This window comes from Thalassophryne amazonica, chromosome 8 (genome assembly GCF_902500255.1).
Source record: "Thalassophryne amazonica chromosome 8, fThaAma1.1, whole genome shotgun sequence".
NCBI classification, from domain to species: domain Eukaryota; kingdom Metazoa; phylum Chordata; class Actinopteri; order Batrachoidiformes; family Batrachoididae; genus Thalassophryne; species Thalassophryne amazonica.
This window is the reverse complement of record NC_047110.1, coordinates 95,066,628-95,354,985: the sequence shown is the minus strand read 5'-3', so window position 1 is coordinate 95,354,985 and position 288,358 is coordinate 95,066,628. Positions and strand designations below refer to the sequence as shown.

At 41.0% G+C, this 288,358-nt stretch overlaps 3 long non-coding RNA genes across 3 annotated transcripts; 2 read left to right on the top strand and 1 right to left on the bottom strand.

Moving 5' to 3' along the window:
- The first annotated feature begins 63,766 nt into the window (after positions 1-63,766).
- LOC117516130 lies at positions 63,767-262,941 on the top strand. The gene is made up of 3 exons (XR_004562309.1): positions 63,767-63,850; positions 232,635-232,864; positions 262,458-262,941. It is a non-coding gene; the product is annotated as an uncharacterized LOC117516130 (long non-coding RNA).
- Positions 96,374-110,135, top strand: LOC117516131. The gene is made up of 3 exons (XR_004562310.1): positions 96,374-96,467; positions 98,105-98,108; positions 110,124-110,135. It is a non-coding gene; the product is annotated as an uncharacterized LOC117516131 (long non-coding RNA).
- On the bottom strand, positions 188,491-211,037 carry LOC117516129. Its single transcript, XR_004562308.1, has 3 exons — positions 210,838-211,037; positions 191,093-191,099; positions 188,491-188,503 (listed from the first exon to the last, which is right to left on the bottom strand). It is a non-coding gene; the product is annotated as an uncharacterized LOC117516129 (long non-coding RNA).
- Positions 262,942-288,358: the final 25,417 nt, after the last annotated feature.

Below are 288,358 nucleotides of genomic sequence, written 5' to 3'. Positions count from 1 at the left end.
GTTGTAGCTGATGTTCCATCAGAATGCAAGTGGATACTCATCTGAATCTTCCTAAGTACTGTTCCTTTGACACAGAGTCATTCCAGTGGTACCCAAAGATCCTCCAAAGAGGAGTATCAAAGACATCTCATCCTTGTTTTTGGTCACTTTGTGGAAGTCTCACAACTATAGAGTAAGACAAGAAGCACAGAACCCTAGAATTGGACTTTCCTTGTCCTCCATAGGTACGGGCATTGCCAAGCACTTCTGGTGCCCAGTGTTTGCTTCTGTTGACTGGGCTGTTCTCTAAGATATCCAGAGAATTTGTGGGCTCACCAAGACGTTGCTGGACATCATTACCAGCCTAAACACATGTATTCTGAGTGCTATGCAGAGTGATGGCAGAATCCTTCACTGTTGTGATAGTGTAGGGACACAGACCCACAACAGGGGGCGCAAATGAACGGACAATGGAATAAGCCAAAATATAACAATTTAATGTTGTGAATGTGCACAACAGAGGAACAGACAACACAATTGAGATCAACAGTCAATAAGTCACGGTGACGTGTGGGCAGGCTCGAGGATAGAAGACGCCCGTCCAGAAAAGAGCTGGATCCCACACGCTTTCCACTGCCACCGGATCTGAAGCACCCCGGAGCCACCAAGCTCTGGGTCCCCAGGTGGCCACTGCCTCCAGCTGTCAGATCGGGTGCTGCTGGCAGGAAGAACAGACAGGTGATGGTGGGTGCGTGAACACCCAGCAAACAGTCAGAAAGGGTGGGAAACACCTCCACCTCTCAATCACAGTCACACAGGAACAAAAACGTGCAGCGCCTGAAGGACTACTTATCCGAGGAGCGAAAACGTCGTCTCCTCCCAGCTTCCAGCTGCTGACCAGTCAAACAGGTACGTCTGCAAATGTTCAGAAAGTTGTATGACACCAAAACCACGGCTGAGTGTTTACCTGATCGGTAGACAATTTCTCGGCAGTGAGGTGAAGATGCTGCCCGGCTTTTATGGAGATGTGGTTGTGATGATGATGAGTGACAGCTGGTGCTTGTTGATGAGTGACAGCTGTCACTCCGGTTGCTCCGGCGCCCTCTCGTGCCTGAAGCCCGCACTTCAGGCAGGGTGCCCTCTGGGCCAGCAGTACCTCCTCTTCAGCGGCCCACACAACATTCACTTTTTCTAAGTGAATACTGGTGATCATCAACTACAACCTGGTGCAAAGGGGAGGGTCAATGTGAAACTTACAGAGGAAGAGAGAAGCGCACCAACTAAAGTATAGTAACCTCTCTCACCTGTTTGCCCAGTGAGTGCTCTCCAGAGCAGAGGCAGAGACTCTGAGTTTTCCCAGTAAACACTGGCGTTTGTTGAGGATGTGTTGGGCAGGGGTGTGGAAGCCAGTGACTTGTGTGTTTTTGTTAGTGAGGAAATGTTTACTGACCTTCACTTTGCAGATGATGCTGTGATGTGTGTAGAATCAATGGATACCCTGAGTGCAGCATATGAGAAGCTGAGTGAGGAATCAGAGTCTGAGTTTGCAATGGTTCTGGATCAACATCCAGGTTTTTAATTACTTTTTGGACTCAGCTATCAGAAATGCATGCAGTGATGAACTTGATACATTCACTTACCTAGGCAGTGGCATTCATACCTCTGGGTACTCAGGCATTGAAATCAAGAAACATCTGGTAAAAGCTTATAGAGTCATCAGGTCACTGGACAGAGGTGTTTGGAAAGGCTGATAGCAGGAGTACAAAGGTCCAAGTATTTAGGGTCCTGGTGTTTTCGGTCTTCCTGTGAGACTTGGCTATCCACTAACCAAAAGCAACAACTGGGTGTTTTTGGAACTTGTTCTCTTTGTCAGACCCTTGGGTACCTCTAGAATGGCTGTATCAAATGAGCAGTTACATAGGGAGACTAAGATGAGGAGTATCAGTTGCATTATGAGGGCATGTCGGGTTCAATATTTTGGCCATGTGGCATGTTTCTCTATGCACGATCCAGCACATAGGTGTCTGAGTGTTGAAGTCAGATCCCTAGTAGCTGGAAAAGGCCAATGGGATGCCAATGCTTCACCTGGCTACGAAAAAGAAATGGTTACTTTTGAGATGTCTGCCTGAATAGTTGCCATCCAGGTTTGAATTACTGCTGACATTGACATTTGGATAAACTCCTTCTTATGCATTATTTTCTTTTTATCTAGATATTCCTCCCACTGTCTTGTCTTGATGCCTTGACACCTTCCCCTCATTTTTTGTTCCTTTCACGTTCCCTCTTCTCCACCTTCTTATGCCTATCAGACTCTGACTAATGATTGGCTGCAGAGGCTACTTGCCGCATATAATCACTGCGGCTGACCCCTTCATTCCACGTGCACGTGCATTCTCCTGTGTGGAGACACACACCTGGTTACCATGCTGTCCATTTCTGACAATAATGACAGTCACAGTTATAAGTATTACTTAATGTCATGCTGCTAATCATAACATTAACATGGCCGTTAAGCACATATCATGAGTTTAGCATTTTAAAGACACAATTCTTGTCTGTATACCAAGATGTAAGTGCACTTTCGTTGATTATTGTAATTCTTAATAGTTACTTATGAACATTAAAAGTTAAAAAAACTGCTCCTGTGGGAGCTGGAGAGCCACATTGGCATTTCCTTTTCTCTTCCGTCTTCATTGTTTTATCTGATCTCACCTCCTCCTCTCCTTCGCAGCCTCTCTTTGCCCCTTCACTTGTCCTCCTCCTCATCTCCTTCAATATTGATCTTCTTGCACCTGCACTTTTAACTGCACATTTTGTTGAAATATGAGTTTAAAGATGAATTGCATCACTAACTGTGGCACCTTGCTGAGATGAGGCTAATGATAGGCAATTACCAAGAAGCAGAAGTCACTAATGGACTTTTACCATCTTTTATCTCCTACTGACTTCTCTTTCATCAAAAACAGAAGTTGAAATGGGAAACAGGAGGTGAACTTTTAAGTGTTCTACAAATTGGGATGTCAGTCTTTTCATTGTTTTTGCGGTTGTTGATTGAGAAGCTGAGTGAGGAATCTGCTTGTCAGGGTTCGGTGACTCAGACATCAGTAATGTGTCTGTATGCTGTATGACATGAAAGTTTTGAATATGTAGAAAAGTTCACTTCTCAGCAGCAGGCACATTTATCTGACAGAGTCACTGCCTTGGAGATCATCAGGGAATTGCTTATGGAGTCAAGAGGTCAAAGGACAGAGGTTTCTGGTGACGTTGATGAGTTTGCAGGAGAATGACTTACAATATGGAACTAAAAAAATAATGCTGTCTATGTTTTTAGGTTGATCCGGACTGGATTATTAGCAGCAATAGACACTTTTTCCCCTGCTTTGTTATACTGGGTGGATTCTATTATACTGTAAAACCTCCTGCTGGTGTATCACTGAGGCAAGGGGATTTGCTTATTTCCACGGGGACACACATAATGTGGTGCAGGCCTTGAGAGCGACACAGCGACTCCCATCACTTTCTGTTGAGCATATTGACTGACAAAGTTTTTCCATGAAAAATGAACGGGCGTGTTGTTCTTCTCAGTTTGGCATTGTTGTATCGGGTGCATTAAGTGAGTCAACAGGAAGATGAAATTACTGATGCACGAATTGTTTCCAAGTGTAACCTTGATCCTCAGACGAAAATGTAGCAGAAGAAGAATGATGTTGAACACGATCGCATGTGGTGCCGCTCATCTGGCTGCTGTTTTTTGACAGAGTGTGACAACATAATGTAGAAGCACAGCCTCTGACAAAACGAGGACTTTATGCCATAAATCAAATCCAACTAGAGGGCTTCAGTGAAAGTCACACAGCAGCAGGGAACATGTTGCTGTGTGGTCAGCCAGTTTATTCCAGAACTAATCATCTGGTTTGTTCTTGTGCAGGATGCTGGCTTCATGGTTAGCACTGTTGCCTCACAACGAAAAGGTCCCAAGTTCACTTCTGACCTAATATGACGTTATATATATCCCCTTTCTAGTAGATGCATAACCTTTGGCCTTTGATAACACTGAAAGGTCATACCAAGGTCATAAATGTTTAATCCTAACAGTTTGGATGCCATATGCCATGGTGGAGGGGTGATATGTTAGTAAGGATAAAAAGCTCATTTTGGACAGAACAAATTAAATGTCTAGACCACATAGAACCTTCTATAATAGCAGCATTGAATCACCAAGAATTCATTTGTATGACTTGGTGCAGTTAGTGGTCTCCATGAGTGTCCCTTCTACTTTCTTGTTTTGTATTTGTTGATCAGGGAGCTGAAACAGATGCGCATCGGCAGGAAATCACCTCATCATCAGCTCCTGTATTTAGTCTAGTCAATGCAGGATTATGGGCTTTAGTGTCAGTCTCTAAACTCTTGGTGCACATTAACACTTTGTGTGGGCTATCAAACCCCTGAGTGCTGTACTCATCTATGACCATAACATCCATAAATATAACACAATGCTAAAATACCCTCAGCTGTATGAGCATAACAATAGTAAACAGAATGTGACCTTTTGACCTCTTAAATAGGTCAAGGTTAGCACTTTTTGAACATGTACAAGGTCTGCGTCCCAAGAATGCTCCCTGTGAATTTGAAGACCATGGCAGTAATGGGACTGACGTACAGACAGACGAACGTAGCTCCTTCGCAATAACCAATGACCATATTTTGGCCTTGAGGAAATAATCAGTTGTCTGGGAGTGACATCCCAACAATAAATAAAATAAAGTCATATCTAAGCAGTGAAACTTCAAATGGAATGTAATTAACACACACACACGCACCAAACTATGAGTTGAGACATGGCATTTACACAATGAACTACATGGGAACTCTGTGTGTAACACGAGTAGTATTTATTCTAAGCCCTTAAAGGCGGCCAGTCCATTTATTGGCATTTATTTATTTATTAGCAAATATACATGAAATACAGTGTTTTCTCTCTAGAATATAATGATATTGTGTCAATATTTTGTTCTGAAAACATTTGCTCACTCCTGTGTATGGATGGAAAAGATACTGCACCCAACGCAATCAACGTAAACACAGTGCACACCATCTAGTGATAGCTATGTAGTATGTTTTGTCCAATTTAAACATTTAATTCTGATTCATTGCAAGCCATTTATTATAATATGTGTGATATTTTCTGTTGAAGTAAAAAACTACCAAAATATGTTGGTTGTATTAGCTTATAATTACAACCCCAATTCCAGTGAAGTTGGGACGTTGTGTAAAAATGTAAATAAAAACAGAATACAATGATTTGCAAATCCCCTTCAACCTATATTCAACTGAATACACCACAACGGGGTCAGAGTTAGCCTATATTTAGGGGTGCTCAAGCACCCCTAAATATATTTTAAGCACCCCTAAAATATATATATATATATACTTCTATACTACTATTTTTTTTAAACAACCTATTTCAAGCATTATGCCAAAATATGTATTACAAGAACACAGTAATTTGATCATCTCCCCTTCTTGGGCAAATGATTCGATTCACGAAGCGCACCTACATTCATCTCTCTCTCTGCTCTGGCATGTGTTTGTGTCATGTGGTGCTGCTGCGGGTGGCGCTCATTTAGCAGAGGTGCTGTCCTGTGCAAGTGTAACTTTCTGAAAAGTGCTTATTTTACTCACCTGGCTACCTACCGCTAAACACAGTATATTGCTCTACAAATTAGTGCGCGCTGTGCGTGGTCAAATGTAAGATTGATTCAGTGTTGTCTTTTGTTTTTCAGCTAAATCCTCTTGTCAGCTACTAAATGGTGCTCGCCCTTCAATCTGTGTAGCTTCCATTAACAAATCACTCTCCTACATCAAATACCATGTACACAGATCTGACCTTAAATGCTTAGTTAAGGTCCTTAACTAAGCATTTCAGAATTAAGACAGTAAACTTTATCACAAAGTTTAATGCACAGCATGATAATAAGTGAATAATTTAAATTCCTGCTAAAAAGGCATAAATCATAAAACTCATTTTGTATTTTTATTTGTTGGCAGTAAGTGGCAAAACAAGCCTGCCTTGCAGTGATGGATATCAGAGCATTTTTTTCAAAAGCAAAAAAAGCTTCAGGTGAGGTTTGTGCACTCTACAGTACTTATGTGATAGTAGATATGGACATTGAGAATAGCAAAGGATGGAAAGTGAAGCTAAGGGTAAATTGAATATGTGTATCAGACTGTGGAGGTGTCTTACTTGTGTTACTGGTGTTTTGGTATGAATTCTGACTTTTAAGTCACACATTTTTATTTTTCTTACTTTTAAGGACTTCATTAGATCTTGTCTGTCCTTTCTATGCTTTGCTGTTAATTCAATAAATAATTCATATTCATATATTTCTTATCCTGAACCCATTTATGTGCAGTATACCATCTGTGTTCTCCATCCAGCCTTATAGTGGAGTGCTGCTGTAGCTGTGCTAAACCAGGTCCTCCTGCACACGGCACTAAACCTCACTGATCATAACAACTGCAACAACTGTATTTTTATGACTTACAACCTGGATGTGCATGCTGCTAGAAAAAACGAGACATCAGTCAGTTTGTACAATAAATAAATGAATAGCCAAAACTAAAACACAATCTAAGTAATGCCTAAAACTGTCTAAATGTAACTGAAAAGTGATACCAGGGTGAGAGTTCTGTACTAAGTACTATGACATAATTGTTAAGATGAAATAAAAAAATCTTCAATAACTATAGCCTCATAAGACTAATATAAAAACAAGGATAATATACTTTACTCAGCCTCTGAATATTTCAGACCTGCTCCTAAGTTGCAATTACTATTTGCCCTCACCACATTAGGAGGTAAATTATTTGTTATATAACTGCACCAGAATGCAGGAATTTTATCTATGGGCCGTTATCCATTGCTAATATGCTTTTTTGTTGTTGTTGTTTTTTTTGAATATATATATATAATTCTGACAATGAATGCAGCTTTTACAAGCAATGATTTCACTCTGAAATCATGGGAAATTGTATTTCTGGACATCTAGATTTTAATTTTTTTTTAAATGTGCTAAGCACCCGTAAAACTGGAAGTCTAAAATCGCCTCTGCACCACAAAGACAAGATATTTAATGTTCAAACTGATAGACTTTATTGTTTTTGTGCAAATATTTGCTCATTTTGAAATGGATGGCAGCAGCACATTTCAAAAAGTTGGGATGGGGCAACAAAAGATTAGGAAAGTTGATGAATGCTCAAAGAACACCTGTTTGGAAACAAGTGAGTGTCATGATTGGGTATAAAAGGAGCATCCTCAAAAGGCTCAGCCGTTCACAAGTAAAGATGGGGTGAGGATTACCACTTTGTGAACAACTGCGTGAAAAATAGTCCAGCAGTTTGAGAACGTTTCTCAATGTTCAGTTGCAAGGAATTTAAGGATTCCATCATCTACTGTCCATAATATAATCAGAAGACTCAGAGAATCTGGAGAACTTTCTACATGTAAGCGGCAAGGCTGAAAACCAAAATTGAATGCCTCTGACCTTCGATCCCTCAGGTGGCACTCCATTAAAAACCGACATCATTGTGTAGAGGATCTTACCGCGTGGGCTCAGGAACACTTCAGAAAACCATTGTGAGTTAACACAGTTCATCGCTACATCTACAAGTGCAAGTTAAAATTCTACCATGCAAAGCGAAAGCCATACATCAACAACATCCAGAAATGCTGCCGCCTTCTCTGGGCCCGAGCTCATTTGAAATGGACTGGCGCAAAGTAGAAAAGTGTGTTGTGGTCTGATGAGTCCACATTTCAAATTGCTTTTTGAAATCATGGACATTGTGTTCTCCGGACAAAAGAGAACAAAGACCATCCAGATTGTTACCAGTGCAAAGTTCAAAACCCAGCATCTGTGATGGTATGGGGGTGTGTTAGTGCCCATGGCATGGGCAACTTACACATCTGTGATGACACCATCAATGCTGAAAGGTACATCCAGGTTTTGTAGCAACACATGCTGCCATCCAAGCAACATTTTTTTCATGAACGTCCCTGCTTATTTCAGCAAAACAATGCCAAACCACATTCTGCACGTGTTACAACAGCGTGGCTTCGTAGTAAAAGAGTGCAGGTACTAGACTGGCCTGCCTGCAGTCCAGACCCATCACCTATTGAAAATGTGTGGCGCATTATGAAGCGCAAAATACAACAACGGAGACCCCGGATGTGAAAGAATTCCACCTACAAAGCTTCAACAATTAGTGTCCTCAGTTCCCAAACGCTTATTGAGTGTTGTTAGAACGAAAGATGATCCAACACAGTTGTAAACATACCACTGTCCCAGCTTTTTTGAAACGTGTTGCAGACATCCATTTCAAAATGAGCAAATATTTGTACAAAAACAATAAAGTTTATCAGTTTGAACATTAAATATCTTGTCTTTGTGGTGTATTCAATTGAATATAGGTTAAAGAGGATTTGCAAATCACTGTATTCTGTTTTTATTTAAATTTTACACAATGCCACAACTTGATTGGAATTGGGGTTGTAGTTTAATTTACAATATGGGACATTTGTGCTTGTTTGTACGCTGGAGGAATTTTGTCAAGAGGCAATATCATTCGTTGGGTAGTTTAATTTATCATGCAATCAACACCAGTAATAAAACCATTCTGTTCAACATCATTAGCATGATATAAAATTATATAAATAATGATAGCACAACGTAATCATTCCCCATTACCCTGTAAATAACCACGGCTAATAAATAAATCAAATTAATGCCCAGATTCCATTGTGTACTCACATTTCTGATGGATTGGCAGCAGCATCTGAATATTTACACAGCTTTAGCTCCATCTTCATTACACATTAACATGCATATTCCACTCCAAGCACTACTCTAGTTTAATCCAGCTTGGAATCAAATGCTTTTTTTCATTTCTTTTTTTTTTTAAACACATGATGTCAGACTTTTCTGCTTTCATTTTGTGTGTTCAATTGCTGATTTTCAACATAAGTGTTTTTCTTAGTTGAAGGTGTTTGTGCACGCGAACGATTGTACCTCCGTTATTTGATTCTGTGTAGGCTCTCAGTTGTCCAGGTGGTTTCCATAGTAGAGAAGCCTGAATCTTGGACTGGACTGGGTTGCTTGACGCAAGGACGTTTGTTTCGCTTCAAATCGCAGAAGCTTCCTCAGCTAAAATTCTTGCTCTGGTGGTCTGACTTCTGTCTTGACTCTTGTAGAGAAGAATAATCAAGAAGTCACACAAGGGCTGCAGTTTTAAACCTAACCAGACCCCTCCTACCGAGAGGCAGACTGCTATAGGCCAGTGACTAAACAATAGCTCTAATTAGCACGTATTGTGCTGTAGTTAGCACCCTCCTAATGACAGGGCAGCTGTCCCTCCTAAAGATGGGACGGACCCTCTCTTGATGGCTCCCTTGACGACTCTGCTGATGACGTGAATGACTCATTACCATGAACAAAAGACTGAAACTGCTTTGACCTGAGTACCCCATTGTAAACAGGGGATAAAGCGTGTCTCAGACCCCCTCCCCAGTTAAGGCTGGGTTTCAGTGGTTTCACAAAGAATGCCTCCTTGACCCCTCTCTCAAACCATTTCTTCTCTCTGGCTAATATTTTAACTTCCTTGTCCTTCCTTGTCCCCTTCCCTCTGCAGATGTGCCCTACAGGTGCCCACAACTGCAGTGGGAAGGGCTAAAGAACAACAACTTGTCCGGAAAGCCCTCACAGTATGTTGGTACCCACGATGGTCCCTGGACAAAGTGCAGAAGTCCCAGAGAACAAAGAGACCAGATAGACAGGAGACAGAGACAAGAAGAAGAGGAGTGTCTCTCCCTTATTTAGCAGGAGTAGGGGAAAAACTACAGAGGATCTTCAGACAGCACAAAATCCCAGTTTACTTTAAACTGGTTAACACCTTGAGACAGAAATTAGTTCACCCTAAGGACAGGATCCCTAGTTACAAACAGAGCAATGTAGTGTATTCTATCAGATGTCTGGTAACGAACACTACATAGGTGAGACGAAGCAACCTTTACACAAAAGGCTATACCAGCACCGCAGAGAGGGCACCAGTGGACCTCAGTCTGCAGTTCATCTCCACCTTAAAGACACTAACCACACATTTGAGGACAAGGAAGTTAAAATATTAGCCAGAGAGAAGAAATGGTTTGAGAGAGGGGTCAAGGAGGCATTCTTTGTGAAACGTTTGAAACCCAGCCTTAACTGGGGAGGGGGTCTGAGACACGCTTTATCCCCTGTTTACAATGGGGTACTCAGGTCAAAGCAGTTTCAGTCTTTTGTTCATGGTAATGAGTCATTCACGTCATCAGCAGAGTCGTCAAGGGAGCCATCAAGAGAGGGTCCGTCCCATCTTTAGGAGGGACAGCTGCCCTGTCATTAGGAGGGTGCTAACTAGAGCACAATAGGTGCTAATTAGAGCTATTGTTTTGTCACTGGCCCATAGCAGTCTGCCTCTCGGTAGGAGGGGTCTGGTTAGGTTTAAAACTCCAGCCCTTGTGTGACTTCTTGATTATTCTTCTCTACAAGAGTCAAGACAGAAGTCAGACCACCAGAGCAAGAATTTTAGCTGAGGAAGCTTCTGCGATTTGAAGCGAAACGTCCTCGCGTCAAGCAACCCAGTCCAGTCCAAGATTCAAGCTTCTCTACTACCTCCGTTATTGTAAATAGAAATGTACTGTGCTTACTGACGCATAGAAGCAAAATAGTATGTGAAATTGATGAAAAAGAGATATTAAGCCTGTAAATGAAGATGGTTTCCCTGCGAAATGTTTGTATTTAGCCCAAATGAACTGAAAGTGGGAGAATATGTGCAGTACATGTGCAGGAAGTGGCTTGGGATATTGGCTTGGGACTCTGGTGAGGGCGGTCGCATCTCCTCCTCTCTCCTCTATCTCTGCTCAAACCTTCAACGTCCCTACTTCACCAGGCTGTGAATTCTTCAAACTATATTGGATTAATCATGGAATTGATCAGCTGGTCTCCACCATTTTCTCTACAAGAAGATCAGGGCCGGGGGACCCTGCATGCCCAGATGGAACATACCCTGCGGGCTATGTTCTCGACTTCTGGGAGACGTGGCAGGTCGCATGCTTTGCGCCTTTCTCTGTGGAGGACGTCGAGGATTTATTCATATTTGGATTTATAGTAGGAGGGCTGGTACTTATTGGCTTATGTGCTGCCCTCACCTACCGGAAGATTGGCAAGACGGCTGCCGCCAAAACCACAACCCCTTGCTTGTCTGTCATGATTAATAAGTTGGGCAAGGCAGTGCATTCTCAGACTGCATTAACCCTTGAATTCAGATGCAAATTGGATAACATCTCGGAGCAAATGTGCACCTTGCAGGAGAAGGTGAAGATTTCAGAGGCTGGTGAATTTTCATAATTGGGATCTGGTTTGTTCATGTGAAGCTGGAAAAGTGTTTTTCACTGCTCAACCACAATCACAGCAGGCTTATCATCCTCTCAAGAATAAAATGCCCATTGTTTTTCCTCCAGAAGAATTTTTATGGCCTTGGGAAGACTGGCAATGACAATAAATCTCATCCATCCATCCATCCATCCATCCAGGAAGTGAATGAGTTCCTTTAAATGAAGGGAGTGCTGGCTGCTGGTGGACGATGGCCTGTGTTTGGCTCCTGCTTGATCTCTGTCTTGGGTGAAACAATCTCAGCAAGAGCACCGTGTCTCTAGCAGGCACTCACCTCACCAAGCCACTTATTTCAACTGTCAACTGAGTTAATGCCACAAGACTTCTCTAGTTAAGTTGAAATAACTTTAAGTTGAAATAACTTTAAGAAATCTACACAAATTGTTACATCACTTTTTCTCGTTCAGACAGCGGTTCATTTTTTAGAGTGTTGTTGGCCATGCAATCATGACAAAAAAAAAAAGCAGCTATACATCAAACATCAAAAAGAAGGTGATGTTTTCCAGCCTCCTACAATAGCTATTTACTTCACCGCCGTCTCCTGTGCATGACGTAATTATTGCTACAGCAGAAAACAATTACAGTCATCCTTTCAATTTTATTTGGCTTGTGACCACTGAGAAGAGAAGCTTCTGGAAAATCATTACATGCCAATGAAAGCAGTCTTGCCTGCAGTTTACAAAGAAGCTGCGGCTAATCTCTGAGTGCTGACCTTTAATAGCGAGCAACGGTGGTAACACCATGAGAATTATTTCATTTTGGGGGAGGAATCACACAGAAACAGTCCTGGTGGCAGCTCCTATTAACTGGTACTGCGTCTTGCAAGGCACAGACAACCCCCGACTGCCAGCGTGAGGGAAATGGGAGTGAAATGATTGGGCAGTGGCTGGCGGGAGGGCAGAGGCTCTGCAGGCTGTGTATTAGGTTGGAACATTGTTCTCCACGTGCGGTAAGGAACTGAGCCCAAGGCTTTTACAAAAGACATTTTCTCTGTGTGCGTCTGTCGTGTTGTATCTCATAACATCGCTCATAGTCCCCCCCCATGTCACTAATTACTTAACCATGTTCATAATTACAGGTTCACCCGTTGTGTCAGTGGGAGTTAATGGGACATCAAGTTAATGTGCGTGAATTTTTTTTTAAAGGCGTAACAGTTTGACCGAAATGCGCACAAATATGGGCAGTTGTGAAAATGTCTGATTTGTGTATTATACAATCAGATCCATACATATTTGGACAGTTAACCAATTTTTGTAATTTTGGGACCGTACATTTACACAATGGTGTTGAAATGAAACAATCAAAATGTGCTTGTAGTGTAGACTTTTAGATTTAATTCCAGGGATTTTGCAGAAATATCACCATAACATTTAGGAATTACAGGCATTTTATACCCAGTCCATTCATTTTCAGAAACAAGAATTATTGCTACAAATACAAATCATCCTTTTGCAGCCATTTTTCTTTAGTCAGGGGATGGATACATAAACATTTACAGTGGCTTGCAAAAGTATTCAGCCCCTTGGTATTTCACGCATTTTAATTTGTTTATGGCATTTCAAATGCAAAAAGTAAATCAGGCTTCTCAATATAAAAATTTCTAAAATTATCTTCCTTAGACTCAAAGTGAAAGTAAATCTCTACAACTTGATAGAAATATAGGAGGGTTTTCTTTCACCAAAACATTAAATCTAGACTTGCATCTCAGATGTACCTTCTGGCAGATTGTAGCTGAACTTTCAGGTCTTCTTTTTAGTAAAACTCTCCTCTATACCACTTCATCCTGAAGCTGCATAACCGGGGATACAAAATGCAGAACATGCACAGTGCACAATTTCTCCAGTCACAGCCACAAAAATCTGTAATGTTTTCTGGGTTGTCTGGGTGTCTTGGTGGCTTTCCTCACTCTTTTCCTTCTTGCACAGTCACTCAGTTTTTGAGAACTGTCTAATCCACACAGATTTACCAGAGAGTGCCATATTGTTTGTATTTCTTCTTAACTGACGTAAATAAAGTCCAAGATATATTCAGTGACTTGGAAATGTTCATGTATCCATCCGCTGACTTGTCTGAAGAAAACTGGCAATTAAACTGATTAATTATAGGTATTATACCAAAGGAGCTGATTACTTATGCAACCCATCATCTTGGATGTTATATTTTCAATTAATTTATATCAAGTTGTAGAGATTTACTTTCGCTTTGAGTCTAAGGAAGATAATTTTAGAAATTTTTATATTGAGAAGCATGATTTACTTTTTGTATTTGAAACGCCATAAACAAATTAAAATGCGTGAAATACCAAGGGGCTGAATACTTTTGCAAGCCACTGTATATGTCACTGAATGTCTTGGACTTCATTTATCTCAATTTTTAAGAAATACAAATAGTATGGTACATCCGTCTGGAGTAGGCAAGTGACCTTGCAAGAAGGAGACCTGTGAGGGAAGCCACCAAGACAACTTTGTCTGTTGCATCATTAGTTTCAGCTTCTTGAGTTGAACAGATGACTTTTATACAAGAAAACAGATCAAATCAAGGCTTCAATCTCCCATGTGCTTTCTGACAAATTGTGGCTGAAATTTCACATCATTTTTAAGAAAACAGATGCTTCGAGCATCACTGAGTCCAACATACAGTACTTTTAGGTTAGCTGTGACCAAAGGATACTTGATTCAATGCACTGCCACACTGGAAAAATCACTAAGGACCCTTGGACAAAGTTCTTAATGACCAAGTTGCTCCCCGTGTGCAGCTGAGTGCATTGCATGGCAGAACGTTGACATCAGTGTATGAGTGTGTGTGAATGGGTACATACATATGAGGCATCATAAAGTGTCTTGAGTATCTGCTTCAGATCGAAAAACACTAAAAAAAACGCATTCCAGTTCATACTTGCTCAAAGTCAATCAATGGTAAATGGATTGCTTTTCCAAAGAAATTTTCTGTCTGAGGCGGCCACTCAAAGTGTTTTAGAATGATGTATCACATTCTCTCTCTCTCTCTCTCTCTCTCTCACACACACACAAACACACACACACACACACACATCGATATCAGTGTGATGCCATGCAAGGCACCCAACTGCATGCAAAGAGCAACTTGAGCATTCCAGATCACCTTACTGAGTTGCCTGTTTGATGGGGAGATGAAAGAGGATCCTCTTGTCACAAACCTACTGCTGTAACCTCCAGTTGTATCGCTCCTTAATCTGTGTCATGCCCATAGGATCGTCACCAAAAGCCGTCTGAATAATCAGAATGGTTTCCACCTGGCCGTCGCCCAGTTTCTGGCAAAATTTGATGCAGCCGCGCTGTTCCAGTCGTTCCGCCATTTTACTTGCAATGAAAATCCGAAGAGACTACACCCATCCTCACACAAAGGCTGCTTGCCAGCAAATGACACAATCAACAGGCGTGAAAAAATTCACGCATGTGCACGAAGGTTCAAGATTGGCTCATGCAAGCAAACGATTCAAATCCATCAGGTTTTTGCAAAAAATAAAAAGGTCGGATACTTTTCTAACAGACCTCGTATATTCTCTTACTCCATTTCAGGGTCATGGGGTGGGGGGGCTGGAACCCATCTCAGCAGTCACTGGGCGTGAGACAGGAAACACATTCACACTTGTTCTTGACTCACCATCATGAAATGTGTCACATTTTTGTGATGTGGTCAATTTTTTGTTACGATTTTTTAACCCTAACCATAACCCCAACATCCCCCAGGCCCAGTGTCACCTCAAATTTTGTGATATCATCACAAAAATCTGCTATATTTCATGACAGTATCATGAACTACTACATTAAATCAGTTTTCGTGACATCATCACTTTTTTGAGAGACACTTAGCCTGGACCGGTGGCTGGGAAATCCCAGATAACTGGGGTCTGAAGACCTGCTGCAGCCTTCATCTGCCTTCACTGACAGTGGATTACAAGACAGCACCTCCTCCAGCTGATCTGCTATTGAGGACTTTTTGTTTCACCAGAGCCCCATTAAGTGTCTTGTCTTCAGGGAACCTGTTGGGCCTTCATGGTTATCATAGCGGTCATGGGGGACACGAGGTCCCCACCATATTTCACCCCAGTAGGCAATCACGACTTGATCTGTTACCCAGGTGCCATGATTTGGATGAAGGGTTGGATTTTGACACTCAAAATGTACTGAGAGAGAGGTAATATTGCAAGAATAGGTTTGTTGATTATTGTTATTGTCTGTGTGAAACCGAACACTGTGACAAGTTTGGGTGTTGAATTTTTAATCACCTTCAAAGCTTTAAAGATAAGTTTCCTTTTTATTTATTTGAATTCAAAGTGTGTTTTTCATTCATTTTCAAATTTTCAGATGCATGGGCTCTTTTTCTTCCTTTCTCCTGTTAGAGGTCACAGTGGATCTGAGAACTGGCCCATCATTCACTGGGAGAGAAGTGGCTCCACCTTAGACGGAGCACTGGTTCGTCACAGGAACCTCTTTGTTTTGTTGTGCTCAGTTTCATTTTCTGATGTATGATCCTGTCAAATGTTTCATTTCACTCAAGGATTCTCACTCGTCCACTCTAAGCATTTTCTCTGTCCTTGTCCAGTGATGGGTATGAAGAACTGTTTGTTTCCATGATTAATTTGGACCTGAGACGATGCAAACACTCCTCAGGGACCAGTTTCTTTTTGCCCCACCGATAAAAGCAAGTAAATCATGACATATTTAAAGGCGAGTAGGAAAATATAAATGAAAAACCTTCTTGTCCTCCATGGATTTGCATAATCACAATTCCATTCATCCAAACTAAATCAGACAACGCAAGAAAGAAAGAAGGACCAGGGGACGAGAAATGTTCCTTTGTAATGCTGATTTGTCATCTTCTTCAGAACTACTAATGATGATGATGACTCATTTACCTCAAATGTCAGAGGGAAGAACAGAAACAAAATAGGACAGGAGAACAAATGGCCCCCAACCGTCTTGTTTTCAAAAGATGCTACTTTAATTATCTGGTAGCATAAAGTGCAATATGGAAATACTGTGAGACCAATGACTATTGAGAAGATAAGAGCCACTTTGACATTTGGTATGTACAATCTCATATAATACAAGTAGGATTAATCACTTTATCCTCATTGAGTGCAGTTTGTGGAAATATTAAATGACATAAATCTCTAATATTCTGACAACAGATTCATTGGACAGCAGAAAAAGCATAAAGCCATTATTAGATGCTTGCTTGTAAACATTACTTCAGTAATTCATTGCAGACAGCTTGATTACAGTTTTTACACAACTGTCTATGCACGATTTCTGAACCTCAACCACCCCCCCCCCCCTAAAAAATACAGACATAAAATGCTGAACTCCACAAATATCAACAAGCACAAAGACAAATGGATGTTTTGTTTTTTTTTTAAATCTGTGATTTGCATCATTGTAGTAACAGCTGGTTAAGGTTCACAGTCATTCAGGTAAGAGATAGATGTTTACTCAACAGTCTGGCTTGATGTCAAAGAAGTCAACCATCAATGTCTATACACACACACACACTTTACAGCATGTGTATCCTACCTGAGCTGAGAGTGGGCTCAGAACAGTCCAAGCTGGTTTTGATGTGGGACCATGTCTGATTCCGCCAGGCTGCTCTGGCTCACTGACCACCCACAGTTCACTGATCTCTATCTCACACATATTCCCCTTTTCTCAGTCCTAGAAGAATTCTTTTCAGCATAACAACAGAATGTATTTAGCCAGCAACCGTATGCCCGCTTGACTCTTCTCCACTGAGGAAACATGTGGTAGCACTGACGTGGAAGCCATCCGGGGTTGGATACGCCATGAGAGGAACAAATGGAATGGCTTATCCAGCCACAGATGGCTTCCACATCATTGTCATCACATGCTTCCCTTGCTGTTTGGTCAAGGAAAAATGCATCAAACAATGTAGGTAATTCCTCTGCTCTGTGCCAGTCTAACCTCTGTGCTAGTGATTCTAAAAGTGTGGCAATGAAAGTACAGGTGAAGGTGAATCATGAGAGGTCATTAAAAACAAATGAATAAAAATGTCTACAAAAGTATCTGATTATTCCACATAAAGTGCAAATACTATAAAATAATAATAACCATCATCATGTGGCTTCTCATATTTTGAGCAGGGTCATCACAGTGGTTCCAGTATGGATATACTGTATGTATCACAAAAACATAAGGAGCGCCACACTGGGTCAGAATTTAAATATACAAAAATGTAAAATCATTAATTTGCAAAACCAAACAGGTGCTCTTTAGGGATCCGGATGCCCTCCAAAAATTCAGTGGAGTCTTCCATGTCCGAGTATATATCTGTGGTGCAACTTTGGTGAGAATCTGTGTAGTAGTTTAGTAGTAGGGAATTTTGATCCAGAATTTGGGTCTAGATCACCTCCAAAATTCAGTGGAATCTTCCATGCCCTAATACCTATCTGTGCCCTTTTCATTATGTCTTTGGCGGATGTAAATATATATATATATATATATCACTTGGTATTTCACACATTTTAATTTGTTTATTCCATTTCAAATACATTTTTTTTTCTAAAAAAAAATGGTCTCTTTGTCGTACCCCGCATTGCGCTCTATGACTGCTGGGATAGGCTCTGGCCCCACGCGACCCTTAATTGTACTGAGCGGTAGAAGATGAGTGAGTGAGTGAACTCAAACTGAAATCAAATCTCTACAACTTGATATAAATGAATTAAAAATATAAAGTTCAGCTTCCTGATGAAGTGGTGTAGACGAGGATTTTCTTAAAAAAAAAAAAAAAAAAAAAAGACCTGAAAGTTCAGCTACAATTTGACAGAAAGTACATTTGAGATGAAAGCCTAGATTTGATGTTTTGGTGAAAGAAACATTTGTATTTCTTCATAATTGATGTAAATAAAGTCCAAAACATATTCAGTGACTTGGAAATGTTCATGTTTCCATCCCCTGACTTGTCTAAAGAAAACTGTCAATAAAACTGATTATTATTTACAGGTTTTATCAACTTTTAGAGATTTGCTTTCAGTTTGAGTCTGAGGAAGATAATTTTATAAATGTTTATTCTTTATTTATTTATTTATTTTTATTTTTTATTTCTTGTATTTAAAATGGCATAAACAAATTAAAATGTGAGAAATTCCAAGTGTTCCAATACTTTTGGAGGGCACAGTATCCTAACCTTATGATGAGTGCAAAATGAGTGTAGTATCATTACTGTTTTGTTTAAGAATGTTTAATTTTCACTGTTGCTGCACTTTGTGTCAAATCATAGTCATATTGTATATTATATTGATATGAAAATTCAGTAAGGTATATCTTCTATTATACATTCCAGCTCTTAGGTGGAACTCTACTAGTGTTTACTAAGGTACACCTAAATATCTTTAAAAAGAGAGCGAGAGAGAGCGAGAGAGAGAGAGAGAGAGAGAGAGAGAGAGAGAGAGAGAGAGAGAGAGAGAGAGAAAAGAGTACAGCCACTTAGGTGCCTGGTCTTGAGAACCAGGGATGGTAGGTTGAAAAATTTATTTTAGGCATATTGTACAGCCCTACTGTCAACTATCTGAAAACTTTGAATATTTTGAATAATTTGGCCAAATTGTACAGCCCTACTGTGAACTAGCTGAAAACTTTCAATATTAATTTACATCTACAATAAAAAAAAATTGCTTAAAAAGGTGGGGGGTCAGGGGGGAAGCTGAAAGGTTTTAGTCATGCTCATGCTCCCAAGAACCATTTTACTGAAAAAACTCTGAAGGACCTAAAGGACATGGTTAGATGGCGAGGAGGTTTTCCAGGCATGTGAGAGACAAAGAAAAATGCTTAAAAAGGCGAGGAGTCTGGGGTGGCAGAGCCTTTCAGCTTCTGGGGAGGAGCTGAAAGGTTTTTGCCATGCTAATGCTCCCCTGAAGCATTTACTCAAAATAAAGTCTGAAGGACCTAAATGGCATGGTGAGATGCTGACGGGCTTCACTCATTCATGTCCACAACATATATATATTAGTCTGAGGTAGTGATTTCAATAAGACACACACTCACACACACTAACACTTCAATGAAATTAAACAAAGGCCAATTGCCAGCACGTTTCAACTCAGAGTCTTCATCAGGGCATGATGGATTTGGCCTTTTGTTCATTTTATTTAAGTGTTACTTTTACATCAGAGTGCCTCAGATTTTTTTTAGCCTGTCTTTTTTATTCAATAATCTTTTTTTGACTTGACCTGGTGCTGGGTAATATGTATGTTCATGTTGTCCAACATTAAATCTCTATGCGATCATGTGACAAGATGAGATGATATGATTCTGGCTACTCTAGGTGCAAACTCTATTAAGCCTGACAATCTGAGCAGATCTGCAAGGCAAGACAAGTGAGCAGTCATGCCATTAAAACCTAAAAGTGCTTGTCAGAAAAGGCGAGAAAGAAAAGAAAAGGAGGAGAAGGTGGCAAAGCTCCTTAAATTAAATTCTTGTCTATTGATCGCCCCAGAGCCCAGGAGTTGGACTTTAATGACGCTGGTCGGGATTTTGGTCAACACAATTCTGGTCAGATGCCATTTAAATTTGTGTGTGTGTGTGTGTGTGTGTATGTGTGTGATCACTAATGACCACAAGGGCCTGTCATAATCACAATCACTGCACTTTATGCCGCTGCCAAGACTACTCAATCTGGTGAGGCACCGGGCACCGGTTGTTAGTACTGTAATGTGTCTCCAGAGTGCTGCTATGACTGTAAATCCACAGCATAGCACTTACATGCAAATATTCACAGTGCAGGTCTTTAACCTGAGTTTTGCTTAGATGGTGCCCCATCTACAATAGGATGTCTTGTAACATACCAGCCAATGTAGACAATCCCACTTGGTGAATATTACTCCACATTGTGTGATTTGGTGATGGATTTCACCAAGTCTAATCGTATTGTTTGTAACCAGCAAGTTCATGATGACTGTTTCCTGTTCTGGTGTGAACAGCAGCTGTCTTCCATCAAGGCCTGGTTGTTTACTGTTCTGACACAAGAGCCATGAATATGACACAATTGGTTACAGTAAGTTAAAATAACATTTATTTCAGTAAAAACTGACATACTAACATTACACTGGCCAGCAATCCCCTAGTAACACAGGCCATACTATGACACTTTGACTCCTCAAAAGGTCAATGGCCAAGATCAAAGTTCAGCAATCATTATATATGTCGACTATCAAACTCATGATCAGGATGACTGTTTAGCAAACAGGATCAAAATTGTATAATCATGACCACAGCTCAGTCAAAGATCAGTAATCGAAATATCAAACATTATCAATGAGGATCAAAGGTTAACAATCAAAATAAAAGATCAGTCATCAGGCTCCAATGTCATCAACCAAGATCAAAGTTCAGCTGTCAGTATCAAAGTTCATGTATCATAAGAAAAGATCAGCAATCATGATATATGTCAACAATCAAAGTCATGATTGGGATAAAAGTTTTGTTCTATCCCCGGCTTCTGTCTTGTGTGATATTTATTTAATGTAGTAGTTTTTTTGGGAGTTTTGTGACTACTGTTCCTTCACGTTTTACATTCTTGTATTCTTCTTTAGTTTCTAGCCACCATTCTTTTGTTTTACGCTTTAGCCACTTCTGAGTTCTGCCTTGGTTTCTCCTTCACTTTTTGTGTTAAGTAGTTATTTATGGTTTAGTTTGGCTCTTACTAACACTTGTTGCTAGGGAGTTTGTTGTCTTCACTCTGTCTGATCTGTCCTTGTGTGTTTGTAGGCGTCTATCACAGCTGTTTCTCTTTGTAATCACCACACCTGCTACATGTTGTCTCCTTATGTGTCACTATTTAGGTTTGTAATAGTTCTACCGTCTTTGCTGGATTATTCTTGGGTTTGCACTCTTTAGTGTGTTCTTAGTGTGCAGGTGGTCTCTTTGTCGTCCCTTGTCTTGGTGCATCCATCTAACTCCACTCCCTAATGTCGTCCATTCAGCTGCTCCCGTTTTGTTTTGTTTTTTTAGGGGGGGTCGCCACAGCGGATACAGCCAGATCCGCATTGGTAGTTGGCACAAGTTTTATGCCAGATGCCCTTCCAGACGCAACTCCAGTTCTTACCTGGAGAAACACACACAGCAGCTGATGTTCCAAAGAGGTCTCCCATCCAAGCACTAACCAGATCCTGCTCTGCTTAGCTTCTGAGATCTGACGGGATCAGGCTGACAGCGCAGACCGGCTGCATCTAACTCCACTCCCTAATACTGGAAGTTTTGGACTGCTCCCTGCTTTTGGACTTTGAACTTGGTAAATAAACTCATATTGTTGCATTTTTGTTGTGGTTTGTGTCTCCATTCTGAGTTCATCCAAATGATTTATAACAAGTTTAGCAATCACGATCAAAGATAAATAGTCATGATCAAAGATCATAGTGAAAGCTCAGCAATTGAGATATCAAACATTATCAATCAGGATCCAATTTCAATCATCAAGTTAAAAGATCAGGCAATCAGAATACACCTTCAATAACCTTGGACAAGAATCAAAGATCAGTTATGACAATATGTCCACAACCAAAGCCGTGTTCCCTTCTAGTTTTAATATTATGAAACATGGATTAGATTACAGATTATGTCAATCAGTGAATATACCATAATGCATTAATCTTCCATTCCTGCTCATATATATGAATGTTTGGGTTTGTTTGTGTGTCTGTGTGTGCAAATCCTTCTCTTCTATTTTATGGTCCCTTAGATTATGCTGATGAGAACAACATCTTTATATTTATAAATCTCAGTCAGAGCTATTTTAAAGACTTATTTATGTTCCATATACATTTGTACAGCTATGTGTTCATTTCAAATGGTGTAACTGTCACTGTCCACATACTTCCATGCGTCCTTTATGGTGGCACCAATGTTAAGCACAACATCCACTAGAGGGCACACTTGTCTGACAGCATCAAACATGGTGATGATTAAAGCAGCTGAAATAATGTTTCTACTGTAAAAGAAACAACTGCAAGTAGTGGTGGAGATGGAAAGTGGTTTGTGCAGCCATTAAATACTTTACACCGCGATTATATAGATAAATACTCATCAAAATAATCTGCCACTGTTTCACAATTCAGGACATTAAATGCCTTTGTTTACCAACTGGATTGATGATAATAAGGACGGCACTGCTGTGACAAGCTTGAAAAGTTCAGTCTTTGTGTTTGTTTGATTATGTTATAGTCTGTTTGTTGCAGCTACTGCTGGAGATTGAGACTGATTAGAAAAGTGCACTTTTTGCACTGCGATCAATACCAATGTAGCCAGTAGGTTTACTCAGCAAAGCTCAAGCTCCTCTTCAGATGTGTTCAACAACTTCTTACATTCTCAAACAATAACAAACCTTTCCCTGGAGAGTTGGGCAAGTGGGTCTGCCTGGTTCAGGTCGGCACTCAAAGGCATTGATCGTTTAAGTAAGTGAGGAGTTGGCACGGGGACTCTGTAGCCTTGATGATCAAGGATCATCGCTATCTCTCTGCAAAACCATTTGACTTCATTATCCAACAGCGGAGGTGGTGCGCATGAACATGGGCTCGAAGGACAAACATTCTCCTCTTGGAGTACGTTATGCTTTGCTGTCTGTAATTTACATTTCTTCCTTTCTCATGTTCGTAGGGAGGACAGAGAGAGGAATGCAGAGACAACAGGCAACAGGAAGGCTGGATCTTATTATCACGATTCGCTTTCTTGCTCTTCCTTGCTGAGGAAGAGACTGCAGATGAAAAGGGCAGATTTTGCTCTTTGTGCCACTCGTTTGCCTCGCTCTGAAACATTTTCCTTACACCACGCTCATTACCTCAGCACATTTAGCCAAAGCATATCAACAGTTCTCCACCTCTGTCATTTTCCCCCATTGCTCTCTTCTTCCTAATTGCTTCTTGTTTGTACTGAATTTCATCTTGGCAACACACAATTTCAAATCAGTTTATTTTCATAGCACCAAATCACAGTACGAGGTCTGTTAGAAAAGTATCCGACCTTTTTATTTTTTGCAAAAACCTGATGGATTTGAATCACGTGTGCTTGCATGAGCCAACCTTGAACCTTCGTGCGCATGCATGAATTTTTTCACGCCTGTCGGTTGCGTCATTTTCTGGTAAACAGCCTTTGTGTGAGGATGGGTGGAGTCTCTCGTCAGATTTTCTTTGCAAGGAAATGGTGGAACGACTGGAGCAGCGCGACTGCATCAAATTTTGCCAGAAACTGGGCGACAGCCAGGTGGAAACCATTCGGATTATTCAGACGGCTTTCAGTGACGATCCTATGGGCATCACACAGATTAAGGAGCGGTACAACCGGTTTAAATACGTCTGCACAACGGTGGAGAGCGAGCCACGCTCTGGTCTGCCATCAACATGCTGAAATGACCAGATCATTTCCAAAGTGAACACTGTGTGATGCGGGACCATCGTGTGACTGTCCGAGAAATTGCGATAGAGGTGGACATCAGCACTTTTTCGGCACATTCCACTGTGACAGAAGATTTGGCCACGAAAAGAGTTGCAGCGAAATTCAAGCTGATGGCGGAGCAAAAGCGCCTTCGTGTTGAAGTCTCACAGGACATGTTGTGACATGCCCACCTCTTCCACAATTTCTCAGATAGTCACACGACTGAAAAGCCACCGAAAGCTGTCTGAATCTTCCGAATGGCCATCAGTGAAGAATTCATCTCGAGCACAAAGTGCTGGAGGAACTTAAAGATTCTTGTTTGTGTAAGAATATAAAGTGTGTTCCCTGTGAGCGGCCGGTGAATTTTGTTTTCACTGAGGGTGTATACCCAGACAGCAAATAGATCCGGGCCAGATGTGGTCCAACATCTGGTACCAATCCTGAAAACAGATCCAGTCCAGACAGTTTTTGCACCCTGGCCCAGATCCGGCACGGCTCCACTTTACAGTTCTGGAACAGATCCAGACCAGATCTGAACTGGATCCGCAAAAGACCAACCATTTACAGACCATATCTGGCACGGATCTGGGGCAGATGTGGACCGCATCACAGCACCGTGGCAGGAACAAGTTTTACAGGGGTAAGTTCCGTGGATCCGAGGAAACTGATTTGTATCTATAACACACAGATCAGTGTCCCTGGACTTATAAAACTTGATTGTCATAAAGAAACAAACCGCTTTGCAATAAGCATTTAAAAAAGCCTCAGTGACGATCACGATTACAGAGTTCAGAGTTTACAACCGCTAATGGATAGTTTCTACCGAGTGCAGATAAAATTGCTTATCGTTATGCCCCATGTTCCTGCCATGGTGCTGTGATGCGGACCACATCTGTCCCAGATCCATGCCACATATGGTCTGTAAACGGTTGGTGTTTTGCGGCTCCAGTTCAGATCTGGTCTGGATCTGTTCCAGAACTGTAAAGCGGAGCCATGCCGCATCTGGGCCATGGTGCAAAAACTGTCTGGACCGGATCTGTTTTCAGGATTGGTACCAGATGTTGGACTACATCCGGCCCGGATCTATTTGCTGTCTGGGTACTGCATCAAGCTTATGTTCCTCCAATTCATATCTGCACCATTGGTGAAATCTGATATGATGATGAAATCTATAATTGTCAGCATCCAAACAAAGCTCTGCTTTTCCGTGTCCTATAGTGGACATGGAAAAGTAGTTTTCTTAAAATGGAAGGCTGTGTCAAACAACTATGCTGGAATTGCAGCACAACTTCTACCAGAAGACTCAGATTTTTAAGTAGTCTCTCAGAATTGGTTAATTAACATCAGCTTTAATTTCTAAACAAATCATTTCCTATTAGTCATCAGTTCTCAACCAATAGGCATATTCTTTAAAACGTCATTGATTTCACTCGTCTCTCACTGACAGATCACCAACATGACACCCCCTCCTCCACCCCACCACTACCAGTTGGTCCGGGTCCTCTGCCTGGGGGTAGGCTCGTTCCCTGCCACTTCCATCAGCAGGATTTGTGATTTTATCAAGTCTACTCTCTGCCATCACGGGGACCCCCTTCAAATCTACTACATCATAGCTTCTGTAAATTATCATCTCAGGTTCAACAGCTGCATCATCATCATCATCGAGGTCAGGTTTGGCAACCATGCCTTTAAGGAAATTGCAGATCTCCTTTAAAAGTCAGAGTTGAACAGTCCTGATAGGTTTAGTGTCCCTCTCTTCACCTGAGTGCCCAGAACATGCAGCCTCAGATCAGATGGTACAAAAAAAAAATTGATCATCAACCTTCCGACTAGGGTGCTCTGTTACATCTACACTTATGAGCATCCTTATGTTGGAACATGGTGTTCCTTATGGACAATCCATGACTAGCACTCGCTGACGGGGCCTCCATCCAGGCCTGGCTCCAGACTTGGGCCCTGGGCTTCCTCTGGGCTGGGTCACATTTCCTGTTGAATAAAAGTTTATATACAAAATAAGTTAATAATAATAATACTTGTAATTGTTGTACAAGTAATAATGTTGTAATAATTGTAATTTTGGCAGTAGACCATGCAACTCAGTCCACACTTCCCTATCCTTGGACAAATCCTTTAACTCTTCTCGGCAGATCTCGAGGTGTTCACAAGCCAGCTGGAAATATAATCCCTCCATCATGTCCTGGGTCTTCCCCAGGGTCTACGAAATGCTGGAAGACCTCCCCAGAGAGACAACCAGGGGGCGTCTTCACCAGAAGCCAGAATCACTTTCTATGGCTCCTTTGGATTTGAAGAAAGCATAAATTCACAACATAGAATTAAATGAAAGCAACACATAGCACACATTAAAAGGAAAAATCAGCATCACCAAAAATTGTTTACGTCATATGATTATGTTATAATAAAAAGCAAAACTACAAGAATTTACATACTTTCTAGTACCACTATGAAACAAGTCATTTCTATTTTAGTTTTTGATCTCCACACCCAGAGTTTCTTTCTGTGGTATTTGATTTTTCTTTCTTTTTTGTCTACTTTGATACCTCCTTCACACAAGCACAGATCCATTGTCTCCTCTCCCACTCATATCACTGGAGTGTTGCCATATGTGGCTCTTCTGTACGCCTGCTATCATTTTCTGTCTTCTTCTCATCCACAAGATGTGTCACTCATTCCCTTTTCAAGTTTAGTTTTTTCTTCAAATAGGAGAAAAAAACTTGATTTTTCTGAAGCAGGAAACAAGAACAAAGCTGACCAGGCAGAATTTTTTTTAATTGCAATCCACTTTGTCAAGTTAAATATGTTAATGCAGGATTGAAATGGAACTAGTGGGACATGCATGTATGTGCATGTGCACAAGGGTTTATTTGCTTGTTCACAAAAGCAAAACAAACAAAAGCATAGTTTATTGCAATGATCCAAAATATGTTTGTTTATACTGGGCTGGGTTCCTGCTTGATAATAGTGCGATTGTATACCCGCCATATTGGATTTTGTTCACATAGGGGATTGTGGGAAATGTGTGTCTGCTGCGGACACACAGACACAATCAGGAAGTAAACAAAAGACTCAGAATGCCAGAGATGTTCATGGGATAAATATGTGAACTTCTATGTTTTTCCTAAGAATGAAACACTTAGAAACAAGTGGATTCACAATATTGGAAGGCCTGGAAATAAGAGAAAGTTTAGTAAGTTCAAGCCAACATCAACCTAACGAGTCTGCCACAGCCAGTAAACTTACACAGTAGACAAACTGTTTTTTTCACTTAAATCTCTTACATCAAAACCACCAATACACCGATAAACAGTGGTGGGCACAGCTAACCAAAAAGGTAGCTACGATAGCAGCTAGTCAGCTAACTGAAAAGCTATCTTTTATAAAGCTAAACCGATAAACCACCCAAAAATTTATCGGAAGCTACAGCTAACCGATAACTTTCAGTAAACTACTAACAAGCTGATTTTGAGTTAACACCACGATCGCTTCTGGTAGCATTAAAGGCAACCACAGACCCAAACAACATGTCAGCACTTCTGTCTTTGAGCACCATGCCCACTGCTGGAAGCTTATGTTTACAGCAAATTTTGCAGCAGTGAAGCAGTTGAAAGAAACTAAGCTCAACTCTACACGGCACATCCTTAACAGAATACAGCAGTGCCGCAGTGAGGCAGAGGTCTTGGAAAATAAAGCAGTTTTGACTTATGGTTTTGATTTAAAATCATCAAATTAATCCGGATAGAATAACTCCATTAATGTCAATTCTGTCATTTGTACAAAGTTAAAATATAACACATATCTTTTAATTTTAAATAATGCACTAATTCTGAGGTTTTGTAGCAAACACAGACAGATGCCAAAGGGATTATGGGTAAATGAGCCTCCACTAACACTGATTGGTTGACTCATTTATTCTATGTAAAAACCAACACGTTAATGTGATGTGATGTATTGGTATTTACATATAAATGTCCTTTTGTAAAATATACCATTTTATTCATATGTTAAAAAAACAGCCATTTGCAAAAGCCAAAAGAAAAGTTATTACACAACCGTCTGATATAACCGGGGTCACAATGCATAGAACACTGCCATCTACTGGTGCCCAGACGTTTAGACCCTAACCTCAGATAAACTTTTAAACTCAGATAAAACTGAAGTTATTGTACTTGGCCCCACAAATCTTAGAAACATGGTGTCTATCCAGATCCTTACTCTGGATGGCATTACCCTGACCTCTAGTAATACTGTGAGAAATCTTGGAGTCATTTTTGATCAGGATATGTCATTCAAAGCGCATATTAAACAAATATGTAGGACTGCTTTTTTGCATTTACGCAATATCTCTAAAATCAGAAAGGTCTTGTCTCAGAGTGATGCTGAAAAACTAATTCATGCATTTATTTCCTCTAGGCTGGACTATTGTAATTCATTATTATCAGGTTGTCCTAAAAGTTCCCTAAAAAGCCTTCAGTTAATTCAAAATGCTGCAGCTAGAGTACTGACGGGGACTAGAAGGAGAGAGCATATCTCACCCATATTGGCCTCTCTTCATTGGCTTCCTGTTAATTCTAGAATAGAATTTAAAATTCTTCTTCTTACTTATAAGGTTTTGAATAATCAGGTCCCATCTTATCTTAGGGACCTCGTAGTACCATATCACCCCAATAGAGCGCTTCGCTCTCAGACTGCAGGCTTACTTGTAGTTCCTAGGGTTTGTAAGAGTAGAATGGGAGGCAGAGCCTTCAGCTTTCAGGCTCCTCTCCTGTGGAACCAGCTCCCAATTCAGATCAGGGAGACAGACACCCTCTCTACTTTTAAGATTAGGCTTAAAACTTTCCTTTTTGCTAAAGCTTATAGTTAGGGCTGGATCAGGTGACCCTGAACCATCCCTTAGTTATGCTGCTATAGACGTAGACTGCTGGGGGGTTCCCATGATGCACTGTTTCTTTCTCTTTTTGCTCTGTATGCACCACTCTGCATTTAATCATTAGTGATCGATCTCTGCTCCCCTCCACAGCATGTCTTTTTCCTGGTTCTCTCCCTCAGCCCCAACCAGTCCCAGCAGAAGACTGCCCCTCCCTGAGCCTGGTTCTGCTGGAGGTTTCTTCCTGTTAAAAGTGAGTTTTTCCTTCCCACTGTAGCCAAGTGTTTGCTCACAGGGGGTCGTTTTGACCGTTGGGGTTTTACATAATTATTGTATGGCCTTGCCTTACAATATAAAGCACCTTGGGGCAACTGTTTGTTGTGATTTGGCGCTATATAAAAAAATTGATTGATTGATTGATTGATTAACCCATAATCCTTTGCGTACCAGTTTTTTGTTTTGTTTTGTTTGTTTGTTTTTGTTTTTTGTGTGCCAGAGAGTTGCTGCGGTTTAAACAACAGAATCCACGATGACAATTGTAAATGAACATTAGGATTATGGGGTGTCACAATACTTAGGGCGAATACTGCCATGAATACTACTGGTCAGTAGATGGCAGTAGAGACCATAGAGCAAACAGGAAGCGATGCAACTCACAGTGATTCCAATTGAAAATAATGGAGAAGCAATCTGAGCTTCTGCCATTTTTACATAAAACAAACACAATAACAACATCTATAAACCCAGGGAATATATTCATGTGAGATGTAGGCACAGTATACAAAGATGCTGTTGTCTGTGTGGAGCCTGATCAGAGCGTCTCAAATGCATTTCTCCTGTTGTGACTGTACTGAGATTACCCATAATGCACCTGGACACAGCAGGTCCACACTAAAACCTTCAAAATTAGTGCAATACTTTAAAATGAAAACATATAGCTGATATTTTCACTTTATAAAACTTCAGAAGTGACGTTAATTTAAATAATGTCCCAAATTAGTTTGATTAAAATTTTAACCATAAGTTAAAACTGTATGCCTCTGGATGACTTGGGTGATATTGCCAGTAAGTCAGTATGGGATCAGGAGTAATTATCTTGTGGCTAGGTCTCATCTTACTGCAGAGGATAGAGCAGTTTCTCCTGAAACCAGCTCTTCTCTGTTTACAAAGAATAGAGCTCTTTATCTGCTACCAAACATTTAACAGGTAAGCGCTAAAATCTTTAATAACAGACTTAACAAAGGTTTTAACTGTCAAAGCTTTATTTACTTCACCTGCAAAAACATGTTAGCAATCTAAAAATTATTGGACCAAAAAATTATCGGATGATATTTTGTCCGATGATGGTTTTCAAAGTTATCTGAAAAGCTAATCTGATAATGAAAACATTACCTTCGATAATTAGCATAATATCGGAACTGTGCCCACCACTGCCGATAAACCCCGTTAACTCATGTTTCGGCTTTACTTGCAGTTGATTTGTGGACCCCAAAAATTTTGATTACTGTATAAATGTCAATTTTGATTTGACCGTTTTTGGGAGGGTTGGGTGCGAGTATAAACTTGTGCTCACCATACGCGAGGGGTGGGCGAGTGCCTCAGATGTGAGGGGCGGGTGCATGTATAAATTCCAGCCCAATCTGAACTGGCGGGAAGGATCTAAATTGGAAGGTCACATCCTAAAGCTTTGAATCATCCAGAATCATCCGCACTGACGAAGCCCTCATCGTTGAAGTGCAGCAGCCCGAGGAGGAAGAAGATGATCCCAAACCCATCATCACCATCATCATCATCACCATCCAGGAAGGAATCACGCTTCAAATGGTTGAAACCATTGTAATATGGCAAGGTAAACCAATTTAAAGTTTGTTTGTTTTTTTGTCAACGTCATTAATTTGCGGTTTCAAATAACTCGCAGTCCAATTTTGTGGACCCCAACTTGCGCAAGGGGCTCACCTGTAGTAGTTTTGTTCACAACTTGCAGCAAAATCACGGCCACCATCTGACGAGTGACTTAGTAAATCTCTGCTCCCACCCACAGCAGCTTTCTCCTGCCATGTTCTTGTGCAGAAACAACTTTCTTTCTCTCTTGCTCCATCCACCAAGAAATGCTTGTGCTTGGCTCAGGACAGAGACAATGCAGCTCACACTTACTGAACTGAAAGATATCAAAGATGAGTAGCCAAGATTATCTCCATTACAATAGTTTTTCTTCTCTGGAAAAAGGCCAAATATTAAGCATTTTATGAACGTTTTATATATAACCTCTAAATGTGTGCAATTTACCCCATCACTCACAAGGTAATAACTCCTAGAAGCACATTAGTCTCAACTTACCTCTCTATCAGATCTTTTTTCTTGCCTTTTAAACTTGCAATTCTGCACTTTAACCATCTTTTTAGTTCCACTACTGTTGCTGGCTTGATTAGTGAGTTAGAAACAGCTCCAGGTACATCTTCTGGGTCCAAAATTGGCTTAAAAGCACTGCATCCCTCTTTGTTTACATCCAGAGACACCAACTGTAGGCATACAGACTCAACCCAGTCTCGCATTTTTTCGTGCTCCCATCATGAAATGATTAAAATTTTTGTGATTTTTTTTAACTCACTATTACAAACCCTACTCCTACCCCCAACCCTAACCATAACCACCCCGACCCCCTCGATTCACTTTTAATTTCATGCAGCCGTCACGGAATGTATTAGAATGAATTTGTGCTGCCGTTACGAAAATGTGGCGCTTTTCGTGACAATATCACAAATCAATAGATTAATGTATATTTTGTGGTGCTGAATCACAACATGCCATGAGATATGGTAGTACAGACTATCCCATGATGCACTGGGCAAGAGCTATTTCCAGGCATGCACACTGACACAGGCAACCCTTCAACACAACAACTGCTTCATAGTTCATTTGAATTCTTATGGCCCATTCACACTGTGATGATTGTGCTCTGTGGAGCGTGCTACCAATGAATCTGTTCTCTGATGGTAAAAGTTGGACTATGTCCATTAGTGGACCTTCTGCAAACATTTAGCTCCACCAGTACAACGTTCCTTTCCGCTAAGCTCCGTGGACCTGCGTTGAAGACAGGAAATTTGGACCCATGGAGTAAGCCTTTTCTGGTGTTTCACAGAGATTTTTGAGAATCTGCTACGTCGAGCAGCATCAGCCACTTCACAGCATAGTGCTAAAGTGTTACTTTAACACTCATGGGGTGAGTGCTTGCAAAGAGTTGCTGTTTCTTCTCAGAGTTGATCATGCCAGTACTGTTTCGTCTCTCTACACCAAGGCTCTTCAACTCATTCCAGAAACACCTCCACCTGAGCACGAGAAGAGCAGCAGGTTAAAACAACAAAAAACTCAGTAAACCAGGACAGTCACAAAACATAAATAAATAAATAAATAAATAAAATAAAAAATGGGGAAGCGTCAGCTTCCTGATGTCACCTTCCCTCTGAGGTGGAAACCCCCAAAATGCCCAGAGGTGCAACGGTTACCAATCAAAGTGGAATTCAGTGCCAAATTATGCAAAAGCAGATACTATCTGTTGTTCGCTCAGTTTTCCTCTCACCCAACAAAACGTAATAAACTCCATCTGGTGGCCAGTGTTGAGGCTAATTGGTTCGGGTGATGAAGCCTCAGGAACGGTTGTGCTTTTTTTCCCTCATTGGTGAGTCAGTCTTACAGGTCAGTACAGGGGCTTGAAAAAACATTTGGGGCAGGGTGTTACTCGCCTGAAATGTTGAAATATCAATACTGAGCATAAACCAAAACCATTTTTGGTGTATAAAGATGACCACTCATAGTGTGAATGAATGAATGAATGAATGAATGAATGAATGAATAAACTGAAAGCATGTAAAAATGTTTCACTTTTTTACACTGTTAACTTTCTCAAACTGGCACTGCTAGTTTACGAGATAAGATAAGATAAGATAAGATAAGATATGATTAACTTTATTTATCCCAAAGGAAATTATTTTGCCAAGAGTACCGAAACAGTAAATAGTGAACAATGTTTTTTTTTGTTTTTTTTGCAATAAGTACAACAAATTTATGCAAAATGATTGGAAAACATTTGCATAAGATGTTTGATAATATTGCACATGACTCTGAGTCACTGAGTAACTCTGAATAACTGTTCATTATGTATTTCTTCCTGCAGAAGGGGGAGGAATTATACAGTCTGATTGCCACAAGTCGTGTGGCATTCTGTGGTGCACCTTGATGGTCTCAGTCTATGGATGAAGGCGCTCTGATAGGAAGTCAGTGTGGCATGCAGGTGTTGTCCAGGATGCTGCGCAGTTTCCTCAACATCCTCCTCTCTGACACCTCTGCAACAGACTCCAGCTTAACCCCTGGACAGAGCCAGCTCTCCTGATGAGCTTGTTGAGTCTGTTCATGTCAGCTGCCTTCAGCCTGCTGCCCCAGCACACTACAGTGTAGATTAGAAGATGGCACTGGAGACCACCAAGTGATAAAACATCTGCAATATATTTCTGCAGACATTGAAGGTTTTGTTTGCAACCACTCACTCCACCAGGTGATTTCACTGATTAACTGATACCAGCTGCTCAAAGTGATGTTAATCAGTGAAATCACCTGCTGGAGTCAGTGGTTGCAAAGAAAACCTGCACCTTCTCAGCCCTTTCTGGAATGAGTTGAAGAGTGCTGCTCTACAGCATACTTTAATTCTGTGAAAGTCTAATTTTAACTTCAGCTATAAACTATGAGAGGAATGAGAAAAGCAAGTTATTCTGATGCATCTTCTGTGTTTCTAGTAGTGGTGCCATGACAGCACGTGCTTTGTAACTAGAAGGGTGTTTGTTTAAACCCAGATGTGGCCCTTTGGGGAAGGCATGTCTCCAAAACAATACCTCAGTATTTAGAACTGACATTCCAAATGGTGTTAAAGAAGTTTGTATCGTGTATAAAATACACTTTCTAATATTTTACACTATCCTGTACTTCCTCAGGAAGCTCAGATCTTTCAATGTCTGCAGAAATATGTTGCAGATGTTTTATCACTTGGTGGTCTCCAGCATCATCTAATCTACATTGTATTGTGCTGGGGCAGCAGGCTGAAAGCAGCTGGATCATCAGGAGAGCTGGCTCTGTCCAGGGGTTAAGCTGGAGTCTGTGGCAGAGGTGTCAGAGAGGAGGATGTTGAGGAAACTGCACAGCATCCTGGACAACACCTGCATGCCACACTGACTTCCTGTCAGAGCACCTTCAGCCATAGACTGAGATCATCGAGGTGCACCACAGAATGCCACACGAGGTCTTTCCTATTTGTGGCAATCAGACTGTATAATTCCTCCCCCTTTTGCAGGAAGAAATACATAATGAACAGTTATTCAGAGTTACTCAGTGACTCAGTCATGTGCAATATTATCGAACATCTTATGCAAATGTCTTCCAGTCATTAAACATAAATTTATTGTACATTGTTCATGATTTACTGTTTCGGTACTCTGGCAAAATAATTTCCTTCCAGATAAATAAAGTTGATCTTATCTTATCTTCCCTTATCTTATCTTATCTTATCTTATCTCATAAAGTAGCACTGCCAGTTTGAGAAAGTTAATAGTGTAAAAAAAGTGAAACATTTTTACATGCTTGCAGTTTTTTCTTATCCGGGTTTGGACCGTGGTGGTAGCAGACCAAAAAAAATTCTATAATTTATATGATAATTATTCCCTGTGATAAGCAGATCAAGCACAGCTTTAATGGGGGAAGTCAGTCAATGGATCCACAATTTTTTGAGAACTCCATAAAAACAACTACATTTTCAGTTCTGAGATTTGGTGTTCTTATAGGCAAGGGTGAGGAGTTGTCAACCTCTTGTTCTTGGGCAGATTGTCAGTAAATATGAGTTAATCTTATATGTGGCATATCTTTCAGAATGTACCCTCACTTTGAATTGTTGTATTACTACACATCAGAATTCTGACCAGATAATTCTACCAATCAAAATTCACTACGCTGTTTTTCAGGGTGTCATTACCTGGATTAAAATATCATGCAGAAAAAACTAATTGGCAAATAGGTGAGAATGAACAAGGAGTGCTTCAGGTGTTATATGATTCTCTTCTTGCACTTACACACACTTGCATGGACACACATCAACATCTATTAATGTGAAAGCAGACAGGTATTTGGGCCTGACTTCCAGTGGCTTGTCCTCTAACCCACAGGCTAATTATAAACCTCATTATGTTCTCTCAATCCTCGTCCTTCATCCCTTTGATTTTGCTGTGCAGTAGGACAGACTGAGACCCGATGGCGAGTGCTGAGAAGAACACAGAGGAACCACGTCGATGTCATACAAGAATTACATACTTTAACCATGTCTTTTTACCATACAGTAGTGTTCAGAATAATAGTAGTGCTATGTGACTAAAAAGATTAATCCAGGTTTTGAGTATATTTCTTATTGTTACATGGGAAACAAGGTACCAGTAGATTCAGTAGATTCTCACAAATCCAACAAGACCAAGCATTCATGATATGCACACTCTTAAGGCTATGAAACTGGGCTATTAGTAAAAAAAAAAAAAGTACAAAAGGGGGTGTTCACAATAATAGTAGTGTGGCATTCAGTCAGTGAGTTTGTCAATTTTGTGGAACAAACAGGTGTGGATCAGGTGTCCCCTATGTAAGGATGAAGCCAGCACCTGTTGAACATGCTTTTCTCTTTGAAAATGGGACGTTCAAGACATTGTTCCAAAGAACAGTGTAGTTTGAATAAAAAGTTGATTGGAGAGGGGAAAACTTATATGCAGGTGCAAAAAATTAAAGGCTGTTCATCTACAATGATCTCCAATGCTTTAAAATGGACAAAAAAAAAACAGCGACGCGTGGAAGAAAATGGAAAACAACCATCAAAATGGATAAAAGAATAACCAGAATGGCAAAGCCTCACCCACTGATCAGCTCCAGGAGTGCTGTGACAGTTAGAAGATGCCTGTGTGAAGCTAATTTATTTGCAAGAATCCCCCGCAAAGTCCCTCTGTTAAATAAAAGACGTGCAGAAGAGGTTACAATGTGCCAAAGAACACATCAACTGGCCTAAAGAGAAATGGAGGAATATTTTGTGGACTGATGAGAGTAAAATTGTTCTTTTTTGGGTCCAAGGGCCGCAGACAGTTTGTGAGACGACCCCCAAACTCTGAATTCAAGCCACAGTTCACAGTGAAGACAGTGAAGCATGGTGGTGAAAGCATCATGATATGGGCATGTTTCTCCTACTATGGTGTTGGGCCTATATATCGCATACCAGGTATCATGGATCAGTTTGGATATGTCAAAATACTTGAAGAGGTCATGTTGCCTTATGCTGAAGAGGACATGCCCTTGAAATAGGTGTTTCAACAAGACAATGACACCAGGCACACTAGTAAACGAGCAAAATCCTGGTTCCAAACCAACAAAATTAATGCCTCTCAGATGTGAAGAAATCATGAAAAACTGTGGTTATACAACTAAATACTAGTTTAGTGATTCACAGGATTGCTAAAAAAGCAGTTTGAACATAATAGTTTTGAGTTTGTAGCGTCAACAGCAGATGCTACTATTATTGTGAACACCCCCTTTTCTACTTTTTTTTTACTAATAGCCCAGTTTATAGCCTTAAGAGTGTGCATATCATGAATGCTTGGTCTTGTTGGATTTGTGAGAATCTACTGAATCTACTGTTATCTTGTTTTCCATGTAACAATAAGAAATATACTCAAAACCTGGATTAATCTTTTTAGTCACATAGCACTACTATTATTCTGAACACTACTGTACGTGTCGGCAATATTGGATATTGTTTTCACTGTCACAGGCTTGCGTGTGTGACTTTGGTCAAGATAACTCAAAAATAGCTTGATGGATTTCCTTCAAAGTTGGTGGAAGTATTACTTAGGTAGATATCTTGAGGTGATACAAGTTTGGAGTATAGCTTGGCCACAGGTCAAGGTCAAAGAAAACATGATCCAGAAAGCACCATATATATATATATATACACTCAACAAAAATATAAACGCAACACTTTTGGTTTTGCTCCCATTTTGTATGAGATGAACTCAAAGATCTAAAACTTTTTCCACATACACAATATCACCATTTCCCTCAAATATTGTTCACAAACCAGTCTAAATCTGTGATAGTGAGCACTTCTCCTTTGCTGAGATAATCCATCCCACCTCACAGGTGTGCCATATCAAGATGCTGATTAGACACCATGATTAGTGCACAGGTGTGCCTTAGACTGTCCACAATAAAAGGCCACTCTGAAAGGTGCAGTCTTGTTTTATTGGGGGGGATACCAGTCAGTATCTGGTGTGACCACCATTTGCCTCATGCATACACCTCTCCAACGTGCCAAACACCAGCGAATGTGAGCATTTGCCCACTCAAGTTGGTTGCGACAACGAACTGGAGTCAGGTCGAGACCCCGATGAGGACGACAAGCATGCAGATGAGCTTCCCTGAGACGGTTTCTGACAGTTTGTGCAAAAATTCTTTGGTTATGCAAACCGATTGTTTCAGCAGCTGTCCGAGTGGCTGGTCTCAGATGATCTTGGAGGTGAACATGCTGGATGTGGAGGTCCTGGGCTGGTGTGGTTACACGTGGTCTGCGGTTGTGAGGCTGGTTGGATGTACTGCCAAATTCTCTGAAACGCCTTTGGAGACAGCTTATGGTAGAGAAATGAACATTCAATACACGAGCAACAGCTCTGGTTGACATTCCTGCTGTCAGCATGCCAATTGCACGCTCCCTGAAATCTTGCGACATCTGTGGCATTGTGCTGTGTGATAAAACTGCACCTTTCAGAGTGGCCTTTTATTGTGGGCAGTCTAAGGCACACATGTGCACTAATCATGGTGTCTAATCAGCATCTTGATATGGCACACCTGTGAGGTGGGATGGATTATCTCAGCAAAGGAGAAGTGCTCACTATCACAGATTTAGACTGGTTTGTGAACAATATTTGAGGGAAATGGTGATATTGTGTATGTGGAAAACGTTTTAGATCTTTGAGTTCATCTCATACAAAATGGGAGCAAAACCAAAAGTGTTGCGTTTATATTTTTGTTGAGTGTATATAACAATATCTAACAACCAAAAACTGTAGATGGATGAGCTTTAAACATATTTATCAGCAAAATATTTGTGATTTATTGGTATGAATGACTTCATGAGTCACACAGAAGTCACATGATGTAGTCATACATAGTCAGAAAACACCATTACAGACATATGTACAGTATCAGTCAAAGGTTTGGACACACATTCTCATTCAATTCTGCATTGCTGATGTTTGCTATTAACAGAAAGCCAAAACATTGTGCGGTTCATGTTTAATATGTTTAATATTTCATAGCTCCTCATAAAAGCACAAAGATGTTGTAGTATTCCGTTTAGGTTTGCATCATCACAAAAGTCAAACTCCTTTCTTATTGTTGTCCTTTGAATTTCACTTTAAATCAAATCTGTCCTATCAACAAAATATGGGAGTATGTTTTTCCACTTGTTCCGGCATTTTCCAAAACAGTGTAATGAACAAAGAACGGAATGTGTCAAATTAAAAAGGAAGGACTTTTCTTCAAGTAGAAACATCACACAGAGAAATCAATCAAAAAGAAAAATAAGATGATTTAACATTCCTTTGTATTGTATCATTTATCGAAGTGATTAAAGGACAAAATGCTGTGATTTTTAGTGTTCATTGTGTGTGTGTGTGTGTGTGTGTGTGTGTGTGTGTGTGTGTGTGTGTGTGTGTGTGTGTGTGTGTGTGTGTGTGTGTGTGTGTGTGTGTGTGTGTGTGTGCGAAGAAAAAAGAACTTAGATTTTCCAAAGCAAGCGCTGAAGACCAAAGATTATGAAGCTAATTACATATTATCTGACAGTGACGAGCACTGGAGGATCAAAATAGCTGCACATTCTGCCACTAAGCCGACGATTACAATTGCTCTCAGTTCCACACACACTGATGAGGGAGGTGATAATGGTGACAATCATGACGCCTAACAAAGCATGGCGTAATCACAACTTCTGATTGGACCCTGCAGCCAAGGCACCCCACTGAGAGACATACACATTCCAGGTCAAGAGAAGAAGAAACAGCCAGGTAACATTCCACCGACTGAAGGCTGCAGACGGTCCATTGAAAAGGGTGAAATTCTACTCTATAAGAGATTTGATTGGGGTGACCAATGATCCCGGTCTTTGATCCTGATTCCTCATCCTTGATTTAGTTATTTATGTTACTTTTTCTTTTCTTAAAATTGCAGTTGGCATTTCAGCACAGTCTCACAGCTGTTTGTGGCGGCATTATGATGTCAGGTTTTGGTTTGTGCTCTGTTTTATTTTTGGGTGTTGTCGGTTCTTTGCCTGTTGCTTTCTGCTTGGGTTCTCTCTGTCTTTCTCTTGGTGGTGGGCGTTTCCCTTTGTCTGACCACACCCCAGTTCTAGCCGCTTCCCCTCACACTCATCCTTGATTTGCAGCTCATCACTTGGGTGTATTTAAGACTCTCTTTGTGCTCTGGTCCTTCGCCAGATCGATGTGCCTTGAACCTTCCTTCCAGCTTTTTCTTGTATCTTTGTCTTGCTTCGTTTTGCCTCATTGTGTTTTTGACCACCTGCTTGTTTTTCTCGACCACGACTCTTGCCTGATGATTGTTGTACTTCTGCTCTTGTCTGACTGCCTTACCGTGTACCGACCCCAGCTAACCAACCCAGTAAAAGAGTTAAGCCTACAGAGCTGTGAGTTTGTGTTCTGCATTTGTGTCCTGCCAGTTGTCAACACCAAGCCTGGTATAAGAAAAGTACATTACTCTGTGGGTTCGTAACAGTGGCATGCAAATGGAGTGTTTTTTTGTGATGGGGCCACAAATTCATTTCATGTAGGGGCCACAAAATATGAGGTGACAGGGGAGGTCTGGGGGGGGGGGGGGGGAGTTATGGTTAGATGGTTAAAATTAGACTTAGGAGAAGGGGAGGATTGTAAATACCAACAATAAAAAAATCGTGTCATGAAAATCAGGTGCTTTTCGTGACGGGGGCATGAAAAAAAACGCGAGACTGGGCTGGGTATTTCAGTGTTTTTTCTTTTTTTTTTTAAAAAGAAGAACATCTATTTCTTTTGTATGTTAGCACAATCTTGACAAGCGATGGCATTATGCAATCTACAGCCTCACCACTAGATGACACCAAATCCTGCACACTGTAGCTTTAGAGAATGTGTTCTGTATGTGTGTTTTATATTCATGAATACTCACTCAACTTCAACCACTTAGTCCAATTAAGGGTTGCGGGGGTTGGGGGGGGCTGGAGCCCATCGCAGCAGTCATAGAGCGTGAGGCGGAATACACCCTGGACAGGACGCCAGCCAGGCTGTCACAGGGCCACATATACACAAATAAACACATTCACACCCGCACGCACACCTACGGACAATTTAATGTGTCCAATCCACCTAACCTGTGTGTCTCTGGATGTGGGAGGGAGGAAGCCGGAGCACCCAGAGAGAACCCATGTAAACACAGGGAGAACATGCACTGTGGTCACTGTTAGTTTTAGTTTCCCTGTCACCAAAACATTTTTTTTTTCTCTTGGTGTAACTAATAATAGAGCGTGATGAAACCAGCAAACAAAGGCGTCCTGATTCTGCACCCTGGTTGTCTCCGTGCTCACAGCCCCGATGAGTCAGCAGGGGGTCTGAAGGCACCAAAGCTCTGCTGCTGCAGTGGGACCCCTGCTGTGATGAAGGTCTGTTTACTGGAGAAAAGACCTTTGAAAGGTGGGTGACATCATGTCTACCTCCTGTACAACCAGACTTACATCAAGGAAACATCTCAGTGTGTGCTTTATGACACGAGTCCTGTTGCATGTGAACATGTGCTCTGTGTATCTGAGCAGGTCCTGCATCTGAGCCGCATAATGGGAAATGCAGTGTTTTTGCATGGTTTGCTCCATTATGTGTGCACATATGAGGGTGTTACATGAGTCTGTAAAAATGCAACAGTAATGAAAGCAGCAAAGCACAGATTTTTCACCATCTCCTGAATGTGTTGCAAACAAAGCTTTGTGACATTTTATGTTCTTCTTCCCCCTACTAGTACTGATTTAGCATCTGCAAGCCCCACTGAAGCTGCACATGATTTTGGCTCTCTTCTCATTTTGCACTAATTGTGTGCCAGCCTACAAAGAAATCGTAGAAATAGAAATTCAGTGCATGTATGAGTCAACAACAGATAAGTGATAAGTGACACACATAAGTGATTATAATACGCTGTGCTAATGCTGGCCTACAAGATAACAGGTCAGGTCACATCTGGGAGCATGCACTGATTCCACACCACGTAACTGCCTTGGATCCTGGATGGCAACCACACCAAGCAGACAACCGCTCCATCCCCACCTCTTGAAAGTAACCATCTGTCTGCTACAGACAGGTGAAACGTGGGTGTCCCTTTGAGGCTTCTCCAGCTCCTGGGGTCCTCAACAGCTGTGTGTTACATTAAGTCCAGAGAAATACATCACATGGCCAAATGATGCAATAAATCTGTCTCACAACCACACAGAAAGACAGAACGCACCGGAATCCTGGAGACTTGGACCTTCGTTCTTGGAGAAATAACAAACTCTTCTTCTGGTCTGAGATGTGATGGGATTTGAGCGCTGCTGACACCACAATCTTAAAAAACTGTAAGTCAAATGCCATCATTTTTCCAAAAAGCTGTATATGAATGTATTTGCTCCACAATGTTTTTCTTTGTTTTTGTTTTCCACTATTTAGTCTGTTTGTGACCTCACTGGGTGTAACATTCAAAGCTGCATATTAATGAGTTAAATTATCTGCTGCAGTTTAAAAAAAAAACCAAGTACCTCCTTTGTTTAAGACCATTCAGGGGTAAAGCCGGAATCATGGTACCGCATTAAATATCTAAATCAGACATTTATGTGCTCACTGTTACTTTGTGAATATATCACTGCATGTGTGTTTGCCTTTTTATTTCTTTTAGTTCATGTTCTTTTTTTGCCGTAATACCAGCATCTGTCAGCAGGGCAGAAGTGATATTGAGATGTTCCATTCAAAGCAGTCAGGTGAGACTGAACAAAATTACTCAGTAATGATAGCAAGAATTAAACACAGTGATTCAAACAGAACTCCTCCAGTCTACTGCAAACTGTGAATCATGAATTTCACATGGGCACCCCGAGGTATTCCCACAGAACACAGAGCACCTGCTCTTTGTTGGCGCCAACACTTAAATTTAATAATGATTAATATCAGGTGTAACAACAGTCAGGGGTAAGAAATGTGACACAAGAGAAAAACAAGAATGTGCATCAATTATTAAATTGTATTAAAATGAACTAAGATTGCATGTGTTGTTGGGATAAATCTGTCAGCTAGTTGAGGATGTCCTGATCTGAAAAAAAGTGATTGGTACTGGGCCCTATCAAGGCATTTCTTTTGGTTTGTTTGTTTGTTTGTTTCTTGGTTGATCAACGTTAATGAATTCAACCCAAAGTCACTAAATTAGTTCCACCTCGCTTCATTTCAAATATGTGGTGCCAGCATTGCCAGTGCTGCCCTATGGTGATACAGTGAGCATTTTAAAAACATATTTCACTCTTCTTCACTTCATATAATCAAAGCTCTGTTTCTGAGGGATGGCGAATGTGATATAACCTTCTTTCTGGCCAGTGACGTAGCATTTTGCATATAAATAAACATGTTTTTGTTGTGGGCTGGGGTGTTTGGCTGGCTTGGTTTTTGTTTTCTGTTTCTCCCACCAGGTGGTATGCATTCAGGACTAAGTGGCTGAGCATTAGGACCTCACCCTGAACACCTGAGGCTTGTTTTCACATGCAGGTCATCAGGACTCACAGCTGTGGTGTATTTTGTCTTAATCAGAGATTGCTGCATTTAAACCTTGAATGCACAGTGTGTGATGGCCAGAGACTCGACCTTGTGAGCAGACGTGTGAGATCGACGTCAGGAGAACAATCTCACCATCACGGACGCAGAGACCGCTCCAGGTTTGACGCCACAGTCTGTGAAGGAGGATTGGGTGAGGTCTCACGCTCTTCAGCACACTTCCTGAGGTAATTCGGTTTTTGGTGACTTTTATGAAGTAATGACAGTGGATTTGGTGTCCCTCACACCTTGTGTTAGTGAGCTGTCACGTTATGCTAATTGTCTAATCAGCTTCTGCTGCAGTGGAGATTTGAACTGAGTTGTTCCGTGCCTGCAGGGTAAGAAGCTGATGTATAGATTTAAGCCAGGAAGTGTTTGCTGATTGCGTGCACCTTTGAGTTGTGTCTCTCTGTGTGGAGTTGGACTCACCTCATGTTTTCTTTCTTCACAGACTCGGTTTGTCGCGGCCACCTGGGGGGTGTCGGCAGGGTCCCTGGGTCCGAACTGCTGTGGCTCCGGACCGTTTGCGCTGTTGAGAGCGCGCCGTGTTTTCACCTCACCAGACCGCGGACATTTTTGGTTGTTAATCACTACACTGTTATGTTTATTAAATTCTGTTATCTTTTGAACCGTGCTCTGCTTATTTTATGCTGGGTCCTTTCAAACGCTGGGTCGGTGCTCCGACCGCGTCCGAAATATAACAGTTTTCCTAATCTTTGTGTCTGAGACTATACAGGAACGTGGCCAGAATTACTGTAGATGGCATTTTTCTTTTTTTGCAAATAATAATAATATATTTTAACAACTAAAAAGTTGTTTAATCACTATTAATCTGAAATGTTGGCGGTTTACGACTACAATGTTGTCCATTCTGCTGCTCCCGTTTTGTGTTCGGGGTCACCACAGCGGATACAACCAGATCGGCATTGATATTTGGCACAGGTTTTACGCTGCATGCCCTTCCTGACGCAACTCCAGTGTTACCTGGAGAAACACACACAGCCGCTGGTGTTCCAAAGAGGTCTCCCATCCAAGTACTAACCAGGTCCCGCACTGCTTAGCTTCTGAGATCTGAAGGTTTACGGCTACAATAATGCTTTAAATTGAATTGATGTCATATTAAAAATGCATCATATTTAAAAACTACACCTAAGGTATAATTCATCAGCAGTAAGTTGACAGGAAAACAGAGAAATTCCTAAGGTGATCGTCGGCCACTAGCCCTAAGCTTCACTAACAGACCCGGAATTTAGATCAAGTTGAGGCAGAGACCTGTTCCGATGCAAATAAAATGACTTTAAAGTGGATATGACACTTAAAGACAATATAGTCTTATTACATGTAACAAAGGTTATATAATTCGGTCAACCTAAGCATTTTGGGAAGATGGACACGGTTCTCCCGTTATATACAACACTGAACATCCCGCCACTGAAAAATGTGCACGCCCCATGACCAGCTTCCCGCTGAGCACCAAGCCTAAAATACGTCACTACGTGTAGACCGTATCGGCTTGCGCGCCTGGTGGCCATTGTTTACACTTTTTTTTAGCAGCAGAAACTTTAATTAAACACAGCTCTCAGGGACTTGTTTGTCAATATGCCTGACCAGTGTGTCACAGCATATTGCACAAACACAAGGGTGAAAGGTTTTAGCCTTTTTGAGTCCAGCCAGATTGATCAAAAGCCGCAGTGTTGTGCAGTGCACGAAATGTCCAGCTGCTGTTCGCTCCGCTCGCACACACGCATTTGCTCCCGACAGCCGACACTTTCCTCTACCGTCTCCATGTTCTCACTGCTCACAGGAACACCTAAAATGCCAACCCCAAATAATATGTTCACAATAATCTTGAAATGGTCAAGGAACTTGTAAAAATATCAGTGCAATATGGAGTAAACACGGCGGCGGCATGTTCACTGTTGTTTTCGACGATCTTTTTCAAAACTTTCGCCGTTTATTTCCTATTCTTTCGTGAAAACAATGTTACTAAACACGGATGAATGCAATGCCAGGCACTCGAAAACGGCAAAAACCCGAAGGCAACGACAGTGGTCCACAAGTAGTAGCTACACTATTGTGGCTCCGGAAAAATAACAAAGGTGGTAAACAGACGCTAGAATAGAAAATGCTATAATTATAGTGTTATAAACAGCAGCAACAAAAATCAAAGCCTCCCTTACCATTCCGTATTCTGCAGCCTTTCAAAATCCATCGGAATTGGCACGTCTCTTGCCTCTGCTTCTGCTCCGCCATAAGCTCCGTCTGCATTATTTTCCAGAATGCTCCTGGTTTGAATGTTCGTCCGAAAGATACGGCTCGAATCTGTAGGGTCTAATCACGGCTGCGACATCCTCAGGATCTGAGTCAGAAATAATCCACACTTGAAGAGTCAGAAAAGTTCTCGATCTCATCACTGTCCATGCTGAGGTCCATCTGTTCCTGTTGTCAATCGAACAGACAAAGACGGGACTCTACACGTTGTGACGTCATGGCATCACGTGACCGCTGATGGAATGTGCTTTCCAAGAAACACACTTGAGAAGCTATACAAACTTTATTTCTCAGTGATAATGATTAAAACCACTTTCAACTTACTATGCTGTATGTATATTTTGATATTTATATCAGTTTTACCAAATTTTTTAGGTGTCATATCCACTTTAAAGGGATAGGAAGCATAGTACCATACCATGTCAGTATGCTAGCCATACGAGAGGGAGAATAGATGCGTCTTAAGTCTAGACTTGAAAGTCTCTACAGGATCTGACTGCTTTATTGACGCAGGGACATCATTCCACAAAACAGGTGCTGTCAGGTTTTGGATTTTGTTGTATTGTATTTGCTCTATTTTGTGATTTCTCTTGTGGGGTTTTTTTCTGCTTGACCTTAGTCTGTCCCTTTCTCTCTTGTCTGTCTCTCCTGGTGGTGGGCAAGGCATACTGTTGGGCCACACCCTTATTCTGGTGCGTTCCACACACCTGTTCCTAATCGGTAGCTCATCACCAGGGAGAATATAAGCTTCACGGGTTGCACTGGTTACTCGCCAGTTTGTTGTGCTTTATGCCTTCGCTTCATAGCCTGTTTCGTGAGTATTTCTCGACCTGCTTTCTTGCTGTGTTTTGGACTGCCTGCTTGTTTTTTGGACCACGCCCTAGCCTAATGTTTCTGACACTGTTGCTGATTTTTGACTGCCTTTCAGTGTACCAGACCCTGGTTATTGTTCCAGTAAAACCTTGCCGCCAAATCCCATCTGAGCCTGAGTTCTGCATTTGGGTTCGGTCATCCGGTACCACTGGTTCTGATAGAATGAACTGGTCAACGTTGGACACAGCAGACTCGGATCCATTCCAGATGATGGTACGTGCACACAGCCTTCAACTGGCTCAACAACAAGACAAACTCGACACACTGTGCATCGGAATGAGCAAGCTGGCTAAACGCCAAGACACGTTGATGTCTTCATTTAATGATCAGGTTAGTTGTCTCATGGACAGACTAGAACCATCAGCGCACGCAGTAACACGTGCAGAAACCACCGTCAGCCCACTTCCGGAACCTCTGGCAGCAACAGCCGCTCCTACATTAGATGCTGTTTTTTGTAACCAGCTTTCCCGGCCTGAACGTTTTTCTGGGGAATCAGGAGATGTCAGGCCATTTATCACACAGTGTGAACAACATTTCGAGCTGATGGCATCTATGTTTCCATCCGAAACAGCCAAAATCGCTTTTATGATCACTCACCTGACGGGGCAGGCGGTGGCCTGGGCAACAGCCGAATGGAGCAGGCAGTCACTATCCTGTCAATCGCTCAGATGTTTCACCGCTGCTTTACAACAAGTTTTTCAGCACACAGCTCCAGGTCGATAGGTGGCTCGCTCACTGCTAAAGTTAAAACAGGGTGCACGCAGGGTCTACAAACTGCACAATTGACTTCCAAATTATGGCCGCCAAGAGCGAATGGAATCCCGCTGCCCTCAGTGACGTCTTTTTTCAAGGACTCTCTGATAAGGTTCAGGATCAACTGATTGCAGCAGAACTCCCTGAAGATCTGGACGTGCTCATCGTGCTGGCAATTAAGGTGGAAAGAAGATTATTAGATTGCTCCCGGAGGGATTCTCACTCCACCAGCAGCCGTTTGTCCACACAGCATTTTTTTTCTCCTCCGGGCCGGCTGGCTCCAGCGGTAGTCCTCTATGCAACAGTCCCGAGTAGCCGATGCAGCTGGGTTGAGCTCATCTCTCCATGGAAGAGCATTTACGACGGCGTGAAGAAGGGCTGTGTTTCTACTGTGGCCAGCACGATCACATGATCTCTGGTTGCCTGGACCAGGGGTGCCTCCAAGCAGAATAGGCCATCAGTTCAGGTGAGTCAAAATTCTATTGTTTCCTCTACAGCTGAAAATTTGATTATGGCAAAACTTCTGAACATTCTTTAGTGTCCGTTCCTGTGTTTGTTGCTTCAAGATCAGATGCTAACCTTATGCATTCTTCTCTCGCCAGGAATCTGCACCTTAAACTGTATCACCTCCCCCACCCTCTGGTGGTCAGGGCGGTGGATGGCAGCTCCTTAGATCAGATATTATTTAGAACTCAATCAGTGCAGTTAATAGTATCAGAAAACGATTCAGAACAAATTAGTTTCCATCTTTTTGATAGTATGACTCACCCGGTGATCTTGGGGCATCCCTGGCTAAAAGAGCACAACCCAAATTTCAGTTGGATTAATGGTCAAATTTGCTCTTGGGGCCCAATGTGTTGTGAAAGTGACGTGACACGGACCCACAACAGGGGGCGTTAATGAACGGACAATGGATAAGCCAAAAAGTAACAATTTAATGTTGTGAATCGCACAACAACGTACAGACAATAACAATATGGTGGACTGTCAATCATACACCAGGTGACGTGTGGGCAGGCTCGACGATAGAAGACGCCTGGAGAGAGAAGAGCTGGATCCCCACACAGCTTCCACCACCAACGGACCTGAAGAACACTGGAGCTGCCAAGCCCTGCGCCCCAGGTGGCCGCTGTCTTCAGCAGTCAGACCCGGTACTGCTGGCAGAGAACAAAGACAGTCCAGATGAGTGTGAGTTCGCACACTCAGTAATCCACAGTCTGTCATAAGTAAAAGAGGGAAAACCTCCACCTCCAATCACACACACTCGTGCAGCTCCTGGTCAACCACTTATCTGAGTTGGGGTGTGAGGCGAAGCCGTCGCTGTCACACCAAACGCCAATCCTCCAGATAAGGAAACACTCCAGGAAAACGGCTGCAAATAGAAGTTCAGGTTAAACACACACAGTGTCAGTCAGCAGAGAAATTACCTGAATGGTAGTTGATTTCTCGGCGAGGAGGTGGAGTTGCAGTCCGGTCTTTGTAGTGGTGATGATGGGTGACAGCTTGTGTTGATTGTTGACAGCTGTCACCTCCAGCAAAGCCGACGCCCTCTCGTGCTTGAAGCCCGCACTTCAAGCAGGGCGCCATCTTGTGGTGGTGGGCCAGCAGTACCTCCTCTTCAGCGGCCCACACAACATTCATAATTCTTGTTTAGTTCAGCATCCTGTTTCACCTTCTTTGCTCCATACTGACCTCTCAGGGGTCCCAGCGTGTTATCACGACCTTGTTCAGGTCTTTAGTAAAGCTAAGGCTAAGTCCTTACCTCCACACAGAGATTACAACTGTGCCATTGTTTTGCTCCCTGGTACTTGTCCCCCCAGGGGAAAATTGTATTCCTTATCTGCACCGGAACGCCAAGCCATGACCGAATACATCCAGGAGTACCTAGCAGCCAGATTAATCTGTCCCTCATGTTCTCCAGCGGGTGCTGTTTTTTTCTTTGTGGAAAAGAAGGATAAGACCCTACGTCCATGTATTGACTTCTGGGGCCTTAATTATATTACTGTGAAAAATCGGTACCCACTCCCCCTCATTACCTCGGTATTTGAATTGTTGGAGGGGGCAAAAATCTTCACCAAATTGGACCTACGTAATGCTTATCATTTGGTTAGGATCAAGGAAGGGGATGAGTGGAAAACTGCATTTAACACTACAACCAGGCACTATGAATATTTGGTCATGTCCTTTGGTTTAACTAATGCCCCAGCAGTATTCCAAAACCTCATCAACGATGTGCTATGGGACTTCTTGAACAAGTTTGTCTTTGTTTATGTAGACGATATCCTGATTTTCTTCCCCGATGGGGAAACGCACATGCAACATGTCCGTACCGTACTCTTGAAACTGCTCCAGAATCAGTTATTCGTCAAGGCGGAAAAATGCGAGTTTCACAGATCCACAGTGTTTTTTCTGGGGTTTGTGTTAGTTGAGGGGGAGATTAGGATGGACCCGGCAAAGGTCACTGCTATAGCCAATTGGGCAGTGCCTCATTTCCGCAAAGAGGTACAGAGGTTTTTGGGGTTCGCTAATTTTTATAGGAAGCTCATAAGGAACTTTAGCTCTGTGGCCGCTCCATTATATGAGTTGACCTTGTCCCATCGGTCTTTTGTCTGGACCCCGGAGTGTGAGAAAGCATTCCGGGTGCTAAAGCAACGCTTTACGGCAGCCCCCGTGCTGCTCCTCCTTAACCCCGCGGGACAGTTTGTGGTGGATACCTCTGATATTGGCATTGGGGCTGTCCTTTCCCAAATGTGCCCTACAGATGGGAAATTGCACCCCTGTGCTTATTTATTTTATGCTGCATTTACACATAACGATGACAAGTCACAAATGCCACGAAGCATACATTCTTGGCCGCTGATCACGAATGTGATGATTCGGGGCAGAGGCGTCAGGTGTCCTCAGGAACTGCTGCAACCTGTTACCACGCATTACGATTAATGGCATGTGTTGCTGGAGAATTATCAGGAACCATTACGCACGGTCAAGAATAGTGTTCCTTGTTGTTGCGCACTATTGCGCGTAACAGCGCATCATTAAGTTCTGTCACGTTGTGAACAAGGTGAATTGTCTCCACACACACCCATATTCATACAACCGAATTCAGATCGCTCCAGTTTTTCAGAAGAACTTTGTGACTGCATGCATATTTGGGCTCTGTGCCATGGAGTGGCGCAGAGAGGAGGAGGAGGACAGAGCCAGATGTGTGGCTTCATGCGGCTCTCGTCTTGCGCATTTTCCCAAACATCAGGCACATGCAGCAGGTGGAACACCTGCAGGAGCGCGCTGAAGAGCACTGAAATTGGACTTTTAGCCGACTTGGTGTCAGCAATCAAACTGAATGCGGTGCATCAGGGTTTAATTGTGTGCACCCTTCTTCCTCCGCCGGACTGGAGGAGGTGCAGAGATGTCTGGCTGCACGTGAGTCTCCTCTTGCTCCTCTGGTTCCTCTGGCTCAGACTCTTTCTCCCACTCATCGGTTACAACAGCAGGTGGAACACCTGCAGGAGCATCCTGAGGAGCTTCAGCAGGAACTGTGGAATGACGTTTGGAGCCGAGTTTAATTGTGTGCACGTGACAGAAAACTGATTCGTCGTGGCGTGCAGTGAAATGTGACGCCGCGTTACAAGTCGTGTCAAAACTTGACAGTTTCTGTGTCACTTCGTAATAACGCGTGACAGTTTGGGCTCCAAGAACCATCACAGGAACCACTATGAATGTTGTCACGTTCTATTAAGGATCACTACTCATCAAGACGGATCAATATGCTCAGTTGCAACCTCCACGACGTGAGACGAAATGAGGGTGGTGTGTGACATTCATGGAAGATTTTTTTGACAGGCAAAAACATGCTCCATGAATATCAAGAATATCACGCACCAACACGCACTATTAAGAAACCTATACAGATGCGTTAAGTCACATTAAGAATGTCAGGAATGTGTCACGAATGACAGAAAAATGACATTTGTAATGTGTCTTGGTTATGTGTAAATGCACCTTAAGAAATTATCAGTGGCGGAATGCAACTCTGATGTGGGTGACAGGGGGGCCCTGTCTTCTCTGTGCGGCACCTCCTGCGGTCTCGGCATCGGGGGAGGGGGGTTCAGTACTTGGTGGACTGGGAGGGGTATGGCCCAGAAGAGCACTCGTGGGTCCCCTCCCGCTGCGTGCTGGACCCTGCCTTGAGTCGGTCCTTCCACGCGGCCCATCCTGGCTCTCCTGTGCCGTCTGGGGTCGGCCGTTAGGGGAGGGGTACTGTCAGGGTTTGTATTGGCACTGGTTACTCGCCAGTTCGTTGTGCTTTATGGCTTCGCTTCATAGCCTGTTTCATGAGTATTTCTCAACCTGCTTTCTTGCTGTGTTTTGAACTGCCTGCTTGTTTTTTGGACCATGCCCTAGCCTAATGTTTCTAACACTGTTGCTGATTTTTGACTGCCTTTCCGTGTACCAGACCCTGCTTATTGTTCCAGTAAAACCTTGTCGCCAAATCCCATCTGAGTCTGCATTCTGCATTTGTGTCCAGCCATCCGGTACCACTGGTTCTGATAGGTGCACTATAAGAGAAATCTCTGTGACCTGCAGACTTTTTATTCACCCTAGGGACACAAAGTAGTCCTGCACCCTGAGAGTGCAGAGCACAGGCCGGTACATGGGGTTTGATTAGGTCAGCTAAGTAGGGAGGTGTTAGTCCATGAATAATTTTATAGGTTAATAACAGAACCTTAAAATCCAATTATTCAATTATTTATTTTAATGTCATTATCTTGAGATCAAAACTTAATGAATTTGTGAGATAAAAAAGGTTTTCTGCTGATGATGGGTTAAATCATCTTGTTGTCTCAAGATAACAAGGCTAGTGATAACAAAATAGAAAATTTAAAATCTTGAATGAAAAAACTATTGATTCAGCAAAAGATTTGGGGTTTTAACAGAAAATCAATTTGAGCAGAGTAAAGAGGAAATCCATTTAGGGTGTGCCCAATTTTACATTGCTATTTCAGAAGCTGGAAATACTCTCTGCAAGGCTGAGCTCTGTTGGAATTACTTTATTCATGAGCATTGACGTCTTATACTCAAAACATACAATAATACCAACCAGAGTGGCACCTGTAACTCCCTCTAAACGAGAGTGTGCACAGCCATGGTAGTGACATGGTGGACAAAAGTGGAAGGATTTCTGGCAAGTTAACATAACTAGTCAGAACGCAAAGCGTCCACCAAAGCTCCCTGAAGTGAAGCAATGCAACAACAAAGTGAGGCTTTGTTATTTCCATGTAATCTTAGTTCTTTCCACAGTTTAAATTTTTTTTTTCAGTAGTTTTCAATGTTTTTTCCATTCAATTTGTTGTGTATTTTACACAGATAATGCTATCTGTGATGGGCGCAGGGAGGTGTTCCATCAACTGTTGTACGGCTAATGCTGACAGTAGCCCTGACAAAGTGCCATAATTACTGAGTAATATAGTAACATAGCATCAGTCAAATTGATTGTGTAGAATTTATAGTTAGACATAACAGCTTATTTTGGAAGAGGTAGACAGCATCAAAGAAAGCAACCGTCATAAATTTAACATGGAATCTATATGTTATCTACAATGATATTACAGCAGCAGCATAAAGCAGCAGAAGAGGTTAGTCATCCCTAAGCCATGTTTCCCTCATAATGTCAGACTACATTTCTATTTGCACATTGCACAACTGCTTTGTAAATCCTGACAAATATTCACTTCTGCTGGAGGTGCTGTGCATTCTTCTTGTCAGTCTTGTTTGTTGAGGTGAATTTACTGTGTGTGCATGTTTGTGAACTCTTCCGTAGTGCTGAGGTGGAGTTTGAGTTGTTCTGGCAGTGCAGATGAGTTTGGAGGAATAATGCTCCTTTGAGGTGTCAAGGATCGCTTGTAATTACTTTCAATCTGAACAGCACTGTTTGTTTCACAGACTAATGATTTAGATGGGGATTAAGCATTTGGCTGTGTGCTGATTACACTCACACTCCCTGAGCATCCTGACGTGCTCCTCAGACAAAAAGCCATCAGGAGGTGTCGACCTGTGTTATTTTATGTTGTTCCATCCTGAGTTTGATTCCTGACTGCTCAGCCTGACATGCACTTTCAGACGTCTTACTTCATAAGTGATATAAAGCACTGACCTTAAGTTCGACTGAAACATTTCAGAAACATCCGTTTGTTTAGAAAAACAAGAGCCATTTTAGGAGTATGACCAGTCTACATGTGTTTTGTGGACTTGGAAAAGGCATACGTCCGGGTCCCTCGAGGTATCCTGTGGGGGAGTTTGTGGGAGCATGAGGTGCCGGAACCACTGCAACGTGCAATCCGGTCTCTATATCACCAAAGTCGGAGCGGTGTCTGCATTCTCAGCATTACATCGGACCTCTTTCCAGTGTGGGTTGGACTCCGTCAACATGATGATCATGGACAGGATTTCAAGACGCAGTCAGCGACCAGAGGGTGTCCAGTTAGGTGACCTCAGGGTTGCATCTCTGCTTTTTGAGGAACCTGTTGGCGCCATCAGGCAGTGACCTCCGATGTGCACTAAGCAGGTTTGACGCGGACTGTGAAGTGACTTTAATGAGAATCAGCACCTGCAAATCTGAGACCATGTTCCTCTGATGGAAAAGAGTGGATTGTTCCCTCTGCGTGGAGATACTGCCCCAAGTGGAGGACTTTAAATACCTCTGGGTGTTGTTCATGAGTGGGGGTGAGTTGGAGTGTGGCATTGATATAGGGATTGGGGCTGCGTCTGATGTTCTATGGACGATATACTGGACCATCATGGTGAAGGAGCTGAGCCAGAAGGTGAGGCTCTCAATTTTCCATTGATTTGCACTCCTGTCCTCACCTATGGTCATGAACTTTGGGAAATGAGTGAAAGAATAAAGTTGCAGATAAAGCAGTGGAAATGAGATTCCTCTGTTGGGTATCTGAGATTACACTCAGGGACAGGGTGAGAAGCTTGATTGTTCAGGAGGGACCCCGCTTCTTCTAATTGAAAGGAGCCAGGTAGGGTAGTTCGGGCATCTGGAGAGTCTCCCTAGGGAGGTCTTCTAAGCTTGTCTAACTGGGAAGAGGCCTCTGGGAAGACCCAGGACATGCTGGAGTGATTATATTTCTCTTCCCCTGGAAGAGTTAGAGGACTTGGTTGAGGACCCGTGGGATAAGCTGCTTGGTCTACTGTGATCGCAACCTGGAGTTGGAAATGTGGCATATTGACCAAAACATTTGGCTTAGTTATCATCATTGTAATCCATTTGATATTGGTGCTAATGTGCATCGCTGAAAGAAAGAGTGAAAAAGAAAAAGGTGTTAAGAAGCACGGGTGCAGTGTAACTGTGGAATTGATGGAGTCAAAACATTAGTGAGCATGCACTCATTCCAGCTTTTCGTTATTGAAATGATGCAAAATGCTAGAACTCGCCCTTCTGCAGTATACTGTAACTGGTGGCCTAAACGTTATAGGTGTGGTAGACTGTGCAGTACAGACCATCAACACTGGGAACAAAACGTTCATCACCAAAGTTATTTAAATTTATGAGCATCACTCTTTATTTCGATTCACAGGTGTGTCATACGTCCAGAATTATTCCTTTCACTGACGTCTCCAACAAACTGCCGCCCCTTTCTACACGTAAAATTAACATATTGTTGGGAAGGTGTCGTAGCACGGACCCACAACAGGGGGCGCAAATGAACGGACAATGAGTAAGCCAAAAGGTAACAATTTAATGTTGTGATATTACACAACGAAACGTGTCTTAATCTCACAGTCAATAAACACCAGGTGAAGTGTGGGCAGGCTCGAAGATAGAAGACGCCCGACGAGAGAGAAGCCGCGTCCCACACGGCTTCCACCACCAACGGCCTGAAGAACACCGGAGCCGCCAAGTCCCGAGTCCCCAGGTGGCCTCTGTCTTCGACTGTCGACCCTGGTACTGCTGGCAGAAAGCAGAAATATGATGTGTGAGTGTGAGTCCGCACACTCAGTAATATATAGTCCAGATACCGTTAGGAGGGAGCACCTCCACCTCCAAATCACACACACTCGTGCAGCTCCTGTTTGTCCCTCTTCTGGGTCTTCACAGGATTACGGCTGCAAACAGACGTAAGTCACAGTTTAAATTCAGCAGAGAAATTACCTTGGTTCTGGTAGTCGATTTCTCGGCGGGGAGGTGGAGTTGCAGTCCGGCTTATATAGTAGTGTAGATGAGTGACAGCTGGAGTGATGAGTGACAGCTGTCACTTCCTCTGGGTCTGGCGCCCTCTGGTGGTAGTGGGCCAGCAGTACCTCCTCTTCAGCGGCCCACACAACAGGACCCCCCCCTCAACGGGCGCCTCCTGGCGCCCGACCGGGCTTGTCCGGGTGTCGTCTGTAGAAATCGGCCAGGAGGGCCGGGTCCAGGATGAAGCTCCTCTTCACCCAGGAGCGTTCCTCAGGACCATACCCCTCCCAGTCCACCAGATATTGGAATCCCCAGCCCTTACGACGGACGTCCAGGAGCCTGCAGACCGTCCAAGCAGGCTCCCCGTCGATGAGCCGGGCAGGAGGCGGCGTAGGTCCAGGTGCACAGAGGGGCGAGGTGTGGTGTGGCTTGATACGGGACACGTGGAAGACAGGGTGGATCCGCAGTGAAGCCGGGAGTCGGAGCTTCACTGCGGCCGGGTTGATGATCTTGAGGATGGGGAATGGTCCGATGTACCTGTCCTTTAATTTGGGTGAGTCCACACAGAGGGGGATGTCCTTTGTTGACAGCCACACCTCCTGCCCGGGCTGGTATGTGGGGGCCGGGGAACGTCGGCGGTCCGCATGGGTCTTGGCCCTCGTCCGGGCCTTTAACAGGGCAGAGCGGGCGGTCCGCCACACCCGGCGGCACCTCCTGAGGTGGGCCTGGACCGAGCGCACACCGACCTCTCCCTCCACCAGCGGGAACAATGGGGGCTGGAACCCCAAACATGCCTCAAAAGGGGAGAGGCCGGTAGCAGACGAGACTTGGCTGTTATGGGCATACTCGATCCAGGCCAGATGGTGACTCCAGGCCGCCGGGTACGCGGAGGTGACGCAGCGAAGGGCCTGTTCCAACTCCTGGTTAGCCCGCTCTGCCTGGCCGTTGGTCTGGGGGTGGTACCCGGACGAGAGACTCACGGTGGCCCCCAGCTCCTTACAGAAACTCTTCCACACCTGCGAAGAGAACTGGGGACCACGATCTGATACAATGTCCGATGGTATCCCATGCAGCCGCATGACGTGGTGGACCAGGAGGTCTGCCGTCTCCTGGGCTGTCGGGAGCTTCGGGAGGGCCACGAAGTGGGCCGCCTTGGAGAACTGGTCCACTATCGTGAGAATAACGGTGTTGCCCTGGGACGGCGGGAGGCCCGTGATGAAGTCCAGGCCGATGTGAGACCAGGGGCGATGAGGCACTGGCAGGGGTTGGAGGAGTCCCGTCGTCCTCCGATGGTCTGCCTTGCCCCTGGCGCAGATGGTACAGGCCTGGACGTAGTCCCGGACGTTGGTTTCCAGGGACGCCCACCAGAAGCGCTGCTGGACTACTGCCACGGTCCTACGCACTCCGGGATGACAGGAGAGCTTGGACCCATGACAGAAGTCCAATACGGCAGCTCTTGCCTCTGGTGGGACATACAGTTTGTTCTTGGGGCCAGTCCCCGGGTCCGGGCTCCTTGTCAGGGCCTCCCGGACGGTCTCCTCCACGTCCCAGGTGAGGGTGGCCACGACAGTGGACTCGGGGATGATGGTCTCGGTGGGGTTCGACAGCCCCGCTTTGGCTTCTTCTTCGTGCACCCGGGACAATGCATCTGGTTTTTGGTTCTTGGTCCCGGGGCGATACGTGATCTGGAAGTCAAAGCGCCCGAAGAACAGAGACCAGCGGGCTTGCCTGGGGTTCAGCCGCTTGGCGGTCCGGATGTACTCCAGGTTCCGATGGTCCGTGAAAACCGTGAAGGGCAACGATGCCCCCTCCAGCAGGTGTCTCCACTCTTCAAGAGCCTCCTTCACCGCAAGAAGTTCCCGATTGCCGACGTCATAGTTCCGTTCAGCTGGGGTCAACCTGCGGGAATAAAAGGCACAAGGATGGAGGACTTTATCAGCCTCCACGCTCTGGGACAGCACGGCTCCTATCCCTGAGTCAGAGGCGTCCACCTCTACTATGTACTGGCGATCAGGATCAGGCTGCACCAGAACTGGTGCAGTCGAGAACCTGCGTTTCAACTCCTGGAACGCGGCTTTGCACCGATCCGACCAGGCGAAGGGGACCTTGGTGGAGGTCAGGGCAGTCAGGGGGCTAACTACCTGACTGTAACCTTTAATGAACCTCCTGTAGAAATTTGCAAAGCCTAGGAACTGCTGTAGTTTCCTGCGGCTTGTTGGTTGGGGCCAATCTCTCACCGCCGCAACCTTAGCCGGATCAGGGGCGACGGAGTTGGAGGAGATGATGAACCCCAGGAAGGACAAAGAAGTGCGGTGGAACTCGCACTTCTCGCCCTTCACAAACAGCCGGTTCTCCAACAACCGCTGTAGGACCTGACGTACATGCTGGACATGGGTCTCAGGGTCCGGGGAAAAGATGAGTATATCGTCCAGATATACGAAGACGAACCGATGCAGGAAGTCCCGCAAGACGTCATTTACCAAAGCTTGGAACGTCGCGGGGGCGTTAGTGAGGCCGAACGGCATGACCAGGTACTCAAAATGACCTAACGGGGTGTTGAATGCCGTCTTCCATTCGTCTCCCTTCCGGATCCGAACCAGGTGGTACGCGTTTCTAAGATCCAATTTTGTGAAATTTGGGCTCCATGCAGGGGCGTGAACACTGAATCTAACAGAGGTAACGGGTATCGGTTGCGAACCGTGATCTCGTTCAGCCCTCTGTAATCAATGCATGGACGGAGTCCGCCGTCTTTCTTGCCCACAAAAAAGAAACCAGCACCCATCGGGGAGGTGGAGTTCCGGATCAGCCCGGCAGCTAAGGAGTCCCGGATGTAGGTCTCCATTGATTCGCGTTCCGGACGTGAGAGGTTGTACAGCCTGCTGGACGGGTACTCAGCGCCCGGGACCAAATCGATGGCACAATCATACGGTCGGTGCGGGGGAAGAGTGAGTGCCAGATCTTTGCTGAAAACGTCAGCAAGATCGTGGTACTCCTTTGGCACCGCCGATAGATTGGGGGGAACTTTGACCTCCTCATTAGCCGTAGTGCCGGGAGGAACCGAGGATCCTAAGCACTCCCGGTGGCAGGTTTCGCTCCACTGCGTCACAACCCCAGACGGCCAATCAATCCGGGGATTGTGCTTCACCATCCATGGAAAGCCCAAAATCACTCGGGAGGTAGAAGGTGTTACATGGAACACTATCTCCTCCCTGTGATTCCCAGACACAACCAAAGTCACTGGTTGTGTCTGATGTGTGATTATTGGAAGCAGGGTGCCATCTAGTGCTCGCACCTGCAATGGTGCCGGCAGAGCCACCAGAGGGAGCCCTACTTCCTTTACCCATCTGCTGTCCAGCAGATTCCCTTCAGACCCTGTGTCTATCAGTGCTGGGGCATGAAGGGTTAAATCCCCACAAAGGATTGTTACTGGGATTCGTGCAGATTTGCGGGGTTTTCCCGCGTGCGTGTTATGACCCACCCTTAGCCCAGTTTCTAAGGACGGGCGTTGTTGTTTGACCGTTTTAGGGCAGTCCCTCTGCATGTGCTCGCAAGAGCCGCAGACGAAACACTCCCCGTGGGCCAGCCTCCTTTGTCTGATGTTTGACTTTAATTTGGCCCTACTCGTGTCCCTAGCCTCCTCAGCAGGGGGAGCTGTAGCCACACGGAGCTCTCTGGCAGTGAAGCGTGGGGACGACGTCACCTTGTCGGAACCGGAAGGGGGAGGGACGACTAGTGCCCGGTCATGCCTCCCGGCCTGCTCCCGACGATGCTCATTTAAACGGTTGTCTAAACGTATAACCAAATCGATCAGCCCGTCAAATTCCCGCGGTTCCTCCTTGGCCAGTAGGTGCTCCTTGAGGACCGGGGACAGTCCATTTACAAAGGCGGCGCGGGGCGCAACGTTATTCCAGCCGGACCTCGCTGCCGCGATGCGGAAGCCGACTGCATACTCGGCTGCGCTACGGCGCCCCTGTCTCATCGACAGCAGCACGTTCGAAGCGGTCTCGCCTCTGTTGGGATGATCAAACACTTGTTTGAATTCCTGTACAAACCCAGCATAAGACGTTAGGAGCCGTGAATTCTGCTCCCAAAGCGCCGTAGCCCATGCACGTGCCTCTCCTCGAAGCAAATTAATAACATAAGCCACCCGGCTAGCGTCTGATGCGTACATGACGGGGCGCTGTGAAAAGACGAGCGAACACTGCATGAGGAAGTCCGCGCACGTCTCGACACAGCCCCCGTACGGTTCCGGAGGGCTTATGTATGCTTCAGGGGACGGTGGGGGGGTTCGTTGAACGACCAGTGGAACGTCTAATACGGGCCCAGGACCAGCCAGAGGAGTGGCTGCAGCAGCGCCCTGATCGCGCGCTTCCACCCTGGCGGTGAGAGCCTCCACCCTCCGATTAAGGAGGACATTCTGCTCGGTCACTAATTCTAACCGGGCCTTGAAGGCGGTTAAGATCTGCTGCAGCTCACTCAACCCGCCTCCCGCTGACGCCTGCGCTCCTGGCTCTTCCATTGGCCGTTCAAGCTGGAGTTGACGCCCCTCGGAGTCCATGACGTTGGCCGAGAAATCCTGTTGGGAAGGTGTCGTAGCACGGACCCACAACAGGGGGCGCAAATGAACGGACAATGAGTAAGCCAAAAGGTAACAATTTAATGTTGTGATATTACACAACGAAACGTGTCTTAATCTCACAGTCAATAAACACCAGGTGAAGTGTGGGCAGGCTCGAAGATAGAAGACGCCCGACGAGAGAGAAGCCGCGTCCCACACGGCTTCCACCACCAACGGCCTGAAGAACACCGGAGCCGCCAAGTCCCGAGTCCCCAGGTGGCCTCTGTCTTCGACTGTCGACCCTGGTACTGCTGGCAGAAAGCAGAAATATGATGTGTGAGTGTGAGTCCGCACACTCAGTAATATATAGTCCAGATACCGTTAGGAGGGAGCACCTCCACCTCCAAATCACACACACTCGTGCAGCTCCTGTTTGTCCCTCTTCTGGGTCTTCACAGGATTATGGCTGCAAACAGACGTAAGTCACAGTTTAAATTCAGCAGAGAAATTACCTTGGTTCTGGTAGTCGATTTCTCGGCGGGGAGGTGGAGTTGCAGTCCGGCTTATATAGTAGTGTAGATGAGTGACAGCTGGAGTGATGAGTGACAGCTGTCACTTCCTCTGGGTCTGGCGCCCTCTCGTGCTTGGAGCCCGCACTCCAAGCAGGGCGCCCTCTGGTGGTAGTGGGCCAGCAGTACCTCCTCTTCAGCGGCCCACACAACACATATACCAATATTTTCCCACATTGTTCAGTTTCAGAAGAAAGATTAAGAAAGAAAAACATTTCTTTATTATGATTTAGTTCTTTGATTTAATTTCTGCTGTGTTGCAGCTTTGCGCCCCAGAAGACTTTTTTGAACGAGGCATCGTAATTAAGAAAAAACCAAGAACTGTGGAAACCAATTTGAGCCAGCGATCAGAACTACAGGCTCAAGTTGAATAATTGCCTCTTTTTATATATTGTTCCTTTATATTGACTTGCATTTCTCTGGAAAATGGCCTCTTTCTTTCCTTTTCATATCTTACAATTAGCTTGAAACAGCTGCAGTGCACACAGTCCTCAGAAGTATCATCTCTTGCAGAGTGAAAGTGGAAAACAAAGAGACGGCATGCTGCATAATCCTGACTCTTCAGTATGGAGACCCTGAACGCCAGGCTGTGCTGCTAATGTAGTTATTATACAGTTTTACAAATTAAAGAACGATAAAGTAATCTGTGTGTGCGCTTTGGACAAGCTGCATAAAATAATCACGGTGGAAATAAATGAACACGCTGATCCAAACACAGCAAAAACATTTTAATTTAGAGAACACTGAATAAACATCACGTCTTACGGGTGATTATTGTACCATAAAGAGCAAAACATCACTTTTCAAATGGGAAAGGAAAATGAATGTAATCATGTGTCGCAATATATTAAACAATGTATTTTGTTTAACATTGCACCAAAAGTCATCACACAGAAAATTGACCCTGAGGCTCAACACAGTTATTGCTGTTGGACAGTGATGACTGTAACAAGTACGAGGTCTGTCCGTAAAGTATCGTACCTTTTTATTTTTTTCAAAAACTATATGGATTTCATTCATATGTTTTTACGTCAGACATGCTTGTACCCTCGTACGCATGCGTGAGTTTTTCCACGCCTGTCAGTGACGTCATTCGCCTGTGAGCACGCCTTGTGGAAGGAGTGGTCCCGCCCCCTCGTCGGATTTTCATTGTCTGGAAATGGCGGAATGAAAAGGACTTTTTTTCCATCAGAATTTTTTCAGAAGCTGTTAGAGACTGGCACCTGGAAACCATTCGAAAAATTTATCTGGCTTTCAGTGAAAATTTTACGGGCTTCACAGAGAATAAGGACTTTAACTACAGGTTTAAGGACCCCTTTAAAGGACGGTCGGTGCGCCGCGCTGCGAGCTGCGACGATGCAGCACAAACCACTGGATCATTTCTAAGCTGATGGCTCTGTGGATACGAGACCGTCGTGTGCTCTTTCTCTGGTTATCACAAGACCTGGACATCAGCCATTTTCCGGCAGATTTCACTTTTAACAAGAGATTTTGTCATGGAAAGCCGCGCGGAGGCTTCGCGCGTCACGACCGATTCGCTGATGAAGCGAGACAAAGGAACACCTCCGTTTCGGAGTGTTAGAGGACAAGTTGGGACATGTCTATCTCGGCTTTCAGTGCTTACCAGCCCAGTGAGTATAAAAGAACTTGTGGAGAGCTGGACATGTCCCAACTTGTCCTCTAACACTCCGAAACGGAGGTGTTCCTTTGTCTCGCTTCATCAGCGAATCGGTCGTGACGCGCGAAGAGAAAAAAGGACAGGGAAAGAAAACTAAATGAGGGAAAGCAGCTGCTAACCAAATTCTTTGAAAAGAGAGGTGAGCTTGAAAGCTAGCTATATTGAGTTGGGGGTGTCTGGGAGACCAAATTGCACCATTTTCTAGAAAATTGGTGCAATTTGGTCTCCCAGACCCCCCAACTCAATATTGCTCCCCCAACTTTAAAAAGGGTTCTGACTCCCAGGTGTGATCTAAGGTATACATGATTTAGACCTCGTTTGACTACGCATTAGAAATTTGGTGTCTGCGTTAATAAAAAAGAACAGTCTTCAATATGGCTAGTACCTAGGGCCCAGAATTTGGTGCTACGCCCCGATCATAATAAAAGGCTTTGTTCAGAAACAAAACAATTTTCACAAAATTGTTTGACAAAATTCACAAAACAATTGTCATGTCTGGATTTTTTTTCTTAAATAAACACAGTGCACAAAATTATCACTCGAGAATAAATTAAGACAGATTTTTTTTTTCAGATAGAGTCTTCAGAAACTATAATACAAAAATTAAATTTCTCCCTTCATTGCACTTCTGTTCTGGATTTGTTTATTTCTTAAATAAACATTCAGACATACATACATACATGTCCAACTGCTTATCTGAGATCGGGTCACGAGGCAACAGCTCCAGCAGGGGACCCCAAACTTCCCTTTTTCTGGGCCACATTAACCACCTCTGACTGTGGGATACCGAGATGTTCCCAGGCCAGTGTGGAGATATAATCTCTCCATAGTCTGGGGTCTTACCCGGGGTCTCCTCCCAGTTGGATGTGCCTGCAACACCTCCCTAGGGAGGTGCCCAGGGGGCATCCTTACCCGATGCCTGAACCATCTCAGCTCCTTTCAACAAGCAGGAGCAGTGCTTTATTTTGGAACTCCTCACGAATGATTGAGCTGGAACCGCAGGCTGGACGTGGAACCCTGATGATATGCCGACTGTGGCCCCCAGGGCATTACAAAAGGCCTTCCAAACCTGGGATGTAAATTGGGACCCCGGTCAGTCACCACGTCCAATGGGACGCCATGCAAATGCAAAACATGGTGGACCAGGAGGTTTGCGGTCTCCAGGACTGTTGGCAGTTTCTTGAGGTTAACAAAGTGTGCTGCCTTAGAGAACCACTCAGCCACTGTCATAATAGTGTTGTGACCATCAGATGCAGGGAGTCCAGTCACAAAGTCTATATGAGACCAGGAAGAATGAGGCACAGGGAGAGGGTAGAGTAAGCCGCTGGAAGGCTGATGAGCGTCTTTGTCCTGGCGCAAATGGAGCAGGCAGGACATATGCCCTGCAGTCTGCAGCCAGTGTAGACCACCAGACATGCTTGTTGGCTATGGTCTGATGAATACCTGAGTGACAAGAAAATTTTGAGGTGTGACAAAACTGAGGAACTGGGGAAACAACCAACAGGGGAACAAATAACCAGCCTGGTGGACTCCCACCTGGATCTTTTGTGCCTCCTTGATTTGATTCTCAATGTCCCAGGTGAGGTGTCCCAAAATAACAGAAGGAGGGAGAATGTATCAAAACCAGTTTTTTCATTATCCACAGTCTGGATAACTAATGCACGGTCAATGAAACACAATGGCAAATGATATGAATAATCCATGTCACGTGACATACAAGCCACCAATCAAATGACAAGAATTCACTCAGCCGTTATATAATAACTCATAGCAAACATGAATATATTGGTCCACATTCAAGAAAATGCCACTAACATATTAAGAACTTGTAACACCATAGAAAATGTTTATATTTGGCAAATAAAAAAAATTGTGGCGGGGGCTACTTCCCATCACCCCCAATCCTGGAGCCGCCGCTGGTGTCAGCAGTCGACGTCTGCCAGCTGCACTTTCATTGCAAATACAGACTTGTCAGTAATGTTTTTGTTAGATTCCTTTAAAAAAAAAAAGAAGAAGAAGAAGTGATGTCACTTGAAGGGCTCGACTTACGTGAAACAAACGAAACAAACTAAAACACCGCAGGAGAGAAGGCGGAGAGCCACACCGGAAGCAGCGTTTGACACTCGGCCCAGTGACCGAGCTTCGGGGCGGGGCCTAAACTCTACTCGAACCAATGGGAGCGCAGGAAGAGTCTTTGTAAACATGTCTCGCACGCTGCTTTAAAGCTCACCGACACTTGTTTACTACGGCGCGGCAGCGAAACCGAACAACGTTTACGAAACAGGTGAGACGACGCTTTTTTTTGAGTTAGAAGCGCAAGTTTTTCATGACGGTAATCTATGCCGCTCGCTCGCGCGCGCGAGTGTGTGTGTGTGTGTGTGTGTGTGTGTGTGTGTGTGTGTGTGTGTGTGTGTGTGTGTGTGTGTGTGTGTGTGTGTGTGTGTTGGACTCATAGTAGTGGCGCTCGTGCATTGAGGAAAAAAAAGAACAGCTGTCACGGAGTTAAAGGTAAAGAAGAAAAAACGTTTGGTTCAAGACAGAGGAATAAAAACAGAGATTTTACATTTGGACCACTTTGTGATTTCCGTGTTGAACCACAGGAGGACAACTGGGGGGTTGAAAATCCCCCGTAAGGGCGACATTGTATCCGATTTATAGTCCGTGTGATTGTTGTTGTGTGGTTTGGTTTGTTCAAAGTTGTGGAACGGTCGTGTTCAAAATGGACTTTTATCAGCACTTTGTTCAGGTTGTGGTATGGTGGTCTTATGTATCTCTGAACTTCTTGCATGCCCTCCTTTGTCTTTGTTTTTCTATAACCACACACATGCTGGTTAGTTGATTGGTTTGTTCGTATCATTCAATCAAAACTTGCGTAGAGCTCCATGAAATTTAGTGGAATGATGACATTTGACCATACAAAGTGTGGTCAAATGTCATCAAAAGTCATCATATATAGAGTGAGAATGAGACTTGATCTGCTGATGAAGCTGTTAATCATGTTCAATCAAGACAATTGTCAGCATGCTCTGGACCTCTGGTGCTGCGCTTTGCCAAATCCACAACACTATGGATAGAGGTGGGCGATACCGGGAATTTTGGTATTGATTCGATACCAAGTAAATACAGGCCCAGTATCGCAGATACCGATACTTTTTCATAGGCTTCATAGATCCAAAGGATCCAAAAGACCTAGGATAGAATTTTGCCAAACATTGTAAGTGACAACAAAATACTTTATTATCACAATCAACATTTTTGTTTACAAAAATATCACTCAACACAACTTAAAACAAAATCTCCTGAGGTAGAGGGCTGACAAACCACAATACAAGGGTGTGCTGCTCCGTGTTGTGTGACACAGCGCAGTGCTGCTCTTACAGAGAGTAGACTTTGAATCTGCGTGCTCAGCAGTCAGTGCGTGCGGGAGAGGAAAAAAAAAACCTTGAGTATCGATCTTTTTACATGAGGATCATTCAATATCAATGCCAGCGTTGGTATCGATATTATCGATATTAGGATCGATCTGCCCACCTCTATACGGAACTGCCTTGGGTCCTTGATGGCAACCAACTAGGCACACAACCAGTCCATTCCCACAGCTCTAAAACTAGAGCTGTGCTCAGAGAGCGCAGGTACCGCCACCAACAGAATAGTTACTGTTCATGTCACACTATGAAATAAACGTTGACCGAACTGGAACTTCAAAATGATAAAACTCAAGTCTGATGAAACATTTCTGAAAGAGTTCTGGCATGAAGCCAACAATGTCCTGCAAGTGTTTCCACTTAAATATTCTAACTAAATGTTGACCAAAATGACACTTCAGAATGGTAAAATTCAAGTGGGATCTAAACTCATTATGCATTTTTCATGTTTTGTGTGACCTTGACCTTGAAATTTGAACTGTGATCTTGACAAGTGTATTGTAGGACCCAGTACACCATGTCTATGCATCAGATTTAAATAAAGAATATTAATTTTTTGGGGTCAGCTTTGACCTTGACCAAACTTTTGAAGGTTAAGGTTTAAGGCCAAGGTCAATCAGAAAGCCTCTCCCTAAGAGGAACAATACGAGGTCTGTCAATAAAGTATAGGTCCTTTTTATTTTTTTCAAAAACTATATGGATTTCATTCATATGTTTTTACGTCAGACATGCTTGAACCCTCGTGCGCATGCGTGAGTTTTTCCACGCCTGTCGGTGACGTCATTCGCCTGTGAGCACTCCTTGTGGGAGGAGTCGTCCAGCCCCTCGTCGGAATTCCTTTGTCTGAGAAGTTACTAAGAGACTGGCGCTTTGTTTGATCCAAATTTTTTCTAAACCTGTGAGACACATCGAAGTAGACACGGTTCGAAAAATTAAGCTGGTTTTCGGTGAAAATTTTAACGGCTGATGAGAGATTTTGAGGTAATACTGTCGCTTTAAGGACTTTCGGCACAGGAAAAACACCTCCGTGTTGATAACCATTTGTAAAATCCAGGCGGCTTTTGATGGCTTTCAGTGGAGTGAGTATATGAGAAATTGTTTAACAGCTGGACATGTTCCAACTTGTCCTTAAGGCTTCCAACGGAGGTGTTTTTCCTGTGGCGGAGCGTCGCGGCGGCTGCGAGCCGACGCTGAAATCCGCCCGCACGTCTTTCATTAAAAAAATCTCCTGTAACAGTGGAATATCCAGATAAAATGCTGAAACCGACTTCTTCTGAAACTTCTCTGTTCTCTCACGACGTCCTGGATCAATAGAGCCTGAAATGTGGAGGTTTTCAGCTTGAAACAGGCTGATGACTGCGCCTGAGAGTGCTGCGCGACGTCTCGCACCATGGGAAGTCCTTAAAGCGACAGTATCACCTCAAAATCTCTCATCAGCTGTTAAAATTTTCACCGAAAACCAGCTTAATTTTTCGAACCGTGTCCACTTCGATGTGTCTCACAGGTTTAGAAAAAATTTTGATCAAACAAAGCGCCAGTCTCTCAGCAACTTCTCAGACAAAGGAATTCCGACGAGGGGCTGGACGACTCCTCCCACAAGGAGTGCTCACAGGCGAATGACGTCACCGACAGGCGTGGAAAAACTCACGCATGCGCACGAGGGTTCAAGCATGTCTGATGTAAAAACATATGAATGAAATCCATATAGTTTTTGAAAAAAATAAAAAGGACCTATACTTTATTGACAGACCTCGTATGAGCCAAATTGGAAGTATCTATGGTGAGTAGCTCCGAAGTTATGGCTGATTATGCAGTTTTCACTTTTTCAGTGACCTTCACCATGAAACTTGAGGTATAACCTTGAAAAATGAACTCACACTATTGTAGGATTATCTGAACCATATGTCAAAATTTTATGATAATAGATGCAGAACTGTGCCCGTGAGATTGTCTGATCTGGCTGATTATGTGGTTTTCACTTTTTGCGTGACCTTGACCTTGAAACTTGAGTTATGGCCTTGAAAAATGAACTCAGTCTATTGTAGGATTATCTGAACTGTGTGTCCAAATTTTATGATGATAGATGCAGAACTGTGCCTGTGAGACTGTCAACTAACCAATAAACAAACAAACGCAAGCGATCACATAACTTCCCTCCAACTTAGTTGGCGGAGGTAATGACTATGTATCTGCTGCATTCAGGTGCGACATGGATGTCTCCATGGTCTTCTCCAGCTGCTGGGATCCTCAACACTCCAGCACCTGTGTGCTGGATCATGTACAGAGAAACAGGCCACATGGCCAAAATGTCAAAGCTGACACTCTCTCACAGTGCAAGTGATACTCCTCATCTTAGTCTCTCTTTGTAACCCCTCATTTGATACAAAGTAATTTCAGCTGTACCCAAGGATTTTCTGAAGATACCTAGTACCAAAGACACGCAGTCATCATCTCAGGTCACTGGTTAGCATCCAAGTCTCACAAGTACACAACAAGACAGTAGCACCAGGACCCTAAAAACTTGGACCTTCTTTAGCCTGCAAAGATACTGGCATTGCCAAACATCTCTCTCCAGCAACCTCATGATGGTTGCCGTGCACCCGGTGATGCACGACAACCATCTCATGCAATTCTGTGCATATCTGGGTCAGGGTCTGACAGTTGATGAAGTTGCTGTAATCTTGTGAATTCCAGTGTGAACTTGCAGGATGGTTTGATGTTGCTAAGTTATACTTTCTGAAGTCCCTTTTTTCTATTTTTAAGTAATCACCCCAGAAGAGATTAAGTGTTTAACATATGAGTTGTAGCCGTTGAAAGAAGTAGATGTCTTTAACACTAGGGGCCTTTAGTTGATTTTGGTGGTAATTTGAATGAGTAGGATAATGATTGGAGCGGGGTTAATTGAAAATCACTCAGCATTTGCCCACTGACTGAGTCAGACAGCCCCATTATTAGGCAGCTTCAGAATGTGCTTGAGTGCTGATAAGTGCAGGTATCAAGAAATGTGAGACAAGAAAATGTGATCCAGCTGCTCACCAAGAAGCTAGTGGCAGGATATTTTTTAAATGTTCAATTATATTTTAATAGTTGCTATATAGCTGCTGTGGAAAAGTTTCTCAGAATGTCAATGACACTTCCCCCCGTAATTCTACTTTTCCTGAACACCCCCCACCCACCCCATTGTTTATGTCCCTTTAGAGGACCCTTTATTGACTTGAGCTGCATTTGCATATTCATGAGCAGTGTTTGACAGAAATCCAGGAGTCCGCCATCAGCCGCCACCATAAATGGTTCAACTTGCAGAACTTTTTGCATTGACACATGATGGAGTAGATTGACATCATCTTCTTCTTCGGCTTCTCTGGTTTCACACGAGGTCACCACAGCAGAACAGAGGTGGATCCGCATGTTGATTTGACACGCTTTACACCGGATGCTCTTCCTGACACAACTCCATATGGAGAATGGGCAGGGGTGGGTTTGAACCAGGAACATTCCGCACTGGAAACAAGCACACTAACCAGTTAGCCACTCGTACTCTCGCTATTTAATAGTAAATAGAAACTGAATTTCTGAAAAAAGTCAGGATCGATACTGTTGTGAAGCGTTTGTAGAATGATGGGTTATATGTTCTGGAGGTGTTTGGTGATATACCTTTGCAGGATATTGAAAATCCAAGGGTTTATGGTTCTCATGCTTCCTACACTAACCAGTGCCCTGGTTTGAGTGATGTCTTTGGTACTTTGTCTCTTCAAAGGATCTAATGCCTTTCCATCTGAGGTATTTCTCTCAGCACACAGGTGTCTCAGCGTTGAGGACTTCAGAAACTGGGAAAAACCAAGGGGATGTCCACGTTTCACCTGGCTGCGAGGTGAAAGAGGTGTGGGTGGACCGGTGGTCTGCCTGGGTGGTTTCCATCCAGGATCCAAGGCGGTTTTGTATTGTGGTGTATGTGGCACTAATTCATGTTCCCAGAGCTGAACTGATGATGGATGCCATGAAATTGTGGAGTGGAAGCAAATAAAGTCAGTGCAGGAATTTTTAAATTGTTTTTATTGAAAAATTTCAATGCATAATTTGCCGCTCATACTTTTGCAGTTGCTTGTGTTTCACAATAAAAGCATTTCCAGGTGTCAGTACTGGTCGGCTTTTACGCTGGTGTGAGGTTAATAAGCACGTAAGGACGTGTATTTTTCTCAGGTGCAGCCTGGGAAACCGTGTTTGTCTGAAAAAGATTTTACTACGTGTGAGACAGCGTGATAAGGTGAAATTGCTCAGGAAATGTTACTTTTTAAAAAATGTTTTAACAACTTGCAAACCTTGAAGGAAGGTTGGCTCAGGCCACTGGAGGATGATCTCTGTAAGATTTCTGTGATTAGGGGTCTTTGCCACACCTGATTGCTTTGGTGTGGTTGAAACCTGTTGCGATTTCTAGCTTGGTTTGAGTCATTAAGTCCTATGTAAAAGCTGTCATTTGAACTCTCATGGGGATCAGGGTACTGTGTTGGCCTGCTACCAGTCAGGTGCAGCCAACTGGAGGCTCCTGCAGTAGCAGATATGGCAAATATCTGAATTCAGACACTAAACTGCTGAGCTGTGCCATGCCATCCCTGCCAGCAAAGCTACATACAACCCCTGGCAAAAATTATGGAATCACCGGCCTCAGAGGATGTTCATTCAGTTGTTTAATTTTGTAGAAAAAAAAGCAGATCACAGACATGACACAAAACTAAAGTCATTTCAAATGGCAACTTTCTGGCTTTAAGAAACACTATAAGAAATCAAGAAAAAAAGATTGTGGCAGTCAGTAATGGTTACTTTTTTAGACCAAGCAGAGGAAAAAAATATGGAATCACTCAATTCTGAGGAAAAAATTATGGAATCACCCTGTAAATTTTCATCCCCAAAACTAACACCTGCATCATATCAGATCTGCTCGTTAGTCTGCATCTAAAAAGGAGTGAACACACCTTGGAGAGCTGTTGCACCAAGTGGACTGACACGAATCATGGCTCCAACACAAGAGATGTCAATTGAAACAAAGGAGAGGATTATCAAACTCTTAAAGAGAGTAAATCATCATGCAATGTTGAAAAAGATGTTGGTTGTTCACAGTCAGCTGTGTCTAAACTCTGGACCAAATACAAACAACATGGGAAGGTTGTTAAAGGCAAACATACTGGTAGACCAAGGAAGACAAAGCATCAAGACAGAAAACTTAAAGCAATATGTCTCAAAAATCGAAAAATGTACAACAAAACAAATGAGGAACGAATGGGAGGAAACTGGAGTCAACGTCTGTGACCAAACTGTAAGAAACCGCCTAAAGGAAATGGGATTTACATACAGAAAAGCTAAATGAAAGGCATCATTAACACCTAAACAGAAAAAAACAAGGTTACAATGGGCTAAGGAAAAGCAGTTGTGGACTGTGGATGACTGGATGAAAGTCATATTCAGTGATGAATCTCAAATCTGCATTGGGCAAGGTGATGATGCTGGAACTTTTGTTTGGTGCCTTTTCAATGAGATTTATAAAGATGACTGCCTGAAGAGAACATGTAAATTTCCACAGTCATTGATGATATGGGGCTGCATGTCAGGTAAAGGCACTGGGGAGATGGCTGGCATTACATCATCAATAAATGCACAAGTTTATGTTGATATTTTGGACAATTGAAAGGATGTTTGGGGATGATGAAATCATTTTTCAAGATGATAATGCATCTTGCCATAGAGCAAAAACTGCAAAAACATTCCTTGCAAAAAGACACATAGGGTCAATGTCATGGCATAGGGTCAATGAGCAGATCTGATTTGATGCAGGTGTTAATTTGGGGGATGAAAATTTACAGGGTGATTCCATAATTTTTTCCTCAGAATTGAGTGATTCCATATTTTTTTCCTCTGCTTGGTCTAAAAAAGTAACCGTTACTGACTGCCACAATCTTTTTTTCTTGATTTCTTATAGTGTTTCTTAAAGCCAGAAAGTTGCCATTTGAAATGACTTTAGTTTTGTGTCATGTCTGTGAACTGCTTTTTTTTCTACAAAATTAAACAACTGAATGAACATCCTCTGAGGCCGGTGATTCCATAATTTTTGCCAGGGGTTGTATTAAAGCAAAATGCCCTGGGTAACTTTAGTCGCATGCATCGGCGTCATCATGTGGCTGCTCGGATTTTCTGTTGTGTTTTAAAAGTGTTGCAGTTACTCAGTATTTAGTTTCACAGTGAGAACCATCCTCCTTTTGATGCTGAGCTGTAAATACGACGGTGCCTTGTTTCTTGCTGTCACAGTTGATAAGTCGTTCAGTATTAGTCCAGACTGATCAGAACCAACAGCAGACTGATCTCACCAGTCAAAATACCTTTGGGATTTTCCTCCATGGGTTCATGAACAACTGATGATGTAAGAGCACCGTCATCAAATGTGTCCAATGAACTCATCGGGCTGATGATTTCATGTTTACTCATGTGGCTTGTTTGTAAGAAGTTAGTGTAAACATGAGGTGAACAAGTACTACTGTATGCGGTTTTTTGGGGGGGGACAAATGAATCACATTTTTCTTTTTTAGTTACAACTCAGTGAAGTGTTGAGAAGAAAATACAGATGCTTTTTGTTGTGAGCAATCAGTGTCAAGAAACTGAAACTTTCTATCATGGAGACTTTAAACACTTTTGGTGAGTCTCACATGCACTCTGTCTTTGTGAACTGTAGTCATCCTGGGTACAAGAGAAATGGCAAAGTAGGGTATTGTTTTGACTGTGTGTGTGTGTGTCTGTGTGTTGGTGGGGGGGCGAGATAACTTAAGAACAGCTGCACAGATTTACTTCAAAATTAGTGAGAATATTACTTGGGTACATATCTAGAAGTGTGTAGATTTTGGAGTAGTTTGATCAAAGGTCAAGGAAAACATAGTCTGAAAAAAAAAAACTTTTTTGTACAGCTTAACAACCAAGAAGCCTAGGTAGATGATCTGAATCATCTTGTACTTTTATGTTGTGGTACATTGAACACACAGGGTATGCATAAAGAAAGAAAGACCCTTCAGCTGCTCCCTTGTTTTTTCACTCGGGGTCACCAATCTGAGGTGGGTCTGCTTGTTGATTTGGCACACGTTTTACACCGGATGCCCTTCCTGACGCAACTCCTCATTACATGGAGAAATGCGGCAGGAGTGGGATTCGAACCGGAAACTTTCCTCACTGAAACAAAGTGCACTAACAACTTGGCCACCACCCCTGCCTACACAGGGTATGCATCGCCCCTTCATTTTGAATTTGATATCGCAGTACTGCTGCACTTTGGTGTGACTGTTTTAACTGAATTTCATTAGCATGGTAGTTCCCGTATTATTTATTTATTTTTTTTTTTAAACCACATTCTACTTACATCAGACCAGTACAGACCAGTAGTGGCTGCTGGTCTGTCAAAAAGGGGAAGCTCATTGTTGGCTTACATCATAAAATTTGTTTATTTATTCATATGTAAATTCAAATATGTGAAATAGTCATAACAGTCCCTTAGTTGCTCAAGCATTTCACAATTTATATCTCTATTACATACAGTATTTTATGATGGCACAGTTACCAAGTGGTTAGTGCGCGTGATTTCAATGCGGAAGGTTCCCGGTTCAAACCCCACCCCTGCCACATTTCTCTACGTAATGTGGAGTTGCGTCAGGAATCAACATGCAGGTCCACCTTGGATCTGCTGTGGTAAGCCCGAGTAAAAACAAGGGAGCAGTTGAAGTGACTTGCTTTTACAAGAATATTATTAATGTTTTTAAACAAAAATATTGTCAAAAATTTCAAGAAGCACATAGAAGCTTTATTATTAAACATACATAACAGATTCCGACTGTTTCCTGACATTTTTCCATGCAAATCTTTAAAATGATATTTTAAAGATTTGGCCAGCAGACGTTGCCATATGTAATTGTATCAAAGCTTCAAAACACTGAACCATTGCTTCATATTGATTCAGTAGATCAAAACGCTTTGGTTTCTCTGTCACTAATTTTCATGAATAAAATACATCAACAGCCACTGCTTATTACCACATAATGTCCGGATAGACTTATAATTATGAATACTTTGCTATTGTGTTGCGAACCGGGACATTAATTAACGTGCAACTACTTTTAAACACTTACTGAAGAACGAAGCAGAGAGTAACTCACCAAGATCTTCTCACATAACGTCTAATCCAGTGTGTTTCTCTGTGCGCCTTTAACACAGATTGATTTATAGTGCACGAAAGCACTTTGGCATAAATTTAAAAATGCATAAATACACAAAAATGTGCAAACTAATTTTGATTCCTATAGCTGTCAATCAAAACGAGATTCAGCCTTTCAACTGATCATGCAATCATTGTGCGGAACTCCAGCGCCCAGGCCCGCCCACAGCTCCATTCACCCCTAGAGACGCTCAGCGTCTGGGGGCGAGACAAAATCGTGATTTCATCCAGTGACTATCGCCTGCTGCGGTAAACCAGAAAATAAAACATTGCAGTAGTGCAATCTAGAAAAAACAATTGAATGAATCACAGTCTCAGCATCAGCCATAGAGAGGATGGGGCGAATCTTCACTATATTTTCCAGGTGGAAGAAAGCAGTCCTCCTAATATTTCTGATGTGGAGGTCAAAAGGCTGAAACGATTAATCGAGTAACTCGAATAATTCGATTACAAAAAATGTTTGAGGCAAATTCTTTGCCTCGAGGCTTTGTTTAACGCTGTAGTACATACACCAGGAGTGTATGTGTCGCTGTAACGCTCACAAAAAATGAGGAAGAAGACAATAGAGCATGCGCATAACTTGCGTAAGAGCTAATCAACGTAGCAGGTGACGCTACAACTTTACAAAGCTGCACGCTGTACAGTTGATTCATCAGTGCAGCTTTTGTGGAAATGCTGCCCTCCACAGCTGTTTATCACAGGCTGTTATTTGCCAAGTATCCACAGAAAACAAGGAACTTGACTTTGGTTTGAGCTGCACTCTCTCTGTTTGGCATGTATAAATATACACTAAACACTGAATAAATCACAGTAATAAAAAGTGCAAATGAAATGTGCAAGTAAAATAAAATGTGCAATAAGAGAAAAAAAGAATGTCCTGTCTGCAGACTGAAGATTTCCCAGACCACCTGGGCTTATGGTTCAGCAAAGCTCCAAAACTCTTAGGTAAAAAAAAAAAAAAAAAAAATTACCTGGGAAAACAGAGAGAGAGGGAACACCCTAAATTGAAAAATCTGCATGATGGCACAGCGACATTGTGCCATTGCTTAGGGAGAGCCCTGTCACTACTGATATTGTTTAAAAACACAAAAGTACTTTTTATCCGATTACTCGATTAATCAATAAAATAATCAGTAGTATATTCTATTCCAAAAATATTCGATAGTTGCAGCCCTACAACGTAGGATAAAAACGTACCCCAAGGTTCCTCACTTTGTAAGTGTGATGTATGACACACGAGCCTAGGCTAAGCGTCAGCTGGTCAAATTGATGCTGATGTCTTACTGGATCAAGAACCATCATTTCAGTCTTATCAGAGTTTAAAAGTAGAAAATTGCTAGACATCCAAGCTTTTCACTGATGCAAGGCAATCTTCTAAAGATTTTATGTGGATGAGATTACCAGCAGTTATCAGCATGTATAACTGAGTATCATCAGCATAGCAATGAAAGATAATCCCAAAACACCGCAGTATATTTCCAAGGGGTGCTATATAAAGGGAGAAAAGCAGGGGGCCTAAGACAGACCCCTGTAGAACCCCAAATTTCATGTCACTAAGGTTAGAGTTTGTTATTGTACAAAACACAGTGAGAACAACTGCTCAGGTATGATGTCAACCATGCAAGGGCACTCCCAGTAATCCTAAAATGATTCTCCGGCCTATCAAAGTCATGTAGGTAAAGGACTTCACTTTGTCTCCAGAAGTTAGTTATGGTTTCAGTTTCTCGCACATTACACATAGAGGAATTATCAAATCAGTTTCACATCCTCCACTCACCAGTGTGTGTTTGTAGGATTTTTATCTGGATTATTCAAAAACTGTTAAACCGATTTTGATTACAGTTGCTGAATAAGTGCTTAGCATTGAATAGATTTAATTGGATTCTGAGCTATAACTTGATGACAGGCAGATCCAAGAATTGTTTGTGGATTTCCTCGGCCAATAAGCGTGCACTGCAAAGCAATCGTTAACTTACTTTCTTGGAAATATTTACTTAGTGTTAATCAGTTGTTTCCTAACTTATTGCTCAGTTGGCAACATAGCAATGATTTGTAAAGAGATTTTGTTTTAGATAATACCTCCATCAGTGAGATTATGTTTTTGATGCCATTTGTTTGTCAGCAGGATGTTTCAGAAGGACATGAACAGATTTCTGTGAAGTTTGGTGGACAGGTAGGCCTAAGGTTAAAGGTGACGGCCTTTGATCATTGATCCAGATTTTTTCATTCTGACTGGCATAATCGTATCACAATTAACAGTAAGTGGGCTCCTTTTTTTAAAAGATAAATGCTGTGCATTAAACAGAGGAACATTTTTTTTTTCATATATATGTGTAGAAAACAAACAACTAATACTGGCACAAAACAAGTCAACTCAGAAACATGCTGACAACAAATAATGTCCAATGAATGCATTGAACAACTTTATCTCTTTCTGTGTTTATTCTTATAAGTTGAGTCTGTCCGGTCTCATTTCTCGAGTTGACCTTCTTAGATCAGGTTGCTGTGGTAAAGTTTCTGTGTTACAACCTGTTGGTGGAGTCGTAACAGGCAATCCTTCATGACCTCCACTGTCCACATTAGTGATTGGTGATGTCTTTAACAGACTGCGTCTGTTACGTCTGAGAGTTTGACCATCCTCGGTCTGCACTGTGAAGGATCGTGGTGCCACTTCTTGTAACACACTACCTTTTGTATTCCATCCGTCGGCATCCTCAATTCGCACTGGGTCACTGCTTGCCAGTGGAGAGAGTAGTTTGGCTGAAGTATCATAGAACGCCTTTTGTCTCATTTTCTGCTGTCGTAGCCAATTTGGATCTTGCCGCGTTTCTTTTGTCTGACCTTGTTGCTTACGTAGCTTGGCAGTGTAGTACGGAGCTTTCTATTCATCAGTAGTTCTGCAGGTGATAGTCCGCACTGAAGAGGAGATGCTCGGTAGCTCAAAAGAGCTAGATATGGATCTGAGTTACTATCTGATGCTTTCTTTAGAAGCTGTTTCAGAATGTGAACTCCTTTTTCTGCTTGTCCATTTGATTGTGCATAGTGTGGACTTGATGTGACATGATGAAAGTCGTATTGCTCCGTAAACCTTTGCCATTCACTGCTCGTGAAACATGGACCATTGTCACTGACCACAGTGTGGGGAATGCCATGGCTGGCAAAGATGGATTTAGCGTGTGTTATGACGCATGCTGATGACATTTGTTAGCAAAGCCATTTCTGGATAGTTTGAGTAATAATCGATTGCTACAAGATAGTCTTTACCTTTGAGATGGAATAAGTCCATTCCCACTATTGCCAGGGTACAGTGGGCAACTCCATTTCCACCATTGGCTCTTTTGTTTGCTTGCTCCTGTGTCTTTGACATGTTTCACACTTGCTTACTAGTGTCTCAATGTCTTTGTTTAGACCAGGCCAATAGACTGACTCCCTTGCTCTCCTTTTACACTTCTCAATCCCGAGATGGCCCTCGTGGATCCTGTTAAGCACATCTGATCTCAAACTCTCCGGGATAACAATCCTCCCCTTTTTGAGTAAACTGTAAGCTGTGAAAACGCTCTAAACCATAGGCCACACCCAAACACTCCTTCTCTATCTGGGCATACTTGCATTCTGAGTTGGTCATGGACCTCGATGCATAGGCCACAGGTTTCCAGTGCTCGCCCTCAGCCTGGAGGAGAACGGCACCGATACCATCTGTCGAAGCATCAGTTGACACTTTGATCTTTTTAGTGTGGTCATAGAAAGCTAAGACAGGTGCTGTGGTTAATGTCTTTTTAAGCTTTTGCCACTCGTTCTCATGTTTTGTGGTCCATTTAAAATCACAGTCATTGTGCAACAGTTCACGAATGCAGGATGTCTTTGCAGTGAGATTGGGAATGAATTTACCAATAAAGTTGACCATCCCCATAATGCGCAACACACCTGTCTTGTCTGTTGGCGTAGGCATGTTCAGTATCGCCTTTATTTTCTCTTGGTCCGGTTCAACACCTTGAGCTGTGAGTTTATCTCCAAGGAAGAGTATTTCCTCTACTCCAAACTCACACTTGTTTCTGTTGAGTTTTAGTCCGTACTTTTGGATGTGCTCTAACACTTTGCAAAGTCTTTGATTGTGCTCCTGGAGAGTGGAGCCCCAAATGATAATGTCGTCAATGTAGACTCGAACTCCTTCCAAGCCCTCAATGGTTTGTTCCATAGCTCTGTGAAATATTTCTGGAGCTGACTTTATCCCAAATGGCAGTCGGAGATAGCAATACCTCCCAAATGGTGTATTAAAGGTACACAACTTTGTACTGCTTTCATCTAGTTTTAACTGCCAGAAGCCTTGTGATGCATCAAGCTTTGTGAAGTAGGTCGCTCCTGCCATTTCACTGATGATTTCGTCATGTGTGGGTATTTGGTAGTACTCTCTCTTTATATTCTCATTGAGATCTTTTGGGTCTATACATGTTCTCAACTCTCCATTCTGCTTCTTGGTAACTACCATTGAGTTGACCCACTCTCTAGGCTCTTCAACTTTTCTGATCACACCTAGTTTGGTCATTCTGTCTAGCTCTTTCTTAAGGGCTTCACGTAGTGGTTCTGGCACGCTGCGTGGTGCATGTATAACTGGCTGTGCACCTTCTTTGACCTGGATTCTGTATGTGAAAGGGATCTGTACCAAAACCTGTAAACACATTTGAGAAGTGCTGTACTATTGCGTCTACAGAGTCTGGTGAGGCGCTTGGCTTTGCACCGATACAGTACACTCTTTTCACTAGCCCTAGTTCTTCACATGACTTGTCACCCAAAAGGGATTCACATCCTTGGTTTACAACTGAAAACAGCACATGGTGCACTTTGCCTTTGACCGTAATATTTAACTTACAAGTGCCTAAACATTGAATCGGCTGCCCATTGTAGTCTTTTAGTTCAGAGCCTTTGCAACGTATTTGTGGCTTTGTCTGCATCTCCCTTATGTCTGACATACTTATAAGATTTGCTTTGGCACCTGTGTCCAGTCTCATTGTAACTATTGTGCCATTCACCAGTAAAGGAGCTATCCATTTATCTTCTTTGGCAATGCTGTTCGCTTTTTGTGGCTCGTCTTCACAGTTAACAATGCCAACAAAGAAAGTGTCACTTAAGTCTGTATCCTCAATCACATTTACAGACTTTCCTCTCTTTCCCTCATTTGCTACCGAAAAGCATTGTTTGGCAAAATGTTTTTTTTCCCTGACATTTGGAGCATACTTTGCCAAAGGCTGGGTACTGTCTTGGTTTATGTTGAGACCCACAGCGCTTGCAGATGTACTGTGTCATCGGTCCGCTGTGCAGTCCCGGTCCGGTTGCGGCGCCTCCTTTGGAATTTCACTGCACCGACTGCTGTAGCTGCTCCATCACGTGTGAGCCGACGCAGTCACTACATCTCCAAATGCCCTCATATGCTTTTGGGACATTTCATTAGCTTGGCATATCTTTACAGCCCCATCAAGTGTCAAGTCGGTCTCACGCAACAGTCTTTCATGCAGCTTCTTATCATAAATGCCAAATACTATTTGGTCTCTCACCAATGAGTCTTTAAGTGTCCCAAAATTACAAGTCTGAGCCTTTAGATGTAGGTCTGTCAGGAAGTTATCAAATGGTTCACCCTGTAGCTGCACACGAGATCTAAACATTTATCTTTCATATGTCTCATTCTTCTTCGGTGTGCAGTGGGCGTCAAATTTATGAAGCACAACATCCAACTTATCTTTGTCGTCTGGCGAGTCAAACACGAACGTATTAAACACTTCAATGGCCTGTGGCCCTGCTAACGTTAGCAGTAGTGCTACTTTCCTCATGTCCGGCTTCGTGTCCAGACCCATGGCCGTGACATACAGATTGTAGTGCTGCTTGAAGGCACGCCAATTTTCGTCGACATTTCCCGTCAGTTTCAAGCTGTCAGGTGGCTTCAAATCCATGTTGGCTCACGTCTGATTTCTTCAGTTTACTCCTGGTACCATGTTGTGTTCGTGTTTCAAGGATGAAGAATGAGGCTTTTATATTTGCCAAATAAAAGAGAAGGCGGCTGTTCTTTTAATAATCAAACCTGCAGGTGCAACCATTACACACTCCGAACACACTTCTTCTACTACTCGCGCTGCTACCACAGTATACAGTAGCAGTGCCCTCATGTGGGACCACATATAATTACAACTGATCATTACACTTACTGTCACTGTGCCCTTTTTTATTTGCCCCAGCAATCTGGTATAGGGTTAAAAAAAAAAACTACAGTTAACGGATGTGGGCACCACTTTCATTTTGGAACATCAACATCTGCATGTTCTGTGCACTCTCAGCTGGAGGAGGGGCTAAGACAGAAGGGGGAAGAATCATTTTTTGTCAGAATGACAGCGTGTTGGCAGACAGTCGGCGCTGCAGTGGGACACAAAAAAATCTTCATGTAGATTCAAGAGTAGGGATGGGTATTGATAAGGTTTTATCTATCGATGCCATTATCGATTCTGCTTATCGATACCTCGTGAATTTTGTACTAAAAGTAGGCTTTACAGGTTTTCTATGTATTTCCTTGAGTCTTAAAGTAAATAAATATGAAATTAGTCACTGTATCCTTGATCTCTGGACATAAATAAAAACAAACAAAACTACGAGGGCTGTCAATAAAGTAACGGTCCTTTTTATTTTTTTCAAAAACTATATGGATTTCATTCATATGTTTTTACGTCAGACATGCTTGAACCCTCGTGCGCATGCGTGAGTTTTCCACGCCTGTCGGTGACGTCATTCGCCTGTGAGCACTCCTTGTGGGAGGAGTCGTCCAGCCCCTCGTCGGAATTCCTTTGTCTGAGAAGTTGCTGAGAGACTGGCGCGTTGTTTGATCAAAATTTTTTCTAAACCTGTGAGACACATCGAAGTGGACACAGTTCGAAAAATTAAGCTGGTTTTCAGTGAAAATTTAAAGGCTGATGAGAGATTTTGAGGTGATTCTGTCGCTTTAAGGACTTCCCACGGTGCGAGACGTCGCTCAGCGCTCTCAGCCGACGTCGTCAGCCTGTTCAAGCTGAAAACCTCCACATTTCAGGCTCTATTGATCCAGGACGTCGTGAGAGAACAGAGAAGTTTCAGAAGAAGTCGGTTTCAGCATTTTATCCGGATATTCCACTGTTAAAGGAGATTGTTTTAATGAAAGACGTGCGGACGGATCCGCGCTTCGGGACGCAGCAGACGCGGTGCGGCGGCACAGGAAAAACACCTCCGTGTTGATAACCATTTGTAAAATCCAGGCGGCTTTTGATGGCTTTCAGTGGAGTGAGTATATGAGAAATTGTTTAACAGGCAGGACATGTTCCAACTTGTCCTTAAGGCTTTCAACAGAGGTGTTTTTCCTGTGGCGGAGTGTCGCGGCGGCTGTGTCTCGACGCGCGGACCCGTCCGCACGTCTTTCATTAAAAAAAATCTCCTTTAACAGTGGAATATCCAGATAAAATGCTGAAACCAACTTCTTCTGAAACTTCTCTGTTCTCTCACGACGTCCTGGATCAATAGAACCTGAAATGTGGAGGTTTTCAGCTTGAACAGGCTGACGACGGCGGCTGAGAGCGCTGAGCGACGTCTCGCACCGTGGGAAGTCCTTAAAGCGACAGAATCACCTCAAAATCTCTCATCAGCCGTTAAAATTTTCACTGAAAACCAGCTTAATTTTTCGAACCGTGTCCACTTCGATGTGTCTCACAGGTTTAGAAAAAATTTTGATCAAACAAAGCGCCAGTCTCTCAGCAACTTCTCAGACAAAGGAATTCCGACGAGGGGCTGGACGACTCCTCCCACAAGGAGTGCTCACAGGCGAATGACGTCACCGACAGGCGTGGAAAAACTCACGCATGCGCACGCGTGTTCAAGCATGTCTGACGTAAAAACATATGAATGAAATCCATATAGTTCTTGAAAAAAATAAAAAGGACCGTTACTTTGACAGCCCTCGTATGTTTCGCTTTGAAGTTATTAATTCAGACTGAATTCTATCATTCTATCTTGACTTGTCAGAGAGCCCCCAACACCACCTGCACAAAAATGTTTGAATTCTAGAAGCTCTGAAATGCAATCTGGGACTATTCCAGACAATAAACTGGAGTGAGTGCTGAATCCATTTAGGTGAGAAAAAAAAATACAACTTTCCTTTTTCAAATGAATTCCAGTAGTATTCTGCTCTTACTAGAATGCAACAGTTTTCTAGTTTGGCAGATAGTTCTGGAGGAAATCACTGAAGAATTTAACAAACTGAAAATATGGTTTGACCGAAACAAACTGTCATTAAACTTAAATAAAACAGGGATGAAATGGAGGTGTGAGAGTCACTAGGTGTTCACAGGAAACATTTATTTCTGTATGTATTTATTTATTTATGTTAGTTGATATTATATATTTTCTGTTGTGTTTCTATTCAGGTTCTTTTTGTTTCTTTCTCTAAAACTGTATATAATAATCATTAGATTATTAATATATAAGAAAAAATAAATTTATGGAATATTACAATTTGAAAACAAATGCACCCGAACGTGATGACAGCTGCAATTGCTAAATGCTAACTTTTAACATTGAAAATGCCATAGACATGCTAACGCGTTAGCATCGCTCCCATGTTTAAGTTATAAAATACATCTATCAACTGTTTCAGAAGACCATAACAGGTCGGTTTAACATAAAAAAGGTAAATAATACTCACAGACGTATGCTCTTTAGGGTTTTAGCGGGGGGAAATTAAGCGAAAGAAAGAAATAAACGAAGCAATTGACCGAAGCATTGCTTCAATCTGTGAACCACGCTTCGATTGGTTCAAAGCAAAGCCGCGCTGCAGAAAAGTTGATTAAGGACCCGCTGCAGGGTCTGTAATCAATGTAGAGAAATGATCATTTTCCTGACAAACACCCGCCAAAACAACGGCCACTCTGAAGGACCGATAACAGAATTGTTAAGCACAAAGCTTATTGATGTCGGTGGATCGAATCATTTCTTAACGATACCCGAAAGGAACCGGTTCTCGATACCCATCCCTATTCAAGAGTAGTCTGAACACACACACAGGAACACATCGATGTGTGCATTGAACACATACCCTGGAATATGAACCCTGATTTTTTTTTTTTTTTTTTTTCGTTTTCTTTTTTGTGCCAGATTTCTAAAACTGCATGCATGTGGTTCTGTTTAATAGCTTTAGGTCCATATGTATTTGCACTTTGTCAAAGCTGTTACTTTAACTGACTGTCACATTATCTTAGAGTTGAAACCAACTAATAAATCTGAGCCTGGGATGCAGGTTTATCATGGGATCACACGTACAGTAGTGTTCAGAATAATAGTAGTGCTATATGACTAAAAAGATTAATCCAGGTTTTGAGTATATTTCTTATTGTTACATGGGAAACAAGGTACCAGTAGATTCAGTAGATTCTCACAAATCCAACAAGACCAAGCATTCATGATATGCACACTCGTAAGGCTATGAAATTGGGCTATTAGTAAAACAAATTAGAAAAGGGGGTGTTCACAATAACAGTAGCATATGCTGTTGACGCTACAAACTCAAAACTATTATGTTCAAACTGCTTTTTTAGCAATCCTGTGAATCACTAAACTAGTATTTAGTTGTATAACCACAGTTTTTCATGACTTCTTCACATCTGCGAGGCATTAATTTTGTTGGTTTGGAACCAAGATTTTGCCCGTTTACTAGTGTGCTTGGGGTCATTGTCTTGTTGAAACACCCATTTCAAGGGCATGTCCTCTTCAGCATAAGGCAGCATGACCTCTTCAAGTATTTTGACATATCCAAACTGATCCATGATACCTGGTATGCGATATGTAGGCCCAACACCATAGTAGGAGAAACATGCCCATATCATGATGCTTGCACCACCATGCTTCACTGCCTTCACTGTGAACTGTGGCTTGAATTCAGAGTTTGGGGGTCATCTCACAAACTGTCTGCGGCCCTTGGACCCAAAAAGAACAATTTTACTCTCATCAGTCCACAAAATATTCCTCCATTTCTCTTTAGGCCAGTTGATGTGTTCTTGTGCAGAAGAGGTTACAATTTGCCAATGTCTTTTATTTAACAGAGGGACTTTGCGGGGGATTCTTGCAAATAAATTAGCTTCACACAGGCGTCTCCTAACTGTCACAGCACTTACAGATAACTCCAGACTGTCTTTGATCATCCTGGAGCTAATCAATGGGTGAGCCTTTGCCATTCTGGTTATTCTTCTACCCATTTTGATGGTTGTTTTCCGTTTTCTTCCACGTGTCTGTTTTTTTTTTTTTTTTTTGTCCATTTTAAAGCATTGGAGATCATTGTAGATGAACAGCCTATAATTTTTTTGCCCCTGTGTATAAGTTTTCCCCTTTTTAATCAAACTACGCTGTTCTTCTGAACAATGTCTTGAACATCTCATTTTCCTCAGGCTTTCAAAGAGAAAAGCATGTTCAACAGGTGCTGGCTTCATCCTTAAATAGGGGACCTGATTCACACCTGTTTGTTCCACAAAATTGATGAACTCACTGACGGAATGCCACACTACTATTATTGTGAACAACCCCTTTTCTACTTTTTTTTACTAATAGCCCAATTTCATAGCCTTAAGAGTGTGTGCATATCATGAATGCTTGGTCTTGTTGGATTTGTGAGAATCTACTGAATCTACTGGTACCTTGTTTCCCATGTAACAATAAGAAATATACCAAAACCTGGATTAATCTCTTTAGTCACATAGCACTACTACACTGTAAAAAAATAAATAGTTGAGAATACTTCAAATTTGCAGGCAACAGTCTGCACTAAGACTTTTATGTTGTGCCGATGATGAAATATATGCTATAGTATATAGTCTGGTGACTGTTCTGGCAGGATGGTGCAGTCATGAATTTATTCACAGTAATTTCTTAAGAAAGATGACTCATAGTTTGAGTTTGTTGTGGTTTGGAAAGTATGTCTTATTGATTGCTGCTGACTGTTCTTTAGTGGCACGAAACAACTTTCACCAAAGCTTCACTAGGCTGCATTTACTGATTTATTATTTTATTTTATTTTATTTTATTAAACAATGGCTAACGAATAACTTTCTTCAGCTTAACGCAGACAAAACAGAGACATTGGTTATTGCCCCTGATGCCCGTATTCCAGGTATTCAGCAGTACTTGGGAGACCTGGGCCAGTCTGCTAAATCATGTCTTCGAAACCTGGGTGTCATTTTGACAAAGACGTGTCGTTGGTACAGCATTGTAAACAGCTGACGAGGAATTGCTTCTTTCAATTAAGAAACATCTCTAAGCTCAGGAAAATGGTGTCTCAATGATTTAGAGCTTATTATTAATGCTTTTGTGTCAACACGTTTAGACTATTGTAACAGTTTGTTTTCATGTCTAAACAAGAAGGACTTGCGTCGACTGCAGTTGGTACAGAACTCTGCAGCAAGAATTCTGACACAAGCTAACAGAAGGACTCATATTTCCCCAATTTTAAAGGAGCTTCATTGGCTGCCAGTGTCCTTCAGGATCAATTTTAAAATTTTGGTTTTAACTTTTAGAGCTCTACATGGCCAGGCGCCTCCCTATATCTGTGACCTTATCCAGCCTTATGCCCCTGCCAGGGCTTTGAGGTCTGTGGACCAAAATCTGTTGATGGTTCCTCGCACCCATTTTGCAACCAGAGGAGAGCGATCCTTCCAGGCTGTTGCTCCCAGGCTTTGGAATGGTCTCCCGCTCTCTCTGCGCTCACTGGACTCTGTCGATACTTTTAAAAGCCAACTTAAGACTTTCTTTTTTACTCAAGCGTTTGCTTAGCTTTTGGGCTGCTCTGTTATCCTATGTTATGTTTTATGTTTTTATGTCTCGGCCATTGTCTGATGTTTTGTGTGGTGTACTGTGCTTTTATGTTGTGAAGCACCTTGTGGCTCTTGTCTGTGAAAGGTGCTATATAAATAAAATTTACTTACTTACTTACTATTTTTTGCTGATTTCATTGTATTTGAATGTAAAATGACCCTTGAAATTTATGTGAGATTATACGTAGGATCTGTGCTTCATGCTTCACTGCAAGTGTTCACATGATTAAGAGCAATGGATGCATGAAACATGCGGAATTAATTACTAATTTTGTTTTCTGTTGATTGCACATTTATGCAACATTTGCTTTCTTCGAACATAGTGAATATATTATTTTAATTACAAGATTTAAACATTGGGATAAAAATGTCAAAAAATCAATTAAAAGTTTTCTTCCCTTCTGTTTGCTTTTACTCCTTAGTCCTCTTGTGCTGCAGAGGTGCAGTTTATCGCCTTCACTTTGTCAATCACCCGTCATACATTTGAAGGAAAATGGGTTGACTGATTAACTCTAAATTTTCATGATAAATTGATTGTGATCAAATTGATTGTGAGCCTTGCAGCTCATGCTTATAGATAGTAACCAAACACAGTATGTATGTTGTATAGCTGGAAGGTCACATGTTAACATCACTGGATGCATTTTATTTTAAACCACAAATTGCTTGCAAGTATAACCTTTATTCATACCTGATTGTTGGAAAACTTGCTCCATGGGTTTTGCACCTGACTCCCATTGCTTGAGTTCAGAAGGTAAAACTAACCCTAAGTGGCGTTCTTCTCCCCATGTAAAAATGACCTTGTAACATACCAATATTTACTGTGCACCGATGCGTAATGGGCTCCCTTGGCTGTGCCCGTTTTCATAAATTTTCCACCACTTATCTGGAGTCAAGTTGCCATAACAGCAGGCAAAACTATATTCACTGGCTATACCTGGGAAATCCCAAGGCATTCCCAGGCCAGCTGGGATGTACTGCAAAATCCTGCCAGCATGCTCTGGTTGTACTTCACAGCAGTAGACGTGATCATGATGAGCCCAAGCCAGCAGTACTACCAAGTAAATGTCACTTTGGCAGCAGATAATGTGTGATCTTGTTCTTTCACCCAACCGCCCAAAGTACATGATCACTGGTGATTAATGGAACATAAATTTATTGGTTAATTGAGAGCTTTAACGTCTATATCTGGTCTCTATACCCCTTGACAAAGCATTCTAACATTACTGCTACTGCAAGAGGCAACCTGGTCTGATCTGTATCGGTTTGGGTCAAGGCAGTTTTTAACTAATTATTATTGGCTTTATTAAACACGAGTCTCACCCCTTAAAAACACCATATTCAGTTCAATCCATTTATACAGCGCTAATCTCATGACACTACATGACAACCCCACATGCAAGCACATTGGTGACAGCAGTATGAATCAAATCTCTCAGGCATTTTTTTTGATTATAGTAAGAAACCTTAAGCAGGCTAGACTTGGTGCTTTGGCCATGCTAACAAAAGAAAAAAAAGCATGAAAAAAGTTGTCGGAACATACAATGACAGACATGTTGCAGCTAAAACCAGATACAGTCCAATGTTCTCAATGCCAGATGATTGAAAAGACATCCAGGAGGTGAAGATCCTGCTGCTGCAGTCCATTTAGTAAGCAACAGCCTAGCAGAGTTCACAGCCACCACTCTGTTCAGTGCTTCTGAGCTCACCAGCAGCATCACAGAGCTTATGTATCACAGATGTTGGATCTGGCATTGAGTTCAGCCTCATGGCCTCAATGTATAGTATAAATTGCTGCTTGAAAGCTTTCCAGTTGCTGTAAACGGTTTCTGTTAGCGTCTGGCTCACCAATGACTTTAAATCATCTATTATCATGTAGACTTCTCATCCCTCTTGCATTTGGTGTACAGAGTTAACCAGATTTATCAGAACCTTCCTTCTCGTTCTGTACTGTTGTTGAGTTTGGTCCAGTGGGAGCTTACATGCATGGAGGTCAGCAGCTATGACATCCAGACACTGGCTGCAAGGGTACACATTTTGGTTTTTTCCAGCCATTCCGATGGGGATCAAAGTACAGGATGGCTCTGGTTGGGTATTTAGAAGGGAGGTGCAGGAAGTGGCTGTACCAGTGGAATCTCTGCATTGCTGTAAGGCGCAATGCAGATGGATGTTATGTTCACACTCTGAGCTCCTTATTACTTTTGTGTTGGAACCACTGGACGCCGACAATCCTCATGTCACTTTTCACAATTCACTGCACTAATCGTACAACCCCAATTCCAGTGAAGTTGTGACGTTGTGTGAAATGTAAATAAAAACAGAATACAATGATTTGCAAATCCTCTTCAACCTAGATTCAACTGAATACACCACAAAGACAAGATATTTAATGTTCAAAGTGATAAGACTTTTTTTGTTTTTGTGCAGATATCTGCTCATTTTGAAATGGATGCCTGCAACACGTTTCAAAAAAGCTGGGACAGGGACAACAACAGACTGGGAAAGTTGATGAATGCTCAAAGAACACTTGTTTGGAACATTCTACATGTGAACAGGTTAATTAGAAAAAGGTGAGTGTCATAATAATAAAAGGAGATCAAATAAAAGGAGCATCCCTCCAAAAGGTTCAGCTGTTCACAAGCAAAGATGGGGCGAGGATCACCACTTTGTGAACATCTGCATGAAAAAATAGTCCAATAGTTTAAGAACAATGTTTCTCAATGTTCAATTGCAAGGAATTTAGGGATTCCATCATCTACAGTCATAATATAATCAGAAGATTCATAGAATCTGGAGAACTTTCTACACGTATGCTGCAAGGCCGAAAACCATCATTGAATGCCCGTGACCTTTGATCCCTCAGGCGGCACTACATTAAAAACCGACATCATTGTGTAAAGGATCTTACCGCATGGGCTCAGGAACACTTAAGAAAACCATTGTCAGTTAACACAGTTCGTCGCTACATCTACAAGTGCAAGTTAAAACTCTACCTTGCAAAGCGAAAGCCATACATCAACATCCAGAAATGCCGCTGCATTCTCTGGGCCCGAGCTCATTTGAAATGGACAGACACAAAGTGGAAAAATGTTCTGTGGTCTGACGAGTTCATATTTCAAATTGTTTTTGGAAATCATGGACGTCCTGTCCTCTGGACAAAAGAGGAAAAAGACCATCCAGATTGTTACCAGTGCAAAGTTCAAAAGTCAGCATCTGTGATAGTATGTGGGTGTGTTAGTGCCCATGGCATGGGCAACTTACACATCTGAGATGGCACCACCAATGCTGAAAGGTACATCCATGCTGGCATCCAAGCAACGTCTTTTTCAGGGACGTCCCTGCTTATTTCAGTAAGACAGTGCCAAGCCATATTCTGCACGTGTTACAACAGCGTGGCTTCATAGTAAAAGAGTGCGGGTACTAGACTGGCCTGCCTGCAGTCCAGACCTGTCACCCTCTGAAAATGTGTGGCTCATTATGAAGTGCAAAATACGACAACGGAGAACCCGGACGAAAGGTGATGTAACACAGTGGTAAACATACCACTGTCCCAGCTTTTTTGAAACGTGTTGCAGGCTTCCATTTCAAACTGAGCAAATATTTACACAAAAGCAATAAGTTTTATCAGTTTGAACATTAAATATCTTGTCTTTGTGGTGTATTCAATTGAATATGGGTGAGGATTTGCAAATCATTGTATTCTGTTTTTATTTACATTTTACACAACGTCCCAACTTCATTTGAATTGGAGTTGTAGTTTTTGTTCTCAAAGTAGGTTTTCATTTTTCAATAGGGATCAACAATCAGATCAGATTATCCCAATTTACTGTTATCCAACTGTCAATCTCATGTTCCATTGATGGGATCAAATTTGCTTGAACTGCAGTATGTTAAAATGTATTTGTTCCCACATATGTGAGCTGAAAAAACATATCTTTTCTCAGATAATACATAGTAAATTCACCAGTGTAAAACTAACACTGACAGTGAAAAAGAAAATCTTGAAGTTGACATTCTTTTGCCGTGGCGTCTCAGTACTAACCTGCAGTTTTCACCTTGCATTTGGTGAATTAAGCTAAGACTTATTTGTTTGAGAAACGCAGCATTTCAAGTGGGCTGTACAATAGATGATGGATAGTTTTGTTCTACAGGCGAACACCACAATTCTTTCAAACTCTAGATGACATGGGCACAGCACTCAATGGGTTGTCAGTCATTTCTGGGTCTCATTTTTAAAATAGGAAAATAGGATAGAAATGTGATTTCTCTGTAGCAGAACTATATTTTTGTTCTCTAGCATCCAATTTTGGTGAAGAGGTTTGGTATTTTGAGAAGGAGCAAATCATCTAGTCTGAGTACTGAACACAGTTCAGACTGTTTCAGCGGTGAAAGTGGTGAGATGTAATGTGGATATTCAGGAACTACAGCTACATTTAACAAGTGCGGGGGTAGATTTGTTTTTCAGATAACACATCTCTGGCTACAAAAATATATGCAAAGATCTCAATGCTGTTTGTATCCAGCTGAAGCTCCAAAATGTGATGTGAATATCAGAGATGGTTGGATTTTATTTTCATGTTGACTTGCTCATACAGAAAACCACAACATTGTTGACTTACATGAAAAACTCTGACATCACCATTTCCTGTCGCACACCCAAAACAGAGAGGAGTCTTACGACAGCAGTGACACAGCCTGACCGCAATATTTTCATGGTTAGATTACTGTAAATGCCAGCACAGTTGTGCTGAAATGAGCTTCCTTGTTTACTGGTTGGCTCACCATCAATGGCTCACTGATGTAAATGGCCACGTTGTTGTTTTGTTGATGTCAGTGATATGGTGACACCATCAAACTGATCCCTGGCTCATTCAGAGTCAAAGAAATGACAGTTTGATCACAATCTCTGCGACACTCCTCTCCTTCCTATTTGTTTAGAATCAGAATTGAATATTTTTGGACTGCCTAATATTGTGCAGACATTTTAGCTATTTGTTACTGGCCTGAAAATAATGATACATGCAAAGTATTATGGGATGGAGAAAGATTTGTTGGACCACTTTTCACTTTTACAACAATGTAATAACATTTTAGATGATTTGTGATTTAAGTTTTTATTGTTAATTGTATTGTTGGCAATTGTGTTTGTATTGTCATGTAACAATAAATCAGTGTTTGTTTTTATTTGAAAGTGAAGCTTAAAAATGAATTATTTTCCTTAAAGGTGTCTTGAATTGTTTGTTTTTGTTTATTTATTCATTTATTTGCCACAAGATGTTGAATAATTTCTATTTTGAGGATCAAAACAAAGCTTCCCATCTCAGCAATTATTGATAGTGAGCTCCAGACTGATAAACTGGTGCTGGACAACCAGCGAGATGTTGATATGGCTGATAAAATGTATAGGAAGGTGGTAGTCATGGATATAGTGATAGTAAATGATAGCAAATAACTGGTAGACTCATGAGACCATTCTTTTGAAGAATGAAAGGCTGAAGAAAGGACAAGAGTGGATTGACTACACAAAAGACAAATCTAGGTTGTAGTTCTAGTAAAGTTCAAATCCTTGGCAAATGTAATAATCAGGGAGTGTTGTAGTTGCTGTCATTTAGATTGCATGGAGTTTAATTTTTCTGAAAGTGATTATAAATTTAGAAATATTAGTAGTCTGTGCAAAAACATTTTTGGGGGGTGGAAAGGTGGCATTGGGCCATGCTTTATGTTAAGGTCCTTGTAATAAAATTAGTTAATTAGTAATACCCTTATAAGTCCTTATCAGATGCTTAATAATGTTATGTGTTAACAAGACTAGGTAAATGTTAATGATGGTGCAATAAATTTGTTTCATAATTCAGCATAACCATCTAAAATAAAATGAACAGTTAATCAACTGTGTATGAGTATTAATAAAGTCCTTGTATTTTTTTAAGAATTGTTTAGCATTACAAACACATGTATTGAGTTTGATTCAGTCCTCCAGGTATGAGATAATGTTTCCTTTACAGCACCCATTCTCAAACAGCAGTTTGTGGATCACCAATGGTCTTTGACTGACCCCCAGTGGTCCGTGAGTATATTGTTTAAAATATCAAATTTTAAATTGTTGTAGTATTCTAACTTAAAATGGCCTCAAAGAGTTTAAAAATGACTCAAATGTGTAACAGACAGTAAATTACTGTTAGTATGAGTGGTAAGCAGACCTATTGTTTTTGGATATTTGGGGAGTTACGTGGTCTACGAGATTTTTTTTTTTTATTATTTATCAATTTTTTTAAATTGGTGTTTGGTCTGAATAAGTTTGAGAAACACTGCTCTGCAGTCAACAGATTTATTTAAGCTCTTCTGTCAATTATCTAAGTGGCTTCAGCTGCTTGAACTAATTTTTAGAATACTGCCAGTCATCTTGTGTTTCTTCCACTTTCTGATAAATAATCATAACAGTTGTCTTCTACCAAGCTGCTTGCCTGTTGTCCTGTAGTCCATCCCAGCCTTGTGCAGGTCTACAGTTTTGTCCCTGGTGTCCTTAGACAGCTCTTTGGTCTTGGCTATGGTGGACAGGTTGGAGTGTGATTGAGTGTGTGAACAGGTGTCTTTTATACAGGTAACAAGTTCAAACAGGTGCAATTAATACAGGTAAAGAGTGCAGAATAAGAGGGCTTCTTAAAGAAAAATTAACAGGTCTGTGAGAGACAGAATTCTTGCTGGTTGGTAGGGAGTCAAATACTTATTTTATGCAATAAAATGAAAATTATTTAAAAATCATAGTGTGATTTTCTGGATTTGTTTTATTTATTTATTTATTTTATTTTATTTTTTTAGGTTCAGTCTCTCACAGTTGAAGTGTACCTACGATAAAAATTACAGACCTCTCCATTCTTTGTAGGTGAGAAAACCTGCAAAACTGACAGGGGGTCAAATACTTATTTTCCCCACTGTATTCCTTTGTTGCAAATCTGTTCTCAGGCATAGATTGTATACATTTTAATTTGCGTTATTTGTGTCATGTTTGCTTTTGGACTTGGACACAGCTGCAGTTCCTAAACATCTCCACTAGATAGCAGCAAATCAACACTGTTGAAATGGAAGTTAATGGTATTGTAGCAGGAAATTGAGAATTTTTTTAAATTAAATTTATCATTAACAGCTACTGTATTTCTGATATACTTACAGTACGGATGTGGAGAGACATCAGGCACATTGAGAATGATGGAGCCCCTCCACGCTTCAGCTCTAACATTTGTTGTGGGTTGCTCCTGTTCTTGGAGGGAAATTGCTCCAACTGTGAAGCTATTGAATTACATTACATTAAATATAAAAGAGGAAATTTGCAAAATCCAGGAGACTGAGTCATTCATGAAGCAGAAGAACAAATTTTGCATCAAATGTGAATAGGACGTTTGTTTTGTGTGTGCTGAGCTGAGCGGAGCTATGGTTTGATTAAAAACATGTACGCAGCTTCATGGAAGAATCACACTGCTGTTAAACACAGAGCGCATCCACCCAGCAAACACTACAGTATAGCATAAACGCAAAGATGTGGAACACACAGGGATTTTCTTTCAAAAGAAAATCCATTGGAGACGAACAAGTGCAAACAAATATTTTCTGAAAGCTATACATCCGAGAGTTCATTTTAGCATAATATCATTCAGTATTTGTAGCTTCTTGGGTTTTATTTTTTGTTTGTTTTTTACAGCATTTCAAACAGACCCCCCCCCCCCCCCATTGACCAAAGTTTTGTATTTTAAAAAAAAAATCCCCTTTTCCCTTGTGTGAACACAATAAAATACTGTTCTAAACTGAAGAAATGTTCTTTTATTTCAAACATTTTCTGAACAGAAATATTTATTTTCTCAAATGTTGAAAAGATCACAATAAATGATTTCCATTTTCCTGAAACTAAAATTATAAACTCTTGACATACATGGTATTTAAGACTTTAAATGGCATCTGCATGGGAAAATATTTTGTATATTTTTAGCCGGCAAGTTGGAATTTTTTTTTTTTTTTTTTTAAACTTTGATATTTGGCCATATTGAAGTGTGAGAGAGAGAGAGAGAGAGAGAGAATCAAATATGATATTTAGTATGCAAAAACAGCGATATTAGTATTCAGTTTAGCATTTATATGTATTTTAAGGCAAAAATGGAGCTGTCACCTGTCCCAGTGATTATTGGACAAAAGACATGGTAAACCCTGCATAAGCCACCAGACTCGAGCCTTGCTGTGATTAAGAAAACTGCCTACCATTGTTTGTATTTCTGAATGATTGATGGAATTGATGTTCAAGACATTCATTTTTTTCACTCACTCATTTTCTGAACCTGCTTTGTGCTTTGTCCTGTGTATGTATCATGTGACTTTAAGAAAACTGACTGGAAAAAGCGATGATTTGTATTATTAACTAGAAGGCACTCAGAAAGCACATACCTCTACCAAGCACACATAGCTTCCAAAATGTGTTCCAGATCAGATTCAATATAAAATCCCTCATTTTCTCATCAGCCTGCTCAACAAACTGCATCAATATGCTCTCACAACTTCTTGAGTTAAATGTTGCTTTGTGCCAAACATTATTGTGGATGTCACTTCCAGAAAATATTCCAGATCACTTCTTCAGATATTATCTATGTGCTCACTGAATTTCACTGAAATCTGTTTTTTGCATTTTTAGTTATCCTGCTTACAAACAAGGGAAGAGACAGTCAAACGCCCGTGAAAACATTACTTCCTTTGTATTTTTTTCTTCCTTTTTAAAAAAATTGCTGCAAATACATGTTTGTTCAGTGTGCATTACTGCAATGGTGTTTGAATTAAATTAGTCACAGACAGTGTGTAAATTTGTGAAGTTTAGGAACTTTATGTTACTAGATGTGATATGAGGCTTACAGTATGTCATCGTGAAGAGGATGTGAAAACAGAGGCACAGTTAGGACATGTTTAATTTCCCCCAACTTCCTTTCTGGTGGTAAATCCCCGCCAAAAGGTCCACCTCCTGCCCGCACATATGTCTGTATTTAAAGACAAATTTGTAATAAAGTGCACACTTCCATTGTTTACAACATCAGTATGCTGTTATGTTTCTGTAAACACATGTAACAGTCATTTAAATGCACAACACCACAATAATGTTCCACGTGTGGTCAGCACCACGGACAGCTCACTTTACGAGGTTTTTAACAATGTGGCAGCCTTAACGTTTCCTTTCATAAGCTGCTTTGGACAAATATGCTTTTTTAAAGAATATATTCATAGAATTCATTAAGAAACTGCTTTTAACTCTTACAAACCCTCATTATCTGCAAACCCGGTCCAACTAAAAAGCTAAACGTGACCACTTGCAGACACAACGCCATTCAGAATGCTGTATAAGATACAGATGTTTCTCCACACTGAGAAGAACTGTAGCAGATTGTTGCTCTGTTATTCCTTCATTTTGCATTCTCTGCCTCTGTGTGAAGTGACTGAGAGGCTTAGTGCCTATGCAAATGTTTTTGTTATATATTTAAAGTAAACCTCACTTAATGAAGCCTTTTCAGTGAAAGGTGAGCCTTGTGTAAATTGGGCAACATGGATGTTGAACTGTGAATTGTTCGATCTGATAAATGGTGCCCACCAGCTTGTGATGGGGGAAAAAGTCTGATGGAGGACAGACAGAATGCATGAAAGAAAATGTTGCATAGGGAATGTTGTAGTAGTTTGTGGATGTTCTTCACTGTATTTCTAAATGAGAGCACTGATGCTCCATCAGGTGGTTTCTGGTTTGTAGCTCAAACTCCCTGATACCTATTGCACATAAACACAAACATAGTTTGAGTTTGTTGCAGTAGGAAAAACAGTCAGAGCTCACCAGCTCATGTGTTAATCCAGACTGGATGAAAAGGCCTCTCACTTGGCTGTCTGAGTCTACCGCTGAGCCCCTTCTGGCTGCTTCCTCTGTTGATCTAGGCATTTTAGACTCTTTTCAGCCCTTTAACCGCACTGTAAGCTGTGCTTTTCCCTTTCAAAGACAAGTTTTGGATGTGTGTGGGCATACAGATGCTTATGTTCATCAAATGTAGGGTTTTTCCAACTGTTATAAAGGTCCAGATTCCACTGAGACATGCTGGGAACAACTCTGTCCATCTGCTGCGGGCAGTAAAGTTAATTGTGTAATGCTCCTGCTGATAGCTGTTTTTTCTCCGTGTAACTGATAGTAAAAGCGTTTGTAATGTCATCTGTCATTCCATTTAAGAGTGTGGTATGCACTTGAATCTGGCACCTTGCTGTTTAAAGGACAGACTCAGTAGGTGACAGAGGGGAAATGTTTTGCAGTGAGGAAACAGAGCTGCACTCCATTTGTCAAAGTATGCAGCAAGTGATTTACAGGAGCACTGTCCACCACAGCTCCCTGAGGTGATGTTGAGCATGTCATTCCTGCAACACCTGCTCCTACTTTTCCTTCTGCATCCTCCTCCTCCTCAGTTTGTTATCCCATCACTCGCAAACAGTCCCTGCCATGGTCAACCCTGCCAGTAAACCAAATAAATTTGGTACGAATCAGAGCTATTAAAGTTTTGTCGTTTTTAGTTTCATTTCAGTTTAGTTAGAGTGAGCATGTCATGAACTCAAATCTGTAAAGTGTATCAAAATAGTTCCCTGCATAAATAGCACAACAACTCTGCCCTCTACTCAGACCCAGCACCAGACACATATTTGCGGATGGGCCTTGCATTGCTGTGATGGGGGCACTTTTTTAGGGCAGAAGTGTAAAGTCCTACTTCAGGGGTTTCTCCCCCGGGATATTTAACAATTCTTAGATTTTGCATATATAAACACCCCCAATTTGAGTAACAGAGCTTCTGCAAATATGTCTGAGGTGAGCGAGTAATCTGAAAATAAAACATGAAGTTAGTGTACCACTGAACTCTTAAAGTTTTATCCGCTAACTTTAGCTTAACCTTTAGCTGCAGAATTAACCACTCAATCGAGCTTAGTGAACATTTTATATTTGTAAATTGTTTGATCTATTTTCATTTTTACCAAATCAATCTACATTTTATTTTTTTTTTTACTGCTGTGAGTACACGAACAGTCTTAACTTTATATAACGTAGATTTATTTTTAATTTTTTCAATTATCTAGTAATCAGACAAAGAAAATAGCACAGCACTGTTTTGTGTTTCTTTATATTTTAAAAAAAACATACTTCTTCACTTGTTTCGCATAAGGGACATTTCAACATTTGCTGGGCAGAGAACCTTGTAAATATAGATGCACTTCAGAACTTCTACTGACGAAACTGAACACCAAAATCTGAAGTCCAGAAGGAAGAAGAGAACATCACTGCTCTACAAAATGTGAGGAAAATGTTTCCAAATACTCTGCCAAGAGGTCAAAACTGCAGAGGAGACTTTCATCTGGTTACATGTCCTGAGGGTCCAGTTCACCCGTCATCTCTGAAAACACACATCTGGTGCTACAGTTCTAAATAAAACAAAGACTCTTTAAAGAGCAACTATTTAATTATTTTAAAAAGCTATTTCCTTTTATACAACCCCTGGCAAAAATTATGGAATCACCGGCCTCAGAGGATGTTCATTCAGTTGTTTAATTTTGTAGAAAAAAAGCAGATCACAGACATGACACAAAACTAAAGTAATTTCAAATGGCAACTTTCTGGCTTTAAGAAACACTATAAGAAATCAAGAAAAAAAGATTGTGGCAGTCAGTAACGGTTACTTTTTTAGACCAAGCAGAGGAAAAAAATATGGAATCACTCAATTCTGAGGAAAAAATTATGGAATCACCCTGTAAATTTTCATCCCCCAAATTAACACCTGCATCAAATCAGATCTGCTCATTGACATTGACCCTATGCCATGACATTGACCCTATGTGTCTTTTTGCAAGGAATGTTTTTGCAGTTTTTGCTCTATGGCAAGATGCATTATCATCTTGAAAAATGATTTCATCATCCCCAAACATGCTTTCAATTGATGGGATAAGAAAAGTGTCCAAAATATCAATGTAAACTTGTGCATTTATTGATGATGTAATGACAGCCATCTCCCCAGTGCCTTTACCTGACATGCAGCCCCATATCATCAATGACTGTGGAAATTTACATGTTCTCTTCAGGCAGTCATCTTTATAAATCTCATTGGAAAGGCACCAAACAAAAGTTCCAGCATCATCACCTTGCCCAATGCAGATTTGAGATTCATCACTGAATATGACTTTCATCCAGTCATCCACAGTCCACAATTGCTTTTCCTTAGCCCATTGTAACCTTGTTTTTTTCTGTTTAGGTGTTAATGATGCCTTTCGTTTAGCTTTTCTGTATGTAAATCCCATTTCCTTTAGGCGGTTTCTTACAGTTCGGTCACAGACGTTGACTTCAGTTTCCTCCCATTCGTTCCTCATTTGTTTTGTTGTACATTTTTCGATTTTTGAGACATATTGCTTTAAGTTTTCTGTCTTGACGCTTTGATGTCTTCCTTGGTCTACCAGTATGTTTGCCGTTAACAACCTTCCCATGTTGTTTGTATTTGGTCCAGAGTTTAGACACAGCTGACTGTGAACAACCAACATCTTTTGCAACATTGCGTGATGATTTACTCTCTTTTAAGAGTTTGATAATCCTCTCCTTTGTTTCAATTGACATCTCTCGTGTTGGAGCCATGATTCATGTCAGTCCACTTGGTGCAACAGCTCTCCAAGGTGTGTTCACTCCTTTTTAGATGCAGACTAACGAGCAGATCTGATTTGATGCAGGTGTTAGTTTTGGGGATGAAAATTTACAGGGTGATTCCATAATTTTTTCCTCAGAATTGAGTGATTCCATATTTTTTTCCTCTGCTTGGTCTAAAAAAGTAACCGTTACTGACTGCCACAATCTTTTTTTCTTGATTTCTTATAGTGTTTCTTAAAGCCAGAAAGTTGCCATTTGAAATTACTTTAGTTTTGTGTCATGTCTGTGATCTGCTTTTTTCCTACAAAATTAAACAACTGAATGAACATCCTCCGAGGCTGGTGATTCCATAATTTTTGCCAGGGGTTGTATATTAAGTGGATGAATCATTAAACATGTCCATGAAGTCAAAGTTCAGTCAATAACACACTCACACAGGTAGAAGCCCTGCCCCTATTGTACACAATTTCAAAACATTCACAATCGCTAGAACAGTCAAATTCACATTTATTTGTCACAATTTTGTCTAAAAATAAATGTCCAAGGTTCATTATAATATTAATCAAGAACTCCTCTCATCTGAAACAACAGACAAATTATAAAGTCAGTCACATCCTTCTTTGTCTTGCTGGCATTGATGGACAGGTTGTCCGTTCATACCAGGCCACAGAGTTGGTAATGACCCCCACCCCTGTACGTCCAACGTTGGCTGTGTCATCCGAAAAACCTCTGGAGATGACAACTGTCTGTGTTGTAGCTGAAGTCTGATGTGTACAGTGTGAAGAGGAAAGGAGAGAGTACTGTATCTGCTTCTGATAGCAATGTAATTCACAGATCGGAAATTTCCGATACAACCTGTGGAGTTTTCCAATCCAGGAGCCGTCTGTAAAACATCTACACAAGTCCTGCTCGCCTTCTTAACAGAGGTGTGTCTCTCACTGAAACACAGAATACTGTAATAAGAGACGTCGCTGTTAAGGATTTCCCTTCCGCAGTTTGCTGCCAGGCAAGCATTCAGGACTACTGTCGCTGACATGTCCGCTGAAACACAGCAACGTGAAGTCTTTGCAAAACTGTTGTACCGAGTGGCTGAAGCTCCGTCATGACCGAATCAAATGTGGAAAAAGCAACTGGGAGCAGAAAGACAAAATGACCTATGGTGCAACGTTTTACCCAGACTGACTCCAAATATGAGTAAATTAAGTACTTTTATTTATTTAATGGTTTCCTGTTGCATTTTGAAAATTAGGACGTGTGCTCCATCCTGAAAACGGTTCATGTACTCGGGGTGGGTGTGCCATCTGATCTTCAAGAGATGAAACTTCAGCCACTTACCCAACAATAAATAAATTTACTTAATTCTTTTAACCAAAACATCAAATCTAGGCTTGCATCTCTGATGTACCTTCTGGCAAATTGTAGCTGAATTTTTAGGTCTTCTTTTTAAGAAAAGCCTCCTCTATATCACTTCATCATGAAGCTGTATAATTGGGGATACAAAATGTCCTCATATAGAATCAACAATAATGATAATAATACTATTAAAGCAACCAGAGCTCTGGTATCAGAATAGCATCGGTATCAGCAGATATCCAAATTCAGGTATCAGGATTGGACCAGAAGTGGAAAAAAATGTGCATCGGTGCATCCCTCGTACTATGTATGTAAATTAGTTATTGTTTTGGTCCTCCTGCAGCACCTCTGTAGGAACACATACAGCGGAAAAGTAAGACATTCAGAATAATTTTAAAGCAAATTTCAGCTGTAAAAGGGTCATATTTAATGACCGATGGTAGGAAATTATTCAAAACCTATAAAGTTTATGAGCATTCAGTCATTAGACTGAGGATTTTTAATGAGCTTATACATTAAGACCAACTATGTTCACCATGTTTATAAGCATTTCAGATGTTTTCCACAAAGCTTCAGTAAAGTTTTAAAATGCAAACCCCTGAATGTGTTTCAGATTCACTCAGCGTTCAGTACTGGCCCGGATCATTCGGTAGAAATGAGGCTTCACTTAATAATGATGAAATAAAGTTTGCTGATGGCAGATTTATTTGATGTGTCCTTTTTGAGTGGATTAAAGCTGTTCCACCTGTGTTTTAGTTTAGGCCATAGTAAAATGTTTCAAATTCAAAGTGTTTAAATCCATTTCATTCATTGCATCTTCAGAAATAAAGCCATAAGGTGAATGCAGGTTTTCAGGTGCTGGACTAGAAAATGTATTGACTCAAGTCAATAACTTCCATAATCTAATAGGCGAGTGGCCTCTGTGTGTTTGTGTATCTGGAGCATCAGTTGAAATCCAGAAAGAGCTGACTTTCATCCGTTGGTGTACTTAGTATTTTTTATTTTTTTTTCATGAGGATTCAAGTTGTGAAAACATCAATATGAACGGGCAAACATTTTTTGAGAAATCAGTCATTTTTTAAAACAACAAGCCTGTTTATGTCACAATTCCATAATAACAGCCTGTATTTCAAAATAAAAGCCCGCGAGGTTGCTACAGATCTGACAAATTTCATTTGTCTGTTCATCCTCAAACATCCCAGACAGCAGATTCAAATCGGGACATTTTCTGTTTGCATGTAACCCAAACCCAGAAGTAACATGTTCGCACTCCGGACAAAACGGCACAATTCATTGTCTCACGCAGGCCAAAAAAAAACCAACTACTTTGTCTTTCGGCTGTTCCCGTTAGGGGTCGCCACGGCAGATCAGTCATTTCCATCTCACCCTGTCCTCTGTATCTTCCTCTGTCACACCAACCATCTGCATATCCTCCCTCAGCACATCCATAAACCTCCTCTTTGGTCTCCCTCTTCTCCTCCTGCCTGGTGGCTCCATTCTCAGAATCCTTCTCCCTATATACCCTGGGTCCCTCCTCTGCACATGTCCAAACCATCTCAATCTCGCCTCTCTGACTTTGTCTCCAAACCGTCCCACCTGAGCTGTCTCTCTGATATGTTAAAAAAAAAACAAAAAAAAAAAACTTTGATCTCATATGAACACTATCACAGTGCAAATAAAACTTCAGTTATTCATAATTTCCTTATATGCAATATTGTGCTGGTTAAGCAGCTTCAGAAAAGTTTTTTGACAACCAAAATTAATTTTAGAAAACTGAACACAACTGAAAAACCTTCAATACAGACTTTCATCAAAACCAAGACATTTTTCAATGTCAATATAAAAAAAGTTGCATAACTCTCAACAGCTTGTCCCCAAAAGCCAGCTGTTCTCTGTGTATAGTACAAATGAGCACATCTAGAACCCGTGGTTCCCCACTGGTCACTGTGCTAGTGTAATACTTAAAACTGTAGAAATTACAGCCTTAGGTTCATGGTAATAACAATACAATACTGTTGTAATTCATAAGTGAAATATACTGACTTTCATACTTATTTTTGTTCTAAAAATGTACCAGAAGCTATATATAGACATGTAGAAAGTCATAATTGTCTCTGGAACCCCTTTCCACTCAAAAACACCTTTGGCATTCACCGTGGCTGCAAGAAAAAATGTGTAACTGTGTTTTTTGTTTTCTTTGTTCCGACGGCTACGTTGGCATGTTCACTCTAGGCTACCCCGTGATAGCAGCACACCAGCATTGCGCCTGGTGACCCCTCATGCCCATGATCTCACAGATATGTAAACGGTGTGGATGCTGGGCATGAAAATGACAATTGTATCAGTTGGATACAAGCAATGAAAGTTTCACTGCAGTGTGCACAGTTTTGTATAGGGTCTAAAACAGGACATATTGTATGTATATAATATGTGTGTGAGAGTTTATAGAAAAAAAAAGCTTCTCCCAAGTCACTCATGTGCATCTGTTTAGATTTATTTTCTGTTTGAGAGCTGATTTGTCCAAAGTAACTTCAGATTTTTCCCACTCTTTGCTGCACTGTTGCCTGTCGATTTTGTCATTCTTAACTTCACCAGAAGAGGGCAGCATTTACTGTTGTCTCAAAAGACTTTTACATTTCCATTCCATGTTGTGGCAGATGTTGATCCTGTGATCTTTAATTTCTTTAAAATTGCAAGACATGTTTTCTTCTTAACTTTTTCCTCTTTTTTCTTTTACATTTTATATCGCAAAGTTTTGATGATGATGGGGGTGCATGCTGAGGGGGTTGCTGTTGCATCCCAAGTTAAAATATTTCCTGTGTCTATTATAAAAATTGTGTGTTTAAAAACAATGACTAGAGTCAGTGTTTTGACTGAATGACCCCTTCACATGAAGCTAGTTCCGCCCGTAAACTGCTTGTGTGACTGTGCTGCCCTGTTTCAAAACTGTCCCTGTTTAAAAAAAAAAAAAAAAAAAAAAAAGTGAATATACAGTCAGTCTGATTATCACCCCTCATTTGAAGTACAGAAATTAAAATATGTTCAGACATGGATGCAAATAAATACGTTTTAATCAGAATATCGAATTAAAAATGCCCAAAATTATTGAATAACCACAAAATTCAGATTGGACAGACTCCTCCTGGTCTTTGGAACCTTGAGAATGAACAAATATATTGACAATCCTGTTGAAATGCAGGAGAAGACTTCACCTTGTACCTCTCTCTCCATGCCACAACCTCATGTACACTTAGCAGACTCTTGTGTCTGTTCGTGCACGGGTTCTAGAGGACGGATACCCCGATGGGCTTCTCCTGCAGCACCCAACATAGAACAACTATGGCCTTTGTTGGTCACCCTGTGGATCTCATGCACAGTTAATATAGAGTTTTCCCACTGACTCTGCCAAGAGTCTGAAGTCATTTAATGAAGTGGTGGCTGAGTTTAGAAGGAGCCAGTGAGCTTGCATCTTGCTCTGACAGAATGGAAAATGTCTGTGTTATGCAGTGAGCAGCAAGTGACAAGAGCGCATTTTGATACTCACCTCTTTGTGCACGCAGACACACATTAGGATCATGCACACATAAAGATACATTCATTAACACCTTGAAAAGAGGTGTCCTTAAACACACAGGCACATTTCTTCTAGATGGTTATTGCTCATCATGATTCCTCAAACAGACGAAGCTTTCTCAGCGAAGCTTTGCTTTCATTCATCTGTGCAACACTCTTAAATACAACTCAAATATTAAACTAGCAGAGAAGACTAACGCTACTCCATCCCAAGTGCAATGTTAAAATGGAACTGCTGCAGTTTTTATAACTGCATAAAAAAATGTTTGTTTGCAAAATTGTTTTTTGAAAGAATCCCACTGAGAGTCTACTTGGAAACGCATGGATGCAGCAGATTAAAAAAAAACAACATGAATTTATAGAAGTGGCAACATTTCTGGATTTCAGGCATTTCAACTGCTGTTTATACCGGACAATGTCACATCAACATGGCACTTTAAAGAAAGTGCTAACCACCTGTGATGCTATCAGCCTCATTTGTTACCTGTGATGCTGTGTCTATGCCATCTGCAGGTAATGTTTTCTTTAAGACATGTCAAATGTTAACATGACAATGTCTGGTTTATGCAGTGGTACTCTAAATCTGGTATTTTCCATAAAACTATTATCACTGATTCAAAATCTGTAATACCTCACTTAATCGTGTGTAATATAGAATGACAACTTAATAAAATATTATTGAAGGTGTTTATACATTAACATTAGGTCTTTGCAAATTTTTATTTGGAAACATTTAGGAAAATTCATTAGAAATCATCAAATTTGATAAATGTTAATATGATGTATTGGCAGCAATATGACAGATCTGAAATGTTGAGTGAATCTAAATTCCTAAAACTTTATTTTACTAATACTACTAGTTCTTATTATTGTTGTTATTATTATTAATAATAATAATAATAATGTATAAAAGTCCCATCACATATTTGTTTTATCACCTATCTGATTCTAATGAGTTCAGCTCTTCAGGCAGGTAGGCAAGCTAATTGGTGAAATCACCTGGTTTAGGTGCACAGGTAAAAACAATATATGGTAGGACTTTTACTCACTAAAGCCGGTGTCGCAGACCGAACAGTCCGCCCCTAAAAACTGGTCCGCTCTGCCTCCACTGAGCATGCATCAGTTCGGAGCTCTGAGACAGGGTCTCTTCACCCAAAGCAATTAAATTAATTAATGTGATTATTAACCATCAGATGACAAGGTAAAACCGCTTAAATCATTCTAAAGTCAGGTTTAAGCAGAAACTAGGCCATTTTAAGCAGAAACGAGGCGCTACTTGGTGACGCTTTGAAATGACTGGCACGCAGTGAACGCATCAGCTAGAAGCTTGTGTAGCCGCGGCAGTCTGATCACTTCCTCTGTCTTTTATGATGAAATAATGCTCGATTTATCAAATCAAATCAATTTTATTTATATAGCGCCAAATCACAACAAACAGGTGCCCCAAGGTGCTTTATATTGTAAGGCAAAGCCATACAATAATTACGGAAAAACCCCAACAGTCAAAACGACCCCCTGTGAGCAAGCACTTGGCGACAGTGGGAAGGAAAAACTCCCTTTTAACAGGAAGAAACCTCCAGCAGAACCAGGCTCAGGGAGGGGCAGTCTTCTGCTGTGACTGGTTGGGGCTGATGGAGAGAACCAGGAAAAAGACATGCTGTGGAGGGGAGCAGAGACCAATCACTAATGATTAAATGCAGAGTGGTACATACAGAGCAAAAAGAGAAAGAAACACTCAGTGCATCATGGGAACCCCCCCAGCAGTCTAAGTCTATAGGAGCATAACTAAGGGATGGTTCAGGGTCACCTGATCCAGCCCTAACTATACGCTTTAACAAAAAGGAAAGTTTTAAGCCTAATCTTAAAAGTAGAGAGGGTGTCTGTCTCCCTGATCCGAATTGGGAGTTGGTTCCAGAGGAGAGGAGCCTGAAAGCTGAAGGCTCTGCCTCCCATGAGATTTATGTGGAAATGATTGTTGTACAAAAGCTTCAGATATCTGTCGCTGAGATAGATGATGACTGGAGTGCAGTTTGAAGCAGAAACGAGGTGATAATCAATGAACCGCGGCTAATGACACATGCGCAGTGAAGGCAGGGCGGGCCAATTTTTAGGGGGAACCGTTCGGTCTGCGACACATGGATCCAAACCAAATCAACAAAACATACAAAGAAAGAGAGAAAATAGTCCAACAGTGCACCCATGTGGCTGAAAGCGTACAGGCAGAAGCAAAGCTTGTAGACGCCTACCCCTTTAAGCAAAAAATTAAAAATAAAATTGTACATACAATGCAATGCTGTTTTTGGAATCTGATAACACCTCTGGAATGATTTACAAGACATTTAGTGGATGTTAGCATGGTGATGTCATTTGATGGTCTAGCTAGCTGCTAACTCAGTTTTGCTTGTGTGTAAATAGAACATATTTCTCATATGTTATGTAAATGCTACCAACAAATAAACACTTTGAAAACTGAATACACTGTTTTTGGAACTTGATAACATCTCTGGAGTGATTTGCAAGACATCTCATGGACGTCTGTTTGCATGCTAACTTACTCTCTTGTCAAAAGCTCATATATGCGCACACACATGCCCTGCTGCCGATGCCATTAAAACGTAAATAAAATATTGTTTATGATTGATTGAGTGAGTTTATTCTGCAACATCAATGTAAACATACAGTGGTAAATGTATCAATGATACACTGATAATACAATAAAGCATAAACACTTATTTCCATTGTGGTCCCTGTGAAATTATCATGTGACAAATTGAGGGGCTTGATTGAGCAAATTGTACGTAAGACAATAGGATCTTAGTAATTAATGTAAATAACAATAAAGCTATAATTATATTTATACAGTTGTGCTCAAAAGTTTACATACCCTGGCGGATTTTTTTTTTTTTTTTTTTTTTTGGCCATTTTTCAGAGAATATGAATAATAACACAAACGTTTTTTTCACTCATGGTTAGTGGTTGGGTGAAGCCATTTATTGTCAAACAACCAGGTTTACTCTTTTTAAATCATAATGACAACACAAACTACCCAAAGGACCCTGATCAAAAGTTTACATACTCCTGTTCTTAATACCGTGTCCTGCCCCCTTTAACATCGACAGCTTGGAGTCTTTTGTGGTAGTTTTGGACAAGGCTCTCTGATGGTAAAGCTGCCTCTGAATATGTTTCACACTTTATTTACATTAATTACAAAGAAATACAAACAGTATGGCACTTTTTGGTAAATCTGCATGGAGTAGACAGTTCTCAAAAAATGAGTGACTGTGCAAAAAGGAAAAGAGTGAGGAAAGCCACCAAGACACTCAGACAACCCAGGAGAAGTTATGGGCTTATGTGGCTGTGATTGGAGAAATTGTGCACAGTGCAAGCTTTGCATTTTGCATCACTACTCTTAGCTTCATACTGGAGTAGAGCAGAGAAGGATTTGCTTTCACCAAAACAGATCAAATCCAGGCTTGCATCTCAGATGTACTTTCTGGCAAAATGTAGCTAAACTTTCAGGTGGTCTTTTTAAGAAAATCCTCTGTACCACTTCATCATGAAGATGGATAACTGGTTATCCATCGACATTTTTGGATTTGATCCTCGGCTCAAATCCCCACCTGACTGGAAAATCACTAAGGGCCCTTGGGCAAGGTCCTTAATCCCCTATTGCTCCCGGTGTGTAGTGAGCACCATGTATGGCAGCACCCTGACATCGGGGTGAATGTGAGGCATAATTGTAAAGCGCTTTGAGCGTCTGATGCAGATGGAAAAGCGCTATATAAATGCAGTCCTTTTACCATTTATATCAGAATTACCTTTATTGTTATTGCACAGTAAACCAGCACAATGAAATTTGCTTGTGCATCCTATAAAACATTGCCCACCCTCACACATAACGTAGGTGCACACAGTAAATATTAAGACCATCAGGATATTTTGGAGGGGGGGATGAGGTGAGCTCAGAAACCTCTAAATTACACCATTCTAGTCAGACATATGTCTCATATTGGATTCCCACACTGTATTCGTCCCATACTGCACATGTCAATCAATCAATCAATTTTTTTATATAACGCCAAATCACAACAAACAGTTGCCCCAAGGCGCTTTATATTGTAAGGCAAGGCCATACAATAATTATGTAAAACCCCAACGGTCAAAACGACCCCCTGTGAGCAAGCACTTGGCTACAGTGGGAAGGAAAAACTCCCTTTTAACAGGAAGAAACCTCCAGCAGAACCAGGCTCAGGGAGGGGCAGTCTTCTGCTGGGACTGGTTGGGGCTGAGGGAGAGAACCAGGAAAAAGACATGCTGTGGAGGGGAGCAGAGATCGATCACTAATGATTAAATGCAGAGTGGTGCATACAGAGCAAAAAGAGAAAGAAACAGTGCATCATGGGAACCCCCCAGCAGTCTACGTCTATAGCAGCATAACCAAGGGATGGTTCAGGGTCACCTGATCCAGCCCTAACTATAAGCTTTAGCAAAAAGGAAAGTTTTAAGCCTAATCTTAAAAGTAGAGAGGGTGTCTGTCTCCCTGATCCGAATTGGGAGCTCGTTCCACAGGAGAGGAGCCTGAAAGCTGAAGGCTCTGCCTCCCATTCTACTCTTACAAACCCTAGGAACTACAAGTAAGCCTGCAGTCTGACAGCGAAGCGCTCTATTGGGGTGATATGGTACTACGAGGTCCCTAAGATAAGATGGGACCTGATTATTCAAAACCTTATAAATAAGAAGAAGAATTTTAAATTCTATTCTAGAATTAACAGGAAGCCAATGAAGAGAGGCCAATATGGGTGAGATATGCTCTCTCCTTCTAGTCCCCGTCAGTACTCTAGCTGCAGCATTTTGAATTAACTGAAGGCTTTTTAGGGAACTTTTAGGACAACCTGATAATAATGAATTACAATAGTCCAGCCTAGAGGAAATAAATGCATGAATTAGTTTTTCAGCATCACTCTGAGACAAGACCTTTCTGATTTTAGAGATTTCGCCTAAATGCAAAAAAGCAGTCCTACATATTTGTTTAATATGCGCTTTGAATGACATATCCTGATCAAAAATGACTCCAAGATTTCTCACAGTATTACTAGAGGTCAGGGTAATGCCATCCAGAGTAAGGATCTGGTTAGACACCATGTTTCTAAGATTTGTGGGGCCAAGTACAATAACTTCAGTTTTATCTGAGTTTAAAAGCAGGAAATTAGAGGTCATCCATGTCTTTATGTCTGTAAGACAATCCTGCAGTTTAGCTAATTGGTGTGTGTCCTCTGGCTTCATGGATAGATAAAGCTGGGTATCATCTGCGTAACAATGAAAATTTAAGCAATACCGTCTAATAATACTGCCTAAGGGAAGCATGTATAAAGTGAATAAAATTGGTCCTAGCACAGAACCTTGTGGAACTCCATAATTAACTTTAGTCTGTGAAGAAGATTCCCCATTTACATGAACAAATTGTAATCTATTAGACAAATATGATTCAAACCACCGCAGCGCAGTGCCTTTAATACCTATGGCATGCTCTAATCTCTGTAATAAAATTTTATGGTCAACAGTATCAAAAGCAGCACTGAGGTCTAACAGAACAAGCACAGAGATGAGTCCACTGTCCGAGGCCATAAGAAGATCATTTGTAACCTTCACTAATGCTGTTTCTGTACTATGATGAATTCTAAAACCTGACTGAAACTCTTCAAATAGACCATTCCTCTGCAGATGATCAGTTAGCTGTTTTACAACTACCCTTTCAAGAATTTTTGAGAGAAAAGGAAGGTTGGAGATTGGCCTATAATTAGCTAAGATAGCTGGGTCAAGTGATGGCTTTTTAAGTAATGGTTTAATTACTGCCACCTTAAAAGCCTGTGGTACATAGCCAACTAACAAAGATAGATTGATCATATTTAAGATCGAAGCATTAAATAATGGTAGGGCTTCCTTGAGCAGCCTGGTAGGAATGGGGTCTAATAAACATGTTGATGGTTTGGATGAAGTAACTAATGAAAATAACTCAGACAGAACAATCGGAGAGAAAGAGTCTAACCAAATACCGGCATCACTGAAAGCAGCCAAAGATAACGATACGTCTTTGGGATGGTTATGAGTAATTTTTTCTCTAATAGTTAAAATTTTGTTAGCAAAGAAAGTCATGAAGTCATTACTAGTTAAAGTTAATGGAATACTCAGCTCAATAGAGCTCTGACTCTTTGTCAGCCTGGCTACAGTGCTGAAAAGAAACCTGGGGTTGTTCTTATTTTCTTCAATTAGTGATGAGTAGAAAGATGTCCTAGCTTTACGGAGGGCTTTTTTATAGAGCAACAGACTCTTTTTCCAGGCTAAGTGAAGATCTTCTAAATTAGTGAGATGCCATTTCCTCTCCAACTTACGGGTTATCTGCTTTAAGCTACGAGTTTGTGAGTTATATCACAGAGTCAGACACTTCTGATTTAAAGCTCTCTTTTTCAGAGGAGCTACAGCATCCAAAGTTGTCTTCAATGAGGATGTAAAACTATTGACGAGATACTCTATCTCCCTTACAGAGTTTAGGTAGCTACTCTGCACTGTGTTGGTATATGGCATTAGAGAACATAAAGAAGGAATCATATCCTTAAACCTAGTTACAGCGCTTTCTGAAAGACTTCTAGTGTAATGAAACTTATTCCCCACTGCTGGGTAGTCCATCAGAGTAAATGTAAATGTTATTAAGAAATGATCAGACAGAAGGGAGTTTTCAGGGAATACTGTTAAGTCTTCTATTTCCATACCATAAGTCAGAACAAGATCTAAGATATGATTAAAGTGGTGGGTGGACTCATTTACTTTTTGAGCAAAGCCAATAGAGTCTAATAATAGATTAAATGCAGTGTTGAGGCTGTCATTCTCAGCATCTGTGTGGATGTTAAAATCGCCCACTATAATTATCTGAGCTAAGCACTAAGTCAGACAAAAGGTCTGAAAATTCACAGAGAAACTCACAGTAACGACCAGGTGGACGATAGATAATAACAAATAAAACTGTTTTTTGGGACTTCCAATTTGGATGGACAAGACTAAGAGACAAGCTTTCAAATGAATTAAAGCTCTGTCTGGGTTTTTGATTAATTAATAAGCTGGAATGGAAGATTCCTGCTAATCCTCCGCCCCGGCCCGTGCTACGAGCATTCTGACAGTTAGTGTGACTCGGGGGTGTTGACTCATTTAAACTAACATATTCATCCTGCTGTAACCAGGTTTCTGTTAGGCAGAATAAATCAATATGTTGATCAATTATTATATCATTTACCAACAGGGACTTATATTATATTATTTTATATTATTTTTTCTTTTTGGATTTTTATGCTTAAATAGATTTTTGCTGGTTATTGGTAGTCTGGGAGCAGGCACCGTCTCTACGGGGATGGGGTAATGAGGGGATGGCAGGGGGAGAGAAGCTGCAGAGAGGTGTGTAAGACTACAACTCTGCTTCCTGGTCCCAACCCTGGATAGTCACGGTTTGGAGGATTTAAGAAAATTGGCCAGATTTCTAGAAATGAGAGCTGCTCCATCCAAAGTGGGATGGATGCCGTCTCTCCTAACAAGACCAGGTTTTCCCCAGAAGCTTTGCCAATTATCTATGAAGCCCACCTCATTTTTTGGACACCACTCAGACAGCCAGCAATTCAAGGAGAACATGCGGCTAAACATGTCACTCCCGTCCGATTGGGGAGGGGCCCAGAGAAAACTACAGAGTCCGACATTGTTTTTGCAAAGTTACACACCGATTTAATGTTAATTTTAGTGACCTCCGATTGGCGTAACCGGGTGTCATTACTGCCAACGTGAATTACAATCTTACCAAATTTACGCTTAGCCTTAGCCAGCAGTTTCAAATTTCCTTCAATGTCGCCTGCTCTGGCCCCCGGAAGACAATTGACTATGGTTGCTGGTGTCGCTAACTTCACATTTCTCAAAACAGAGTCGCCAATAACCAAAGTTTGATCCTCGGCGGGTGTGTCGTCGAGTGGGGAAAAACGGTTAGAGATGTGAACGGGTTGGCGGTGTACACGGGGCTTCTGTTTAGGGCTACGCTTCCTCCTCACAGTCACCCAGTCAGCCTGCTTTCCCGGCTGCTCGGGATCTGCCAGGGGGGAACTAACGGCGGCTAAGCTACCTTGGTCCGCACCGACTACAGGGGCCTGGCTAGCTGTAGAATTTTCTACGGTGCGGAGCCGAGTCTCCAATTCGCCCAGCCTGGCCTCCAAATCTACGAATAAGCTACACTTATTACAAGTACCGTTACTGCTAAAGGAGGCCGAGGAATAACTAAACATTTCACACCCAGAGCAGAAAAGTGCGGGAGAGACGGGAGAAGCCGCCATGCTAAATCGGCTAAGAGCTAGTAGCTACGCTAAGCTAGCGGATTCCTAAAAACACGCAAAGTGAATAATGTGTAAATAATTTAGAGGTGATTCAGCAGAAGGAGTGCTTTAGTTAAGGCACGTAAAGATTACACTGGGAAACAAATCGTAATCTAGATAACTAGATCAATCTAACTGCGCAGATTAAACAGCTAACAGATACAGAAAAACACCGCTGTGCTCCGGAACAGGAAGCGATACAATACCGCAGTGAGAGCCAACCACCAGTAGAGGCAAGCAAGAGGATGTCGATAATCTAAAAGTCTTGAATGTCCCATATTGCACGTCCCTCTAAAACACCAGTTGACATTTAAAATATCAAACTTTAGTGACATCCTTAAATAGCTAAAAATCAATCCAACATTTAATAAATATACCTAAAAAGTTAAAATAGTTAAAGTTAAAATAGTTAAAATCAGATATTGCACATGTCCCCCATTATTCTCTTTAAAGCTCTGTGTGTGTGTGTGTGTGTGTGTGTGTGTGTGTGTGTGTATATATATATATATATGTGTGTGTGTATATATATAAGTATATATATAAGTATATAAGTATTTGAACACCCTGCAATTTTGCAAGTTCTTCCACTTAGAAATCATGGAGGGGTCTGAAATTTTCATCTTAGGTGCATGTCCACTGTGAGAGACATAATGTAAAAAAAAAAAAATCCGGAAATTACAATGTATGATTTTTTTTTTTTTTTTTTTTTTTTTTTTTATAATTGTATGTTACTGCTGCAAATAAGTATTTGAACACCTGCGAAAATCAATGTTAATATTTGGTACAGTAGCCTTTGTTTGCAGTTACAGAGGTCAAACGTTTCCTGTAGTTTTTCACCAGGTTTTCACACACATGCAGCAGGGATTTTGGTCCACTCCTCCACACAGATCTTCTCCAAATCTTTCAGGTTTGGAGTTTCAGCTCCCTCCAAAGATTTTCTATTGATTTCAGGTCTGGAGACTGGCCAGGCCACTCCAGGATCTTGAAATGCTTCTTACGGAGCCCCTCCTTAGTTGCCCTGGCTGTGTGTTTGGGGTCATTGTCATGCTGGAAGACCCAGCCATGACCCATCTTCAATGCTCTTACTGAGGGAAGGAGGTTGTTTGCCAAAATCTCACAATACATGACCCCATCATCCTCCCTTCAATATGGTGCAGTCGTCCTGTCCCCTTTTCAGTAGAGCACCCCCAGAGTATGATGTTTCCACCCCCATGCTTCATGGTTGGGGTAGTTTTCTTGGGGTTGTTCTCATCCTCTAAACATGGTAAGTGGAGTTGATTCCAAAAAGCTCTATTCTGGTCTCATTTGACCACATGACCATCTCCCATGCCTCCTCTGGATCAGCCAGATGGTCACTGGTGAACTTCAAATGGGCCTGGACATGTGCTGGCTTGAGCAGGGGGACTTTGCTGCCCTGCAGGATTTTAAACCATGACAGCATCATATATTACTTATGTAATCTTTGTGACTGTGGTCCCAGCTCTCTTCAGGTCATTGACCAGGTCCTCGTGTGTAGTTCTGAGCTTTTTCAGAATCATCCTTACACCACAAAGTGAGATCTTTCATGGAATCCCAGACCGAGGGAGATGGACAGTCATCTTGTGTTTCTTCCACTTTCTAATAAATAATCATAACAGTTGTTGTCTTCTACCAAGCTGCTTGCCTGTTGTCCTGTAGTCTATCCCAGCCTTGTGCAGGTCTACAGTTTTGTCCCTGGTGTCCTTAGTCAGCCCTTTGGTCTTGGTTATGGTGGACAGTTGTTTAACTGGTGTATATACACACACACACGCACACTTTGCACTGGGATACCAGTTAAACAACTGCAAATTATAAAGACGACATTGCTCATACGGCCGAGGGTATTTTAGCATTGCATTATATTTTTTGATGCTTCTGCCTTTATGCGAATTGTCTTCAGCAATACAGCTGTCATACATGCAGAGCATCGAGAGGGCGGGCACGCTGCTTGGCTTCCTGAGAGTTTCACCCCCTGATCAGCAGTGAAGGATCATTTCACAAGAAAAGGTGTCTGCAGTGCAAAACGTGGTCTGGTGGGGGGAGACACTCGGTGGACGGGGTGAAGGTGATGCCTGGTTCTAACTAAGGATTTTGATACATTTTTGGTGAACTCCCTAGCCCTACCACCACTCTCAAATATTTGTTTTTGCATGAGTGGCGTCTTCTATTAACCACAATTTCCCAATGCTTGGACACAGTGCACTTGTGGCAAATTGTGTGTAGCTATCTCTTTGTTTGCCTCAGTTATCAGAGAAATGCCTCACCTTTCATGTTCACTTTCACGGCTGTCTGTTTATCCACTTGTGCCATGAATGGACTGTATCTCTGTATGTATTTGGTCGCACTTCCATTCAAGTCCCTGTCTTTTCATCTATCTGTGTGCAGATTGCTGTGTGTTTTGGTGCCCTATTATGCAGCTGTCAGTTATTTTCCAAACACTGGAGTGTCATTTGCCTCAGATTCCATCCCTTTCAATTCTCATTTCTTTTCTATGGCTCCACTAGCGTACATCTCATTGAGTGTGCATCAGCGGGCAGATTCATTCTTCTCCTCTACGAAAAGCACATTTCTTTTTTCTTAGCAGCCATAAGCCTCCTTTTTAAATCCACGGACAATGTGTTTTTGTCTCACATCCTCTGTCTTTTTCAGTGGGGAGTGCAGGGTTTCTCTGCCTCGCCTTTGCATCCATTTCCCTCTTTCTGGGGACACTTGGAGCACCCCCAAGCGCGGTGCTTCTCTTGAAGCGCAATTGTCTGTCTGTAATGAACCATGATGAAAGATAACAGAATGAAATGTAATAATTCATGTGAGCCTTGGTGAGGTGCACGTGGCTTGCGGTTGGCCCAGACTGTGATAGCCTCCTGCTCGGCTCGCGGGACAATACAGCAGTCCTGCCAGCACTGCTTGCCCTGCTCTGGTCCAGCAGTCTTGTTGTTCCGTTGTCTCGCTCTGTTGTCTTGCTGCTTTCCAGAGTCACTTAACACCAGACTGCTGTCTGTGATCTTTGGGATGCCAGGACATCTCTTTGGGAAACAAGACAAACTGTCTCCATGGATCTGATATTTTGGAATTCTTTCAATTTCTCACCCCTCTTTTTTAATATCTGTGTACTTGAGCTATGTTATCTAGCTTTTGAGTTATAGTTTGGTCTTTAGGAAGAAGCAGAGTTCCTCTTGTTTACCTGTTCCCACTATGTGCTGTTCCTTCTTCTATCAACTAATTTAATCAGTGCGTTCTGAGCACCATATTCATAGAAAAAGAAGGATTTCCCCCTTTTACAAAAGAAAAACAAACGAAGGTCAGAAGAACACACTCTTGACCAGCACAGTCCTGTTTCTTGTTGTGCAGTACTAGAAAATTGTAGCTGTGGTCTTTGCGTGTACACAAAAGCATCCTATAGGCTCTGAGGCCTGCTGGTGCTAATCTCAGAACTCCACAGCGTGAAGCAGATAAGAATCCGCAACTTCCTCTGGATGGGATGTCAGTCCAATGTGGGTTACTTCCCCAGCCAAAGCCACTACCCACTTAGGTGTCCTAGGACAATGCAAATTAAGTGTCTTGTCCAAGTGTGCAGACAGGTACCATGAACATGATTCGAACCCAGGTCTGCATATTGATAGGCCAGCTCCTTGTCCACTGAGCTGCCTGCTCTACACTAAAGCATCACGCAAAGAATAATTCAGCATTAAATATTTTGCTCAAAGGTCTGCAGAAGAGTTGTGGAAACCAGTGGCTTGGGTGCTTTTGTTGGTGAAGAAAAGTTTACTGACCTTAACTTTCCAGATGATGCCGTGATCTTTGTAGAATTAATGGGTACCCTTATTGGACGACTCGAAGCTGAGTGAAGAATCTGTGTGTCTGAGTTAGCGATTGTTCTGGATCAATGCAAATATCCAGGCTTTCAATGATTTCCTAGTCCCGGCCATCAAAAGTGTATTATGCAGCAAAAGTGTCAAACTTGAGGAGGTTCACTTGTCTTGGCTGGGATATTTTTGTCTCTGGGTCTTTGCCTTTGAGATCAAGAAGCGCTTATGGAGTTGTGAAGTTGCTAGGCAAAGGTATTTGGTGATACTGATGTATTTGTAGGCGAAAGAAGGTTCAAGTCTTGCGTATCCTGTGCTTCTGTCTTACAGTATGGTAGTGAGATGTAAACCAGTGACCAAAGCTAAAGACTGGATGTCTTTGGGACTTCTTCAGATGATCCTTGTGTTATGGTTAGAGGTCCGGACGGGACCAGACCGATTCAGGCAATGGACCCAAATGCTAGGGAGCAAGACACAGAGTGGTTTGCAAAAGAAAAAATATTTATTTATAAGGACAAATAAAAGTGCTGCACTGGGGATGCTTGCAGAATGGAGAGTTAGCCCACTGCGGGTGGTGAAAATAGGGAGCTGCAGTTTTCCGAGCAAATCTTGAAGGAGAACTGAGAGCTGCTGTTCAGGGACCAGGACCAGGTGGGACATATGGATCCGAGGCCAGGAACTGAGGGAACGAAGACACAGATGGTGAGTGATTGCACTAGTAACACTGGAAGCCTTCAATGATTCACAACTCTCACTCTCAGTTCTGGAAATAATGTTGTCTTCTTAGAAAATAAGGTTTACTGTTCAGAAATAGTTCTCAGTTCATACATAGTCTCCAGAGGGCAGAGGTCAAGTACTGTGTGTTTGTGACGCAGGACTTAGATGGCTGAGCTCTTAATCATTCAATGTCAGAGTTCATGCAGTTCTTAGAGTTCTTGGAACAGTTCTTTATCATAGCATAGTCACAGACAGGAACAATTGAGAAAGGAATCCCACTGAGACAAGAAGGAACTTAACTGGCTTGAAGCAGAGCCGTGCTCTGAGCTGAGAGTCTTAGAGTGACATTGCTGTGCAGGTAGCCGGGAGCCAGGAACCAGGGTAGAATGGGAGCCACTCAAGAAGTTGTCTGGAATGCCAGGAAAGACAGTTCGCTCTAATACAGGAATTAGAGAGTTGGCCAGGTTACATTGAGTTTAGCTGGGGGAAGTGCCGATGTTTTAGGTGCAGGGGAGCAGCAGGAAGACGTGGTCAAGGTCACAGAGAGGAATCGGGCTCGGTCCACAGGATCATGAAAGCACCTGGAATCTTTGGGATCTCTGGGAAGAATCTGGCTGTGGAATCTCAATCAAGAATCTGGCAACCACTGATCGAAAGTCCAAGTTTAAATAGTCTGCCGCTCATCACTCATTTTTCACAGCAGGTGTGCAGCTGAGATGAGCGGTGAGGAGCAGCAGGTGTGGAACTAACCCAAGGGTGCCATCTGGGGGAAAAACTCACACATAACAAGGTTAAAAACAGAATAAAAACCAGGGGTCAGGGAGAACCATGACACCTTGGATACTGTTGGAATGACTTTGTGTCAAATGAGCAGTTACGTGGGGGGACTCCCATGAGAAATATCATTTGTATAAGACCAGAGGATCCTTGGTTCCATTCCCCATTTGACAAAAAAAAAATCAATAAGCATGTGTTTAATCTCTAAATTGTGCCCAGTGTGGAGTCGAATGCCTTGCATGGCAGCATGCTGACATCAGTGTGCACGTGCATACACTTTGCCCCTTGCTCACTGGCATTTATAAGGGACTATTGTGGATGGAAACCATACTCAGCAGCTCATAGAATTGGGCAGAAAACCTGCGTGTGTATATATTTGGTTTCACTTTAAGCCAAGCCACAATGACTTACTGGTAGGACCAATACAGAGGGTGTAGAACATTTTGTGTGTGTGTTTAAGATGGATTTTTTTTTTTAAACATAAAAAACCACTTCAGCTTGAACCTGTAAACACAACCTTTATGACTATTGAATAGATAGAGAATGAAAGAATCTTACTGTAAGTGTGCTTCAAGTGTGCCAGCTCTCCAGTTTGGTAGTCATCCTCGAAGGTTGTTAATGAGCACAGAATGTCTACTAAAGTTATACTGGCTGAGCTGAAGAAAAGTGGGACGTAGACAGAGAAAGAAAATGGTGTATAGCTGCCAGAAAAGTGGTATTTATGATGAATGTAGAGGCAAGCATGTGTTCCAAGAGTTCCTGCTTAAATGTCTGTGCTCCATCAAGTCAAGTTGTACCACCACAGCATGGGGCTGTGTGCAACTGTGGTGCTGTCCTCCAGCAGGGGTGGGCATCAGTGTGCCATGAAGGGCAAAGACAGTGCAGGTTTTCCTTGCAACCAGTTACCCCAACAGGTAGTTTTACAAATGGTCTCATCCCCTCAACTTAAAGTCCCAGTCATCTGCAAAATTGCCCGTTGAGTGGTCAGGAGAAAGGAAAACCTGTACCACCTTGGCTCTTCATGCCCACCACAATAATTTATTTAATTTGTGATTTTGTGTATTGTTGTAGGATACTTCTTATTGTTATCCTTCATTCTTTTATTACTAGAGTTTCTTTTGTTTAGTGCTTTGATTCCTGGTGAAGTCCTATATAAATAGGCATTATAATTATTCTTAATAATAAATGTGTGATTTTTTTTTTTTTTTTTTTCCGTATAAGTCCCATCGGCATATACATTGCAGGACCTCCCAAACTAGTAAAAAACTGTAACTTATACTCTGGAAAATACAGTAGTATATAGGAACGGATTGTCCATCTTTAAGGAGCCTTAAAGCTCATATTTTCCTGACCTCAGTTATGGTAAGAAAGTTTGATACATATGAATTTTTTACAGATTTTAAATACAATTTCGGCACCTAAAGGACATGTATAATGCAGAACACTACTTTCATGCTTTCATACCTACTTTCATAAGGTTTTGGGTAGAAAAATAGTGGTTCACTGCCTGATTTTTGTGTGAACCTCTGTCTGTGCATAATGTGTATTTTTTTTTTTTCTTTTACAGAATACTCCAATTTTATATTCCTTTCCCTTTTCTGTGCTGAAATCACAAACTGTGAAACTACCAACTGATACGTGGTGTACTTTTTCACTTGGTGGAAGAGATCCAGCAGTGTGGGAAAGCTTCTCTGGGCTTTCCCAGTTCTCCTGTCCTTTTTTTTCCATTTTCCCTGTGATGCAAAACATTTTGTACCCCGTAGCCTCAAACCAGTAACTCATATCCAGGACCTGTAAGCCTGGGGAAGTGTCTGTACAGAATACTTGTGTGTTGGCTGTTATGAATGCCTAGATCTGCAGTGTTGTGCTGTATGACTGGTGGTAGAGGAGGAGTGGTTGATTTAATCAATTGATCACAATTTAAGAGTAGACTGCTGTGTATCCAAACTGAAGAATATGCATAGAATATATGTTAATTTGTGACTTTCTTTTCATAAATGACAATCATCTTTGCTGTAGGCTGCAGGTTATTTGTAGTCTTGCAAATCATTTCCTTATTGCTTCCACAGTGGTTGTATTGCTCATAAAACACAACACATGACTCTTTCTGTAGATTGTTCTTCCCAAACTTAAGGCTCTCCAACGTTTAACAGCACCATGACATCAAAGAGACATTTGTATCACCCAACATGACCTCTTTGAGCATCTCACACCCCCCCCCCCCCCCCCCCCCCCCCACCTCAGGGTTTTACACATCCTTTCTGCATGACCAGCTCCACGGCTTGCAGACCATGTGCAGGCTGAGAAGTTACAGAAATCTTTGAAAGGCCATGACCAACCTTCCGTTTTGTGGCACCTCAGCCTGGGAGCCAACCACATTTCCTGCAGGCATGACATCTAGTGTAATGAATCCACATTAACTAAAGGTGGTTCTTATGTATTTGTTTAAAAGAGGAGATATTTTGGGAAAAATGAATGGGTTTGTAATTCCTCCTGGTTCTTTTTGTAATATACTGCCGCTTACAAAGAACAAGATCAATATATTCCTCAGTTTGAATTTATTGAAAGTCACGCTGAAAACCAGGCCCGGGTCCCCAGAAACAGAGCCCACACACGGACTCCATTTTCTGAGAAGACTTCAAACATGGCTGGCATCATGCTTTTATACGAGACAATGTAGGTGGTATGGTGGGTGGGTTTTAGTCTCACAAACCTAATCTTACTGGCTCCTCACAGACAGAGGGAAGCCCTCCCTTTATCTGAAACTTGCGCATGGCGTACAACAAAAAGCCTTGTTCATTTGTGATAAATGCAGTACAAATAGTAATGGTGATGTAATATGTGCACCATTATTGCAGAGTTTTGGACATATTCAAAAAAAGGTTGAAGAACCTCAAACTCTTAAGCTCTAGAACTGTTGTATCCAAATCTGTTCCTGGGGGGCACCTGCCCTGAATGTTTTCATGTCTATGTGCTCTACTCACACCTGATTATTTCATTTTGGTGCTTCCCACCTCATTGTTGGCTAAGCACACGTTTCAAATTGAATTAGCTCTGGGTGATGCGTGGACGACAACAACAATAACAGTTAATAAATTGGTCCATCTTCTGGAAGGAGTGGTATCTATGTATGTCCTCTAATGTCGTTAGTCTCACATCAACATGACTAGAACTTGTTGCACAGCTGCTGGGCTCTCCTTTGCTGAATGCTGCAGACTGTCATGGTAATATGCATTGTTTTTTTCCCAGACTATAAGTCGCATCAGCATGTTACTCACATGTGACTTGTGTGTCACAACGATTTATAAGTAGGGCTGCAGCTATCGATTATTTTAGTAATAGAGTATTCTATAGATTATTCTGGCAATTAATCGAGTAATTGGTTAAAAAGTACTTTTGCGTTTTTAAACAACATCAACAGTTCAGGGCTCTCCCTAAGCAATGGCACAATGTCACTGCGCCATCACGCAGATTGTCAAATTTAGTGTATCCCTTTCTGTTTTCCTGGGTAATTATTTATTTTTTCATGTCTTTACAAGTTTTGGATCTTTCCCGGTGTCAGGAGCTCAGCCCTCCCCTTAAACCGGACCATAAGCGCAGGCGGTCAGCGTAATCCTCAGTCAGGCTGCACATGAAGATGAGCACAGCCTGTGAAAAACTGTGCTCTGGAGTACATTTTCCACAAAATCCACACTGATAAAACCGCTATGCACCCTGTCAAAGAAAACTTGACATAAAGTGAATATAGAGGGCCGAGTCTATTCACCCGGCGGCGGCCGGGGACGCAAAGCCGTGTCAAATAGTGTATTCGCCTGACCATGGTTGGGCTGAAGTCTTGACATTTTGCTGAAATAGTGAAGGGATGTGGCTTTTCTGTTTTGTTGAAATGTAATTTGTGAAATGTAACCATTTTTAAGTTTTTTTGTTTGTTTGTTTTGTTTTTTTAAGAAAAAGATTGGTGGACTGGGTCCCTGCATGTTTTTTAATCCCTCTTTTCTAGTTAACTAGATAACGATTTGTTTCACAGTGTAATCTTCACGTGCCTTAACTAAAGCACTCCCTCTGCTGAATCACCTCTAAATTATTTACACAATATTCACTTTGTGTGTTTTTAGGAATCCGCTAGCTTAGTGCAGCTACTAGCTCTTAGCCAATTTAGCATGGCAACTTCTCCTGTCTCTCCTGCACTTTTCTGCTCTGGGTGTGAAATGTTTAGTTATTCCTCGGCCTCCTTTAGCAGTAATGGTACTTGTAATAACTGTAGCTTATTCGTAGCTTTGGAGGCCAGGCTGGGTGAATTGGAGACTCGGCTCCGCACCGTGGAAAATTCTACAGCTAGCCAGGCCCCTGTAGTCGGTGCGGACCAAGGTAGCTTAGCCGCCGTTAGTTTCCCTCTGGCAGATCCCGAGCAGCCGGGAAAGCAGGCCGACTGGGTGACTGTGAGGAGGAAGTGTAGCCTTAAACAGAAGCCCCGTGTACACCCCCAACCCATTCATATTTCTAACCGTTTTTCCCCACTCAACGACACACCTGCCGGGGATCAAACTCTGGTTATTGGCGACTCTGTTTTGAGAAATGTGAAGTTAGCGACACCAGCAACCATAGTCAATTGTCTTCCGGGGGCCAGAGCAGGCGACATTGAAGGAAATTTGAAACTGCTGGCTAAGGCTAAGCGTAAATTTGGTAAGATTGTAATTCACGTCGGCAGTAATGACACCTGGTTACGCCAATCGGAGGTCACTAAAATTAACATTGAGTCGGTGTGTAACTTTGCAAAAACAATGTCGGACTCTGTAGTTTTCTCTGGGCCCCTCCCCAATCGGACCAGGAGTGACATGTTTAGCTGCATGTTATCCTTGAATTGCTGGCTGTCTGAGTGGTGTCCAAAAAATGAGGTGGGCTTCATAGATAATTGGCAAAGCTTCTGGGGAAAACCTGGTCTTGTTAGGAGAGACGGCATCCATCCCACTTTGGATGGAGCAGCTCTCATTTTTAGAAATCTAGTCAATTTTCTTAAATCCTCCAAACCGTGACTATCCAGGGTTCTGACCAGGAAGCAGAGTTGTAGTCTTACACACCTCTCTGCAGCTTCTCTCCAGCTGCCATCCCCTCATTACCCCATCCTCGTAGAGACGGTGCCTGCTCCCAGACCACCAATAACCAGCAAAAATGTATTTAAGCATAAAAATTCAAAAAGAAAAAATAATATAGCACCTTCAACTGCACCACAGACTAAAACAGTTAAATGTGGTCTATTAAACATTAGGTCTCTCTCTTCTAAGTCCCTGTTGGTAAATGATATAATGATGGATCAACATATTGATTTATTCTGCCTTACAGAAACCTGGTTACAGCAGGATGAATATGTTAGGTTAAATGAGTCAACACCCCCGAGTCACACTAACTGCCAGAACGCTCGTAGCACGGGCTGAGGCGGAGGATTAGCAGCAATCTTCCATTCCAGCTTATTAATTAATCAAAAACCCAGACAGAGCTTTAATTCATTTGAAAGCTTGACTCTTAGTCTTGTCCATCCAAATTGGAAGTCCCAAAAAACTGTTTTATTTGTTATTATCTATCGTCCACCTGGTCGTTACTGTGAGTTTCTCTGTGAATTTTCAGACCTTTTGTCTGACTTAGTGCTTAGCTCAGATAAGATAATTATAGTGGGCGATTTTAACATCCACACAGATGCTGAGAATGACAGCCTCAACACTGCATTTAATCTATTATTAGACTCAATTGGGTTTGCTCAAAATGTAAATGAGTCCACCCACCACTTTAATCATATCTTAGATCTTGTTCTGACTTATGGTATGGAAATTGAAGACTTAACAGTATTCCCTGAAAACTCCCTTCTGTCTGATCATTTCTTAATAACATTTACATTTACTCTGATGGACTACCCAGCAGTGGGGAATAAGTTTCATTACACTAGAAGTCTTTCAGAAAGCGCTGTAACTAGGTTTAAGGATATGATTCCTTCTTTATGTTCTCTAATGCCATATACCAACACAGTGCAGAGTAGCTACCTAAACTCTGTAAGTGAGATAGAGTATCTCATCAATAGTTTTACATCCTCATTGAAGACAACTTTGGATGGGGTAGCTCCTCTGAAAAAGAGAGCTTTAAATCAGAAGTGCCTGACTCCGTGGTATAACTCACAAACTCGCAGCTTAAAGCAGATAACCCGTAAGTTGGAGAGGAAATGGCGTCTCACTAATTTAGAAGATCTTCACTTAGCCTGGAAAAAGAGTCTGTTGCTCTATAAAAAAAAAGCCCTCCGTAAAGCTAGGACATCTTACTACTCATCACTAATTGAAGAAAATAAGAACAACCCCAGGTTTCTTTTCAGCACTGTAGCCAGGCTGACAAAGAGTCAGAGCTCTATTGAGCCGAGTATTCCTTTAACTTTAACTAGTAATGACTTCATGACTTTCTTTGCTAATAAAATTTTAACTATTAGAGAAAAAATTACTCATAACCATCCCAAAGACGTATCGTTATCTTTGGCTGCTTTCAGTGATGCCGGTATTTGGTTAGACTCTTTCTCTCCGATTGTTCTGTCTGAGTTATTTTCATTAGTTACTTCCTCCGGACCATCAACATGTCTATTAGACCCCATTCCTACCAGGCTATGTACCACAGGCTTTTAAGGTGGTAGTAATTAAACCATTACTTAAAAAGCCATCACTTGGCCCAGCTATCTTGGCTAATTATAGGCCAATCTCCAACCTTCCTTTTCTCTCAAAAATTCTTGAAAGGGTAGTTGTAAAACAGCCAACTGATCATCTGCAGAGGAATGGTCTATTTGAAGAGTTTCAGTCAGGTTTTAGAATTCATCATAGTACAGAAACAGCATTAGTGAAGGTTACAAATGATCTTCTTATGGCCTCAGACAGTGGACTCATCTATGTGCTTGTTCTGTTAGACCTCAGTGCTGCTTTTGATACTGTTGACCATAAAATTTTATTACAGAGATTAGAGCATGCCATAGGTATTAAAGGCACTGCGCTGCGGTGGTTTGAATCATATTTATCTAATAGATTACAATTTGTTCATGTAAATGGGGAATCGTCTTCACAGACTAAGGTTAATTATGGAGTTCCACAAGGTTCTGTGCTAGGACCAATTTTATTCACTTTATACATGCTTCCCTTAGGCAGTATGATTAGACGGCATTGCTTAAATTTTCATTGTTACGCAGATGATACCCAGCTTTATCTATCCATGAAGCCAGAGGACACACACCAATTAGCTAAACTGCAGGATTGTCTTACAGACATAAAGACATGGATGACCTCTAATTTCCTGCTTTTAAACTCAGATAAAACTGAAGTTATTGTACTTGGCCCCACAAATCTTAGAAACATGGTGTCTAATCAGATCCTTACTCTGGATGGCATTACCCTGATGTCTAGTAATACTGTGAGAAATCTTGGAGTCATTTTTGATCAGGATATGTCATTCAATGCGCATATTAAACAAATATGTAGGACTGCTTTTTTGCATTTACGCAAAATCTCTAAAATTAGAAAGGTCTTGTCTCAGTGATGCTGAAAAACTAATTCATGCATTTATTTCCTCTAGGCTGGACTATTGTAATTCATTATTATCAGGTTGCCCTAAAAGTTCCCTGAAAAGCCTTCAGTTAATTCAAAATGCTGCAGCTAGAGTACTAACAGGGACTAGAAGGAGAGAGCATATCTCACCCATATTGGCCTCTCTTCATTGGCTTCCTGTTAATTTTAGAATAGAATTTAAAATTCTTCTTCTTACTTATAAGGTTTTGAATAATCAGGTCCCATCTTATCTTAGGGACCTCATAGTATCATATCACCCCAATAGAGCGCTTCGCTCTCAGACTGCAGGCTTACTTGTAGTTCCTAGGGTTTGTAAGAGTAGAATGGGAGGCAGAGCCTTCAGCTTTCAGGCTCCTCTCCTCTGGAACCAACTCCCAATTCAGATCAGGGAGACAGACACCCTCTCTACTTTTAAGATTAGGCTTAAAACTTTCCTTTTTGCTAAAGCTTATAGTTAGGGCTGGATCAGGTGACCCTGAATCATCCCTTAGTTATGCTGCTATAGACTTAGACTGCTGGGGGGTTCCCATGATGCACTGAGTGTTTCTTTCTCTTTTTGCTCTGTATGCACCACTCTGCATTTAATCATTAGTGATTGATCTCTGCTCCCCTCCACAGCATGTCTTTTTCCTGGTTCTCTCCCTCAGCCCCAACCAGTCCCAGCAGAAGACTAGCCCCTCCCTGAGCCTGGTTCTGCTGGAGGTTTCTTCCTGTTAAAAGGGAGTTTTTCCTTCCCACTGTCGCCAAGTGCTTGCTCACAGGGGGTCGTTTTGATCATTGGGGTTTTTTACGTAATTATTGTATGCCCTTGCCTTACAATATAAAGCGCCTTGGGGCAACTGTTTGTTGTGATTTGGCGCTATATAAATAAAATTGATTTGATTTGATTTTTCTGTGATTCAGCAGATGCATTTCAGCCTCAGTCAGTTTTTTTGTTGTTATTATTGTATTTAAGTTAGTGGTTGTGAAGCATTGTACGTTGCTCAAAAAAGTGAAAATTAGAAAGTGAACTACTCTGTGCAGAGTGGACTTCTGCTGAGAGGATCTTCTTTCAGAGACTGTTTGTCAGTGTGGCTGGGGATGGAGCTGTGACTCGCCCAGTGCGAGGGGAGTGCTGAGCCCCTCACACTGGGCAGAGAGAGACAGCAGCCGGCCGCTGGGCAAATAGCTACTGCCCACATAAAGCGGAGAGCAGCCAGCGGACTAAACAGTGTGTTTTTTAAAAAACAGACAAACACACTGCTTTGCTTTAAATGCCCTGTAAACTATTTCAGATGATCAGTGTGGACCGTCTTTCTTGCTTTATTTTACTCTGTGTGCCACTTTGGAAAGCTGTAGCTTTTGGTGCTACATTTATTAGCTCTTCCACAGCTTATGCCCATGCTCTAGTCTTCTGTTTTGTTTTGTTTTGTTTTTTTCTGGGGACATTACAGCACCACCCACAGGCCTGGCATATGTACTACAATGTTAAACAGAGCTTCAAGGCACAGAATTTCCTTTGAACATTTTTTGTAATCAAATTCTTCGAGTTACTCTACTAATCATTTCAGCCCTATTTACTAATCATTTCAGCCCTATTTATAAGTGACATTTATTTTTGAAATGTGGTGCTATTGCTTCATGCAACAAGAAGTAAACTTAATTTAATTGGTGCATTATTTAGTTATAATGCAAACACAGCAATGGCGAGCAGAAGCAAATGGGTTAATTAATGTATTGTACAAGGAATTGGAGTAAACTGCTTTCTGTGGCCACTGAAGAGATGAAAATGTCTGAACAGTGGCTCTGTTCAGAGCTAAATGTGTGCACATTAACCTCAATAAATATAATTAAATGTTTTAAAACTCTGTGTAGTAATGTTATTGTAGCTGGCACCAAAAACTGAGGAAACTCCATCTTATACTTCTTTATTCAGAACTAAACATGTGCAAGTTTAACTCACTAAAACTCTTTTTTTTTTTTTTTTTTTTACTTTGTCTCCTTCTTGACATATCCTGTTGCATCATAACAGAGTACTACTGCATCTTGCTGGATACATTAGGGGGGAAAGTGTCCATAAATCAGGCTGCCAGAAATGCAACACAAGGCTCACCAGCCAAAAACCAAAAGCCACCAAGATCCAGTCAGCATAAACTGACAGCAGTCTTTCTTCCTTTTCAGCTTCCGCTTGCAATAACATCCCTCTGTCATCCGTCCATAGTTTTTTCTTTCCACTGCAACATGCAAGTTGTGACTGCAACATAATGGCATTCTGTTGGTCACTTCTCAGCCTGTTGTGCTGCCATCACATCGTATTCGTGACATTTCATATTGACATGGAGACAATTCGTGGTGATTCCCGGTGAGATTTTGTCAGGTCTAGATGAGGCTGCATAGTAACAGTCTTGTGTTGGTGCCATAAGAGCGTGGCGGGTGGAACACTTTTCCAAGCCATATGGCCACCACCTGTGATCATCTACAGTTCATGGTGGTTTAGCATATAGATCATAGATCTTTCAAAAACCTGGTTTAGAATGTGTGAAATCTCACTTTTGTGACAGAGCTGTTTGTAAGGAGCTCAGTGCAACACAGTGCAGAAAGACATATGATGCAGTATGGAGTCCTTGTGATACACAGCCCTGTATGGTTTGTTTGTTTGTTTGTTTGTTTTTTTTTAAACCCATTTTTAATGGCTGTACTTACATAATTAGCTGAATCTGTTCAGCCAATCACCAGCAGGAACAGGTGTGAGTATGGTAGGGAGAAATGGAAAAGATATTGTGCTCTTGTTCCAGATGACCTCATTTAGGGGCCAACTGCTTTAAAGGACAGATTCAAGTTCTGAGATGTTGGGGAAGGAGGAGAGGGGGATAAAAAGTGGTGTGCCTGCCACACATCCATCTCCGCCTCACACAATGGAGGAATTAGCCCTCCCTCGCTCCCGGGCTTTGCCCAAGGAAGTGAATGTTTACCCTTGTTATTTGATGGTTCCTGTTTTGTAGTCTTGAAGAATAAAGCAACACGGGAGGCTTAAAGGCCTTCTAGCCCTCTACAGTTATATTTCAATGTGCTGTCAGGTGTTGCTTTGCACATATGCTCTATGAATAGAGACAAGTTATATCAGGTGCCTGCTCACTGCTGCTTTACACACACACACACACACACACACACACACACACACACACACACACACACACACACACACAGGGAACACAAACCACCAATCCCTGTCAGTTCTACTTAAGCCTGGTTCAAATTGTCTGTAGGTTTCCAATACCTGAGAGATGACACGCATGAAGATAAAAATCATAGAACTAACAGTTTTGGTCATACTGTATGTGGTGTGCAGCCACACTGTAAAGACAACACACCACACATGAACAGATTTCACACACGAACATTCCCAGGTCAGGCGGGAAATCTGTCAAAATCTCTCGAGATTAAACGCAACTTCGGAGTAAACAAACATGGTAAATTTGTAGACTATTTCTATTTCTGGAGAAAAAAAAATGATACAAAAAGTAAAGGAGTGGTGACAGTGCGACCACTGGAGCGCCATAACAGCTGTTTTGATTTTGGATTCTGCTCTGTGCGTCCGTCACCTCCCTTTCTGATTGGCTACACGTCACATTCAGCAGGCTGTGTGCTCGTTAGATGTCTGAGGACACAGCACACGCTCCCATATCGGGCCAAGACAATCCAACATGTTGAATATCCCTGATTTGCAGTGTGAGGGGCCCCGACGTCCTTCTGAGCAGACTAGAGCGTTCTTAACGCACCACGCACAGCAGAAATATTTGATAAAATTATCTTTAGTGTCATCACGATAATCTGGGCGTCCTTAAGATTGTCGGAAGGGGAAGATCGGGTCTGATATCGGCCGAATTATCTTGCCGTGTGAACCAGGCATTAGGCTGTTATTTCACTGCGTATGCTGCATTTTGTAAAACGTTAGCTTGCTGTCAAAGGGATGAAAGAAATATAAGTTGTGGAGTTATACAGTATAAACAGTGTGTGGCATTGCAAGAGTGCTTCTTGGGATTAACATGCTGAGTTGTGTCCACTGCAAGAAGTAAAATGTCGCTACAATTGCGCACCCTTCCTTTTACACACACCTTGTGCAGCACAGTGCACATTGAGTGAGTGCAGAGGTTGGATGGAAACATCATGTCATCGTAGTTGCACCCTCCCTGACTGGCCACACTGTGGTGCTTTGTGTGCAACAGATAGAAGAGATGCAAGGATGAGAGAGAGAGAGAGAGAGACAGAGAGAGAGAGAGAGAGAGAGAACGCGAACGCTGCAGGCACTTGAATGTGCACACCAAGATGTGATCATTTCCCTCTTTCCTTCTCACGCTTGTGCAGATGTTGTTTCTCGGGTCGTTCTGTCCTGTGTTTTCTTGTGGTGCAGGCAAATGCCTATACCTACGTACACCGTGAGGTCTCGTTTCCCAGGAGACGCACAACTGCGTGTGCTCGGAAGGTGACAGAGGGATGGGGGGGGGGTGTGGATGGAAAGAGGCGGAGACAGAGGGGTGGCACATCGAACCAGGAATGGAAAGAGGACTATAGAGCGGTGAAGTAATGAGAGGTGTCGTTAGAGGGGAGCTGTGGAGGGGTGACAGGGAGGGGGCAGCAAAGCGAGGCCAGGCGGGTGGCATGGCGGTGGGGCCTCCTTATGTCCCGGTCCCCTCTTGTCCCTCCTGGTCCTTTTTTTTTTTTTTGCGGACAGCATCTGCAGCCTGCTTTACATGCAAAACACACCCTGCAGAGAGGGCGTCTACACATGGGGCTAAGGGGGACAGAAGAAAAGCATTCCTGAGGCAGCGCCGGGAGAAATGGCAGTCGGGTCTCTTCAACAGCCTCTCTCAACCAGTGTCTCTCCAAGATGAAGCTGTGGGCGGGGGGGGTGCGGTAATGAGGGATGAGGGGATGAATTCTCTGCAGATTATTTTGCTTTGAATCTGTGTTTTTCTCATTTCCATACACGCTATCAACCAATTTCACAGTGATCACTGTTATTTTAAAATTCTCATTTGTTGTTTTTCCTCACAGGCCAAAGCAAGTGAGGCTTTTGATATCTGAGCGTCTTTTAAAATGAGACTGTTTCTCGTCCTGTCTTGATTGAGCTTGTAAATCAGCTTTGTTCAGTAGTAACCTGATGCAGTCCCCCTCTGTTGTTCAGGTGGGCAGGTGCGAAAACAGCACTCGCAGTTGGATGCACACAGTACAAGCTCTGGTCACAATCGGTTGTGGTGGTTAAAAAATGGACGTGTGTGTGCTCATGTCTGAAAGACAGAAATCCTGCATCAACATACACAGATGACATTGCAACATACTGAACTGAGTTTGTTGAGGAGCCCAACATCTTGAAAACAAACTGGAGGTCCAGCAGGTTTCTGGAAAACGTCCTATTTCAATGACTGTCATCAAGCATCTAAAAATACACTTTCTCATGAGGAAAACTTCTTATTTGGGTCTCTAATCTCTCCCTCACTGTTGACTATTCACTTAGCTCACCATCACAAACAATGATTTTTATATTTGATTTTCTCAGTTGCAGCTTTTCTGTTATGTTGTTGCATGTTCTTTCAATCTCGTGTTACGGAGTCCGTTGTCTCAATAGAATGGCCATACCAGATGTCTGGTCTGTTTAGGGTTTCTTCCAGTAAAATAATGAAGAAATAATTGGTGCGTTTTTCCTAACCACTGTTGCAAATGCCCATGCTCATGGAGTAGGTAAAGAGACCAGGGGCCTCATGTACAAAGACTTAAATGGATTTCCTACTGAAACATGGCATACACTAAAACCCAGAAACTGGCTTAAGCACAACAATATCCAAATGTATCAAAGTGTGCATACGCATGGATCCAAGCATGTTCCATTTATAAATCCCACTGAACGTGGAATTGAGCGCACATGCAGATGTGGTTGCATGGCAGGGGAGCTGGAATTGGTAGACCTCATGCTTTGAGGTGACTTGTATTATGATCTGGCGCTGCAGTAAAGTCCATAAGTATTTGGACAGTGACACTTTTACACATGGTCCATAGTTTAGAGCCCATAAGTAATTGGACACACTAAATGTACAAAACATCACTGCTTTCAATAGCTTAATGGTAAAGTGTCTGTTCCATAGTACAGTGATTGTTGGTTCAAGGCCAGCTATAGTCTCTCTTTGGCAGCACGGTGGCTTAGTGGTTAGCAATGTTGCCTCACAGCAAGAAGGTCTTGTTGTGAAAAGGATTGTTTCCCACCTGGTCCTTTCAGGGTGGAGTTTGCAAGTTCTCCCTGTGTCTGCATGGGTTTCCTCCGGGAACTTCAGTTTCCTCCTACAATCAAAAACATGCTGGCGTTGGTCCTCGGATGCTGGACTGTGGCTGGTCACTGCTCCGAGTGTTTGTGTCTAACTGTAATTACGATGGGTTAAGTGCAGAGAAGAAATTTTATTGTATGTACTGTATGTACAATGACAATAAAGACCTTTCATTAATTTATTTTATAGCCACTTGTCCTTTGACAAGTTAGGAGATGGATACATGAACATTTCCACATCATTGAAAATATCTTGGCTTTCATTTTCTGCAATCACTAAGAAATACAAACAATATGGCATTGAATAGTAAATCTGTCAGGAAGAGGCAGTTCTCAAACAGTGACTGCAAAGCGACAAGTGAAGGGAGCCACCAAAATATGACATGACAACTTCAATGAGTTTTAGACTTCTGTGGCTGTGATTAGAGAAACTGTGTATCTAAACTTTAGTTTGTTGCCCCACTAGCCACCGTTTCATTTTTGTGGAGTTGAAAACAGATCTAAAATCTAGGCTTGAGTCTCTAATGTGCCTTCTTGAAAGCTTTAGATAAAAATTCATGTCTTATTTTTAAGAAAACTCTTTGGCTACATGTTCTGTTTGACATAATTCGGTATAAAAATGAGCCCGACTACAACTATTGCAGCAGTGACTTATGGGTGTGAAAGTGTTTTCAGCATTTTTTTAAAAAAAGTACCTCTACTCATAATGTTTCCCACCTCTTGCTTCTGACCTGTTAACCACTTTTCCTTCCTAGAGGGTGATGCTGCCTTACAAGTACTCACTTCCTAGCTGTCCCCTGTGCTGCCATTACGGCCTCCTATTGTTAGAAGAGGAAAAAACATTACTAGAGACTCAAGGCCTAATATTATAATCATGCATTTTATTCCATGGCTTTCTCTTTTTACTTTTTCCTTCCATTATGCTGGTGGTAAGTTACTATACAGCCCCGAACAATGTATCCAACACTAACCAGATGTCACTGCATCTGAGTCATCTTCTCCAGAGGATGCTGTGTGTGTGTGTGTGTGTGTGTGTGTGTGTGTGTGTGTGTGTGTGTGTGTGTGTGTGTGTGTGTGTGTGTGTGTGTGTGTGTGTGTGTGTGTGTGTGTGTGTGTGTGTGTGTGTGTGTGTGTGTGTGTGTGTGTGTGTGTGTGTGTGTGTGTGTGTTCTCTGCCACCAATGACAGCACACGTGTAAGCTGTACATTCACATATGTGCGGGCACCTGATATTTTCTGATATTTTGCCAGGATATGCTGTAACAACTCAGCATTTACCGTTGTCCTCCTCACATCAGTTCTTCAAAGTCACCTTCCACTATGTCAGACAGAATATTTTGGAAGCATTTGAGCAAATACCACAGAGACGTTTAGGCCTAATTCATCACAGGCTTTGCAGTCAAGCGTCTGACTGTCATCCTGTACCAGTTTTCTGTGGAGTCAGCCTGAGGTCACCAAATGTCTTAGCTTCATGTGCTCTGCCAGGAACGGAGGAGAGGCATAACTGACTCATTGTAGGGATATGGGACACTGAAGTGACATTTCGTGATGTTTCATCTGACGCAGGCTGTCTGAGTGGCTGCCTGTCTTTCTAGGCCCTGATGGGAAAATGGAAAGAAATTTGGTTGCGGTTCTGATGCTACTTGTCTTTGTCAGTCTTTCTGTTTACTGTAGGACATCTTTATTAGTGCGCAAATGTAATATATTATCCTCCAGACAGAAGCAGTAAGTGTTTGACCTGCCATACTGACTTTGCAGGAAAATTGTGCTCATGTATGTGACTTAAATAGAATATGGTCATTGTTTTAATTTTTCCTCAAAAACTATTCCCTTGTCTGTAACCTTTAATCCACCACATCTACACTGTTTAAAAAATAGAGAAAATTTAAAAACTTAAAGGGGAACTCTAGCTTTTTTCAACTTGAGCTTAATGTCTGTGGGTTCATCTTTTTACGTGGTAGGAAATGAGTTGGAGTACAAACACTGTCTCAAATCAAATCAATTTCATTTATATAGCGCCAAATCACAACAAACAGTTGTCCCAAGGCACTTTATATTGTAAGGCAAAGCCATACAATAATTACGGAAAAACCCCAACGGTCAAAACGACCCCCTGTGAGCAAGCACTTGGCAACAGTGGGAAGGAAAAACTCCCTTTTAACAGGAAGAAACCTCCAGCACAACCAGGCTCAGGGAGGGGCAGTCTTCTGCTGGGACTGGTTGGGGCTGAGGGGAGAGAATCAGGAAAAAGACATGCTGTGGAGGGGAGCAGAGATCAATCACTAATGATTAAATGCAGAGTGGTGCATACAGAGCAAAAAGAGAAAGAAACACTCAGTGCATCATGGGAACCCCCCAGCAGTCTAAGTCTATAGCAGCATAACTAAGGGATGGTTCAGGGTCACCTGATCCAGCCTTACTATAAGCTTTAGCAAAAAGGAAAGTTTTAAGCCTAATCTTAAAAGTAGAGAGGGTGTCTGTCTCCCTGATCCGAATTGGGAGCTGGTTCCAGAGGAGAGGAGCCTGAAAGCTGAAGGCTCTGCCTCCCATTCTACTCTTACAAACCCTAGGAACTACAAGTAAGCCTGCAGTCTGAGAGCAAAGTGCTCTATTGGGGTGATATGGTACTATGAGGTCCCTAAGATAAGATGGGACCTGATTCCTCAAAACCTTATAAGAAAGAAGAAGAATTTTAAATTCTATTCTAGAATTAACAGGAAGCCAATGAAGAGAGGCCAATATGGGTGAGATATGCTCTCTCCTTCTAGTCCCTGTCAGTACTCTAGCTGCAGCATTTTGAATTAACTGAAGGCTTTTCAGGGAACTTTTAGGACAACCTGATAATAATGAATTACAATAGTCCAGCCTAGAGGAAATAAATGCATGAATTAGCAGCATCACTCTGAGACAAGACCTTTCTAATTTTAGAGATATTGCGCAAATGCAAAAAAGCAGTCCTACATATTTGTTTAATATGTGCATTGAATGACATATCCTGATCGAAAATGACTCCAAAATTTCTCACAGTATTGCTAGAGGTCAGGGTAATGCCATCCAGAGTAAGGATCTGGTTAGACACCATGTTTCTAAGATGTGTGGGGCCAAGTACAATAACTTCAGTTTTATCTGAGTTTAAAAGCAGGAAATTAGAGGTCATCCATGTCTTTATGTCTGTAAGACAATCCTGCAGTTTAGCTAATTGGTGTGTGTCCTCTGGCTTCATGGATAGATAAAGCTGGGTATCGTCTGCGTAACAATGAATATTTAAGCAATGCTGTCTAATAATACTGCCTAAGGGAAGCATGTATAAAGTGAATAAACCTGAATAGCACAGAACCTTGTGGAACTCCATAATTAACCTTAGTCTGTGAAGAAGATTACCCATTTACATGACCAAATTGTAATCTATTAGATAAATATGATTCAAACCACCGCAGCGCAGTGCCTTTAATACCTATGGCATGCTCTAATCTCTGTAATAAAATTTTATGGTCAACAGTATCAAAAGCAGCACTGAGGTCTAACAGAACAAGCACAGAGATGAGTCCACTGTCTGAGGCCATAAGAAGATCATTTGTAACCTTCACTAATGCTGTTTCTGTACTATGATGAATTCTAAAACCTGACTAAAACTCTTCAAATAGACCATTACTCTGCAGATGATCAGTTAGCTGTTTTACAACTACCCTGTCAAGAATTTTTGAGAGAAAAGGAAGGTTGGAGATTGGCCTATAATTAGCTAAGATAGCTGGGTCAAGTGATGGCTTTTTAAGTAATGGTTTCATTACTGCCACCTTAAAAGCCTGTGGTACATAGCCAACTAATAAAGATAGATTGATCATATTTAAGATCGAAGCATTAAATAATGGTAGGGCTTCCTTGAGCAGCCTGTTTTTTCTAACTCAACAGTTAGAAAAAACTTTCAGTAAACTGCTTCTTGAACAGGTGAAAATTTCAGTAAAACTGTCTAGTAGCATGGAAAGGATCCCTATGGAGGTCAACTTGTAAGTTGACCTCACAAAATGGAAAGAAACTATCAAAGGACTGAATATGTACGGAGTCATTTACTTTAAGTATGCCGTCTGGTTGCCAGTGCCGCTCTTCATTGAGACATTCAAATTCAGTCGTTGATGATGGTTGCCCTCATTCCTGCTCCATGTCGATGCTCATCATTATCGAGCTTTAGTGTGAAGAAGGAATTGCTTTAATTGTTCATACTTGGGTACAGAAATCTTGAACCGCTTATCCGGGATCGGGTCGTGGAAGCAACAGCTCCAGCAGGGGACCCCAAACTTCCCTTTCCCCAGGTCACATCAACCACCTGTGATTGGGGGATCCTGAGGCGTTCCCAGGCCATGGTGGAGATATAATCTCTCCACCCTGTCCTGGATCTGTCCTGGTCTCCTCCCAGCTGGACATGCCTGCAACACCTCCCTAGGGAGGCGCCCAGGGAGCATCCTTACCAGATGCCCGAACCACCTCAGCTCGCTTCTTTCAACGCCATGGAGCAGCAGCTCTACGCCAAGCTCTTCACAGATGACCGAGCTTCTCACACTATCTCTAAGAGAGACACCAGCCACCCTCCTGAGGAAACCCAATTCGGCCCCTTATACCCATGATCTAGTTCTTTCGGTCATGACCCAACCCTCATGACCATAGGTGAGAGTAGGAATGAAAAATGACCAGTAGATCGAGAGCTTCGCCTTTTGGCTCAGCTCCCTTTTCATCACAACAGTATGGTAAAGCGAATGCAATGCTATCCCTGCTGCTCCAATTCTCTGGCCAATCTCACGCTCCATTGTTCCCTCACTCGTGAACTGGACCCCGAGGTACTAGAACTTCTTCACTTGGGGCAAGACCTCATTCACGACCCGGAGTATGCAATCCATCAGTTTCCTGCTGAGAACCATGGCCTCAGATTTAGAGGTGCAGATCCTCATCCCAGTCTCTTCACACTCGAACTGCTGCGAACCAACCCAGTGAGTGCTGGAGGTCACACATAAGCATTACCGTGTAAGTTTATTTTTCAACAACTTATTTAGGTACATTGAACTTGAGATTGTGAATTGATTTGAGTGGAATTTTTCAAATTAGTTTCACTGAACATGTTGCAGAAACAGTGAATGTTTTAACACCAACTTGTTTAGTTTGGAATTTCTGATGTTGATGTTTTTTTCCTGTCAGCAATGACATTTTTGCGCAGTGAAGTTGTTAATTTAGAAAATCTGAACTAGTCATGTTTTGCACTTCAGCTTGTTTTTGAGAGTAATCCCTTAATATAACTATTGCAACTTAGTTTATTCAGTCTAGTGTTATTGAAACTACGGACATCAGATCTTTCTGTGAAGGCTTTCAGTTGTCCAGGTGGTTTCCATAGTAGAGAAGTTTGAATCTTCGACTGGACTAGGTTGCTTGACGCGAGGACGTTTCGCTTCTCTACTATGGACATCAGATACATATTCTTCTGCAAACCAATCAATATCATCATGGGACATTCAGCTCTCACTGCGGTATTGTATCACTTCCTGTTCCGAAGCACAGCGGTGTTTTGCTGCATCTGTTAGCTGTTTAATCTGCACAGTTAGATTGATCTAGTTACCTAGATAATGATTTGTTTCACAGTGTAATCTTCACGTGCCTTAACTAAAGCACTCCCTCTGCTGAATCACCTCTAAATTATTTACCCATTATTCACTTTGTGTGTTTTTAGTAATCCGCTAGCTTAGCGCAGCTACTAGCTCTTAGCCGGTTTAGCATGGCGGCTTCTCCTGTCTCTCCCGCACTTTTCTGCTCTGGGTGTGAAATGTTTAGTTATTCCTCGGCCTCCTTTAGCAGTAATGGTACTTGTAATAAGTGTAGCTTATTCGTAGATTGGAGGCCAGGCTGGGCGAATTGGAGACTCGGCTCCACACCGTGGAAAATTCTACAGCTAGCCAAGCCCCTGTAGTCGGTGCGGACCAAGGTAGCTTAGCCGCCGTTAGTTTCCCTCTGGCAGATCCTGAGCAGCCGGGAAAGCAGGCCAACTGGGTGACTGTGAGGAGGAAGCGTAGTCCTAAACAGAAGCCCCGTGTACACCGCCAACCCGTTCACATTTCTAACCGTTTTTCCCCCACTCGACGACAGACCCGCCGAGGATCAAACTTTGGTTATTGGCGACTCTGTTTTGAGAAATGTGAAGTTAGCGACACCAGCAACCATAGTCAATTGTCTTCCGGGGGCCAGAGCAGGCGACATTGAAGGAAATTTGAAACTGCTGTCTAAGGCTAAGCGTAAATTTGGTAAGATTGTAATTCACGTCGGCAGTAATGACACCTGGTTACGCCAATCGGAGGCCACTAAAATTAACATGAATCGGTGTGTAACTTTGCAAAAACAATGTCGGACTCTGTAGTTTTCTCTGGGCCCCTCCCCAATCAGACTGGGAGTGACATGTTTAGCCGCATGTTCTCCCTGAATTGCTGGCTGTCTGAGTGGTGTCCAAAAAATGAGGTGGGCTTCAGAGATAATTGGCAAAGCTTCTGGGGAAAACCTGGTCTTGTTAGGAGAGACGGCATCCATCCCTCAGCTCTCATTTCTAGAAATCTGGCCAATTTTCTTAAATCCTCCAAACCGTGACTATCCAGGTTTGGGACCAGGAAGCAGAGTTGTAGTCTTACACACCTCTCTGCAGCTTCTCTCCCCCTGCCATCCCCTCATTACCCCATCCCCGTAGAGACGGTGCCTGCTCCCAGACCACCAATAACCAGTAAAAATCTATTTAAGCATAAAAATTCCAAAAGAAAAAATAATATAGCACCTTCAACTGCACCACAGACTAAAACAGTTAAATGTGGTCTATTAAACATTAGGTCTCTCTCTTCTAAGTCCCTGTTAGTAAATGATATAATAATTGATCAACATATTGATTTATTCTGCCTTTCAGAAACCTGGTTACAGCAGGATGAATATGTTAGTTTAAATGAGTCAACACGCCCGAGTCACACTAACTGTCAGAATGCTCGTAGCACGGGCCGAGGCAGAGGATTAGCAGCAATCTTCCATTCCAGCTTATTAATTAATCAAAAACCCAGACAGAGCTTTAATTCATTTGAAAGCTTGACTCTTAGTCTTGTCCATCCAAATTGAAGTCCCAAAAACCAGTTTTATTTGTTATTATCTATCGTCCACCTGGTCGTTACTGTGAGTTTCTCTGTGAATTTTCAGACCTTTTGTCTGACTTAGTGCTTAGCTCAAATAAGATAATTATAGTGGGTGATTTTAACATCCACACAGATGCTGAGAATGACAGCCTCAACACTGCATTTAATCTATTATTAGACTCAATTGGCTTTGCTCAAAATGTAAATGAGTCCACCCGCCACTTTAATCATATCTTAGATCTTGTTCTGACTTATGGTATGGAAATTGAAGACTTAACAGTATTCCCTGAAAACTCCCTTCTGTCTGATCATTTCTTAATAACATTTACATTTACTCTGATGGACTACCCAGCAGTAGGGAATAAGTTTCATTACACTAGAAGTCTTTCAGAAAGCGCTGTAACTAGGTTTAAGGATATGATTCCTTCTTTATGTTCTCTAATGCCATATACCAACACAGTGCAGAGTAGCTACCTAAACTCTGTAAGGGAGATAGAGTATCTCGTCAGTAGTTTTACATCCTCATTGAAGACAACTTTGGATGCTGTAGCTCCTCTGAAAAAGAGAGCTTTAAATCAGAAGTGCCTGACTCCGTGGTATAACTCTCAAACTCGCAGCTTAAAGCAGATAACCCGTAAGTTGGAGAGGAAATGGCGTCTCACTAATTTAGAAGATCTTCACTTAGCCTGGAAAAAGAGTCTGTTGCTCTATAAAAAAGCCCTCCGTAAAGCTAGGACATCTTACTACTCATCACTAATTGAAGAAAATAAGAACAACCCCAGGTTTCTTTTCAGAACTGTAGCCAGGCTGACAAAGAGTCAGAGCTCTATTGAGCTGAGTATTCCTTTAACTTTAACTAGTAATGACTTCATGACTTTCTTTGCTAATAAAATTTTAACTAATAGAGAAAAAATTACTCATAACCATCCCAAAGACGTATCGTTATCTTTGGCTGCTTTCAGTGATGCCGGTGTTTGGTTAGTCTTTTTATCTCCGATTGTTCAGTCTGAGTTATTTTCATTAGTTACTTCCTCCAAACCATCAACATGTCTATTAGACCCCATTCCTACCAGGCTGCTCAAGGAAGCCCTACCATTATTTAATGCTTCGATCTTAAATATGATCAATATCTTTATTAGTTGGCTATGTACCACAGGCTTTTAAGGTGGCAGTAATTAAACCATTACTTAAAAAGCCATCACTTGACCCAGCTGTCTTAGCTAATTATAGGCCAATCTCCAACCTTCCTTTTCTCTCAAAAAATTCTTGAAAGGGTAGTTGTAAAACAGCTAACTGATCATCTGCAGAGGAATGGTCTATTTGAAGAGTTTCAGTCAGGTTTTAGAATTCATCATAGTACAGAAACAGCATTAGTGAAGGTTACAAATGATCTTCTTATGGCCTCAGACAGTGGACTCATCTCTGTGCTTGTTCTGTTAGACCTCAGTGCTGCTTTTGATACTGTTGACCATAAAATTTTATTAGAGATTAGAGCATGCCATAGGTATTAAAGGCACTGCGCTGCGGTGGTTTGAATCATATTTATCTAATAGATTACAATTTGTTCATGTAAATGGGGAATCTTCTTCACAGACTAAGGTTAATTATGGAGTTCCACAAGGTTCTGTGCTAGGACCAATTTTATTCACTTTATACATGTTTCCCTTAGGCAGTATTATTACACGGCATTGCTTAAATTTTCATTGTTACGCAGATGATACCCAGCTTTATCTATCCATGAAGCCAGAGGACACACACCAATTAGCTAAACTGCAGGATTGTCTTACAGACATAAAGACATGGATGACCTCTAATTTCCTGCTTTTAAACTCAGATAAAACTGAAGTTATTGTACTTGGCCCCACAAATCTTCGAAACATGGTGTCTAACCAGATCCTTACTCTGAATGGCATTACCCTGACCTCTAGCAATACTGTGAGAAATCTTGGAGTCATTTTTGATCAGGATATGTCATTCAATGCGCATATTAAACAAATATGTAGGACTGCTTTTTTTGCATTTACGCAATATCTCTAAAATTAGAAAGGTCTTGTCTCAGAGTGATGCTGAAAAACTAATTCATGCATTTATTTCCTCTAGGCTGGACTATTGTAATTCATTATTATCAGGTTGTCCTAAAAGTTCCCTGAAAAGCCTTCAGTTAATTCAAAATGCTGCAGCTAGAGTACTAACGGGGACTAGAAGGAGAGAGCATATCTCACCCATATTTGCCTCTCTTCATTGGCTTCCTGTTAATTCTAGAATAGAATTTAAAATTCTTCTTCTTACTTATAAGGTTTTGAATAATCAGGTCCCATCTTATCTTAGGGACCTCATAGTACCATATCACCCCAATAGAGCGCTTTGCTCTCGGACTGCAGGCTTACTTGTAGTTCCTAGGGTTTGTAAGAGTAGAATGGGAGGCAGAGCCTTCAGCTTTCAGGCTCCTCTCCTGTGGAGCCAGCTCCCAATTCAGATCAGGGAGACAGACACCCTCTCTACTTTTAAGATTAGGCTTAAAACGTTCCTTTTCGCTAAAGCTTATAGATCAGGTGACCCTGAACCATCCCTTAGTTATGCTGCTATAGACTTAGACTGCTGGGGGGTTCCCATGATGCACTGAGTGTTTCTTTCTCTTTTTGCTCTGTATGCACCACTCTGTATTTAATCATTAGTGATTGATCTCTGCTCCCCTCCACAGCATGTCTTTTTCCTGTTTCTCTCCCTCAGCCCCCAGCAGAAGACTGCCCCTCCCTGAGCCTGGTTCTGCTGGAGGTTTCTTCCTGTTAAAAGGGAGTTTTTCCTTCCCACTGTCGCCAAGTGCTTGCTCACAGGGGGTCGTTTTGACCGTTGGGGTTTTTACGTAATTATTGTATGGCCTTGCCTTACAATATAAAGCGCCTTGGGGCAACTGTTTGTTGTGATTTGGTGCTATATAAGTAAAATTGATTGATTGATTGATTGATCAAATATCACCAGGCGCTGCTCATGAGGATGAGCACATGCATAAATATGTTTGCAGGTATGTATGTATCATGTCTTGCATAAATTAAAAGTCAAGTCTCATAATTGCAATGTGAAACCAAACCCACAGGGACACAAAAAATTTCATACATTGCTGCGGACCTTAGGTTGAACTTTCACGTACGACAGCATCCTTAATGCACTAAGCTGAACCGACCAATGCTGTTGAACGTGCTATGGATTTTTCTGGCACAGAATGTCGAACTTGCTCAGGATCTTGGGATGTATACAAGCTACCTCCTCGGCCACCCCTCCTCAACTCTTCCTTCTTCTCACATTGTGCAAAATGATCAGCAGTTAGAACCTTTTAATAGATCTAACATCTGTCTGTGGGGGATGTATATAGATTCTAGTCAAACCATGTTCTTTCTCAGAAGAAATTTTAGCCCCTAAACTTGATTTTTGGATACATTTCTGTATGTAGCTGCCATCCATCACCTTGTAAAATTCAATAGCTGTGTAGTGAGCATGGAGTTCAGCTCTCTTTATAAACAGGACGGCCAGCAATTTTACGCTAAACATGCACACGCAGTAATCTTATGCACTAAACATTCATGCTCAGCCAGACTGAGATTGTAAATGGAACAGAAAAGCTCACAGCATAAATGAGAGTGTCGCTTCATTCCCTGTACAGGATGCCATTAAGCTGTTTTATCTTTCCACAGAGAATAGTTACATTAGTGAATAAAATGCCAGTCATCACACCTTTAAGTTGAGTACAGTCAAAAGGGACATACAGTTGGTTGACATAAATATTCAAGTTTTCTCAACTTGCTCTTTCTTTAAAGTATAGCTCGAGCATATTAGTGCAGTGATGCAATTACTTTCAGGGCTGTTGGGTTTTGTCTCTTCGTCCATCCTTTCATTCATTTTTTTCAACTTACTTTTTTCCCTCCTCATACTTCTCCTTACTAACAAAGCTCCACTACAAAGTCATCTGTGACTTACTCTATCATTCTCAGCGACAGAAACACCGATTGCTGATCAGTCTTTCATTTCTCGATAACCCGCAACACTCCTGTGACTTCTTATGTTTGTCCTTTCCACTCCCACAGAAGGAAGCTTCCTCTTTTCTTCTATCCTTCAGCAGAAGTGAATTGTGTAAGACTGCTGTCTTTGTGTAACTAGTGTGTGCAATAATAAACTGAGGAAATGAGCACTATTGCCTCACGTAATGTTAGCGTTATACATATCCGGGTGAAGACTGCTGTCCACTCAGGTTTTGAAAAGCTGCCTGTCACAGGAATTCATTTATGGGGAAAAAATGAATGGCCTGCATCTACATCATTATGTCAGTCAAATTCATGTCTCACTGTCAGGAATATGTCTTTTGATTTACCCAGTTGGAATTATCTTAGTCATTAGTTTGTGTATATATACAGAAAAATGAAAGGCTTTTACAGTCTGCAAAGGCAGCACAAGGCACATGTTCGACGTCAAAATCATTTTGGGTAGCATGCTTGTCTGCCAAACAAAAAGTCCACCGTTTCAAGAACATCCGTGCTTCAGTCTCTAAGTCCATCTGGAGCTGTGTCAAGAATGGCATTTTGTGAAAAACCTGTCAAATCAACATAGCTACTTCTCCATACTGGAGCAAAAACAGGAACAGTCAAAAGAAAGAATTAATGCAGTGTAAACGTACAAGAAGAGTATGGCGATATTAATCCCAAGCAAGGACAACACAGTTTTTCTGGGGGAATCATACACATATGATGTAAATACTTAAAAACTGACGTTTTTGTTAGAACATTGACTGTCCGCAACAGGTGTGTCTCAGACAGGACCAAAGCATAGACCAGTGTTCAATTCTAGTTCATGATACCTATCTGTTTACTCGGATAAGAAGTTTCATCTACATTGTCCTTAGTGGGTACTGGCCTTTGTGGTGGAACTGATCAGTATTGGACTGATGTCTTGTTGAATGTTAGGTGCAGACTATAATCCACTTCATGCTACAGAACCTATAGATAAGCAATAGCACGAATTAGCCTCAGGTTCTATAAAGGACTTACCTCCTTTTGTTACACGATAATGCTGAAGAGCAGGTTGGTCTGAGATAGGACTTGTACTTGCAATATATAAACTAGGGTTTGATTCCATGTCACAGTATCCATCTGTTTTTGGAGAAGACACGAAATCTGTGTGATATCAGTCTACCCAGCTATGAAGCGGTTTTACAGCGACCTGCCATTGACATTATGGTGCCACTCTTCTCCGATTGGCTGTCACCCCTGACACTCAAAAAAAACAAAAAAAAAAGGAACAGAATGAAACTGAATATGACATTTTAACATCTTAAAATAGATCAAGGTTTGCCATTTTTGAACTTGTCCAATGTTTGTGTCCCAAAAATGTTCCTGTGAATTTGAAGACTCTGATAGTAAAAGGACTGGATTTATGCTGAGCACATACAGACAGACGGATGGACAGATGCAAAATCTTTACAGTACCTGATGAACATATTTGATGGCCTTGGGTAAAAACAGATGTAGTCACAATAACTGTAGTTGATGTTAGCCACGTCCCCATCAGTAACATAAGCCACAGATGGTGTCAACCTGGTAATCGTTAATGCTAGCTGCAGTTAGCGTCTGCATAAGCGGTCACGCAAGATGACGTTTTCGGTATTACAGCCCATCTGTTGTCAGCTGTCATGTCAATGTAACAATGTCCCATATAAACAGCAGTATGCTTCACATCTGGAAATCTGTTAGTCTTAGAAAAACATTCAATGCCACAGACTGAAGGCCACTGGTCTAACCTTCTGGACCATAAAGTGACGTTTATGAATCATCTTTTGTTTGTTCTTCCTACACAGACCTCACACTAGAAATAGAAGTCCATGTTCACTCATCGTAAGTGCTAAATCTCCATGACAATTTTTTTTCCCTAAATTTGTGTTTTCTTTGTTTTTACTTGCATGTTTACTTGCTCTTTCTCCTTACTTACTCTACATTTCCCCTGTTTCTTTTCCACTGCCGTACAGAAAACTTCTGCCACGATCAGCAATTCCATGTGTTGAAGCTGCTTTGAAACATCTAGGCAAACTGAAATCCCCCCCCCCCCCCCCCCCCCCCCAATCTTTCGGTTATGCAATTTGCGCACTGCTTTATTGCGATCTCTTCCGTGGTTGAGCACCCAATAGGAATACTGTGTGGGGGGGGGTGTAAGTGTGTGGGTGCGTCCTTATGTGTGCATGCATCAGAAAAAAAGCTTCATGTGTAGGTGTTTATTGCAGAAGACGACACCCCCAAAGCATGGAAACACACTAACACCAACAACAACAAATAACACAATTATAGTCAGAATCGCGAATGGTGCCATGTTGTAAATAAACAACACATTCTGCTCATCGGACTCTTCGTTGTTTGGTTACACCTGCAGTCTACAAGCTGTACGTTAAATAGCTAATAGTTCTGAGTCCGTTTCTGTAGTTTTATCCATTTAGTGTACTTGGCCGTGGTTTCAACCTTCATGGGCAGTGAGGTACACCAATATGTGCTCATTTATCTTCATGTCTCAGGAAACACAGGCTTGTCGCACTTAAGAATTAAGCTTTAATTTAGCTTAATAACTTCCTTGATGTCTTCTGAAGCCTTATGATTTTTTTTTTCTCCCGTGTTACGCTTCAACAGCCGAGAGCTTTCTTCTGTTTACAGTTGTCCAAAATAGTTTGTGTCCTTTTATCCTCCTCCCTTTTATGTAACACTTGTCTGACACCCAAGAAGAGATGGAAGCCACAAATGTTCTCCCCCCCTGTAATTTTCCATGTCGCCCTAAACGCAGAGTATGAGCAGATGGATACACACCGCACTCCAGCCACTTGTGTGCATGAGACAGTCTGTGCACACGAGTTATAAGTCCTTACTTTAGCAGGCTTTGCTCCACAGTTCCTTTTTGGTGATGTGCCCTTCATGTCATTGTGCAACGCTGCAACCATTGCTCAACCAAACTTGCGAACTTGATATGAACTTGAACCTTTCGCAACAATTTCTCAAACCTGCTTCTTCCTCCGTCCAAGCCAGTCTCATCTGCTCTGATCCTCTCCAGCTTAGTCAGGTGGACCTCACCGGTGATCCTGTCTCATCGTTGTCATGATAGGCACATTCCCCTACTCCCTACACCACACTCGAACCATACATTGATGCCTTGTCCCAGCTAGGTGGTGGCCGCAGAGTGAGAGACCAGGAGGCCCCACTGCTGGACAAGCTGTTCCAGACTCCCTTGCTGCCCTGGGCCCCACACTCCCCCATTCAAGGGAGCTTTGTAGTTCTGACATCTTGGAATAGTTGAGCAGCTCAGCTTCTTAATGCTGCTGTAATAGAGAGAGAGACTTTATGTATGTTGCTTTTTCCATGCAATCTCTCCACTCCTCACCCTATGGTCACAGTCGCTCCAAGCGATAGAGGCAAAATGATGACCCTAACCATTCATTTCAATCAGAGGGAGCGTTTTGCAGCTACAAGAGGTAACGGTAACTTTACCACCAGCTAGGTGGGGGCCAAAATAGACTTCAAGTCTATTTTCTGCAAATACTTAGTGACGTGACAGCGGTTACTGCCAATCCGAGTGAACAGGCAGCGTAATGTCAGCTGGTTGTTCGTTCAAACAAAATAGTTCAACATGGTGCTATACTCACCAAAACAGCTGTATTTCTGTATAAATGTAATATCTTTCTCATATATTTTATAAAAGTTAGCGAGAAATAAACACTTCCAAATATAAAAATACTGTATTTTCTAACCAGAAAATGCCTCTGAAGTGATTTGGAAGACATCTTATGAAGATGTAAGCAGGCGCACACTGGGAATACCCATCAAGCAACAAAGCCAACAGGATGTTGCCATCATTTATAGCTATAATGTGACCGTAGGGTCTTCTTCAAACCATACGAGTAAAGATGTAACAAAAATTAAATGGCAGAAAATAGGTGTGAGAAATGCCTGTGATTTGACGAACAGAGCAGTAAAAATAGATGTGAAATGAAAAGTTGAGTGATAAATACTGTCTGCTACCTATTTCACAATATCCAAGCGACATTTGTTTGCTTACATTGAGTAGGTGTTATTTTTGGCCTTCTATAAAAGAGACACGCCCACTCAGCAAACTGCTCCACTCTCGACTTTTTCCATCTACGATATGTCATGTCTTTGCCATTCTAGGAACAAAATATCACCTGCAGTGCACACATTCCTACAAAACACGATATTTTGACAGAATCAAAGTTTTTGTAGGATGAACTCACTTCCCTCTCTTGATTTGCCACCGAGGTGACGAGATAGATGATCATGAGCAGACCAAGTCAATACGTTAAGAGCCAAAGCTTGATCTTAAAGATTGCCTGCTGAAAAAATGTCAGTTGCTTATCGTGAAAGATGAATAGTGGACAGTATTTACCATTCCACTTATCTTTTGACATCAATTTTTACAGTAGTTTCCATCCCACATGCATTTACATCAACTGCATTTTTTGCTATTTCCATCCTTGAAAACACTTCCTTGAAATGGAAATTTTAGTGTTTTGAATGATAAATCAAAGGAAGGAAAAAAAGAAACACAGCTGTGTTTAAATAAATTCTGCTTTAAATTTTATATACACTCCATATTTTTTAACAATTTGCATTCAGTTTTGTCACTCCATTTATCAGTTCTCATGCATTTTCATCACTTTCATCACATCACAAAATGTTGCTTTGATGCTAGTTTAAACTCCAGTAGTGAAGACAATTTCACATTTTCTTTGTATTTGTAGATGGCTAGCTGTTGCTATCCTAGCTAGTAAATTGTTCCATTGGCATTTAGTAAGATAGAAACTTTCAGACATTGTTCCCATTTGTCTATTGCTGCAGTAGCTCGTAAATTACTCGTTTGATTTTAGTTTTACACTTCAACAGTATTCTCGAGGTCGGTGGCACGTCACTTCGGCAAAGTGGCCAATCTGAAGGCAAGAATTCGTACTTCCGTGACTGGCCGCTCGGTGAAAACATGTTGGGGCTGTAATCTGTTCTATTGAAATCAGCCGGTTTGCCAGGTAACAGCTATCATTGCCTGTAACGGTGAGATTTATACACCAAGCTGACCTGAAATGAACCTTTGTACATTAAATTGACTTTATTGATGAGTCTGTCCCCTTTTAAAAGTGACCAAATTACATGCATTTGTATTGAGTTCGGTGACGTGTTCACCGACAAAACACGCCCCTAGAGGCTGGTAACTGGATCATGTTCAAGGTGTATGTCAAAAATCAGTTTTTAGAATACAGACTACTGTGCTTGTATTATGTATTTAAGTGGTAGTATTTTAACAGGGTTGTTCCACGGGGTGCCATTCTACTATGATCACCCATGATCCAATAAAGTGCAAAAATGGGATGAAACTGCTGGCTGGCTTATAAATTGCAGATGTGGCAACCCATCTGAAAACGAAAGGAGCTGTGCCCTCAACCAGACATGATCAAAAATCGCAACAAAGGCTGCTTTGGCTTCAAATTTTTACCCCGATGGATCATGATCAAACAAATTTCAAGCTGTCGTCACTGCGAATACCCTATTTGAAGAAGTTCAAACGTGACTGAAGCTGTTAAGACTACGAACACCCCAAACTTACCACGTACTATCAATGATTTTGAAAATCGCGATCAGATTTTTGAACGGTTCAAAAAATTGGATCCCGATTTCAAATGTGATGCCGATGATGGCCATAATTATTACATTAATATTATTATTACATTAGTTTGTTCAAGATTGACAAAGATGGATCAAGAAATTACTATGATGCTTCAAAAAACATAGCCTGATTTGCTATTTGGGATTAAACGGGAAGGAATGGTGGCTCTGTGGAATAGCCCCTTTTAGAAGGTGAGCCTAAATCCTACCACTGAGACAGTGTTGCTCCTTTAGTGGTAGGATTTGCACAGTGCAGTGTCATCACTGCATGCCAGTGTTTAATAAAAAAAAAAAAAGCAGTTAACTTGCTTTGTTTTCAGACAACACAAATTACCTGTGATTAGTATGTCACTGTTTTGAACTTCCGTGTATTTGTTAGGTATGCTTTCATTCCCAAAGTGAGCTCTTTCATTTTTATGGACGATTGACGTAATGCCCGTGGAGCCAAGTTTTAACTCGCTGAATTCCAGGACTTTTGCCAGCCTTGCACTTTACACAGCCCTTTGCTCCTCAATGACAGGCTATTCAAGAAAGGCCAGTTTTTATGAGGTAGTCAACAAGGTTTATCTGAGGTTAAGGAATTGTAGATCTCAGTAACGACGTGATCAGTCTCTCCACTCCCTTGTCACACCGGAAGTCTTACTTATTTTGGCCGCTTATCCATTGTAGTTATTTCAAAGTGACGTTTCCTCTGTAGAAACTTATCGCAAGCTCAGTCTGATCAGCTGCCAGGAGAGGATTTAATGTCCCACGTCACATGGTGCACAGTCTGCACGCTTGTGTACGTGCAAACATCTGCATTTGTGCAAGCGTGCATGTTTTCAAGTGTGCATATTCTGTCCTGCACTGGGGCAGCAACATATGTTGGAAAATAATGGACTGCTCATAACTTGAACCCTCTGGTCAATGGCATGCAGACCTTTTAAATTCCTTTGAGACCAACTCCTTCAATAGTCTTGCTGATGGAACTTTCTTTTACAGATAACGCATACTTTGCTCCGCATTAGCGCAGTCTTGCCCATGTTTTACATACATACAAAGAATATCCTCTTGTTTGAGTTCTGTAAGGGGCAGCAAAAGAGTATTTGTGTCTGAGACGACGACAGATGTTCATAGAAGGACTGAAATGGAATGAAGGATATTTTGATCCTTGTTGTAGTACCTTCGCATGACCTTAAGATGGAACTGCTGCATTCATTATAGTTCACTCCATCATATGAGTGTCCCCTGTATATACATACCGCAGTGAGTATAACGGATGGTACTGACTGTCAAACATTCTAAGAACAAATTCTTCACATATGAGAGTTAAAGCATCATAGGTTGACCACGTGACTTTATGTGGACGTGGTCTATTCCGTGGAAAACCCTGCCTGTGTCAAAAGTAGATTTATTAGAATAAAAATAATAATAATAATGGTGGTGATGATAATATCACACCATGATTTTTTTTTTAATGACATACAGTACTCTTTAAAAAAAAAAAAAAAAAAAAAATCATAGGTATGATATTTAAAAAGTTCATAATACAAAGCTAATGCAAAAATATAGGTATGCTCCAAAATCTTATGGTAAATGTTCCGCATTCTGCAAGACAAAAAAGAAATAACTCATGTAATTACCATTTACCTTTTTAAATTGAATTGTTTTGGGTGAACTGTTCATAGGTTTGTGCACATGTTGATCAGTGTTATTATTCAGTGGTTATTTTACTCTTGTGTTCCATATCTTCAGTATGTTGCTTTCTTTAATAAAATTCACAAAATTCTTTATACATTTTTGAAAATCAAAATTTTCATAAGCTGTAATAGGTTATGAGGTTAAGTTGAATTTCTTTGATAATTTATTTTTAAAAAAAGATCTACAAAGAATCTACATATACATTATTTTCCCAAATGCCTATGTGTTGTCAACATTGGGGGATGACTCCACATACCGTACATACAAAGCCATCTCAAAAAATTATAATTTTGTGAAAAAGAGAAAACAAAAGTTAAAATTTTCTATATTCTGGACTTGTTACATATAACCTATTAAGAATTTTTAATTGAAATTTGATAATTACAACCTCGAGTTTTAAAAAGAAAATAAAAAAAAAATAAAAAACACATCTCAAAATATTAGAATATTTCATTTCAAGTTTGTGTAACTTATGCAGTATAAATACCACAAATCTCTGTCTGGTTCAGAAAACACAACCAAAATCTTGTGGAAACACTGTTGATTTGACACTTGTCCTGAACACACTCACTGATGCCCTCCACAAAGAGGTGAAGCCACAGAAGGTCATAGCTGAATGGACTGGCTGTTCACAGAGAGCTGGATCAAAGCATATTCATGGAAAGTTGACTGGAAGGAAAAAGTATGGTATAAAAAAAGATGCAAAAGCAACAGGGATGACCATGACCATGACAAGGTTGTCAAGCAAAGCCATTTCAAGAACTTTGGGGGAGCTTCCATGTGTCAAGAGCCACCGCACACAGACGTGTCCAGGAAGTGGTTTACAAGTGTTGCATTTGTAGTGTCAAGCCACTTCTGAACCAGAGGCAAATGTCAGAAATGGGCTAAGGGCAAAATCAGCTGGACTGTTGCAAAGTATTCTTTTCAGACTAAAGTAAATTTTGCATTTTGCATTTAATTTGGAAATCAAGATCCCAGAGTCTGGAGGAAGACTGGAGAGGAACAGAATCCAAGTTGCTTGAAGTCCAGTTTGAAGTTTCCACAGTCAGTGATGACTTGTGGTGCCGTGTCATCTGCTGGTGCTGGTCCACTGTATTTTATCAAGTCCACTGTCAATGCAGCCATCTACTAGGAGATTATAGAGCACTTCTTGATACCATCTGCTGACGGACTTTATGGAGATGCTGATTTCCTTTGCCAGCAGCACTTGTCACCAAAACACGGTGCCAAAATGACTAGTAACTGGTATGCTGACTATGGTATTACTGTTTTTAACTGGCCAGCCAACTAGCCTGACCTTAACCCCATAGATTCTCTATGGGCTGTTGTCAAGAGGAAGATGAGAGGCACCAGACCGAACAATACAGATGATCTGGAAGCCCCTATCAAAGGAGCTTAGGCTTCCAAAACATCTCAACAGTACCACAGGCTGACCACTTCCATGCTACGCCATAGTGATGCAGTAATTCATTCAGAAACCCCCTTAAGCAGGTATTAAATATGGAAATTAACATACTTTTCAAAAGTTAAACATTTCTCTATTATAAATCCTGTTTTTGGATTCAATTTATGAAATATTCTACTATGTTGAGATATTTTTGTTTCCTCTTTTTTGTTGGAGCTGTGAACTCACACTCACTCACTCATCTTCAAGCGCTTAGTCCAATTAAAGGTCACGGGGTGGGGCAGTGCGAGGCAGGGTTCACCCTGGGCAGGATGCCAGTCTGTCACAGGGCCACATATAGACAGACAAACACATTCACACCCGCACACACACCTACAGACAAATTTAAAATTTCCAATCCACCTAACCTGCATGTCTTTGGATGTGGGAGGAAGCCAAGAGCACCCGGAGAGAACCCACGCAAACACAGAGAGAACATGCAAACTCCACAAAGAAAGGACACAGGTGGGAATCGAACCCATGACCTTCTGGCTGTGAGGCAGCTGTGCTAGCCACTAAGTCACTGTGCTGCCCAAGCTGTGAACTTGAATTATCAAAATAAAACAATGCTTGAAACATTTTTAGTTTATATGTAATTAATTGACAGACAAAAAATTGAACTTTTTCACAATTTTTCTTTTTTTTTTTTTTTTGAGATGCACTTGTCATTTCTGTGCTACTGTCTCGGTTGACATAACAGTTCATTCTTTCAGTTTCTGTCCTCTCTGCTCCAGTCTGCAGATAAGTTGAAGCTCCTAAATATTAACATTTACTGAAGTAATCATTGATTAAACTCTGATTAATTTGACTCACCCACCTTGACGTCTCCCCTCTGATTGTTTCTTTGTAGATTTTGTAACCAGTTTAATGATTTATTCTTGACAGTGAGGCATTAGTGTAAATCTACTCAGAGTGCATGAACTCTGGCAACGTAATTCTGCAAACATAGTCAATGAAAATCCTATTTCATTCAAAATATTTCTAATCATAATCATATTTTACATTCTATCATATGCCATATCAGCTTAAGCAAGTGTGCTGTTTGAGTCTGTTTTTGTGAAATTATCCCAGATTAAAATTTTGACAAGGAAAAATGGGACCTCAGATAGTTGTGAATGAAAGTATTTACATGCATGTGTTTGGGATTATTATTATTATTATTATTATTATTATTTCTTTCTATGATATGCTGAGGAACTTTAAAGATTTTTCTACCTGGTGAATTCTTTAAGGCGAGATGAGTTTTCACATGAGATCTGGTTGTAGATGATCCAGCTCTGTGAATCTTTCTAAATATGCATCCTGGAGCTCTGATGGTTTTTAGGGGTTGATTGCGCTCTATGTAGCCTGCAGGTGTGCAGCCATCTGCAGCCAAACCGTTGAACTACTCCCACTTGAAACATGGCCTCCACTCTCGCAGCCAAACCAATAATTCACTTTGATCAAATCGCACGTTGGCAACATGAGGTCTCAAAAATCCCAGTTGTCACATGGTGAGGAGTAATGTTGCTTTTCCGCTTGTTCAGAACTGTGTATGTTAGGTGAGCCAAGCCACACAAGCCCCATATATGGCGTCAGATTAGTGCTAAAAAGCACTCACGTTCGGGCTTATTATGATATTTCACAAGCGTTGATATTAACTGCGAGCGTGCAAATTATCTCTGCATGTGCGCACTCAGAGGAAACTGCTCCCCTAGTGAAGAACAAAAGTGCTGCGAGCGAGGAGGAACATGTGACCAGCACGCCCCCGCCCACTCAAAGTGGATTTCTGCTCCAACATGCAAATCATTACGCCACCACCTCCCTGAAGAAGACAACGGCATCTGTACAGAGGTTCCTTCAGGTAAGAAACCTCTGCCCAGATGCCGTTGTCTTCTTCCTTTCAACAGATGTCTGTGTCTGAGAGGAGGGCTGTCAATCAAATCTCGCTATTCAGAAATGACCAGTCACAGCAGAGCCCGTACCGACCTCGATTCCCTCCACCATAGTGTCAAAGATTTTGAGCGAGAGTTAATATCTACATGTGTTAAATAATATAATATGCCCGAATGCATGTTTTACCACGCAAGTGCTTTTGGCACTAATCTGGCAGCATACCCGTAGCTTCCGAATGCTTCATGCAGTAGCAGTTTGTGACACTTTAATTTGCGTTACTGTTTGACCATGCAACATGTGACCAGCATGAGCTTAAACTTCACTTTCAGCTCGACAACATTAAGCTGCATGGAAAGTGTTTGATACATGTGATCGTCACGAGAGTTGCTTTATTTGTTGTTGTTTTTTTCACAAAACTGACACATGCTGACATCTAGTAAATATAATTACCTTTATATGTGTGATATATTCCAAAATTACTGCTAGTCTGTTGCTAGTAAAGCATTTGTTTGGGGGAGATTCCATGACAAATATATTTAGTTCTCTCTGTGGGATTTTGCAGATTGCATAAAGGAGAAAGTGTAGCGGCTTGCTCTGCACTGTGTTGTGTTTTGACTCCTCTCACTCCCCTCAGGACATGAACTCACAATCCGGCGTGGGAGGCAGACGCTCTGACCAGTCGACTAAAAACCCGGGCTTTGGCCTGACTTGCCAGAGTGACTGTTGGGAGAGCGAGGACTGTTGACTACTACAGTATATGCACAGCGACTCCTGGCCTCCGTGACACAAGATGTTTCATTCATTGGAAATGGGGAACTTAGCAATTCCAACTTACAACTACAAAAAACATACATGTACAACCCCTGGCAAAAATTATGGAATCACCGGCCTCAGAGGATGTTCATTCAGTTGTTTAATTTTGTAGAAAAAAAGCAGATCACAGACATGACACAAAACTAAAGTCATTTCAAATGGCAACTTTCTGGCTTTAAGAAACACTATAAGAAATCAAGAAAAAAAGATTGTGGCAGTCAGTAACGGTTACTTTTTTAGACCAAGCAGAGGAAAAAAATATGGAATCACTCAATTCTGAGGAAAAAATTATGGAATTACCCTGTAAATTTTCATCCCCCAAATTAACACCTGCATCAAATCAGATCTGCTCATTGACATTGACCCTATGCCATGACATTGACCCTATGTGTCTTTTTGCAAGGAATGTTTTTGCAGTTTTTGCTCTATGGCAAGATGCATTATCATCTTGAAAAATGATTTCATCATCCCCAAACATCCTTTCAATTGTCCAAAATATCAACATAAACTTGTGCATCTATTGATGATGTAATGACAGCCATCTCCCCAGTGCCTTTACCTGACATGCAGCCCCATATCATGTTCTCTTCAGGCAGTCATCTTTATAAATCTCATTGGAAAGGCACCAAACAAAAGTTCCAGCATCATCACCTTGCCCAATGCAGATTTGAGATTCATCACTGAATATGACTTTCATCCAGTCATCCACAGTCCACAATTGCTTTTCCTTAGCCCATTGTAACCTTGTTTTTTTCTGTTTAGGTGTTAATGATGCCTTTCGTTTAGTTTTTCTGTATGTAAATCCCATTTCCTTTAGGCGGTTTCTTACAGTTCGGTCACAGACGTTGACTCCAGTTTCCTCCCATTCGTTCCTCATTTGTTTTGTTGTACATTTTTCGATTTTTGAGACATATTGCTTTAAGTTTTCTGTCTTGACGCTTTGTCTTCCTTGGTCCACCAGTATGTTTGCCTTTAACAACCTTCCCATGTTGTTTGTATTTGGTCCAGAGTTTAGACACAGCTAACTGTGAACAACCAACATCTTTTGCAACATTGCGTGATGATTTACTCTCTTTTAAGAGTTTGATAATCCTCTCCTTTGTTTCAATTGACATCTCTTGTGTTGGAGCCATGATTCATGTCAGTCCACTTGGTGCAACAGCTCTCCAAGGTGTGTTCACTCCTTTTTAGATGCAGACTAACGAGCAGATCTGGTTTGATGCAGGTGTTAATTTGGGGGATGAAAATTTACAGGGTGATTCCATAATTTTTTCCTCAGAATTGAGTGATTCCATATTTTTTTCCTCTGCTTGGTCTAAAAAAGTAACCGTTACTGACTGCCACAATCTTTTTTTCTTGATTTCTTATAGTGTTTCTTAAAGCCAGAAAGTTGCCATTTGAAATTACTTTAGTTTTGTGTCATGTCTGTGATCTGCTTTTTTTCTACAAAATTAAACAACTGAATGAACATCCTCTGAGGCCGGTGATTCCATAATTTTTGCCAGGGGTTGTATATTATACATTATAGTACAACGTTGGTCTTTCTTGCCCCTTTTTGGCGAAAACATAGTAATTGTGACAACTAATACAGCAGACGTAGACACAGACGTATGTGTTGTCTTATCTGTGTAGCTGCTAGACAAACCAAGTTTTGCTGGATATCTGCTAGACTGATGTGAAATATGTTCAGATTTTATTCAGAATTCTTCTCAAAAGTATCTTTAGTGGCCTATGTTTGTTAACTGTGTTAGTCTCTCTGTTTTATCATTTTAAGCCTTTTTTTGGTGGGGGGGGCTTTCACTCATAATTGAAGGTTTATCATGTTTATTTGGCTCCATGAAACTAATACTAGCAAATGCCATATAGCAGTACCCTTTGACCCTCAAACAGCATGCTGGCAAAATGAATTTTCTCATGTATTATGTAATGTTGTTTCCAGAGTTGTCAAAGTAACTGAACAGTTACTTTTTTGGTTACTTTTTTAGTTGCATTATACAGTTACTTTATGCAGTTACTTCATTAGCAGCTTTATGCAATTACTTTATTAGAAGCTGCCAAAGTAATGTAACTAATAAGGTAACTAGTAATCTAACTTGGTTCTCTTAAGATTGAGCAATCATCGAAGTAACTAATAGCTACTTTTCTGAGTACTAAATATTAAAAATAACCAAGTTAGATTGAGTTACTTTTTTAATTACATTCAGCAGCTGCCGACAAGTTGTCCGCAGCTGCTAATGAAGTAACTGTATAAAGTAACTGTAAAATATAACTGTGTAAAGTAGCTAATGAAGTAACTTTTCAAAGTTACTTTGGCAACACTGGTTGTTGCAGCATTTACTCTAGTAGTTTGAAAGTCTAGTTGTTGTCTTTATTTCCCCCTCAAAACGAGGCAAAATTGGTGCATGATGATATAAGATTATGAATCCTTTGCGAAGGAGTAAAATTGTACTGGTTCCGTGTGAAATCTCTTCTGTGACTTAAATCATGAAAAGTTAAAAGGGATCACATTTTTAATGTAGCTCCTTTTTCAGTGTGAACAAAGTGTCAGATAGAAAAGTGATGTTGACAGTTATAAACTACATAAAAATTAGTCACATCTGAGTGTTTCTGCATGGGTGTGTGCACTTGAAGGAGATGCTGTCTGCACACGTGTGGTTTTATATAAAAATTTAATCTGCGTGTTTACTAATCTTATTTAAAGATACAGTGTGATTAATTGCAAAGCTGAAGTTCTGAATTAAGGCGATCAGTGTGCATGCTATAATCATAGCATTGTGATCTCATGTTTTACCTACCATCTTAGTTTTCAACCATTTGTAGAGCAACTGTCTTGCATTCATCACTTATATTCTCAGCATCACTGCTGCTGTCTCAGTTCAAACATGAAAAAGTCTGAGTACTGTATACGTTGGAGACAACAAAGCAACCGTTGTCAGGCTACCGAGCCACATAATGGAAACCCAGTGACGCAGTCAACATGCATGTCCTGTTCTTGGTATTTTGGAGGATCTCTAGGAATGTGAGGGTACTGGTGTATTTTTTTCTGAAAATGCTTCCTGTAGAGGCTAGTTTTTGCAATAGCAAAGCACAACTCACAACAAGGCACCAAACATGACTGCAGTAACTAGTTTTGCAACATGACTATTTTGTATGATTTTTCTCTTCTAACCTGAAGATGTTTTTCTGGAAGTGATGATTCTAAATAATTTACATGAGCCTGAAATGTTTGACTACTTGGGTTTTCTTTCTCTTGTAAATGAATGTAAATTTCTGTATTCTCATGTGAAATGAAATAAATGGGGTGAGGAGATGCGTGCAGGAACTTAATGTTGATCTCTGTTAAAGCACAACAACCACAACAGGCCAGTGGCATCAGATGGCAGGCTGTTTGAAATAATCAGGGTCTGTTGTGTTAAATAAATGGTGTATTCGTAAATCTATATAAACTGTAATTGCTGGCAGTTAGTCATTGCTGGGAAGGCTACCGGTGAAGAGAACATTTCATAATGCCTTGTTTCATTAGATATATTGCTTCATATGAAAATACACAAGACAAGCTGAATGGAGGAAGTGATTTTGAAATAGTGTGATCATGTTTTCTGTTGGACACAAAATTTAGGATGTCTTCATCCACAAAACCATTTTGTGGTCACTTCACTGACAGTGGGAACAAGTACCACTTGCTGCTGACTGGACAAAAACATGAACTTATCATAAAAATCATGAACTTAAGGTGTGTGTGTGGGGAGGGGGGGGGGGGTGATTTCACACACATGTCAAACCTGTCTTTTTTTATTCAGGTAATGCATGTATCAGTATTAATGTTACCATTATTTTGTAGCCATCTTCAAAGCTGTTGCACATGACTAACGTGTACATTTTCTCTGCAACGTCTATGGTGTAATAAGTTTGCAAAGTAAAGCGATGTGGTTTCCATGAATGGGGGGGACCAAAACACAATCGCACACATGTTATGAATATGGTGTGGCAAATGATAGAAAAGGCAATTGATAGAAAACAATATACAAATGGCACTTTCTTTGATCTACAGAAAGCGTTTGACACGGTGAATCATGCAATATTACTAACTAAATTACAAAAATATGGGATCAGAGGTCTTGTATATGACTGGATAAAAAGTTATTTACAGGGAAGATTTGATTATGTTCAGTTCAATAACACTGACTCTGTACTTAGGGAAATTACTTGTAGAGTGCCGCAGGGCTCTGTGCTTGGTCCATTGTTGTTTATTTTATATATTAATGATATAGGTTGGGTGTCTCAATCACTAAAGTGTATTTTATTTGCAGATGATACAACTGTCTTCAGTAGTGGTGATAATCTAGAACAGCTTCTGGACATGGTGGAGAATGAGTTGAAAAAGTTTAAGGCTTGGTTTGATGCTAATAAATTGTCACTCCACCTTGGGAAAACTAAATGTATTATATTTGGAAATAAACAAATACCTAAATGTAGAAACCTTACTATAAACAATATGGAAATAGAATTAGTAATGGAGAACAAATTCCTAGGTGTTATAATTGATAACAAACTCACCTGGAAATCACATATAAATTATATCAAATCAAAAATGTCAATCCATCACCATTTTGTATAAAACTAAAGACATACTTTCACAAAAAGGGTTACTTACTTTATATCACTCCTTGATAACTCCATACATGACATATTGTGTTGAGATGTGGGGAAACACTTATAATACTAGTCAAATATTTCTTTTACAAAACCGAGCTATAAGAATCATCTGCAATAAACGTTACCGTGAAGCAACGCATTCTCTATTTGTGTCTTTAAATTTATTAAAATTCAGAGATTTGGTGGATTACATCACAATTCAAACTTTAAAGCAAAAAGCCAAGCCTTACTGAGACATGTCCAGAATCTGTTCAGATTGAGGGAATCCAGTTACAGTTTATGAGTTTGTGCAGTTTTTAAGAAACCACCAGTAAGAACAAATGTAAAGAGTTTTTGTGTGTCTGTAATTGGGGTGAAAAAGTGGAATGAATGTCCAACAGAGATTAGAATGTGTGGCACTTTAGTATTTTTCAAGAGATTATTTAAAAAGAATATTATAAAGTGTTACAGTGAAAAAAATATGATTTGGATTATAGGTATTGTTTAATTATGGACAAATATATGCATATATGTGTGTGTGGACATTAGGGTTATGACTACAAAACGTTTTTCAAAACTTTAATTTTCCTGATGTTGCATTTGATGACCTTTTACCCATAGTTCACTTTTTTGAAGTTTATTTCATTGGATCATGAGAAAGCCTCCCGCACCTAGCACCGTATCACTTTTAAAGAATACGAGTTTACACAATACTATTTAAAATAACGTAACAAGAAAAGAATTAAGAAGTATCAAGAAATAACAATAAAATATATACAAAAACATTTGTCTGCAATTTGATGGTAAGAAAATTGACAAGAAGGAGTACCAAGTTGTGTGCTTGAAAAATGACAGAACATTACAACTTGGCATTTTGGCAAGTGACAGTGGAACTGCTGCAGACATCTATATACCACTACAGGACCTGCTTGATGAGTACAGTGCATGGAACAGTACTCAGATGATCATCTCTGACACAACAACAGTCAGTACTGGTCGCAAAAATGGTGTTGTAGCCACGCTTCAGAGAACATTTCGACACAAGGGATTCAATGAACCTCAATACATCGGCTGCTGACACCACATTCTTGATCTTGTTCTGCGACGTGTTGGACTTCTTTTTTCCTATATGGTCACGGTCACCTAACATTAACAACGAGTTTAATGATGAGATTTTGGAACAGTATGATGATTTGCAAAATGCACACATGGGCACAGAAGGGATACCAGAGTATGAGAACCTTGGCTGGAGACATGATTTTAAATTCCTTTTTGAGCTTTGTGCAGCATACAAGTTTTACAAAACGGAGGAAAAATGGTCTCGCATCAAATGGCACAAGCTGCCATCACTTCACATGGCCAGGTAGAACTCACGAGGAATTTTTGCACTTATTGCATTTTTCCTTCTTCCAAATTGGCGAGAACAGCTGAGGGTAACTTGCGATTTCATTGCAACTACATGGTCGCGGGCCTGGTTTTATAACCAACACTATTCAGAGACGGACTATGAAGTCCTGCTGTCATCAATATCCAAACTTAAGTGTCTCAAAGCTGTGAAATGCTTCTCTTCTCACTGGAAAAAGGAACCATCTACTTGCGAAACAGACAAATATCTTAACAGCAAATTTATTAACACTAATACACAAATCTGAAACACTATTAAAAACACTACAAATGCTATATGTACTCATTTTCATGTATTCCTCATGTGCATTGTATGTAAAACTGACATGTTATAATAAAGAGTGTTTGAGCTGCGAGGTGTTTTCATGTGAAATATGAAACTGTCTTAGGTGCAGGAGGTTTTTTCAAGATCTGGCAAAGTTTTAGGTAAAGTTCATCATTTATAACCCCAGGCTAATAAATTTGAGATTTGTCATAGCCCTAGTGGACATGTATGTATCATCATTCATTCAGGTGTATGTAGGTATGTGTATATATGTATGTTTCTATGTTTGTAGATAAAATGGTGTTCACTAGATATGTTTATGATGATGGGATTTGAGTTTGTGTTGTGTTAAATGTGTTTTGTAGCATGGCCCAAGCAGAGGGTCACCACTTAGAGTCTGGTCTGCTTGAGGTTTCTTCCTCAATACATCGGAGGGAGTTTTTCCTTACCACTGTCGCCTGTGTGCTGGCTCTGGGGGTTGGTAACGAGTATAAATGTATGTATGTACAGTATGTATATAAGGGGTGGGTGTTTATAAGCTTTGCTTCTGCTCACCCCCTTTTAGTCACACATGTCACTGTGGAATTGTCTTGTGTATCAGTTTTTTGTTATTGTTGAGTCTGTGTGCCAAATAAATTAATTCATTCATTCATGGTGATAAAGCTACTCGCATATTGGCCTACTAACTCAGGTGCCATGCTGCCACCCGCCAAATTATACAAATTAATTGTTTTTAAATCATTTTATGCCACTCTTTACATAAAACTCTAAATGCAGCAATTCCTTGACAACCTAGAAATCCCTGCAGTTGATACTTTGAAAGCAGTAGAGGTTGATGCTACCTTTAAAGCCCCCATCACACATAGCAAGAATGTGCAGGAACCAGGCTGAAACTGCAGATATTATCATCATTGGACGCAGTTGGGAGTGAAAGAGGCGTGGTCAGCAGTGTCAGAATGCAGCCTGACTATCTCGTCCGCACCTGCACGATGCCATCCAAAGCGCATGTAGACAACAGGTAGATGACACAGAGTCAGATGGCCATTAAAGGTACTGAAGACTGCCTGATGTCCAAACGTCTGGATGGCAAACACAGGACCAGAGTGGGAGGCAGCGCAGTGTTCCTCATACACATGTATGCCGCCCACTCGATGGCGCCAAGAGTGTTTTGAACATTTGCAACACACTCGGGACAGCCAAGTGAATGGGACAAAATATGTAGACTGCTTATAGACTGCCATCCATAGGTCCTCAGGCCGCCACCTCAATACTTCCCGATTGTGGCCGGATGTGTCATTGTGACGCCATTTGGCCTCAATCAGCATGTGTGTGATGGGGGTATAATCTGGAAGAGATTTTATCCTTGATTAAATCATTACAGTCAAGCAAATCCCCTGGCCCTGACGGATTCCCTTCTGATCTTATACAATGTTTCATATGGAATTTGCCCCATCAATTTCTCAGGAATCATTGGAACAGGGTTCTCACCCTACAACATTGAGACAGGCCTCCATTTCATTACTGCACAAAGACAAAATCCAGCTTCCTGTGCTTTTTATAGACCTATTAGCCTCCTTAACACACACAAGGCCAAGGACTGGTCAAATGACCAATCTACCTCTAAGGCCCACAGGAGAGTCAAATGACCTCAAGATCCCCTGTGGAGAGCTACTTCTGTTATGTAAACAAGGAAGTCTCAGAACACCTCAGGGGAGGGGCTGACTTGGCTAGCCACATTCTTGTGTTTGCATATTTGCTGTCTGTGTGCTTGCTTAGCTGAAAGGGCTGCTGAAATGTACCAAAAAACACACCAAAAGAAAACTTTGTTTTCTGGCTTTTATTGAAATGTACCAAAAAACACACCAGAAAACCAAAATATATACAATAGGTACAGGTTACAGTCACTCACAGTGGGCCTCATGTATCAACGTGCGTACGGCGATATTTGAGCGTATATGGGGTGTACGCCAAAACGGCTGCGCTACTTGGCATTTATCAGTGTGGTCGTTGGCGTATGCTGCGCTGAAAATATACACCAGGTCGAGAGGTGGCATAAATTATACACCAAAATGAACCAGCGCTGGAATCCACATAAAAATGTAAATGATCAACATGATAAACAGTGCCGTTATACAAATCAATGCATATGTTACATAAATAACACTTTCCTGATTATACTACATAATAATCAATACAAATCCCGCTTTTGCGGGATTGCTGGTCTATCGAGCATGATCCGTGGTCATAGCGCTGCAAAGAAAGCCAGAGCAGCGCTGAGCTTAACTTTGTGGTGTGATCGTTTTAGACAATGAAATTGATAATTACAACTGTAGTGTTGTCATTCCCTTCGCCCGTGCTGCAATCAGGTTGTCGTCTCCATTTGTTTGTCACAATAAAATAAATAAAGAAATACATCTTAAGAATAAAGATATCTGAAAAATTAGGCGTGTCTTATTAATTGAGCAAGCAAATATCCACATGTCAAGAATTATTGATATGTGAAAAGAGAATACAGTGGTCCCTCGCTATAACGCGGTTCACCTTTCTCGGCCTCGCCGTTTCACAGAGTTTTTAGTCCAATTTTGCATGTTTTTTTTTTTTTTTACAGTGTTCTGTGTTCTGCGTGTCTGTTTATAAGAATCTTCTCGCCCAGAAGAAAAAAGAGCGCCAACAACTACTCATAACTGTGTTTGTCACTCGGAAACAGACATCTGCAGCCAGGTGTGAGTGGAAAAAGGCGCGGCGTCAGGATGCAGAGGCGCCATCTGTGAAATACTGGTCAGTCACTATTAATAATTTCTTATGTGTCCAACCTCGTACGTTGATCGTTAAAATTAAATTCGTTAGTTCTAAAAGCCATCATAATTATTTATAGGAAAATGTTCTATTTTTATTTCTCAAACAAATGTTTGGGCCTGAAAACAGTTTGGTCTTATTTTTCTACTAAGGTTTGAACTTTGAGTGTTTACACACGAGAGAAAATTGAGAAAATGTTTATACACTTTTCTCAATCAGACATTAAGTGGTTTTACAGGGTTTTTACAGCTTTAAAACGTCTATAATAATTGTTAAAAAAAAAAGACGCTGACTATGTCGCAGACTTCGCTTTTTACAGACTATTTTTAGATTGTAACTCCCGCGATAAACGAGGGACCACTGTAACACTTTTTTGATTATACTACAAAACAATTGATACGACGGCCGCTTTTGACGCTCTATTGGCACGCATCGTGATTGGTGGAGTTCTTTTTCTTTGCCGTTTTCCTGGCTTCCATGTCATAAAATAAGGGTGTGTCTGAAGCGGAGTCTGAGTATTTATGGACGTTTATTACAATTACGATTGTTTTCACCCGCCGCATTTATCAAGGTCACGTCAGGCGTACGCTGGAAATGGGCAGGTGCGCACTGCTTGATACATGTCACGGCAACTTTGGTGTACTTCAAATTTACACCGTAAATTTACACCACAAGTGCGCAACGTTGATACATGAGGCCCAATGACTAACAGTCCCCATTTGCCACAAGTATACCTGTCGCATTTCAATACAATTCAGAAAACAAAATTTCATCTCTCCCCCAGGGTAAAGTTATTTATCCACCTAAGTACAAATCAGCAGCCCTTTCAGCTAAGCAGGCACACAGACAGCAAATATGCAAACACAAGAATGTGGCTAGCCAAGTCTGGGCATCTGAGTGAGGTGTTCTGAGATTTCCTTGTTTACATAACAGAAGTACAGAACAGTACATAACAGAAGTAGCTCTCCACAGGGGATCTTGGGGTCATTTGACTCTCCGTGGGCTTTACAGGTAGAAGAGAAAAGCTTGGACCGCCCAGTGTTAATGTGGATGTGAAAATTTTGGCCAACCTGTTAGTCCCGTATACACTAAATCCCATTATATCAAATTAAGAGACTGGTTTTTATCAAAGCAAGACATTCCTTTTTTAATATATGTACCCTTTTCTATTTCCTGTATTCCAAACACCATAGTAATCTCCCTGAAGTGGTAATTTCATTGGATGCAGAAAAAGCATTTGATAGAGTGGAATGGGAGTACCTTTTCAGTCCTGAAGGAATTTGGCTTTGGTGATAGATTTATTTCTTGGATTTGTGTCTTGTATACTTCACCCCTAGCTTCTGTCTGTACTAACAATATAAAATCAGACTATTTTATTCTGTCACGTGGAATACATCAAGGTTGTCCCTACTCCCCTTTGATTTATGCTTTAGCAATAGAGCCGCTATCAATAAGTCTCAGAAGCTCTTTCTTGGTCCAGGATGTGACTCATGAGAGTACAGAACATAGGGTTACTCTGTATGCAGATGATTTCCTTTTCTATGTCCCAAATCTAACTAGTCATTTAACATCTATTATGGCAGTACTCCAATTTTTTTTTCTGTATATAGGCTTAACATACAAAAAAGTACCTGCTTGCCTATAAATGTAGCTGTACAACATCTCAGACAAAGTGATCTTCCTTTCCATCTGACTCATTCTAATATAGGGTCAGCTTTTCAAAGATGGGCTAATTTAGCAGTGTCTGTTTTAGGCAGGATTCATATCATGGAAATGAATGCTTTACCCAATTTTTTGAACCTTTTTCAGTGTATTCCAATGTCCTTACCTAAAACCTTTTTTTTAAATCTATCAGTCAATTTATATGGGACAGTAAAACTCCAAGAGTACATAAATTAATCATTCATTCATCTTCTACCGCTTAGTACAATTAAGGGTCACGGGGGGCTGGAGCCTATCCCAGCAGTCATAGAGCGCGAGGCAGGGTACACTTATTATTATTCCAAAAAATGTCAGCTCAGTGGAGGTCTGTCCTTGCCTAATTTGATGTTTTATTACTGGGCAGCTAACAATCAAAATAAATTTACTGGTAAGATCCTCATACAACTTGGTGCTAGTTATGAGCTCAATCGTGTTTATCTACCTCTCTCCCAGCCTTATTATTTTTGCCTCTCCCTGTGTCCCTGTCTTGGTACACAGATAATCTGGTGTATTTGCCTCTCTTTAAATATGGTATCAATTTTGGCTTCATTTCAAATGTGTTTCTGCTTTTACTCTTGGCCCTTTATGTAACGATCACCTCTTTCCTCCTTCCTTCTTAGACACTACATTTCATCTATGGAGTAAGAAGGGCATTAAATGTTTCTATGATCTTTTTAAGGATAACACTTTTTTAAATGTTACTGGCGTGTCTTCCTTATATGGCTTGTCTGCATCTCATTTATTTTATTTTATTTTTTCAAATTAGACATTGTGCATCTACTGTTTTTCTGGAGTTCCTCACCCAGCCCCCTAAACATCCTTGGGAGGACCTCTTTGAACTTACGCCCCATAAGAAAGCTGTTATATCGCAGATATATAATCTTGTTCTTTCAGTGGACAGTCATCCAGGTAATAAAATTATCTGTATTTGGGAATAAGAGTTGGGTCTGGAGTTCAGGGAAGGTTTCTGGGATAAGGCTGTAGACAGAATTCGTACGTCATCATCTTGTGCAAGACTCCCAAATTCAATTTAAAGTAGTACACAGGCTGCATTTGTCAAAGTCCAAATTATTCAAAATTTATCCCAATATCACTGATATGTGTGATGGGTGTAACTCCTCTCCCTGTAATTTAAGTGATGTCTTTTTTTCTTTGCCCCAAACTTCAACCATATTGGATTTCATATTTTGATAATATAGCTCACATTTTTGGAGTCTGGCTGGAATTCGTATGGAGTTTGGAATTCCTGGAGTCCCCACTGTGTCCTTTACTGACTTGCAGGCAGATGTAATGCCCTGTATCTCATTGCTAGCACGATGCAGAATATTATTACCCTGGAAAACTTTGTCTCCTCCATCCATTTCTTTATGGTTGAAAGAGCTCATGTTTTAGTTTTTTGTTTGTTTCTTTGTTTTAACTTGAAAAAAATCAAGTTTAGACTCAGAGGGAGGGCTGATGGGTTTGTAAAACTGTGGCAACCTTATATAGTTTACCTTGGATCACTGAAAACGTTTGGACCTGATTGAGCTGAGTGGTGTGTGTGTGTGTGTGTGTGTGTGTGTGTGTGTGTGTGTGTGTGTGTGTGTGTGTGTGTGTGTGTGTGTGTGTGTGTGTGTGTGTGTGTGTGTGTGTGTGTGTGTGTGTGTGTGTGTGTGTGCGCGCGCGCGCGCGCTCATATATTTATTATTGATTCGCGAGGCCTGTGGTTGGTATGTTGGGACTCGATGTTCATGAATGTTTGAGTTGCAGCACATGTTTCTTTTCTCTTTCGTTGTTCTTGTACTTTTGAAGATGATGTGCTGGTGTTTTGTTCCTGTCTGGGGAAAAAAAGATGAATAAATGTTTTTTTAAAAAGTGAAAGAAAATAAATGAGAAAGTACAAAAACTTCATCTAACTGCGTTTCCTCAGGGAGCATTGGTGGGCGCTGTCCACTGAGGTACTCTTACAGGGTGGGGCTGATCCATTAAGGTGCCAGAAAATCTCTCAATTGCATAGCAATGTGTGGCTGGTTCACTCCAGGTTAAATGGGATGACAGGTGACAATTTGATTGGTTTATTTCATGTTATGTGTGCAATGAAGATGATATATATACTGTACTCCTTTGCACCTAGGTTTACACTCAGATTGCAAAATGTTCTTGGGCACACAATTTCCTTTTTTGTACAAATCCACCTGCACAGTGCGTTATGTTCCATGTACTTTCAATCAACAATATTGAGTAGTGTTTCTCAATCCTGGTCCTGAGGATGCAAATACTGCACGTTTTCTGTTCCTTCATGCTCTAACCGCATATAATGAGGAATAGTAATCAGCTGTGTTGCATTGTTCAGCCAACTGACAGCTCGCTGAACACACCTAGTTGAGCTGATCAGGTCTGAGTAGGGAGAAATGGAAAACATGCCGTGCCATGGATTCAAAGGACAAGGACTGTGAAACACTGATCTAATGCCCTGTCCTTCTAATGAGGATTTTGCTCATTATGATGAATGTGACTTTCATTTCAAAACTAAAAATGTTTAAATGTAAATCATTGCCTGGCATGTAGGAGTAGTGTGGTGCTATTATTTGTTCAAATCATAATACCTCATGAACTCAAACCCACAAATTTGAAAAGTTAGGAAAGCCCCCTAGCCTGGACTTTATGAATTGAACTGAACTTTTATTTGGCTGTAAAAAACACATAAACATACATTAGGCAGGGGTGGTGACCAAGCAGTTAGTGCACTAGTTTCCAGTGGGGAAGGTTCCCGGTTCAAGCCCACTCCTGCCCGTTCTCCATGTGATGTGGAGTTGCATCAGAAAGGGCATCTGATGTAAAACTTCTGCCAAATCAACATGTGGATCCACCTCTGATCCGCTCTAGTGACCCCGAGTGAGAGAAGGGAGAAACATACATATACAAATTTGTTTCCAGTGTTATCCCCAATGAGCATGTTGAAATGTCGTACTTTATTAGATTTTTTGTGTTTTTCAACATCCTGGTGAAAATCTGGATTACTGACAATGATCAACATGGTCATCTTTTTATGATGTCATAATCAAGGTTGCATATCATCTGATGTTATTGAGTTTATTTGTTTTCAAGGCTGTGTTCCAAAGCATCGTATGACCAATTTGTCCAAAAATAATCAATTAATATACTATACTATAGTCGGTATATATTCAAACTGATGTTAGATGAGGCCATTTCTCACATGAATAGATGATGTCAAGACATCATAACAATGACACCTCAAAGGAGTTTTAGTATATTATCAAGGCTGCTGAAAGAATTTTCAGACTTTTGCCCATTTTGACTGGGCGACTGAAAACCTTAATTTCCTGAGTCATATTTTAGAACTATTGTTCCAATGGCGAAAGATGTACAAAAGGAGTGTCCTGCAGGTACTTTATGGAACACTGTGACAAGCATCACTGCTGCAGTAACCTTCTGTCATTTGTCTTGTACATCTTTTTGCATTCAGGCTTGAAGTGGTGTGTGGTCGCCATGTGACAGTTGTCATGTTACTTATGTATCAGTTCGGTGTTCTTGCAGAGGGGCCTGAGACAGGATGTGTGTCTTCAGAGATTTGCCTATATTTCCATCAGCCGACCACTCAGATTATCGAGCCATCTGGCAGGCCGAGGCTGGAGCAGTGCAGTTTACCTTGTGACTCTCGGTGTGTTGTGGCCAACTATGTTTGACTTGTGCTTTCAAGGTCACGACCCTCAACTCATTTCCTTCCAGGCAGCCATTCTGACAGCAGGGTTAAGTTTATACGATACCCCTGGATAAGTGCTACTTGAAAGTGCCAAGTTTCTGGAATCAGTCCTCTCTGCTTTGATACTCTGGTTTCTGTTATGACCCTACACCATCCATATTGGCCCTTGGTCCATCTGGATAGGCCACACACACACACACACACACACACACACACTTTTTTCCTGTGTTTGTCTACTAGTTTTTGAGTCCCAGATTGCACTGTGCTGTTGCACACATCTTTTATTTATTTTTTGGCTCTACAGGTCGTATATGTTTACTATCAAAATCAAATCAAATCAATTTTATTTATATAGCACCAAATCACAACAAACAGTTGCCCCAAGGTGCTTTATATTGTAAGGCAAAAGCCATACAATAATTACAGAAAAACCCCAACGATCCAAACGACCCCCTATGAGCAAGCACTTGGCGACAGTGGGAAGTAAAAACTCCCTTTTAACAGGAAGAAACCTCCAGCAGAACCAGGCTCAGGGAGGGGCAGTCTTCTGCTGGGACTGGTTGGGGCTGAGGGGAGAAAATCAGGAAAAAGACGTGCTGTGGAAGAGAGCAGAGATCAATTACTAATGATTAAATGCAGAGTGGTGCATACAGAGGTGAATAAAAAGAAACACTCAGTGCATCATGGGAACCCCCAGCAGTCTAAGTCTATAGCAGCATAACTAAGGGATGGTTCAGGGTCACCTGATCCAGCCCTAACTATAAGCTTTAGCAAAAAGGAAAGTTTTAAGCTTAATCTTAAAAGTAGAGAGGGTGTCTGTCTCCCTGATCCGAATTGGGAGCTGGTTCCACAGGAGAGGAGCCTGAAAGCTGAAGGCTCTGCCTCCCATTCTAATCTTATAAACCCTAGGAACTACAAGTAAGCCTGCAGTCTGAGAGCGAAGCGCTCTATTGGGGTGATATGGTACTATGAGGTCCCTAAGATAAGATGGGACCTGATTATTCGAAACCTTATAAGTAAGAAGAATTTTAAATTCTATTCTAGAATTAACAGGGAGCCAATGAAGAGAGGCCAATATGGGTGAAATATGCTCTCTCCTTCTAGTCCCCGTCAGTACTCTAGCTGCAGCATTTTGAATGAACTCACTATAGCAGTGTACATATTTGTTCATGTTGTCATTGTTGTTATACCATATTGTCGCATTTATTAAACAAATGCTGAATGAATGAATTAGTGAAGTGACTTAAAGTGAATCTGTTATCAAGCAGAAATACCAGTTTACCTGGATGTGTTGCTTAAAGATGAGAGAAGTAGACTTGTGACCAACAGGTCACAAGTTCGATCCCCAACCAGGAAGGAAAATGATGGGCAAAGTGCTGGTGTGTAGTTGGGTGCCTGCTGTAGACGTATTCTGAGTTTTTTTGTGTGTGTGTGTGTGTGTGTGTGTGTGTGTGTGTGTGTGTGTGTGTGTGTGTGTGTGTGTGTGTGTGTGTGTGTGTGTGTGTGTGTGTGTGTGTGTGTGTGTGTGTGTGTGTGTGTTTAAATTGCTAAATCCAGGATATTTTTGAAAATTACTTTGCGCTCCTCCCACAGGTGGGAAAGTGTTACAGTATGTCAATACAATGAAATAAGCTAGGATTTGTACTTGTATGTGAGTATGGCTCATAACTTGAGTTTTCATGATGCTGCTTGTGCAAAAAAAAAAAAAATTATTTTGTCTCTTTTTCTAAAGCTAATCAAACCATATCAAATAGAAACACACAACGAGGAAAACATCATTAGTTGCAGTCCTACTTTTATAATAGCATAATTACGTTTCTCATGTTTCTCTTATGTATTCAAATGTCCTTGACCTTACGATATTTAATTCAGACTTGTTTGTCAGGAGAACTTGTATAATTCCTGATAAGTACAGTGAGTGTGCATAATTGCCATCCTCAAATATGTGAAAGGTTTTTGGGTTCTGTGTGGCTGCACTCAAAGTAACTCTCCCTTGAGAGCTGACCTGGAATTTGTTGAATCTTTGAGCCCCGTGCACGGCTTTGCTGCTTTCACAGGACTGAGGAATCTTTCAGTGGCCCTTGGTGCCAGGAGGAGGGCATCAGGTGTTGGACAAGAAACACCCTCCTTGCTTTGGCTGCTTGGGGGTTTTCAAGGAATATAAATGCCAATGCGATTTGTCAAGCTTTTGAGTCCTGAATTATGAGGAACAAGTGGAAAGAAAACGAACATTATAAAAATGCCTGCTCAAATTTCCATGCTCTGGTATTTACTTTTTTATATGAGGATTCATTGCAATTTAAATCCAGTTTGATGCAATTCAGCATTCCTCCATTATACGGATTCAAGTTTTCATGCAGTTATATTGTTTTCATTCATTAAAGTTGATTATTTTTGCCAAAAAAAAGTACTAATCAATTTTTTCCTTTTTTTTTTATCCACTGAAATGTCACATATGATTCAACAGGGCCTCCCACATCTGTGTTACTCACGTGGCCATACATTAAGAAGTAAATTTCACAGTGGCATTAACAGAGTTTACAGTGTTTGTCATTATCTTCTAATTCTTCCTCTTGTTCTCCTTTGTTGTTCTTCTTTCTCCTTACTGCTCCCACAGCAGATCATACATCCTCCTCTCACCCTATCCTCTTCATCTTACTCTGTTTCACCAGCCACCTGCATGTCCTCTTTGACCACATCGATAAGCCTCCTCTTTGGCCTCCATCTCCTCCTGCCTGTCAGCTCCATCCTCAGCATCCTTCTCCCTGTACCTTTCATCTCTCCTCTGTGCATGCCCAAACCATCCCAAGCTCACCTCTCTGACTGTGTCTCCACTCTGTTTAACTCCTCCCACTAAAAAAAGAGGGAGTGGTTCCAAACACTTTTGTTTATATTACGTAAATGGTAAGAGTGTCAACCAGCAAGAGTTGATTGGCTGAAAGCTCTTGCGTCTTCATCATGACCATTTTGATGAACAATTGGTGCTATTTTGGAAGATAAAATTAACTTTTGCCTCCTGATAAAGCAGGACTCTATGATTAAATACCACACCAGTGAAAATAGAAATGCCTCATCATCATTTCGTTACACACGCTCAGTCCATTCCAATCTAACCTCCCTCACTTTGTCTTCAACCCATACATGTGCTGTCCCTCTAATATGCTATTTCCTTATCCTGTACTTTAGTGATCCATCAATCAATCAATCAATCAATTTTTTTTTTATATAGCGCCAAATCACAACAAACAGTTGCCCCAAGGCGCTTTATATTGTAAGGCAAGGCCATACAATAATGATGTAAAACCCCAACGGTCAAAACGACCCCCTGTGAGCAAGCACTTGGCTACAGTGGGAAGGAAAAACTCCCTTTTAACAGGAAGAAACCTCCAGCAGAACCAGGCTCAGGGAGGGGCAGTCTTCTGCTGGGACTGGTTGGGGCTGAGGGAGAGAACCAGGAAAAAGACATGCTGTGGAGGGGAGCAGAGATCGATCACTCATGATTAAATGCAGAGTGGTGCATACAGAGCAAAAAGAGAAAGAAACAGTGCATCATGGGAACCCCCCAGCAGTCTACGTCTATAGCAGCATAACTAAGGGATGGTTCAGGGTCACCTGATCCAGCCCTAACTATAAGCTTTAGCAAAAAGGAAAGTTTTAAGCCTAATCTTAAAAGTAGAGAGGGTGTCTGTCTCCCTGATCTGAATTGGGAGCTGGTTCCACAGGAGAGGAGCCTGAAAGCTGAAGGCTCTGCCTCCCATTCTACTCTTACAAACCCTAGGAACTACAAGTAAGCCTACAGTCTGAGAGCGAAGCGCTCTATTGGGGTGATATGGTACTACGAGGTCCCTAAGATAAGATGGGACCTGATTATTCAAAACCTTATAAGTAAGAAGAAGAATTTTAAATTCTATTCTAGAATTAACAGGAAGCCAATGAAGAGAGGCCAATATGGGTGAGATATGCTCTCTCCTTCTAGTCCCCGTCAGCACTCTAGCTGCAGCATTTTGAATTAACTGAAGGCTTTTTAGGGAACTTTTAGGACAACCTGATAATAATGAATTACAATAGTCCAGCCTAGAGGAAATAAATGCATGAATTAGTTTTTCAGCATCACTCTGAGACAAGACCTTTCTGATTTTAGAGATATTGCGTAAATGCAAAAAAGCAGTCCTACATATTTGTTTAATATGCGCTTTGAATGACATATCCTGATCAAAAATGACTCCAAGATTTCTCACAGTATTACTAGAGGTCAGGGTAATGCCATCCAGAGTAAGGATCTGGTTAGACACCATGTTTCTAAGATTTGTGGGGCCAAGAACAATAACTTCAGTTTTATCTGAGTTTAAAAGCAGGAAATTAGAGGTCATCCATGTCTTTATGTCTGTAAGACAATCCTGCAGTTTAGCTAATTGGTGTGTGTCCTCTGGCTTCATGGATAGATAAAGCTGGGTATCATCTGCGTAACAATGAAAATTTAAGCAATACCGTCTAATAATACTGCCTAAGGGAAGCATATATAAAGTGAATAAAATTGGTCCTAGCACAGAACCTTGTGGAACTCCATAATTAACTTTAGTCTGTGAAGAAGATTCCCCATTTACATGAACAAATTGTAATCTATTAGACAAATATGATTCAAACCACCGCAGCGCAGTGCCTTTAATACCTATGGCATGCTCTAATCTCTGTAATAAAATTTTATGGTCAACAGTATCAAAAGCAGCACTGAGGTCTAACAGAACAAGCACAGAGATGAGTCCACTGTCCGAGGCCATAAGAAGATCATTTGTAACCTTCACTAATGCTGTTTCTGTACTATGATGAATTCTAAAACCTGACTGAAACTCTTCAAATAGACCATTCCTCTGCAGATGATCAGTTAGCTGTTTTACAACTACCCTTTCAAGAATTTTTGAGAGAAAAGGAAGGTTGGAGATTGGCCTATAATTAGCTAAGATAGCTGGGTCAAGTGATGGCTTTTTAAGTAATGGTTTAATTACTGCCACCTTAAAAGCCTGTGGTACATAGCCAGCTAACAAAGATAGATTGATCATATTTAAGATCGAAGCATTAAATAATGGTAGGGCTTCCTTGAGCAGCCTGGTAGGAATGGGGTCTAATAAACATGTTGATGGTTTGGATGAAGTAACTAATGAAAATAACTCAGACAGAACAATCGGAGAGAAAGAGTCTAACCAAATACCGGCATCACTGAAAGCAGCCAAAGATAACAATACGTCTTTGGGATGGTTATGAGTAATTTTTTCTCTAATAGTTAAAATTTTGTTAGCAAAGAAAGTCATGAACTCATTACTAGTTAAAGATAATGGAATACTCAGCTCAATAGAGCTCTGACTCTTTGTCAGCCTGGCTACAGTGCTGAAAAGAAACCTGGGGTTGTTCTTATTTTCTTCAATTAGTGATGAGTAGAAAGATGTCCTAGCTTTACGGAGGGCTTTTTTATAGAGCAACAGACTCTTTTTCCAGGCTAAGTGAAGATCTTCTAAATTAGTGAGACGCCATTTCCTCTCCAACTTACGGGTTATCTGCTTTAAGCTACGAGTTTGAGAGTTATACCATGGAGTCAGACACTTCTGATTTAATCTGATCCATGGGTCAAGGCTTTTTTTTTAATCCACCTGACCCATCATGAGAGCGAATCCACACTCCCTGTCCCACAAAAAAATATGCACATATTAAAAACCCAAACCCACCCTGACCTGTGGGGAAAGAAAATCCAATTTATTTTAAATTATATTTTTACAATTATGAATAAATACAGAGAGACTTGTGAGATGTGAGTTAAGCTACTTAATGCAGACAATATCAAGAAGCACAGAGTGCACCATCTGGCATCCACGTTAGCCTGTTGTATGCTGTTTAGAGAGCCTGTAATATATCTGTAAAGTATTAATAAACGAGTGGGAACTCTGCTTTGTCACTTGTTGACCTGCCTCACCCGCAATATTTTCTGGCCAGGCTTACCTGCATTCACCCAATCCACACCTCAACCCACAGGTTATGGTTCGTCTCGTGCATCACTATTGTACATCGTTGTCACTCCAAAAGAGCATTGAAGTATCTTTTTTTTTTTTTTTTTAATATTTATTTCATTCATTTAAAAGAAAAAAAACAGAATAGCAGAAATAACAAAACTTTACAAACCCTTGAATGAAAAGGAGCAGAGTGGAAGAACAAGTCGTGTATTTTCTGCCCCTTTTTTACAATACAATCTTACAGTATCAATCATCATTAATCAACATAATTTAACAGATTACATTTCTGTGACTTTGTCATATGCCACCGACTTATTTCATAATTTTAACCATTATTTATAAGTTTACATCCCTAACAGATTACTAATGAACAATGGACTAGATGGGTCTCTAAAACGACTGTTGCTAATCACTTTTAAAGCTCTTTTCTGCAAAATAAATAAAGGTTGCGTATAAGTTGTACATGTTGATCCCCAGATTTCTACACAATAAGTCAAATATGGAACAATCAATGAATTGTACAATGTTAATAATCCATAACTATTTAATGAATATTTAACTTTATGCAAAACAGCAATAGCTTTTGCTATTTTTCCTTTTATGTCATTTATGTGTGACTTCCATGTAAAATCTTCATCAATCATAACTTCTAAAAATTTGAATGTCCATTCCATCTATTTTTAATGACACATCTTTTTTTTTTTACTCTGTCATTAAACAATATGAAATTTGTTTTATTAAGATTAAGTGACAATCTGTTTATATCAAACCAATATTTAACTTTTTCCAACTCTGTATTTATCACTTGTGCTACTTCCTGTATATCTGGTCCAGAGTAAAATAATGTATCGTCAGCAAATAAAATGCTACCAAGTACATTAGATACATTCACAAAATCATTGATATACAAAATAAACAGTTTGGGTCCAAGTACCGACCCTTGTGGTACTCCACACATAATGTTACACAATTCTGATTTAGGATTATTTATCTGAACAAACTATTTTCTATTTTCTAAGTAGCTTTTTACCCACTGATGTGCAGTCCCTCTTATTCCATATTGTTGTAACTTGTGAAGCAATCTTGAATGATTGATATCAAAAGCTTTGTTCAGGTCAATAAAAACACTTACAAAATAATCCTTATTATATATTGCTGTTGATATTTTCTCTATTAATTCCATAATTGCCATAGCTGTCGAATGTTTTGTTCTGAATCCATACTGAGCATTATTTAAAATATGATGTTTCTCAGTGAATTTATCCAACCTTGTCACAAAAACTTTTTCCATAATTTTATAAAACTGTGGAAGCAATGACACTGGCCTGTAATTTGAAACGTTATGCTTGTCTCCATTTTTATATAATGGGACTACCTTGGCAATTTCCATTTCGTCTGGGAAAATTCCTGTTGACAGAGACAGATTACAAATGTAAGTGAATGGTTCAATAACAGTTTCTATTATACTTTTTACAGTCATCATGTCTAAATCTTCATAGTCAGTTGATCTTTTGCTTACACAGTTTTTTACAATATTCCTTATTTCATCTTTTTCCACATTGTCAAGGAAAATACTATTGACCGTATTTACAATTGTATTTAATTTATCTTCTACTATTTGTTTATTTGCCACCAGACTTGATCCCACCTTTGAAAAATAATCATTAAACTCATTTACAACTTCTTTTATGTCATATATCTCTATTTTCCTTGACAAGGTAATTTGGAAAAGTTGATTTCACTCCATCACTTTCCATCACACTTTTTATAATTCCCCATGTTGCCCTCATATTATCTTTACTCTTATTTAATTGTTCACTATAATAATCTTTTTTGTTTTTTGTTTCCTAATTATTGTCAATAGTTTATTTTTATATTTTTTTTGTATCTGTGTTCTGTTTCCTTTGTTTGCATTTTTAAAAAGCACCTATATAAATAGTTTTTCTTTACACAGGCGTTTTTTATTCCCTTAGTTAGCCATGGTTTACTTACTCTTTTCTTACTAGTTTTTATTAATTTACAATTTTTATTATATGATTTCATCAGTATTTTCATAAATTAATTATATGCTACATTAATGTAACCAACATAAACTTCTTCCCAATTTTGATTTTTAAGGCCATAATTTAATGCCTCTAAGGCTTTTAATGACTTATCTCTTTTAAAGTTTATAACCGTTTTTTTTGTACCTATTTTTATATTTAAATATTGAAAAAACTGGTAAATGATCACTAAGATCTGTCATCAAGATCCCATTCTTAATAATTTCATCTGTTCTATTTGTGAATATATTGTCAATTACAGTTGCACTTTGTGATGTAATTCTGGTTGGTTTTGTTATCAAAGGGAATAAGCCCAAACTATTCATTGAATTCACAAAATCACTTGCTCTTTGGCAACTGGAGCTTTCCACATTAACATTAAAGTCTCCACACATAAAGAGCGTTTTGTTTTTGATTTGATGGAATAATTCTATTATGTTATCTGTAAATTTCACAACACAAGAGTCTGGTGCTCTGTATACACAACTGATTAGAATATTTTTAGATGTTTCATGTACAATTTCCACAGTTACAATTTCTATGACATCATCTATTATTGTCATTTCTTGTACAATTTTACATGTCAGATCTGTTTTTATGTACAAAACAATACCTCCGCCTTTTTTATCTCTTCTATTTAAGAAATATAGCTCATTATCCCTCCATTTGAACATCAGCCATGAGGTCATCTTTAAGCCAAGATTCTGTGATCGCAACAATGCTGAATCTATTTTTACACTGGTTTAAATAATCCTTTATTTTTGACATTTTACAGTACAAGGTTCGGGTGTTTATATGTATGAGTGACAGGGTATCTTCAGTAATTTTTTCACTATTTAACTGTTTTTCTATATAATACTCACAACCAATTGTAGTCAAGTCAAATATACTTTCATCAATATTGGTGTCTGTCATATATTTTATCATCTGTTTCCATGTTTGTTCTGACTTTTTGTTGGTCATACTACCAACTGTCATCATATTTATTTGTCTACTCAGGTCTGTACTTTGTAAGGTCCTCCATGTCTCTGATTTGTATGCCCTTTGTTCCTTCTTTCACTCTAATCCAAACCCTACAGTTCCAGACCCATGTAGCAACAATGTGTTTGTTTTTTTAAATAGTCTTGCTTTCCTGGCAATATCTGCATTTTTTTTTCATTAGATGCTCATTTATATAGACATTTGTTCCTTTCAGATTCTTTGCTTGTCTTAGTAATTCATTTTTATATTTTCTGCTTGTAAATCGTATAATAATATTGGGTAGTTTATTTTTACTGTGTTTGGATGGAATTGTGTGACAGTCTGATATAGTATCTTGATGTATGACAACACCTTTTTGATATAAAAAAAATTGTAACTTGCTGTTCTAGTGTTTGTAGTTCTTCAGGTGGTGCATCCTCCCCAGTGGCTCCACCAGAATCCACCACCCTTGCGTACGACCGATGTTTTGTTTCCAAACCAGATATTATAACGTCTTTTCTAGAATATTGTTCAAGTTCATCCACCCGTTGCTCAAGTTTCTTAATAATCTTGTCCTTTTCTTTAACAAGATTTTGGAGCTCCTTGATCTCCTTCATCAACTTGTCTAAATTGGTCATGTCTTTTGATATACGGTTTAATGAGGTCTTTATCTCCTCTATATCTTCCTCCAATTTATCTGTCTTCCTAGGTGGTGCCATATTAAGTTACTCTTGTAGTTCAGTACAGGCCACTATTAATTATAAAGCAATTCCCACTCGTAGACTCCACCACCTCCACCACCACAAATCCGGTCGCTGCACACCGACCTTCCCCGACCTTCCCCGATGTTAATCCCGGATATAGCCGCCGCCTGCCTCATTCGCAGCCGTCGCCAGCCTCGGTCGCAGCCACCGCCAGCCTCGGATGCAGCAGTCACCAGCCCCGGGTGTAGCCGCCGCCAGCCCCGGATGTAACCGACACCGCGGGCCTGAATGGATTGCCTCTTGCCCCGACACCGCGGGCCTGGATGGATTGCCTCTTCCGCCGCGGGCCCGGATGGATTGCCTCTTCCGCCGCGGGCCCGGATGGATTGCCTCTTCCGCCGCGGGCCCGGATGGATTGCCTCTTCCGCCGCGGGCCCGGATGGATTGCCTCTTCCGCCGCGGGCCCGGAGGGATTGCCTCTTCCGCCGCGGGCCCGGATGGATTGCCTCTTCCGCCGCGGGCCCGGATGGATTGCCTCTTCCGCCGCGGGCCCGGATGGATTGCCTCTTCCGCCGCGGGCCCGGATGGATTGCCTCTTCCGCCGCGGGCCCGGATGGATTGCCTCTTCCGCCGCGGGCCCGGATGGATTGCCTCTTCTGCCGCCGCGGGCCTAGATGGGTCGCCTCCTGCGCCGACGCCGCGGGCCTGGATGGGTCGCCTCCTGCGCCGACGCCGCGGGCCTGGATGGTTCGCCTCCTGCGCCGACGCCGCGGGCCTGGATGGTACGTCTCTGCTGACGCCGCGGGCCTGGATGGTACGTCTCTGCTGACGCCGCGGGCCTGGATGGTACGTCTCTGCCGACGCTGCGGGCCTGGATGGTACGTCTCTGCCGACGCTGCGGGCCTGGATGGATTGCTTCCACCGACTCCGCGGGCCTGGATGGTACGCCGCCGGCCTGGGTAGGTCGCCGTTAGCTTCGCGGCTAATCCGTTCTTTACTTTACTTACTTTCTTATTGATTTCTTACTTACTGCCACTGTTTTAAGCAAAAACTCAGCGAAATTCTGTGACACACCGAAATGTTCGATGAACATTTTTTCACCGAATTTTTGTTAATGCCACCTTATCTAAAACAAACTACATAGCTGGTCTCACTACTGTCTTGTAAAGTAGAGCTCCTGACGAAATTCTGTTGTACTCGCATGAATGGTGAATGTCCACGAGGTGGCAATATTGCTTCATTTCAAGAACCTTGAGCACAGGCTGCTGTGGGACAAGACAGTGAAACTGTTGTTTAGAGTAATAGATGCCCCCTTTCACCAGTTTAGATAGCCTTCTATCATACATCACTCCTACCAATTTTCTCCACCCACTCCACCTTGGCTGCCCTCTCTTCTTTACCTCTCTCTGTCACTGAGCAGTTGACCCAAGATTTGAACTCATCCACCTTCACCCCTTGTGCTCCTTACAAAGCACTCTGTTGCCCTTTCTCTCACTCATAGACATGTGCTCCATGTTGTTGTCAATGACCTCCATCCCCCTGTTACCCCTCTGCAGGCTCACCTCAACCTGTCGCAAACATTTTATACCACAGAGGCTGCTGTTTGATATTGTCCATTTAACTACCCATCATCATTGCGAACTAAATGTACTTTAAATTTATTGTGTGGTTTATACTCTCTTGTATTGTGGTTTACTTAGTGTGTCTTACTCTAGACCTAACCTTCTTCATCTTCTTTTGGCTGCTACCATTTGGCGTCACCGCAGCAGATCATCCATCTCTATCTCACCTTTTCATCTGCATCTTCCTCTGTCACACCAATTATCTGCATGTCCTCCCTCAAAAACATCCATAAACCTTCTGTTTCACCTTGTGGCTCCATCCTCAGCATCCTTCTCCCTGTATAACCTGAGTCACTCCTCTGCAATCTCGCCCCTCTGACTTTGTGTCCAAACCATCCTTCCTGCACTGTTCTGATATGTTCATTCCTAAAGCCAGTCACAGCATCTCCAGCTCTGCCTCCTGTCTTTTTGATGCTGCCACTGCCTCAAACCTGTATAACATATCTGGCCTCACAACCATCTTGTAAATTTTCCCTTTCACTCTTGCACATTTCCTTTTGTCAGAAATCACTTCTACCACTGTTCTCTACCCACTCCACCCACTCCTTCCTTCATGTCTCTAACCCCACACACGCACGCATACTGATTGTGGTTGTCTTTGATACCTTTGATAGGAGTCAGCTGGTTTGTAGAGCTGAGAGGAGGGTGAGGTTGGCTGCAGCATCCCCGTCACAGGTGCCTCATATCCTCCAAGAAGGACAACACTGGGTAGTAAAGCTGAAGGAGCGAGAGAGGCAAGGTGATGACTACAAAGTAGAACTGTCAACTCAAAAAGTTTTCAGCATTATCAAGAGGAAGAAATTACTAAATTTTGATCAAGCTCTGAACGGGGTTTGTGGATTTCCCCCTTGTTGTTGTTTACGACGAAGCACCTGCAGGACATGTTTTAGGTATTTGCTGTCCAAATGCTCCATCTCTCTGTTTGCCGTAGAAGTTCCTGTTTTTCTTTCCCCCCCACTACTAGCGTGAAGACACACCTTGTTCTTTCTGATTGTTTGCTGGTTTTTTTCATATTGTGCATTTGTCTTATGTGGTATCACTTGTACAGGCAGTGAGTATAAATGGAAAAGCCCCACTTGGTTTTGGTTTGAGATAAATGCAAGATTGGTTCTTTGTGTTTGAGCTGTGGCCTACTAAGGATTTCTCAGAATTTAAATTCACTTCATACAGGCTGCATCTTTCTTTTGCCATTTTTTTAAATGTCTCACTTCATACGAGGTCTATTAGAAAAGTATCCGACCTTATTATTTTTTTCAAAAACCATATGGATTTGAATCACGTGTGATTGCGTCAGACAAGCTTGAACCCTCGTGCGCATGCGTGAGTTTTTCCACGCCTGTTGGTTGCGTCATTCGCCTCCACGAAACCTCCGCTCCTCTTTCCATGACAAAAACCCCTGTAACAGTGGAATGTGCCATTCATTTCCAAACTGGACGCTGTGTTTTATCCGGGACGTCGTCTGACTAGCACAGGAATTGTGAAAAGATGTGGACATCAGCACTTTTTTGGCACATTGAGACATACGTGCGGAGGAATTCCACGCGTCGCGGCAGTGCCGCATGGCGCACAGCAACGCCGTGATGAAGCCTCACGGGACATGTTCTGGCATGTCCAGGCACATCCACAATTTCTCGGATAATCATTCGATGGAAAAACCACCGACAGCTGTCTGAACGCCATCTCAAAGCCATCCTGTGAGACCAAAACGGTGGTTTTGTCTCGCTCCAGTAGCGAATCCATCGTGACGCGCGAAGCCTCCGCTCAGCTTTCCATGACAAAATCTCTTGTTAAAAGTGAAATCTGCCGGAAAATGGTTGATGTCCAGCTCTTGTGATAACCAGAGAAATGGCACACGATGGTCACGGATCCAGACAGCCATCCGTTTAGAAATTAAATGGTCGTTCAGCCTGTCGATGGCAGCTTTGGAGCGCGGCGCGCCCCACAGCCACTGGGGGCCATCCTTAAAGTGACAGTAACACTCCTTATTCTCTACCAAGCCTGTAACATTTTCACCGAAAGCCAGATCAATTTTTCTAATGGTTTCCAGCTGCCAGTCTCTAACAGTTTCTGAAAAAATTCTGATGGAAAAAAAGCCCAAATCATTCCGCCATTTCCTGACAATGAAAATCCGACGAGGGGGCTGGACCACTCCTCACTCAAAGCCTGCTCACTGTTGTGTGGGCCGCTGAAGAGGAGGTACTGCTGGCCCACCACCACCAGAGGGCGCCCTGCTTGGAGTGCGGGCTCCAAGCACGAAAGGGCGCCAGACCTAGAAGAAGTGACAGCTGTCATTCATCCCCTGCACCAGCTGTCACTCGTTCATCATCATCACCACCATAAAAGCCGGACTGCAACTCCACCTCCTCGCCGAGAAATCGACTACCATTCCTGAGGTAATCCTTCTCTGCAGTATTTGGATTAATCCACGTTTTGATCTCTGTTTGCAGCCGTTTATTCCTGTGGGACAGTTTTGTTGGAGCGGCGTATTGTGGGAACCGCGACGTCTTCGCCTCCCACTCCCTCCAGATAAGTGACTGACAGGAGCTGCTTAAGTGTATGATTGGAGGTGGAGGTGCTCCCTCCCATCAGTGTTGGACTGTGTATTACTGAGTGTGCGGACTCACACTCACACATCCTGTTTTTTGCTCTCTGCCAGCAGTACCAGGGTCCACAGCCGGGGACAGAGGCCACCTGGGGATTCGGGACTTGGCGGCTCCGGTGTTCTTCAGGCCGTTGGTGATGGAAGCCGTGTGGAGTACGGCTTCTCTCTCGTCGGGGGGGTCTCCTATCTTCGAGCCTGCCACACGTCACCTGGTGCTAATTGACTGTGCATATTTTCTGTATCTTTTCATTGTGTAGTGTCACAACATTAAATTGTTACCTTTTGGTTTATTCATTGTCCGTTCATTTGCGCCCCCTGTTGTGGGTCCGTGCTACGACACCTTCCCAACACTCACAGGCGAATGACCCAACCGACAGGCGTGGAAAAACTCACGCATGCGCACGAGGGTTCAAGCTTGTCTGACGCAATCACACGTGATTCATATCCATATGGTTTTTGAAAAAAATAATAAGGTCGGATACTTTTCTAATAGACCTCGTATGAAGTGAGACATTTTTAAAAAATGGCAAAAGAAAGATGCAGCCTGTATGAAGTGAATTTAAATTCTGAGAAATCCTTAGTAGGCCACAGCTCAAACACAAAGAACCAATCTTGCATTGATCTCAAACCAAAACCAAGTGGGGCTTTTCCATTTATACTCACTGCCTGTACAAGTGATACCACAGGTGTGATCTGAATGAAGTGCTGTGTGATCTATTGGCGTGGTGACCACTGACAGTGACGGCGCTTTAAATGTTTAAATAGTTCATTAATCAGGCGTGATCACCCTGATCGATCAGGGTGATCACACCTGATTAATGCACTGTGTGATCACCCTGATCGATCAGGTCATCTGATGATCACACCACAGCGATGCTGCTTTAAAAGTTTAAATCATCACAGCGCTTCTTTGTGATCAGAGCACAGTACCGGCATGAGAAATGCACCTGCAGCAGAAAAACCAGAGAGGGACCTGCTTTAACACACTGCATTTCCAGCCACAAATTAAACTATTTTCAGAGGTCATTTTCAAAATTCAGAAGCTTTATGTGATTCATGTATGTCTGTGATGGTGAACTGGACTGAAATGAACAGGTCAGATTTACTCCGTTTGTGGATGAAATGGTCGTTCTGCATGAGGACCGCCGCTTTTAGCCAATCAGTGGCCAGCATTAATGGACAGATTTAGACTTATCAGTAAATTACAAGGAACCTGTGCTAACAATCACATAACTTACCTACAACCTATGTCCAGCATATGTGGGACATGTGAGTCACGCGCTGGCATGTGTTGAAAATTTTCAGCATGCCCAAAATTTTTCAAGGAGCTTAGTGTATTAGGGCATACATCAGTGACTTCAACTTGCTCTTCTCTTATAAAAAAACTTACCCTTATTGCACTTATGCCAGCATTTTTTTAATACGGTTGGCATACACTGGCTAAATTGTCAAGGTATGACCTTCTTTACCGAGGTGCAGCATAGTGGCTTAGTGGTTAGCACTGTTGCCTCGCAGCAAGAATACCCTAGGATTGCTTGCCACATGGACTTTTCAGTGTGGACTTTACATGTTCTTCCCCTTTTGGGTTCCCTTCGGATGCTCTGGCTTCCTCCCACCTAGAAAAGACATGTAGGTTACATGAATTTATGAATCTAAATTGACCATAGGTGTGAATGTGTTTCTCTATCCATGGAGCTCTGCGATGGACTGGCAGTCTGTGCATGGTGTACCCCGCCTCTCACCTGGTGACCGCTGGGATCGGCTCCATCTCCCCCGTGACCCTTAATTGGAGTTTGTGGCTATAGAAAATGAATGAATGCTCCTTAGGGAGTAGGTGAGCTGATCAGATTTTTGGGTTATTTGTTGTCTGTTTGCTTGTTAATGAGAATGAAGGGATTAATTTGTGAGATTTTATAACCGAATTGTGTGTGACAAAAATAGCAAGATGGTGAAATATACTGTTGGAGAGCTAGCATCAACAACAAATTTAACAATTCATGATAAAAGTCTTCATATTTAAAATGTAATGTCATATATATATATGCTAATTAGGGTGCTGATTTTCAAAAGTTTTCATGAAATTCTAGCATACCTTTTTAAACTTGGTGGACCTTCGACAATTCTGTGGGTTTTAATATCTGTGGGCACTAGGGTTGGGTATCGGCAACCGGTTCTTTTGGAGAATCATTAAGAAATGATTCGATCCACCGACATCAATAGCCTTTTTGATTAATGAATCCCTTATCGGTCCTTCAAAGCGGCCGTTGTTTTTGAGAGTGTTTGTTGGGAAAATGATCATTTCTCTAAATTGATTACAGACCCTGCGGCAGGTCTGTAATCAACCGCTTCTGCAGCTCTGCTTTGAAGTTTGAAGCAATGAAGCAGTGCTCCGACCTGTTGCTCCATTGGTTCTTTGCTTTGCTGCTTTTCAGAAATGGCAGATCCACTTCTTAACCCCTCTCAAAGCTATTAAAATATATCAATTGTGAGTCACTTTTGTACTGATTAAAGTTACTAACTGGGTCTCTTGCCTTGTTGTGGGCAAGAAACGAGAATCGTCCTCTGTTCTATTTGCACAGCTCTAAGCGCTGTGCGGCTCTCTGCCGAGTCAAGTTAGAGTCTGACCAGAATTAATAACTTCAAAGCAAATCACTGTTTTAAAAAAAAATGACACCTCTTTCTAAATACAAACAATAAACTGCGATCAACCAAAACGTTTTTTTCCTCCCAAAATGAAACGTCCTGTGCTGACGTGCAGCAGCCAGCTGAGTTCAGCTGAGAGGTACGGAGTGATATTCGTGCCAAAATGTCTGAAAGGAAATGTTTTTGACAAAAACTACAGATTTTGTTTATTTCTATTTATGTCCAGAGATCAAGGATCCAATGGAGAGGTTATTTATGTCCAGAGTTTAAGGATCCACTGACCAATTTCATATTTATTTACTTTAAGACTCAATAAAATGTTGTTGACATAGAAAACCTGTAAAGCCTACTTTTAGTACACAGAAAATTCACAAGAGGTATCGTTAAGGAATCAGATCGATAAGTGGAATCGATAATGGCATCGATATCGATAAAATCTTATCAATACCCATCCCTACTGGGCATTTTTATAAACCAGCTAAAGACCTACTTGTTTTAGCTTTTTTATCTGATTATTAATTCATTCATTCATTCATTCATTTCTTTTTCCCACTTTGTGACGTCTGTTCTTGAAATGTTCTTTATAAATGAATTGCTCCATGCTACACGCAAACCTTCCTACACTGGCTTTACAAAAAGCTCCATAGCACATTTAGGATGCAGTTAAGCCACTACACTATTTTATGTGTATATACACTATATTTCTCTTCAAGTACAGCAGCAATATGTGTCCATTTTTACAGCAGGGACAATCTGTGCCAGGTGTGTTACTAAATACAATCCACTGCACCAGCGACAATATGTGCCGTGAACATTGGTACATATTGTCATGATATGCCACAACAGTTTTTTGTGTGTGTGTGTGTGTGTGTGTGTGTGTGTGTGTGTGTGTGTGTGTGTGTGTGTGTGTGTGTGTGTGTGTGTGTGTGTGTGTGTGTGTGTGTGTGTGTGTGTGTGTGTGTGTGAGAGAGTGAGAGGTCATAATAATTTTGTATTTTATTCATTCGTGTATATGGATGGCTTTGTAGCCATTTTAAAGTATTTCTGATTTTTGTTTTGGTGGGTTTTTTATTTTTTTTTTTGTCTTGTTTGTTTTTCTGTGTTGTCATGGGGACCATGATGGAAATAAGTCTGCGTTTTCATGCCATCCTCGGCAAGTATATGTATATTGTCATTGTTATTTCATATCGTGTATTTTGCCAAATCAATCAATCGATCAAAAAGAGATAGAGGACGAGAGAGACTTGCTGGAATTAGATCCGTGCACCTTGTGCGTAAAAGATGGTTGGATTTGCGTGTAAATCTGTGGCTCAGTGCAAGAGCTGTGGGTGCAGCAAAAATCCCCATGTGATTGTTCCACCGGCAGCAGCCCAAATCATCCTTGTCAGCACGTACACGGCAATATATTATCGTGCACGCTTAATAGAACTTCACAGCAAAAAGCACCTGTTTAAACATCCTTAAGCCTGACTTTGGGGATCTTATCACCACGCGACAGTCATTTTCTGTTCAACTGCGAACTTTCGCAAAGCCATGGTGAGAAAGGGAGGGGCGTGAGAGGACTCAACAACTGCATGCACGGTGAATATTTCATCCGAAATTGCCACAGTGCGAGGGTTCAGGGTCTCTGGCACGCGCCCTATTCTGTCACTGCCATAAGCAGCAGCGCCTACATTTTTATTATTACTGAGCCAGTATCACCCCAGCACTTTGAATAATTAATTTGGGGGAGGTGATGGTCTAGTAGTTAAGCGTTGGGCTTGAGGCCAGAAGATCCTTGGTTCAAATCCCAGCCTGACCATAAAATCACTAAGGGCCCTTGGGCGAGGTCGTTAATCCCCTAGTTGCTTCCGGTGTGTTGTGGGTGCATTGTATGGCAGCAGGCTGACATCAGAGTGAATGTGAGGCAATATTGTTATAAAGTGCTTTGAGCGTCTGATGCAGATGGAAAAGCGAAATATAAATGCAGTCCATTTACCATTCACCAACATCTGAGTGCTGAAAGTCATGCTGAAATGATGTGCAGCCTGCTGTGCAAAAGCATCTCCGTATTACGCATCACCAGTCAGTACAGGATGGATCAAACCATCTTCCTCCATCTTGTGCTCACTAGTCAGGAAAAGTCCTAGTGCTTTCGAGAAGGCTTGCAAGAAAATAAATGTCACTTTTCATGCACTCACAGCGATAAAATGCCAGAACCAAACCCGGTGCACATCCACGGGAAGCTTATTTTTTAGACCTCCGCGCTCCGCCTGCCCGTGTCATGGGTTAGAGGACGATGTGCGATGGTCTCCTGCGATGGGGTTGCAGCCCCCCGTTGCCTTACCCTCCTGAGCACCCCCGTTGGCCACTCGCAAAAGAAAAAAACACCTTTGGGCTATGACCTCAGATCAGACACACCCCCTGAATTTAAGCAGCATATTAAATAAATGAATAAATGCTGATGATTTTATTACATTCTTGGCGGATGTAATGAGAGCGGTGTGTGTGTGTGTGTGTGAGACACAGAGAAAAAGAAAACAATTCATAGTTAAACATCAAGTTTTACTTCTTGTTCTGATGACCAGTGACAATATGTGCCTTGATTGTCTGTATTTATTGTTGCTTGAGACAATATGTGCCGGCAACATTATGTGCAGGTGCCTTTGAACAGTGCATATATCGTTGTGGTGACAATATATGCAGTGTGTCAATATGTGCCATAACAAGGGGATATGAAAAAAGACAAGACCACACAATTCAGGATAATTAAAGTTGATCATATTCTTATCCAGATACAAGGAAAAATGCAAACATGTCACCGTAGCTGCAGCTGTCACAGTGGGTCCAGCATAGCAGAGAAGCTATCAACTCTGTTCCTCTGAGAATAACATTCCTTAGGGACACTTCACACATGACACGAAAGACGCAGAAACCGGAAGAAAATCCATGAACCAAAAACGAAATGGAGAACCATGAAATGTTCCAGCTGCTGACATGAGGAACGCACGTTCGGACAGGCATGCACAAGACTGCGGCAAATGTTTCGAGCACACAGCAGCGGAGGACAAAAATTAAAAAAAAAAACACCACAATTTATAATACTTAATTCCTGTTATAAAGAGCGGATTTAGCTTCCACCTTCGACGTACACCAGGAAGTAATGAAATGACGTGGTCGGCACAGTCACACTCGTGTGTTGCTCGTGTTACACTTACACACTTTTCATAGACAAGTCGACTGTGATCGCCTGTGCTCCGCTATCATACCAGTTGCACAAAGGGCCTCACCTTTTCTAAGTGTGCAGTGAATGGTGGTAGATGTTCGTGTGTGACACCTGGAATTTGGCAGACACCTGCCGAGAGGGGGCTTGAATGAACACGCGCAGGGCACTCGCTGTCTTTCAGCCGCTTGTGCGCAAATGTTGTAGCAACTGGTGTACGAGGCGTTTGAGGTGGCTCCGATTTTTTACGAATGGCGTGCAGTTCCTCCTTAGTGCGCTAGTCGGCTTCAATTGTGTTATGTGTGAAGGGACCCTTAACTGTGTTCATCACTATTGTTTGACTTATCTTGGAGATTTTGGATACTGTTCTCTCTGCAAATTGCGCATCATAAAATAAGCGGTCGCTATGAAAATCTGATTGGATTACCTTTCTAACTGTACAAAACAACAAGCTTCTGGAGATACTTTGAGATATCCAGAATTAAGTTGCCATTGCAGCCTAGTGGCCCAATGAAAGCTTTCTGAACAGTTAACACTATTGCCAAACATCCAGGTCAAATTGCCAGATTCTGAATTTCAAAAGCTGCACTTGCTGGGCTATTTCTATGTCTGTTCTAATCAGTGAGCGGCCTACATTTTAAGATAGGGATCCATCAATAAGCTTCTCTGTACATTCGCTGTAGAGTAAATATTTAAAGTCAAACCTAGATATGGCACAGGCATAGGAGGTATTGTCAAGACAATGAGTATGTAGACTGTTACCGAGTCTGATATTGAAATTAAAGAGCTTCAGGTAGTCTGAGATGTACAACTGTTCCTACCTCACAGCCTCTGTCTGATTGCTAGGTTGCATAGAGGTGGTATTCATGAGTGGACTTGAGTGCGAGAGACTTGCTGTCAGCTTCTTGGGAGTGGTAACCACATTGTGCACAGTGTCATGACTTAGGAATGTTATTGATGATAGGCGTTTTTACATGACAGCCTGAAGGCCAAGGGGAGGAGTGAAACAAATTATTCACATCCCAGATTTACCTGTTCTATTTCATAAGAACAGATGGCGTTACATGATGAAGGTTCAATCTTAATGATATTGTTTGAATGGCTGTTTGTTAGGGTGTTGACTTTTTTCAGTCATGTTTGATCATCAAAGGTTCAGGAATGCTTTCGGTTCAATTTCACCTTTTTTGCACCTTGCACTAGCGTTGTTAACATTCTGTGGGTTTATTTTTCAACTGTTAATTTTTTAACCAGTAAGTGATGTGAATTTGAGAAGAAAGACAACAGAGGTCAGAGGCATCACGCTGGAACACAGGCGTTAAATGTCAAGCTTGTCTGACTTGGTCAGAAGTTCAGCCATTCTGCATTCTTGACTAAAGGATAAAGCGGCCCTAATCCGCTTTACCAGGTAGCTAGAGTTGGCAGTGGAGTTAGGAATTCCTGCGGCATACCGATTTGGGGAAGTTGCTAGGGTTTGGATGGACAACTCCAACAACAATAGAGTCCCTCATTCAAAAACAAAAAAAAAAAAAAACGGTTTAAGTTCTGTGAGAAAGTCCACCACAGAGATAGATGCCATGTGGAATGTGACATGCTTAAAGGTCTTTTGATTCAGAGGCACTGGTCACCTTGAAATGTGGGGGGGAACATAGGCTGGGTGATTTAGGACATCTGAGTTTTGAGAGCTGGGGAAAGAAAGAATGAGAAAGTCGGGAATAAATGGGGAGGGCATGTGATTATCGAACTTGGGGATGTGTGTTCTTGATCTCGTGACGGCCAAGCCACAGTGTGCGTATCCAGCTAGGGCACACTATAGGAACAGCAGGCTCTACAGCAGCTTACCTGGCCATCAAACTGAGCCAATGACCTGTCAGCTTCACTCCCAATAGTGTGATGTCAGGGATCAGGATCAGCCTGACAAGACTGACTTCAGGCACACAGAAGGCAGCATCGAGCTCCTTTATTTGCCTTCATAATGCTGGCAAAGACTCAGGCCTCCACAGAGGTGGAGCAGCATTACTGACCTGTCCTGCTGCTCCTCTCAGGGCCCAGTGGATTAACCTTGAAAAGGCTTCGAGAGAAAAACCGTGGGTGAAATGCACGAGCCAGTCTTTGTCCCGTCTGTCTGCTGGACTGCGGAGCCCTGACTTTAGCCCTCGGTCGTCTAGGCTCGGTGAAACCCCTCAACAAAAGCCATTCATCTGCTGCACTGTACATGCCAACCAGCTGACATTCCTCTTCAGGAGTTGTTTTCTAAGCAGCATCTGTCTGTCTGTCTCTGAAATTACAAGTCTGTTAAGAGAACAATGGTTTCTGTGCAGCTGGGGATTTCTGTGTTTGCAGAGTAGATCTGATTAACCTTCTGCCTGCTTATTAGTGATCACCATACAGACGTGTTTTTGACTGTTTCAGTCACTGAGACACATGACGTGGTTTTTGTTTGTGCAAGAACTTTATGATTTACGTCTTTGTCAGCGTACTTATTGTTTCTCCAGTTCTATGTATGTGAATCTGAATTGGCTTCACACAAGACTCGTTACAACATTGTGAAAAGCATATGTAGAACCATTATAATGTACAGTAATTGTAATTTTTGCATAAATGCTTGCATAATTTCTCATTATTTCGAAGGATTCACCCCCAAAAGATACCTTGGGGGAGCTGGAATGTATCCTAGTTTACATATGTAGGATATACCTAGTGGCACTTAACCCGTCCTTAGGTGGTTAACCCAGTGCTTAACACTCACACTGCTATCATCTACTGTATGTCCAAGGCTCCATTCACTAAATAGTATTATCAGAATTTTTTAGGACTGTGGGAGGGCTCCCACAGACGTGGAGAAAAGACTGAAAACATATGTTTCATGTGCATGCAAGAAATCCTTTTCCTAAGGTGTATGGTAGGACTACTGAGATTACGGGTCTGATATCCTTTCAGGGTCACGTGTAAAAACATGCACAAACACCATTTCACTCGCAACTACACCTGCATGCTGAGTTACTAACAGTACGAGGACAGCATTTGTCAAATGTACAAAATAGTCAGTATCGTCTATTTAGTACCTTTCCCTTTATGAATATGCAATTACGGGTTTGTCCACCCAAATGCACAAAATCCTGGGAGGGAACATGCAAATAGGTGATGTTTGCTCAAGCAACATGATTTATCAAGGTCAAAAGGAATCGTCACGGATGCTGATACCATCTGTATTTTGCGAATTTGAAAACTTGTCATTAACATATTGCGCTTGACAGAGTGCCGTTTCAGACTGCCATTCCAGCACAGAGGCCCCACAAAAAACGACAACAAAAAAAATTAATTCTAAACTTTAGGCATATTTAACTTTGGATCATGCTTGTTTTTTTTTAAGAATAAATGTCTCCATGTGTAACAGGTAGATCACACAGAGACGCACATATTAGAGTCTCTGTGGGACATTGTGGCTCTGTGCACAGGATGCACAGCACATAAACACACTCCTGTGCCTACTATTACAACAAATAAACATAGGAAACAAAGAACTGTGCACAAAGCTGTCTCTGTGTGTTCTGCCAGTAGAACACACCAAAAGTATTCACCAGTTTGCTAAAATGCATTGGATGGAACAAGAATTACATTTCTCAAACAGGAGCTCGTGTTTCTTTTTTTTTTTAAATTGCCAGCACATGAACACGCTCAGTTATGTGGCAGAGTTCCAGCATAGCATAGTGACTCGTTGAATTTCATTCTGCCCTTTCAGTACTACACGCATGCAAAATCCTCATTTACATTTTGCTGTCTGTGTCTCATTAGCACTTGCTATCAACTGAGTATTTATTCTTTCTAAATCACCCACCTAATTGTGTCTACCATAACGCCTAAAAGTTTGGATTTCCCTTGCAATTTAGCACTCGTTATCTGGGATGTTTCTGTGAAGGCTCTCAGTTGTCCAGGTGGTTTCCATAGTAGAGAAGCTTGAATCTTCGACTGGACTGGGTTGCTTGATGCGGGACGTTTCGCTTCAAATCGCAGAAGCTTCCTCAGCTAAAATTCTTGCTCTGGTAATCTGACTTCTGTCTTAACCCTTGTAGAGAAGAACAAACACAAGCCACAAAAGCTGGAGTTTTAAACCTAACCAGGCCCCTCCTAAACCTGTTAACACCTTGAGACAGAAATTAGTTCACCCTAAGGACAGGATCCCTAGTTACAAACAGAGCAGTGTAGTAAATGGTAAATGGACTGCATTTATATAGCACTTTTTCATCTGCATCAGACGCTCAATGCGCATTGTGTCTTGTAGTGTATTCTTAGATGTCAGGAAAACTGTAACGAACACTACATAGGTGAGACTAAGCAGCCGTTACACAAAAGGCTATACCAGCACCGCAGAGAGGGAGCCAGTGGACCTCAGTCGGCAGTTCATCTCCACCATAAAGACACTAACCACACGTTTGAGGACAAGGAAGTTAAAATCTTAGCCAGAGAGAAGAAATGGTTTGAGAGAGGGGTGGAGGAGCCATTGTATGTCAAAAATAAATCAGTCTGAAAACACTTCAGGTAATGACCATGATATTTGTACTTTAGGCTTAAATTACAGATCTTAATTGATTAATTAACTAAAATCTGTAGCCTTTAAGAGCTGTAAGATCTGTATCTCAGATTTTGCATCTTCACAAGTCAGGTCTAAAAGATTCATGGTCCCAATTGGGCAATCTGTTATAGAAAAAAAATATTAAGAAACTTTCCATTATTGAGGACAAGGCCACAATTCCCACCCAGGAATTATCAAACCTTTGTTCTCAAGGTCCATCAGAAAGTGTGGATCATAGCTAAGGAATTGATGGAAAATTTGGATGCATCAGATATAAATATGACATCATCCATTTAAGAGCACTCCACCACCATGACCTACAAAGCTCTCGGCACTGATGAAGCCATTACTTCAAAATTGACTTTAAAAACAAAACGAGAAAGAACTTTACAGTCATTCACAAGAACAAAAGCCAAACTGTTTTTCATGTCATCATAGATTAATTGATGGAGAGCTTTTTAACCAAATGAGCGGTTGTTACTATAATAATATTATCTTTGACATGCCATCAGCATATCACTGATGATAAGTAAGTTAGTGAGTGCACACACAGGGAATTGATACATCTGTACAACAACACGTTTGTTTCTGATCAGGCTGACTGAATAGAAAAGGCGCCAAGATTAATCAAGCCTGGCTGTTAGCATGGTCTGGAGCAAGCTAGATACGCAGAAATTTTATTTCATTGATGTATCATATGATATTCATAAGTGCAACTCCTCCAAACCCAGTTGGTCGACTTTAATGAAACTTAACACAATGCTAGCACGCATGTGAGGATGTGCATGAAGAAAAATAATTCCAGTCTAACGTCTTCAAGAGAATAGAACTGGAGTGCTGTTTTTAACATGATACTGACTTTAAGTGCAACTCCTTCTAAACCACTTTATTGATTTCACTGAAACTTCACACGATTGCCGTACATCATGAAGGAAGATAATTCCAGCCCAAAAAAAGGTAATATTAACTTTATTTATTTATTTTTAATATACATTGTATTTGTAAAATTGCATGTGCAGAGGTTGACCAGTTTGTTAATTCAGGTATTTCATATCAACAGATTTACTACCAGCTACATAATACTACAATACTGAAGCAGTATCCTGGGTGAGAGATCTCCATTTCCCATTAATAAGGGATTCTGAATTGTTGGTCATATCCTCATTACGTAGTTTGTATGTTTTTTTTTTTTTTGTGGACTTCCAAGAAACACATGAAGAATCCTGGTTTGTGTGTGACTGACAGATATGGTTGGCAGACTGGAGTCCTACAACAAGAGCCTGGATGTTGACCTGGTGTCATTTCAAATCTTCCCTGATGTTTTTCACACTCACACACACCATCTCTGTCATGCTGTCACTGTGCGTCTGTGCCCAAAAACGTATGTGTGTTTAACACCGTGTCATCTATTCCCACACGGAGCACTCCGTTCCCACACGGTTAAAGAAACGCAGCCCAGAGGTCGATGGCCCATTTACAACCAGCTCACCGTTTCAGCGGCTGGAAATCCCCCTGTGCACAAAGAGGCCAGATATGATACCACAGCACTGCAGGCGAGGGAGGGAGCTTAGGACAGTATTGATACGACAAGCACTTTTGTCTGGGAAAATCCTTAAGGGAATGCAACCAATTGTTGTTAATTGTATAGTCTTAAATTCTATCCCAAGTGCTGATGATATGTGCTACTAGTTCTGAATTGGACTCACTGATGATCATTCCTTGTTCTTTGTTTTTCACCGTTGTTTCCGTTTTGGGGGATTGCACATATTTGTCAGTTGCGGTTGAATAAGTATTCCAAAGTTCATGTGTAATATCATATGTTTAAATCTCTGGGTCTTTCCTGCTTCACATTCATACATGTATCCTGCAGCCATCTGTGCACCACTTATATCTATTGATGCACTTCCACTGTCAAAATTCCCCATTGTCTTTTGTAGGAAGTTTTCACACTGACTGAGTGGCACTTCCTCTGTATTTAATGTTCTAGAAACCAAATCTTTTTTCATTGTTGGTAATGTAACATAAGTGAGAGACTGATCATCTTCAAGCCATTGTAGCACTAGTTAAAGTATCTTTGGGTCTTGCTCACGACTGGTGGTAAGATGGAACGTCGGTTCAGTAGACGAATGAAGGCTGTGTTTGAGCTCCCACAGATGATATACCGGACCATTGTGGTGAAGAAAGAGCTGAGCCAAAAGTTTATTTATGCTCCTGTCCTCACCTGTGGTCATGAACTTTGGGTAATGACCAAAAGAAGAAGGTCGTGGATACAAACTGCGAAAATGAGATTCTTCCTTCACGTATATCTGGGCTTACACTCAGAAACCCGATGACAGGCTCAAATATTCTAGAATGACTGTGATCGCTTCTTTGCATCAAAAGGAGCTAACCTGAGAGATGATTCAGGCATCTTGTAAGAAGGCCCTGTGGTCATCTCTTTTGGGAGGTCTTCCAGGCATTTCCAACTAGGAGGAGGCACAGGGAAGACCAGGATGGGATGTGTTCCTTGGTATACTGCCACCACAACCCATATCTGGATACAGTTGCTTGCAGAAGTATTCGGCCCCTTGGCGTTTCCCGTATTTTAATTTATTTATGCCATTTCAAATACAAAAAGTAAATCAAGATTCTCAATATAAAAATTAGGAAAATTGTTCCTTAAACTCAAACTGAAAACAAATCTCTACAACTTGATATAAATTAATAAAAAATATAAAGAATTTTCTTAAACAAACAAACAAAAAAAAAACAACAAAAAAGACCTGAAAGTTCAGCTACAGTTTGCCAGAAGGTACATCTGAAATGCAAACCTAGATTTGATGTTTTGGTGAAAGAAAATCGTCCTCGATACCACTTCATCATGAAGTGTATAACTGGTGATGCAAAATGCAAAACTTGCACTATGCACAATTTCTCCAATCACAACCAGAGAAGTCTATAACTTCTTCTGGGTTGTCTGAGTGTCTTGGTAGCTTTCCTCACTCATCTTCTTGCTCAGTCGGTCATTTTTGAAAACTGTCTGCTCCATTCAGATTTACCATAGATATAAATAAAATGCAAGACATATTCAGTGACTTGGAAATTTTCATGTATCCATCCCCTGACTTGTCTGAAGAAAACTGGCAATAAAGCTGATTATTTACAGGTATTATATCATAGAGGCTGATTACTTATGCAACTCATCATTTTGGCTTTTATATTTTTAATTAATTTATATCAAGTTGTAGAGATTTACTTTCAGTTTGAGCTTAAGGAATGTAATTTTCCAAATTTTTATATTGACAAACCTGATTTACTTTTTGTATTTGAAATGGCATAAATAAATTAAAATGCGTTAAATGCCAAGGGGACAAATACTTTTGCAACCAGTCAGAGGCAGAAAATGAATGGCTAAATGAATGAAGTCTTTCATTGATGAAAACTGACATCCATATTGATGTCTATTTGTGCTGTTGGGGAAAAAAAAAATTGCTCTGCCCTGGGGGGCGGGGGGGGCTCCATGTGTTTTCGTTTGTTTGATTGTTTGTTGTCTGTAAGACTAAATAAAAATGTTTTCAGGTTGATGGTAATGTTCTTTTAGATTTTATGAGTGTTTACTGGTGTCTTTCAGTGAAAGTCCCAGACACAAACAAAAGCTGCACTGGCTGCAGCCTCTCTCAGAGAAAGGCAGATCATGTGATATTCTCTGGCTTCTAGGATTGGCTGTGAGTGAAGGATCATCCAGAGGAAAGAAGGAAACTACAGCTGAGAAGTTGTAGTTTCAGAAAGTGGTCAAACAAAGTCTCTGTGACATTCTGTCTTTGAGTTTTGAGTAGAATTATGACAAAAGTAGACTGGACATGCCGCTGTGTCTGTGGACTCCAAATGGTTCAATTATTTTCCATGTGTAATTTTATTTCATATGCTTTTAACACTTTCTGTATTGTGAAAAAATTGTATGTTGGATGGAAACCCTTAATCTTTTCATTTCATTTGTTCATTTAGTTGTACACCTTGATAATCTGATCATGACATGCTGAATCTTTTTGGGAACCTCCATGTTTATGCATCAGCATTTTAAAAATTTCTGGGTGTATTTTTCAGGGTTTTAGAGTGAAAAAACCAAACCAAAGTTAAATTAACATAATAAAAGATAGGGGTTAGTGGTAGCTTCTGCTAAATGTTTTTGTGGTTTATTGGTTGAGGATCATGAGTGTTAGCAGTGAGCCGTAGCTTCAGCTTAGTGTTTTAGAAGTTTTGCGGTTTATCCTCAACATTAGAACAGTTAACTTTTCAGACAGCACATGAGGAGTTCACAAAGCTAACGTTTAAGTTAGCTCTGCCCACCACTGAGCCACAAGATGTGTGCTGTTCAAGCCTGGTGGTCCTTAAAAGATGGACGAAGGTGCGTTCCCAGTTAAACACTGTGATATGCGGAGAACAGACAGAAAGAACCCAGAACAGGAGAGTCGACTCGACAGAACTCTTTGACGCAGCCACAGAGACTGTGTTCTTCTGGGCAGTATAATCAAGCTCTCAGTAGGGCAACGTGGTTTGAATGCACTTGAGACGCAAAAGGGGGAGCGATGTACATGCCCACATGTATCTACTCACCACATCATATTTCTACAGCTATGAATGAGGCCCTCAGACAGACGGCTCCCAGTGCTGTCTGACAGTCAGAGCCAAAACCATTCACATGTCTTCAACACAATGCAGAGGAAAAAGTCTTTTTTTGGGTTTGCACCGAGCAGAACACGGGGAGGACAGTGTCTGTCTTCAGGCTGCAAGAACATAGACAACTAGAGAGGGAGGGAAAATGGGTCGCTTTTCTCCGAAATCTTGAGAGCTATTTCATATTTCCCTCAGTCCTTCATGTGGGCTTAAACTGTTTTTATACTGTTTGCAAAATTGTCTGCTGCAGAACTAGTTTTACTTTGACTTTTATTTGTCTGAGTGTTTGAAGGTTTAAACGTCACAACAATTTAGGCACATTTAAGTGGAAGGAATTGGCCTATACCAGAAACGATATTATATGGCTGTGACAGTAATCATACAAAAACAACAAAACAAAATGAGCATTGAATATTTTTCTTTGACAATGCAGGTTGAATGCAACACAACAGAATTTCGTCTCCATACATATATAATATTCCCAATCAAAATACATGACTTGCACCACCATACTTGCTGTAGTTTTAATTTTGAGAATAAAGAGCATAAATTTTTGAAATGATTGTGTAATGGTGTAATGTAATGTGTGTAATGGTTGGTGTCAAGTAAAGTGTCTGTTTCAAAGCATAAAACGGTGACTTTTTTGTATGGAAAAAAAATTGCTGCATAAATTAACGTTTACACAAAAAATTATGCGCTGTTATGATAAATACATGAAATTTTGTGATGCTTAACCTGTCAGCAGTGATGATACTTCATCACGTGCCGCAAGACAAACACTGGTGTCAATACTTAACACGAGCTGTGGAGCCTTGACACCAAATTGACATACCTGAAATGACACTTTCCCCAAACTAAGATTAAGTATCAGGTTTCTGCACTTGACTAGTTGCACATTTGCTCACCTTTGTTTGGTACAGAGCTTTCTAGTTATGAGCAGTACAAGTAATGTATTATGCAGGTTTGTGTGTTTTTTTTTTTTGTTTTTTTTTTGAGTGGTGATAGCTGTATGTAAATCAAGTTCCCTTCCCATCTATTGCGGCTATGCCCATATCTCTTTTCCAGAGCGAATAAACACTTAATATTCAGGACGTCCTATGGTAAAACTACTTTACTTCTTTGTGTAAAACTAATGCTGTCCAAGTCGGGCTTATGCTGCTTTCACATGTTGATGGTAGAAAACCCATCATACTGGCCGTTGTGGCATTGCTGTCATCTGCAGCAGCATATGGTGGGTGAATGCGTAAGATGATCATTTTTCATTGTTAATGAGACTAACGATAATTTGCTTAATTGAAAGATGCAACAGAGTTTTACCATTTTGCACAATGTTGTATTAAAGCAAGAACCTTTGGCTCTGATGGTTGCTTAAAAACTCCAATTTTTGTGATTCTGCAGCTCAGTTTCTTACAAATTACTCATGTTTAACAGATTAAAACTGAATGATTCTCTGCACTCTGTGCCTGAGGTTGTTGTTTTTTTTTTCATTAAATATAAATCATTTGGTTGGTCCTTGTAACTACAGTATAAATGTATTTGTAAACATCAACTTCCATCATGGTATACAGTTGCTGTACTCACCGCCAGTGGTGGCGAAATTTTCTGTTGTCCTCACTGAAGGCGATAGAACATCCTGTTTATTGCGGAATTAAGGTTGTAAAACAGAAAAAAAAACAAAAAAAAAACACAACAACCTGAAGTTATACTTTAGTATCACTTTACTCTTTTAGGTGTGAGTTTCCTCATCCAGACAGCTGTAGTCAGCTTTACTCCTCATCTTGTCTTCATCAAGATCATCTTCTTAAATGCACACATGCTCTGTGTCATTTATGATACTGTCACACTGTGTTGGATTGAAGAAACATATGAGTAAAAGATATGAAATTTTGATATCTTTTCATGTCCTTTTTTGTCATGTACAAATCCTTTGCTCATTCATTAAATGTGTTCCTGTCAGCTGATGTCCGGCAGAAAGCTTTGTGCATGCTCAAAACTTTGAACGGACATCAGATGGAGAGCTTCTGTGGTGGTTGCATGATTGTTTACAGTTTTGTTCTGTACTTATTCATTAGCTTGCCAGTGGATGTCCAGTAGACACTAGATGTATGCGTGTGTTATTTGTTCGTCTTCTGTTTGTGTCTGAAACCACAGCACAAATGCATTCACTGGTACTTCACTCATTCCATCAGAGCCCCAAATCCACTGGAGACTGATGGATTAAGTCACTTTTGCCACAGGATAAATTGTGAGTCCATTACTAATCAGTTTACTCAGTTCATCACACTGTGATTACACCTTCATCCGTCCACTTGAGTCACTATCTGGAGTGAGGAATCCGGTTGTTTAATGGGCAAAAAATATTGCAAGGACACCATGTAGCAAGGTGGGCTAGAGCAAGGTACTATTTCGGTTAACATTGTCTGTGGACTCTGCTTGAGGAAGACGGTGGGCAGCCACAGAGGGAGGATGCATGAAGGACTGAGGACATCACATGACCTGCCTTCTTATTCAGAGGGTCCTCTGTCCCTTTTTTAAATGTTGAGCTTATGGTAGTCACACTCAGAAACATGTGCAAAGGAAGGAGCAGGGGGTGGAGATGCTGGGCTGGTGATGGTTATGTAATAGTGCTTTCCCTAACAGGAGCTGTGTTCTCTTAAAGACAAAGTAGAGTAAAATGAAGTTGGAAAATCAAAATGCTTTAAAAATAGCAGGGGAAGAGTTGATGTCAGGGCTTGGACTTTTTTTTTATTTTGTATTCACGAACAAACCCTTTTGTCTTGCTATAATGATGCCACGGGCTAACAATAGCTGCTTTTAGGAAAGGGTGGGATGACACGATGAGAGAAAGGGAATGTCGTCTTTGGACGTTTTAGAAATAGAGATGTAAAAACGGAAATATTTGTATGGAATAGAGCTTGCTTAGAAACAAGAGCCTGGAAAATGTGTTGAAGTATCTTCACAAGATCAGTCTCGAGTCCACATGACCCTTAAACTGTATGGTATGTTTGTAACAATGAATTTCAAATTTTTCTTTCTCTTATGTGTTCATACATATGTTGTAAATATTTCCCAGAAAGACTTGAGTTTGTGAACTCTGGTTGTACCACAAGGCCACGCAATGGCCGTGCATGCACACACACACACACACACACACACGCACTAAAATGGCAGGGGAATCAATTTAATTTACAGGAAATGTCTTGTTTTAGATTTACTGGTACACAAGGCCTCGTGGCTGCATCCTCCCAACTGTCATAGGCCCTAAAGGGCCCCTTTCGTTGTGAATCCCTTAGAGAGCACGACAGGCATCATCTCAAGTTGGTGTCGTACGAGGTCTCTTAGATAATAAACCGACCCTTTTATTTTTTTTTTAACTATATGGATTTGAATGACATGCGATTACACCAATCATGCTTGAACCCTCGTGCGCATGCGTGAGTTTTTTCACGCGTGTCGGTGACGTCATTTCCCTGTGGGCAGGCCTTGAGTGAGATGTGGTCCCGCCCTCTCGGCTGAATTCCTTTGTTTCACACGCTGCTCGAGACGGCGCGCGTTGCTTTATCAAAATTTTTTCTGGACCTGTGAGGAATATCCGAGTGGACACTATTCGAGAAATTAAGCTGGTTTTCTGTGAAAAGTTTAACGGCTGATGAGAGATTATGGGGTGTTTCTGTCAGTGTAAGGACTTCCCACGGAGCGGGACATCCTGCAGCGCTTCCAGGCGCTGTCGTCGGCCTGTTTAGAGCTGAAAACATCCTAATTTAAGGCTTAATTCACCCAGGACATCGTGAGAGAACAGAGAAGATTCAGAAGAGGCCGGCATGAGGAATTTATGCGGACATTCCACTGTTTAAGGACATTTTTTTAATGAAAGACGTGCGCGCAAATTCGCCGAGTTGTTTCCGTGACGACTCGGCAAATCTGTGTGCGCCGCGACAGGAAAAACACCTCCGTGTTGAAAACCATTTGTAGAATTCAGGCGGCTTTTAATGGCTTTCAACAAGTGAGTAACTAAGAAATTGTTTAACAGCTTGGGCATGTTCCAACTTGCCCGTTAAGATTTCCAACGGAGGTGTTTTTCCTGCCGCGACCCCCCGCGGTCGGGTCCAGCCCGACATGCGACTCTGCCCGCACGTTCTTTCATTACAAAATGACCGTTAACAATGGAATGTCCGAATAAACTCCTCATGCCGACTTCTTCTGAAAGTTCTCTGTTCTCTGACGACTTACTGCGTCAACAGAGCCTGAAATGTGGAAGTTTTCAACTTGAAACGGCGAGACGCTGCCGCCTCGAAGCGCAGATCACCATCAGGCGCCGTGGACCGTCCTTAAAGCGACACTACCAGACCAAAATCTCTCATCAGCCATTAAAATTTTTACCGAAAACCAGCTGAATTTATTGAATGGTGTCCACTCAGTTGTGCCTTACAGTTTTGAAAAAAATTTTATCAAACAAAGCAACGGTCTCTGAGCCATTCCTAAACAATGAAAAAAATCGACGAGCGGGTGGACGACTCCTCACTCAAAGACTGCCCACAGGCGAATGACGTAACCGACAGGCGTGAAAAAACTCTCGCATGCCCACGAGGGTTCAAGCATGTCTGATGTAATCACACGTGATTCAAATCCATATGGTTTTTGAAAAAATAATAAGGTCGGATACTTTTCTAATAGACCTCGTATATATTGTAGTATATTGTATAGTATTGTAGTATATTATAAATACTGTAGTAATACGGGTTAGAAATCCTCTCTGATGTCAGGCCGTTATCCAACAGAATAATCTGTAAGAATGAACTTTTTCCACTGATATCTCTCATATGGAGATTTTAAAGCTCCAGTATGTCGGATTTAGTGTCATCGACTGGTGAAGCTGCAAACTGTGTGATGCTGTTGCCACTCAGGATTTTGTTTCCCTTCATGTTTTGGTTTCTTTGGCGATAGGTATTCATTGCACTGCCAATTACAAGCAGTAGACAGTGTAAAGAAGTTGCTCTTGCCAATGGTTACACGTTTTTCTGTAGTCTTAAAGCCACTATGCAAAATGCGAAAGACAAAGTAAGAATGTCCCTTTTGTTCTAGGATAAAATAAGATATTCCTTTATTAGTCCTGCATGGGGATATTTGCAGTGTCACAGCAGAAGTGGTAAGAAAATTGTGCAACAGTAAAATGCAAAAATAAAGGGCAAACACAAATTCCTATACATGGCAGTTCAAGAGAATGAAACCTGGAGAAATATTTCGTACATTGTATATGTGACACAAAGACAGTATATGCAGTGGGTAGGGTGAGTCCAGTAACGCAAGATTTAATTTAAAAAAAATTGCAGTTTATTGACTTAGGATATACATAAATAATACAATAATACTCGCCTAAACTGTCATCATATAAACCGGATATTCACATTCACAAAAACAAAAGTCCCAGTGCTTTTTTTTTTCCCATGTAATAAACACCATATGTAAGGGATTTGTAGAATGGATTTTCACTCACATCGGACAGAACATTCCGCCCCATCGTAATGCACAACTATTAAAAACCCCTCATATATATTGGACAGAGCAGTCTGGGTGTGCCCAGTAACAGAGGTACAAAATGAAGTTCAGCATTGACATTCGCTGATTTGAGGAAAGTGGGTACCATATTTCTTTGATTAAAGACCGGCCATTTATTTTTTTCATACCGTGCTCAGACACGGGACCTAAACAAGGCAGGCCGTAATTCACGACTGGTGATAATTAACAAAATGCTGCTTGTTTTGTGAACTGTAATATGGTGTTAGGTTTCACACATATCCCTGGCTGTGGTGAACCAGACTGCTTTTGATCAGAGCCCTCTGCATGGCTGCGAATGCTCCCCGTAGCCTGACACGGACCTGCTAAACAACTGAGACTGTAAAAGGCTGTGACTTGTCACTTTTACGTTTTCACTTCTTCCTCTCCCGTCATATTTAAAAACATTTTGCAGTGCACACACTGATTACATTTTGATCATGGATCAAATACGTTTGGCAGAAAAGTCCACAAATATGATCAACTTTACAACATGGAGTTGGAAAAAGACACTCAAATGACCCGCAATTCATGGAGGGAAATTGTACGTATCGTATTGTTTGTTTGAAAGCTGATGATTGAATAAAGAAGTGGAGCTCGTTGACGGACAAATTAATCCAGATAAAGCCACTGTTCCTGTGGCAAATTGCATTAAGACATGATGGAGAACTTTAACAGAGTCATGTGCACATCGATGTCATTGCATGGCCACAGAGTTGCAGAAGCATCAATCAGGCCTAAGGATTTTAAGGTACCACTCTGCAGCAGACTTACAAAAAAGAGTGACTCAAGCAAATATAATATTTTTAATGCACATAATGTCCGGCGCTTGTTTGAGGCGGGTGTTTATTTTTTCAGACGAAGTTTTGACCCGATCATTGAGGCAGGTCCCGATTGAAGGTCAGGCTTTGAATCAAGGAAATGCATAAGCCTAATTGGTGCTGGGGAATCCATGTAGATCGCTCGGTACCTCCTGACTGTAAGTAATCCTTTACGTACATATAACTGATTTTGTCTGTTTTATACATATAAGAGATTTCAATTTTAACATTCAAAATTCGCTGGTCCGCCTGAATCCATTATATGCAAGTTTAACTGTATACGCTTACTAGGAGTGCTGGCTGTACAATCTAACAGCAGCACAATCAACAACAAGCTGCAACACGGCAGCCTCTGTGAGGAGATAGGAAGTGATCATTCTAAGCTTATGAAAACACATTGATTCATTCAGGTAATTATACACTAATTCGTTGGCAGAGGTAATAACCTACAATTTTTCATATATCCTTATGATATTTATACTGACGATTCATATCCTAATAGGCAAGAACTAATTCAGTTCTCAAGGTCATAGGTCAAACATCAAAGAGAGAATCTTGGAAAATTGGAAAAAAAATCCCTATCTTTAACATTGAACGAATTTTCAAAAATTCAGAACAGTCAAAAAAGATCAAATTTCGTTCATATTTTAGAGCATTATGTAGAATAGTTTCCTTTACTGACTTATAAAGTTTGATCTGGATCTTATCCAGATTACAGATTTTGTGGATATTTAAATTTGACATTGAAAACGCCTTGGGGCAACTGTTTGTTGTGATTTGGCGCTATATAAAAAATTGATTGATTGATTGATTGATTGATTGATTGAAAACTCTATTTAATGTATATTTTACAGTATATCTTAATCAAACGTGTCCCAATCACTCTCATATTTGAAAGTGAGGTGCAGACTGGCACTCACCATCTCAAAGTTAAATCTGGATCTCATCCAGAGTGTGGATTTTCTTGACATTTGAATTTAATATCGAAAAGCTAATTTGGTATACATTTTGCATTATATCTCAATAAAAAGTGCCTCAGCCACTCTCATTTGTGATAATGAGGTGCAAACTCGCACGCTTAATGAATAGACTACAGTAAGTTTAATCCACATCTGATCCGTATTGCAGATTTAGTGGATATTTGATTTTGATCTATGTTTTGTATTATATTTTAGCTTATGGAAAGCCACTTCTAACAGGACTTTGACCTTGAAAATGTTTTCCAAATTAAAAATTTGTGGAATTGGAAACCAATGTTGGCGGAAGTTTGTGCTCTATGAGTGCGGTGCTCTAGTTCATGCTGTGTTCCATTTCTGCTAATAAATGCCCCTGAATTCGACACACTGTGGTTTTAAAGTGTTTTTCTTTTTTTGAGTAGAGTGGGTGGTGTTGGGGTGGCGCTGGGTGGGGGGCTTTTGAGTTATCTTGGATGGTTTGCAAATTACAGTAACATTTAGGCTTTGAATGGGGGGCAATTAGACCTACAACAACACAGCAGCCGGCATGAGCTTTGCAGTATCCGCTCAGACGGCTGCACAAACAAACAACAAGGTCGTAATAAATGCTTGGAGCGCGACGTGCGTCATGTGTGGGCCACTGCACTGAGTACATGCACTCACACCCACACATGTGGATAATGCACGTTGTACCTAACAGAATACATGCACGTGCACACACAGGCACATGCTTGCAACACTTGCCTTCTCAGACATCGGGGGCCCCCGTTAGCCTCACATGTGCACCCACGCATTCCTGTTGCTGCGCTCATCTTACCGACTGCTCTGCCTCAGCCACTGAGCCAGCTGGTGATAACAACACTTCCTGCTTGCGCCCCTCTCGTGTTTAGCTGTTGTACTCGTACCATCTGTAGCAACTGCCTGGGCCTGAAGCGTCATGTTACCCGCACAACTGGAGAGCTGAGATCCTGTGGACCCATAATTCTGAGTTTCCAGGGGTGTATTCAGCAGTCTCACACCAGTTAGTGAAATACACAAAATGTGTTTCTAAATTATAACTCTTTTAGTAATGTTGCTGCACACTAACACACAGTACAGCGTTTTGATGAACCTTGGACTTTTGCATGTTCTTCTTGGGTCTGCTTGGTTTCTGTTGTCAAGTGCAATAAGGAACCAAAAGGGATGCGTTACTAATTTTGCACTAGTGCACTAAATGAGGCCCACCCACACTGTTGTGTACAGAATACAGCCAGTTTTTGTCCTTGGTTTCTGCTTCACCAGTTATCTTTTTGAATTTACCGTTCCACCTTAAAAGTAACTTTTAACAAGGCTGCTGGTATTTTATTAAAATAATACGACTAATAGTTACAAACATTCAAGCCCTGTTTATTGTCATTGGATGCCCGTATAATTTCAGAAGGCAATTCACATTTACATTCATTCATTCATTCATCTTCATCCGCTTTTCCGGGTTCGGGTCGCGGGGGCAACAGCTCCAGCAAGGGACCCCAGACTTCCCGTTCCCGTGCCACATTGACCACCTCTGACTGGGGGATCCCGAGGCATTCCTAGGCCAGTGTGACGATATAATCTCTCCACCAAGTCCTGGGTCTTCCAAGTCAGATGGACATGCCTGGAACACTTCCCTTGGGAGACGCCTAGGAGGCATCCTTACCAGATGCCCAAACCACCTCAGCTGGCTCCTTTCAACACAAAGGAACAGCGATTCTATTCCAAGCTCCCCACAGATGACTGAACTTCTCAACCTATCTCTAAGGGAGACACCAGCCACCCTCCCGAGGAAGCCAATTTTGGCTGCTTGTACCCGCAGTCTAGTTCTTTCGGTCATGACCTAACCCTCATGACTATAGGTGAGAGTAGAAAGGATGACGGACCAGTAGATCGAGAGCTTCGCCTTTTGGCTCAGCTCCCATTTCGTCACAACAGTACGGTAGAGCAAATGCAACACCGCCCCTGCTGCACCGATTCTCCGGCCAATCTCGTGCGCCATCATCCCCTCACTTGTGAACAAGACCCCAAGGTACTTGAACTCTTTCACTTGGGGCAAGACCACATTCCCTACCCAGAGTAGGCAATCCATCAGTTTCCTGCTGAGAAAAATGGCCTCAGATTTAGAGGTGCTGATCCTCATCCCAGCCGCTTCACATTCGGCTGCGAACTGATCCAGTGAGTGTTGGAGGTCACTGGCCAATGAAGCCAACAGGACCACATCATCTGCAAAAAGCAGTGATGAGACCCTGAGCCCACCAAACTGGCATTTACTGTTGTAAAGACCAAAGATGCCATGACTCCTGGACACCCACCACCCACCCACCACAATCACTCCTCCAGCCTTCATCCCCCAATGGACTGTGTGTGTGGGGGGGGGGGGGGGGGTTGATGAGCTAAAGGATTTGGAAGCAGTATTACAGACATTATCAAAAGCTCCCCCCAAAAAACTGACTGACAAGCAGTAGTCAAAGGATTTGGAAGCAGTATTACAGACATTATCAAAAGCTCCCCCCAAAAAACTGACTGACAAGCAGTAGTCAAAATTTGAACAAGCACCTCAGAATATTGGAATGCTCCATTAATGTAACCTGAATCAGACACAATAAGCTGCTGATGCCTTGATGTAACATAGCAATACTGGGGGATCCTAACGGATAAATAACAGCAAGTTTTCTTAAAATCTTTCTTCATTAAGTTAATCGGAAAAGACCCTATTGAGATTAAAAATCTTCTGAACAACATGAGCAACATACGGTTTTTCTCTTCCAAAAAACACATAAATCTATAGAGTGCCAAGCAGGAGAGTTTTAATTTTGAGGCTTTACATGTGACCTGTAGCAGTCTCTATGTCAATGAAAACTTTCTCCAATCAGAAGCAAATATTTAATGGAAATGCTGCTCTGCTGAGCGAGGGATGGTGGTGAGGTGGTGGAAGGAGGACAAGAAAGCAGAGAGAGAGGGCACGAGCAGCATGCGGCTGGACGGCATCCTTGGGAAAGTTTGCAGCTCACTCTCCCACTCTATGGATCTTAGTTGGGGACAAATACCACATGCAGCTGAGAGGAAGCCTGCCTGAGTGTGCAGCGCCACAAGCACACAGGAATGTTTCACTTCAAATGGAAAATGTTCACAGCTGTTAGTTAGGCTATCTCTCTTCATCTTTTTCTCCATCTCATCTATCTCTCTCGTTCTCGGCTGCTGCAGTGCTTTGCTCCTTTCCCGTGTGCCGGCAATGGTTCTGCTGTTCATAATAACAGTTGGCCACCCCGGGAACGTAAACTGATATTTATTGTCTTCTCCTCCAACTGAGGTTTCTATCATGTGGGTGCCCAACACCAAAAGTTCAGCTGTGTGTGGGTGTGTATGTGCGTGAGTGTGTGTCCAAACACAGTAACACAGCTGACATCGTGAGGACACCAGAGCCAAAAAGAAAAATCACAACAAGAGCAGCACCACCGGTCCATCCCCACTTCAAAATATTGGAGTCTGGTTTGGCTGGAGATAGGTTGGATCTCAACAGTTTTAGCTCCATGGTGTTCTGTTAGCTGGTGGTTATGCATTCCTGCATCACACAAGAGAGAGAGAGTGTGTGTGTGTGTGCGTGTGCATGCGCAAGTATACAGATTGTTAATGGCCAAACAGACAGGTGTGAGCTGTAGCTAGAGTGCGTCATCGTTACTAGGAAAACATGATTGCGATCAAACTTGATTTGGATAAACAGGTATATGTTTTCACGGACTTGCCAGCTTTTCACGTGTAGAGCAGTCCTAGCATGTGTCCCAGTGTCACCGACCGAATGGTCCCCCCCAAAAAAATCGGTCCACCCTGCCTTCATTGCGCATGCATCATTTCTTGAAGGCTACTAAGATAAGAATGACAATTTTGATATTTCCAACATTTAGATCGGAAATATCAAAACTGTTATTCTTACGTTAGTAGCCATTTGTCTACATTCCATTTGACTGCACGCACTGGGACGTTTCAATATTTCCAAAATTTAGATCCATTTACACACAACTCAGCCGCATGGGTTGTGCAGCCAGTACATTCTGAGTGCTAGTCCCAAGCCCGGATAAATGGGGAGGTAGAGTAGAGTAGAGTACTTTTATTAATCCCGAAGGAAATTAAGGTGTCTGTCAGCTTACATAAATATATAAATACACAAACATACACAAAGACCTAATACACTATAACCTATATACCTCTATCACTATAACCTTCTGTGTGGTGTTAAAGAGCTGGATGGCCCTGGGGACAAAAGACTTCCATAGTCTGTCTGTCCGGCAGGGAATGGCACGGAGTCTGTAGCTGAACAGGCTCCTCTGGTTGGCCAGAAACTGGTGCAGGGAGTGTCTGTCATTTTCAAGTATGGGGTCCAGTCTGCTCAGGGTCCTCTTCTCAGCTGTTGTAGTGAGAGCCTCCAGTTCCATGCCCACCACAGACCCAGCCTTCCTCACCAGCCTGTCTAGGCGTCCAGCATCCCTCTTCCTAATGCTACCACCCCAGCAGGCAATAGCATAGGACAGTACACTAGCCATGACAGACTGGTAGAACATCAGCAGGAGTCTGCTGCAGACATTGAAGGATCTCAGCTTCCTGAGGAAGTAGAGCCTGCTCTGTCCTTTCCTGTAGAGTGCTTCTGAATTAGCAGCCCAGTCCAGTTTATTGTCCAGGTGTACCCCTAGGTACTTGTAGGTGCAGACTGTCTCCATTGTCTCCCCCTCGATAGAGACAGGCACCAGTGGTGGGGTCGTCCTCCTGAAGTCAACCACCAACTCCTTGGTTTTGGTGACATTCAGCTGCAACTGGATGTTCCGGCACCATCTGACAAAGTTCTCCACCAGTCCCCTGTACTCTCCTTCCTGACCATCCGCGATGCACCCCACGATAGCAGTGTCATCAGAGAACTTTTGCATGTGGCAGGTCTTCGTGTTGTAACTGAAGTCGGAGGTATACAAGGTGAACAACACTGGGGAGAGCACCGTTCCTTGTGGCGCTCCCGTGCTGCTGACCAGTCTGAGATGTATATATATAGGTAGAAGGAGGCGTAGCTTTAACCTTAAACTTTTGTCAAATCTCAGCCACATGTGGTGTGCAGCCAGTACACTCTGAGTGCCATTCCCAAGCCCAGATAAATGAGTAAGGTTGTGTCAGGCAGGGCATACGATGTAAAACAAGCCACCCCAACCATGCAGAGTACAAATCAAATGTCCATACCGGATTGGTCAATGCCCGGGTTAATAATGACCACCACTGGTCACCCAAAAGGGTGCTGACAGAAATTGGGCTACTGCTGGGTGAAGAAAAAAAACATGAGGAAAATGTGCCCACAGACAGCGGGAGAACAGGAAAACTAGAAGGGTGGAAGTGAGATTTGGGGCATTGAATGTTGGCAGTATGACTGTTAAAGGGAGAGAGCTGGCTGATATGATGGACAGGAGAAAGGTAGACATATTTTGTGTGCAAAAGACAAAGTAGAAGGGAAGTAAGAGCAGGAGAATAGGTGGTGGGTTCAAGTTGTTGTATCATAGTGTGGAAGAGAAATGGTTTTGGTGGTCATTTTAAAGGAAGAGTTTTTTAAGAGGGTGTTGGAGGTTAAGCAAGTGTCCGACAGGGAGATGAGTGTGAAGTTGGAAATTGAAGGGGTGGTGATGAACATCATCAGTGCATATGCACCACAGGTAGGTTGCAAAATGAAGGAGAAAGAAGATCTTTGGAGTGAGTTAGATGAGGTGGCGGAGGTGTCTACTTCACTCCTTTACTTCTTACAGAAGTATTTTCTTTTATTGTTGTTTATGCACCAATGACACCAGATCAAATTCCTTGTATGTGAGGACTTACTTGCCAATAAATTTGATTCTGTGAGTGCCCAAGCATGAAAGAGTGGTGATTGGAGCAGACTTCAATGGGCATGTTGGTGAAGGGAACAGAGGTTATGAGGAAGTCATGGCTAGATATGATATCAAGGACTGGAATGTGAAAGGACAGATGGTAGTTGATTTTTAGTGGAAATGGCTGTGGTGAATACCTACTTTAAGAAAAGGGAGGAGCACAGGGTTACAGATAAGAGTGGAGGACAGGTGCACACAGATAGACTACGTTCTTTGTAGGAGATGCAAGGTGGTGGCAGGAGAGAGTGTAGCTAGACAGCATAGGATGGTGGTTTGTAGGATGACTTTAGAGGTGAAGAAGAAGAAGGGAGTGAGAGCTCAATAAATGATCAGATGGTGGAAGCTGAAGGAGGAAGACTGTTGTGTGAAATTAAGTGAGCAGGTGAGAGAAGCACTGGATGGAGGGGAAGCAATTTTGGACAACTGGAAAAGTACTGCATACATGGTAAGGGAGACAGCTAGGAAGGTACTGGGTGTGACATCTGGACAGCAGAAGGAAGATAAGGAGACTTGGTGGTGGAACAAAGATATCCAGGAAAGCATAAGGAGAAAGAGGTTGGCAAAAGTTTTTGGCTAATTGGAGAGATAAATAAAGTCGACAACAGTACAAGGAGATGTGGTGTAAGGTGAAAAGAGAACTGGCAGAAGCTAAGGAAAAGGCATATTGTAAGCTGTACAAGAGGTTGAATAGTAAGGAAGGAGAGAAGGACTTGTACCGATTGAGCAGACAAAAGGACAGAGCTGGAAAGGATGTGCAGCAGGTTAGGGGGGGTAAAAGATGCAGATGGTAATGTGCTGACAAGTGAGGACAGTATGTTGAGAAGGTGAAGGGAATATTTTGAGGAGCTGATGAATTAACAAAATTAGAGAGAAAAAAGGCTGGTTGCTGTGGAGAGAGCAAATCAGGCAGTGCGAGAGATTAGTAAGGATGAAGTGAGGGCAGCTATGAAGAGGATGAAGAGTGGAAAGGCAGTTGGTCCAGATGACATTCCAGTGGAGGCATGGAAATGTCTAGGATAGATGGCAGTGGAGTTTCTAACCACACTGTTTAATAAAATCTTAGAAAGTGAAAGGATGCCTGAGGAGTCGAAACAAAGTGTGTTGGTCCCTATTTTTAAGAATAAGAGTGATGTGCAGAGCTGCTGTAACTACAGAGACATACAGTTTATCAGCCACCACATGAAGTTATGGGAAAGAGTAGTAAAAGCTAGGCTTATAAAACTGTGATCTGTGAGCAGAAATATGGTTTCATACTGGGAAAGAGCACTACGGATGCAATGTTTGCTCTGAGAATACTGATGGAGAAGTATAGAGAAGGCCAGAAGGAGTTACATTGTGTGTTTGTGGATTTAGAGAAAGCTTATGACAGGGTGCGAAGAGTTGAGGTATTGCATGAGGAAGTCTGGTGTGGCAGAGAAGTATGTGAGGGTAGCGCAGGACATATACAAGGATAGTGTGACAGCTGTGAAATGCGCAGTAGGAATGTCAGACTCATTCAAAGTGGAGGTGGAATAACACCAAGCATCAGATCTGAGTCCTTTCTTCTTTGCAGTCGTGATGGACAGGTTGACAGATGAGATCAGACAGGAGTCTCCATGGACTATCATGTTAGCAGATGACATTGTAATCTGTAGTGAGAGTAGAGAGCAGGTTTAGTCTAGCCTAGAGAGGTGGAGATATGCTCTGGAGAGAAGGGGAATGAAAGTCAGTCGGAGCCAGATTGAGTACCTGTGTGTGAATGAAAGGTGCCCAGTGGAATAGTGCAGTTACAAGGAGTAGAAGTGGTGAAAGTAGATGAGTTTAAATACTTGGGGTCAACTGTCAGAAGTAATGGAGAGCGTGGTAGAGAGGTGAAGAAGAGAGTACAGTCAGAGTGGAGGGCATGGAGAAAGGTGACAGGAGTGATTTGTGGCCGAAGGATGTCTACAGTAGTGAAGGGGAATATTTATAAGGCAATAGTGAGACCAGCTATGTTGTATGATCTAGAGAAGGTGCCACTAACCAAAAGACACGAGGCAGAGCTGGAAGTGGCAGAGCTGAAGATGTAATTCTCTTTTGGAGTGACGAGAATGGACAGGATTAGCAATGAACAAATTAGAGGGACAACTCAGGTGGGACGGTTTGGAGACAGTCAGAGAGGTGAGATTTAGATGGTTTGGACTTGTGCAGAGGAGGCACCCAGGGTATATAGGGAGAAGGATGCTGATGATGGAACAACCAGGCAGGGGGAGAAGAGGGAGTCCAAAGAGGAAGTTTACAGATGTGCTGAGGGAGAACATGCAGGTGGCTGGTGTGACAGTGAAGAGGATCTACTGCTGCTGCATGTGCACGTCAAACTATTATGAATGCAGCCTGTTTAAAAACGCCTGGAGAAACAGCTTGGTGCAGGCTCATTAGTGACCATCATTGAAGTAGTAATTTTGAAAAGTGTGAGTGTAAGAAATACAGCTGCGTCTTCAGACAGCCTGTAAAAACAGCATCATGGAGAGGTCAAGCTGCATGTTCACAGCACCAGCAGTAAATGGTTTAAACAGCATCATGCTCTGGTACAGAGTGCACACTCCACACACATCTAGAACCAAAATTCAACAGACTCTCAAAAAATTGAGACTGGGGTGAAGTGTCCATTGTGTCTTCTCTGTACGGAGCATACCGATCTGAGTGGCGTACTCAATGCATGTGCACAGCTGTGAGCTGGTGGAAATCCTATTGCTCCTGAAAATATTGTATTCCCGACTTTTATCAAGCATCTGCACGGCAGATCCACTCATCTGAATGAACGCTGAGCCATCACTGCGGAATGAATGACAAGCAGTTTCATGAACTGATGTTGCAATGTTCGTTTCACTCTCTCGTTTCACCATTTTGCTTGCTCAGAAGGATGTCACCCCCCGACAAATGCTGATAAACAAAGAGTTCAACATGTTCTGAAAATGCACTCGTTGACTCGGCGAGCGAGAAGTTCAAGAAGCTGTAAAGTCCTTCAGCGACGACTGATTGTGACCATGTGTGCATTTGGTCTAACAATCATGAATCCTCGTTGAGTTGTTGTATTCCATGTCAAAATAGGAGACATGTCCTTTAAAGGGGATTTGTCTCGTACAAATCAGTTGTAACAAAACAAAGTGAAACCTGTCATTTAAGGTGTATGTGTCACAGAGTTTTAGTCTTATGTGCCTTCCTGTGTTCTGTTCACAATCTGCAGACTTACCTTGTCCCAAAAGTGTAAAAACAAGTCAGCAGGTTACATATATTTCTCATATTTAGCACCTTTTTTTTTTTCTTTTTGGAATAATCTGTCTACTAACGCCATTCTGTCAACTGATGTTGAGTCTTTCAAAAATAAGGACATGATTACCCTCCTTTCTATAAATGTGAGCCCAAAGCTTCATTTTATAATTTAGCTGTATTATGGTTCTGCATGTGTGTGCAAAAACTCCAAAATAAATATTGTGAGCCAGCACCATCAAATATGGCCATCAGGTATTGCAAAGGCTTTGTGTTCATCCATCCATCTGTGCTCAGCTTAAGTCCAGTCCTATTCTCATGGTCGGTATCCAGGCAGAATAACCTTGAGGGGCAGAGTTTCTCGATGAAAACATCACTGAACTCAATAAAAATACATTTGGTCAGTTTTCAAATGGGTCAGATTCGTCAATAAAGTCAATTTAATGTACAGCGGTTCGTTTTAGGTCAGCTTGGTGTATAAATCTCATTGTTCCAGGCAATGATAGTTGTCAGTTGGCCATTAGAAACAACTTAGAGACAGTCAAAAAACAGCTGATTTCAACAAAATAGCATACAGCCCGAGTGTGTTTTCACCGAGGGGTAGGTTTGCCAACCGTCCCTTGAAAAACGGAATCGTCCCTTATTTGGAAATAAGTGTGCGTTCCGTATTGGCCTGAAACGGGACGCAGTTTGTCCCATATTTCTGTGAGAATCAAAAAGTCTGTAAAATGTCAGTGGAATTGACTGGCGCTTTATATGGAAAGTTACGGTAAATTTGATCCCAGGCTCTCTCCTGCTCTTCACCAATGAGCTGACAGACACGGGTTGACAATACAGAATCACTCTTATGTCATTGGTTGACATAAGAAGGTGGTATCTGCTCACAAGAAGATACCAGACAAGAAGAGAGACGTCGTGAGCTGACGACGGTTGTCGGACGACCATAACAAAGCAGCATGGCTGATACTGATACAGACACCAACACTGCAGATATACGCCTACGAACAGCAATGTCTGTAACGTCGTTACTCCTCCTCGAAAAAAAACAAAAAAGAATGCAAAAATACAGGGGCGAATGAGAAAAGGAAAATGGCTGGGTGGAAAAGGTGCGTGACAATAGCTATAAAGCGAACTGTACCGTGTGCCGCTGTGCGTTTTCTATAGCCCGTGGTGGACTGGCCAACTTGAAGCAGCATGCTTCTAGTGCAGGACACATGAAAAATATGAGGGACAAGACAACCAGGAGAACCCTCGACGAGTTTGTTGTCCACCAAGCCATGCCAGAGGCAGATATGGTGTATAAAGAATGATGATTATTTATTTATTTATTTTTTATGCTTTGAAACAAGACAGGATGCTCATATTGATTATGTGAGTGAAAACTTATTTTGCACTAAAAATAAATTGCTAAATAATCATTTGTTTTCCACGTGTTCATATCAGAACAAATGCATGTATGCATCTACTTAAATTCAGGGTCAAGTCAGTAGTCAAATGGTTAAAAATCGTTTCACACACATGCTGGGAAGGGTGAAGGCTATGGTCGGTCGGCCCTGCCGGTGAGGTATCCCTTATTTATTTTTCAGAGAGTTGGCAACCCTACCGAGGGGCCAGTCACAGAAATATGAATTCTCGCCTTCCGATTGGACACATTGCCAAAGTGACCCAGCGCCAACCTTGAGAATTACTGCCAGGGTCTTCAAATTCACTGTGAACATTCTTGAGCACTGTGAACACAGACCTTGGACAAGTTCAAAGATGGCTAACCTTGATGTCTTTTAAGAGGTTAAAAAGTTGCATTCTGGTTCAGTCTGATCCATTTTGTTTTTGAGTGATGCAGGTGACAACCAGTTAGAGTAAAGCTGCACTGACATCAGTCGCTGGTCTTGTCAAAACCGCTTAATTTTGTGTGTTTATATACATGTTTCTCATATATTATGTAAAAGCCTGTGAGAAATAAACACCTCTAAAACTGAAAATGCTGTTTTTGGAACGTAATAAAACCTCTGAACTCATTTACAAGACATTTCACCGAGGTTAGCATGGTGATGCCACTTCCTGGTGTAGCTACTTGCTAACAGCTTTATGTCTGGTATATTATGTAAAAGCTAGTGAGAAATAAACACTTCTAAAACTGAAAACACTGTTTGTGTAACCTGATAACACCGCTGGAGTCATTTACAAGACATTTTATGGACATTAGCTTGCACGCTAACCTTCGCTAACTCAAAGCTAACTTCCTATGGAGTTAAATTTGTCTCATTAATACCTGCAAATGCACATGTACAAATATTCCTTGTTTTGCAAAACATGAACAGATGATTTGATTTGAACATGTACAAATTGTACGTAAGACAATAGGATCTTAATAATTAATTAATTCATTCATTCATTCATTAAACAACTGCAAATTATAAAGAATGCTCATACGTCCAAGGGTATTTTAGCATTTCATTATATTTTTTATAGTTCTAATGTTGTTCCTTTTTGTATGTTTTATTTAGCCTTTTATGGTTGTCATTTGTCTTTTTCTTTCTCTCTTTTTTTCTGGGGGGGGGGGGGGGGGGTTGTGTGTCTGTTTAGTTGTTACTATGTTTTGAATTGTTTTCATCATCAGGAAGTTTCCCAGCTCCTTCTTCTTCTCCTCTATTATTGTTATGTAGTGTGGTAATGGTCAGCAGCTGCCATATGTGTGCTTTTATCCATTGATTGCACAAAGCCTTGTATGCTTGTGCGCACGTAATAATGCATGTTCCTATGCAGCTGCTCCCCCATAGACACACATGCATGAAGAACCAACCCACACATGCACCCAGAGCTTTAAACCAGCTTTTCTTTCTTTCTTTTTTAACTTCCAAACCACGTCCCTGCCTTTCCCTTGTTCCTGGTGACGACACTTTTTTGGAATTCACTCCTTATGTTGGTGGAGGAGAAGAAGAGTGGCACACATGTGTGTATATATATATATATATATATATATATATATATATATATATATATATATATATATACACACACACACACACACCATTACATCTCTGGTCTCTGCAGCCACTAACAGCACTGTTTGCTCTTCATTTCTACACACTTTTCCTTCCTCCTCCTGATCTGTTGCTTTTATTCTCTGTTTATTGCCTTTGCATGTTCTCCTTCCTGTCTGGGGTTTGGCAGTTTTACATTTTTGCCTCCATCAAAAGAGGTCATATTATACACAATGTCAGGGAGGTAATAAAGGTACCAGGTGTCTTCTGTGGTGTAACTCGCGGTAAGCAGGTAATGCGACTACAATGGGACTTGGGACTGAATGAGACTCCACGGTACTTTTAAATAATAATGTGACAGACTATAGAGCATCTGCTTGATGACGGAAGGATTTTAGACAGAGTGCAGAGCAGCATATTTGGTAAAAGAAAAAACACACAAAAAAACTAGAACATCGTGTCACCTTATCTCTCGCTCCTCTTTCTCACATCGGAGCCATACCAGATTAACACCTTACTGTTCAATCTTTCCCATGAGAATGTCCCGATTTGATCGAATTCAGTCAGAATCAGCCTGATCAAGGCTTTTTTTAATTGATTGGTATCTGATAAATTAAAACACGGTTGCTCACCAAAGTGTGTGCTCCCTCTGCTGTGGCGTATAAACGCAGTAAAGGAGCAGAGATTGCTGGCTGTTATTTAACACTCTCCTTTGATGTAAATACATTGTTCTCGTGGTATTTCATCAACACAAAGTGCTAACATTAAGCCTTCCATGCTGCCCTGCTTCCTATGCTGCTACTGTGCCAGTTTAAAAAACATATTTCACTCTCCTGTGCTTAAAATATGCTTCAAATCTATTTCTGAAGGATGGTACATGTGACAAGTTTCGTGATGGCCAATTAGGTAGCAATTTCTAAAAAAAAAAAAAAAGTTTTTCCTCATTGTTGTGGTGGGTTTCCTCCTATTTGCAGAAATGGTATAGGAGATAGCCATAGAGGCCAAGGGTCAAACCCCCCACCACCATTTGAGTGAAGGTCCACTTTAAACAACATTAAGACATTTCTACATACAACAACAAAAAGTATAAGAGAGAAAGTGTGTATCTTTGAAAATTCAAATATTGTTCAGTCACTATTACACGATGTGTCCTAGTTTTACTACTATGATCCCGCACTAAGTGGAACTGTGTGTGCACAGCCACAGAAGTTTTTTCTATCTGTGTAATGCGCCATCACCAATATTTTTTATTTGTAGTGGTATCTATGTTCGCTATTGACGTTACATCACTGTGCGCTCTGGTTAGGGGAGCCACCTTGACAATCCTGCATTAGGGCCTGGTATTGCCTTGTTTCACCACTGGGTGTCTTAAAGACAGATATTAAACTTTGTAGCCAAAAGCCTTCCAAACATTGATATCTTAATCTCTGTGAATGTTCTCATTAAGACCTGATACTGGCCACAAGCTGGGGAAACCTTTTATTTTGACTTGGTTCTGAGACCAAATTTGACTCCCATACTACATTAACTTGTATGCAAAAGTCACATATGCATCAGATGTTTGTTCCTTTGGTTCAGTTTGTGTTTGGTGGTGGTGTTAAAAACTCCTGCCTGAGAGTTTTTTTCTTACCACTGTTGTCAATATGCTTGCTCAGGGGTTGGGGAACTTAAATCTTACTCATGCATAGCACCTTGACTTGTGTTGTGATTTGGCGCTGAACGAATAAGTTGAATTTGGTTTATGTTTTCACGGTGGACCACTTAAAACTGGACCGAGTTCCACATATTCAGGGTGACCATGATTTGCTTATTTGGTCTACACCAGAATTTTAATGTGTGTCAAAGATCCATTTTCAGTGGACCAATTAGAATAAGTGTGAAAAAGGCACAAGAAACAAATAGCATTTTATTTTCAGTGAAAAGGAAATGTTGCTCACCATGCCCCCTCTTTGAAGATAGGGGAAGTGGGAGTAACGTAATGGCTCAACATGATGCCTCACAGACGGGCTCTGTAGTCTGGGTTCACTGAGCAGACTGGTTCAAATGTGGGCTTGAGTAACATATGTAACAAAATTCAAGCTGTTTCAGGCCTAAATTTTGTGTAGGCTGTATATACAGAGTAGATAGGCTTAAAGTGCCTTGACACTTGCATGACTTTGAGCTGCGCATTTGCATGCACTGTGCCATGCATGAAGGTAAACTCATCGTAAACCTTTATAAACTGTGCGTGGCTTTGTGCAAGTGCACAAAGAAAATTTTGGAATGTTCAAAATGATTTGGCGCTATATACATGTGCTCTGATGTCACTGTTTATCTCCATAGAAACTACCCAAACAATCTTTCATACAAACTGTTTAAAGGGACATTACAGTGTTGTGGTGGAAATTACGGCAATAGTGTGGGACAACTACATTTTGTTTAAAAAAAATCACAACAGTTGTATGACACTGAATACCCCAATTATGTTTTGATTATTTTACTGATATTTTATTCAGAGATATTTTAAAACATTAGAAAAAACGTTTCTTTACCATTCATTTTTATCATTGAAGATCAAAAGTCTGGGTGTGGGACAAGCACAAAACGGCAATATTTGCATATAATGATGCTGAAAAAAGGTGAAAAAGTCATCATAGACTACTAGAACAAATTTCTTAACACTTTCATTGTAAAGATAACTATAAAAGTGTGAAATTTCCCCTTTTTTCAGTTTTTCATACAATATGATCAAAGGACATAAGTGCCCGTAGTCTAAGAATCACCCATATATACAGCGTCCAGTGCACAAACTGCGGCATCCAGCAGAAGAAAGTATGGCATCCAGCTCGGAACACAAAGGGTGGAATTGTCACGACGAAGTGCACAAGATTGCAGCGCCAAAATGCGTGCAAGTGTCATGGCACCTTTAGTAGTATTGGAGCTGGACTAAAAATGTGTACACCTGGGCTTGATTCCCAGTCACACTGTCTGTGTCCTTGAACAAAACCATTCATCTGCGTTGTCCCTGACCACCCACTTGTAAATGCGTACAGGCCTGAGCTGGGGAAGTGACGTATAGTGAACTGGCATCATATTTAAAGGGAGGTGTACACTTTCATCCACTTCACGCCACAGCATGTGAGGATAAGCACAACCACCATTTGGCGTCAGGGTCTATATGGGGCTTACTTCTTCATCCACATGTACAACCACGAAAATGTGGAGTGCTTATGATGTTTAAAATGATTGTGAAAGACAAATTTCTGGAGATAATTATACCTCTAACATTGTACAGAAGGGACGTTTTAGCACCGCTTTGCCATGGTCTAGTCAAACAAATGTTGCAAAAATATCTTAGCAACATTTGGAGGCCATGTGTGCAGTAACACTGATTGTGTAGTTTGATAGAGATCTCAGTAAAGATCAGGATGTGGCAGATTTTGGGCCCTTTGCATAAATGCATGCTCAAAAACATGCTGCTGTTAGATTGGAGGCTGCTACAGAGCAAAACATTTGTGAAGCAAAGGTGTTGTAGGTGCAGTGTAGTTGTGGAGGTCTGAGAGCTGCACCGGTTTCTCATGCATGCCTGTACTGTGTATCAAACATGCATTTGGGCATATCTGCAGAAACATGACAAATGTGTATGTAATATGGTTGATTGTATGTGTGAGAGACATGGGGACTTACTGCCTAGTCCTTTGGAGGCCTCTTAGGGGCTGCCTCCCCATTCCTAAACTCTGATTGATGGGGGAGGTGTTGCCCCTGCTCATTCATCTGTCACACACTTTATTTGTGTTGTAGAGGAAAGGGGAAAAGGGGGGAAAGGCAGAATAAAGGAAAAGACTTGCAAAAATATCAGTGTTGGGCACTGGGGTGTGGAGGGTCGAGGAGCTGATCAAGGGGAGGCCCCAAGTCCTGCATCATCTCCTCTCTTGCACCCCCCTCCCCCTTCCCTCATCTTTAGGCAGATGCTGAAAAAGAAGTCTTACCCTTCTGACCCCCTGCCATCTCAGGTCCAACTACTGATAACAAAAGACATGTAAAACCAAAATTTAAGCTAAAATGGAGGGAGAAATTATAGAGCAAGTTGTTAATTTCATGTGTGAGCACATGATTTTGTGTGGGCATTGGGACATTTTATGTGTGTCTGGTAAATATGGAGTGCCAGAACCAGAATGAGACTGGATTTGTGGACATTATCTGTTATCCCCACATCTGCATGGGTTTTCTCCATGCATTCCAGTATCCTCCCTTCATTTAAAAAAAAATGGTGCACATGCCCTCTTCACTGCCTTGACCAAGGTCAGGTGTGGACAACAGTGTGGCATGAAGGCCCAAAATGGTGCAAGTTTTCCTTGCAAATGATCACCCCAGCAAGCGGTTTTACTGATGACCTCCTCTAGGCTGTGGGCCATGTTGAAATATTGTCGTTGCATGACCTACAAAAAGGGTGGGTATGATTTTTGCATGATTTTATCAAAAATATTACAGGAAATGTTCAGTGTCTTTTCACATGCAATATCTTGCTACATATTTTTAGTAATTTGAGTTTTTAAATCGTTATTTTTGAAGAACTACATATCCGCTCAGCCTCGAACAAAAACAACCAATCGGAAGACGTGTTCTGTAGATCACTTCCAATTGACCAATGACAATTGCCCAATTTACCAATGACAAGCTCCATAGTTGAGCGGTTCGGTCATGCGTTGAGACAACATGGTGACTTCCAGTGCAGAAGACGAGTTATCTTCGGATTTGTGTTATATGTGCATCTTTCCATCAAAAAAGACCATCCCTAGTCATCCAAACGTCATTTGTCACAATACAGTACCTGAAGACGGTGGATTCCACCAGACATGCTATGCACGTTTTACACATTCACGTGTTGAAGTGAGTTGCGAAGGGCATGAAAAAGCAAAGCTGAAACTCCCGCTTCTGAAGGTAAGTTTAAATATTTATTTGACGTAAGCTTACAAATATTTTTCACGATATGTCAGTCATGATCTATAGACCCGATGAACATGAGTCATGAGCAGTGATGCCGGTAACGCGTTACTTAGTAGCGCGTTACTCTAATCTGACCACTTTTTTTAGTAACAAGTAATCTAACGCGTTAATCTTTCCAACTCAGTAATCAGATTAAAGTTACTTCTCCATGTCACTGTGCGTTACTATTATTTTTCATTGTGGGTCCATAGCAGCATTAAACTTGGTCCGTGGGCAGGAGGTCGGGGTTCGACTGAACTGCCCACTTTAAGCGAGCTGTGAGCTTTTCATCCACGGTTTTTTGCAGCTGCTCGACTCGTCCTCACCTCTTAAAGCACGGTGACAACAGCACACTTGCACTGAGCTTTACAAAGACATTTTTATACTTTTTCCCTCCTTTATTTAGAATTCTGAGCTGAGCCACTCCATATCTGGTTGTTAAAAACAGCTGATCCTCCGCGACGTGTCAACAACTAACACTATTTTCCACTCAAATGCACCTAAACTCTCTTTCTGAGGACCACATGATGTGAAAACGCAATAAAACTTTCTTACCTGTAAATCTGGTCATGTTTTCTGCATAAATAAATGTTATCCATTCTTTGTGCTCAAACGCCAAAGCAGGGGCGAATCCAGATGGAATGGGGGCATGGGGGAGGGATGTGCCCCCCCTCCCCACAACACCCCTGGATTAAAGGTCCAGTTTTGAAGCCTTTTTTTACTACAACTACTAATACTACTTAAAATAATATTAATTTCGACAAGTAAAATATTTAGAGAGAATTTAAATGTTAGAAAAATGTCAATTAATTTAATAGTTACATTTATAAACAATGTAGGTTTGAAATTGCAAGTTTTACTGTTACAGTGCTGTCAACAGTTAAATATGAGGTCAAGAAAGAGGTCTTTATTTTACTTTTTATAAAACAACTATTTATTTTCATTGAAGTTAATAAAGGGTGACTATAAAGTAAGTTTTGGCAAAACAGGTATCATTGTCATGTTGAGGTGGGTTGTTGTCGGCATCTGGGGAAAGTAACTAGTAATCTAACTTAGTTACTTTTACAATTGAGTAATCAGTAAAGTAACTAAATTACTTTTTCAAGGAGTAATCAGTAATCAGTAATTGGATTACTTTTTCAAAGTAACTGTGGCAACACTGGTCATGAGTATGTTTCACAATTCACATGTATCTTGTAAACGTTACTGCATTGTTGCAGTGTCTACACAGGTTTGTGATGATTATTTTGATCATGTCGATGTGAAACTGAAGATCATAGCCATGATAGTCTACATATTGCTGTATTATAATACCTGAAACTTAGTCTGTGTGATTGTGAATTTATTGCTGATCAGATCCTATCCAATTCATGTTTTGAACTTGCCTACATGTAATGATGTAAATAAGGACAATATAGTAAAATTATTGATGCATATATTGATGCAATTATTGATCAGTAATTGATGCATCAAAAATTGATGCATGTAAATGTCAACAATAATCATCCATGGCTAGATCTATTTTTGTTGCCCTAAATTTAAATGTGGGTTGAATGAAAAATCAACCTGATTTGTTGTTCATTTTTAGTTACTTTTTATTTTATCCTTATGAACTTGTATTTCATTTTGGTTTATGGACTTTTCTAGGATACTATTTTATTCTATTCTATTCTACTATTTTTATATTATTATTATTATTATTATTATTATTATATTTTGAACTACATTGTATTTACAATGTACTCCAACAGTAGATTGCTGGAAAATGTATTGACTATAGATCTACTATCTGTACAATACTGTTCGCTAAAGTTATTTCTGTTAGTCACTTCATTAGCCACATTCAGAACTACTGGTAATTTGATACTCATAATGTAATGAGCATTTGCCTTTGCCTTGATAATAGGAACAATAGATAGTTGAAGAGCATGTTATGCATTTAAATGACTTCTTCCAAATGTCATTGCGTCACAATATGGCTAATGGCATTTAGATGAGGAAATGGTTGTAAACTGGAACAAATAGTCCTTCTATCTTGTAGCTTGCAACTACTTGGGTCTTGATAAATATCTCTCCTGCCCTACTCTAATGACACACATACCTGTAAGGATAGAGGGGAACACGCAGGAGATACTTGTGTTAGTTGCATGAACAGAAAATGATTTCATATTGTCACAAAAGTACTTGTTAACTTCGCTTACCATAAGTTGGGGGAACTTTGGACAATGGGGTGACTTTGGACACTATGGAAAAATTTGTCTTTTTATGCATCTTCTTTTACCAAATCATGTTTTTCAAATTGTTTTTCAGAATATTCCTATTAGTATTCTTAAAAACATGCATGAAAGAATTGTTTTTTTTTGCAGTATCCAAAGTCACCCACTGTCCAAAGTCACCCCAGATTATGGTACATGAATGTGCATTTAAACAAATAATGTAAAGGGGCCATTAAGGGCCCCTTTCCATTAGGGACCCCCAATAAACAATCGATTGTTGTCAAGTGTTAAACAAATACTGTTTTAATCATCCATGGATAAGTAGTAAATTCCATTTTCCATGGCATCTTCAGTATCAAGGTCAGGATGTGTGACTAACTTGCATAAACTTGATTGTTTATTGAAAATCCCCAAATAAACAGGGTCCCTACTCCCTTAATTTACCCTAAATAGCATCTTTTACTATAAAAAGGTAACTAAGAATGTAATCTTTAGGTTTTGAAAGTGTCTTATATAGGAATACTTCAATGTATAAACTGTTTTTAACAAATTTTAATAGACAGACACTTGAATTTATAACATAGTGCATCAACAGCACGTTACTTTTGTCAATTCTATGGTGTTATATTTGAGTTTGAATGTGTTTTTGAAAATAATGTATACTTGATGTATGATGATATTTTGGGACAGTGATTCTCACTAATGTTCAAAATTAACTCTTGTGAAAGACAGTATGTTGTTTGTGGTACTATTGGCTTCCATTTACCAACATTTCACACCCACCCCAGACATAGGTCATGGAATCAAAAATCTTCAGGGAAATTCATTGTACGGCCCACTGCCTACTCCCCTCATCTTAAAGTCCTGATTATCTGTGAAAACACCTGCTGACATGGTTTGGCCCTCTGTGGCCACTCCTGACTAAACAGAGAGGGGCCAGGGTTGGTAACTTCACACTTGCAAGAATTTGATCCCAGCACTGGCACGCAAGCTGTCATGCCAGTGAGTAAACCTGCCATAAACTGTTGTAAATTGTGCATGAACTGTGCCTGGCTGCGTGCCAGTGAGCAAAGAAAATTTTGAAATGTTCAAAACTTATGGTGCGCATTAATTTCATGAACTAGTGGTGAACATTGTGCAACATATTCGAAAACAGTGTGTCAGTGTGTGTCATTGCACACAAGGCATCTGAACCATTATGACGAGATGTTACTTCTATAATAAACATAATTTGTTAAACTTGTCAAATTGTTATATTATTAACACGTGTGCCGAATAAATAAATTCATTCATTCATTCAATTTTACAGATATAATAGAGTAACTACGCTTGACTTCTCTTCATGGATTATAGTTCAGTATTCAACACCATCCTCCCCCATGGCCTTGTGAGGAAACTGCTGAACCTCAGTCTGCCTCATTCCACATGCCTTTGGATTAAGGACTTTCTGTCAGATCACTCAGAGAGTCAAGATTGGCCACCACGTATCCACAGCTCTCATGCGCTGCACCAGTTCGCCCCAAGGCTGCATGCTGAGCCCACTGCTCTTCACCCTCTACACCTCTGACTGCACTCCTGTCCACACCAGCAACATCTTCATTAACTGTGCAGATGACACCACAGTGGTAGGCTGTATCACTGGAGGAGATGAGTCCGCTTTGCGGTATGAGGTGGAACAGTTGACAGTGTGGTATAGAGAAAAAAGCCTGCTCCTGAACACATCCAAAACCAAGGAGCTCATAGACTTCAGGAGAAACAAAAGACATTCAACCCATTATCATTAGGGGACCTGTGTGGAAAGGGTCAGGGACTTCTGTTTTCTGTGAGTCCACATAGAGGACAAACTGACCTGGGACAGCAACATCACACACTTGATAATGAAGGCACAGCAAAGACTCCACTTCCTGAGAATCCTCAGGAAAAATAACATAAACCATAGATTGCTCATGTCTTTTTACTGCTCTGTCATGGAGAGCATCCTCACATACTGTCTGTGTATGTGGTTTGCCAGCTGCACAGTGGCAAACAGGAAAGAGCTCCAGAGTGTTACCAAAATGGCAGAGATCACTGGGTGCTCTCTACCCACACTGGAGGACCTTCATGTCTCTTACTGTCTCAGGAGAGCCAACACCATCCTAAGGACTCATCTCACCCTGACCACTCTCTGTTTGAGCTACTGCCATCATTGAAGCAAGTACAAATAGACTGAAAAACAGTTTCTACGTGACTGCTGTTTGAGCTGTGAATGCCACTGGAACCAAATAGCCATGTTACATGCCACTCTTGCAATGAGTGCAGTATTTATGTGCAATATCTACTGCCACTGAAATATACACAGTTTTGTACATACTTTTCAGTTTTTTTATATACAGTCTCTTTTTTGCTACTACATACTTATGATTGTTTTTTTTTGTCTTTGTTTTGTTTTGTTTTGCCTTGAACACACATTTTCTTCCCTAGACCTTTTAAGTCAACGTGTGGTTTACGAGGTCTATTAGATAATAAACCGACCCTTTTATTTTTTTTTTTAACTATATGGATTTGAATGACGTGCGATTACACCAATCATGCTTGAACCCTCGTGCACATGCGTGAGTTTTTTCATGCGTGTCGGTGATGTCATTTCCCTGTGGGCAGGCCTTGAGTGAGATGTGGTCCCGCCCTCTCGGCTGAATTCCTTTGTTTCACACGCTGCTCGAGACGGCGCGCGTTGCTTTATCAAAATTTTTTCTGGACCTGTGAGGAATATCCGAGTGGACATAATTCGAGAAATTAAGCTGGTTTTGGTGAAAAGTTTAACGGCTAATGAGAGATTATGGGGTGTTTCTGTCGGTGTAAGGACTTCCCACGCAGCGGGACATCGTGCAGCGCTTCCAGGCGCCGTCGTCGGCCTGTTTCGACCTGAAAACATCCTAATTTAAGGCTTAATTCACCCAGGACGTCGTGAGAGAGTTTCTTCCAGGACTCGGCGCTGGGACAGAGCTCATAGCACCTAAGTCCTGGAACGCAGAGATGCAGACACACACTGCTCCAGCTGTGGCTCCAGGCGCATTTCGTTTAAAGCGTCAAGATCAACATTAGCTTCGGTTTCATTTAGTTCCTCTTTCGTCCCTTTTGCACTCTTGCTTCGCAGACTATTTGGCGATAAAGCTCTTTCACTCACCTTTCTCAACGAATTGTGACTTTCACTTTTTACCCTTCGTTCAGGAATCTTCATGTGCCGTGTGACTGGGCCATTAGGTTTATATTTGCATTGAAAGGCTTGCACCTTTACCTTTCACTGTACTTATTACAAAGACAATAAAGAATCTTAATCGAAATCTTTTGAACCTTCGAACTTGCTTGTTAGACATGGGGGGGGCTGAGGTTTAAAGTGGATTGGAGTTAGAATTTGGGAATGTGCTAATTTCAGTGACTTATCTGGCATCAGTGCAATTGCTGATTAACTAGTGCAGTCGGCATGGCAGGGATTCTGGTCACCAGCTTTGTGTTGTCTTTTCAGGTCATCTGACCTAGTGAAGGCTGGACTACATATGGTTGTGTAGCTGCAACATTTCTGCCACTCCGTGTTCTGCCAATGCTGTGCTTTTTGCTTCATTCATAAGTATAGCCATAACAGATGGTCCTCCCACTGAATCTGGTCTGCTTGACATTTCTTCCTGTAATCAGATAACACCAGAGGGAGTTTTTCGTTACCAACCAAGTAGGTTTAGTCAAGTCAACTGGTCATCTTTAGTTCCTTGAAGATGTTCAACCAGAAAAACCTTAATCAGTTGTGATGTTAAGTTGAGGAACCTTGTATCAGAACCAATAACTTGAACTGATGAAGCTTTTTTTCTGGTTGAAGAGCGATACATCTTCAAGGAAATATGTCCAGTTGACTAACTGAACCTACTTGGATACCATGACTTGGATAATTAAGAATCTCCAGACCTGTTTTTCCTTACTGTTGTCTCCAGTGTGTTGTATCATGGGGAGGGTAAGGTTTAAACCATGTGTATGTACAGCACCATATTTGCTATCACTGAATACAATGAATAGTACTGTTTTCATTCATTAATGGAGCCACGCACACCTGGCTATACCCCTGTGTGTCATGCATATGGCAGACTGTTGCCGTTGTCATCTTTAAAAGTAAATCTATAAGCGTTTTTTTTGTTTTGTTTTGTTTTGGGGTTTTTTCCCGCTGTTATGCAGGGCTGCAGGTCCAACCAACCTGTCAGTGGCTGCACTGGAGCTCTGCGCTCTGTCTGAAGTGAAATAAAGAAACCACTGTTTCCGCTTATTGCTGCTGTACAGCTTGGAACTGGCTCACACAGACGATGCCAAACTAATACGAGCGGAATAATGAATAAATAAACAGAAGGGAAATTACAACCTGCTGAAATTACACGCCGGCCTTTCTCCTTATAGTTGGAGAGAAAATAATGCAAGTTTTTGACAAACTTTTTTGCTACTTACAGTTTAAAGCAAACATTTATTTTATTTCATTTTATTTTTACTTGACTTACCTGACTTATTCCTTGGAAGACATTTTTATTTTACAATGTTAACGGAATTCATTTTCTGGAAGGACACCAGATTGATACTTTGTAATTACTTCCCACAATATGAATGTTAATACAGTCACTTTACCACATTATGACATTAATTATAAATGTTCTTTTTTTTATTTGCGGCCTCCCACTGTTTTTTGTGATCCACGTTGTTGTGGTAGTGTTTGTTTCCTCTGAGAAGGTTTTCTGACCACAGCAGTCATGGCAGAGACGTCAAAGTCTCCATTTGTATAACAAATGCCTTCACTTTTTAACACATTCCAGACGTTCATCAGTTGGGGAATTTTGGGTCCTATTGCAGGAGCGACAATAACTTTCACCCCCAGAATCTACCCTGTGGCTGGCTTCTCAATTGCTGCCCAGTCCCAGCAACAGTTGTCCTTGGTCCTGAGTTAGGACTGGCTCAAAAATCAACCCAGAAAAGCCCTGTTGGATCTGTCTCTCCAATCTCCCTGTCTCTCTTCTACTCGTTACTGCTTCGTTTTGGCTGAAGTTGTTAATTATCAAAGGCAAACCATTCTGTCATGTGGCTGTATCATCCTGACACGCATTTAGCATGCTCATCAGAGGTCCATTATGAACATTCAAGATGGTGCCCGGCACCAAAGAAAGGTGTAACGGGCTATTTCACACAGCACGGTTCCTTCCCATTTCATCCCAAATAGCAAATCGGGGGGCATTTTGAAGCATCACCATAACTTCTTGATCCATCTTTGTCAGTTTTTAATAAAATTGGTATGCGTACAAGTTATGGCACCAGTTTGGAAATCAGGGGGAAATTTTTGAGCTATTCAAAAACTTCATCCCGATACACCAAGTCATTGCTAGTGTTTGGTAACTTCTGGGTTTTCGTAGTCTTAACAGCTTCAGTCATGCTTGAACATCTTTAAACAGCTTATTCCTAGTGAGTACAGCTTGAAAGTTGTTTGATTGTGCTCCATAGGGATAAAAATTTGAAACTGAAGCAGCATTTGTTGCAGTTCTGGCTAAGGACGTGGCTTTCTTACTTTCATTTTTTGGGCAGGATTGCCAGGTCTGCACTTTATAAACCAGCCTTTTAGGAGGCAAGCTGGAGTAAGCAGTTTCATCCCATTTTTGCACTTTTTTTTTGGATCGTGGGTGATTGTAATAGAACTGACTGCTAATAAAAGGGTGTGTCTAAAATAAAGACACCACTGTAGTGATTAAAATGGAGAAGGAATGTTTGCAGTACAATATAATATGGCACTTTTTCTAAGAAATCTTAGCTTAGTTGCTCAACAAATGATCTTAACAAAAATCAAATATTGAAAGCCCTGGTGCTTTCAGTTTTGTCCTGTAGGACAGGTGGATAAGGAGTTGGCCTGCCTATATGTCAACCTGGGTTTGAATCTTGCTCATGCATCCTGTCCGTGTCCTTGGACTAGACTATCTGCATGTCTCAGTGCACCCAGGTGTAAATGAGCATCAGGCTTGGCTGGGTAGGTCGATGTGAGACATTATTGTATAGCGCTTTGAGTATCTGCTGGAAGGAAAAAATACTGTAGAAATGTAGTCCCTCTTCGCTTCTCTCACATGTGATGTGATGTAGTGGACCGGAGATGATCTGTGGTCCCTATTGGATGTCTCCCCCACCCCCAATGGTTCTGTTTGCATATGAACTGTAGATTATATGCAAAATTTACATAATAGTGTGAAATTGTATAATTGCAAAGTCATACCAAATATTACAAAAAATCCTGTTGTGTGTGGACATTGATCTGGAGTTTAATGTGGGGAAAATGGCTATGACTGTAAGGCTGTGTGACCTGGACACGATATCTTTTGTGCTAGATGTGATGATGTCATAACGATTACGCTTTGATTGTTAGGCAGCTGACTTTTCCTGACAGCATTACAGATGCTCACAAGAGGTGGGAAGATACTGTTATCCAGGGCTTTAAGTATAAACACAAAGTATGGAATGGAATCTTTTTGGGTACTTTTTGGGTCCTCTGTCACTAGCTCAGAACAATTTTAAGAGGTTTTTGACACCCATTCTTATACCTTCCAGCTGTATTGTATTTGACTTGTTAGACTTTAGTGTTGAGGGAAAATCGCTTTGGCACCACTTGTGACTCACAGGCTTTTTATGTCCTTGATCAACTTGTGCTGTGACCACCGATTGGTTATGAATGTATTGGATCCTGTGAGAACAAGAGAGCTGAGCCAGGAAGGAGGGAGTTTGGCTGAATGAGCCTGCCTGTCTCATTGACATCGATGTCAAACACTTCTAGGATCCCATCCAAACGTAGACAAGCGGTCATTTGGACTTTGAGAACGTGGCACTGATCCAAGCTTTGATGTTTCAGATTTTAGATGGAGACATGAAGGGTTATCAAGGGTATTGCATCTTTATGAGATGGAGCACAGTAGATTGTTGTGGATCCACATAATGCTTGTTTGTTTATGTGGTTGATATAGCATATTTACATTTCAGTGATTTAACTTGAAAGTAGTCCTGAGTGAGATAAGAGATTTGTCTCTTGTCTCAAAAGTGAATTTAAGCATTTTGGTCCCATTTTTTTCTTGTGGAATACTTATGTGGAGTCCTTGTTGTACTGGAATCATTGGTCATCTTTGGACAGAGGTGGTGTGAAGTGTAGGAACTTGGAGCATTGCCTACTAACAGTTGTACTTTGCAGGTCCAGTGTCTTAACATTTAGTAGTGTCTAATGGGGTGTGCTGTACAGACAAAGAAATCACAGTGGTAAACATGTTCCAAAAAAACAAAAGAAAAAAAAACATGGAACTGCAACCATTTTATTTCATAATTGAATAGTATACCAATTATTTTACTCAAGAAATCTGATTTACCACGGACATTGATGTGCCAGCATGAAAGTTCACCTTCTGCTTGCATATGTTGCTACTGAAGACCAACAATCTCTAGGCATGAAGCATTATCATGGCAAAGCATTGTGTATGTAGTACATTATGAGTTTTGCACAGAGGAAAGAAATGTGCATCACATTGAAAAGGGTCCTTCCACATTTCACCTTTGTCACAGGTTTTGTTGTCTTTTTTTTTTTTTTTTTTTACTAGTTTGGGAGGTCCTGTCACTTGCACTCCGGTGCAACTCATACTGTATACTGCAAAATCACGTGTTTCATAATAATGTGGGAATGGACAGGTTGTCATCACAGCTGGTTGCCGTGCAAGATCCAAGGTAGTTCTGCGGTGTTCCGGATGATGCAAAGCACAGTAGCAGTGCATGTTCCCTGACTTGACTTGATGATGATGATGATATAATAACTATTCACGCACAGCTTTCCCGGGAATCAACACATTAAACAAAATAAACTTGAATAATAAAAGAATAAATGCCAACAATAAAAGTACATGACCACAATGCACAACAGTCCCAAATTAAAGAGCTCATTAAAATTCAAATGGACTCAGGTTTTTTTTGCAGTGTTTCCATCTCTGTGGGCCAGCAGTCCGTGTCCATCTGACAATTTCTTTTTTTCAAACTGCATCAAATAACATCCAGTGTTATTCATTGTGTGTTTATTTGTCCATATTGCTTATTTTTTTGGAATTTAAAAGTCTTTATGTTAAGTAACAGCGCAGGCTGTGGTGTGCACATGTGCTACACTGAGATCCTACTTTTGTTAAACTCACCCCCAGTGAAACACTGTATTACAAAATGAGTTCCACATACAGAAAACGGGTGCAACGTATAGTGTGGTGTGCCGTATTAGCATCCGTCCATCTGCGGGAGACGATGGTGTAGCATCCAGTTTGTTTTTTGCTTTTTTTTTTTGTTTATTTTTTGTACACTTTTTCAATTTAATTTTAATTTATTTTATTTATATAGTTCCAAATCACAACAAAGCAGCCACAAGTAAGGTCTAACCTTACCAACCCCTAGAATAAGCACACAGGCAACAGTGGTAAGGAAAAACTCCCTCTGATGATGTGAGTGCGTCGCATACTCCAGAAAATACTGTAATCTTCAAGCAACCTAGTCACTGATGAATGACAAAGTCATTTGAAGTTTAGTAAACTTTGACTGGCATTGAGTAAAGTTGGAAGTGAGTCATGAGGTTTCCTCAAACATCAAATATCAAATATCACTTATGTAGATGACTGAGGAACTTTGACAGATGACAGTTGCATTTTTGAAGAAAAGGGCCATTTTGTTACTTGTAGTTCAGTCATAATGTCTTTGAAAAAAAATTATTGTTGAGAGACCCAAAGTAACAACCTAGTCTCTGCTGGGTTACTGTGTCTGGGTAAGTTGGAGAGAACCTCTGACAAAAAAGCTAAAAGTGATGTTAGTGACTTTGAGGGATTTTGGTGGTTTAACAAACTGCAGTAACGAGAGGAGAGGTACAGAAGGATTTGGGGGAGACCACAAAATGAGAAGATCGCAGGATGAGTCACACCTCAGCCCTTGTCAGTTAGAGCAGGGTTTCCTGCAAACTCACTGCAGCCCCACAGCATTGGTACTGAAAGGAAGGCTGTTTCATGATTTGTTATTCGTGTATTTACGATTTCCATCAAAAAGTGGAAACTTATTGAAAACTATAGTTTCCGAGTGAAACTTTCAGTGATCATAAGGCTGAAAATCTGCAGCATATTCTGACTCATCTCTCGACTGCAGGCAGTTTGATGGAGGGTACATTGGGTATTGGAAAACAGAATGCACTCGTTGACCCTGTAGAGACAAAGTGTACTTCAGCCAGACAAATGCTGTCCATCCCGTCAGCTTGCTAGCAAGGGCACTGAGGTAGATAATAATTGTCAGCTTGGATGTGCCCGTGCCAATACCATGCATGGTACAGTAGCCTTTGCCTGGTGAGTCTGGCGATCATCAAAGTCCACAGCACTTGTGGTAAGAGGTGGAACTGAGTCTGTGTACACAAGCACTCATGCTTTCACAAGCAAATCAATGCTCTGATGACAGAAACACATCCAGGTGAAGAAAATACAACAACGAACAGAAGCTGATGTTTTCCACATAGTGTGTGTATTGTAAATGTGCTTCATATATTTACTTTTCACAGGCAGCCTCTCCAGATGCTGAAATCAAGCATCACTCATTAAATGCCAGAGGAGCGATACGAAACAAAGCCGAAAGAAGCCATGCAAGAAAGTCTGCAGCATGTAGTGGGCCCAGCCAAGTCCTCATTGTTCGGTCAGACATCTTTCTTGGCACAGTTGAGTGACTTCTTAAATGCTCCTGACAGAGCTACTAAGGATCCAAGCCTCTCTATGAACAGCCTAAACCTTACATGTAAGTCATATGGTTTTATTCTTTTAATGAATCAAAGCGAATCTTTTTTATGTAGTTATGGGGATTAAACACAGATTGCATTTGGTGTTACTTCCAAGTGGCACCACAGTCTCCCACCAAGCAAGACCACTTGTGTTGTCAGATGCCACACTATTATTTTAAAGGTCAGCTGTGTGCAGATGTGTTGGACTATCAATACTATGTACACATGGGTTTGACTCCTAGCTAGTCATGCTACCTGCCTGTGTCCTTGGACAAGACTCTTCATCTCCAGTGTCCCAGTCCACCCAGCTGTAGATGGGTACCAGCCTTACCTGGTTAATTTCAAGGGCAGTTCTGTGGTGTGGTGGATGCCTGTGGCCAGACCTTCTTTTATTCTTTTCTTCAGGAGGAGAAATGCATGCTTAATTGAAATGAGGTCTGGTGATTGACTCAGTCAATCTAAAAGCTTCTACTTTTGCAGTATTTGAGTTGGACTTGCTTTTTTGAGCTTTATCTTGCTGCATGATGATGTTCCTTCAGTTAATTTGGACGCTGCTATATTCCTTTCTTCCTCCACACTTTGGCATTTCCATCACTTCAACAGAGGTTGATGTTGGGTTCTTCAGTCTATTACACTTTGTTTTAGAACTGTGGTGGCTCATCTCTGTACATTTTCTTTTCAAATTCCAATCTGGCTGCCTGATTTTTATTGCTGATGGACATGTTGAAATTTGGCCTCTGCTCTTAAACTCTTGAACAGTGGATTGTAATACCTTCAGTCCTGCCCAGTGGAAGTCATTGGTGATGTTATTAATGTTACAATGTTCCTGGCATTAGCTGTTTTTTTTTTTTTTGTTTTTTTTCCCTCATTTGGTGTCTGTTGCTCAGTACACTGTTGGACTCTTTCTTTTTCACATTTCAAATTACCATGTTGGTTATGCCTTTCAGTGCAATGCTTTCAGGAATATGCAGTTTGGGTTGTGTCTACCTGACTCAGTAAAATATTGGACAGTGAACAAGCAAAAGGTTAATTTAGTACACAGTACAATTTTTCAAGCCAGAAAGCAATTTTAGGTATTGTATTTATATCTCTATTTTGTGCATTTGAAATCAGGGTGCAAACTCCCCCAGTGCTGCAGGTTTGCAAACTCACCCAAATCTGATTCAGTCATTTCTTGTAAGCTGTATGGGGTATGCATTTCTTTATTTTCATTCAAAAATTTTCTTGAACACAGAAAACATCATGATGAAAGATTACTTTAAAGTGGCCCATTTTTAATGAAAGGAAATGAAATGTTCACAGCCTAAAGAAAATGATATGCTACATTTATAATGTCTTTCTATTTAGCCCTTTGTGCCAACATTATATTTCTGTCAGGTGGGGGGTTCTCACCAGGTTGTGCTTGCAGCCACAGCAGGAGCTGCTGTTTCAGCACCTGTGTTGCACCCAGCACCATCTATAAATAAAACATACACAAATCTATATGATTCTCATTCTTTGTATGTCCCATCATCTCCAGTTGAGTAAATGTGAAGAAAATATATTAACACTGTGGTCACTACTTGTTTTGTGAAAAGCACCTCCATAGTGGGAACACACATTTAAAGATGATCACATTAAATCAACAGTATAATAATAACAAGAGCAATCAGAGATTTCTGACATCCGCCAATCAGGATCACGTCCAAAATTTAATGGGTTCTTCCATACCCTAATATCTATCTGTGGTGCAAATTTGGTGAGAATCTATGAAGTAGTTTTGACGTAATCCTTCAAAGCGTATATAAAGAGAAATCTTGATCCAGAATTCAGATTCAGACCCAGATCACCTCCAAAATTTAATGGAGTCTTCCATGGCCTAATACAGTGATTTTCAACCTTTTTTGAGCTGCGGCACCCTTTTTATATTTACAAAATCCTGCGGCACACTACCAACCAAAATAATGTTATAATGCTATTACCTCTGGTTTTGCGCAAAACCCAATTATCGCAGTAGAAAATCGATACAGAAAACACCGCATTTCGAAAATCCTCAAGCATTTTGCGCTCTGATCTCAAGTAGGGCTGTCACGATTAGGAATTTCTGGAGACGATTAATTGTCAGACAAATAATTGCGATTGACGACTATATTGTCTATTTTTTTCTTTTTTTCCCCTTCTTTATATTCTTCTATTATAGTATAATTACACAACTCTGGAAGAACGTTTGGTTTCTGTGAGTGGAGAAACTGGGAATGGTGCAACATTTTTATTTTTATCTTCATTTTACATACAGTCTCAACTTTTTCTGATTTGTGGCTGTTTCTGTTGCATTTCTGAAATTGTTTCTCCTCATCAGTCATGTTTTGTGCTTAAACACTGCATTAAGCTCAAGATTGAACAAATAAATACCTTTGGAAAATAACAGTCATTTTTTAAATATGTTTTTAAAGATATTTGACCGTTTATTTCATCTCATGATCTCATAAATTCAGCATACGACGCGCACATGGTGTGAACAGGACGGTAACGGCAGAATCACACCTTTAGAGAAAGTTCCAAGAGAAGTAAAGGCAGCTTCACGTTTCCGTTTTGTTAACGTTCACTCGGGTTAAAATCCTCTCTCTGCTCCGCGCTCGCTGCGCACTGAATGTGTCGCGCCTGCATTCAGGAATCTCCCTCACCCACCCCCTCCCTCGCAGTCTGCAGCCTGTTAACTCCGCACGCGCGCGCATACACACAGGCACAGACACACACACTGACAGCTCCGCATTTTAGACGGCTTTTGAAGAAGACGGCACTGTTTTAATCGGCCATCAGCCTCCTTGTTATTGTCCCGCCTTAAGACGAGAGCGTGGCTGCAGCACGTTTGATGTCAGATTCTGAGTCATTTTATGCTTTGTGGATAAAATAAATAATTCACGGTAATCGCGAATATGAAAAATAATCGCGAATATGAAAAATACCCATGGCACCCCTGACGATCGATCATGGCACCCCGGTTGAGAATCACTGGCCTAATATCTATCTGTGGTGAAAATTTGGTGAGAATATGTCATGTAGTTTTGACGTAATCTTTCAAAGCCTCTATAAAGTGAAACTTGATCCATAATCTGGATCCGGATCCAGAGCACCTCCAAAATTTAATGGAGTCTTCCAAGGCCAAATATGTATGTGTTGAAAGTTTCGTCAAAATCCACGCCGTTGTTTTGATTTAATCCTTCAAAGCCTATATAAAGTGAAACTTGATCCAAAATGTGGATCCAGATCTGGATCACCTCAAAATTTAATGGGTTCTTCCATGGCCTAATATCTATCTGTGGTGAAAAGTTCATCAAAATCCGTACAGTATTTTTGACGTAATCCTGCTAACAGACAGACAGACAGACAAATAAATAATTGTTGATTTTATTATGTCCTTGGCGGACGTAATAATATTCATTCAGGATATCTGGGCTTGTCACAGTATACAGACACAAAGAATGAATGCTCTGTCGATTTACAGGGCATAACGTAAATGAATAAATTCAAAATCATGTTTATTTGTAGGGGGTGATTTTCATAGCAGCGGTGCTGAATTCAGGTTCATAAAGTGCCTGAAGTCTCTATAGCAGACACACCATGTTCAAGGCACATTCTTTTTTGATTTGGTAAGTGTTAAATAAGTAGATAAATAAATACATTCATTTCACTTCAAATATGCATGTTTGTGTTATTTTGCACATACGTCCAGGTGGCTGATTAAATTTCATTTTGTACTTATGATCATTGACAAACAAAATCTTTATTTAAATCCTGCTGTCTTCAACATGTCACCTCTCACTGTAATTTATGCAATTATTCTGACGAGATCACCCACGAAACGTTCACCAGCCCAAGAGTGTTCATGCAGTGTAATACTGCTTACATGGGATCTTAGCAAATCAGGCCCTTAGTTGAAAATACCAATAAATAAAAGTTGACAACGTGACTGTCTTGTTGTTGTGTTGTTAATATTAAAATCAATTGATTAGCAACAATAAATGAATTAACGCTGTCATTTCTATACTTTAACAGGGGACTACAGTAATATGGACAGAATACCCCCCCTTTATCAATACTCCACCCAGAGGATAAAAAAATCCAGTGACGCACATTGAAATCTTTTTTCCAAATCTGCAGTATTGTTTCCTATGGCAGTTATATTTTAGTAAACAGCATGTAGATCTAAATGATTTTCTCCTTTGTCATAGTAAGGCTGACTTCCTGTCACAGGCCTTAGAGCATGAACACACAATGACGTACACCACCCACATTAGCACCATTAGAAGGGAGTGAGGCCAGAAAACAGGGTGACCCAAGGGTCAGTTGTTTCTGTTAGAAGCACAGAAATAGTATCCTGACTCCTCCTGGAGTGGACAAGGCCGGCATGGATTCAATAGCTTGCTGCTTGCATGTGATGTGCTCATGCTGTCACTACCTGCCCCAGTAGAGGAAGAGCTTTCACTGAGGACCTATGGAAAAATGCTGCTGTCTGCCAAGTGCTGTGATTAGCGCCCCACTCCGCTCCCGGTCAGCTGAGAAGGCAAATGTTTGCAGATCATCCAGGGGATTTCCACAGGATCTACAGCCTGAACTCTAATTGTTATTGCTTAGATTAGAACCCCCAACTCCAATGTTCAAAATTAATTTTGACTAATCTTTCATTCTTACCTCTTATAGTGGTGATACTGCGACCGTATCTTGCCTTAACATATGGTTCCGATGAGCTTAGTTTTTTTTTTTTTTTTGTATTGACTCATATTAGCACACTTGGGGCCAGTTTCATAAAGCAGTATAATCTTGTTTAGTCAACTAAACTCACTTAATCTGTTGACGTTAGTCATTGCACAAAGTGTTTAGTCAGCTAATGTAACATATTACCTGACTAAAGATTTTAGCCTGATACAGAGGAGGTTAATCTTATTTTAGTCGACAAAACTTCAGTGTCTTACCTCAAAAAATGGCAGCTATCATGTACCACTACTTGATGGAACACTCAAGAGCACCCCTACGTCATTCGTATTCCTCCAAAGAAGAGCTTCCTCCGCTTTTGGCAATGGTTGTAGCCAGTGGTGGACACTGTCCAGCTAATCCGATAACCGATAATTATCGAAGCTAATGTTTTTGTTAGCGAATTAGCTTTTCAGATAAGTTTTAAAACCATCATTGTACCAATTATCTTCGATAAATTTAGTTATGATAACTTTCAGTCCGCTAACATTTTTTTTTTTTTTTTTTTTTGCTGGTAAAATGAGCAAAGTTTAACGGTCAGAAACGCTTGTAAATCCTAAAATCAAGCATTTTAATCCCTGTCATGTGTAGATTAGTAGTTTATGGCAGACTGGCTGTCGCTTGCTGATGACATCATCATTAAGGTGTGATTGGCCGGTCGACACAGGGAACATTGTGGATAGTGTAGTTCAGGTTAACTTTGGACGTTACACTGTTACCATCCACTCGACACAAACACAACGGACTAATTTTAACATTTTATTTTATTTCTTTGTGGCACGGGATAATTTAATCGCCAAGACTCGGTTGGAGAGAGGAGATCTCACAGCGCAGCTGTGACACACTTTTCTTCACCGTTTACACACAGTTTTGGATAATCAGGGCGCTTTATGTGGAATATTTTCTTCAGAATTTAATGAATCCCACTGAAACTAACAGGTAAGAATGTATGTTTACTATGTGTCTTTTATTCTGCCAATCAATGCATTAATGGATGTATTTTGGTTGTTTAAGCCGCAGGGTGCAAAGCGTGTGAAAAAAGCAGAAGCTTTTAGTTCGTAAATGACGGTGTATATAATACAAAGATAAACTGTGACTTATAATACTGTTTGTTACTGCTTTTGAAAGAGGATGACAGTGTTTGGGGTTTTAGTTTTTTATTCATTAATTTTTCCTGCATTCTTTTTGTGTTTGTGATCCTTGAATTTACCCAGCAGCCCCTGTGACACTTAAACTGAAACTGGTTTATCAGAAGCTGACAGTGTAATCTGATGTGGCTGCGTCCAAATCAATACTGAAAGTTATCTGTAATAAAGATTAATTTTTTTTTTTAGCAGTTTATCGGTTTAGCGTCACAAAAGATAACTTTTCAGTTATCGGATTAATGGTTATCGAAGGTAACTGGTTGTAGCAGATGCCTGTCATGATGCATTTATGACAGTTCTCACATTAGCCACCGGCATCACTGTTACGATGAGCAGCGTCGTGCACACAAAAAGGATGGAAGTGTAGAAGAAGAACTGCTAGACTAAGAGCTAAGCACGTTGTTCTGCAGTCCTGTATGTGTCCATTAATAAAGCCAGTTAACATAACGAAGGCTGGATAGCCCAAGACAAGGACCAACCTGGAAGTAAACAAAACCCCCGCACATTGGAGGCATTAATGGCGCTCGCGAGGCTCCTGTGCCTGTGAAATTCTTCAACTAACGTAAGACGGCTAACCTACAAGTTTAGCTGTCGATATGAAACATTAATTAGATGGATAATGTTGGGCGACTAACTGTAGTCAACAAAGTAAGTTTAATAAACTAATAGATTAGAGTGCTTTATGAAACGGGGCCCAGTTATCCAACAGTGATTGTTTTACTGATTGTTAATGACTTGATTAACTGGCATTATGGAATCCGTGTATCCATACCCTTGACTATGAGGAATCTCTGTCATGTTCCCAGGAACTCCTATAGTGTATTTTACAAGAGAACCCGTGTTAGTCTTTGGCAAAACCAGTGTTGTATAAAGTACCGGAAAATCACACTTAAGTAAAAGTACAGATACCCACTAAAAAATGACTTTGGTAGAAGTTCAAGTCACTGATTGAAATGCTACTCAAGTCTTAAAGTATCTAGTATTTATTGTACTTAAGTATGACAAGTAATGTACAACTAAATGTACTCAAGTACTGAAAGTAAAAGTACAAGTAAATGTTAACTGATTTTTTTTTTTTTTTTTTAATAAAAGTTTATCTAAGCTTGTAAATGACTGGTAGTATTAGTCAAAATACTGAAAATTGTGCACATCACACAAAAACACTTCAGAAACAAGGTTTCAAAACCTAAATGAGAGTAGGCTACTCACTAGGTGTTCACAGGAAACAGTTATTTATTTCTGTATGTATTTATTTATTTTCATTGTTACATGGTTTTGTCTTTTCTGTTTTGTTTCATTAGTTTCTTTTTGTCTCTTTCTCTAAAATTGTATTGTAACGTCATTAGTCTATTATGTTTGACTGTTATTGTCTATTATGTAGACTATTATTGTTGTTGCTATAATATATGAATAAAAATAAATCAAAAAAATTACAATTTGACTCTTTTACGACAACGAACGCTGAGCCATTAATTATACAGAAAACAACACAAACGTGCTGATGCGAACAGTAACTTTAACATTGAAAACGCCATAGACATGCTAACGCGTTAGCATCGGTCACGTTTTTAGGTTATAAAATACATCTATCAACTGTTTCAGAAGACTATAACAGGTTGGTTTAACATAAGAATATTAAATATTACTCACAGACATATGCTCTTCAGGATTTTAGCGGGGAAAAATTAGGATAAAACGAAATAAAGCAATCAATCCATGAATCGTAGATCAAAGCATTGCTTTGACCTGCGAATCACTGCTTCGATTGGTTCAAGGTTCAAAGCCAAGCAGTGCTGCAGAAACGTTGATTACAGACCCGCTGCAAGTCTGTAATCAATGTAGAGAAATGATCATTTTCCTGACAAACACCCCCCAAGTGCGCAACTGCAAAAAAGCCTACCAGACATGCCTCATGACAAATTGGCCTGCATACATGTCAACCCCTTTGAGGGTCCACCTGTATAACCAAGTGAGAAAATCCATAAAATCAGCACAAAATCCTTATAACCTCCAAATCGCACCAAAATCAGTTTTATTACATTACACACAACCGCATAGTGCCATCACATAACTGGGTTTTTGTCCACATATTATGAATTGCCACAATGACATTAAAGTCAGGATCATTAGTATTTCCTCCACAGTTGAATTTCAAACAATAGAGATCTAGTATTCATGCATCAAGCTGAATTTTATAGAACTGAATGTGTCAAATTTAGTTATTTTTTACAGAAACAATAACTGTGTGTCACTAGTGGAAATAAAATCATGAAAAATAAATCGAATATAATGAACAAAATAGAACATACCTCAGAACTTCATCAAGTGTATCGAAAAATTGCCTTGCAGTGCCGATGTTGCAGACTGGCATGTCGATGATCCTCGACTTCACCCCGTGTGTTTATTAGGGATGGGTATCGATAAGATTTTATCGATACCATTATCGATTCCACTTATCGAGCTGATTCCTTATCGATACCTCTTGTGAATTTGTTGTGTACTAAAAGTAGTCTTTACAGCTTTTCTATGTCAGCGGGTCAAACAGCTTTTTCTTATCGTGCACCCGCTCTGTGGAACGGTCTTCCTGCGACCGTGACGCAGTCGGAGTCTGTGGACATTTTTAAGTCAAGCCTTAAAGCCTATTTTTATTCTCTTTCTTATGAATAGTTTTTATTTTTATCTGTTTATTCTTTTACTTCTGTTTTTAATTATGTATTTTAATTTTTTAATTTTATTTATTTATTTACATTTTTTATGTTGAACTGTTCTATGTGAGGTACCTTGAGACGGTTTTGTTGCGATTTGGCGCTTTATAAGCCGATTAAATTTAAATTAAATTGAACAACATTTTATTGAGTCTTAAAGTAAATAAATATGAAATTGGACACTGGATCCTTAAACTTTGGACATAATAAACTCTACATGGTCGATCCTTGATCTCTGGACATAAATAAAATCTGTAGTTTTTGTCAAAAGCATTTCCTTTCAGACATGGCATGAATGTCTTTCCTTATATCTGAGCTGAGCTCTTACAGCTGGCTGTGTTGTATGTCAGCATCAGTTTAATTCATAAAGAACACAAGACGTCTCATTTTGGGAAGAAAAAAAACATTTTAGTCAATTGTAGTTTATTTTCTGTTTTACAGCGTTTGGAAAGAGGTGTCATTTTACTTAAAGCTGCAATTTTGTGTCAACGGAACAGAGGGCGATTCTCGTTTCTTGACTACAACATGGCAAGAGTCCCAGTTAGTGACTGTAATCCACACAAAAGCAACTCACGATATTTTAATGGCTTTGAGAGGAGTTACGAAGCGGACTTGCCGCTTCTGAAGAGCAGCGAATCAAAGAACCATGAGCCAGTGGTTCGAAGCATTGCTTCAATGGCTCACGCATCAAAGTGGAGTCGTGCTGCAGATGATTACAGAGCCGCTGCAGACCAAACCCTGAATATCCGTAAGACTTTATTTGTACGTCCGTATGACTCTGAAACTTGGAAAATCCGTATAGGTTGACATGTATGGTCCTGACTTCATTGCAGTCACTAGTAATCAGTGGTGTTTCTGGGTAAAAACACGACTTTTTGTGTGTGTGTGTGTGTGTGTGTGTGTGTGTGTGTGTGTGTGTGTGTGTGTGTGTGTGTGTGTGTGTGTGTGTGTGTGTGTGTGTGTGTGTGTGTGTGTGTGTGTGTGTGTGTGTGTGTGTAACGACAGGGAAAATAGAAAATGTATCGGAGTAGAAGTATGCAATTAAGGTCGGAAATGTAGTGAAGTAAAAGTGAAAGTAAGCTGGATTAAAAAAAACTCAAGTAAAGTACAAAGTCTCCCAAAACGTACTTAAGTACAGTAGTGAAGTATTTTTACTTTGTTACTATACAACACTGGGCAAAACAAGCACAACCAGTTAATGATTCAGAATTCTTGCTTATCTCTGGGATCAATAAAGTTGTTTTGATGATTGTCAGACAGATAATGTATTAAGCAGTTCCAGATGAACATTGTTACCCTGTGCACTAGTGGTAGTGCAGCATAGTGTAATTGCTTATGTGTCTGTGTACAAAATGACTGTGAAATGAGCAAACAGACTTTCAACAAACTCAGCAGCAATATTCCTTGCAGGACTGGTCTCCAGATCATTAACATGTGGAGCAAATTAGTGAAAGGTAAAGGTTGTTCAAAATATAGTAAAAAAAAATAAAACAAAACACATTTTCCAGGATCTTTCCACAACCAATAGGACTAAAGATGTGATCTAAAGTTATCTATCAGATAGTCATTTGTCATTGTGTAGTATGACATCACAAAAACATTAAATTACAAAAACTTTACAAGATATTTCTAGACTCACCCCCCCAATCTGTCAGACCTCCACAGCTATTAATCACAACAGACTGATGACACATGCCTTTTCATTCTATGTTGAATGGTGCAGTACTTCATCATGGAGTCCTGCTTTATCAATTGCCAAAATTATGTTTTTGTCTTCCCAGGGGTGGTGGCCAAGTGGTTAATGTGCTTGGTTTCAGTGCGGAAGGCTCCTGGTTCAAATCCCACCCCTGCCACATTTCTCCATGTAATGTGGAGTTGCGTCAGGAAGGGCATCCGGCGTAAAATCTGTGCCAATTCAACATGCAGATCCACCTTGGATTTGCTGTGGCGACCCTGAGTGCAAACAAGGGAGCAGCCAAAGGGACTTACTATGTTTTTGTCTTCCACCATTGCACTATTTTGCAGGTGCTCTCAGCCAATCAGTGCTTGTTGGTTAGATTTAGACTAAGATGGCACCCTCAGCACTTGACGGTCGACAAATGTGCTTGAATCCACATCCTCTTTATTTTATTTATTTATTTATTTGTTGTGGGAGGAGTTAAAAAGAGCAGCAACAAAGACAGAGTTGAAATTGAAATGGTTTGGGCATATACAAAGGAGGGATGAAGGGCATATAGGGAGAAGGATGAGGATGGAGCCACCAGGCAGGAGTCGAAGAGGGAGGCCAGTGAGTAGGTTCATGGATAAGGTAGCCCAGTCTCACGCTTTTTTTTTTTCCGTTCTCCCATCATGAAGTGAGTCACATTTTCATGACACGTTTTTTTTTTTTTTTTTTTACTATTTCTAACCCTCTCCCTTTGTCTAACCCCTAACCATAACCCCCACACACCCCCCATCGCAAATTGGATTTTGTGCAATTTGTGCTCCTGTCATGCTTTTCGTGATGGTTTCACAAACCAAAACATTAATGTACCTTTCGTGATGCCATCATGAAATGGCATGAGATTGGGTTGGATACAGTGAGGAAGGACATAAAAAGAGGTGGTGTGACAGAAAAAGATGCAGAGGTCAGGACGAGATTGAGACTAATGAGCTGCTTTGATAATGCCTGAAACAAGAAAAAGAAGAGCCAAAAAGAGCTCTCAGGACAAATCAGTCAAAGGACAATCAAATCTCTGATATCTGGACAACAACCTGAGAATTCAAGCAACCAATACCAAAAGACTGCTTCAGTGGCTGACTTAGGGCTGATACTTAGGTTTATGGTGAATAGACAATATTTATTTAGCACTTTTCCACCTGATGCAGACTCTCAAACCTCTTTCCAATGATGGCTTCTGTTCACCCATTCATACAAACATTTCTTCACCAATATCAGTACGCTGCCATGCAAGGTGCTCAACTACACACTAGGAGCAACTTGGAGATTAAGAACCTTGTTCAATGTGACTTACTAGTGATTTTGTAGTCTGACGGGGATTCGACCAAAGTCACCAGATGCGACCAAAGTTGCATCTGGTCACAAGCACGACCTTGAGCCCTTTTTCCAGTGCATAGAACCTAACAGATTAGTTTTTCTTATCTAAGTCACCATTGTGTCTCTTTAAGATGGCTGAAAGTTGTTTTTTTGTTTGTTTCTTTTACTTGTTCCTGTCACTCTTCAAATTCTCCCTGGCCCACTTCCATGAGGGCCAAAGATGCCTGGCACTCTCCTGGACCTCCAGTCAGTCCAGGGCAGCTGTGATCTGGTGGAGCTCCCTGCAGATCTGCAGCATTTTGGCAGCCCCTGTTTTCTTACCCCTGCAACTCTTAATTCTGCCTTTTTACTCCAAGCCAGCTTCTGAATACTATACAAAGCAGCCGTGTGCACGGGCACAATCACTTGTACGTGCACTCATCCACACTTTTGTAAGCCCCTGAATGAGAGGAGACCAAAGGCCCGAAGCGGAGCAGGCGCCTCTCAGATGCTGAGCTTGGCTTTGCATGCCACTTGACACAGAAAGCCGCACACAAGATAACTGTTGTTTATTGTTTATGGAAGGAGCCTCTGCCACACTCCACGCTCTCTTCATTTGGAGTCTCCTGAAGGGCCACAGCCGAGAGCCGCGGAGGATGGGCAAACTGTATATGTGCTATGTGCACGCCTGTGGGTTTGTTTGTATGAGAGCATGTAAGCTTGTGTGTGCATGTACAGCGGTTATGTGCTCTTTACCTGTCTGAACAGTCATTGTTCAGTGTCTGGTGCCATTATCCTTTTGTCGTTTTTACACTGTTTGGTGTTTGCTCAGCTGGAGTCAGATCAGTGAGAAAGGGCGGGAGTCCCACTGGGATCTCACTTATAACAAAGTCAGGACAGCAAGGGAGGCGTTCTACCTCTCTGGAAGATCAACTGACAGCAGGAAGGTTCTGTTGTTGCAAATGATTAAATGCATTTCTCTTCATGACTCATCAAAGGGATATTAAAAAAAAATAGCAAAAATGTAACCCTCACGTTTCTGCTTGTTAAATATATGGTAATTCATCATCTTCTGAACAACTGAGCCCAATGCCTTAAAGGCTAATACCACTGTAATTATGTGTAATAATGGTCCTGACATATCTAAAAGCACAAAACAACAACTGACATGCACATTTAACTATGTCAGGAGCAGACACAAAGGCCACTTAAAGTTACTAAACTTTACAAAGTCTCTCACATACACACGTTTGTTAAACTTTAATTATGGTTCTTTAACTTTTTATATGCAACTTTCACAGAAAGTCGTCTTCTTCTTCTTCTTCTTTTCTTCTTCTTCTTCTTCTTCCATGGGTACCAGCCCTGGCTGGGGAAGTAAATGTGAGGCATCATTGTAAAGTGATTTGAACATCAGGTGGAAAAGCGCTAAAGAAGACAGTCCTCTTACGTCTTCTCCTTAATATAACAATGAAACAGACTGACAAAACTTTATTAATTTTATTAAACTTAAAACATTTTATTAAACTTTTCTGTTCATACGGACATAACATTTATTGTACTCCTCCTCTAAGAGGACATCTTTACAGACAGGACACTGTAAATAAAGTAAACTCTCTCTCTCTCTCTCTCTCTCTCTCTATATATATATATATATATATATATATATACACACACACACACACAAAAAGTAATTTTAAAAGTGAAAAGTGATACTTTGTTTATTGAAAATATTTCTTTACTTTCTTTGTTTTGTTTTATTATTATGATATTATTCTGATTACCAGTAATGATAATCATAGTATTTTTTTTGCAATCAGCAATTTTTATTTCCTTTTCTAAACACACACGAACAACATATGTGCAACATTATACAAAATTTCTTTTGAACTAACAGACACAAAAACCCAAGGTTTATTGCAGTCACAGCTGAAATTTTTGAATCACATACAAAATGAGAACTAAAACTGGCAAATGGTGTAAATTATTAACAGCGTAATGGATAGACATGCAAAGAAAACAGAAATACTGGCCAAGCAGATGAGAAGGATTTTAATGACCGCATGCTGAGTTATTGTCAGGGATGTGAACCAGAACCAGAATCAGGACCTTAGTGGCTTTTAATGAAGGAGCTTCAGCTTGCCCATTTGCTGTGATATTTCTCCATCTGGTTGGTGAGTCTAAAAGTAAGACACGTGCAACGGCACCCAGCAGCGAAAACCTTGCTTCCATTCATTTGTGATGATCTTCCTCTCTCGTATCAGTGAAGTTTGCAGCTTTGTATTTAAAAAAAAACAAAAAAAAAAACTTTGGCACATTAACTGCACATCAAATTGTTATCCAGTACTGTGGATAAATGAATGAGCAGTTGTCTTTGTGTGTACACCAGCTAAGCAATACATTTATTTTCTTTTTATTTGTGAAAACATCTGTAACTGACCAAATGCAGGCACGCATACGGATGTGGTGAAACACTGATAAATTTCATAATTCACAAGAGATGGAAACCGGAGCAACAGCTGGAAATGTAAAACCTGCAAGACTTACAGATGGATGCGTGAGATGACACACAGCAGAAGACCACAGGAGAAAAAAAACATGACTTAACTCAGAACAATTAGATTTCAACAAACAATGCTGTGAAACAGGGAACTTAGAGAATGGTGGGACATTCATAGGGGTTTTTGATGTGGTTAACAGTTCTATTAGGCTGTTACGAGATCCCCATTTTGCTAAGGAAGGAGGTAGAAAATGACTGACTTCTTAGCGGAGATGGAAACAAATGCTTCTCCGTGTAGAGAGATGAGCCACTTCTCCTTGTTCATTCTTTTCCTACGTGCGGGAAGGAATGAAGTGTGTACTCCTGCATGAAAGTCTTTTTTCCAGCTAATGTTCTTGTACTTGGTATTTGTATTGATCGTCTGTACCATAGTGGTGTGTGGCTGTCACTCTCACAACAGTAATGGTGTAATCTTGTGTTGTCCTCTCATTGAAAACAATGTCAGTAGATGTTCCATTGTTTGCTGTCTGCTACATACAGTCAACATGTGAATGCTATAGTTTTGAATCATGTCTCAAATTTCTGTAGAATCAGGTAATGGGCTGTAACAATGGTGGTGATCAGGACCTAAGGGAAGTTTGAAGACACGTTGCCCCAAATAGGCATCATGTGCCACCTTTTGGGAACATTTTTATTTTTTGATCATGACAAAATCTTTATTATTTTTTTATGAAATAGAAGACAATACCGCAATAACTCTTGCAATCTCCAAATGATTGTCATGTGTGACACTTAGGTAATAGGTAATCTCCTGTGTCTTTAGCTTCCCTTTTTTCTGTTCTTGACAGCTGTTTGTCCCTCCCTGGCTCACGTCATTTGATGTATGCCATGATTGCACTAAAGCTGATAGACCCACCGACCGACCTCTGCTCGTCTACCATCTGATTACAATGAAAGACTTTAAAATATGAAGTCCTCTGAAAAGTGATGTCAGTTACAATTTAGCCTGGAAGCTATCATGTGTTTTTGTTGGATTGATTTTAGGATTGTATGGCTATAAATATTGTGCTTTTATTGTGAAGGTACGCTTTCTGCAGGTAATCATATATTGCCTTGAGAATCAGCCATTTTAAAATGTCATAAAAAATAATTTTAGGGTACTGGCTCTGCCTCTCTTCTCCCCGCGTGCCGTTCTGGTTTTCAGGGGTTAAAGAATTTTGTTAAAGGGGAGCATTTAAAAGGGATATACATAAAAATTTTCTTTATTATTCTGTTTTATGCCATTGGCTGTGTAGTATTTCTTTTCCAGCAGACTATTTTGCTCACTCAGGTCTCTGCTATGTCACCGCTCACAGCTACGTGCTGACAGAAACTTGTCAGACTGCACCGAGTTCTCAGCAGTTAAAACCAACAGCAAGAGAAATTCGTTCCTAATGGTGCATGAAAGTAATGATTCACTACTGTATTATTGTTTGAACCCCTGGCAAAGGGTTTACATATTGTTTCACCACTGCACCTGAAGAAAAAACGTGTGTACATTCACACATTTGTGTTATTATTATTGTTGTTGTTATTTCTCATGCAGACAGCTTGAAGAGATCAGCTCGGTTCAGTTTGATGCGTCTCTGCTGACCTTTCTTCAAAATGTGCCATTGGTAGGCAGGAGGCAGCAGCTGGACACTGATCCGGCCTGATGGCAACAGAGTGTGAATAGCAGAGTAGCCCTGGGCGTTCTGAAAAAGTCCTGCTGACGACTGTACCGACAAGGTCGCAGCCTCTCAATGCTGCTCCGCTAAAGGAGAGCGAGAGTAAACAGGCATAATAGGGACAGACCAAAAGAGACTTGGACTGATTTCTTGTAAATAATTGCGTTCATTGTTCTCTGCCGCTGTTGGTTATGGTGACAAGCTGTTTGGTAGGCCCCTGTCTGTCTGGTGCACCCCATGAGCTTGGTGTCAACTCCTACGCCCCCGAGGGGAGCAACTTGTGCCAGGGGTGAGGATGCCAGCTCCCTGACCCGGTGGCCCCGCGTCTGACGTGCCCACGCCAGGACCAAATGGGTCCTCAGGCCAAATCCGAGGCTCTGGGCGTGCTGTGCGCACGCTGCTCCGCTGTTAAATAAAGCTGGTTCAAAGAGCACATTCCTGCCTTCAGCTCAACAGCAAAATAGCAAGCTCTTTTTCTTGTAGTGTCAGAGCAACGGACTGTTTTATTTTATTGCTTTGCCTTTATCGTGGTTGACTCTGGTACAATCTGAATGAGGGCAGTGTGTTATTAGCGTCCGTTTTTGGCAGTGGGAACAGCAGATGGCCTATTTGGAGCAGATTACCTGCACCCCTTATCTTAAGTGAAGGATTTATTCTGAGTTCTCAGATGTTACAAGAAAGTGCGTATACTTTGGAGAGAATGCGGTGCTCAACAGTTGATTTTTTTTTTCTTTCTTGTTCTTAATACAGGAAAAAAAAAACTATTTTTCATAAAATAATAAAAAAAAAACATCACTGTACTGACAATTCATATCTATTAAAGAATGTCTGTTAAAGGAAGTTATCTTTTTACAATCATAGTCATGTTAAAACATTGTTAGCAATCAGCATGCCTGAGTGTAATATTCAATTTTTGCAATACTATTATATGTAAGAAATTCTGTTTTCTACAGATTTGTTCAGGATGGAATGAATTGTCATCTATTCTTCATCAACAGATTTGATCAGGATCAGCTCAGCTAAACTGGCCATATTTCTTCAGACATTACTGTGCCCAAAAACTGGGTAAATGAGGTCTTTTTTTTTTTTTTTTTGCTATTTTGAGTGAATTTTTTTTTTTACTTTCAAATGGCTACCCTGTTGATTCTCATTAACTTCCTAAACTAATTTTTCAAAACAGGATTTCTTCCAAACTGGTTGTCAGTGGTGAGTCGAGCACATCGAACCTGAAATGCTGATAATGAAACCAGGGGCATTTTCTAACCTGAATAAAAAGAAACATCTCAACAGACAAAAATTGAGACTTATTAAAGACTAATATCTTACTAATGTTGAACTGTTTGCAGTACTAGTTTTATGTTTGCTCTGCTTCACAGTTTAAAGTGGATCCAAACAATGATTGAGTTTTACACATTAGTACATATAAGTTGAATTGTACGATAGCTTGTCTTTCCCACATTATGAAGCAAACTATAGGTTTTGTCTACAGAGCTGGTGGCTATGTGGGATACATTTTGAATGATCATAACATATAGACTGGGGTTCAATTCCAGGTGTGCTTCAGGGTACCTGATCACTTCCTTTGGACAAGACGTTTACTCTGCATCATCTCAGGCCACCCACCTTCAAATGGGTACCAGCCTTGGCTAGGGACGAAACCTCTGGTGCACTGGTATCCCATCTGGGTGGAGTCATATATTCCTATCCACTTCATGCTGTGCTATCTGGGGATAGACATTGGGCTGATGGGCTTCACGGCCTACAAGTTAAGCCTGGGAGCATGCGCTGGTCATGCATTTCACCACATGCACGACACAGCGGAACCCCCTTCTGTCCTGAGTTCACCCACCCAGGAATAAAACCATCCCCACATCTCTAAAATAACCATCTATTTGCCACAGCCAGGTGAAATGTGGCTGTCCCATTGGCCTTCTCCTGCAAACTTCTCCACATTTGTTTTAAAATGATCTCTTAATGTCCAGGTCACAAATCATCTGCGCTAAATTACAAGTCTATCTATTAACTCTCATCCGTGATGATGAGATCAGTAGGCAAACATTTTAGTGGTTTGTTGCAGGGCCTATGAAGTCATCCGCAGTCGAGATGTCCATGCAAACATTGTCACCAGTTTCAACCTGATAAGCTTGTGGTACGGAACAGAGTGACTCAGTAAAATCAGGTCTACGTTTTTGCTCTTTTGTTGTCATGTGTCATTAGCATCCAAGCTATCTGAAATGGCTAGTGATGAATAAAGTGTGAGCAATGGGTTGATTGGTACAGTGAGCCATGTTTCTCCATAAGCAGTTGAAGTAGTTTTTGTCAGAAAACAAAAGCTGAGTTCTGTGAAAACTGAGTTCTGTGCACTGGGCCTTGACCAGTAACTGGGGATGTCCAATCAAATTTTTTTGGTCCATGTAATTTAATATTGAGTATCTGGCATTACCAGTGTCGCAGACCAAATGGTTCCCCTAAAAAAATCGGTCCCCCCGATGACGCGGTTCATTGATTATCACCTCATTTCTGCTTCAAACTGCACTACAGTCATCATCTATCTCAACGACAGATATCCGAAGCTTTTGTATAACAATCATTTCCACAAAAATTCAGCATTATTTCATCATAAAAGGCGGCAGAAGCGATCAGAGCACCGGGCTAAACGATCTGTTAGCTGATGCATTCACAGCGCGTTGCACATTTCAAAGCGTGATGGAATTTCGCCTCATTTCTGCTTAAAACAGCCTTGTTTCTGCTTAAAACTGACTTTAGGGTGATTTAAGAGGTTTTACCTTTATCATCTGTTGGTTAATAATCCCATTAATAAATTTGATTGCTTTGGGTGAAAAGACTCCATCTCAGACATGCTGCTGTGGTCCGAAATGACGCACGCGCAGATACATTTATGTTTTAATTGTGACCTGCCAAGGGACTGCAGATGTAAATTAGCTTTGAGCTAACTGTGGTACAATGCATCAAATGGAAACATTTATCTTCTTTATTGTACATGGTCCCTTTACAGATAAATTAATAAAAAAAAAAAATAAAAAAAATGAGGACCGATTTTTAGGGGCGGAATGTTTGGTCTGTGACACTGGGTCCATATCCAGTACTTGTATTTTCCTAGAAAGTACACTTGAACATGGAACATTGCAAATCCATTAAAGTCGGCTGAGTGTGTATACTTGACAACTGAATAGTCTTGGAATAATGCATTAAGGAAAAAAACGACTTCAAAGAAAGCAGATGTGATTACAGTGTTTTGATCGTTACCATTAGGTGTTAGTAATGTTAGTTAAATGAAGGTTGCAGTACACATTTGTGTCAGTTAGTGACAGTAATGCACCAAAAGGGCACCAACCACCAATGAACTCCATGGAAGAAGAGGACAAAATGGTACTTGACGAAGACAAAGCTGAACAGTAAAAATATCTAGTGTGAGGATGCAAATTACCAAGAGTGAAGCGTATTAGGAAAAGTCACACAACAATAGATGGTTTGATGCCACCAGTTAGCCTTAAGCTAACGGGAAATGTCAATGGAAATTCACATGCTTTTAAACAAAGATTTGGACAATACATTGAAGCCATCAGACTTGAAGTCAGATAAGGAACTCGGTGTGCCCCTTCCAAATGAAACCACAGTCTGAACGGGGTGAGACTTGTGGTTAGCTAAGTTGATACCAATCAATTTAGGAATACCCTTACTTGACGAGGATGACAATCTTGGAGATGGGATTGGGGCATCCCCACCAGCAGCAAAACCAGGAATGTGACGTTTTGACCAATCCTGGCTGAAGAAGAGCTTGGAAGTTGGACAAACAAAAATACAAGAACACCCACAGAACATGAAATGCAGAAAATGTATCCATAATAACCATCTTTTTGTTGTGTCTTAGGAAGGCTGTACTGGTATCTTGAGTTTCAAGTGGAGCTTTCTTTGCATTATTGCTTCTCATTAGAAGTTTACAAAAAAATGGGCCGTGGGAATTGACCCAGCCCAACTCAATATCATCTGTACCTTGTAATGAAAGAGCCTCACTGACATCATGTGCTTTTGAGTGTGGGTCTCTGGTAACAGTGCTGTGCAGCCCCTCAAAATACCAGTGGCTAAGTGGAACACACAAGCTGAGCTCGCCAATGGAAGTCAGATGCTTTCGGGCGCTTTCTTACCATCTAAAGTCACCCCCTTGCCTTTCTTCATCCGCTGATCGGTTTAGGAGACGCAGACTGAGGGGCCTCCACTCGGGCTGTGTCTGACTTTACTGTATGGTAAATGTCAGAAAATAAATGCAGCCCTTGTAACAAAGTGGAATTGGATCTAATCTGCCCCAGGCCGCTGTGTTTGATCTTCCAGTCGTTCAGTAGAGCAACCCCCGTCTTGAGAAAAGAAAAAAACTCGACAGCACATTCAGGATGTTATGGTATTTGGCCGTATAATAATCTGACGTCACGGTGGGGGGAAAACTGCTTTCATATGTTGTTTGACATTATGAAAACCGTAGGTCATGTATCCGTACACTGCTCACATTCATACATTCATTCACATCTTTCTTACTCCTGCTCCCCCCCACCCCCCCACACACACTTGTATTTATTTTCTTTCAAGCAGAAATGGTAACCACGTTCATACAATGAGTTTGTTTCTTTTGGTTTCATATTGTGTACATTATCCTGTTGAGTACTTGCATCTGTGGTGCATTCCAGCAGTGCAAAGGAAAATGGGAATTTCTAACCCAACAGATGAAATCTGATACAATGCTTGGATTTAATGGAGCTTTTATACGACTCTGAAGATCATCCTGTTGTGATGAACATGCACTTCATGTGAATGATAAGAAGAATTGTAGGTGGGGGAATCTTTTATCACGTCTGAGGTCAGTCATTCCACCACAATGGAGCGGAGATCAAAGACGAAAGGGAACAAAACCACAGAGGCCTTCAGGTAGTATAGCAGTTCAACTGGAAGTATGAAACACCCGCCCACACACATTTACTTTCCCAGATAGTGTAGGATGATCCCCGGCAATGTGAAACTAAAACCTGTTATGTGTTAGATTTAATCAAACATTTCAGATCCATCATTGAGCGGTTTGTGCTACAGTCACACTGGAAAACATTATTGTCACTACACTTTACTGATTATAATATCATCAGACTCTTTTTCTGATTTTGTTTTGCATGTGTGACAATTCTTTGTTGTGCTTTGTTTAAATTAATATTTGCTGTTAATAGTTTGGGTGAAACCTGGTCTGGTCTGCTTCATGTTTCTTTTTCCAGAAACAGCTGAGTGAGTTTTTCCATGGCTCGCTGGGGGTGGTGGTGTTCTAGACCTTAAGTGTACATCACACTATGATGGATTGAGGAAACGTATGAGTAATGTATGCAAAATTTTGATATCCATTTCTGCCCATATTTGTTCTGTACATGTCCATTTCTCATTTGGTCAATGTGGTCCTTTTTAGCTCATGGCCGGCGAGTCCATCAGAAAGTTTTGTGCATGCTCAAATCTTTGAGCGGACATCAGACAGCTAGCTCTCCTGGTGGTTGCACGTTTGTTCACCATTTTGTCCTGTACTTTTTTGTTACTTCTGCATGTGTTCATATCCTGTGGTTGTCCGATGCTTCAGACGGGGTTTCTAATTGGCCAAAGCTCTGGTGCGGGGTGTGAATTCAGCACAAGGGGAGAGAGGACAGTTCCCAATGCAGCACCATGCACAGTGGAGAGCGCGCTCGCTGTGGGTGCACCGACACAGTGAGACAGTTTCACATCATGATTACCGAGCTAACCGGATTATAGCCACATTTGTGTTCAGACCTCAGTGAATCCTGATCAATTCTGGCGCATGTATATTCCCCCCAGCGCATGTATATGTCTTGAAACTGGGACAGTCATTCTTGTGCATGTGGCTCTTTGTGTTGCCAGTTGATATGTGACATTATCTGTCCCTCAGAGCCCCAAAGCCACCACAGACCAATCAATCAATTCAATCAATTTTTTTTTTTTTATATAGCGCCAAATCACAACAAACAGTTGCCCCAAGGCGCTTTATATTGTAAGGCAAGGCCATACAATAATTATGTAAAACCCCAACGGTCAAAACGACCCCCTGTGAGCAAGCACTTGGCTACAGTGGGAAGGAAAAACTCCCTTTTAACAGGAAGAAACCTCCAGCAGAACCAGGCTCAGGGAGGGGCAGTCTTCTGCTGGGACTGGTTGGGGCTGAGGGAGAGAACCAGGAAAAAGACATGCTGTGGAGGGGAGCAGAGATCGATCACTAATGATTAAATGCAGAGTGGTGCATACAGAGCAAAAAGAGAAAGAAACAGTGCATCATGGGAACCCCCCAGCAGTCTACGTCTATAGCAGCATAACTAAGGGATGGTTCAGGGTCACCTGATCCAGCCCTAACTATAAGCTTTAGCAAAAAGGAAAGTTTTAAGCCTAATCTTAAAAGTAGAGAGGGTGTCTGTCTCCCTGATCTGAATTGGGAGCTGGTTCCACAGGAGAGGAGCCTGAAAGCTGAAGGCTCTGTCTCCCATTCTACTCTTACAAACCCTAGGAACTACAAGTAAGCCTGCAGTCTGAGAGCGAAGCGCTCTATTGGGGTGATATGGTACTACGAGGTCCCTAAGATAAGATGGGACCTGATTATTCAAAACCTTATAAGTAAGAAGGAGAATTTTAAATTCTATTCTAGAATTAACAGGAAGCCAATGAAGAGAGGCCAATATGGGTGAGATATGCTCTCTCCTTCTAGTCCCTGTCAGTACTCTAGCTGCAGCATTTTGAATTAACTGAAGGCTTTTTAGGGAACTTTTAGGACAACCTGATAATAATGAATTACAATAGTCCAGCCTAGAGGAAATAAATGCATGAATTAGTTTTTCAGCATCACTCTGAGACAAGACCTTTCTAATTTTAGAGATATTGCGTAAATGCAAAAAAGCAGTCCTACATATTTGTTTAATATGCGCTTTGAATGACATATCCTGATCAAAAATGACTCCAAGATTTCTCACAGTATTACTAGAGGTCAGGGTAATGCCATCCAGAGTAAGGATCTGGTTAGACACCATGTTTCTAAGATTTGTGGGGCCAAGTACAATAACTTCAGTTTTATCTGAGTTTAAAAGCAGGAAATTAGAGGTCATCCATCAAAAAGTAAATGAGTCCACCCACCACTTTAATCATATTTTAGATCTTGTTCTGACTTATGGTATGGAAATAGAAGACTTAACAGTATTCCCTGAAAACTCCCTTTTGTCTGATCATTTTTTAATAACATTTACATTTACCCTGATGGACTACCCTGCAGTGGGGAATAAGTTTCATTACACTAGAAGTCTTTCAGAAAGCGCTGTAACTAGGTTTAAGGATATGATTCCTTCTTTATGTTCTCTAATGTCATATACCAACACAGAGCAGAGTAGCTACCTAAACTCTGTAAGGGAGTTAGAGTATCTTGTCAATAGTTTTACATCCTCATTGAAGACAACTTTGGATGCTGTAGCTCCTCTGAAAAAGAGAGCTTTAAATCAGAAGTGTCTGACTCCGTGGTATAACTCACAAACTCGTAGCTTAAAGCAGATAACCCGTAAGTTGGAGAGGAAATGGCGTCTCACTAATTTAGAAGATCTTCACTTAGCCTGGAAAAAGAGTTTGTTGCTCTATAAGAAAGCCCTTCGTGAAGCTAGGACATCTTTCTACTCATCACTAATTGAAGAAAATAAGAACAACCCCAGGTTTCTTTTCAGCACTGTAGCCAGGCTGACAAAGAGTCAGAGCTCTATTGAGCTGAGTATTCCATTAACTTTAACTAGTAATGACTTCATGACTTTCTTTGCTAACAAAATTTTGACTATTAGAGAAAAAATTACTCATAACCATCCCAAAGATGTATCGTTATCTTTGGCTGCTTTCAGTGATGCCGGTATTTGGTTAGACTCTTTCTCTCCGATTGTTCTGTCTGAGTTATTTTCATTAGTTACTTCATCCAAACCATCAACATGCTTATTAGACCCCATTCCTGCCAGGCTGCTCAAGGAAGTCCTACCATTATTTAATGCTTCAATCTTAAATATGATCAATCTATCTTTGTTAGTTGGTTATGTACCACAGGCCTTTAAGGTGGCAGTAATTAAACCATTACTTAAAAAGCCATCACTTGACCCAGCTATCTTAGCTAATTATAGGCCAATCTCCAACCTTCCTTTTCTCTCAAAGATTCTTGAGAGGGTAGTTGTAAAACAGCTAACTGATCACCTGCAGAGGAATGGTCTATTTGAAGAGTTTCAGTCAGGTTTTAGAATTCATCATAGTACAGAAACAGCATTAGTGAAGGTTACAAATGATCTTCTTATGGCTTCGGACAGTGGACTTATCTCTGTGCTTGTTCTGTTGGACCTCAGTGCTGCTTTTGATACTGTTGACCATAAAATTTTATTACAGAGATTAGAGCATGTCATAGGTATTAAAGGCATTGCGCTGCGGTGGTTTGAATCATATTTGTCTAATAGATTACAGTTTGTTCATGTAAATGGGGAATCTTCTTCACAGACTAAAGTTAATTATGGAGTTCCACAAGGTTCTGTGCTAGGACCAATTTTATTCACTTTATACATGCTTCCCTTGGGCAGTATTATTAGACGGTATTGCTTAAATTTTCATTGTTACGCAGATGATACCCAGCTTTATCTATCCATGAAGCCAGAGGATACGCACCAATTAGCTAAACTGCAGGATTGTCTTACAGACATAAAGACATGGATGACCTCTAATTTCCTGCTTTTAAACTCAGATAAAACTGAAGTTATTGTACTTGGCCCCACAAATCTTAGAAGCATGGTGTCTAACCAGATCGTTACTCTGGATGGCATTTCCCTGATCTCTAGTAATACTGTGAGAAATCTTGGAGTTATTTTTGATCAGGATATGTCATTCAAAGCGCATATTAAACAAATATGTAGGACTGCCTTTTTGCATTTACGCAATATCTCTAAAATCAGAAAGGTCTTGTCTCAGAGTGATGCTGAAAAACTAATTCATGCATTTATTTCCTCTAGGCTGGACTATTGTAATTCATTATTATCAGGTTGTCCTAAAGGTTCCCTAAAAAGCCTTCAGTTGGTTCAGAATGCTGCAGCTAGAGTACTGACGGGGACTAGCAGGAGAGAGCATATCTCACCCGTGTTGGCCTCCCTTCATTGGCTTCCTGTTAATGCTAGAATAGAATTTAAAATTCTTCTTCTTACTTATAAGGTTTTGAATAATCAGGTCCCATCTTATCTTAGGGACCTCGTAGTACCATATTACCCCATTAGAGCGCTTCGCTCTCAGACTGCGGGCTTACTTGTAGTTCCTAGGGTTTGTAAGAGTAGAATGGGAGGCAGAGCCTTCAGCTTTCAGGCTCCTCTCCTGTGGAACCAGCTCCCAATTCAGATCAGGGAGACAGATACCCTCTCTACTTTTAAGATTAGGCTTAAAACTTTCCTTTTCGCTAAGGCTTATAGTTAGGGCTGGATCGGGTGACCCTGGACCATCCCTTGGTTATGTTGCTTTAGACGTAGACTGTGTTTCATAATTATTGTATGGCCTTGCCTTGCAATGTGGAGCGCCTTGGGGCAACTGTTTGTTGTGATTTGGCGCTATACAAGAAAAAAGTTGATTGATTGATTGATCCATGTCTTTATGTCTGTAAGACAATCCTGCAGTTTAGCTAATTGGTGTGTGTCCTCTGGCTTCATGGATAGATAAAGCTGGGTATCATCTGCGTAACAATGAAAATTTAAGCAATACCGTCTAATAATACTGCCTAAGGGAAGCATGTATAAAGTGAATAAAATTGGTCCTAGCACAGAACCTTGTGGAACTCCATAATTAACTTTAGTCTGTGAAGAAGATTCCCCATTTACATGAACAAATTGTAATCTATTAGACAAATATGATTCAAACCACCGCAGCGCAGTGCCTTTAATACCTATGGCATGCTCTAATCTCTGTAATAAAATTTTATGGTCAACAGTATCAAAAGCAGCACTGAGGTCTAACAGAACAAGCACAGAGATGAGTCCACTGTCCGAGGCCATAAGAAGATCATTTGTAACCTTCACTAATGCTGTTTCTGTACTATGATGAATTCTTAAACCTGACTGAAACTCTTCAAATAGACCATTCCTCTGCAGATGATCAGTTAGCTGTTTTACAACTACCCTTTCAAGAATTTTTTAGAGAAAAGGAAGGTTGGAGATTGGCCTATAATTAGCTAAGATAGCTGGGTCAAGTGATGGCTTTTTAAGTAATGGTTTAATTACTGCCACCTTAAAAGCCTGTGGTACATAGCCAACTAACAAAGATAGATTGATCATATTTAAGATCGAAGCATTAAATAATGGTAGGGCTTCCTTGAGCAGCCTGGTAGGAATGGGGTCTAATAGACATGTTGATGGTTTGGATGAAGTAACTAATGAAAATAACTCAGACAGAACAATCGGAGAGAAAGAGTCTAACCAAATACCGGCATCACTGAAAGCAGCCAAAGATAACGATATGTCTTTGGGATGGTTATGAGTAATTTTTTCTCTAATAGTTAAAATTTTGTTAGCAAAGAAAGTCATGAAGTCATTACTAGTTAAAGTTAATGGAATACTCAGCTCAATAGAGCTCTGACTCTTTGTCAGCCTGGCTACAGTGCTGAAAAGAAACCTGGGGTTGTTCTTATTTTCTTCAATTAGTGATGAGTAGAAAGATGTCCTAGCTTTACGGAGGGCTTTTTTATAGAGCAACAGACTCTTTTTCCAGGCTAAGTGAAGATCTTCTAAATTAGTGAGACGCCATTTCCTCTCCAACTTACGGGTTATCTGCTTTAAGCTACGAGTTTGTGAGTTATACCACGGAGTCAGGCACTTCTGATTTAAAGCTCTCTTTTTCAGAGGCGCTACAGCATCCAAAGTTGTCTTCAATGAGGATGTAAAACTATTGACGAGATACTCTATCTCACTTACAGAGTTTAGGTAGCTACTCTGCACTGTGTTGGTATATGGCATTAGAGAACATAAAGAAGGAATCATATCCTTAAACCTAGTTACAGCGCTTTCTGAAAGACTTCTAGTGTAATGAAACTTATTCCCCACTGCTGGGTAGTCCATCAGAGTAAATGTAAATGTTATTAAGAAATGATCAGACAGAAGGGAGTTTTCAGGGAATACTGTTAAGTCTTCTATTTCCATACCATAAGTCAGAACAAGATCTAAGATATGATTAAAGTGGTGGGTGGACTCATTTACATTTTGAGCAAAGCCAATAGAGTCTAATAATAGATTAAATGCAGTGTTGAGGCTGTCATTCTCAGCATCTGTGTGGATGTTAAAATCACCCACTATAATTATCTTATCTGAGCTAAGCACTAAGTCAGACAAAAGGTCTGAAAATTCACAGAGAAACTCACAGTGTCGACCAGGTGGACGATAGATAATAACAAAACTGGTTTTTGGGACTTCCAATTTGGATGGACAAGACTAAGAGTCAAGCTTTCAAATGAATTAAAGCTCTGTCTGGGTTTTTGATTAATTAATAAGCTGGAATGGAAGATTGCTGCTAATCCTCCGCCTCGGCCCGTGCTACGAGCATTCTGACAGTTAGTGTGACTCGGGGGTGTTGACTCATTTAAACTAACATATTCATCCTGCTGTAACCAGGTTTCTGTAAGGCAGAATAAATCAATATGTTGATCAATTATTATATCATTTACAAACAGGGACTTAGAAGAGAGAGACCTAATGTTTAATAGACCACATTTAACTGTTTTAGTCTGTGGTGCACGAAGGTGCCATATTATTTTTTCTTTTTGAATTTTTATGCTTAAATAGATTTTTGCTGGTTATTGGTGGTGGACCAATGGATTAAGTAATATTTGCCACTGGAAAAATGATTTAAGTCTGTTACTTATCGGTGTACTCAAACCGTCATAGTCTGAAAACATTGCTGCTCTTGTGTAGTGCCTCTGGGCAACTTATGTTGTGAGTTTGTGTGACATAACATAAATTTATTATCTTGAAATATAACCATGAAATTGTTTCTTGAAAAAAATACAGAATTTCACATACAATGGGTTTTCAAAACATTTGTCATATTTGCATTTTGAATTACACCTCAAACCAGGGTGAACCGTGAAGTAAAGTCAAAAACAGCAGAAAAGAGACACTCTCATAAACCACAGTAGGTTGGGGACTGGATAAAAGATAACTATAAAAAAAACAACAGAAAAAACAAAATCTGCACATCAAAAAAAATCTCCTCTGCATAGCATTTATTTCCGTTGTGTGATGTTTCCCAGACTCGTTTGTCAGGCTGCGTTCATTTTCACATACTAAGCTGGAAATTCTCTGTTGCCAGCCTCACCAAGACAAGTGCCTCATTAAACAACATCGAAAAGCCTAGAAATTGGTGGAATTCCTGTAAAAACCTCCTGAGTAATTAAATTAACTAATTCAGAGTTGATTTGGAAAAGTTTGGATATACTGAAGGGCCTAAATAATGAATCATTGCCATCCTAGCAAGAAACAAACAAAAAAAAAATATGCAAAGTCTTCAGGAGCACAACTTTGGCTCTCCACGTCAGGTTCTTCCTTAAGAGCAATTTGAAAAGATCAATGTTATCATATATAACTGTACATGAGAAGCTTGGCACCACACCGACTTACTTCAAGGAAGGTGACCCAAATGAACACCCAGAAATGAATGAACTTGGAAATGATGGAGTTAGAGGCATCAGATGGAAATGTGGCTTTAAAATGTTGACACAATCGGGATCTTAAGAATACACCTTGGGTATGGTTTTGTCTGGCATTTCAGAATTTTATTATTAGAGTGTAAGGTGACAACTACAGTACCAGTCAGAAGTTTGGACACACTTTCCCTTTACGTAAGATGACATTCATTGAGTATTATTTTGTGAAGAACCTCAGCTGTGACATTTTGGTGATGTGGCATCATCCAGCACACAGGTCATTGAGTGGAGAAGGCCAAGACCATGCCCAAATTTCACCAGACTGTGGCAGATAAATGTTTACTTATGAGAGGTGGTGATTGACCTGTTTGTCTGCCTGGGTGGTTGCCATCCAGGACCTGGGGGTTTCTGTGCTATGGTGGATATGTAAACCCGCAGCATCAGTGTGTGCGCCCTGATTGTATGGTCTGTTTCTATCTTTCACTTTCACATATTTCAAATTAATTATTTCTCTTATTTCCCTTCACATCCTAGTACTCCAATACATAATTTACAAGATAGGAAAGTATGAAATACAGTTTGTGAATCTCAATTTTTGAGTTAAAAAAAAAAAAAAGGGTCCATCTGATGTGCCTATGTTGTAATTTGCCTACTTTGGCACTTCACAGGCAAAAACAATAAATTAAATTGGAGAAAATTGGCAGTATGTAGCACATGGTCCAAATGCTGCAGTTTCCTGAGCTTCCTTCCTCATCGTGCGTAATCTTGTACCTCCCTTTCACATCCTTTTGCCCCCTCCAGTGGAACTAGAAAATCAATCTGCTGCAATACACACTGTCAAACAATAATGTGGACTCTGGTCTACCCCATCTATAGGACCAGATGTGACTGAGTAGAGATCTACTCTTGCCTGTTTGAAAATACGGCCTTAATTAGTTGGTGCAGAGCTCCCACAAACCCTCAGCTTTATACACACATGCCTGTACTCACATCCCTATTTTACCAGCTAAATTAAAGTCACATTTCAGTACACCCTGAATGGGATTTTTCAGTAAATACAGCTTTGTTTCCTTAGCCTTTCCTTTTCAGATCCCACCATCGGGAAGCCCCCGTCAGAAGTCTGCTTTGTGCTTTCCCGAGCCCATTCTCACCAACCAGCCCGACTGGAGGTGATGAGGTGGATGAAGTTGTAGAAGTCAACGCATGGCAGTCATATGTAACCGAGGCCGCTGTGTGATGTGGGAAACATTAGTGTACAGCCTCAGCAGAAGCATGAAGGCACACGCGGGGTGTGCGGCTCGAACAAATAAGGCTCTCTGTGTTTTGCAGTGAATACCTCTGCAGCCTTATTACTAGTTTGAAGTGTGGTCTGCTGGCGATGACATCAATGACCAACAGAGTGCTCTGGTTTCCTCTTCAGGCTTGGAAACTGCTACTTTGAACTTCAACAACTTCTCCCTTCATTCCTTATAGCTATAGACACTATATCTGTATTCATTTTCATTGTCAATACTGATTATTTGTAATCAAGGAGACTGATAATCGAGATTTGGAGCAGCATATACATTTGGTGTAAAAAACAAAACAAAAAAACACACAAAATGGGTTTTGAATGCCTTTTAGCCATGCTTTGTTATATTTGGCATATTCATTTAATTTGTTTATTGACATATTTTTGTTAGTGGTTTTTATCTGGGCAGAAATACTGTTTCACAGGTATCAACCACTGTGCCATCATGAGCTGTTGTCTGCCATTACCAAATACACCAAGAAGTAAAAAATAAGTCCCTTCGGCTGCTCCCTTGTTTGCACTCAGGGTCGTCACAGCAAATCCAAGGTGGATCTGCATGTTGAATTGGCACAGGTTTTACGTCGGATGCCCTTCCTGACGCAACTCCACATTACATGGAGAAATGTGGCAGGGGTGGGATTTGAACCCGGAGCCTTCTGAACTGAAACCAAGCGCATTAACCACTTGGCCACCACCCCTGCTCCCCAAGAAGTAATGTCAAATAGCTTGTGTAAATTAGATGTAAACTCAACAAGTTGAATCCATTCAAGTCTGGGAGCATGCGCTAGTGCTTTGAATCACCTGGAATTGTGTTAGGTTCTGGATGGCAACCACCAAAGCAGGCATCCAATAATACAGCCTGATGATATGAATTCCTCTTTACACAACATTAATTACATGGCCCTGTCAACTCTGTCTTAATAAGATTTAACTGTTTTCATGACGTATACATTTGCATCATTTCATGATCTGTTTCAATTATGTACCTTTCTTGGTTCATAATTTGAAATTGGGATGTGAAAACAGCTCTCTGACTCCAGGAGGTCTGAGTGGATTGATGGGATGTAGTCTGATCTATTCCATTCGAGGAGAAGGGTTTCCTAACAGGTTTCTTTGTACATCCTTTTCCCAGCCCAGTACTAGGGGAGCTACAGCCACTACTTTTGCACCCACCCACCCCCCACCCCCAGGACTAAACCAATCCAATTTTTTTAGGCTCCTTAGATGACCCCAAAACACAATCAGGATGTTCCCAAAAATAAAAACTGGCCTCAAGCCAGTTATCCAAGATGGATGCCAAAATAGGGTTTTTATTCTCACTAAAACACCTTTAAACAACATATAAACAACTTCCTACTATGTATTTTAATAAGGGTCTATTGGCGGTCATTTTGGATGCCATTTTTAATGAATGAATGAATGATTTTATTCAGCACGCACGCACAGACAAAATCTCTCATTTACAAAACAAGTCAAGAGAAAACAAAAATTAAAACATAAAGAACAAAACTCAAACAATTTACCAATTTAGTATGGCTGAAAGGGTGTGGGCAGAAGCAAAAGCTTATAAACGCCCACCCCGTACATCAGTTTCTGTGTTCAAACAAAAAATAAACACAAAAAACAATTACCAGTCAGCAGTGTAATGCAGTGAAACATACAAAGTAATACAACAGACAAACAAAGAAAAAAATAGCCACACAGTCAGTTTACTTAATTACGCAAACTATAACAAGTTAATGTATTATTTTTATACAGTCTTTTAAAACAAGCCAATGTACTGGATACTTTAATACAATCTAAACAATCATTCCACACTCTAACACCCTTTATAGAAGCAGTAGTTCGAATCTTTCTTCTATCAAACACCAAAGTTCCACGCAAATTATAACTGGACTCTCTCATTTTAAACAGCTCTTGGACACGATGAGGCAAGAGTCCATTTTTAACTTTATATATTATCTGTATTGTAAAATAATCAACCAAGTCATAAAATTTCAAAAACTGAAGAAGAACAAACTGAATTGGTTGCTTCACGATATGTTTTTTACTTATCACTCTTATAGCTTTTTTTTTGTAACAGAAATATTGGATTAGTATTTATTTTATATGTATTTCCCCAAACTTTAATGCAGTAAGTCATATAAGGGACAAGTAATGAGTGATACAATGAAACCAACAGATGTTGGGGGAGAAAGTATTGTACTTTGTATAGGATAGCAATAACTTTTGATATTTTGGACTCGATATGTTTTATGAGTTTACCAACTAAGCTTGTCATCAACAACAACTCCAAGAAATTTAGTTTGTGATACAATTTCAATTTTAATACCATTCAACAATAATTTACTGCTTAAATTTCTAGGCTTATTTCCAAACATAATGCACTTAGTTTTAGCAAAATGAAGTGATAATTTATTAGAGTCAAACCTAGTATTTAAATTTTTGCGGTTCCCTCTCCACCAAGTCCAAGAGCTGTCTCAAATTATCTCCACTACCAATCACAGTTGTATCATCAGCAAACAAAATACAACTCAAAGACTTAGAAACCAAACCTATATCATTAATATACAGCAAAAACAATAATGGCCCGAGAACTGAACCCTGGGGCATGCCACATGTAATCCTCAAAAATTCTGATTTTATCCCACCAAGGTGAATACACTGATATCTATTACGTAAATAACTAGCTATCCAGTTAAACGTCAGTCCTCTAATACCATACATCTGTAATTTTTCCAATAATACGGTATGATCAATCGTATCAAATGCTTTCTGTAAATCAAAAAAACCCCAACAGTGTATTGCTTCTTCTCTATTGCATTTGTAACTTGTTCCACAAAATCTGTTAAAGAAGTTGTTCGATTTTTTTCTGAAAGCATACTGCTGTTCGTTAAGTATATGATGTTTTTCTATAAAATCATTCAACCTCTTTACAAATATTTTTTCCAGAATTTTAGAAAATTGTGGTAACAGAGATTGGCCTATAATTTGAAAAAACGTGTTTATTGCCAGATTTAAACAGTGGTATCACCTTAGCAATTTTAATTCTGGAGGGAAATTTCCCAGTCATAAGTGACAGGTTACAAATATATGTTAAGGGTTTGATAATACTGTCAATAATGTTCAAAACCATATCAAAGCTATCAGTGTCAGTGGATTTTTTTCCCCTTAATTTTATGAACTATGTTAAAAATTTCTTTTTCATCAGTTTCTCTAATAAACATTGAATCCTGAATTTTATTAATTAATTTACAGTTGTCCATAGAACACTTTGCCATAGTTCCAATTGAATTTGATAAATTTTTACCAGCATTAACAAAATAATCACTAAAATAATCAGCAATAATTTTATTTCCTTTTACAATTTTATCAGTCTATATAAAAGTAAGATGGATAATCTTTAACAACTTTTTTCTTTTAATGATTTCCCCAAGAGCTTCCAGGTTCCCCTAATGTTAGTTATATTTTTCTCCAACAAATCACAGTAATACTGCTTCTTACACAATCGCATAATGTTTGTTAATTGATTTTTATATGTCTTATATTTCCTATCGGCTTCATTAGTTCTAAATTTTAAAAACTGCTTATACAATAATTTTTTCTTTTTACATGCATTTAGGAGTCCCTTTGTTACCCAAGGTTTATCAGTCCTTTGTGTATCTCCGGTTTTAGGCACCCACGGACAATGTTTATCATACATATTAGATACAATAGAAATAAATGATTCATATGATTCATTAACATCATCACAATAAATTTCACACCAATTTTGGCGCAGTAAATCCCTTCTGAGGTTCTCAATATTAACATTAGTTATTTTCGTAATAAAATATACAGTTTTTGTTTGGTGCATGCTGTCCACTGATGATTGAAAGGCGACAAAAACTGGCAAGTGATCACTGACATCGGAAATAAGTATTCCACCTGTTATATTCCCTACAATGGCATTTCTTAATATGTTGTCAATGAGTGTTGATGTGTTCCTAGTTATCCTGGTTGGATGTGTGATCACAGGATATAGACCCATACAAAGCATAGAGTTTAGAAATTCAGTTATTTGTAATTGACCATAAGGGTTTAAAAAATCAATATTCAAATCTCCACATACAAACAAAAGCTTATTATTATTATTAATTGTGTTGTACATGTCAGTCAGTCTATCCACAAAAGTATTGATATCTGATCCTGGAGCTCTATAAACGCAGCTTATAATTATATTTTTTGATTTTTTACATTTAATTTCAACTGTAACACATTCCATGATATTTTCCAAGGAAAATGACATACTATGTATAATTTCACATTGATGATTAGAACTTACATAAAGTGCCACCCCACCACCTCGTTTACTCTTCCTGTTTATTGCAAAAAAGTCATATCCCTCAAGCTGAACATCATCCTCTAGCTCTTCTCTCAATCAAGTCTCAGTAATTGCTATAACTGAAAAATTGCTTATTTGATGTTCTTAAACAGTCCTGAATTTTAGAGAAATTTGTAAGGAGACTTCTACTATTAAAATGTATAATAGAAAAAGTCCAGTTTATTAAAGAGTAATCCTTCAGTTTCTCTTCAGTGAAATATTTACAATTTTGAATAATATTTTGACGAAAAAAATAATCTGGGTCAATATTGTTTTCAAAGTTATGAAAACTGTGTTCAGTATCTTCAAAGATTTTTAAGCTAGACTCCTGCGCAAAAGTTCCATCATCAAATGATGAAAAGCCATCCATAAGGTTAGTCATTGATCTTATTTGTGATTTTCACCATATTGTTTCATTGTTTACACCTTTCTTCAGTTAAACTTGCTCAAATCATATTCATTTTAATGCACAGGGTTTTAGCCTCTTCTGGTGTCCCGTTTACAACCCCTGGCAAAAATTATGGAATCACCGGCCTCAGAGGATGTTCATTCAGTTGTTTAATTTTGTAGAAAAAAGTAGATCACAGACATGACACAAAACTAAAGTCATTTCAAATGGCAACTTTCTGGCTTTAAGAAACACTATAAGAAATCAAGAAAAAAAGATTGTGGCAGTCAGTAACGGTTACTTTTTTAGACCAAGCAGAGGAAAAAAATATGGAATCACTCAATTCTGAGGAATAAATTATGGAATCACCCTGTAAATTTTCATCCCCAAAACTAACACCTGCATCAAATCAGATCTGCTCGTTAGTCTGCATCTAAAAAGGAGTGATCACACCTTGGAGAGCTGTTGCACCAAGTGGACTGACATGAATCATGGCTCCAACACGAGAGATGTCAATTGAAACAAAGGAGAGGATTATCAAACTCTTAAAAGAGGGTAAATCATCACGCAATGTTGCAAAAGATGTTGGTTGTTCAGTCAGCTGTGTCTAAACTCTGGACCAAATACAAACAACATGGGAAGGTTGTTAAAGGCAAACATACTGGTAGACCAAGGAAGACATTAAGCGTCAAGACAGAAAACTTAAAGCAATATGTCTCAAAAATTGAAAAATGCACAACAAAACAAATGAGGAACGAATGGGAGGAAACTGGAGTCGTCTGTCACCGAACTGTAATAAACCGCCTAAAGGAAATGGGATTTACATACAGAAAAGCTAAATGAAAGCCATCATTAACACCTAAACAGAAAAAAACAAGGTTACAATGGGCTAAGGAAAAGCAATCGTGGACTGTGGATGACTGGATGAAAGTCATATTCAGTGATGAATCTCGAATCTGCATTGGGCAAGGTGATGATGCTGGAACTTTTGTTTGGTGCCGTTCCAATGGGATTTATAAAGATGACTGCCTGAAGAGAACATGTAAATTTCCACAGTCATTGATGATATGGGGCTGCATGTCAGGTAAAGGCACTGGGGAGATGGCTGTCATTACATCATCAAGTTTACGTTGATATTTTGGACAATTGAAAGGATGTTTGGGGATGATGAAATCATTTTTCAAGATGATAATGCATCTTGCCATAGAGCAAAAACTGTGAAAACATTCCTTGCAAAAAGACACATAGGGTCAATGTCATGGCATAGGGGTCAATATCAACGAGCAGATGTGATTTGATGCAGGTGTTAGTTTTGGGGATGAAAATTTACAGGGTGATTCCATAATTTTTTCCTCAGAATTGAGTGATTCCATATTTTTTTCCTCTGCTTGGTCTAAAAAAGTAACAGTTACTGACTGCCACAATCTTTTTTCTTGATTTCTTATAGTGTTTCTTAAAGCCAGAAAGTTGCCATTTGAAATGACTTTAGTTTTGTGTCATGTCTGTGATCTGCTTTTTTTCTACAAAATTAAACAACTGAATGAACATCCTCTGAGGCCGGTGATTCCATAATTTTTGCCAGGGGTTGTAGTTTAGTTTAATATAAATTTTGCAATTTAATGTCCATGTGGCCTGTATCTTATTTTGCTTTTTTAGGAATCAAGCTTGTCTTGCAAGATCTGAATTCTTTTTAGTCAAGTGTTCATTTATGTACACATTAGTTCCCTTAAGTTTTTTTTTGCTTGCTTGAGAACTGCAATCTTCTGTTTTCTATTTACAAACCTCAACACTGTGACTTTCGACTGCATTTGACCTCTCCTGGGTAAAAGGTGACAGTTTTCAATGTCTCCAGAGTTTATCGAAATTCCTTTAGCACTCAGAAAAGAGATCACTTGTTCCTCCACAGATTGGTTGTCCAACTCACAGGGCTCCCCTCCTGGAGCCACTTCTCTTGCATAACTCTGAGGTTTAATGTCCAAACCCGTGATGAGGAGGTCATTTGACCTAGTCTGTTGCTCAAGGTCGGCAATGCAATTTTCCATAAGTTTTATTGACTTGTCCTTCTCTTCATTTGCCTTTTGTAATTCAGCAACTTGCTTTGTTAATTCCAATATTTTTTGTTGTTGTTAAATAATTTTTAATTGATCCACCACCTCTTTAATAGGTTTCATTTGCGCCGACATGTCATTTAACATTTTTCTAATTTCCTCCAGTTCTTCCTCCATAACCGCAGTCCCCTTTTTAAGCCCCATAATTACAAAACAGAATAGCTTGCACTCACTTCATTAATTCCGTCAATCCACTCCAGCCACCAATCATAGTTGACGAGCACAGACGGCTGTGTTCCAGCAGCAGCCACGGGGCTGTCGGGCCTCGAACGCGGGCAGACGAGCGCCGACGGTGGTGTTCTAGCAGCAGCAGCAGCCGCGGGGCTGTCAGCCTCGAAGACGGGCAGATGAGCACAGACGGCAGTGTTCACCAAAGATCGAACTCTTTGGTGTGTACCAGGCATCATGTTTGCAGGAAGCCAGGCACCATCCCTACAGTGAAGCATGGTGGTGGCAGCACCATGCTGTGAAATGAAATCTGAATGGACACAGATATTGATCTTAAACCCATGAATGAATTTAGTTATGCACATATGAGTTTGCTGTGAGCTGCAATGGTCTTCCCATTAAACCCCATTTTGGTGGCCATCTTGGACACCATCTTGTCTAACTGGCTTGAGGCCAGTTTTTATTTTTGGGAACATCCTGATTGTGTTTTGGGGGCATTTAAGGAACCTAAAAAAGTCGGTTTGGTTTAGTCCTGGGGGGGTGCAAAGGTAGTGGTCATAGCTCCCGTAGTACAGGTGCTCTCGCAAATATGTACTTCAATCAATCAATCAATTTTTTTTATATAGCGCCAAATCACAACAAACAGTTGCCCCAAGGCGCTTTATATTGTAAGGCAAGGCCATACAATAATTATGTAAAACCCCAACGGTCAAAACGACCCCCTGTGAGCAAGCACTTGGCTACTTCATTCCTAATTTGACATTGAGCCAGAAAATATTGTAGTACCTTTCAGACAGAGCCAGCACATCAGACATAAAGGCTAGTGGAGCTTAGCTTTTATTTTATGTACTGTAACTGTGATAGGCAGATAAAATACCAATACAGATAATTGGGGAAAATGATGACTGAGATTATTGGAGGTTATTGAAACGGGCCAACCCATCGTTGATGCTCCTGCATAGCACTTAAATGGCCAACAATACTACTGTTCTAAAGCAATTATTTTGTAGCGTACTGTGGTGGTGATGAACTGTATTTCACTACAGATTCTAGCATTTAAAAAAAGAATTCTCTGCTATTGAGAGAATGCATCGTGACTTGAATAATTATATCTTTTCTTGCCGTTAGGAGGCACTGTTTCCGAGTGAGAGCATGTAAGAACTAAAAGAGAGGGCCTGCAGTGTCTGGTGACCTTGGATCCAACTACATAACATGTAGTTGCACACGTTGTGACTCTTCACACGATGTTGCATCTCTGATTTTGGTGTAGTATGAATATTGAAAGCTGAAAAGGGACCATTTTAAATATTTGAACAAAGGACCAGCACATTCAGATTTCTGATATCGATTCAAAAGTGTTTCACTGTGCAGACAGCTCAGACTGTAGTCACTTAGTGCACATGTCGAGGTCACCAAATGAAAAAAAAAACCCTCTTCAGGTTGCAGTGACGTGTGCATGCTGACCTCAGGTGTCTATGTAGCGTTTGTGTTTTAACAAAGCTGATGTTTAGATTTAATGTGTAATTTGGCCATGATTTCATTTGTAAGATGATAAATAAAAGCATTTGAAATAATTTCAAATAATTCAGAGCTCACTTACTTCTTCCTCTCTCCTTTTTTGCATATTTCTTTTGTTTCTTGCACAAACAGTGCACATGATCTAGAAATACAACATCAAGTGTCAAGTCAAACTAACCTGAACAACAAAGATTTCAGAATGCATCACAGGCATCTGCTGCATTGCAAAAAAAATACAATTCTGAATGGCATAAAATGAAAATGGTAAACATTGCGCTGGTAAAAGTACAGGTGCTGATTGAGGCTGAACTTAAGTGTGTGAATCGAGACCGCTGGTTGACTTAGCCGCCTTATGAAACCCGCTCCAGTTTTCAAAGGCTGCTAAGTGCCCTCTCCAGCTTTGTCAGGCTCAGCTGAGGATTTATCAAGTGCAGGGTGGGAATGCATGACGCTGGAGGACTTTGGTAAAGTGCACTTCTGTGCACGCATGTTGCTTTCTCCCTGGCTGTTGTGTGTGTGTGTGTGTGTGTGTGTGTGTGTGTGTGTGTGTGTGTGTGTGTGTGTGTGTGTGTGTGTGTGTGTGTGTGTGTGTGTGTGTGTGTGTGTGTGTGTGCGCACGATGAACCATGCCCATGTTTGCATACGATTACGTGTCCACTTGTTTTCCCGTGTGCTTGTGTTTTCCCGTGTTTTCTCGCTGAGGGACTTTGTCCCCCTGGAAGGTGTGCCAACCGGTCAGCTGAGAGATCTGAAGCGGGCCGCGTTGTTAAAACTGGGACAAAGAAGAGAGGGCACAAGAATGAGGGAGAGATTGGGGCAAGTGGCGCCAGCGTGCGGAGTGTGTCGCTTTGAACCTTATTCCAGATGTTTGTGCATGGTAAATACCGCAAACATAACACAACAGACACAAGCAGGATCAAGCTAGTGTGTAGGTAACAACAGGTGACTTATGCCCAGGTAACTTTCCTTCAGCATTTCTTTGATCTTGATCATGGCTCAGGTTCTCATGCAATGAATATTTGACTAAAGTCACAGGACAGTGCCTGAGTGTCTTGGTATTTGGGAGCCTGGACTTCAGCAGAACACAACTCCAGAGCTGCCCTATTCTTGGGAAGAATTTGGCCGTGGAATTTTTGATCAATATGAGGTAATGATGTTATGTCTCAGCCTTGAGACTCCATAGCTAGGCCATGTGCAGATGAATTCATGAGCTTGTCTTGGCTGAATTCCAGGGGTCCCAAGTTAAATGAGCAGCAGGTGTCTCTGCGGGATAGGAGTTTGACAACCAATATATAGACCAGGCTTTGAATCCAGCTGTGCATTTCAAGTTACCTGTCTGTGTCGTTGGACAAGATATTTCATCTGTATTGTTCCAGTTCACCCTACTGTTAGTGGGTACTGGCCTTGCTTGGAGAAGTAGCCTGCAATAGACTGGCATCCTGTCAGGGGGAGTCAGGGTGGAAGAATCTCATCCACTACATACTATGATATCCAGGGATTAGCATGGCTTACTTATTCTTCAAGTCAAATGGTGCCTGACATTTTTCTTCACAAGAACTTTCTGTTTTTTGTTTTTTCTGCCATTTATCCGGGTCTGGGTTGTGGTGGCAGTAAACCAAACATCTCAATCCACACTTCCCCCACTTGTGAACAACACCTCCACTTGGGGCAACAACTCTTTCCTGACCCAAAGGGGACAATACACCTCTTTTGCGACAGCGGGCCATGGTCTCAGATTTGGATATGCCTGATCCCAGTCACTTCACACTTGCCTTCAAAACTGCCAAGAGTGCAATCCGAGGTCACAGTTGACAAGAGTTATTCAAGTGAACTAAATATATTTATACAGCTCCAAATCATAACATAAGTCACCCTAAGGCATGACACATGAGCAAGGTTTAAACCTTACCTAACCACAACCCCTGAGCAAGGACATTGGCAACAGTAGTAGGGAAACCTCCCTCCCTTATAACCTCAAGCAAGCCAGACTTTGACCATCTGCTTTGTAAATACTGACTAAAACAAAACAAATGCACAACAAAGAATGGTCAGACATGCAGAGACAAAAGTGTTGCAGCTATGCAATCGTATACATATTGTGTCCACTGATCAAACAATCAGTGACTCCACAGAGTGGACTACTATGTGCCAATATACCATGATAACTTAGAGTATGTTCACATCTGCACATTTTAGTCCCATTCAAATGGACTGTGATACATTTTGTTTGGGCAGAGTGTATATGGCTGGTGTCACCGACCGAATGCCCCCTCCTGCCTTAACTGCACATGCGTCATTTTGGCGCATCAGCAGCAATTCACTGATTATCGCTTCATTTCTGTTTAAAACTGCACTCCACTTACAATCTGTCTCAGTGACAGATACCTGAAGCTTCTGTACAGCAATCATTTCCACATAAATTCAGCATTATTTAATAATAAAAGACGGGGGAGCGATCAGAGTGCGACAGCTGCATGTCTGAGTCTAACTCTCTGTGTATGACCCTCTACACCCAAAGCAATTAAAGGCAATAATGTGATTAATAACCATCAGATGACAAAGTAAAACCTCTTAAATCATTCTGAAGTCAGTCTTAAACAGAAACAAGGTGATAATCAGTGAACTCTGCAGTGGATTATTTGTGATGAAAACGTAAACCAAACCAACAGACCAAACACTTGAACCATATGTCAATAACGCATTTTCTATATTTTGCTTTGCTTTAAAAACATGACAAAATGAGCCATGGGTCATGAGTTGCCATTGAATACAGATGTACATCAGTGTTTTTGTTTTTTAACACAATTCTGCAAATCCCATCTGTAGTACAGTGTTTCATTAAAAAAAAAAAACGCGTCCGGAAACCAGTTAAGTCTCATGATAGCTGTGATATTTTCATCTTCTCAGACTCGTGATTGACCACTTTTGACCAACACTTGCATGTGGTTTTTCCTTATACACTTTGATCCATTTTGAAATACTGTTGTGTGAAAGCAAATTGAACAGCGGTAAAAATGAAAAGTTGTCCCATCCTAACATTTTTGTCCTAAGCCCATGCTTCTAGAAATAAGGATTACACATTCAGCAGCTGAGTTCAGGTGAATCTGACAGACCAATTGTCCTGCCACCCACACTATTGACAAGGCAGCCAGGCTGATGACGTTACACAGTAAAGTGCAAACACTAATGACACTCTTTGAACTTCAGATGAATTGCAAGTCTATCAGCAGCTGTTCAGAATGACCTTACCCCGCAAAAATCAATCAGCACAAACACGCTGAGAGCACTGAAGCCAACTAACCTCGAGAAATAAACGTGCATCTCCACAAGGTGATTTATGCTTTGATGAAATGTATTATTGCAACAGTGACAGATAATTTCAGAAATGTAGCTTCTTCTTCTTTTTTTATTTTTGGCATGATTCATGCTTTTATCTACTGATAAAGATGGTTTTTCCGCTGACCCAAGTTCATCAGATTGAACTAGTGGACTTCACCTAATGGAAAACTTCTGAAAACCAGTGAGACAAACACTCGCACACACACCCTGAAGTTGTTCTTTTCAATAATTGAAAGATACTGTTCAGCTTGTTAACGTCTCACTGGTCTGAGATGTTAACTGTGAAATACATTCCATAGTTTAAAACTGATTCTGCTTTGTAGCATTAGTCAAGCCCACATTTATTTTTGCCCGCAGTGCGCTGCAGCCCTATGACCACTGGGCAGAGGACACCAGGTGGCACATTAATACCTCAGTTGGCATAGCCTCACTAAATATTGTCTTTGCAATACCTCTTATATTGTGTGTCTGTGTCAGCCTGTTGCTCTGGTGCTTAAAAATGTGGGCCGAGGTATGTGTTGGTTATCTCCTTCTGGAAATTCAGTGCCCTTGTTGCTTCATATAGCTGAGCTCTAGTGACCGGCCATTGATAAGGCTAATGTCTCCCGATAGCTACCAAGCTTTCAAGTCCCATCACAAAACAACCGGCTCCCTTTTATGTTTTTCCAAGCCAAGGACAGACAGGCCACCCAACAGGACCATGCTGGCTAATCAGTAATCATAAACTTGCTGAGCCAAGCACTCCCCTTCAGATGAGCTTATATAGCTTTTCTTCATCCATTTCATCTTCATCGCTAATGTCTTCTTCTGGGGTTTTTCTAAACCAGTTAACAGGGGTGCTGCACCTTCTTGCTTGGTGTGCGGATCCTCTTTCCAAAATGCCAGTTTCGCCTTAAATGTAATATATGTTGTACAGTTTGCATAAGATTTGGTTTTACTTAATATATTTCCTTTAAAAATAAATGAAAGTAACACCAGATCAATAAAAGTAACCAGCTATTGAAAAATATGACTTCACCTGACAGTTTCATTGCTTGTCACAGGGAGCTTTGGTGGCTGCTGTCCACTGGTGCCCTCTGGCGCATTGGTGCAAATTCATGAATTCACTAGAAAACCTCTCCCTTGAGCCAAGAACTTTGTGCACTCTTAACGGGAATGACAGATGACATTTTGATTGGCTTATTTTATGTTATTTCCAAAAAACACCCATGACAAATTAAGGAAATAATTGCAACCAATTTGGGCTCTGTGGCCAATTTAGTACTGAGATTATGTACCATGTCAATAGCAAAAATGAATTGGACACATCCCAAATGCTCTGGCGCCATGCATCATAAACTGTACCATAGATGGTCAAAAATGGGCTGTGAACATTTATGCCTAATAGACACGTGCCATCTCTAAGTCTCAGAGAATCCCAAAAGACTGCACAAGAGAGGGGCAGGTTGTGTCAATATTCAATTAGTTCAATCAGTGCTGCAAAACAAATTTGATGTATATGGAAAAATATCGCAGTCTTGGCTAGCTTGTTCACATGTCAGGTGATAACATTCCTGTAGTTTTATTTCCTTGTACTCACTCACTTTATGCATAACCGATCTCCTGGTGGGGGGTTACTAGCAAAGCAATCACTTTTTAAAAGAAAAATCATTTTACAGCCACATTATAGCAGGTGATTAAGGTGTTACCCAATAGGAATACAGCAATATGCAACAGAGCATGCACTCCACAACACAATGGAAGCTCGTGTGTCTGTCAAGCAGCTTTCAATAAAAGAAGGAAAGAAATCCTTGATTTTGAGGTGTAATGATGACATTACTAGACATTCATGTGAGACAATGTTTTGCCACAGCTTATTTCATTGTGACATTTCTCTGCTTGTTGGTCCATCTTTCTTTGTTGGTCTCTTTTCAACTACTTCTTGCCCAGATGAAGAGCAAATGTGGCCCCCGTAGTCTGTTAATGAATCCAGATACAGAAGGAGAGATCAGTGGGTCTGGGGCCATAGCTGTGCTACCGACACATGGCATTATATTCAAACATTAGTACCACTATATGACTTTATTTAAGGCTTGCCAAAGAAAATTGATTAGGTGACAGAGAGGGAACAAAAGAGGACTCATCCTCAGCCACCCTGACTGGGATTTTCCTTTCAGGGCCAACAGCGGCAGTTTGTCTCCAAACTTTTGCTGAGAAGCGATCTGGCCACGCTTGGCCTCTTGTCCAAACACGTGACCAGTAGTCGACATCGCCTCCTCCTCTCTTTCTTATATAGGGACTCTAGTTTGGTTGTCTTGCTTTTTGCATCGTGTGTGCAGTACATTGAGTAGATGTTATAAAGGAAAATAAAATCAGTTTTTAGTGGTTCAAAATGATTTCAATCCAGATGAGGTTGATGTTGAGGAACAATCGAGCAGTGATGCTACAGATCAGGTAGTGAAACAGCATTTCAGCAGTATAAAGGTGGCAGAATTCAATGGGTGAATTGGGTATATGTAGCGATGAATGGAGTGCAGCTACCTTCCTGAACTAGCTCACAGCATTCATGTGCACACAGTACAATTCTGTTCTTTAGTCTTGTTAGTTTAGACGGGAACAATTTCCTCCCTGCCATCATCCTGTGCCCCCCTCCTGCATCCTCCTTTACCGGGTAACCAGACCCAGATGGTACCTCATGCAGACACCAGAATGGTGTGCTTTTGCCTTTGTGAGTCATTTGCTACAATCAGTAGCCAGAGGTGAGGCGTTGGGCTCCATGACACCCTACTGAGGTGAACAAAGGTTATAAAATTTCCAAAAAGCTCATAGATGTTCAGTTAATTGGACTTTGAAGGGGGATGTTTTTCTGGAGGTGAAATGCTGAGTGCTAGCAGTTCTAAAACAAGCTGATATGTTCTTGTAACTATAGTACACGTGTGTTGGAATTTTTAAGCCAGGTCCCATAACATATGTGAGCTTGTTTGTTTGTTTTTAAATGAGTGAGCATAAAGCAAGGATTTTGTATTTTGGTTGAATTTGGTTCTGAGATGTTGCCTGTACAATTAGGAAAAGAGTTTCACCAGATCAAGGTTCCTACATTTATGGTATACGCAAAAAACAGTTATGTAGAAGATGCAAATCCACTTGTGGCAGATCTGAGTGTGCGTTAGTCTGTAAGTAATGGGAAATGTCATTGCAAAGCTGGCTCGTGGGCATGAAGGGATTGGAGTTATTGTATTCCATGGTGAATTTGTGTGGTGCACTCGGCATAGTGCTTGCAACATTATTAATAAAGCACTAAATCTATGTAAATGTACAGTCTTTATGTCATTCCTGAATTTAAAGTGCAGAAGTTTAAATATGTTCATAAATGAGTATGATGGTTTACTTCAAATTGCCAATAACTATATCACACATTTATTTTATATCAGTGTTCTTGGTCCCCCAATTCAAAAGTATTTTTCTTCTTGCTCTTGTTCACTAATTGTGGATGTCTCTGTTTTTGTGATACAAAATTGTTCAATTTCCATTTATTTCTGAACATATTTTAAATGTCCAGGGCTGTCATTTGTCAAAGTGTGCATATGCAAAAAACAAAAAAACAAAATTTAGTATGAATGTAATTACAAAACAGTCTCCATTTAGCAACAAGACAGACACAATCCATATGCATAGCAGGAAGTGACATAGCAGTCAGGGGGCTGGAAAACCTGGCCCTTCATGGGTCATAGGGTATGAGGCAGAGTACAACCTGGACAGGATGCCAGTCTATCTTGGGCAGGTGGCAGACAGTCTGTGCATGAACATAGATGGGAGCACCAGTCTTGAGGAAGCAAAAATGTCAACCAGACAGACATTAAAAAGAAACAAAACAACCCATTTTCTGTTTCATCCTTCTTCCCACCTGCCTTTGTGGTATTAAGTGTTGTCTATCAGAACCCTGATCCACATGTAAAGAAACCACGTGACCAGTCTCATTAATCTACCAATAAACTGACAGTGAACCAATATGTCACACAGCTGTATCTGCCCGTTCAGAGTTTCCAGTTGTTGGTTTCACCGAATCTAGATGTCAAAATGTTTCACTTGCAGGTACAAGAAGTGTGCTGATGACTTAACTCTGTACCAGTGTGTTTTGGATTACAAAACCTGTTGCCTAGCAATGCTTGATGGGAGATAAACGCAAGCGGAACACAAAAGGGATTTTGTTGGTATTGTTGTTTGTTTGTTTTTTGTTCGTTTTATTTTTGTTTTCTCGAATTTATATGCTGAGGTCATTTCATTACATGCTTATAGCACATTATTCATACTGATAAGCGTCCATATTTCCACGCTCTGCTTGATGCATTCATGCCACTGTAAACACTGAATGGAAATAACACCAGTAGTCCCTCCTTCCTACATCCCAGCTGATTAGATTAGCCTAAATCAACTCTGGTTCTAATCAGACTTTCCCACATCAGGCTGTGGCACACCTAATTAAGGTTTTTCTGCACCCTGCAAAGAAAGTTTGGGGGGTATTTAAATGCCACTCCTCCTAAACTGGTTGGTGGATTTCAATAAAATGAAGCTGTATAAATAAGTCAGCCCTGAGGTCCAATGGCCCTGTGTTTAACCCCATGTATCAGGGGCAGGTAATAGTGTGCCATGAAGGGCCAGGTTTTTCCACCGATCTCCTCAGAGAGTGAACTCAACAGATTATTAGGATATTACATTGAAGGGGAAGAGATTATCAATAAAACCATTTCAATTTAATTTCAATTTATTTTCATTTGTATAGCGCCACATCACAACAACGTTGCCTCAAGGCACTTCATACAAGTAAGGACTAAGCTTACCAACCCACAGAGCAAGCACATGGGCGACAGGAAAAACTCCCTCTGATGATTTGAGGAAGAGACCTCAAGCAGACCAGACTCAAAGGGGCGACCCTCTGCTTGGGCCATGCTACTGACACAATTTACAAAACGAATACAGGAAATTTTGCCGGTGCACAGGACAGGAGGGTTGCAGAAACAGACACCCAATCCCATCTCTGGATGGAGCTGCACCTCAAACAGAAAGAGGAAAAAAAAAAAAAAACAGAATCAGGCATCGGAAAGACAACAAATACAGTATAATTTGTCAGCATTAAGCAACAAGAAGAACAGGAGGAATACTAAGGTACCGTATTTTCCGCACCATAAGGCGCACCTAAAAGCCTTAAATGTCCACAAAAATCGGCCATGCTCCCTATAATCCAGTGCGCCTTATGTGCGCACTGAATTCCAAAATCTGTAAAAACGACCGACGTCTTTGACCGTCGGAATATCGGACCGTTTCCCGCTGACACAAGGACGTAATACGTAAAGTACGTACGCTAGCAGCGTAGAGTACATACCCTGGCAGTGATGAACCAACTGGAGAACATTACGTAATACGTAAAGTACGTACGCTGGTAGCGTAGAGTACGTACGCTGCCAGCGGTAAACCAATCAGAGAAGAGTCCGTGAGTCCGTGGTACGTACACTTACCTCCGCCACTCCTCCGGTAGTTACCGTATACTACAGGTATCCTGCAAAACATTTGTTTGTCTAAGGACCCCCGAAAATGGCGCCAGCGAAGAGACATGCTTACGAGGCACAATTCAAACTGCAGGCTATCAGTTACGCGGTTGTTCATGGGAATACATTTGGCGCTATACAAGAAAAAAGTTGATTGAGTTGATTGATTGAATAGAGCAGCTGTGAGAGGAAACAAGAAAATGAACTGCGCCAAGTTAAAAAGACCAAACGGAGTTTCCGCGGAAACAAAGCGAGGTGGCCACAGCTAGAAGACCAGCTGTTCAATTCAGACACAGAAGATGAGGACTTCGATGGATTTGTGAGAGAACCATAATAAAAAATAATGTGAGTACCATATTGTTAAATACCGGTAGTTCAGAGTTGTTAAAAAGTTCAAATAAACTCACCGTTTTGCTTCCGTGAATTTTTTTTTTTATAGACTGTATGTTTTAGCGTGCGCCTTTTGTAAGGGTTAAGTACCCGCTAATTGAGGCGCGCGCCTTATAATCCGGTGCGCCTTTTGTAAGGGTTAAGTACCCTCTAATTGAGTGCGCGCTTTATAATCTAGTGCGCCTTATGGTGCAAAAAATACGGTAATCTGCTGAGACGACTAGTTGCAAAGAAATCCTGTAAAATCTTTGCCACTTGTTGCCCACTTCTGCTGTATACGATAGTGGGATGCGGATGAGGGTTTGCAATTCCCCATTGATGGGACACCATTGCAATGCAGATCACTTCCACAGCCCGGGCCAGTATCCATTTACAGCTGGGTGGACTTGACATCCTTGAGAAAAGATGAAGTTGTCTCACCCAAGGACATAGATACTGAAGGTAGCCTAAAGAGCAGACCTGGAATCAAACACCCAGTGGATATATTGATTGTCCAACTGCTATCCCACAGAGCCACCTGCTCACCATATGAAGATGACCCTGAATTAAAATGATTCCAGTTTGATGTCTTTGATGATGTACAACCCCAATTCCAATGAAGTTGGGATGTTGTGTGAAATGTAAATAAAAACAGAATACAGTGATTTAAAAATCCTCTAAAACCTATATTGAATTGAATACACCACAAAGACAAGATATTTAATGTTCAAACTGATAGACTTTTTTTGTTTTTCTGCAAATATTTGCTCATTTTGAAATGGATGCCTACAACACGTTTCAAAAAGTTGGGACAGTGGTAGGTTTGCCACTGTGTTACATCACCTTTCCTTCTAACAACACTCAGTAAGCGTTTGGGGACTGAGGACACTAATTGTTGATTAATTGTTTGGTTCTGAGATGTTGCCTGTACAATTAGGAAAAGAGTTTCACTAAATCAAGGTTCCTACATTTATGGCGTACACAAAAACCAGTTATGTAGAAGATGCAAATCCACTTGTGGCAGATCTGAGTGCACCTTAGTCTGTAAGTAGTGGGAAATGTCATTGCAAAGCTGGCCTGTGGGGGCATGAAGGGATTGGAGTTATTGTATTCCATGGTGAATTTGTGTGGTGCACCAGTCATAGTGCTTGCAACGTTATTAATAAAGCACTAAATCTATGTAAATGTACAGTCTTTATGTCATTCCTGAATTTACAGTACAGAATTTTAAATATGTTCAGAAATAAATATGATGGTTTACAAAAACAATAAAGTTTATCAGTTTGAACATTAAATATCTTGTCTTTATGGTGTATTCAGTTGAATATGGGTTGAAGAGGATTTGCAAATCATTATATTCTGTTTTTATTTACATTTCACACAACATCCCAACTTTATTGGAATTGGGGCTGTAACTGGACTGTTGTTTTTTATTTGTTGCACCATGCAATATTGAATTTGTAATTGCAACTCTTATAAACTGGTTGATGGAGTTCAAAAAAAAAAAAAATCACACATTGACAGCACACCATGTAAAGATAATTGGAGTTTTATTACTGTTGTTTATATCCATCATATTTGGTAATAACTTGTATAACCAGACCAGTTGGGCTCTTCTTGAATACAGAGGTTGTTGACTAGTTTGTTAATTCAGGTATTTCATCACAAAACCACTATTACGTAATGCTTGCAAGCAAGTAGTTTGACAGGTGACTTGTTGTGAACTTGCTGAAAAATCTTAAGGACTAGCTTTTTAATATTTGAAAAAAGACTTTTATCCATTTGTTTAAGCTTGCAGTGTGGAATGACATCTTTATTAAACCTCCTGCTTGCTGATGTCAAATGTTAAACACATCACAGTGTTTCGTGTTCAGTAGTTTTTGAAATGTGTTGATGTTTTTTGATCTTCTGCCATTTCCCGTATAAATGGCAGTTTCTTGTTCTTTGCAAACATTTCAGTCAGTACTCAAGCACCTTAATCTTGTAAATTCCCTTCTATGTCCATCATGCATAAACAATTTCAAATAAATGATAGTCAGGTTTCATTTTCAGTAATTTTGTACCCAATAATTCAAATGGTAACTTTCCCCACCTACTTTGTTGTATTTATCTGTAAAGAAAAAAGAAAGAAAGACCTATTTTACATTTCCATTAAAAAAAAGAAAACTAACACAATTAGGAATTGAAAGAAGTGTAACTGATACTTATGTCAGTTTAAATGAAATGTGACTGTTGAAAATGACTTTTTACTTGTAAAAAGAAATCACAAACTGCACTCTGACATTACAAAGGGTATGAAAACATATAGACTGAAAGAAAAATAAACTGAAGTTGGCACACTGTGATTCGAAAAGTGTAATAAAAAAAATATAATTTTTAAAATTCCCAGTCATTATATTTGTTGTATTATTATTACAATAGTTGTAATGTTGCCTGTTCACACAGTTTGAGGGACACAAAGTTTATATTTCACTACATGTGGACATTATCATTCTGTCCAGATTGTAACATCTTCTGTTATCAGTATATTCTTTTTATTTCCTCAAATTTCTGTGCCACAGCTTGAAGCATTGTTGTGTAGCTGCATTATTTGCCCCCCCCCCCCCCCGGTCTTATAATTTCATCTTTTATTTAGGTAATTGTGAAGTGATACAAGGTCTGATCTCAGTAATATGAATGAGTCTCATGCATGCTGTAGTCCTGCAGTAGATGATGGAGCAGCTGCTTCCTGGTCGAAGCAGCACTCTCACTGCTACTGCATGTGTCTCCCTCCAGCTGCCTGGCCTGCTTGACTGGCATTTGGGCTGCAGAAACATTTTTGTCATTTGTTGCTCATAGAGGGCGCTCGTCAGACTGTTTGGCTGCAGTTGTTGAAAGACAGGAAAGCACTTGTAAGAGTCTGCTACTTAGAAGTGCAGGAAGAAGCTGCGCATACATTCACACATGCATGCAGAATGCTTCAGATATCATACAGTGGAAATGAATGGATTAGCCGGCTTGTAAAAGTCATCACAAAGATTGGTCATTCATTATTTTAAGTAGTTATTTTGAAAAAACAAATGGCCAAATATTAACTGGGACACAGATAACCATAGAAACAAGAGCAGATGAATTTACAATGGCAGTCGTTAGCTGTAATCATTATTAATCATTATTAACCATTTGTACTGATGTATTCAAGCAATATTTTTAAAGATGTTTTGTTTTGTTGCTAATTGTCAGTATCTTAATTCCATGAAAAAAGAAGATACATAACTGTGCAAAACTTTGATACCTTTCAAAGGAAAAGCTACTCCAGCCCAAATATTTTATTTATGAACAAATATCAATATGTAAAAATTGTATTGCTTTTCACCTTTTAAAAAATAAATAAATAAATAAAAACATGACATTTTAGGTGTTTAAACTAAAACTGCATTTCATGTTTGTGATTTTGTTTTTTCAGCAGTTTCTTGGAAAATCAGATTATATTATGTCAGGATTTTACAATCACTTTATTATTTATTGATCATCACCATCTGACTGTGTTGTCAAATACTAGGCAGTGCACCTACAAAGAGTTTTTTAATGAGGTGTTTTAACTTGATCACTTTTTTTTTTTTTTTGCTTTTATTACATAAGTGCAGAAAACTCGTCTGATTTTTTTTTTTTTTTAATTCATGTCTATTTTTTTTTTTTTTTTAATTCACTGTCGGTGATACAAACCAGCGTCTATAGTTGTCAGCTCAAATTTCATAAAATATAACATATTTATAAAAAAAAAATGAGTTGAGTTTCTGCAGTACTGAATCCAGGTCACTCATGTTTCCCTTTTTGAAAAGTGTAGAATAAATTAAAATGCTAGATTGAAGACAGATGACTTGCTGTGAATTTTACACATGATATACACTTTTATTGGTATTAAAACACTTTACGTGTGCCATGAAACTCACTGTGTGAAACGGTGAATGTGCAGGCAGCAGCTCCGCTCGTGATGCAGCACAAATGCAACATGCTGAGTCAATACAGAAGCTCTCAGCTGTTCCCATCCTGCAGCTCGCCACACCTCATGCCTCACCTTTGTTTCACATCCTTCTCTGGCAAGCCAAACAACGCGTTGTGCTCGCCACTGAATGCAGACTGTGTCAGTATGCCTTCCTTTCACAGTCTGCTTACATAAACTGGCCCACCCTCAGGTTTTGAGTCACAGGAGGTCACAAACGTGATGGAGCACTTAGACACATTTTAAAAACTTACCAAAGGCGGTTCCCCACACACACACACACACACGCACACATATACACACACACAAGTACACACACCAGAATTTCAGTAGTTCCATCATAATTCCACCAGAAGTAAACGTGTAATTTAAAATGTTTTTTATGCACTGCATTGAGATCAGCTGAGCAGGGTCACCTCCCTCACGTATGACAAACTTGTGCTTTGGTATGTTAGCATGCTTACAGTTTTAAATTTTAATTGAATAACAACTCTTAATCAGGACCTAGTGAAGTTGAGCAGCAGTGGGGCTATAGTCCAAAATTCAGACAGATTGAAGGAATATAGCGCCACCTAAAGAAGCAGAGCTTCTATTAAGACTGGCATTATTTGTTCCTAGGTGTGTAGTTTTCTCATATTGTTCTGCCTGCAAGTTTTCTCAAAATTTTCCTTAGCATCCAAAAAGGATATGATTTTTAAACAATAATTAACATTGTTATATCTGTTGTTTACCATATGTCTACATTAACAGTATGTATGTCGTGTGCACCTAAAATTTCCTTTAAAACGCATTCTGTCACCCTCCTGCTAAATCATCTAGCCACAACCTAGGGTGCTAATGTCAACATGTGTTGAAATACAAGATTTAAAGGCACTTCATATATATTTCACTTCGACGTAGACACAAATTTGGGCCAAAAATCATCAAGGGAACCAAACCTAATGCTCTTTACTTCAGAAAACTACAGCTGCCACTGAGGTGTTTGAATATGACACAATTCAGTGACCGACCTGTAGTTAGTTAGTTAGCTAGTTAGTTAATGTATTGTATGTGGGTTGAGACACGTTAACACTGGTGTTGTAGCATGATGGATTTTGTTAATCAGTGATGCTGCCTTTCCCCTTTCATATTCAGCAAATTACCCATGAACAGTGGTGACAGATTTCAAAGAATCTTTCCATCATTCCAAACATGGCAATTATCAACCAGTCACATGGGAATCAACCCCCTCCTTGTCATGTGGACTTATTTTGCCCAACAACAGTTAAAGTTTATTCAGATCCCTGTGGGAATGAAGGAGAGTTCATTTGAAGGACCTCAATCGCAGGCCTTTTTTTTTTTTTTTTTTGAGTGAATAAATGAGAAAATGGGCAAATACCTCGATCCGAAATAGAATGGGAACAGCAGTGGAATGTTTTAGGGAGGTGACACTGAAATTAGCTGTAGTCATTTAAACATTTAGAGAATCCTGCCGTTTCTATCCCCAATCAATTAATCACAGACAGAGAACCAAAACTTGATTTTATTTAACCTGTTTATGCCCAGATTTTATTTTTTTTTTGTTATAAGTACAAAAAGTTGCATTAGTACCTTTTGAGATTTTTTATTGTGAGTAGAAAATAACAGTGATACACTTCGGCAACAATTGTTGCCAGTGGGGCAAAACGGGTGAATCAAATTATGTTCCTCACAGTCAGAAAATTAATGTAACAATTTGCAGCTTTCTCAAAAAAAAAAACAAAAAAAAAAAAACTGGAACTTCTGTTTTTGTAGGTCTACCCAAAGACTTTGTAGCCACTAACCCAGGCAACCCTGAGCCATTTCACCAAGTTTCATCAAAATGTATTGTTAAAATTTTCAGTAATTATGCTGAGAAGCAAAGAAACAATCATGCAGGTGAAAGCATATGCTGATAGGTGCGCATTAACTTCCTGATTACCTATCCATAGTGTTAAAATGAACTTTAGGCCAGAGGAAAAGTTATCTGTTTATTTTCAATGAATCCGCCTCTGTGGCATCAGTTGATTCAAACTATTTTGTGTGTTCTCTGTGAACTTCCCCTTTGCCAACAAACTTCCCCTTAAGATGATGAATGAGCACAATGTGAAAGTAGGGCTACAATCAAACATCAGGTTGATTCAGATTCACTGCAGAACTTCACTGCTGTTAAAATAACCCTTTTGAGGACTGATGTCATAGGTCAAGGGGCGTGTGCTAACTTCCAGCATCGTGATGATCTGCTTATCAAACAGTTACAAGCGTTTCATTCTATCATCGCTTTCCAAAGGATTATAAGAGGTGCAAAAAATTGAATTTCAGCTGTGAGGAATGACAACAACCCCATTTGACCACTCTGGTTTGTGTCGGGTACGTCAGGGAGATGAATACCTTCATTGTCATGGTAACAGATGATTTATTTATTGATTTATTTGTTCTCTTGATGACTCAGAATGAGCCTAGGTTTGGTCCTCTTCCCATTGATGTTGACTGGTGATGGTAGTATGCTGGGTGGCTGAAATGCCGACTCTTTCCCTCATCATTGGGTTACCACCAGGTACTGCCGCAGGCAAATACGGGCGCATCGAGTTGGTCCCTTCTGAACCGTGCAAGAGTCAGAGCAGTTTGTCACAGACATTGTCACATTTCTTTTTATGGGTTCCTCTCATCCTACAAGTACTGCTTGTTATTCACCCAACACAGAACACATCAAGCTATGATCAGTGTAGCAACCTGCACGTCTCTGCATTTTAGCATCACAATTAACAATATTACACACGGTCATCACTGCCACGATACAAGTCAACATGAAACATTCACAAATAATGCAGTAAAATAACGCAAATAACTCAGTAAAACACAAGTTAAAGTTTTGCCAGGAGTCATTGCGGTCCACTTCCTGTGCAAAACTGAACTCCTCTGAGCACTGCGAAGAACAGAAGTTAGTCTGGTACAGGCGCTGAGACCCACTGGGTTTGTACTTACCCACAGATAATGTAGTTTGAAGAGGATGAAAATAAATGATTCCTTCTGGATGGATGCCACTCCAGTGCAGGTGACTTCCCCATGACAAGAGATACCCATTTACAGCTGGGTGGACTGGGAGGATGCAGATTAAGGGTCAGATGAAGACTGGTAGTCTGAAGAACACACCTGCCACAGACTCTGCCCTGTAGACCACAATATACAAATAATGAATGTTTATGAACTCAATGGAATTAATATTTCATGAGGTGAAAGACTAAATGTTCCATCTTTTATCCCGTGAAATATTAATTCCATAGAAAGAATAAACAAAAAAAAACATTCATTATTTGTTTTATATAACAGCTAAAATAGGTCCTTGTCATTTGATATTTTATTCATTTATAAACAACAGAAAAGGGACTTACATTTTGGTGTGCATCACTGGTGCTTTGACATCAGCAGTCCAACACGAACTTTAAATAGGAGTCCAAAATTGTTCTTAGTCAACTTGGAAAAACAGCTAATGATGTTGTCCTTGCACTGACTGACAACAAAAAAAAAGTCTTCATGTACTTCCTTAGTCCAGCGAAAAATCACATCAGAAATTTGTCCATGTTTTCATCCTAACTTCATCCTCTTCATCCTAACAGCTCTTCATGTCTCCAGATGGCTTACAGCGTAGCGTGTGTGTGTGTTGGAAGAATTAGCATGTCAGTTAGCTTGTTCAAATCGCCATCCGTCAGCAAAACAAACTCCACCATTTTAGCTCAACACCCCCCCCCCCCCCCCCCCACACACACACACACACACACTATGTGTGTGTGGGGGGGGTCGCAACATGCAATGGTGCAAAACGTATGGATCCAAATTTGCACGCTAAATGCAACACAACAGAAATGCGATGAATAATCCATGTCACATGACATACAAAGCACCAATCAAATGACAAGGATCCCCTCAGCTGTTGTATATTTTATA